The 287208-nt window shown below is 45.3% G+C and overlaps 12 protein-coding genes across 20 annotated transcripts; 7 read left to right on the plus strand and 5 right to left on the minus strand.

Moving 5' to 3' along the window:
• Positions 1–19847: 19847 nt before the first annotated feature.
• Positions 19848–29380, minus strand: LOC111076649 (muscle segmentation homeobox). The gene is made up of 2 exons (XM_022370522.2): positions 27649–29380; positions 19848–20309 (listed from the first exon to the last, which is right to left on the minus strand). The coding sequence occupies exons 1-2, from the start codon at positions 28985–28987 to the stop codon at positions 19972–19974; spliced, it is 1677 nt and encodes a 558-aa protein (XP_022226214.2). The 5' UTR covers positions 28988–29380; the 3' UTR covers positions 19848–19971.
• A 43467-nt stretch (positions 29381–72847) lies between these two features.
• On the minus strand, positions 72848–73763 carry LOC111076648 (NADH-quinone oxidoreductase subunit B 2). 2 transcript variants are annotated; one of them, XM_022370521.2, is made up of 2 exons: positions 73579–73763; positions 72848–73517 (listed from the first exon to the last, which is right to left on the minus strand). In XM_022370521.2, exon 2 carries the CDS (start codon positions 73514–73516, stop codon positions 72884–72886), a length of 633 nt encoding a protein of 210 aa, XP_022226213.1. In that variant the 5' UTR covers position 73517; positions 73579–73763; the 3' UTR covers positions 72848–72883. The 2 variants fall into 2 exon arrangements, with proteins under 2 accessions (XP_022226213.1, XP_022226212.1); XM_022370520.2 differs by having other exon boundaries at positions 72848–73520.
• Positions 73764–86211: 12448 nt separating this feature from the next.
• LOC111076629 (protein TRC8 homolog) lies at positions 86212–90869 on the plus strand. Of its 3 annotated transcripts, XM_022370493.2 has the most exons (8): positions 86212–86412; positions 86500–87531; positions 87704–88274; positions 88333–88873; positions 88930–89104; positions 89332–89528; positions 89602–89793; positions 89865–90869. In XM_022370493.2, the coding sequence occupies exons 2-8, from the start codon at positions 87102–87104 to the stop codon at positions 90186–90188; spliced, it is 2430 nt and encodes an 809-aa protein (XP_022226185.2). In that variant the 5' UTR covers positions 86212–86412; positions 86500–87101; the 3' UTR covers positions 90189–90869. The 3 variants fall into 3 exon arrangements, with proteins under 3 accessions (XP_022226185.2, XP_022226184.2, XP_022226186.2); XM_022370492.2 differs by having other exon boundaries at positions 86212–87531; XM_022370494.2 differs by having other exon boundaries at positions 86213–87531; positions 89347–89528.
• Positions 90870–90888: 19 nt separating this feature from the next.
• LOC111076630 (F-box/LRR-repeat protein fbxl-1) lies at positions 90889–94015 on the minus strand. Of its 2 annotated transcripts, none has more exons than XM_022370497.2 (6): positions 93810–94015; positions 92601–92925; positions 91924–92542; positions 91691–91858; positions 91426–91629; positions 90889–91362 (listed from the first exon to the last, which is right to left on the minus strand). In XM_022370497.2, the coding sequence occupies exons 1-6, from the start codon at positions 93888–93890 to the stop codon at positions 91227–91229; spliced, it is 1533 nt and encodes a 510-aa protein (XP_022226189.2). In that variant the 5' UTR covers positions 93891–94015; the 3' UTR covers positions 90889–91226. The 2 variants fall into 2 exon arrangements, with proteins under 2 accessions (XP_022226189.2, XP_022226188.2); XM_022370496.2 differs by lacking the exon at positions 93810–94015 and adding an exon at positions 93205–93390.
• Positions 94016–95925: 1910 nt separating this feature from the next.
• LOC111076656 lies at positions 95926–97528 on the plus strand. The gene is made up of 4 exons (XM_022370531.2): positions 95926–96139; positions 96229–96567; positions 96789–96856; positions 96932–97528. The coding sequence occupies exons 2-4, from the start codon at positions 96242–96244 to the stop codon at positions 97291–97293; spliced, it is 756 nt and encodes a 251-aa protein (XP_022226223.1). The 5' UTR covers positions 95926–96139; positions 96229–96241; the 3' UTR covers positions 97294–97528.
• Positions 97529–98982: 1454 nt separating this feature from the next.
• On the plus strand, positions 98983–99565 carry LOC111076658 (signal peptidase complex subunit 1). The gene is made up of 3 exons (XM_022370533.2): positions 98983–99104; positions 99165–99311; positions 99374–99565. Exons 1-3 carry the CDS (start codon positions 99081–99083, stop codon positions 99494–99496), a joined length of 294 nt encoding a protein of 97 aa, XP_022226225.1. The 5' UTR covers positions 98983–99080; the 3' UTR covers positions 99497–99565.
• Positions 99500–100617, minus strand: LOC111076655 (tRNA-uridine aminocarboxypropyltransferase 1). The gene has a single exon (XM_022370530.2). It carries the CDS (start codon positions 100530–100532, stop codon positions 99561–99563), a length of 972 nt encoding a protein of 323 aa, XP_022226222.2. The 5' UTR covers positions 100533–100617; the 3' UTR covers positions 99500–99560.
• Positions 100618–100643: 26 nt separating this feature from the next.
• LOC111076654 (uncharacterized protein C2orf42 homolog) lies at positions 100644–104744 on the plus strand. 3 transcript variants are annotated; one of them, XM_041591687.1, is made up of 5 exons: positions 100647–101614; positions 101671–102306; positions 102374–102535; positions 102602–102857; positions 102929–102947. In XM_041591687.1, the coding sequence occupies exons 1-4, from the start codon at positions 100730–100732 to the stop codon at positions 102854–102856; spliced, it is 1938 nt and encodes a 645-aa protein (XP_041447621.1). In that variant the 5' UTR covers positions 100647–100729; the 3' UTR covers position 102857; positions 102929–102947. The 3 variants fall into 3 exon arrangements, with proteins under 3 accessions (XP_022226221.2, XP_041447621.1, XP_022226220.2); XM_022370528.2 differs by lacking the exon at positions 102929–102947 and adding an exon at positions 103825–104744 and having other exon boundaries at positions 100648–101614; XM_022370529.2 differs by lacking the exon at positions 102929–102947 and having other exon boundaries at positions 100644–101614; positions 102374–102537; positions 102602–102706.
• Positions 103408–218061, minus strand: LOC111066625 (tyrosine-protein phosphatase 99A). Of its 2 annotated transcripts, XM_041591686.1 has the most exons (19): positions 217658–218061; positions 211151–211570; positions 179071–179240; positions 176683–176809; positions 176130–176253; positions 171943–172124; positions 169560–169747; positions 165649–165763; positions 120132–120335; positions 118255–118535; positions 116520–116636; positions 114964–115103; positions 108780–109069; positions 108370–108710; positions 108139–108305; positions 107507–108062; positions 107179–107447; positions 106831–107105; positions 103408–106040 (listed from the first exon to the last, which is right to left on the minus strand). In XM_041591686.1, the coding sequence occupies exons 2-19, from the start codon at positions 211251–211253 to the stop codon at positions 106003–106005; spliced, it is 3687 nt and encodes a 1228-aa protein (XP_041447620.1). In that variant the 5' UTR covers positions 211254–211570; positions 217658–218061; the 3' UTR covers positions 103408–106002. The 2 variants fall into 2 exon arrangements, with proteins under 2 accessions (XP_041447620.1, XP_041447619.1); XM_041591685.1 differs by lacking the exon at positions 103408–106040 and having other exon boundaries at positions 106231–107105; positions 217658–218060.
• Positions 218062–248618: 30557 nt separating this feature from the next.
• On the plus strand, positions 248619–249111 carry LOC111066685 (protein Diedel). Its single transcript, XM_022355488.2, has one exon. It carries the CDS (start codon positions 248660–248662, stop codon positions 249008–249010), a length of 351 nt encoding a protein of 116 aa, XP_022211180.2. The 5' UTR covers positions 248619–248659; the 3' UTR covers positions 249011–249111.
• Positions 249112–280378: 31267 nt separating this feature from the next.
• On the plus strand, positions 280379–284064 carry LOC111066602 (calnexin). Of its 2 annotated transcripts, none has more exons than XM_022355338.2 (10): positions 280379–280456; positions 280525–280825; positions 281154–281486; positions 281642–281713; positions 281791–281924; positions 282136–282724; positions 282793–282933; positions 283040–283165; positions 283488–283769; positions 283844–284064. In XM_022355338.2, the coding sequence occupies exons 2-10, from the start codon at positions 280688–280690 to the stop codon at positions 283889–283891; spliced, it is 1863 nt and encodes a 620-aa protein (XP_022211030.2). In that variant the 5' UTR covers positions 280379–280456; positions 280525–280687; the 3' UTR covers positions 283892–284064. The 2 variants fall into 2 exon arrangements, with proteins under 2 accessions (XP_022211030.2, XP_022211028.2); XM_022355336.2 differs by lacking the exon at positions 283040–283165 and adding an exon at positions 283283–283414.
• Positions 284065–285985: 1921 nt separating this feature from the next.
• On the plus strand, positions 285986–286849 carry LOC111066646. The gene is made up of 3 exons (XM_022355395.2): positions 285986–286141; positions 286200–286517; positions 286586–286849. Exons 1-3 carry the CDS (start codon positions 286031–286033, stop codon positions 286745–286747), a joined length of 591 nt encoding a protein of 196 aa, XP_022211087.2. The 5' UTR covers positions 285986–286030; the 3' UTR covers positions 286748–286849.
• The last annotated feature ends 359 nt before the right edge of the window (positions 286850–287208 follow it).

Consider the following 287208-nt stretch of genomic DNA (forward strand, 5'->3'; position numbering starts at 1 on the left):
ATATTCAGAGTTTCATATTTTTATTCCAAATTGTAGATATTATAGGGACAGGGAGACTTGGCTATATATCGACTATTATTTGTTACACACTTTTGAATGAATACAATATACCCTTCGTATATCACTATACGGCGTAATAAAAACGTATAAAAGCAAAGGAGACGGAGACGGCAGCCCACAATGAGGCTGAGGCTGAGAATCTAATAAATTGTGGCACTGTCACTTGGCTTAGTGAAGGATAACTGGCCACACGCCCTCTGCCAGCAAACAGGAGCAGCACCAACAAACAGTTACAACATTGTGCAGCAAGGGCTCATCAAAAATTCATAACGCGCCACGTAATAAAAATTATTCAAATTTTTCGCAGCCACCAGCCAACGATGGGACTGGGCTGGGCTGGACTGGGCTGGGTTGGGTTGATTGTGTGTGTGTTTTGGCAGAGTCAACGAAATTGCGGTGATGTTTCATAAGGATGGGTGGCAAAAGGCAAGCGACAAACGCAGAAAAAGGACAAATCACACCCTCGATTATGATGCGCAAATATATATATATATATACCCGTATCCTGGCGGGGGGAAGGCAGGCGGATTCGGGTCCGGGCACGGATGCGGACTTGGGTCGTGTGGCCAAACGGAAATTGAATGATTTTGCGCAACAGTCGCGGAAGTTGCTACTTTATAGTCATTTAGTGGTTGGACGACAGCCAGGCAGGACAATGCATCAGGGGCTTATCACATGCCAGGCTTCAGCCCCTGTCACAAGGGGATTATGGCCAAAAAACCGCACTCGTGAAAGGGGCCGAGACCGAGAGCGAGATCCAGAGAATATTGCTAAAATTTTAGAGAAATCGAAACCTCGGCTAGGATGTCCGATAACAAAATAAAAGTGCCGCAGGACACAGGACTGACAGGCGACGCTGTTTCCGCCGGAAGTGTAATTTGATACTTTTACAGCTTCGCACGAGTATCGCATCGAGCATCGAGCCGCGTAAAGGGGTGCGCGGCGGTCCACATCCTCCAGAGGCACGCTAATTTCTGCAATTGACTTTTAAACCTCGGGCGCGGAGGCTGGCCCACGGCTTGGCTTGACTGTGCTATGCCACGGCGCCTGTCCGACCGACACAACGCACATAACGAGCTCCTTTTTTGTGCACAAAAATTGTGCATTTCAATTCAATTTCCTCTTGCATGCGAAATTGCACAGAGCTGGGAGGGTAGAGTAGAGGCAGTGGGAGTGGGAGATGAGGGCCTAGACCAGAATTGGCCAAGAGCCAGCAGCCAGAAGCCAGGCACGAGAAGAGCTGAATGAATGTCATGGCATACCTGTATGTGGTACAGTAGTCATAGCTTAGCATGGAATAGCAGAAGTATCTGTTAGAGTAAATTAAATAAATAAAAGCGACTTGGAACTCAAGAGTTTGAACTTCTAATGCCTCCAATTAAATACTTTAACCACCTTTAAGTTTCGTTGACTTTCTCTGCTAGCTGGTGTCCACTGTGTGTGTGTGCCATATATTCCCAATTCTGGTTGGCCAGTTTCCATGGCCTGTTTTTGGCCATTCAATGAATCGCTTTGGCTCCGGCTGTGGCTGTGGCTCTTGCTCCAGCTCTGGCTGCGACTCTCCTGTCTCCGTGGTGATGTCTGTGAGTGAGTGAACTGTCACAATTGACGTGGGGCGTATAAATTTTACATTTAACGAAAAACGTAATCGAATTGAGCGCGCTGTATATGGCCAGGCAGAGGAGCCACCACTCATCCAGGCAGTGAGGCAGCCAAACCATGCATCCAGTTAGGCCCATCCAGTTAGTCAAACTGGCTAAGCTCTCTCTCTCTCTCTCTCTCTCTCTCTCTACCCTCTCTACCCCCTCTTCACCCTCACTCACTCTCTCTCTCTCTCTCTCTATCTGTATCTGTCTCTGTCTGTGTTATGAAGACATCAGGCGAGGCGCACTGGCAATTTGTGGGACGCCACTGAGGAGCATTGGGGGCAGGGCGCACTATGCCAATTTGATGGCAGCATGCACAGAATGCATTTATCAAGCCCGATTGTTGGGCATCGCTGTATTGCCTGGATTCAGTTGGATTCAATGCCATGCGATGCCACTCCATGCCACTTGATGCCACTCGATTGGGCCATGTGCATTCCCAGGCTCACATTATTAACTGCGCGGATGCGTGTAATGGGCCACCTTGGAAAATAATCATCATAATGCCAGGGAGCTGTAGCTGTAGCGGTAGCGGTAGCGCTACCGTACATAATCAAGTTGAATTCAAATTCGTGGAGCTACCGTCGCCTGGGGACACATTTGGCCAACGTTTTTCAATCAGCATAAAAATTTATCAAATCAAATTCAAATACCTAAAAATACCTGAATAAAAACGTGCGAATCAAATGCAAAAATACTCGTTGTTACGGCTGATGCCTGATGCCCGATGCTGCTGTTGATGTGTATAAAAATCGCATGACAATCAAATGCTGCTGCTACGATCCGGATGGAAATGAATGCCGGAGGACGTGATGTTTGTGTTTGTTCGGGTGCAAAATTTGCATGTGAAAAGATTCCGTTTCCATCAAAATGTCGTTGGGCTGTGCTAACAAAGTTAAATGGAATTCAAATCGATTAAAATGAAATCAAATCCAATCCAATCCAATCACCAGGCCAATCCAATGGCAGCTTTGTTTGCCTTCGGGGCAAATGGGCAAATCATTGCCGGCGGTGGAGGCTGAAGGACATCCATCGCCATCGCCTTCGCGTTTGATTCCTGATTCTGCCAGCTGCTCACAAATCGTTTAACTCAAATTGACTTGTCAATATTTAATTAGGCGTTGGCCGGGTAACAAGATGCGGGTACTGCTGGCTTTGATGTCTCCTCGCTTCCTGCGGATTAGTTGGCGGTTTCCTTTACTCCGTGTTTGCCTGTGTTCGCCCTCACTCTCTCAGCGGTTGCATACATACAGTTTCCAAGTATATGTGTGTGTGTGTGTGCTCTATACCATCGCAGGAAGCCACTTGAGGACCTGATTTATCAGCCACTCGGGCGTATGCGCAATCCAATCACATTCCAAGCAGCAGCAGCAACAACAGCAGCAGCAGCAGCATCAACTTCATCAATCAATCAATCGATCTGGCAAACATTTAACACAATATCTTCTCTTCTCACAATAAATGTCAAATGCTTCTTAATACAATTAAAGACCTTTGCCATATCGCTGGTACGAGACTGAGTACTACATAGCATCAAGGCATTAAGAGGCTTAATTTTTTGTTGGCTGTGACTTTGATTTTGATTTTTGGGCAAACGCCTTGTGCCGTCCTTTGTCAAAAGGCACGTGAAAAAACGTGTCCCATTGACATTTAGCTTGATGAATGATCGGAGAAGCTCTAACAGAGAGCCAGGACCCTGGACCCTGACTGACTGCTGACACGTGACTGGTATGGGTTCGGTTCGGGCAAGGGGGGTTCTGGGGGCTGGGGGTTGCAATCATTTGATATTTGGCCAGAAAAAGTGTGTGAGTTATGCACAACAAAACTGCAAAAGGATAATGGGCATAAAGGAAATTGCTGAGATTGTTCTCAAAATTGGATAAGAATAAAGCATCAAAGGATTGGGTTTGCGTACACTCGTACACACAAAGAAAAAGAGTTGCACACAATTTTAGGTGACTGAAACCCAAGATATAACACTCGATATTTGATTAATAGAATGCTGCTATTAGGGAATAAATGGCAGGTAGGTCAGCAAGTGACAGGAGTTCTAAATTCAGGTTCATATTTTGTTGATAAAAATGACCTTGATAAATGTGCCATAGATCTCCGCTCGTTTTCAGGTCTCTGTCAATGTGCACACCTTTATTTAGTCACATTTCGTTAACAACATTATCGATGCCACAATTTGCAGTGTTATTGACAAAAGTGTCATGCGCTTCGCAGCCCCATGGCAAGACAAACACTTGGCACAGCATCAGCATCACCATGAGCATCAGCACGAGCACGAGCCGACACTCACATCCGATCTCATTAGCAGCAGAAGGCATGGCATAGCCGTCCCTTAGCGGACAATCTGCATATAAAATTCGATATTCACATTGATTTTGTATTCGTTTTTTTGCACTGCAATAGCAAACGGAAATTTCGCACAACGCAAGTGAAACTTTTTGTTGTTGTTTCCTGTTGTTGTCAATAACTAATTCGTTTGTCATTTTCCGTTTGCATAACATATCAGCAAAACAGAACTAACAGGAGTAGGAAAAGGAGAAGGAGTATGGGTACGTGTGTGGGTGTGGGTGCCACAGCAACATGAGCAACAAAATGCTGGAATAAGGACAAAGTTTTTGCCCATGCTGTCTTGTGGGGGTCCTTGTTGGTTGCTGGTTGTTGGTTCGTTTATCGACGACAACATTATTGCAAAACTGTTCGAAACATATTGAAAGCTCAATGGAAACCACCCCCCTCCTGCGCCAGAGCGTTCCACCCTTAAACTGGCAGCTCCTGGTGGTTTTCCCTGTGGCTATTGCTGCTGTTGCTTTTGCTTTTGGCTGTTGCCTGTTATGTAGGCGTTTTGCCACACACTTCAAGTGTCAATTCTGTCGTGCGGCTCATAAAATGGCTGACTTTCACACATAGTGGTGGAGCACAAAGGGCATTGGGGGATTCAGACTGGTAAGTGTATCCCCCTTGGGACTACGCTCCTGGGACTGCTGCTGGCTATGAGAAATTTTCGCTACCGCTGTGATTTACATTAATTTGCCATTTTTCATGCTGTGCCTGGGCACTTGAAATTTATGTCTATGTGTGTGTGGGTGAAGCATAAAAAGAACGTCAAGGCTTTGCTATGTAAATTATGTCGTGGCGATGAAGAAGAAGGATCAGGCTTTATGCAATGGCCCAAAACTATGTCCTGGCTGGCTGTGGGCCATATTATATTATACGAGTTGCCATAAAACAGAGTGGGAGACTTTCAGAGTGCGTGGATATTTTGTTTTTTGTGCGTTGGGTGCGAGTATCCTGCGACTGCCAACAGGTTCCCTCGAGTGGCGGCTGCTGCTGTGGATTTGCATTTGCATTTGCAATAACATTTGCCTGCCTGACAAGCGCCTGAAGAAAAAAAAATGTTAATTTAGTGCACGATGCGTTGACATCGACAATGACAACGACAACAACATCGACGTCTTATGCAGATATATCAGTCACTCTCGAATCTTTGGATCTCTGCAGCCTGTGAGCTGTGTGTGACTGTGACTGTTGCTGTGGCAGTACCTCTGCCTGCCTGCCTGCCAGGCTGCTTGTCATAAAGCGATCAAGGAGAAGGCTTGACATTTCAATTTGCAAGCAGAGAGAAGATGAGGCTGTAGCAGAAGACATCCACCATCCACCGGCCACATCAACGACATCGAACGAGACACGGCGACAGGACAGCATTCGCGACGACATGCAAATATGCAAATCGATGCGCTGACAATTTTCAGCCAAATAAAATATTCAATTCAAGCTGAGAATTCCAGCTCTTCCTTCCCGACTCCCGACGCCCGACTCCATAGCTTATCCCGCTCGCCAGCTCTCTCACGAAGTTTGTTAATTTATTTTTGCCGCGTGCCGCTAAGAAATTCGCTTGGGGCACACAATGCTGCCGGCTACAAGCAATTACGAAAAAGTTACTGTAATCCCGGGCTCTGAGAGTCCTGCGCCTGCTCCCTGTCATAGTTACAAGCGCTAAGCCGCTTACCATTGTTGACTTTCACATCGGGCTCACTCGGGACTCAGGACTCAGGACTCAGGGGTTGCTCGTCGATGTTGCCATGTTTGCATAGATCCTTGCCCTTAACTGCTGGACTCTGCCTCAGCCACTGCTGCTGCTGCTGCTGCTCCTGCTGCTTTGTCCTTTTCTGTTTGTGTTGTTTTGTGTCTCGCTTTTTGCCTGATGTGTGATTAGCCTATTAGACAAACAGAACAGTTCGGAGTTCAGCACACAAAAAACTCATCTGAATTGGCAATCTCATGATGAGAAAGGTAAATATTGAATGTGATGAGCCTGTCAGCTCGCAAAGGAGCAGCAGCAATAAATATAAACGCCCGCAAGGCGTTAGTTATTATGGATAATCACATAAAAGAAAGCGTGGGATAGAGACCAGTCATGGAAATCAGTTGTAAAGGATTATTATTAATAATATTCCAAGGGATATAAATCTAATGTGCATTCTAAGGATACCTTCAGAGCAGTCCAAAAGTTCTATTGAATCTGAAATTAATTTAATTCATCTTGAAGATATTTTCTCTTTTAAATTCTCCCACATAGAACCATTAATTTACCCACTTAACCGATTTATATGTGGAACATTGCCAGCTTTAATGCGAGTCCCACTTGCAGGCCTATAAATCAGAGAGAAAGAGGCAACCACTGCGCACATATGTATGTGTGTGTGTATTTATGTGCAAGTATTTAAAAAGCTAAGCGAGGCCTGGTCTTGGCCACATACTCGTATTCATGGCTCGCTTTTTTTTTATTTTTGGCTACGGCTAAGCGCAGTTCGATCTGCGATCTGCAGAGCCCGTCTTGCATTGTTTTCCAAGTCGCTTATTGACGAAAATTTCAGAAATTTTAATTTAAAATATTTCTTTGAATGCTAAATTGTTGACTCTTTGCACCCGCAGTCGTAGAGGCAGCCGCTGGGCCGCCTCTGCCGAAGAGCTGGCCGCTGGAAACCAGCTAAGCAAACCCCACGACAAAGACACACAAAAGAACAAAAGCGCGCGACAAACAAAAACCCAGAGCAAACACACGGCTAACAGAATGCTCAAAAAGAGCGGGTTGGGACGGTGGTTAGAGGCTGGGGGCTGGGGTCTGGGGTCTGGGGGCATGGCTATCCCATGGATTGGCTGGCTAAGAGATCGACTCTGATCCGAAACTGAAACTGAAACGGGGACTGTGACTGGACTGAGACATTCGGAGAGTCTGCAGGATCGTGTCGCTCGTTTGTTTCTGCTGAAAATCTTAAAATTCTCGCAATTTCATGTTCGTTAAATTTTGATGTTGCAAATAAATTGAATTGTTAAACGTGCAACTTCGGATGTTGCCCCGTTGTTGCTGTTGTTGCTGCTGTCGCTGAGGTTGTTGCTGCGGATTGTTGCAGGCGCATATTTAAACAAATGATGGCCAGATTTGGCGGCTTTCTGGCCCTGCAACAGCAGCGGCGGTGGTGCACTGAGCAGATGAACATCTCTCTGTTCTATGAGGGATCAGGCGGGGGTTGCCACAGAAGTTTGTCCTGCATACAAACGAAAAAAAAAGTGTGCCAGTTTAGCTGTATTATCTTTCATTTTATTTGGCATAAATCCCTTCCTGGCATATACCCTGCCTATAGTTAAGCATTTTTTGTGTGGCAACCCTCGCGCTGTTTCGGCCATGGCTGTCCCAGCTATCAGCATCTGAGCCTGCTCATCCCCAGCCCAGTTGTCCCCAAAGGTTGGGCCTCCGTTTCGGGGCCACATCCCTTCCCGTCCCGTCCCCGCTGCACGCCCCTTGCCCGTTCTGCCTTTTGTTATTGTGAGTTAAAATATTTATTTGTCGTAGCGCCTGGTCGGAGTGAGAAATTCTGATGGGTTTCTTATTTGCTTGGCTCGGCTTTTTTGCATATGTCCCGGCCAGCAGTCAGCAGAGCGGCAGAGCGGCAGAGAGCCTCTCCAGCTACGGCAGCCACAACGATGACTACATTAACCGCATGCATAATAAACCCGACCAAAACTGAAAACTGAATCCACTACCCGCCCCCCAAACCACTTCTCACTCTCTCTCTCTGTCTCTCTCGCTATCTCTCTTTCGGTGTCTGTCTATATCTTTGTCGCTCTATTGGCTTCGATTTTATATGGAAATGCGGCATCAACAATGGCTTCATATTTTCTCCTCTCTTTCTGCCTGTTTCTCTGGGGGCGCATTCAAATCCTTGCTGCACCTTTGACATGCTCACTTTGGATGTGGCTGTGGCTGTGGATGTGGATGTGGATGTGTCTGTGGATATGGCTGGATGATGATTTATGCAGCCATGGAACGTCGCTTAGCCATTGCAGCAGCAGCAGCAGCTCCAACTTCAGCTCCAACTCCAACTGCAGCTCCAGCGGCAGCAGCAGCAGCAGTAACATGTGAAAAATTAAGTGATATTTCTGAATTTGTTGGCAGCTCTAGAGCCGAAACTGGAGAACCAGAGACACCACCACACTCGTAATTGATGCCGCTGCTCTCAATCAATGCCCAAATAGAATTTTTTGGACATTTTGGCAGAGTTTCGATTCCCACAATTCAAACCGAAATGGATTTCCCTCACCCTCTCCCGCTCTCTATCTCTGTCTCTGTCTGTACATATAATAGAAAAATTATTAAATGCTTGTGTGTTGCCATTGTCATTTGGCTTGTTTGCCCATTAATTCATCATTATTAAGATGTCAGCATTGTGGTTGACATTTGTGACCATCCAGCCAGCCATCCAACCATCCAGCCATCCAACCATCCTCTGTATTTGCTCAAGCACACAGAGCCATGCGGGCCACTTGACATCTGTTGGCTGTCGAGACAGCCACTGAGATTTCGATTTGGTTTTAGATTTGGTTTCGGTTTCGGATTTGTATTTATATTTATACTCGTATATTCCTATTCCCAGCTAACTCGTTTCCATAGCTGCTTGGCGGTTCTGCTGTAGTTGTTGCCGCCGCCGCCGTTGTCTGCACCTGCACCTGCATTTGATTGATGCTAATTTTCCACGACGTTATTGCAAGTCAATCTAGAGTTCGAGAAATGACTGATGTCCCCCACAGTGGCTGCTGCTGCTGCTGCTGTGATGGTGGCCTCTACTCGTATAATTAATCGATGTGGGTGCCCTCTTTAGTCAGAAAAAACGAGAGATGGGAACTAAAAGATATACTCATTAGACATGGAGACAGATGCACTGGCAACCCGTACAAGTCCTTTTTGTTTCAATTTAGATGCCCCATTATCATTTATCTTGGGCGCGCACTGCCAAAGAAAACGAATAATAAACTGAAGAGGGAGTTGGTTCTCAGTAATGGGAACAAGTAACGAATTTTGACATCATAGTACTAAACATAATGCAGAAGATTCTATTTAAAATTTAACAAAGTTTACCCAATAACCTCTCTCATTTATCCTATGCCTAAATTCCCTACGAAATGCAATTATATCTGCTTCATTAGCACTCCAAGATCTTTTTGTTTTTTCCTTTATTGGCTTTCGTTTTAATTGAAATTAATTTATCCCAAATATTATGCACAGCCATTCCGTTCCCGATCAGCCTGCACTCCAAGGCCCACTCCTATCCAGCCCATATCTACCCTGGACTACGGCTAATTAATGCGAACTGTGCAAAAATTTACGTTTCAATGCTTAATTGGCTGACTATCAAAGCCGTCGCATCAAATCACATGGCTATTTGTTAGACCAACACCAACAGCCAGCCAGACAGACCCGACCAGAGCAGAGCCACAGCCAGAGCCAGAGCAGAGCTACAACAATGTACAACAATGTAATCAAAAAGCCAAAACACGCAATCCCAGGCACACGCACAGATCCCAGCCAACCGACTCAGCTCACCCACCCACAGCCGGAGAGCGAAGGGACCCAGACTGGACCCACTCCCGGCTATGCCCCCCAATCTACAATGTATGCTTATATAGTATATAATAAGTGGCTCCATCCCGTTCTCCCACTCCCACTCGTGCTGGTGCTGGTGCTGGCCATTGCACAAAATCACAAAATGTCTTCCACACTTTTCGCGCTTAATTAAACAATTAAATTTAATTACGGTTAATATGGCTCTAATTGCTGTATTTCCTACGCTCGCCCCGGGACCCACTGGGGACCGACCCCCACGCACCCACCAAAGGAGCGCACGCACATGGAGGGAAGCTGCTCCGCTCCACAGCTTCCCACTCATGGCCTATGTGGCAACTATCTATATACAGGACAGGACAGTACAGGGCTACATGCATATATAGATAGCGAACATTTATGTACTAGCATCTGGAAGCTGGGTCTCCACGGGTCTCGGGCCACATCGGGGGTATCCTTTTGTGCCTGGATATATAAAGGCATCAAATTAAAAGTGCCAACGCCAGGTCATTTTGTGGTAGCCAGAAAGAGATGCCCATAAAGAAAGAGATAGAGAGAGTGGGTGAGTGGGAGAGGGAGAGGCAGGGCTGCAATAGCAGTCAAAATGTCCTTACACGGGGACTATCAGTCTGACGTTTCTCCTCTCCTGAACCCGAGCACAATTAAGCGGAAAGAAAAATTATTATAACTTTATGTTTTGTCATTCCCAGCACGTATCCCAAAGAGAGAGCGAGAGAGGGAGAGAGCGAGTAAATACAGGGCTAAAGTTGGGGAAGAGCACACAAGTACATGGCCTAAAATCAATAAGAAACTACCCCCAAAAACGTTCAGGGGGGAGCCCACATTCACCACACACGGCCCTCACTGCCGAGGCTGGGACTGTGTTGAGCATGCGCACGGGTCGATTGAAGAGGGATGGTCATAGAGTGTGGTGCTCTTTCCGCATGTGGGTCCCCCCTCCCCGTCCGTTCTGTGTGTCCTTTTGCCTGCCAATTTCTTACACTTGACTGCGTTTATTTGCACGGGAAAATTGCAAAAATGGCGGCGCTGTCCGTAGTCGCAGTCGCTGCCGATGTCGCTGCCTCTGCTACTGCCTCTGCCGCTGCTGGTGTCGACGGCAACGCAACCATACTAATATGTCCAATTGTGGAAAATAATTATAATGAAACAAATTTCCACTCACTTGCCAAGTGAAAAGCAAAACGTCATATCCTTTTTGGGTTTTGGGCTGGGCGAGTGGGGGGGTGTGTGGGAGTGGGGTTTATGGGTTGGGGAAATCCTTCAGCTGACCCTTCTCTTTCGCACTTGCAGAGGCAAAGGCAAGGGACTCTGGTGTATGGCTTCTCTTTCTCTCTCTCTCTCTCTCTCTCTCTGTGTGTGTGCCCCTCTCTCTTTCTGGCACTTTGTCGGGTGAAAATGTAATAAATGGCTGCGTTTACCGTTACATTTTCGAAAAAGGGTTGTCTGACGCTGGTATGGGTGTTGTGTACATATCTGTCTATGTGTGTGGTTGAGTCGGGGAAAATTAAGTTCATATAAAATAAAAGAGCAACAACCACAGCAGCAGCCGCAGCCGCAGCAACAACAACATAATAATAGCCGCTCGGTGCTGCCGTGGGAGTTAAATCGTTTCTACTTGAATTAAGGTGAATTGTCTGCCCCTACATATACATACTCGTACTTACATGTGTATGTATGTGTGTTGTGTATGTGTATGCGTGGGCATAAATCTCGGCGTTTGTGCATTTTATTGTCTCCACTTGCCATGGATTTCTGAGTTATAATTGGAAGTGTAAAGCAATAAATGTAACTCTTCAGCTGCAACCAAAAGAAAAAACACCAAAAAATGCAAAATAATATTCAAAAGAATTATCTGTCGCTTGAGAAGAACCAATGAGGGAAATGGAAGTGAGAGATTGCACTTATAACTGACATTTCCGTCTGTTGGTTGAATGAACGAGGAGTTTTGAGACTCAAAGGGATGCAATGAAATTGCAATTGGGGGATTTTTAAGCTGAATAAATTAAAGGAATAAGTTAAAGGAAAATATTCAATATAAACCTCTTACATACAGAGTTTACAGATATCATATCCTTACAGTTACATTTTTATTCCTTAAACACATTTATTATTTATTTATTTTTCGATTTGAATTCAGAATATCTGCAGATTTAAAAATTACATAATTAGATATACTTTGCGTATATAGTATATATATAGTATATAGTAGAATATATCTGCGTAAATCGATCCATTCTGCCTGTCCATTCCACTATTACACAAGTAATTCCAATCTCACGGAAACAATCAAACCTAATCAAATGAGCAGTTGCTGGTGCGCTCCTTCCATGCTCTCGAATGCGTGTACATACATCCTCCCACTGAGACACATTCTAGGGGCACAAGCGAGATTGATGAATGAATGAGAAATGGCTCCATCAATGGCGCCCCTCGTTGGGCGGCAATCTGGCTGGAATATCTAGATGTTTGCTAATTTGCTTAATAATTGCATTTTGCCCAGCCTCAGCCTCAGCCCCAGTATCTCAGCAGCATTAGAGGAGCAGCAGCACAGGGGGAAGTGCAAGTGGGGGCAGCAGATGATGATGATGATGATGATGCAGGACAGTGGGATGCATTTTTCTATTTGCCACACAACAATCAACGTCATTCACTGGGCCCCCAGGGCGCCTAATGGCACCACCAGCAACAAAAACGCAGCAGCACAGCAGCACTAGTCGCACCAAAGCCCCACCACCCCACCAGCAAAGCAGTAATAGCCACAGCAGCAAACTACAATGAGTATAAAGACAAGAGGCAAACAGCTTCATATGGCAAGCCATCAATTCTAAGTAGATGACACCGCGCAGATAAATTTGTCCCACTAAATTGGCCAAAACATGAAATAATTGCGAATGTAATTAGTTATTGCCCACAAGAGCGAGAGATCCACACAAATGCACAACAGAGACCCACACAGATGCAGATACAGATACAGACACGGATGCACACACTCAAGCAGGCCGACAAGGGGGGCAGAGAGGGATGCACAGAGAGATACAGACACTCGTACAAAGATGCAGATGCGAATGGGAGCTGCATCTCTGGGACTGGTATGGGACGGAATGGGGCCGAGGATGGGCTGGGGCATGGAGGGTGGGACTCAGGCGAGTGACTGGACCGACTGGGGGCCCTGGCTGCTGCTGCTGCTGCTGGTGGAGTCAAGTGGAATGCCATGCTGCAGATGCCACTTAATTTCGCACAAAAGTAAATTGTCTTGTAGCTACAACTACAACAAATACAACAACAACAACAGCAACAAAAACAACTGCAGAGGCAACAACCAGGAACAACAACAACCATGGCACAAGAGAAACGAGCTAACATTACATGCTCTGGCTCTGGCTTTGGCTCTGGCTCTGGACGTGGCCCTGTCTCTGAATGTGGCTCTGTCTCTGACCAGCCATGCGCCGCCCACAATTCCCGCCGCCCCCTTTCTAAGCCAGAGCTGCTAGCTCTCTCTCGCTCTCTCTCTCTCTCTCTCGCTCTCTCTCTCTCTTGCTCTGAACAAACAGCTCCAGCAACCTAGAAATCAATGCGAACAGCTAGGCACGGATCTTGGCCTTAACGTTGGAGTTGGTGTTGGTGTTGGCTAGTCGCCTGGCTGCCAGGATGGTTGCTGCTGTTTTGGGGCCGTTTTGGGCGCGCATGCCGACGATTAAAATCTTCAGACAAATTTTGCATTTTGTTGGCGTCTCTGTCGCACACAATCCGGGCGCATGAATTAAAAGCCAAAGAGAAATCCAGTTCACAACCCAAAGAACGATATGGCAATGCTCTTTGCCTAGCATGGAAATTAAATGGAGGCTCATTTAAGCGCAGAAAAGGAAGAAAGTTTACAGTTAGAAAGGCTTCAATGGCTTTAAAGAACCATTGAGATGAGGCATACCATACTTATGAGAATATACCCAAAGCCGGGGTTTCATCTACTGCAATCCTTACATAAGGATTCTCCACCTCAACTTTGAGAGTCGTTTATTACTTGTTTGAATTAAGATTTGTTTCTACGAATTTTGTTCCTACTACTATCTGTTCCTACATTACAGAACATAATGCAGAACATTCCAACTTTCAGCTCTTCTCTAAAGACTATAAAGACATTTCAGGTATAGCCCCAGCTAGTAAGGGAATATCCAAATTAAATTGTATCTGCTGGCGACGACCTACACTTTCGCTAATGTATCTACCAGATACTCTCCCCGTACGTGCGTTCATTCGGTTTTTGGGGCGCAAATTAATTGTGGGCCCAAACGGAGCGTGCCGACCAAGAAAAACGAAGACAACGACGAAAACGACGACGACGACGAAGGCGACGCGCTTGATATGCGCGATTCCTTGAAATTGTTCGCCAGAAAATGTAAACTGCATTTAATTCAATTGAAAATAGTGCGAAAGTGCAGGAAAAGTGCAGTGAAACTGCAGCGAAGACGACAGCCCCCAACAGCCACTGGGCGCAAAAATTTAATTGAGTATTCAAAAACGTAAACTCAACTTCACAAGGTGAGATACAGATACAGAGGGAGGGAGAGAGAGCGTCATACTGATACAGATACAGAGAGAGAGATAGAAGACTGGGCGAGCAAGAGTAAGAGCAAATAAGCAAATAAGACTGTGCCAGAGGAAGACAGAAGACTGCGAAAGAGGGAGACCGAGAGACATTGTAGCGCTGGGACCGTTTTTCGCAGAATTCTAAACTTGGAAATTAGGTTTCAGCCTCGGGGCATGGTAGACACGACAATGTTCTGGCTTCTGCTTCTGGCTTCTGCTTCTGCCTCTGTCTCTGGCTTGTGGCTCCTTCTCCTGCTCCTGCCACTGCCACTGACTCTATCGGACGCGTATCTCACGCTATTTTGTTTAATTGCATTCTACACAGTTCAATTTCCAGGAATTTATGCAGTTAACCAAAAAATTAATACCGGAAAAGTGTGAGAGCTGAACCGAGCTGAACACCGTCCCGGCCGTAACAATGACAGAATTATGACAGAAATTTCCCCTGTTTTTCCATTATTCACCCACAATGAAAGCCAAATTGTAATTACCAATTAAGACCGCTTAGCTGAACCCACAGAAGAAAAAAAAACCAGTCCGATAAAATGAAACTAGCCAAACACCTGACCCTAAACCCCCCAAAAGTGAAACTCGGTTCGAATGCATTAAAATAAACGAAGTGCGGACAAAGTGCGATGGATGGAGAAGGAGAAGGCGCACAGAGAGCCAATTTAATTGACGGCCAGGTAATTCCAGGGAAACCCAAAACATTTGCATAAAATGAGACAGGAAAAATTACGTTTTGAGAAAGCATTTGTCAGGGATTGGGAAATTATTCGGTACTCCAAAATGGAGAGATGCAATATTTAATTGGGAATTTACTTTGAATTAACTTAGAGTTCGCTTCATATTCGCCCAATCGCTCCACATGCTTACCTGTTCCTTGCTATCAGGTGGTTGGAAATTCCGAGAATTACAGAGAGCAGCTGCTACCCCATACTTATAACGAGGTGAAAACATTATTTTTATTACCTAATTACCTCAATTTATTCGCGGTAATTGCGGAGTGCTCTCCATACGAGTTAATGGCCGGGCTATCCATCCATACACCATCCACGCCATGCCGTCTGCCCAACTTTAGAGCGATTCAGCGAAGGAGTGGAGTATTTCTGAATATAAAGATATATTTTTTTTTTTTGGGGGCAGACGATCTCTGGCCGAGCATAGACAGAAAGCGGGTTAAGCAAACGGATTTCCAATTCGCTTGACTTTATGAATGAATCCTCACTATATGTACGCGTATACCCGTCCATACATAAACACAGATCTGATGTGAATGAAACACAGATATTTTCATATGAGCAATTTACGTTTGTTGAACTTGCTGTCAGTGGATAGATGATGTTGATGTTGTTGATGTTGGTGTTGGTCTGGAAAAACTACTGTCTGGGCTGGGAGTTGGGGGGAACTTTGTGTAGCACTACGGAATACGGAATACGAGTACGAGTATATCTTGCATAATCATCCCATAATGAGCTCATTTGCATGTGTGTTCAGTGTGAGTGTGAGAGTGAGTGAGTTAATTAAAAAATGTTATGCTTGGCTTTGCACTCCGCCACTCCGCCACTCCGCCACATGGGATTGTGGCGAGTGTCTGTCTATGATGGAAGTTCTTCTCCTTATCAAGAATGTACGAGTACGATGTGTACACGATGTTCTCCCTATCTAACAGTTGTCTGAATCCGAACGACTTAATCAATTTAGCAGAAAACAACCAAAATCAGCTTGTAGGCACATCATAACTGCTCTGCGCTGCTCTGCTCGGCTCGGCACGGCTTGGATCGGCGTCTGCGACGATTCGACATCCCTCGATTCCCATTCACATTCACCGCAAGTCGTCGTCGTAGTCGTCGTCATCGGCGGCTGGCCCATTGATAACTTTGAACACAAATATTATCATTGTAAATGCGCCGCCTCACAGTTGGGCGTTAATATCAAGCTGTGACCTGGGAGGTGGGGCAGCCGGGGCTCCCAGTCGATATGGATACTGGCACTGAGATTGCGTCCAATGGGGGCTACACATTTGATTGGGCGCTGAGCGAGAGACTGAGCGACAGGGAGTGCGGGACTGGGAGCGGGACTGCGACTGAGACTGGAACAGAGACGACGCCAAACAAATGCCCGCAATCAGCGCAGGCGGCGCTCGGTCCATTAGGCCAGATATGAAGCTTAATTGCTGGACCCGGCCAGGGCGCAGCAGGCGACCAATGTGACCAGGCCTCTGATGATTATGCTGCCGATGGGATGATGGTGCTGCAGGGGGATTTGAGGTTCAGTTTAGGTTGCAGGCTATTTTGCTGCTTGCCAAATGATTTGATTACGTTTTGATTAACGCGTTGCACTTTCCGATGCGATGCGGAGCGACGCGCTCTGGCTTGGTGTGGTGTGGTGTGGTGCGTTTTGCATGCAGCACCACCTGCGGCTACCTGAAGGCGTAGCCGGGCCTAATTAATAAACAGACGCTGGGACGGACCCCAGACCTCTGTCGATCCGGACCATTCCCGATCCCCACTAGGAGCCATGGACTGGGCGGTCAGTCGTTGGCGTTGGCGTCAGCGTCAGCGTAGGCAGGGCATTGTAATTATATACGCTTAATTAATTGCGGCGACAATCGATCTGACATTCGAGATAAAAACTCGCGGCCTGCTGTAGACAATTTTGCATTCATTGGCGAACGCATTTATCAGCATTGTGTTTGATGAATAATAAATGCATAATTAATTTAATTATTTTATTTCTACCCAATAAAACATCCAGCGATTGCATTTTAATTGTTAACAAATTGTATGCAAATCGTATAAATTGTTAGCAGGTGATTCTGTGCCCCCCTGTGGTTGATTCTTGAGAAACGAGGTTTAACGATGCTTAGATATATGGAGAGGCGAGTTTAATGAGTATTTAATATGACAGGCTCACATTTAACTTACAATGATGCTGAAATTTACTTCCTGGTGTTTGACAATGTAATATAATAAATATATGTATGGGTCCATAGTCTAATCAGAATGAGTTCCAGAACACACAAAAATGATTCAGATGCGATTTGTAAACATCTGCTTGTGTGCCCCGACATTGACCTAGCTTTTGCAGCTGATTAAGCTCTGACATTCAGACAGAGCCGATGGTTCAATCAGCTTTGATTTAGTAATGGAAATATTATTAAAAAAAACTGCAATATTTCTATAAATATCACGTAAAGAATTAGCTAAATTCATTGAAACATTTGTGGCTGAAACATTTCTTGTAATTATTAGCTTAGATTAGTTTTAAATTCGTCTGTTGACTGCGTTGCTTCGCTCTTCAATTTAAATAGTAACAAATGATTTTTGTTTTCCCATCTTTTCCTACTTATGTTATATATTTTTATTTAATCATCCACAATCAACCAGGGGAAAAACTTAAAAAAAAAGAAGAAGCAAAACTAAAACAATTTGAACAAATATTTGTTCACACCAAACGATGCTGAATTCGTGGAATTTTTTGTTGCTTATCAGCTACAGAACTGGCAAATAATATTTTAATTTATTTATTGAGCACACACGCACTTGCACACACACAGAAACACACACAGAGATACACTTGGTATATAAATCAAAATAACAAAATTATTTGACGTGTTGCTAGCGTCGCGACGTTCCGATTGCTGCTGCGACTGCTGCCGACGTCGTGTTATTTCCATTTGTAATTAAATTAATTGGGTTTTAATTCAATGCGATAAGAGGCAGAGCAAACGACAACGACAACAACAGCAGCAGCAGCAGCAGCACTCGGCTACCACTGACGCTCGGCCAATTTTCAATAACAAATGAGGGAATAAATGGAATTCAGATTCGTTATTGAACCCGGCCTGACACTCGACAAATCGCGTAGGAATAAAAATTATACCGCAAACCATTTGATAATCATTCAATTTTTAATCTTAATTCGACGATGGCACGCCTAACCTCCGCTCGGCGATGGAAGAGAGCTACGACAGTGAGACATCAATAAGTATACGCCATGTGGGCCACAGATGCTCCCCGTCCCCGTGCCACAGCAACCGCTTGCCTGATTAATTAAATATTAATTGCATGCTGATAAGAATGCTCTGTCGCTTCTGTTGGCCACAGTCTGAACTCAATCCAACACGATCTCTCTCTCTCTCTCTCTCTGATCGTTCCAGAAACATTTGATGAAAATAATACGCAAGAAAAGCGTGAAGTGCCACTGGCAGACGACTGGATGCCAACTTAATACAGTTGAAGGACAATGGCAGGACCTACAAATGTAGTTAATTGGCTGGTCAAATGATATCCTACTCCAATTGCACACAGCACTAAATGTTGATGTAAAACAACGCCACTGTTTTTCCCTTCTTAACTTGTAGCGGAGAGACTCTCAGGTTCAGCTCAACACCTCATATTATAGTTTAGCATGGTTTTGCAATTAAGCAATCGCTGTTACACAATCATTCAGCTATGTGGCAAACTTCACACTTTAATCAAAGCAATTTAGTTGTCTAGCAGCAAAATGAATGAATGAAATACCTTCAATGCTTTCCATAATTCCGCATTAAGAAAGATTTCGCTTGCATTATGGGGAAAGTTAGACAAGGAAACAAAGGAACATCACTATCAGTGCAGTCATTTACTTTCCACTGCTTTTCCAGCCCATAGCAATAGATTTTCCACGCCAGCATTTTCAACTAAATTAAAACCAAGTTTTGTGTTAAATTTTCTGTATAATTATATATTTTTTCAATGATTTTTTGTATGATTCTTCTTCTTCTGCACTTCTTGTGTGTTTTTTGTATTTCCTTTTTTTGACATTTTTTTTTATTTTTTTTGTTTTTTTAGGTTTTTTGCTTTTTAGTTTTTATGATTCATGTTTAAACAACTACAGAGGATTAACGCTATATGGTATTAATATAATATTATGCATTTATGAACTATGTGTATAGGTCTGTGGTATTAGGTATATTTAATGTATATTTAACGGCATAGTTTAGAGCTTTAGATTAGTGTAGTGTAGTGTAGTTTAGTGTAGATGCTTACAGGTATTTTTTAAATACATACATACGATCCATCCGATTCTTTTGCTAGACTGACTTACGCTGCAAATTACAAATTACATACAATATAATCAAATATCATTTTTTTAGTTGATGCCGTTTCTTCTTGTCTCTTCTTCTCTTGTTTAATGCTTATTGACTTGAGTTTTGCAAATAAATTAATTGTGTGTGTCTGTTAATTAATTTTGTGGCTTTTTTCTTTAACGAATTAACGAAATTTCAATGATTGCATTTACGTGCTAAGATTTATGTACAATTAGGAAACATATCTCTGCTTGCTTTCGCCTTGATATATACAAATGTTCGATTGGATATGGAACCAGCTCGCTATAACTACTATCTCTTTAGATCTCTCCTCTCGCTCTCGCTCTCTAGCTCTCTCTCTCGGGCTCTCTCTCTCGAACTCCCACTTATAGTATTTACAGGGTGCATTTGAAACAACATTTGGAAGTATCGTAACATAAAATGCGCTAACATCACAGCAAAATTTTGGGGGTTTTCCGCACGTCTCTGGCTCAGGATGAGCCTGTGCCGGCTGCAGCTTCAGTTCCAGTTCCTGTGCCTGTGCCTATGCCTGTACCTGGTCCTGTTCCAGCGGGACGTGGCTCAGCTATTTGGTTATCGGAGTGCCTGCTCGGGGTAGGACTATGGCTCGGGGCGCGTTGGTGGCGACCAGGGACGCACACCAACTGGGCCGCCACTTATCCCAAGTGCATCAGACTGGGATGGAAGTAGCCGGCCATGGCCCACTGGGCGCCGGGCGCTCCCCTGCCCAGGGCAGCCATCTTGATCTTCTCGATCTCAGCCTCCTGCAGACGCTTTGCCTTGGCCCGACGGTTCTGGAACCAGATCTTCACCTGGGTCTCGGTGAGCCGCAGCGAGGAGGAGAACTCCGCCCGCTCGGCAATGCTCAGGTACTGCTTCTCCCGGAACTTCTTCTCCAGCGAGAGCAGCTGCTGTGTGGTGAATGGAGTGCGAGGCTTCCGGTTGGGTTTGTGCTTGCGGAGATTGCACTTGATCCTAGGCGGTTCATTGGCATCTGGAGGGAGAAGAGAGAAGAGAGGAGAAGGTGTTGATTAGTTGATTGCTTAGATTTGTCCAATTAGAGGCGCACAATTTGCATGCAACGTAAATGCCGAGTGCTGCATGCTGAATTCTGAATGAAATGCTGTCAACGATTGGCTTTTGTTGTTGCTTCTGGCTGCTGGCTGCTGTCTCTGTCCTTGGCCTTGTCACGGCTAAAAGCGGCCAAGACAGCAGCGACGGCAACAACAATATACGGTAATTACTCCTTTAAGTGGCCAATAAATTTGCTGTCTAAACTATTTGTCAGACAAAGCAGCAGCCGCAGCAGCCGCAGCAGCCGCAGCCAGAGCGACGGGAAATGCATTCCCCGAGTGGTCCCCATACAGCATGCCCCACTTGATTCTCTCGCTCTCGCTCTCGCTCTGTCTCTCTCTCACTCTCTGTGCTGTTTCTCTGTCTCTGTTCGATTCTTGCAACAGCAAAACAATTTTAATTTGGGCATTTTGTTTTGGCAAACAAAGGCACAGAGCAAGAGCAAGAGCAAGAGACAGAGGCAACAGCAAACAGCAACAGAAAGAAACGTGCAATCCTTATAAAGACTGCAGCAGCAGTAGCAGCAGAGGCAGCAGCAGCAGCTGTTCCCTGCCTCATGCCCCATGCTCCCATGCCCCATACCCCAGCTCTGGCATTTGCCTGGAGTGTTGTTAATGAAAGTAATGAGCCTGCCATGAGGCTGCGCCAAACCACAAAGATGCAAATGGCATTTTAAAGATGCAGTCAGTCCGGGTCAGATCCCCTCTCCGTTTGAGGCACGCGTAATTTATTGAGCATTTTGTTTCGAGGCACAGCCTCGAGGAAGACATCTCCGCAGTAGCAATGCCACTGGCAGTGGCTGTGGCAGTGGCAGGAATCAAAATAAAGACAAATGCAAATGATATGCAACGCTTTAATTTTGCGCATAATTACACAAATTGAAATTGTCGAGTGACAAACGTGGCCAAGATGCCAACAGATGGCGGCCAGAGATGTGCACAGGGGAGCTGGGGGAGAGCATGCCTTTGTAATTGCTTTTTATGCCCTGCATCTGGGGAAATGGGGCATGCAACAATAACACAATAACAAAGGGCGGAGTCGTCATCAATATAGCAGCAGTACGAATATTCGTCCATATTCTGGGCATTCCCAAGACCCCAAAACATGATGTGTTCACACGCATTTGCTGGCACGTTATGTTATCGACAGACAAATAAATGTCCAGCCCGTCATAAGACCATAAAAATGCAGCTTACAGTGGGAGAGCCCAACTCAGACCGAATCAAAACTAAAAACTAATAATCATGTGGCTTCATTATGGAACTGGAACTGAAACTGCAATGGTGGGACGGGGCACGGGGCACGGGGGACGACTGCAGGCGATCGGCTCATTAAGTAATTAGTGTGACATGTCAGAGTTATGTTAATGTCCGATCAGCTGCGATGGGCCAGGCCAGGCCTTATCTGTCAGTGATATGCATATAATTTCACTTATTTGTGTGTTTCAGTTTTTCAGCTTTTCTGCTTTTCAGTCTCTGTATGCAGGTCGTAAAAGCATTCCGTATGGCCTAACAAGGTGAAACGAAATGTGAACACTCCGATAAAGCCACCAACTGATTCCGATTCCCATAATGAAGAGGCCACAAGCACACACACACACCACACACACACACCACACACACACACACACACCACACACTCATATTCATGCGGCAGCATTCAGAAATTTGTTACAGACTCGCAGACGCGCTCCGGTTTGGCCTCTATAAATATACAATAAATATATATTTTGTATATCTTCTCCTCTTCCTGAAGCCAGCTTTTTGCTTTTGGCTGCATTCTGTGTGAAGTCTGGGGCTTGTTTTGAGTTTTGAGTTTTGTTTGGTATTTTGTTGTCGCTCTTGTTGTATTGACCATAAATTAGCTGCTAAATTAGCATATAAACGATACGGACAACTTTTACAGCTCTTTTTTGTTCGTTGTCTCTGCATTCGATTTTGATTTTATGATTTTACATTACAATAATATTTATACAATATTTTGTGGCTGACTCTCGTGGTGATTATTGGGCATCATCCGTGGATTATTGGGCATCATCATTGTTGGCAGTCGTTGCATCACATGATAATATGCCATTTATTCTTTCAGCATTTCAGAGCATAAAACCTCCTTCAATCTTCGCCTGCTTTTGCTCCATTACGTACGATATGTATAATTGGTTTAGCATCTTCTCCGTTTTGTTTCACTCTCTGCAACATGTTTGTATACAATTTATTCATCTGCATTTAATTTGGCTAATTTTGAGCATGAGTTTTCACTTAAGTTCTCATTTCGGTTTCGTTTTTCATTAAATTTTAACAACTTTTTTGTCTCTAGACTCCTTTTGCATTTATTTTCAAAATTAATTGCTCATTTGTCGCTAAATTGCTGGAATGGGGTTTCCATTGCAGTTGCAACTTGCTGGCTGCTGGCTGCTGGCTGCTGCCTGCCAGAAACTGTAGCAAGTGAGCTGCATGGCCCCCAGACCCCCAAACACCCGTTTCACAGTCCAATCCGCAGTCCATTCCCCCACACGACTCCCCTCCTAAAGGCCTATTACAAAACCTGCAACAATCCAAGACAAAAAGAGATACAGATAGTGGGCAGAGAGAGGGATAGAGCGAGACAGCGGATAAGTCCACGCACGTCCAAACCCGAGTGCGAGACTCGTTTTCGCCTTTTTGCTCTTTTATAGGCATTGTATCTGCTGCTGCTGCTGCTGCTGCTCTGGCTGCTGCTGTTGCTGCTGGGGCAATACGTCGCCAGCATCGCCATTGCCAGTGCAAATACATGCCACAAACGCCAATTGTGACATTTAGCCTATGTTTGTAATGGATTTTCAATTAATTTGAGTTCTCCGGTGTATTGTAGACGAGACAACGTATAAGACTCGATACCAACAGCAACAAACAGCAACAAACAGCAACAGCAAATGAGACAGGCAACAAGCAATTGTGAAATTTACGCGTATCGTTTGGCGTTGGCAATACCAAAGTAATACCAATACCGAGACGGTGAGGGAGACAGAGACAGAGACGTAGACGTAGACCAAAACCGTATGCCCAAACCAATCTTGTCCCCATAGAGTGACTGGGCCGTGTCTCTATATAGCCGTCGGGTGACAACGCTCGATTGATTTGCGGTGCAAATTGCTGGCAATTAATTCTTCATTAAAGCGTTTTCGCATAGCAACTTCAGTTGGACAACGTTTTTGCAGTGAAAATCGCTTTTGCAATACAAAGAAAACAGCAAAAATAAAGGCAGATCTTTGGTTGGGCCGGATCGCCGCAGATCGATTGAGGCGCTGGTTCGATCGTTTGGCTAATGCAATTACACGCTTACGGTCAAACGGCAACAGCTACTCGAATGCTCTAAGGAGGCCTTCGTGTCCGTCCCGCGCTGGCTCTGCTCTGCCTCTGGCTGATTTCATAATGAAGGATTTTAATTAGCACCAAATGTGTAAAAGGTGCAAAAGAGAGCGGCGCAGCGCACACTTGTTTGTGTTTTACCAGATAAATGAATGATTATCTCCAGCCAGGGATCGTCTGATTAGGCTGCCCCCTCTAGGGACGGGGGAATCGATCCTTTTACACATGCATATATAGGGCCAAACACTTGCCGGACAAGTCAATTAATTAGTGAAGTGCGCGTCCAATAACCAGTTGGCTTAGATAACTCTAAGTAGTCCACTTCGGTTCTGTTCTGTTCTGTGCACTGCCCACAGGCAGGAGCTGCCTGCATATGCCTCACAAATGTTGTCATATTGCATGTGCATGTGCCGCCACTGTGGTTTTCGCAATGAAGTTCACATTGCAATCGGCTCTGGCTGCCTCCGGGCAAGATAAGCGCAAGCCCCGGAGATAGTAGTAGCACTCCAACCACGTGGGTTGGGCTGTGGCACACACGCATGCGCCTGCCACTGTCCACATATGTATATACATACATATTTAGTATAGTATGACAGGTTCCAAATGCTGTTTAATTACTCAGCTGCTGAGCAACAACCACAGCTACGAGTACTCACGAATACGAGTGCGAGGAGCAGCAGCTCAAATTAGTGGCACTGCCAATTGTCTACAAATATTTAGCAAATGTTTGCCGTTGTCTCGCATGTATTGCTCAGCCTTGCGGGGGCCTAAATATATGCATATAGTACTCGTATGCAGTGGGCTCTTCCCTACCTGCCCCCATACCACCGCATCACCTCCTTGGGCTGCTGGCTGCTGCTGCCTTTGTCTGGCTTCCTCCAAGTCCCTCCCTGACTTGGTAATTTAATGCAAATAAATTTTATTTGCCAAAACATACATCAAAATGTCTGCGCCAGCCACAGCTACCCGTTCCCCTTCCCCATCCCATCCTATGTGTGTGTGTGTGTTTGTGTGTGTTGCATGCAACGTTGTGTGGATGTGTATTTAGTACAGCTTATGCACGTTAGATGGCGTGCAGAATGCAAATATTATTTTAGCTTTTGACTGCCGTTCGCCGTCTTCGCTGGAGCCTTGCAAATGGTGTTAAAACGCATGCAACAGCCCCTCCCTTGCCCTCCCCTGCCCATCCACAATCCTCGCCAGATACTGCTCTTCTCAACCTCCAGAATACCCCTCTGCCAGTAGATACCCATACTCCGTACTCCACGTCCAGCCGGTGCCGTCTGTCAACGTTTAAATTGCTGCCAACCCGTTGAAAATTGCGTGTTTTGGGTGGGCGTAGCTGACATGCCACACCTACCGTTTTGGCCAGGTTTACTCCTTCTCGCTCTCACTCACTCACTCGGCTTCTGCTTCTGCTGCTACTGTGTATGTGTGTGTGTTGGCTTATATGTACTCCACGTATTTATGCAATGACTCCCAAGTTGTTGCTCGTTTGTTCAGCTTGAAAATTAATTTCAATAATGGCTGCCAAGAAATGCAGCTGCAATGAATGGTGGCTCGCGGTGCTAAAGGTACGTGACTTGACTGCGCTTGCAATTAGTTAAATTATGAAGGCACACGGGGAATTCGTTCACTTTTCAGCCACGAGAAAATTGAGTTTTCCCTTTGGCTGCGGATGATGGGCGGCCACACACACACCACCGAATGGCTATGCGTGTGTTCCAAAATCCTAATCGCAGACAGTTTACGTTAATAGGCCATGAAAAATATTACTAACCAAAAGAGAAGGGCCGACAAACGGTAGCGGATACCAGATACCAGATACGACTTTAAACGGAGTCCCTGATACATATATGTACATACATCTTCAAACGTTCAGGCAAGGCACTAAGTACCTAACACTTGACATAATGCGGCGGCAGATAGCCCTCGGCACAGGTCGCACAAGCCACAGGCAGTTGCAGTGGCAGTGGCACACACAAAACTGGCAAGGGGATCCGTATACGAATCGGGGATCGGGGATCGGGATCATCAGTCAGTCAGTCAGTCAGCGGCAACCTGCTGCGCTAATGAGACCTGCTGAGGCAGGGGCAGAGACGAGACTGTGCCAGTGGCAGTGTCAGGGGGGGGGGGGAAACAACCAGAAAAAAAAAACAGCTGCCAAATGAAACAAAGTGAAATGAAGTTGTATAGCAGTTGACAGCCAAATGACAAAATAAGCGGCAAATGTTTGGAATAGTTTTGTTCTTCTCGGTGAGCGAAGAGAACTCCAGTGGAAGACGATGATGATGACGGCTAGTGAATGATGAAGAGCCCACATTAAGACTGATTCATTTCGATTCAAAACTAATTTATGTGTTCAGCAATGCGTTGACATGATTTCCTATCGATTTATATATTTCAGAATTGAATTTCCAATCCACTTCGCAGCCAGTCATTAGCATAACCCTCGTATTACCCATAACTTCGGAGCATGCAAAACACTAGACGACGCCCTTTAATGACTCTTGCCCTGGCCCGGCCGCATTGACAGCTTTATAAACAAACAATGTGAGAGGGTCCAAGCAACAGCCACAACAAAAACAGGTACAATGGCAGCCGCTGCAAAAACGCTGCAAAATTTACACTTTTTTTTGCCACTGGTTTTTCCTTTGCTGCCTTTGCTGCCTTGCTGTGGTGTTTGGTTGGGCAACTTTAAAAGGCGGAAACGCAAAGTTCGCGGATGCCAGAATGGGAGAGTCGAGTCGAGTCGAGTCGAGTGGAGTTAGGTAAAGTTCACATGTCCGTCAGCCGCATCAAAGTGCGACTTCTTTGGGTGTGTGCACACTTTTTTGTGTGGGCCAGAGAGTGTGGCCACTGGCCAGGAAGTGCATGGCGCAAAGTGTGAACTGTGCATGCAGATACAGATCGCTTAGACTCGCTTCAATTAGTCTGGTCAGTCAGTCCGTCAGTCAGTCCGTCAGTCAGCCGGACTTTTTATGCGATTATTATTAGATTTTCTTTGGTTTGGGGGGCTGCTGGCTGCCACAGACCGGAAAACACCGAAAAAAAAAGGCGACAGCCAATGAATAATCAGACATAGCCAATTGAGTTAAATCAAAACCGACGCGACGCGACGCGACGCTGATGTGGATGATGATGATGAAGCGAGTAATGGGCCAAGCAATCAGGCATATTTCATTGTTTTATTTAAAGCATCACAATAATAATTGGCACGCACTTTGACTACAGCCGAGGGACGAGACCCAGCCAGACCAGCAGTCATGATCGTGCACATGGAGAGGGCGCTGGAGGCGATGCAGATGGGCGGCCATGATGGAGCACCCGCATTGGAGAGAGAGAGAGTGAGTGAGAGTCATTGTCGCCGGCGTGCCTCATCGATGCCAATTAAGGCGAGGGGCAGCAGTTAATTGAATTAAAATGCGACACAAAATGGTGCAGATAAAGCAGCCACAGCCAAAGACAAAGAGAAATAGAGTGAGAGAGAGAGAGAGAGGTGTGGGGTGAATACCTCCATAAGCTGAATCGGTTATGAATATTTTCCTAGCTCTGAATGGTATACGGAATATTGTTCAAGGAAACATTTCGAATTTCAGACTTAATTAAGCGAATTTATAGCCGCTGAAGTTTATCATTTGCCATTTGCCAAGCGGTTGAGTGTCAACGGGCTAAGAAAGTTGACAGGTGCCAGGTCTAAGAACGATCAACAAAATGGTATTGCAAAAGGAACAAGTTGAATCCCGCATGTAAATCCATTGTGGAAAAAAGTGACCAATAAAAACAGAACCGTAAACAGAATCGGTTAAGCAAATGTTTCCGGCCAATGTTTATCATTTCCGATTCAGACACAGCATGAAAGACAACACGTAAGACAACAGGAGAGTAACATTGATATAGGGCGACACTTACCTCCACCGAATCCTTGGCCCGGAAACAGGCCCGGCGGCCCAAAGGGCGGCATTTGGCGGGCGCCCGGCCAGGGCACACCAGCGCCCATGCCGCCCCAGGCTACTGCAGCGGCGGCCAGAGCACTGAACGGCGTCGGTCGGATGGGCACGTGACCGGAGGCGGCCAGAGCCGCCGGCGAGAGGATGGCCGATTGCATATGGGAGCCGTGATTGCCGCCGTGCGGCGACTCTAGCGACTTTCTGCTGTCGAGGCCGTCGGGTGTGGAGCGCGGCGAGTCATCGGCATTCATGTCCTCGATATCCACAATGGAGTCCTCCTCCTCGTCGTGATCCACATCGTGCTCGTGCAGCATGTCCTCGTCGTATTCCAATTCTGAGTCCGTGTGGCTGCCCAGCGGCGAGTGCCGCTCGTTCTTGGCGGGTGTGGAGCTGCCCAGGTGCGCTGTCCCCGCTCCTGCTGCCGAGGCGGCGGATGCCACCGGCGTGGAGTTGGGCGTGGAGCTGGTGGAGGCGGGTGGGGATGTGGCTCGGGCATCGGCTTGGGCCTGTGCCTGACGCAGTTGCGCCATCGCCGCTGCTGCCGCCGCCTGCTGGTGCTGGTGCTGTGCATGGGCGGCTGCTGCCGCATGGGCTGCGTGCAGCAAGTGGGCGTGGTGGGCTACGGCGGCGGGATGGAAGGCATGCGTTGGTGGCGGACCCGTCGCTGTGGGCTGTCCCGCCGGCGGCATCTGTGGTGGCGGAGTGCCCGCTGCACTGCCCTGGGAGAGGGGCGAAGTGGCGGCGGAGCTGGAGAGATTCGTGGGCGCATCGCTGGCCTGGTTGGTGGGCGTCCGCGGCCGCGTGTCTGCGAGCAGGGAGGCCACACTGAAGTTGCTCAGCCGGGAGGTGGTCTTGTGGAGGTGATGCGGTGGATGCACTGCAGCCAGCTGGAGTGCCGCCTGCTGCTGCTGGTGGTGCTGTTGCTGTTGCTGCTGCTGCTGCTGCTGTTGGTGATGCTGCTGCTGCTGTTGTTGTTGCTGTTGATGCTGGTGCTGTGCCTGGGCCAGGAGATGCTGCTGGTGGGCCAGCAGGAGGGCCGACGGCGATGTGGGACTGGAGAGCGGATGATGTCCGGCCGCATGGGCCGTGGGACTGACGCTGCCCATTGAGGTGAGGGAATTGGCCAGACTGTTGCTCCCACTGCTGCTGCCGCTGCTGCTGCTCCCGGAGCTGTTGCCCAGCGCTGTGATCGGCGGCACCGTCGGGCTGGTCATCGTCTGGCGCAGACCCGTCACTGTCATGCTCGTCGCTGTGCTGGTGGGGGCTGTCGCTGGCGCTGGCTTGCTGGAAAGCCTTAACATAAAGCCTTCAGGGTCTGTGGATTCAATGCGGGGCAGTTCGTTCACTCGGTTCGGGGTTTACTTATGGATTGGTTTTGGTTTTGGTTTTGTTTTTGTTTTATTCTGGCATTGCTTGCAATGCTTGCGGGGCCACAGAGATACTTTTTGTACGAGTATGTGTCGTCGTTGTGGTTAATTTGTTTTGATTATCGTTTAATTAATTCGCTCGTTCATCACACGCGCGTTCCTCAGATACACCTCAGATACATTTATTTACACGCACAGAGAGTCACCGTCACGTCGTCACACACGAACGCGCTACAACGCTACGCTGGATCTGCACAGGCGAAAGAGAAGCGGGAGAGACACGTCCTCTTGAGATCACGTCTGTTCGAAAAGTAACCGACCGTCTCTGCGGCTGCCTCCACTGTGGCTCTGTGGCACAACACAACCACTGTGTGCGCTGTGCGCTCTGCTCTGCTCTGCTCTATGCCTTGGTGGTGGTGGTGGCTTTTCAAACCGGCTGGCTGCCTGCCTGCCCTCGCGCGCTCTCGCTTGCTCTCCCTGGCTGCGCCATAAGCAGCGACACCATTTTTATTGGCCTAACTGTTTCGCTGTTCGCTCGCTCTCCCTCTCTCTCTCGCCCGGCCGCTCTCTCTTGCGTTTGCGTTTTTTTCTCGCGCTGCTGCTGTTGCTGCTATTTCTCCACTTTTCTGCTTGCGCCGCCTTCTTTTCGACTCTATCTCGCTTCCAGTGTGGTGAGTTTTGGATAGAGACGGCTATAGGCGGGCGCACAGTAGCTGTGCCGCTCGCACGCCTAATTATTATTGAATAATTCAATCTTTGGAGCATTTTTCCTATACGAATGGGCACTCGACTCTCGACTCGTATATGTTTTTCTGAGTTGTTGCTGCGCGTATTAGCATTTTATAACAAGCAGCGGCCAAGTCCGTCCATTTCCACTTTGGTTTTTTGCACTGTTTTTACTCTGGATCGGCTTTTCTTTGGTTGTTTTCTTTTCTTTTTAGTTTTTTCTGTTTGGTTTTTGTTTCTTCCTAATGCCTGCCGTCTCGTTCTGTCGCGTCACAGCTGCGGCTGCTGTTGGCATTCATGACTTCATTTGAGTGCTCGGTAAATGCTGCTGCTCGGCAAATGCTGCCTGTCAACGTAATTGGCGGCGTCGTCGCTCCGTCTGGCCCGGGATGCTATTGCTATTGCTGATGCTGATGCTGTACCCCACTCCCATAAAGGGAGCCAAAATTTAATTGGTACTCCGTGGCGTATGAGCAATGTCCTTAGCGAAAATAACAATATAATAAATAATAAGCCCATCATTATCATGGCCGAGCATCGTCAAAGTCGACGGCACGGCACGGCAGCGGTAGCGGCATTATCGCAAAGCTGCAATCTCGGTCAGGAAATTATGTTTTTTTTTTTTGGTCTCGGTTTCGTCTTTTCCCTTTTATGTCGCTCCTTCGGTGCGCACAACGCACCTCAAAAGATAAGCCATAAAAATCGTATCTGGGACCATAAATCGAGCCATCCTGGGCTCTGGCAAATCAATCACATATACATATACAAATGCCCAGATGCACAGATACAAATAAATGTGAAATATGCAAGAATATAGTAGAATTTTGAAACACCCCGGCCCCGACCCCAAATAAGCTTTATAATGGGATTCGCCATAAATTGCATAAAATGGAAGATTTCCTCAAGGTTCTCCCACTCTCTCTTTGACAATTCTCTTTGCCTCTGTGTCTCTCTTTCGCTCGTTACTGTTTTCCTGCCCCACTCTGCTCATAATTTTACTCAACAAATTAAACTCATTTTAAGGATTATGATGTGAAATTGTTGGCTTGAAAAGTTTTGCCAGCCATTGTTCTGCTCCTCTTTTGTTGGAGCTTTTGGTGGGGATGAGCGGGAGCAGGAAGTGGGTGGAGGAGAGGTGGCTGTGTGGGCTGTGTGGGTGTGTTGGCGGAGTCTTTCTGGGGTGAAAGTTGGTGAAAGGATTGTAATGGCAATAGAGAGTGGCAGTGGCAGTGGGAGTCAAATAAAGAGCTCAATTAGAACAGTTGAGGGAGGAGAACGAATGCTGGGAGCTCATTAGGCAGCTTAGGAATGGAAATTAAAAATTGTATATTATTTGATATAATCTTTTATTAATTTAAAGGCGGAAGAAATAAGGGAACATTTTGGGAGTTTGAAATTAATTAACACATTTTCAATTAATTTAGCCATGCGAAAATAAATATAAATATGCCAATTAAAAAAAATATTTAGCTATCTCTGGCAGCGCGAATTGTTTAAAAAAAAGAGATCTCACAGAAACGGAGATTAGTTCAAAGCTCCACTCAATAATCCCATTTATAATCTTCACACATTTACCATCCACTCAATTAACAAATGATATATGTATGTATTTATCTTTACCAACATTTCCAGCGCCCCCTTTTCACACCCCACACGGCTCATCCTCATCCCCCGCATCTGTGCACTAATGAAAACATTTCAGATCTCGGACAGTTGAGCACTTCATTATATTACGAATAGACCCAACAATTCCGCTTTCTTTTCAATTAAACATTTTCAAATGCCAACCAAATGCGATGATAAAGAGGAGGTGGGATGGATAGCTGGATGGATGGATGGATGGCTGGCTGAAGGCCCTCTCCCTCTGCTCATTAATATTATTGTCTTCATCTCATTTTCACAATTCCGTTGGCCCGTTGGCACAAACAATTATAGCCAATTACAAATATTAATTTCTCAGACGAAGCACGTCGAGAGTGTTTCTTTCATTTTGCTCTGCCTCTGCCTCCGCCTCCAACCATCATCATTATTCATTGCGCTTTGAAATACGCAAATGAGAGCCGAAAAAAAATACGTATATAAAAACGAGGCGCAAATTAATTTTTCAATAAGCATCATAAGCGAGTGTCTGCCTACCCCTCTTATACGCCATCCAACAGACCAAAGATGAAACGACACCGGCAGCGGTGCTGCCAGTTGGCCAACAACAACAAGTCCACGCTTTGGACCAACTTGGCCAATTGATAAATGGCCGCCGCTTTGGCTCTGGCTCTGGCTGTGTCTCTGACTGCGGGCCTCTGTCGATGCCAGTGCCAGTGCCAGTGCCGCGTCCAAAAGCGGCTTGTATGTAAATGTTTTGATAGTTTTTCATAATTTTTCGGAATTTATATTTCTCTCGGTCCAAATCGTGTTTGATTTTATTTGCCGCGCCGTCACTTAGAAGCTGTCCGCGGGGCTGGAGTGGGGGGGGTCTCTCTCTCTCTCTCTCTCTGTCACTCTGTGTGGGTGTTGCATATTTATGTGGGTCGAGTGGAACTTTTTTTTTCCATCAATTAAATGAGAATTTTGTTGCCGTTTGCTGTGTGGTGTTTTATTGTGCAATTAATTCGGAATTGAATTGCATAATTGTTTGTATCCGAGAGTGAACAATTACCCAGCCAACAAATTGGCCATAAAACAGTTAGATCTGAATATATATCATAGGATAGATAGTTATAGATCTATCGGGGGAATGCTTCTACATTAGTTTACTGCAATTAATTATTAATTTAATTAATATACCACCCACTTTCCTTGATGCTACACATTTTACTTTTTTCTCAAAGTGTATTCCAAAGTGTAAATCAGATCAACAGAGGACTACAGTGTACACCATGCCGGGAAAGCAGCCAAGCGGGGCATAATCAAAATTTCATTATCCCTGCGATGCGTTAAATCGCTTAAACAGGCCAAAAAGCGGAGAGAATCCACCCACAACCAACCAACCAACCAACCAACCAACCAGCCAGCCAGCCAACAAACGTTTGACATGTTGACAGTGCCGAAAATGTGGGGGGAACGAGCGAAGGACGAGGCTGGTGCGAAATTTACTCAATAAATGTTATTGAGCCAAGGCACGCAGGATGAACCAAGCGAACGAGATGGAGCGACAGACAAAGAGAGACAGAGAGAGAGAGAGAGAGAGAGAGTGGTGATGGAGTGGGAAAGGGAAGCTTCTGTGGGGTTGTTTGGTGAGTAAATAAACCATCCCCCTGCAGCACACACACACACACACACAGCAGTCTCTTTCAGTGCGGTTGTCAGTCAGTCATTTAGTCACAGCGGCTGTTGTGGCAATTGCGGCTGCCTCACACACACACACACACGAGCTCACACACATGCATACAGCTGTATGGATAGCCCTGCTAAACGGTTGGGTGTTGATGGCCCGGACCCGGACCCAGCCCCGACTCCTGCTATGCTTCTGGCACGGTACGGCCCTGATGATGGCGCGCTCGTTTATTGAATTACATCCGCATGGCTGAGCATTTAACGAGCTCTGGCTCTTGGGTGTCGTTTTGCTGATGGCGTAAATGTTTGCCAAACAACAAGCAAATAAATAAAGTTCTGATTTGGCACTGATTGCCTTGTCGTCATCGTCATCGCCCACGTTCTCGTCCTCGAGGTGGTTTAGTGGGTGGTTGGTTGCCACAGACCTTCAGTCCTCTCAGTCAATCAGAGTCCACATTGACTGACACTCGCTCTGGCCCCTGCCCCTGCTGCTGCACATCTTCTACCCCATTTTGGCCACTTTGCTCGCATAATAATTGCCAACCGATAGCCCGACGTGTGTCGCTTATGATTATCATTCTTTTTCCTTTTTTTTTTTCTCATTTGCTTGGTCTCTGCCATTTTTATTTATTATTAATTCATTTTGTATTTGTTCTAGTCGGTGTGTACAGCATTGTTCCTACCCTAGAAAAGTTCTTATCTTCATTGCCGGCATTAAAAGCGATAAGCGTAGGACAGGCAAAACTCCAGAGACACGCCAAGCAACCCACCCACCCTGAGCCCTATAAAAATGTAAATCAAATAAATTTACCTAATATCAAATTTCCCCTGATCTGCCAGCAGCAGGCTAACAAGGCTATGCCACCCACTGCCCTGCCCACCCGCACAGCTTTTTACCCTGATTCCAAAAAGTTTACACCCTCTTGACGCCACTCCTCCCCGGGCAGCATCATCATCATCATTCACGCTCATCCTTTATCCGCTCGTTTAACAATCGTTTAATAATTTAGCCTGGTAAATAACACTAACACTCCAATCCAGGACCAGACCCAGGCCCAGGCACAGCCGCAGGACGAGACCCAGCCCCAGTCCCAGTCCCAGCAGCTTCCTTGGAAAAAGGCGTACAGTGTGCGTTGGTTGGTTGTCTGCTTGTCTACAGTGGAACAATATGCAGAACATGAGTGGCCTTAATGGATTGTTATTTCAATGGAAAATCCGTGTATGTGGATTTCATGGGATTTTATAAACTCTCATGATTCCTATCAAGACTTCTTTGAAAACAATCAAATGCACTAATCAATGGAATTAATCTCGTTTGCATACAAATAGTCTATCGGAATACTTTTTTCTTTGGAACTATCACTCTACCAGTTTCGCATTAAAAATTAGATTTCATCCTAATAAATACAATGAAATAAAATAATAAATAAAATAAAATTTCGCCCACAAATCTTTCCTGCTTAGAAATTTGAGCACTAAAATGATTCAATTCAAGCATCGCGCTTTTTTTTTCTATCCCAACGAGACCTACCAATTATATGATTTATTTTATATGAAATATTTCTTATTGAACTTCCCATTAAATTCGTATTTTGCAAAATCTTAATTAGTCGCAAGTATCTGTGGGATGGCAGGCCAATTCCTTGAATTATTGACTTCTAAGTGGCATCTCTTGCTTGTCCCACTGTGCCTCACTGGGCCCCTCTCTGTTTGCTTTATCCTTTGCAGCATATTAGCTACTATCATGCGCCAAACCGCAACCCCCACACACAAAGACCTCCCCATTCTACGCCTGCTCTTGCTCCTGCTCTTGCTGATCCTGGATCTGCTGCTCCCCTGCAAAGCAAACCGAAAAGCCCACGGAGCTGGTGGCTGCTGGTCGTTGGGGCGGATACTTGGCTCGAGTCATTTAGCCATTTAACTTTGGCTTAATTCAATTTGCAATTTTTCAAAAGCCTTCGGCTTTGGCTTCGGTTTTGGTTTTTGGCTGTGCCTCCGATGGGTCCACCCGGGATGCTGTGAACGAGATACTGCTGGGCGGGTAGGGGTAAGGGGTAGGAATTGTGGGGGAAGCATACGCTTTTCAAGCGTTTTTATGGGTTTCTGCCTTTTGGGGGTTGACTTTTGTAATTTCAGCCGGCTGCTTCCTGGCGCAGGATGTGCGGTTCTGTCGCCTTTTATGTGCCCCCCACCCCTCGCCAGCCTGGTCGGGGCATATACATATTTACTTTCTGGCTGTTTTCTCTCTGTGTGGGGTGTGCAAAGTCAGCCCTGTTCTTGGCCCCCGCTCTGACGCTGTCGCGGCCCTTGGCTTTATTTGTCGACGCTTGGCTAATGAATTTTGATTGTTTTCGCGTGGGGGGAGGGCGGACTCTCTGCTCTCCATAAATGGATGGGGCTACGGCTACGGCCCTACCCCCGTGTCGATGCTGTCGGCCGCCCTTTGTTTCGCTTAATTACAACTTAATTGCGCTTTATACGAACAAATTTTCAGCTTCCCATAAAGGAAACAGATTCAAAAGATTCTTTGACTTTGTCGCCGGCAGCTAAAATCAAATTAGCTAAATGTATTTATCTTGTCAATTTGCAGACGCGATTGCAACTGCAGCTCCACAGATCCACACAGATTCTTCTATGTACATATATCCGCAGCCATAGCCATAGCCATTGCCAATCAAATACGATCCCAGGGATGCCTGGGATGTGTCCACATGTCGGCCAGTGCCGACCAGTGCCGAGCAGTGCAGTGCTGTGCAGTTCATTAGGCCGCCTCAAGTTGAAGTTGAAGTTGATGCTGAAGTTGAAGTTGAAAAGTTGCTAAAATGTTTACAAGTCACTTTGCGTCGATATTCCCCAGCGTGTCCCTGTGCTCGCTTTCAGAAGCTCCAAAACGGAGACAGACAAACGCTCTTACTGTTCTGTTCTGTTCTTTTCTGTTCTGTTCTCTGGATAACTTGAGCTCCAGTCCATGACCACTACGACCACTCGTTCCCTGTCCCTGTCCCAGGCCCTGTTCCCGGGTCCCGGCCATATCAATTGTTTGTTTGCCTTAGATCTGGGCTCCTTGGCTTGGCACATTTGTTTGTCAACTGCGTAGCCAGCCGCTGTTCATGGTCGCTGGCTTTCGTTGGCTTTCTGCTTTGCACTGATTGCACTTTGCACAAGGATCCTGCTGGACTGTCCAGGCACTCCACACGGTGTGCAGTGGCTATAGCTGTAGCTGTAGCTGAGGATAAGGCTTCGCTTCTCGCGCGACGCACATAAAGTGTCATTCCGTAGCTGCTAATTGACATCGCACACAGCCGCCAGTCCAGTCCAGTCCAGGCCGCCTTCCCGCATTCGTAAGCCAACTGAAGCCGTTTCTGTAGCCGGACTTGCTCTTCAAGTAGAAGTTGGATCTGAAGATGGAGCTGGCTGTGGCTGTGGCTGGGACTGGGCCTGGGGCTGGACAATTGTTCTCGTCGTTGGCTGCTTCATTGATGCGATTTGAATGCGCGCGCGGCGCGTTTTGATACCCTCTCTAGAAAGGGTACTGCAACTGGATAAAGGTATTTGTTATAGCAGGGTTAGAAAGATCAATCTCTATGATTTGGTTACCAAAATATTCCAGAACACAGTCGCATTTACAGCACACAGATTGTCTGTCTTGATTTCACTAGCATTTCGTTGCCTTGCACATCTTCTGCTTGAGCTGTTAGGGTATACACAATTCAGCCTGTCGCAGAGCCCAGGTTAGACCATTTAGATAGAGCTTATTTATAGAGCCCGGTAGCTGTGGCACACACACTCAAAGTGTCGCAGTTAATTGGCAAATGTGAGTCAAAGTTTATAGAAAAGATCTGCCACAACAATTGGCGCGCGTTGCCGCTTTGAAGTCATAATAGATGTAGCCAGGTTTGAGTGTATTCAATGGCTTCTGAATGGGCCAAGAGCCAAGAGCCAAGAGTCGGGCTAGTGCCCCGAGTGGTCAACGGAGAGGAACAGAGAGAAGTGCCGACTTCAGTGACAGAGGGGCACATAGGAGACACCTGACAATGCCGGACCTCTCACTATGGTCATCAGATCTTTCAGTTGCTTTATTTGCATGGCAAATATTGACGCTTAGTAGTTGGAACGTCCCAAGACCCAGTCGATGATGACGACGGCGGAGCAAACAAATCATAAATACTACACTGAATGCTGCGAGTGCTGAGAGGCAGCTCCATCTTGGTCGTGTTTGGTAAAGTAATTGAGTAAGTGGCGGCGGCTACGGATGCGACGGCGGCTTTGGCTTCAACATGGGACTTGGGTGACTTGTCATACCCATTAGCATTTGTTTGTGAAGGTGCGGGCCGGGTTCGGGGATCGGGGATGGGTATTGGGTATTGCGGCCGCCGCAGAAGCCGCAAGTCATACGGCGTAACACAAATGCCACATTAATTGTTTCAAGTTGACGACGACGACGTCGCTCGTCGTTCGCCGCGGTCGTTGGTCGTCAGCGGTTGCTCTACAAATATTTGACATAATTTTCAAGTGGCAAGATTATGACGCATTCACGCCAGATCGCCAGATCGGTAGAGTTGGCAGAGTTGGCCGAGAGAAGGGAGTATACAAGGGAGTAAGATGTATGGTTTCGCTCAGGGAAAGGGAGATATATTTGCAGTCAACTTAGCTGGCTGCGATCCACTTGTGTGTTCCAGTTCAGTTTCCAGGTTCCAGTTTCCAGGTCCCAGCTGCAGTTATTAATTGGTATTTAAAGTAAAGAATAATGTTAACTCAAACAAAAGAGGACACCACAAGCACTTGAGTGTCCGCTCCTTGGGAGAGGACGACTGCGTCTCGCCTCATCCATCACATCACCCACAGTGTCTCGAGTGCCGCGATTGCAGGTAGGGAGTCTCAGTCTCAGTCCCAGTCCCAGTGCCAGTGCCAGACCCACTCTCAAGACAGCTGGGTACGCTCGACTCTCAAGTGCTCAAGTGCGCGGCCCAGAAGGAGGGCGTAGTTGGCACGGCAGGACACTTTTTGCACACTATTGGCACTTTTATTATTTTCACACTCGAAGAAATAATTGCATGCTGTGCGCTTAGCCCAAAACTAAACTCAGCCCAGACGCTGAGGCACCACACCCTGAGACGAAGCCAGAGATACAGCTACAGCTACAGCTACAGCCTTGTCCAGAGTCGACACCGATACCGGGCCAGACCTCGTGGCAACTTTATGACACTCGCAACGCCGTGGCAGCTGTGGCCAGATCGCACCGGACCGTACCGGGCCAAGCCTAATGGTGGACACCAGGCTCGAGCCGTTAAACTGACTGCCAAAACATTCAATAAATATGTTGGCTCATATAAATTATGGCGGCTAATGAACCCGACTCTCCCTGACTGTGGTGTGGTATGGTGTGGAGCAATCCTAGAAACTCGAACAACCGAATATCAGTATGTAGAGAAAACTCAAACAATATCGACACAATAAAGCGCAGTTGCATCTGCCACTAAATGCTGCTCGCTGTTCGCTGCTGTTGCACGCTTATCAACCGCCACGCATCTCTAAGATTTCATTGGAAATTTACTATATCAATAGCCAAGGGTGGAGACGACACAACAATGTCGACACTTGGGTAACCCAGCAGTCCACTCTTAATAGGGAAGGAACGCAACGTATGATCCGCATTCTCCATCCATTTTCAGTCCGGACTCGGCCTCTGTCTCTGTCTCCGCCTTTGCTTCTGCCTCTGGCTGATTGAAATTTGTGAGCTACTTGACTTTGGCTTTATGGTCCGCTAATTAATAAAGCCTCTGTCAGATGGTCTGAGCCCATATGTATGCATGGGTGGGGGGGAATCCTTGGCTTATGTGAACAGAAGTAGTGAAACTTGAGTCGCTGCTTAACGGACACTAAAACAGATGGTGGCCAAGCAGCTATCAAAGGATTTTCAACAGATGCTTTATCATTTTTAAAGCCAACCAATAATCTATAAATACAACTTGATAGTTCATAAATTAAATATATTTAAAAGAATTTTCTTATGACTTCCAATGGATTACCATTTCCACAGATATGCTATGTCTGACCTGTAATAAAATCCTGTGCAAATTTCCCATACATTTTTAAATGAAAATCAAAACTCAATCAACCTGCAGATGAGTTGATAATTCATCAAATTAACAATTGATTTTGTGTGGATTTTCAAAAAGGTAAAAAGAAAACAAAACACCACACTACAAAAACTCAACTGGGAATTAGAACCACTTCAAAATCGGATTGGCTTTGGCTTTCAGCAACAAACAGAAATCGACCGAAAAATATCTTTTAATTACCACGATCCCAATACTCTAAGCCGAATAGCCGAACAACAATGCCCCAATAACAATTCCCTACTTGGGCAGAACTCAGACAGCTGTTTAAGGACACAGCGCATTGCAAGGGATCAATCAAAATGTGCAACTTGTACGTGTAAGTGTACGTGTGTATGGTCCATAAGCGCATAATGCTGTTTGCACTTTGACTTTCAAATTGGCTGATCCCCATGCCCATCCCCATACCCATACCCCTGGCCTGTCCTGGCCTGGCCAACAAAGAGCCTAATCCTGGTAATCCTCTTGTAGGCGAATGCTGCCTTTTTGACACTCATCAAACGCCTGAAAGAACTCAAGTGTGTGTTCCCTTCGCTTGTCTTTGCGTGTGTGTTTTTGCATACAAGAACGGGTATCTATGGGATTGTTTTGTTTTTTCTCTTCTTTTGGGAAATTTCTGTCGAAATGCATAGAGAAGAGAGATCAAACAATTGGCCTGTCAGCAGAGATTGGATGTCAAGGGAGCTGCTGTGCTTAGAGGGAATCGCACTTCATAGTTGATCCATTCGAGGCGCATTGTCATCGAAGAGTTCATTATTAAATCATTTTTCGGTTGCCTTTTGCTTGCCAGACATTTGACACGTGAGCTGGCCCACACACAAGCACACAAAGAAAGAGGGACTGTGGAGAGAGAGGAGGATATATGCATATAGAGAGATGTCTGAACATTTGCCAGCTGAACATGACTCGAATAAATATGTTGATATTCATATGCAGATTTCCAGAGGCGACAACGACAGCTGACAGCGTTTCTGCCAATTACGGAGATGAAAATGCTTAACATTCGCCCCGTACATTTACTCTCTGCTGCAATCAATTAATGATCAAATGTTCCCATTCCAAATGCAAACATAATTGGCTTGTTGTTTTGGGCTGTCTCGTCATAAAGCCAAAAATAATGAGGGTGAAGAAAACCTCCCGCACAAATATGCGCGGGCCAACAGCAGCATCCCAGGGATTTGGCAGGAACACACACAACATAAACAGATAAACAAATGCCAGACGATGATACCCCCGATAAACATCTCCATAATGAGACGACAATTCAGGGAGATCGTCTGCACATATGCTTTAATTGCAGATTGTTGCCAAGGACTCGGCACTGGTCAGTCCTGACAACTTATGCGGGCCGAGCACATTTGCTGTGAACACCCGTTCGTACAGCGTTTAAGTGCCAACAAGCAATTGACACAATAGCCAGCCAAAAGTCTGTTGAATTGTGAAATATTATGTATTGGACAGGGGGGAGAGGAATGCCGCGCTGCCCGCCAGTTGTTGGACAAACGCAAACGCCTACAGAATTGGCTGGGCAGCAGGCTGGGCCTGTATCAACTTTTGGGAGTGACCAAAACAATTTTCAAATTAAAAACCACTAAAGATGCAGTTGACACGCTTCATATATCAAAGAGCAGCAGCAGCAGCAGCAGCAGCAGGAGCCGGGTCGGGCCAAGTCAAGCACCTTTTTGATTTCCGGGAAAAGCCAGACCCGGTCCGGTACGGGCCTGGTCCGGGCCTGGTCCGGAGGCGTTAAGACCAAACACTTGGCACGCTGGCAATTAGATGCGCTTCACTTGAACCTATTTAAAATACAATCGAAACAGCGCTCCGCAAGCCAGACCCCGACCCCCGACCGCCGACTCTGGCAACGACTTCCACTCACAAAAGAGGTGTAAAATTTTGTCTTTTTTGTTTGCTTTTGTTTCGTTTTGTATTTCGCAACGGCCAACAATGCCCGGCCACTGATAGAAACAATGGCCACGGCGGCCAGAGAGAGAGAGCCAAGGATGCCAGACAATGCACCGAATCCGAATCTTGCCGCTGCCAAAAGGTGCAACAAAAACAATGAGCCAGCATTGTCTCGGCTGAGGCAATAACAGATCCAGAGCCAGAGCCATACCCAGCCCAATCGCAAGCCAAACCCAACTTAAAAATACAAAAATAAAAATACAAAAACAAAAACTAAAACACATCTCGCTCTGCCTTATCAAAACATATTTGTTTGTAATATTTTAAGTGTGGTGTGCAGGCGCAAGTTCAATAAACCCCAGAGACCAAAAAAAAACTCTCAACTAATTCAATGAACTAGGGGAAAATTATCAACAATTTTCCATTAGACCCGCGGGACCGACTGTCCCTATCGGACAAAATTAAAACATAGCGCTTGTAATTGGCCATAAAAAGGATAACATCGCTGACAGCCATTTGCCTTATCGCCAAACTAGAAAGGAGTTGAAGACTGAGACTGCGACGGCGACTCCAACTCCATCTCCCTTCAAGTAATTGAGGCTGTCGTCGTCGCCGTCGGTTGTCCCCCCATCTAATCAGCAGGCATAACGCTTGACTAGCCCCCAAAATGCTTATCGATACACACACCACACGCACCCCGGAGTAGTGTAATTATGTGGCAGAGATAACCCTTAAGTCGAAGTCGAAGTCAAAGTCGCTGCCTGACTACATCCATCCCCCAGGCAGACAAATTCAAACTCCGAAATAGCCAGAGTTTGGGCTGACAAGATTTATAGACTTGCTCTTGACAATTAGCGCTGATAACTTTCGGTTTTAGTTCGATTTCATTTTCTTTTTGTTTTTTAGATTATTATTTTTTTTTTTTGGGTATTTTAAAATTGAAATTGGCTGTCTAATTTGGTGAGTTACTGCGACGGGTTCAGAAAAGCAAAGTAATTATTAAATATTAGGAAAATCATTCAGGCATTGGAAAATATGAGTAACATCAACATCCACATGCATACATATGTATATTCGAACCAGAAATGATTGCATTTCCAGTGGCAGCTGCATGATTTAGCAAGGCGTGGCCAGACAGTTGCCCAAACATTAAACGGTAGTTAGTCCGATTAGACAGAGAGAGGAGAGAGGTTCTCGAGTGAGGTAAATATTGTGCCACTCCCGACCCAGTCCAGTCCAGTGCAGTCAGTTCAGTTCAGTTCGGTCTCCATGAAGCGTGCCGAGAACTGGCGCCAGAGGTGGACACTTGTCGCACATTCTGCCACGGTCGCTTTCATTGTGGATCACATTACAGGGGCGAGAGATGAGACGAGACGTGACAGAGACCTGTGGGAGTTTATTTAACCCTGATGCCAGGACACGGCTCATTAATATCTCTCATATTTTTCACGCCACTGCAAAGGGTTTCTTTTGTCTCTAATGAGCAATGTGTCCCCATATTTGGTCCAACTACATGATCCTTTCCATCGAAAAAGAAAGGGGAAAATGCACTCACACACACAAGCAGATTGAATGTGTGAATGCATTCACAGTAGCTCTATACTCATTCATTCATGGCAACGATCTGCAAAACGAGTATTTCAATCGCATGTCATGCCATTTTGTTCTCTCACGAATGAGCAGCAATTTAATCAAACTACTGACACACAAGCCATGAAATGAAATGGAATGCCTATGAAAAGCAATTTTCATCAAATTTATTATCACTTTGTGCGTTTGTGTGAGCCATCAAATGGCTGGGAAGGTCCGGTCCGAGCCGGTCCGGTCCGGTGCGGTCCGTTGAGTTCGGTGCGGCATGCAAATGTCATTTTGGCAATTGCATTAATGGCGGCGATTGTTTCGCCAGAGGCAGAGAGAGAGATGGTGCGATGTGATGCCATGGGTTGCGGAGGGGAGACGACGACGACCCATTCGACTGGGCACATTCATGCTGGTCAATTGCCAAAATGACATTATTAAGAGCCAGTGAGGCGGGCAGACTCCGATTGAGGGTATTATTATTGTTATCCTTTCAACACAAAATGGCAGCCTGACATGGCCATAGTTTCGGCATTCAAATTTTCGCTGTTGCTGTCTGCTGGCTGCTGTCGTTGCCGTCATTGTTTGCAGCTAACTGTGCGTGCCGAACGGCAGATCCCAGATCCCACATCCCAGAGCATCCCAGCGGGCAGCTGACGGCGACCGATTAAAATCTCACTCCGTATCCAGAGGCCAGAAGCCAGAACCCCCGAAGCCAGAAGCCAGCAGCCCGGCAACCAAAGTATGCCGACTATTTTTCGGCCATGGGGTGTGAAGTTCTCGATTTGAATAATATCAGCGCTTAATTAAGAGGGAATATTTCGCACTGGAAGTAGTTTAAACTTTGCTGAGAACTCTGCTCTGAGCTCGGCTCGAAAGGAAATGCTTGGAGCAGTTTTGCAGCTGCTTCCGCTGGACTGGAAGAGTGCACCAGAGCCAATTGTAAATGATTATAAATGTTTATTAATTGTTTGAAAATAATTGATAATTATAGAGCCCGCTGATGATGTGGATGGGGAGGGGGCAGTGCTGCGATGGCGGCGTCTCAGATGGAACCTGATCCAATTACGGCGCGGAAATTCCCACACGAGGGCGGAAATACGAGACCGAAGTAAGTCGGTGCTGTGGATCGGTTCAGTACAGACTGATTGCCGCTGCCAAGGATCGTTAGTGGCAGACAAGTTGGGCGCAACCGCAACAACACAATTCCCGTGAAAATGCGGCGAACACACGCGGCGTTTTCTGTGGCAGTGTCTATTGCAGGGATACCAGCGATCCTAGGGGATAGTACTCTAGCAGTGTAGTGTGGAGGAGGTAGGGGGTACGACTGGAGGCGTCAGCGCCGGCGGCGTTACAGATGCCGCAAGTAGCTGTCATTTCCAACACATGTTTTGACCGCGTCAATAAATCATCGCATGTCAGGCGTGTCAGCGCGGCAGCGCGGCAGCGGCATCCGAAACAACAGGAACAACAACTAAATGCCTTGGAATCGGCTATAGTATCGTTAATGACAGGCATTATCAGGCATTTCCATAAATGTATAAATTTAGCTAATATTCAGCAAAATCCAATTAAATAATAAAACACTCTCAAATGCCACAGACTAATTAAAAATATGTAGATTAATCGGAATTTATAAAAATCACAATTTATGTATTGTATTTCCCCAGAATTAGTACACAATTTTTTGTTGCTTTTCAAATAATTAAATTTCGAAAATCTCTGTTTTTGACATGAGTTTTAATCTCTGTTGCTAGTGAAAATATGAGCTAAGCTTTACTGCTTCGAGGAACTTAATCAAATGAATTAAACTGTCACTTAATTTATAAAATATTAAAATAAATTCCGAGAAATATAAAAAATGGAATGGAAGTATTTTCAAATCATGAAAGAATGGAATGGAAAACTTACATAGAATGGAAATTTTAAATAATATTAAAATCGTGTTAACTCTGTGAAATATTCGAATTGGTTGACTCTTATCCTTGGGTTTGATCTTAAACGTTCGATAATTCCAAACTGAAGATAAGACCCATATCTAAGCCCAAACTTCACTTCCAATAATTGCTACTCGATCATCGCATTGTTTTCCCACACAACACACACACTTCAAATGGCAATTATTTACAAGTTTTCAATTGCTTGGTTGTCATTTCATTTATTTTCCATAATTCTCACTTGGTTCTGTGCCTCGACCAGCATCAGCCATCAGCCATCAGCCGTATCTCAGCCAGACAATCTCCAAGAAGCGGCAGAGATGGGCGACAGTGCCAAAAAAAAGATGCAAAGTCAAGCTATCCACTTACCCTGGGCTCAAGTCCACAAATAAATTTCAATGTTAATTTAAATGGAATTCATTAGGAAATCTGCCAGGACGGGCGGAGTCCAAGAGTCCATTATAAATCAAGTTAAAATTTTCGTAAATTCATCGCCACTTTCGTTAACCCCTAATGACTTCTATGTAGGAATTGTTTTGGGCAATCAAGTCGGGCCACGGACAGGGCAGACAGACCAAGGTCCCTGGAGCCGGACCAACCAACCCCCGAGTGTTAAATTAGCCGGTCAGATGGGGAGGGTTTTCGAGCCAAGGTCCAGAGGACCAGCGGACCAAAAGGTGCAAAATGCACAAATGAGTATAAATATTTTCACAATTAACGAGAAATTAAATGCGACAAAGATGCATCACTGGGCAGGGGGGGTAAAAAGCGGCAGCCGCAGAGATCTATCCATATCCAACTGCCGCTTGATCCTACATAGATGCCCGATGTCGATCCTTATTCGGAGTCACCGAGATAGGCAAACAAATAACAAATAACAACCCTTAGAGCAGCAGCACTCGAGCCAAACAATGGGCAGAACACGAATTTAATAGACTTCCAGTCAGACTCCGATTCCGACTCCAGCCCCGACGACTCAGATGATGATGATGATGTCCTTCTGCCATTTAATGCGTACAAAATGTCTAATAAATTAACTTCACTCTCACTCTCTCACTCACTCTCTCTCTCTCGCTGTATCTGTGGATCTGTGCTCGAGTATCTGTGTGTGTTGTGTGTGTTGTGCTTTGTGTAAGTGGCCTGAAAGAAAAATCGTTTTCAAATGAATTTCAATGCAACGAAGCGTAAAACATTTTACGCCGCGCATCGCATCGCATCGGATCGTTTAGGGGAATGGAATGGAATGGGGTTTGGTATGGGTTTTGCCTCGGATTCGAATGGATGTCGGAGTCGGGGTAACAAGCAGCTCGACAAAAGGACATGCGGCGGCTGCAACAGCCACTCGAGAGGGAGACAGATATGGATATCCTATTAAACAGTTTATTAATGAATCCTTTCAATTGTTAGCGCGTGATTTCCACTTTCACATGCCACCGTACCACCGTACCCTCGTACCCCGAGCCATTCAAGGACAATTAGAAGAAGGACTCTACCAAAAAATAGGGAAATAAAAGGTTTGTGGAGTGGGTATAACCAATTGCAGTTTATGAAATGGAATTTAATGACCCAGAAAGCATGCATTGGGCTCCTTGTTAATATGATTGAACAAACAGTTGGCTTCATATGACACCAAGGACGAGCAAAGACAACCAACGCACAGATGAAAGCTGCTCTGCCGCTACCGTATGGCTCATCTTTTGCTGGTGTCAAATATTTTCCTAGATTTTGTGACGCCTGTTTTGTATTTTTTTTTTTTAAGAGGAAACCAAATGATTTTGTTGTGATTTATGAACGCGGCGGGAGATCCTTGAAGTGACGCGGAGTGTTGCAGAAGGAGAGTGCCCCCTGATACATATCCGGCAAGAGAGGGATCGAGAGGATCGAAACAAGTTAACACATAAAAGTATGCTATAGGTGGGTTAAATCGATCGAATTGAGACTATTCAATGACTTCTACGAAAATTGATGTTAACTCAAACTATTCAAATTTGTTTCCCATTAAAACTGGGGATCTATTGTTGGATCTGGTACATCTGCCTCTCATGCAGATATTCCCAAGCGGACGATCCCTCAGCGATTGTCTTTCAGCTACCATTACAAATTTATATTATGACCCAAGCAAAATCAATTGTCAACCGTATTCCTTGGCACAAGTAAACGAGTGAGAAAGAGTCGTTATGAATTGGTTTTGAAGTGCCAATGAATGGCATAAAAAATTGTGGCTGAGCTCTCATTATGAGCGAGCCATTGAACAAATTTCTCTCTCTCTCTCTTTATATCTTTACCCACATCTACAGCAGCTCTTTCTCTGGCTCTCAGCCACCGACAACGACTAATACGATTATAAATATACGATTATTAACACACGATTGCCTTCTGACATAATTAAGACACAAGAGGATGATGCTTCCAGCGAGCGTACGGACTGAACAAATAAATGAATGGATGGATATGGTGGAATGGTTAGACGAATGGCTGGGCACCAGGGCTCTGTACGTATGTACGTATGGCACTGGGAAAACAATGGCGACGGCTAAATGTCACACGGCACACACAGCGTGCCTGATAGACATTGGCTGATGCTCCGATAGCCTGACATGTGCTGGCAGCCGCCGAGTGCCGCTCTATCTCTCCCCCTGTAATGGCCTGCTAATAGACCTACTCGTACAATATTTTAAATTAAAAGTAAACCGCAAACAGGCCAAAGATAAATGGCCAACAATGGGTGAAGCCATCTTCCCTCGGAGTTACATCGGCAGGGTGATTAATGAGCAGCGCAGACATATCAAGCAAATAGCTTTCATAAGACACACTGAGTGCTGTGGGAATTGCTCAGCTTCTTTTTCTCAGAGTGATTGGAACTACCATTAATGGGTATCAGCTATAATATTATATGCTAAACACCTCGAATAAAGGTAGTCCTAAAACTCTTGCTAACCAGAGGATAGCAGATGTTGTGACAGTGCTACGTTTCCTTGCCAATGGCAACAGTCCTGTTCCGTTCAGCTCTTTTTTGCATGCCTGCCCCTGTCAGTATAATTAAGTTCAGTCAAAGCCATTCAATGCACTCCATAATTAGCTCAGATTCGTGCTCAGCCTTCGGCCACACCTTCAAGGCGACCCGGGAGTTACGATACTCGTTTAGCGCAATTAGCCACAATCGAGTTGATATGTCAAATTAATAAAATATTAAATTGAAGGTGGCCCCTGCTGCTGTAGCTGTTGCCGGAGCTGAAGCTGGCGATCCGTGTCCGAGGTTAAGGCGCATAAATTGTGCAATTTGAGGCGTTGATTTGTTGTCGGTGAACGGGTTTCTCGGTTGCCACTCCGCATGGGCATGGGGCATGGGCATGGGGCACTGTTATGGGGAGATGTGCAGCCTGTCAAAAAGCCGTAATTTCTGTTTAACTTTGCGCGGCCTGCCTCCGATAAATTATCACAATTTGCGTTGCATTCGAAGCTGAGGCTAAAGCTGAATATGAGGCTGTTGTCGATGAAGAATCTGAAGCTGAGGCAGCCGCAGCAGCACTAGTCAGAGTGGCTAAATTAACAGAAGCCGAATGCAACTAATTTGCGACAAAACGCCCTCAGGTAGTGGCAGTGAGCCAATAAATCACGTCAACCCAAAGTGGGAGCCACGGAGACCGAGCCGAGAGCAGCCGCTTGGCATCATTTGGCATTCGAATTTGTTGTCGTCGTCTGCATGCGCGGCAAATAAATTGCCCTTGCATGGGCCACAGCCTGGACCTGGCCCAAGCACCATACCAGAGCAGAACAGAGCAGAGCCAGAGCGAGAGCAAGGCGCGAATTCGGTCGGCAATTGTGCAGGATCACCATGAAATGGGATTAAATCGGACAAAAATGTTCGTTAGCGTCAATGAAAAGGCCAAAATGCATGGCCAAGAAGGCATGAATGGACCTCAGACTTGTGGCAAGCTGCAGCTCCTTTCGAATGTACCACCACCACCATCACCACCCCACCCAATCGCCCAGGCATCGGGCCAACAACAAATTAACACCTTGGCTTTTGTGTTGCCACTTTGGGTACAAACAATAAATAAATATCACTCGACGCTCCACTCCACTCCAGTCCAGTCCATGGCCTGTCAGGAGTCCACTCCCGATCCCAGTTCCAGTTCCAGTTGCTGCCTCCAGTCTCGTTCCCATTCCCAATGTAAGGCCAGTTCCTGTTGCTGCTGCTGCTGCTGCTGTTACCTGGCATTGAGATTGGCAAATTTATCGTCTTTTAATTAAAGTGCAAGCGACCTGGTTCTCTGTCAGTCCGAAAGAGACAGGGCGAGAGAGAGATAGAGAGAGAGAGCAAGCACTAATTGCCACTCCCTCCTGGCCGCAATGATCGCCACGTGATCTGCATAGGCAACATTGAAAAACATCGCAGCCCACCGCATTTCCGCTTCATCTCGATTAGATCTTGGCCACAATCCAAAGCCTGCCGGAATAATTGAGTGGTTTATCTGGCATCTTGGCCAAAGATTTGTACACATCCCAGAGCCGATAACTAACTGGGCCGGGAGCGCTACAGCGATCGCTGGATATGTGGACCTGCGGTATCATCAAAATTGAGTAATTTAACTACTCAATTCGCGATAAATATCCTACTGTGGGCATACCCCCACCCAGGCACCCAGGCACCCAGGCAACCAAGGCACCAAGGCACATGCACTGCGCCTGGGCACTGAGCACTGGTCAGCGGGGGTGTCGATGCCTGTCCAGCGGCTGTCCATGGGTCTGCTTTGGGTGCCTTCGTTTGTAGTTGCATTTGAGGTGTTTTTGAAATTGCCGATCATTATGTAGGAACGTGCTCAATGCCAGCGAGGGCTGCTGGAAAACTTGTTCTCTGGTCGAAGTATTTTCCGTTTCTACAGAAAGAATTATGCCACTTAAAATCTTCAAAATATTAGAATTCCCGCAGTAAAGAGGAAAGCTATTTTTGATAATTTTCACCTCGGTTTCTCCATGATAAATAATCAAAATGTTGGCTCCAAATCTGCATCAAGTGCTCATTCGACCCGCTGCTGCGTAGATAGGCCCCTCATGATCAAAATGATCGGTGCTATGTTTTGTGATCTTTCAGCCGATCGTTCAACTTAATCACAGCGCTCATTGTTCGGACTCCACGCTCCGTACGCAGTCAGAGGCTGCAACGTTAACAACTCCAGAGATGTAACTACAAGATGTAGCATACTTTGTTTCTGATCGAGCTGGTGGCTGGTGGCTGGTGGCTGCGGCTGATGCTGGGCCCAATGATGGTGCCGGGCAACTGCAATTTAGTTTATTGTTATAAGTGAGTGAGGTTAAGTACGAGAGCAATCTACGAGTTGCCGCCGAGTCTACCTATCCTCCTGCTCCTCCTCCTCGTCATCAGCATCATCATCATTTGTAAAGGAGAAACGAGAGAGAGGTAGAAAAAAAACAGCCAAACTGATTGCATTCCAATCGGCCATCCCCAAGTGCATGGCCAAGTTGGCCAAGTCAGAGTGGGTAAGCGAGTGTGCCGGACCAAAGGTGTTATAAAATTTGTTTAACTTAATTTCAGTGAGCGCCATTGTGGCTGGGGCTGTGGCGGGGGGGAGGTGTGGCGCGGCATGGGGTGCATGGCGCGGTGCTCCTTTAATCAAGACATCCGAGCAGGACGATCAATCAAGTCATCAATTTGAATGTGTTGTAGCACAAAATATAGTAATTTTCAATATATTTTGAGCAATAATTCAATTTGCAATTATCTCAAGTGTTTTGACTGGAAACATCCAAGACGATCCACCGACGAGCGAACGATGGATGGATGGGATAGCTGGTTCGATGGATCGATAGCGTCATCAAGCAGAACAAATGATCGGTGCCAGGCCAGCCCCGGGGCTGCTCACGAAGTGGCCAAGAGTAATCCCTCATGCCTCGGCTCCTGCCCAGCTGCTTCGAGGCTGGTGTAAATGAACCCAATTGATTAAAGCGTAAATTAACCTGAGGTTAACAATGTTTGGCCGCAATTGTTATTAATCATTGCACGTATGAATGCCTAATCAGTCCATGAATTACGAACGCCCTTGGGGGCGGCAATTGTCAAAGCCATCGCCCCGCCACGCCACGCCACGCATTTGCTTTCCCATGATGGCTTGGATCATTGGGATCGCATCTATTCAATCAGCGATGATTGGCTCAAAAGAAGAAAGTGACGCGATCAGAATCTGGCAAAGGAAAAAAAGGGTAGATGGGGAGGGGAGAATTTCCCTAACAATTGGAAAATGATAAGCAAAGCAATAAATAATTGTTAACGATCGCCCAGAACGATCATCGGGTAAGGCTTTTCACAATCAGAAGAGCTCATTGAAAGTCATTTGAATGGAATCGGGAATCGGTATTGGGTAATGGGTAATGGGAATGGGAGCCATGAGATGGCAGGGCTATCCCGATACTCCTCCACCATTGACGAGTATTAATTTTTCATCATTACAATTTCTTCAATAAATCAATCAACAATGCAGTCAAAGTACGACGCTGCCAGACACCGCGTCTGGTGTCTGGGCCAAGTCATAGTCGCGGACCCTAGATGTGCTACAGACATGGCTAATATGCCAGACAGTTTGGAGCCACCGACAGCAGCAGCCCGATCGTCAGCAGCCCGATCGTTGATTTGTTTGTAGTTGGACTTATCACAATTCATGCTTAGTTGGCACATTTTCGTTCATCTTCTGGGGGCCTCTCAGCCGACCTGGGGTTGGGCCTCTCTGCCCTAACCGTGGCAGAGAAGAGGCTTATGTCAATAGAACTTCTTCAGCAGCTCACTTTGAAGTGGAAGATTGACAGGCTTAATGATCTTAGGCATTAGAAAATGTCCGAGGCGGGTCCATTAGTAATGCTAAAAGTTCAATTTTTAATGGAATTGGTCATGGCTAAGCCAAGTGCATGTGCATTTAACTGACTGACTCTATGAGGAACTGCTAACGAACCCAATTGCCTGGATACCCATAGCCATAGCCATAGCCAACAACAACAATTTACAGACTTTAATCTCTGGCCAACAATATTTCAAGCTTTTTGTCGCTATGAAAATTAATTCAGTTGTCTAATTTTTGTAACATTTACTAAATAAATTGCTAGGCTGCATGAATGAAGGCAGAAGGCCCCCTCCACTGCCACGGGGCCTGCCTTCCAATCAGAATACTACTCGGTACGTCCAACGCAAAATGCAAAAAGGAGTCGCCCCACCCAAATCCCCTTTTTGGTAGCACAATAGGCGGAGGCGGGGGCTGCGACAGAGGGTCGGGTCGCGAAGCATATAAAATATTTTGATGCCCGAGCTGCATTCATGTTAAGTTAAGCCTGGTTTATGAGTGTTGAAAGTGCCATGCAGAGACTCTGCCATGAGCTGGTAAGGGGTATGGGTCTGGGCTTTCGGTGTTCGGTTTTTGGGTTTGGGTTGGGTTGGGTTAGCTCCGTGATTGCAACTATTGTTGAAGCGCATGCAGCCAAATGTGGCATGAAGTTTAAGGCTGCCATCAAATTTGGTAAAGACAATTTTAAATGCATTGCCCAGCCTGGCCTGGCCTGGCCCGGCTTATGAGCGGTGATCTCCGGTCTCCGGTCGGCGGGCAGCAGGAAATTCTTCGTAAAAGCCCACTCGATGCATTGTAATGCGCCTTTGTGTTAAACAAATCATAAATCAATAAAAAGAAAAACTAAGCATCGGCATTCCTCCAGCATACACATACTCCGTACATTGGAGTCGCTCTGGCTGGTCGGTTTGCCAGAGCCAGAGCCAGAGACCTGAACCCTATGCCTGCGCCTGTCCCTGTGCCTGTGCCTGTGCCTGTCCACGATAATTGCGCATACACCTTGGCGGAGACAGACTCGGAGACAGCAAAGACAAAAACATCTTAGCTTAGTGGTAACTGAAGTCAACTAACTGCTACCACTAACAAAGACAACAACCGTCCACGTTCCAGGTCCGCATCCACAGCCACATCCACATCCAGAACGCAGCATGTGCTATGGAAAGTCGTGCCGCCAGCTCACGACTACAGCCAGAAGGCTGGAAGGAGGGCAATGCCGAGCCCCAGCCCCAGCTCCAGCTCCAGCTTCGAGGCAAGTGCCAGAGGCTGTAAAACACTCAGCACTAGCCCACAGGCTGGAGTGGGTGGCTGTGCGCTGGGCCAGAAGTCGGCTCTATGTGGATAGGTGGTAGAAGGAGGACGATCGGCACACTATGGAAAATTGTCGCGCTGCTTAATCGACAGCAGCTCCGGCCACAGTCTGCTTGCCTGCTGAAAAATTATTATCATAGTCTTTGGTCTACGATTTTTGTGGCCCAGGGAAAGGTTTTTGTGTCAACACACAGCAATGCCTCGAGGTGTTGGGGAGTTCACGCTTTTGGCCAATACCAGCAGCAGCAGCAACAACAACAACAACAACCACTTACCAGACCCTCAACAAGCATATTAAGCCACAAAATGAAGTTATCGCCTCGGCCGGTAAACAAAAGCGCTGCTCTATAAAAAAAAAAAAAAACTGATTCATGACTTTAGGCCGGGGCCAAAAAGCTGGCTAGCAGCAATTTTTTAGCTACTCTTCGTTGGCTTTTTGTGGGTTTTTTTGTTGTTGTTGTTTTTTGTTGATCTGGGAGAGATCGTCGTGCAGCCGAGGCACGGCATAGTTGTTGTAAATTTGTTGCAGCGCTTGTTGCCGTGCTTTCGGCTCTGCTGTGCTCTGCTGTGCTGTGCCTCGCCGAAGTGGTGATTTACGGCATGCGTTGAGCACCTAACCCGAGCGAGCCTGAGAGCTGCAGCTGAAGCTGGTACTAGAAGCTGGAACTTGGGTAGTGGCTGGCTGGTCCTGGTCCTGGGCTACCATTGGAAATTTGCATGCCCAGCGAGCGATCCTGCAGATAATAAAATCGCTGCTAGACGGCAGCCAGCAGCCAGCAGCGAAGCGAACTACTGTCGATCGTCGTCGTTGTCGCTGTTGCTGTTGCTTACGATCTTATCGCTGCCAGAGTCAACGCTTTGGGCCAAGTGCCATTTGAACGCAGAGACCAATGAACAACAACAACAACAACCGCCAAAAACGACCAACAAGAATACAAGAAGGTCATCTTCAGAGCCGAAGCATTAGACACCCTGTGCAAGGGTTCCAATGGCAGTAATATGGCAGTGTGCATTTGTTTTGAGCAACTTAACATCACATATGTATGATTGTGATCCAATTGCCAGATAGCTTCTAGATTTTATAGGGAAACAGTTATGGACATTGACTCCGCCTATTGATTGGCTAGTAAACGCAGTCTCAAAATGATGATACCCTCTGCTAGGGGATAAACCAACAACGAAGACAAGAAGAACGCCACGTTTAGTGTGTGCATTTTATGATTATGTTGTTTTGATTTTCACGATCATTTCGAGAGAGGGAGGCAAAGCTCCAGAGGCAGAGCCAGAGCTGTAGCCAGAGCTCCAGAGCTGTAGTCAGTGAGAGCCCAAGTATTTAGTGATTGCAACTAACACACTGGTGGTTAAGCGGCTCTTGGCATGTCCATGGTTTGGCCTTTGATCGTGTTACTGATCGTGGCATAATTATTGCACAAGCCGTGTTCTAGGCAACATAATTAACAAATGAATTAGTTACATATGCAATAAACAAGGCAAGGCATAAAACCACTCTCAGTATCGTATCGATTTAGGGGGGGCTGCTTGGATTGGAATCGAAATCAAACGCGGTCTGGGAACTATCGCACTCAAGATCTTGGTAGCCTGTTGGTACGAGCAGCAGAGGTACAACAAATCAATCAGCAAAAGTAACCACGTTAATTTAGATCAGTTTTCGATTCGTGGCATACATTTGAGTTTTTCCTGCAACGGTTTTAATTACAGTAAAGATCGCGTACAGCACTTCATGACTTGTTGGACAATTAATTAACAAATCAAGTTGTTTGAAATGAGTGTCGATCGTGTTACTGATCTCGCCACAATTAGAATAAAATCGTTGAACAATTTCATTACGTTTCCCGTACAAAAGAATCGTGTTGGATCATAATCGGCGGTAAATCAAATATTTTAATCAGTAATTAAAATGTCAGAAATGCAGAGAAAGAGTTGCTTGTGTTTGTGTATCTGTGTGTGTGTGTGTGGCTGTTAAATTGATTTATGCACTGCGCTGGAAATATTCAAAAGAAAATCAGTTAATAGTCTGAGCATTTAATAAGGATTTATTGTTTCTCGCTAGATGTTAATGCCGCCCGCTAGGCAGGCCCGGCCAGCTCACACCAGTCGCCCAGTCGCCCAGTCCCCAAGTCACTGGCATCCCAAAATTTACAGCTGCCAAACATCTTAATGGGCTATTAAGTGGACGCACAACTACGAGTATATCTTCATAGGCAGAGCACACCAGGCAGACCAGGCAGGGCAGGCAGCGCAGGCAGATGATGTTTTAATCAACATCCAAGATTCGATTCTGGTGGCTCTCGACGCTTAGTTGGCATTTTACGAGCGTGACCAACCCAATGGGCAATGTCAGTGGCTGGGACCTACATAAGCTGCGGTTCCCCCCCACAATTTCCAGCTGCCGCGGCTACAGCCGGCGGCATTCCACAGATCCCACTCATCATAACATTTATTTGTTATTTGTAAATCGAAAGCGCGTTTAAATGCCTTTGCCCAGGCCAATAAATCAATGCTTTGTGACATGAAATTCGAGTTATTTAATGGGCTCAGAACGTGCAGGAGATGCCCATGATTTTATGACACCCGCTTCTTTAATTTGTTAATTTGTTTTATTTATTTTGTACCACTCTCCTCTCTGGGCAACACATGGCGCATTTTATGCCCCATGTTTGGGGCAAAAGTGACAGGCGGAGGAGCTTTTTGTGCGTTTCGTCATGAACACTTCCTGGAAACTATACAACTAACTCACTTTCTATGGCCGATTATAAGTGAATATATTTCATATCTCATATTCGAACATACTTATTTCTGATTGTTGTATGCGAAGCTGCCAATTGATGTCGCTGATATTGTCAGTTGGCTGTCCCTTAACGGACTTTGCCTCGTGCAATACCTTTTTTTTTTCAATTTATATGGAAAAGGGTTGCTCTGACTATGGCATCTTTTTGGTAGCCCAAATATATTGTACACCTCACCTCACCTAAGAAAGCACTAAAGAGCCCTTCTGCACAAGTGTTCAATACGTTATCCTTAGCTGAATCCTGGTATCCTAAAATTATTGCCATTTAACAATATATTTTTGTGCAGCGAATCTGAGAACGAAGTATCTGTAAGTCGAAAGCATTCATCAATAATTCTTCGTTTAGTTGTTATTTTATGTAGCCGCTGTTAATATTTTATTGTTGAGTGAATGAACGAAAGGAAGTTGCAGCAATGCCTTCAATTTTTTTGTTTGTTTGCAGTTCCTGCTGGCAGACTGAAGCGTGGCTAGCGGTTGTCACGTTTTGTTTGCTGGCAATTTATGCGCTGCCTGACGATCCTGGCCAGCCAGCATCCCCCCCGACCGACGCCCAAGCACCAAAAGCCTGAAAGAACGACAGGAAAACAGAAAGGGAATCAGGACAGCAGAGCAGCAGAGCAGAGCAGAACAGGAGTGGAATGGAATGGAAAAAAAACCATCAGCATCGACAGAGCAATCCTGTCGAGGCATTCATCAAAAAATGGAAACTAATTTCCTGTCAGTTGTTGTTGCTGTTGTCGCTCACAATGCCTTACACCTTCTTCATGATGATTTTTTGCAGCTTTTTTTTTGCTGTTTGTTTGTTTGACTGTACCCGAACACGGGTGCATGTGTGTGTGTGCGATGCCATTTCTGTTTTATTGTTGCTCCATTTTTTACTTGGCTTTTTATTAATTTTTTGCTGTCTGACGTTGGTCGCGATACAATGAAGTGAAAATGGCGCTGACTGCACATAAATTGCCGTCGATTGCTGTGCGTTCTTTTGCTTCTTCGCAACATCCTCCTCCTGCTCCTCATCCTTGTCCTTGTGGTTGTTGGTAAGCACTTCCAAAGGGCATAACGATTATTCTCAGTTGTTTGCAACACTGCAACAGAAGAAAGTAACACGGACTCTTCAATGTAAGCGAGTGTATGGCATATATATTTCTAATATGAAAATAAATAATGAAAACTGCCTGTACAGTTTTAAACCATTCTAACCTTACCATCCTATAAATCTATATGTTCTTCCTGTAAAATATAATAATATCGATATGGATATACAAAGGGTATATACATCTTCGTGTGTATTCTTTTCCGTTGATTGGTGTTTGCTGTTGTTGTTATCCTTATTGTGCATATGGTGAAGTTATCTTTTAGCCTTTTGTGTGGCAACTGCCATTTGGTTGGCGAATTTTAATTGAAAAATTTTGCATATTGATGGAATTCTTTTTTCCGCTTTCGGCTGAGATTTATGAACCCCGCTGCAGCCGAAGAAAAACAACAACAACAACAAAACAGACACAGCGGGACCAATAAGCGGCACTGGCGGCTGGGGCGAAATTATATGCTTTTAGGGATAACTTTAATGCGATCTGGTAATTTTATTGAGCGAAATAACAGGGAGGCGGCAGCAACCGGGTTCCTGGGGCATCCCGAACCGTAGCTGCCAATTTGCTGCCCCATCAAGACGGGGTCCCCAACCGGAGTCTCTTAATTTGTGACAATAAACTAAGCCATCGGGCTGGCCAGGCCAGGCCTGTGCAAGCAAGTCAAGTGGCCGGGAAAATACTTGGCCGAAGGAGGAAAAAATTATGAAATGCAATTTGGAAAATATTTGCAATTGGTTGCGCGTCCATTAAATTGCCGACTCCAACTTGGAGTCCGAGACAGAGACTGAGTCTGAGTTTGAGTCCAAAAAAAAAGCGAAACGAAACGGAATGAAATGAAAGGCAGCAATAATAAGTAATCATAATAATTGCGGCAAGAGGCGCTATAAAAACCGAAGAGACTGAGAATGCTGTGGATAAAGGGAGGGAGGGAGGTAGGCAGGGAGGGATACGGCAAACGAGTTAATTAAGACATTTTGCCCAGCGACCGTTACAGGCGGCGTATACGCAATTAAAGAGTCTTAAGCAGTCCGTCCACCAGAGGCATTCAAAATATGAAGAAAGCTGCCTCGGAAGCGGCGACATTCACCGATCCACCAATACAGCGAACCAGCGGAAGTTTGCTTAATTACGCAATACCTTTAATAAGTAATAATGGAAGCGGATGATGGAAGTCCATCATAAGGGATGGCACATAAGAGATGATGGATATTGAAGGGCTTTCTCTGCGAAACGAAAGAAGAATGCCAAAAGTATGAAGTATGAACAGGAAGTATAACATTTATGAGAGATCTCTGTAGCTCTATGGCTAATATTTCTTCCACTGGCAGTTCATTGAACTACTGCCATGGGTAACACTAGTCAAGAATTCTGTGGGCCCCTCCCTGCGCGCCAGCTGATGATGGAACCACGTCAAGTACTCTTCTGGCTAATGACTTACATTGAACTTTAGCCCCCCCTTTTGGAGACAGGCATTAGCCAGGCTTAGTTAGCCATGGCTTCGGAATAAAACACCTTTGCAACAGCAACAAAATGGCAGGTAGCACTTGAAGCTTAATTGCCTATTAGCAGGAGCTTCAGCAGCCACAGACACGACCTCTCCGGGGCAAAAACAATGCCACAAAAGAGTGAACAGCAAAAAAAAAAAGAGGCAGGCAACAAAAAAAAAAAAACAGCATGGCTGATCCGAGAGCCTCGGACCCAAGTGGGAGTTGCAAGCCATTGGCAATTAAGTGCAAGCCAATCAAGCGATTTGTACATGCCCAACACTTACACATGCCAAAGTGCCCCAGCCCGAGAGCGCTGTGGAGCTGCAGATGAAGACCAGGCCCAGACCCAGACACGGCCAAGAGCCACAGCCATAGCCAGAGCTTAGGCCAAGACGAGGAGACGAAAACTCATTTGGGCCTGGCTGCCCGCCCGATGATCTGGCCGGCAGCCCCACGGTCGGCGGTTGGCCAACAGCCAATGCGCATTGACTCTCTTTTGACGCCTTAATCAAAACGCGCTATAAACTTTAATTAAGACATAAAGCAGTTTTAACTATGCACTAAAATCCCAGCCCCAAAGAGCCAAGCCAAAAGTGAAAGAAGGGCAATGCTTCGAGTGCCCAGTTTCCATAGCTGGGCAGCCGAACCGCCCAAAGATGGGACTCGGATTCTGTTCCGCACGAGGCGGTCACGACGATGCTCAAGATTAAGTGCTCTACGTGAAGGGCATTAAATGCTCAACGGAACTTTAAGCATTACATTAGAGATACTATAGATAGCAGTGAGAAGCGAGAAGCGCTACGCTATGTATGAGTATGAGTTGTGCCTGTTTTGGGGGTGTGACCCAGCAAATTGCGTAAATCATTTTCATAAAGATGCAACTAATTTCACACGCCTAAGCCAAGTACACCGCAGAGATGCAGCTGTACATTGGGGGGAAGCTATCAGAGATGAATGTATCCGGGTTTTAAATGTAATTCTTTTTTTTTTAAGGAAATTGTACAACCCACTTAGGGTTGTAACTTGTGCACCACTCACAGAAAATATAGATGGGTCCTAAGCAGTCCTACTAAGAACATTTTGGGAGCTGTCTAAAGAAATTCTTAATATATATTTTCAATGAAATTGAATTTACTTAATATATTTAATATATTATTTATATTATATTATTAATATATTTACTCTCTTAATCTTGTATTTTTATGTAGTTCCTAATAAATATTATAATTGTGTATGTTATGTGTATCTTCATTTAAATCAATATTTTTGTTGAAATACATATTTTATTTTCCCTATTTACCTTTCTATGATAAATGAATCTGATTAAATGCATCTCGAAACTAAATTATTTCTTCTGCGAATTATTTCGCTGAATATTCGAATGCCAAAATTAGATTTAACCCTTATAAGTTTGTGTACTCTGCTTTAATTTTATTAACTATTGGTAAAGTACTCTGGAAAATTGCTTCCGCTTTAGCAGTTTTTAAAAATGAGCAAAATTTTATTTTTTACTTCCCCGATAGCTTTGCGCTTTCCGCTTTGGATAACAGCATTCCTCTTCAAAACTCTTGTAAAATAGCGAAAATACTTTGTGGAAATTCCGGAGCCCCACGGCCGACGCAAGAAGTGCCATCGGTTGAGTGTCGTACCGTGCCGCTGCCCTGCTCCTGCCACAGGCACAGCATTGAGTATGCGACCAATCTCGGGCACTCACTCTGCTGTGGCTCACCGAGTGAGTGGCCGAAACAGCTTCATCAGTGCTTTTTGCAGTCGTTACAAGCGCTCTCAAATCGCTAACCAATTAACTTGGAAAGTTCACGAAACTGCAACCGCGCAGCGAGCACTAAAAATCGACACATAAAATAAAGTTATAAGAATGCTGGGAGAGTACGGCAAACGAGCCAACAGATGAAGGATGCCTGTGGATGTGGATGTGGATGTGCCGATGGAGATGGGCTGGGAGTATGAGGATGTGTGGTGCTGCGACAGACAACCGGTCGAGTGGTGCAATGGTGGAGCGTCGGACAGGGAAGACAGTCGGTCAGCGTTTTGCTCTCTTCTCTGGTTGTGGTTGTTGTTGAGGTTGAGTGGATTGTCAGTCAGCAGCGATTTAACGTGGCGCACATTATTCATTCCGTACGTTTTTATTACTTCATGTTCGTGTTATTTGTAATTTTAACAAGATAATTTTGTTCAAGCATTTAATGACAAGACGCAGACGACCAAGTGGAACCGACAGACTCCAGAAACAGCAGCAGTCAATTTACTTGCACTTGCTGATGATCACTGCTGCGACCAGGTGCTGTCTATATGTATGTGTGTATGGCTGTATCTGTGTATCTGTGTATCTGAAGGATACACATGTACACGAGTGGACATTTAATTGCCATACAGCGGAAATGTATGCAACTGGCAAACAATTCATGTGATTTTTATGCTGCCAAACCAATTATGGCAGCCTTTTCTTCGTGCCACTCGTGGGATCGTCAGAGTTCAGAAGAACAGGGTACGGCATATGCTGCTCTAGCTCAACTTAATTGGCAAAAATATTAAATCAGCATTTTGCACAGCCAATTTGTAAGAAAAAACGCCAACGGCCAAGAGCCGAGAGCCAAGAGCCCAACTGGTAACTGGCAACTGGCAACGGCCAGAAGCAGTCAAAGAGGCAACAGGCCAACTGCATAATGAAGCCATCAACCGGGGCCTCGAACTCGAACTGGCACTGGCACTGGCACTCCATGCCACGCCTGACAGCCGCCTCTTAAACATCCTTTTGGTGCTTCCACGAACGCTTCAGATCCATCCTCGATCGCTGCTGGCTCTGGCCTGGGCCTGGGCTTGGGCCCGGGACCAGAGCAATTGTTTGAATCATCCAATAAATATGCGCCCGGACAAGGGTTCGCCCGCTTCACCTCGCGACTCTCCCATAGCCAGATCGTTTATCAAAATCTGCAGCCATTGTGGCCAAGGGACACCATTTTCGCCCGTTTGCCCGTTTGCCCGTTCGCCTGTTCCCGGCATTCAAATTCCTAGAACAATGAAATAATTCCATAAATTCGATCGCTATTTAGCGTGGCGTTGGCCACCATTTTTGCCCAGTCACCATCTTTGGCAGCACCAAAAAAAAAAAATACATACATATATACATATGTATATGTATGTGACCACAAGAAAGCTCCTCCTACCTCCTACTGATTGCCCACTGGTAGGCGTTGCCCAGTTGCCGATCGTTTGGGAAACAAGTTTTCGTGGTTAAAAGCAGCAGACAACTGACGGCCAAACTTGTTGGCCAAAACAGGTTCTGGTCTGTGTGTGTGTGTTCTTTTCTTTTCTTGTGGGGAGGGCAGGGAAAGCGGGGGAAACTCAACTCAACACGAGGGCTGTAAACTTGGCCAGTGTATGGCGCTCGCCGCTCGCAAAATGTTGGCTAAAATGTCTGGCACGGCTGGATTTATGGTCAGTAACACTTGGCCTGAACGTCGAATGGGTTTTCGAATGCCGACTGGGCCGTTGGGTTGGTCATGTTACTGCCCTGCCCTGCCTGCCCTGCCAGCATTGCCGTCGGCACTCACATGTTCGCACCATGACCATTCGATCTCATTTACGTCAATTTAGTGTCATTCGATTCGGGTGTTTATCTAGTTGCATATATAATGGCCACAACATATCGGTGGTGGCGAGGGGGAGACTGCTGTAGACTGCTGTAGACTGCTGTTCTCTGAATGTCTCTCGAGTGTGTGTATATTTGTGATTTGATTTTGTAATTGTGTCTGTGGGATCATTGATTTGGGGAGCTACACTGACATTGAGGTGTTGAGCTGTAGCATCTGAGAGCTGTAACCATTGTGACTGAAGATGTCTAAGAATCATATTTAAGGCAATGTGCTTCGAGCTTTACAAGATATTTTATTCGGGAATTTTAATATCCATAATCTATAGACAATAAACAATACAATAAGTGCGATACGATCTACAGATCATTTATTGTATAATATTTACATGTATAAATAGCATACCAAATACATGGAATGTCAAGGACAACTGATGGAGATATCCAACCGATTGATAGACCAATTATCCACATTTTAGATTTTTTATTAACTGATTATAGTATATGTTTTTTTTATTATAGACAATATAAATATAATCTGTGATCTCTGCTTGAAGCTGACAAAAAGTTTCCATTGCACATCCAAACATAAAGATCTAAGTCCAATACCTTAAGCTAAATGCGTGAATGTATCTCATTTAAGGGATAAGAAAGATTATGTAAGAATAAAACAAACATTTCTACCTACATATATCATAAACAGAATGAGGAAATATTTGAGTATATTTAAAATTAATTACATTTTCTTCTATTTTAATAGTGAGTGTGCAATTTCCATCATTTAAAATAAGTTATAATTCACACCAGAACTTCAACATTTTTCCACATAACTTGCCCAACGAACACTTTCAATGGCTTCCGTTGCACCAGCAGCAGCAGTACAGCCATTATCATAATTTGTTTACACGCAAGCATATTAATGGCGAATGCCCTGCCGCTTCAGCTCATAAATTAATAATAATTTCATAGAATCAACTCTTTTATAGATAAACGAAAAAAATTAGCTATAATTACAAGCGGCAGCGATTAAGTGCATCATAACACGAAGGCGCCGCAGAACGTACAAGCTCCTTCCAGGGGCATGGCTATTGCCTTGTGGCTCCCTCTTTGGTAACGAACCCGAACTGATCCAAAACCAAACAGAGAAGAGAAGTGAAGAGTAGAGTAGAGTAGAGTAGAGTGGAGAAGCCAGAAGGCCAATTCCTTGAGGCAATGTCGAGGGCAATTAAAACGAGCAACGGCGCGCAAAACGCACGAAATGGAATTAAAAAGGCATCTTGTTATTAATTAGGGAGAACAGTAGCTGACAGATATAAAATGTTTGCTAATTTGAGATATATACATACATACAGACATATATGTATACACTTATGTGTACATACATATATAACTGAAAAAGGAATACCCCTTTTTGCGGCTTCCTCGCATTCGGTCAAACGAATTTCGCGATAAAGCGAATTTCAATGTCTTTAGCTTATAATTGGGCAAAGTCAGAAACGCGCAGCGACAAAGGCGGACAGACGGGCAGACGCAAGACGACGAAAAGATACAAGATACATTGGCGGAGGATGGCTCTCCTCCTGCTGCTGCTGCTGCTGCCACTGGCACTCTGATCCGCGCTCTATCGTTAATATTTCGAAATTCCATTTGTTCTCGGTTTCGTTGGGCCGATTGCTATCAGTGTCGCCCCAAAAAGACTTTTACCCTCTCGCTCTGCGGCGCTGAGGGACTTGGATTTTATAGTCGAAATTAATTAACATAACTTCCGTTTTGCCAAAATGCTTATTATGCCTCTGCTAATTGGGTATCTGGGGTTTTTTGAGCATTGTTCTACAGCCCCCCCCAAACCCTTCCAAAAAGCATAATTTATCACCCAAAACTCATCTCAGACTTTCGCTTTTTTTGTGGGCGAATGCGAACTAGTTGCCCAAAATGGCTTTGCCGCTTTTTCTCGTGTTAATCACACGCTCAGGTTTATATGTATGTATATGTATTTACCAGTATTTCTATTGAAAATTGAATATCTGAATTTGAAATTGAAATTCACAGCACTTATCGGAGCGCGGCGATCGGAGAAACAACACAACGACGCGTGCAAATTGATTTTCGCATTTTGCATGCAAATTTCAATCAAAATTAATTAGTTAACATTTTTATTGTTGTACAAATGAGCGAAAATTAATTTGCATGACTATTAAAAGGAATGACTTTCGTGCAATAAATAATGCCAACCACATCGACCGAGCGAGCAGCAACAGCAACAACAAACTATACAGCGAGGTACGGCAAGTGAGCAGCAAAACCGTTAACAAAAAAATCAACTTTTTTAAGTTAGACAAAAATCTACCTAGAGTATAAATAACATAAAAAAACAAAGCTCAATAAAACCAACAGCAAGAAAAACAAATATATATGTATATATTACATAAGCCGAATATGAAATGCTCTATTTTATGCATTTTCGGGATAAGTGCATTGCCCTATCAACTGATGATAAATCCAAGAATTTAACAAATATTTGCAATAAGTACCTTTAGAATTACAAATTTATTTATTTGAATATAAACATAAAAGCTGAAAAAATTCCCAAAGATCTCTATTTATTATTCTCTATATTCTCTATCGATATATATAGACAAAACTTGTTAAAAATTGTGAATACTCAAGCATATGTATAGTGTATAACGCAGCCCGCTTAACACCTGATGCGACTGAGAGGTGCGCGCTGCGACGGTGGGGCAAAATTTATGAGTGCGCTACCACAAAACTACAAAACTATCGGGTTACAAGGCAACAACAAGACAACCTACAACATGTTCGGCGGATCTGGGCATGAGGCCCGGCCCGGCACGGCCCGAACAGTCGCCCATATGTTGATTATGTTGAACGTGGCAAGTGTGGATGCCGCTGGCTCTGTCGCTGTCTGTGCCTCCAGCAAAGTGGCAATGGCATTTTGTTGGGGAATTTACCAATGTTCCTCGTGTGTGTGTGTGTGTGTGTGTGTGTGTTGGGCGTACTGACCCAATTGGTTGAGCTCTTTATGTGGCACAGATATATTTGGACAAAACACTTTACGAGCTTGATCGAGCTTATCAGCCAGATCAAAATATCTACGTGATAACAAATGCCAAGTCGAATGGAAATCGATCGATAGGGGGGGCGGGGAATCAAACAATGGCCAAGACCTTGCATAAAATTATAAACCATCTTTATTGGCCACAAAACAAAAAAAAACAAGCTCACGAAATCTTTAAATCTTTGCATCTGTCAAGCGACAAATGACCAGAGAAGAGTGACAATGCCCAATGCGAACCCATAAAACCAATTAGTGAAACAAACCAAAAAAAATACCCAAAAACTGAAAGTTCTCTCAGGTGCCCGTCCCGGGGAGAGATCTCAGACAAAAAAGTGTCTGCTACCGTGCACGCATAGGCATATGTGGAGGGGCGGGCGGGAGCTTTAAATTGGAGTATCGGCGGATGATTAACAATCCCTCGCCTCTTTCAAGCCACATGCTCGTATATCAAAATCTGAACGATAATTTTATGCCACCAAATCAGGCAGAACATGCAACATGGAGCCAGGCTCAGACTCAGACTCAGCAGCAGTAGCAGCCCAAATACGAGCAGTTGTTAATTAAAACAAGATTTCCATTCCTACTTGTTTTCCCGATTTCTCGTTGGGGCTTGTTGACTCTGGCTGAGTTGAGTTTTCCAGGAATCAATTAACGAACGAACGTTGCTGGCTGCACATTAACCAATTAACTGCTAATCTAATTTTATAGATAGATACTTGTAGGAGAAAAAAAAAATAAAGGAAAAACCAAGAGGCAGGCAGCGACACAGAGTCAAAGGCATCAACGTAAATCTCAGTAGGTCTGCGCCCCGGATGGGTCGTTGAGTTTTCAATATTATCAATGAAATGCAATCCCAAGAGAACCCACAGAAAAAACACAAAAAAAAACTAAATAAATAAAGAAAAACCCCCAAGAGAAACGAGCAAGATGGGAGACGAAGAATGAGGAGGAGGAAGAAAAAAAACCCTTTAACTAATTAGCATTTTTCACTAAATTCCCAAAGTCCAATTAAAAAACACGAAAACACGACGTTAAGAACAGAGCGATAATTTACCTACATCAATGAGTTTCATTATGCCACAGCCACAGCCACAAACTACGAATCTGTATCCCCCCCACCGTATCTGTATCTCAGCGTTCGTATGTGTGTGTGTGGAGATCTTTATCTGCATCTTAAAATGTGACTATGGAGAGCCAGCGAGACGAGCTCTGATTTCACAGCATGCGGCAGGCGGCGCATCGCGGACCCACACGATAGTTTTCATTGAATGTCATTCATAATTAAAAACAAAACTTATACCAATATGTCAAGCATAATTTTTATTTGAATGGCCCCCAAAGGCCCCAATGGCGTTGGGGAGAAGGAGACACCAAAAGGGAGTTGGCCCATAAATTTCTGGGATAATCGACGCAATGTTGAGAAATATTCTCACCTCCGATCGTAAGAATGTAGCTTCCTGAGGCTCCGGCCACGACGGAGAAGACGACGGAGACGAGGCAAATTAACATTTCTGTTGCCTTTTGGTCTCTCTTATCCGTTTGTTTGGATTAATTTTAAATTCAGTTTGCCTCGTCGACTGTTGCTGCTGCTGCTGTTGCTGCTGCTACCTCTGCCTGCTGCATTCTAGTATTAATTACTTTGGCTTCCGAAATCGAATTTACATATTAAAGTCGTTTTAAGGCAACCACGATTCGTATCGTGCGCGAAGAAATCAAGCCGGGACACAGGGTGCAGCTGCAGCAGTCCCCAGAGCCCAGTCCTTGTGTCTTTTGGTGCAGCAGGTTAAATGGAAATCAACCAGCGCCAGCCCCAAGCCTCAAGCCCCAAGCACCAGCACCAGCTCCATTGGACATCTGAAATCAATGGGATCCAGGGCGAGCTCATCGACGACCATTTCACAAATCGATACAACCGGAGGAAGGAGGCATGGACAGGGGGGCAGGCGAGGTCGCCAAGTGTCGACTGTGGGCTGCCTTTTGTTTTGTCTTCTTTTATTTTAATTTTTATTTTAATTGGAACAACATAATTCCTAGAAGTTCGCACGAACCAACCGCAGTCCACAGAGCCCTCCACTGCAAGAGCCACAGTAAAGATCTGCTAATGGAGTTCGTTTGTTTGGTTTGGTTTTGGTCTGGTTCGGGCTTGGGTTTGGGTTTGAGTTTGGGTCTGGGTGTCATGCGCTGTGCCGACGGAGACCCAATCACCATGAGGCCATCGTAAATTACTCGATCGTGTGTCTGGTTAGGCCAGGTAGGCCCTGTCCTCGCCCAGGCCCGGCTCGGGCTTGGTGCTTGGGCTTGGGGCTGGCTGAAAGAAAAGAGGATTGAAAACAATTAAAAAATTGGCAAACACGAATCGATTGTGATTACAGTAAATTGTTGTCAAATTAGCTGCAAAATGAGGAGGAGAGACAGGGACAGAGACAGAGACAGACAGAGCACACTGAGTGTGATAGAGAGGGAGATCTGAACTGTGTACTGTGGGTGAGTGGGGTGCCCACCGAGTGGGTGTGGATAGGATGAGCGATATGCGATGTGCGATGTGCGAGTGCCTCAGCTGATAAAACTCTGGGTGCGGAGTGGCTTAGAGAAAGTTGAACTCTTGGTAACAGAGTGGTTCAGCGAGTAGATCACATCTTGGACAGTTCTCCTTGCTCCATAGATCAGCCAAAAAGCGACTGATCAGCGCAGAGGTGGAAAGGGCAATGAATTCTCAAGAGAATGCCAAAATTGAGGAAATGATTTTTTTTACTATTGATTGGAATCGAGCAGGTTGAAAGATCAATGGCATAAAAGCCAAGAGAATGGAGCTTTCAATTTGGATCACAGTTATCTTGAAGATCATTAAAGAAAGAGAACTCAGCCAAAGAAACACACAGAAAGATGATCCTCAAATAAGACTGATTCGTGAACAACAATAATTAGCAGCTAAGTCCATTATAAATTTGTTTGCCCATCAGAAACTATCTTAAATCTAACAACAATCTCTGGGGGCATTCCCAGAAAATTAGACCCAAAACTCGATTAAACCTGACCTGACAACATAATTACAACAAAATATCAATAATCCCCAAGGGATCCATGGGAGGACCCATGGGGGGTTATCTCAAGAAATCAACATATCAAAACAAACAATTATACATATCTACGGAATGTACGTGAATGTATCTATCATAAGCCAAGCATACACAGAGACAGAGAGACAGAGAGAGAGCTGCAGAGATACAGATTGATCGATCATGAGACCAGACAAGATTGGGAGAGTCAAAGTCAGGCAAGTTGGCAGTTGAAATAATTATGAAATGTCAAACTTGTGTTCGCGCTCGATTACGCCACTTGACATGGCCAATTAATCTCGGCTTAATTGGTTTGTGCCACAACAAACAGTCACTGAGACTGAGATACACTGAGATACAGATACAGAGGGAGACTGGGACACGACACGATCACAACGCATCGCATCGCATCCCATCGATATTGATGTGCATTCGGCCTCTGATTTTGTCTCCTTTTTTTTTGTGGCGCGGCTGCCTGATGGCTGTTGGCTGTTGGCTGGTGGTTCCTCGAAATTTGTCATATTTACCGTCGGACAAGTGATCGATATGCGTTGAAGGTTGGCCCCAAAAGGGTGTACCGGGCGGGGATCACATTTTTTTGTTGTGGCCCAGAACCGGACTGGAATCGCGATCCGAGGAAGGGTGGGGGGCCCCAGCCGGCCCGCCGTCGCTTGTAGACATTTTATCAGATTCTTTAATTGCGTAAAACATTTTTGGATTCTTCACGTACGAAATTCCAAAACACCGTAGCTTGTTAAAATTCTTCTATCACTGAGCAGCGTTCGCTGCATCTGTATCTGTATCTGTAGCTGTGCGGGGGTCTCTACAGCTACACATGTATCTGTAGCTGTATCTGTATCTGTGTGTGAAGAAAAGACGGACAAAAAGGCGACAGAAAATCGAAATCAACGATCGAAAGAGACAGCCAGCGGCAGCCAGAAAGAGATGGCTGGCATTGCGATGTGGAACGTACGAAACGCCAATTAAGAAATTGACAAATTAAAGCTGAATGCTTTCCATAATCAAAACAGACAAAGCAAATAAGCCCGGCCAGAAGTAGCAAGCAGCCACAACGCCTCTGACTCTGGCCAACAACTTGTTCGAGGTTGTTTCCAAAAAATGTATGAATTTTTTATTATTTTTATTGCCGCGCACGAGCAGGCCGCGACCCCCCCCACCCCGACAAGTGTCTATCTGTCTGTCTGTGGACAGAGTTTTGTTGTTTAATTTGTTATATATTAAATGTTTTTGCATATTTTATATACGAGCAAATTCCGAAGAAAATACAAGAAAAAAAAAAAGGAAGAAAAAAAAACTTTCTATTTTTGTGACTGGCAGCAGCTGTCGTCGGTCGTTCGGTAGCAGCCAATCGGTAGCGGCAAATTAACGCAACGGCTTGTTACAGACGCGTTTTACAATCTCGGCTCATTTTTTTTTTTGCTGGTTGCAGGTTGAACGTTGCACGTAGCAGGTTGCAGGTACAGCAGCAGCAGCAGCAGCGGCAGCAGCAATCAATCGATCAACCGATCAAGCGATCAAACGAGCGAAAGCTGCATCGCTTTCGGCCATGTCAAAGTCCTTAGCCACAGCAGGAAGGCAGTCCGTCCGGGCCGGGCCGGGCCGGGCCGGGAGCCAGGAAGACACAGTCAACCCAGGCGGCAGGACGAAGACCAATCGATGGCCAACGATGGCTGCTGCCTGCATTCCGAAATGACAAAACAGTTAAAAAATAATTAATTGCGTTGCCTTAAATGGCCTAAAGCGGTTTGGCTTTTTGTCCCTCCCGTTGCTGCAGCTTTTTGCTGCTGCTGCTGCTGCTGTTGCTGCTGTCTCTCGTTTGCAAGCTGCAACAACCACAAGAGGAGCAACAAGTGCGTTGCTGGTTTGCTCGCTCATTGCCCATTTTGGCCATTGTTTTTATTGCCCGCCTGGAGAGGCTATCGGCCAGCAGCCAGCGGCCAGCGGCCAGAAGCCACTTTAGGGCTTATTAATGATGGATTCTCCTCAATTCCCTTGCGACTTTTGTTTTATTGCGCAATGCGGCAAAAGGCACTTTTTTTCCCCTCCCCACACCAAAATGAAAATGATTATGAGGTTGGTTTGGGATTGGGCTTGTGCTTGTGCTTGTGCTTGGGTTTGGGGCTTACAAACAAAGAGCCCGAATGTATGTCAACGGGTACTGTCCCCTCCGTCTGTCAGTCCTGCATGACAAATGAACAATGCGGCGGGGAGAGGCTCGCTGGTGAGAGCTCGGTACTAAACGTTTTGGCAGCTTGGCGACTAATTTGGGCCAACACAATGATGATTCTGTGGATGATCATAATGTGGTAAATACACGGTCGAAAGGATGGCCAATAAAACGAATAAAATATAATTTCTGCAGGGAGGATATTTAAGCATAAATATAGGTGTAAATAGGTAACTGATGCTTAAAGTTATTAAATTATCTTTGCGGATTATGGAAGTTAATTTAACGCACAGAAGTGGAACAATGTCACCAATCAATCAATCAATCAATCAATCAAATGAAGGTAACAACTTTTTCCAATGCATTTATTTGCACTGCTATAATTTCATTTGAAATTCGATGCTTATATAAGCTAATGCTATATATAAATCAAGATTCATATCTGTGAAAACATCGACAAACCGCGTGCAACAAATAACAAATTTTCACTTTTATTTAACAAATGATCTCAGCCAGCGATCGAACCCCCCCGAAAGCACACACTCACCACAGGAGAAACACACAATATCAATATCAAATAGCTACATCTCGATCGTTATGGCTTTGTAAAGTATCTATAACGGCTTAACACGCTGACCAAGACCAAAATTGGCAGCCAAAGTCGAGTCAGGGCCGTGATGCGTATATTTATGTAAACAGAGGGAGAGAGAGAGAAAAATAGCTAGACAACGCCCTAGAGATTACCGATCAGTGATCGACAAACCAGAGTCCAATGCATTAGCAATAAATTTCAATCAAATCCGATCCGAAACAACAAACAAAAACATTTCCATTCCCCCCTCACTTCATTCGTTGCATAATTAGAAAACATCTAAATTTTGTTTTCTTATAGAAATAGTTTTAGGTTTTTTTTTAATTTTTTTTTTTTGTTGGGGAGAACACTAAATTAGATTTACGATTGCCGATCAAAGCAGGGAACTGCATGGAGCGCAATTAAAATCAGCTTAATAATTCTCCAAGAAAGGAGAGCGATATAGGGCGCAGCCAGTCGGATCGGATCAGATGGGGGAGGGGGGAATTTCCAAAGTGTGATAATAATTTTATGAAAGAACCAAACGAGGCAACAAATCAATTCAACATAATGCCAATAAAAAAGATTTGAAGAAGGCATTTACATTCATGAACATAAATCTTGGCCAGGGGCACAATGCTAAAAAGATTTCGAACAGAGAGAGAGGGAGAACCTGAACCGAAAGAAGACATCCAACAATTTCATTATGAAGCCATGAATGAGAATGCCTCTACAAGAGAGCGCAGCGGAGCTGAATGAAAGAATGAATGAACCGACACTAGATTCTGTTCTGTTTTTCGGGCTTATGGCTGGTGGATGGTGGTGCCCTTTATTGTTGGGACCATTTTGGCGGCGAGTCAGTTGGAGGACCTCACAATTGGTTGAGCGCATTACGGGCGATTAGGTGTTAAACACACAATTCGTTGGGCATTTCTGAAATTGTCTGACATAATTTATGGGCCGTGGAACATTGAGGCTAGAACCCCTACCCCTACCCCTTACCACTGTTCCTAAACGAGGGGGTTACAATCGAGAGGGTGGACAGAGAGAGAGAGATGCAGGTAGGACCCACCTAGGTGGTCATCCCCATACCCATTCCCACTCTCACTACCATTTGCACTCAAGTGCAAATCCTGAGCATGCGCCGCTGGACACTCGACTGAAATTGCAACGGCAACGGCAACAGCGAGGCTTTCCTTTCCCTGGCGCCTTGGCGCCGCAATTAAGCAGAAATCATTAAAAATTTAAAAGCTCAAACCAAAAGAAGCAAATACGCACTCAAAAATTAAGGTTAATGTAAGCCCGGGCCTGCTAATTAAGATATGGATGTCTGGGCCTGTACGCTTCACTGAATCCACTACGTCTCCCTGCTGCAGTCCGAGTCCGATTTCTCCACCTTTCGACAAGTCATTGAGCTGTTAAATTTATTTAATGCCTCACAATGGAGTCGAACATGTTGCCACTGGCTTTATTATTAATTTTTATTGCTGTGCGATTGAGACAAGTTAATTCTGATTCTTAAGAAACGAGTGCCTGTGCCGCTGACTGTGTGTCTGTGTCTCCGACACGGATTCCCATGATCCGAGGATCCTCGAGCAACCTGCTGCGCTTTTGTGTGCAACCCCTCGAACATCAAGTGTCAGAGTCCTTGGCCCGGCTCGGCTCGTCCTTTTCTTTTGCTCAATGAATGTGGCCCTTCATTCATGCCTTGGAGAGTTTCCATTCATCGCGCACACAGCCACTGCCTGCCTTGTGGGTGTGTCCCCGATGGATTACACTAATGCGCTTGTTGTCCTGTGTCCAGCCCAGCAATTTAATGCACTCACCGCACTCGAGAGATGGACCGAGGGAGAGAGGATTTAATGATGTTCCCATCAAGTTCAAGTGCTCGGGTGTCGGCAAATTCGCCAAAAAGGATTTTCGGTATTGTTGCGTTACGAGAACAACGAAATCCTTTCATATGCTTCAAGAACCCTTCATATTTCATCATGTCACACAGTCAGAGACACTTGAGAGTGGCCAAGAAGTGTTTATTGTCTCCAGATCTCATGTCCATTCCCCTGAGCACGCACGAGCCGTCCTCTATGCGCCCTATGACTAAGCAGATCTCGAGATTCTGGAACTGATGCGCTTAACTCTTTGACTTTTTTTTCGGCCAAGAAGATCAGCCTCAGCTGAGATCAAGCGAACGTGGAATATGGAATATGGCCTTTATTTCAGCACTAACATTACATTACAGTCGATTGGTTCACTTTCGGTACCACATCTGCAGGGTGCGCATGCGGCGAACCTTCTTCTGCAACTGCAGCAGTCCGTACAGTAGAGCCTCGGCCGTGGGCGGGCAGCCCGGCACGTAGATATCCACGGGGATGATGCGATCGCAGCCGCGAACCACAGAGTAGGAGTAGTGATAGTAGCCGCCGCCGTTGGCACAGCTCCCCATCGAGATGACCCAACGTGGCTCGGGCATTTGGTCGTACACCTTGCGCAGTGCCGGCGCCATCTTGTTGGTCAGCGTTCCGGCCACAATCATTACGTCCGTCTGGCGGGGTGAGGCGCGAAACACCATGCCAAAGCGGTCCATGTCGTAGCGCGGCGCTGCAATGTGCATCATTTCGACGGCACAGCAGGCCAGGCCAAAGGTCATCGGCCACATGGACCCCTTGCGGCCCCAGTTCAGCAGATCGTCCATTCTGGCCAGCGTCCACTCCGACCAGGAGTTCTGGTTCCGTCCAAACGGTGAGTAGCCCCGCTTGGCCGGCTTCTTACGAACGTCATCGTACACCGGCATGGTCTTCTGCTCGCGAGTCCAGAGAGCGCTGACTGCCGGTCCACGGGGCAGCATCCTTGCATTCTTATACATTTTGAGGCAGCCAAACATTCTGCTGGATATTGCAAGTCCTCAATTCTTATTTAGTCGGAAATTGTACAAAATTTACTCACTTTTTTGCTTGCGTTATTTGTTTTGTTTGCGTTTGACTGAATTTTCACTGTGTACAGCTGCAGATGTGCTCAGATTTGTGTTTGATTGACACGCAACAGACACGAGTCGACTGAGTCAATTTTCAAAGGTCACTAGATTGTGCAGAGAGTTTTCCAATGCTCGAATTTAATTATTCACAGCTTACTTTTCCCACTTTCCTTTTCGTACAGTCATTCTGCATTAGAGATGGGCGCAGGCAGGGTCAGGGTCTCCTTTGCTAGGGCTGGCCCGTCCTAAGCATCGGAATCATCGTAACAAAATTATGCACAAAAATTAATGCATAGAAATATATGCAAAATATTTATAAAATTAAACAAAATACATTTATGATGAAATTCTTAGAGAATTTTCAGATATTTCTTTTTTTGTAGTCCTTCAAAACCATCGATGGACTCTATCGATATTTTAAGCTTACGCACGCGCCCATCTCTATGCAGAATCATCAACAACAATAAGAACTTTTTCGACATCATATCATTCCACTCAGCTTCTCTCCCTCATTGTCCTCTTATACCCGTTAAAGTTCAACCATTTGGCGTTAAAATCAATCCAAAAACTTCAACACTCTGGCACTGGGTTTGGGTTTGGGCTTGGGGCCTGGGCGGACAGCGAACAGCGAACAGCGAACAGGAATCGTTAGACTCATAAATACGCATGAAGCCTCCCCTCCATTCATGCAGCATCCCAGCGAGATCTTTAAAAAGGAAATTATTAGCTGATTGCAGCAGCAGCCCCCGCTGCCTAGCAACATGAAGCAGATGCATTCGCGCAGAGCTTACGCAATCGATTCCATGGGCTCATTACGAAAGCGAAGACGGAGTCATGGCGCTGGCGCAGCTGGCGTCAATACCCAGTGGCAGTGGCAGAAAAATGGCAACTGCAACAGCAGTATCTGTTGTGTATGTTTGTTTTTTTTTTTGTGGTTTTTTAATTAACGCTTTTGCACAATGCTTGTCTAATTACGCCTATGGTGCCAGAGGCACGACAACAAAACGGCACAGACTACTAAATCATCAATATTGTCAGGCAGCCACAAACAGCCAACCAGCCAGCCAGCCAGCCAGCCAGCGCAGCAAGCAGCTGGCAAAGAATCCTTCAGGATGAGAGCAATAGAAAAAATGTTGGCAGACAACGACAACAGGCATCAGGCAGCACGCAGCAGACGGGACGGGACAGGACGGTACGGGGAACATTCACCGACGACGATCATCGCATGGCAATTAGGCATTGGCTGCATTTGATGCATCATTAATTGAATTAAATTTGCATTTAAATGTGGTCCTACTATGTATGAATGGGTTAGAGAGGTTCCCATACCCAGCCACCATCCAGCACCAAAGCACCAGGGCATCTATCGCGCTGGCCGGTTCCCAGTCAAACCGTCTGCCCTGACAATAGGCCCGCTGATGAAGTCATATAAGCCAAGTTTGTATCGACTACGCATTGCATTGGGAACGCAGTGAAAATGCCAATTTAAAATGGCTAAAATAAATTGGTATCCTTTGGTTCGATTTGGTTCGTTCGCTTGACCGAACTGGCTGCCCAACGCAAAATAGACTATCATCAATTTAAAATCAATATGTCACATAAATTGGAAGGGAAATCAACGCCAAAAGCCAACAATATTGGCAAGGAAAATGTGAAAAAAAAGAGAAGACAGACAGACAGAGAGAGAGAGAAAGAGACAATCAAATAAAGTAAAAACAAGTAGGAAAGGCAAGCATCGATGTGCGAAACGTGAGATACACTTTGGCAGCAGTCTGGTTTAATCGAAGCCCAGATTTGTTAATCCATAAAATGTGTTTATTTATATAATAATTAAATGGGAGATCGAGGCAGCTAAGAATATATATTAGATGGGATATTATTAAGGCTTTTTTTGCATTGCCAACACCTAATCGAAATCATTAAGCCCTCTGTGAGAGTACATCGAAAAATGGACAAAACCTCTCACTGCTGGCCAGTCCAGTGCGATTACTTTGCTATAATTCGTCGTCATCGTTGGTGATGCTGGTGCTGCTGCTGCTGGTGATGCTGCTACTGTGGCTGTGGCTGACATCGTCGCTTGGGTTTTATTGGCCACTTTTGGCCACATCAGCGACAACGATGAGACAAGCGAGCGCGCTTCCTGTCCCCCTAGCCGAACGTAGGATGTGCTCCTCTTGGACAACTTGCCATTATTATGCGCATGTTGCATTGCATTGCATTGTTGCTCTTGGGCCGGAGCTATGGCTTTGGCTTTGGCTATAGACAGACTCTGGACTGGCTCTGTGACTGTGAGTCTGACTCTGACTCTGTCTGTGGCTCTGGCTCTGGTTGTTGTTGTTGTTGTTGCCGGATTTGTCAGCGATCCTCAAAGTGATAAAAATTGCTCGTAAATCCTTAACGAGTGGAACTAACACGCGCTGGCTCGCTCACTAACCAAAGTTGCAGCACTTCACCCTGGATATTCCATACCCCCATCAGCAGCTCAGCAGCTACCCCCCTCCCTCCCTCCCTGACTTCCCCTGCAGCACATTTGTCTTTTTAGTGAACTCCTAAAACAACATGCCAAATGGAACAATGGCCGATCCAGCGACCGAAATGGACGCGCTCATCTCTTGATCTGCATTGTTAGCTTGGAACAGGAGCAGGAGCTGTGCCAGTGGCAGTGGCAGCAACAGGAGCTGCTCTCCGATTTCATTGTGGCTCTGGACTGTTTGCATTCAGCAGAACTCACACCAATGCGATGGGCCAGTTTATGCACACCAAACACCAAATTGACTCCATTAAATTCCAATTGTGCCAATGTTCTTCCACGGGGGTTGCTGCTGCTGCTGCTGCTGGTGGTGGGTGTAGGGATGGTACTGCTGCATAGTGTAGGCCAAGTTTAAGGCTTGTTGCAACTTTGTATTGGGGCATTGCTGTCAAAAGTGTGCTAGGAAAACGTAGCTCAAGGTTTAGAGCTTGAACAAAACTCTTTATGGATACGAATGGGTCAGAGATTACTCTTAACCGCACTTCTTTCCCCTTCATAGCTCTCTTAGCTCTGAAAACGTGGGCGCCCGACCTTCCGCTTCAACTTTGAGCATAAATAAATGTAAAAAATATATTTTCCCTCTGATTATCCCCGGTATTGCTACAGGTTCTGATAAAGAACAATTAAGCCTTAATGTCCTAACCATAAACACTAATTTAACAGCTCCACACGATGCACAGAAACTAAAGTTAGTGGCATGCATAAGCCGAATCAGATCGCAGCCATATGGTTAACCAATTAAAGATGCAAAAGACAAAAGACCCAACGAAACCAAATCGAAGGAAAACCAACTGACAATAAAATCAACAAATTTTCGTATTTAACGATCGGCAAATTAACATACATTTACACATGCCCCCAGAGCAGCCCGGCGGGTCGTGGCCGGGGGGGACAGAGTCGGAGACTGCGGCTGGGGCTGGGGCTGGGACTGGGACTGGGCGCTACCAAAACAAACGGGTTTCGAGGCAGGCCACCGTCAGTCAAAGCAATCGACCACCCAGATCAAACAGAGACAGAGAGAGCGAGCGAGAGGGAGAGAGAGAGAGACAGTGACTCGTACAGGCCCCTCTCCGCCCATTGACTACGCTTTATAAGCAGGTGTTGACAGTTCGTTATAATAATAACTACTTTAAAATAAAGCCCCGCCGAACCAGAGAGCAGGGCCGATAATTAATTACGAACGATTAATGACAATGTTATCTAAGCGCATGACAAACGCCGCGGGAGCAGGCAGCCGGGCGGACAGGCCTTCCTCCACTTGTCGGGTGTTTCGCTTGGGTTCAGATGAGTTCAAGCAGTGCGAGGGCGTGGCGAGCGCCTGCTGCTGTTTTCGACTAACTGTTCTGCTTAATTTGCGAATGATTCGATAAACGTCTCCGTCTTCGTTTTCATACTCTAGCCAAAGGGTAATGGGACTTTGATCAGAGCTATGCTATAGGCATTTCCAATCCAGAACTTTGAATACTTCGACCTCCGTGTTGTTTCTCTCTTCCTGTGCTCGAGGGTGCGTCGCGCGACTGCTTTGAACTGCTTGCTTGTTGTGGTCGCATGTAAAACACACACAAAATCCTTTTAATACATAATGTCACAGGAACATCACTTACCTTACCCCCCATTCCCCTGTCTACGAATACACATATTTATGTTTCATTTTTTACCGCACTTTCACTTTGCCTTGCCGCTCTCTCCACCACCACTTTGCTTCGGCGGATAATTAATGTGCGCTGCGACCCGTACCCGTACCCGCACCCAGGTCCGGACTCCGCAGTTTCCCTAAGTAGGGTGCGTCCCCTCCTAATACATAATTACGTTGTTTCATTAACAGCAGCATTAGCAGCGATAATATTTCACTCGCATCGAAGGAGCCTCCAAGTTGAAGTGGCGGTGTCCGTCCTGTCCTGCCGCTGCTCGCCTTCGTGATTTATCGACATTAGGCGAAGCGTTTAAATGCCTTTCGGTGGGTGGCAACTAGAGATGCACTAAATGCACTTTTAAATTTAAATTTAAATTATTCGTGGAAATAAATGGGGAAAACACAACACACACAAAGGTACAACTAAACTGTATAAATATTAATAATAATTAATTAATAACAATAAATATGAATATTTATTATATATTTATATATAATATTATTTATTTTTATTTATGTATATTTATTTATTTATTTATTTATATTTATTCCACCATCTAACAGAAGAACTCACGCTCTCATCTCTAGCTCTGCATCCCCACGTTATGGATTATTAATGCAATGGGTTGTGAACGGGCAGACGTGGCGGCATTGATCATGCTCCCCCCTCAAGTGTTCTATGTGTGTGTGTGTGTGTATTTCTTTTTCAGATTTTTGGGGGCGCAAAACTGACTAATGCAATCTCAAGTATGTGCGACACGCTGGCTAGGGTAGCAGCTTCAACATGTGGCCATGGTGTTGATGACGATGAGGAGGAGGAGGAGGAGGAGGAGGAGTAGGAGAAAGAGGATGCCATGCCGCACTGTGGAGTGGAATAAAAAGATGCACCCTCGCCCCATGCCTGCCCCGCATCAGGCATCTACTTGTAGATGGGGGCCGCTCTGTCGAATTTATGTGCAGCGGCATGTTGCCATTGGCTTGCCGCTTGGTGGCAACTTCTCGCACGCATTTAAATACCTAATAAAAGTTACACTTGAAAATTAATGAGCAGCATTTCAGAGACAGCATTTATGGAACACGACAAAGTGACAACACTTGAATTAAGTTGTTCCCAGTCCCAGTGCCAGTCCCATCTCCATCTCCATCCCCATCTCAGTATCCAGCTACAGTGCCCAGTACCAGCTCTCTCTCTCTCTCTCTCTCTGTCCCTGATCGTCTTTCAGATGTCACTCCATGGCATTGCCATTCCACGCCTGTCTCCGTCTCTGTCTCTGGGCCAGACTGCGCCTTGCCGAGATTTCGTTTTAGTTGGTGTAATAAATTTTGTGGTTTAATGGGGCGGGCGTTTGCCGACGTCAGTGGCTGCTGCTGCTGCTGCAGCAGGAGCCGTTCGATGCAGCGGCATGACTCTGAAGTTTTTTCACTTTGATATTCGAGCGTCTATTAATGAAAACGTCGCGCTGCAGTGGGGCGGCCTTTTTTGGCCTATTTTATAGGGCACACTTCCTTTTTTAATGCACTCTCCAGCGAAACGAACGAACGAATGAAGGAACGTCTTAAGCCAAAGTAAAGCACATAAACGATGCCATTAAAGTGACAAAAATTGACACTAATCATGCTTGGGTGCCAGGCAAAGGGGTGGCCGACCATTTGTTTTTGGGGGCCCAGGGCAGGGGCAAGACCCAACATTTTGTAGCGCTGTCATGTTCGAGACGTTCCATAATTTATGTATCAACACTAAGAGATCGTTAGTAGCTGCACCAGACAGGGTCAGTGCTGCCACAGCAGACTCAAAATGCCAAAATATCCAGCCCCAAATGAACGAGAGAGAGTTTGCTCTGCAAAGCGGGCTATTAATTGAACTATTATTTAATTAATTTATGAATATTTATTTTATTTATTAAATCTAAAATGAGTAAATAAAAAAATAGAAACATGCAAATTTTCGAAAATTACTGAACAAAATATTTAAATTTGGAAATTATTCGCAATGAAATTAGTAAAGCTTAGCCCAAGAATGTGTATATGTCCGCAGAGGTATTCCCTCGTAGAGCTATCAATACCGACGCCGACACCGACACCGACACCACCCATACCCAGTCGACACCATCGCTAAACGCACCAAAGTAAATTGTTCGATTAATTGGATTTTAACAGCGACAAGTAGCCGCCAGGACAGGGCAAGAAAAATACAAAATACAAAAAAAAAACGGGGCGCGTCGCCGGGCGCCCTATACCCTCGTGCTCTGTATTAGATAAAAAAAACTACGCTCCGCGGGAATCGGCGTCGGGGGGGGGCACGAACCGGCTCCGCGTTCGGGCGGGTGGCCCCGCCGCAAGGCCCCCGCGCTGTGGGGCGGGGGGCGGGCACCGCGTGGGTACCGGCGGACCAGGTCCCACCGCCGCGCCCAGCGCGCGCGCCGCGCCCCCGCGCGCGCGCGCGGCCCGCCGCCATCTGGGGACCCCCCGTTACACCCCACTTTACCAAAACCCCCCAACTCTTTTTTGAGTACGGGTATAAAAAGCAAAAAGCAAAAAGAGTGCCACAGAGGGAGGGACCCGGGCCGGGTCGGGAGACAAAAAGCAGAAACATTCCCAAGCCAACAAACCTGAACTCTTGTTGGCCAAGGCAAAGCAAAGAAAAACGAAATAGAGATGAATTTACAGCTACAAATCGCTTGATCAGTCAACATTTTAGCTACGTCTAATTGTCAGTCAGTCAACCAGACGGACATGGCATGGACAACCCGACAAACCGACAACGAGGTAGAGAGAGAGAGAGAGAGACCAACAACATCGACGACGACAACGACAACGGCAAAAAAAGAGGCCCAAAGTTGAATTTTTATTGTTGTCACAGCAATTTCAATTGGTTCGATGAGCATTCCAGCATTGCACGCGGCCAACTAGCGGCTAGCGGAGAGAAAGAAAGACGGCAACAAAATCAGCCAAGAGAGAGAGAACAAACAGACAAAAAAAAAACTGGCTTAGACGAGCAGAGAGGCAGAGACAGAGTCAGAGAGGCAGAGTCAGAGAGGCAGAGCCAGAGGCAGAGTCTTTGCTGCCTGGCCGGCCTGACAAGATGTTGGAGACACAGCTCCATCATCGATATTATGTCGCTGGCAGACGATTAATGATTGCCAAGGTGAAGATCTCATCGGGCCAGCAGTTTCTTATAGTGTACATCTGTGTATCTGAGTTGGTCTTTGTCTTCTATCTTGCACACTGCTTAATGTCAGTCATGGAGTCGGTTCGTCAGTCTGTCAGTGTCGCCAAGGAGAAGCCAAGCCAAGCCAAGCCAAGTCGGGCCTATATAGCAAACGTCTCTCTCCCCAACACTTGGTATTTATGCCAATTAGTATGAAATTTCTTACGTGCCCGCAGACAGCAGACAGCAGCCAGGCCACAGATCCACAGTCAAAGCCAAGACCAGCTCCAGTTGCAGTCCTCATCCTCATCACAAACCATCGCATTGCCGTCTTCTACTGCTTGCTGCTGCTTTCTGCTGCTTGCTGGCACTGCCACTGGCACTGCCACTGCTGCTGCTGCTTCCGCTTAAACTGGTCCAGTTTCATTTCACGATTTCACCCTAATACAAACAAAACAAAAAAATATCCATCGTCTCTTATTGTCTCGCTGCGGTCTTAGCGCCATTTTTGTCGCGCTTTTCAGACTTTTGGGCTAATCTGAGTGCTTAAATCGCCGGAGGCTAAAATATTTTGTATTTAATTTGCTGGCTGCCTGCTTTTTGGCAAATATGCGATACCCTGAATCACAGTGTGTACAAACTCATGCATAAGAAAATCCCACTTAATCCCTCAACTCCAATTAAGTGTAACCAGTTACTTGCGCTTCCACCGAGGCTGCCCATGCTGCCCATGCTGCCCAGATTGGACAAATTTCCAAATACAATTTTCCGCCCAACAAAGTGTGACTCGGATCGCACTCCACCTGCCTCGTTAGGCGCTTGGCGCTGGCTATAATTGAGCAATTATTCATTCAAATGGATTGCCAATTTCGCCCAACCAGCCAGCCTACCACCAAAGAGTTGAGTCAAGCCGAGCCGAGGCGATACCGCCCCAATGTGCCTGCCCCCAAGAGGCAATTTAGCGGCAACGCATTCGCATTCGCCATCGAACTGCAATTGCGATTGCAATTATAAAACAATCACTTGTCCGGCTAGGCGGCTCCCGGTCGCCACCTTTAACAGCTTCCCATTATTTTCGTATTCCTGCCTTGTGTTGTTTCTTTTTTGTTTTTCGTCTGCCGCACGGCAGAGGTTCCAGTGGCTCCAGTTGCTGTTTTTTTTCTGTTGTTGTTGGTTTGGGCGGTGGCGACGGCAACGGCAACGGCAACGGCGGCCACGCAAATTGTGCTTACTTAATAAGTCGTACAACCTGCTAATGTGAGCAATTTACCAAAGGAACGCGCGCTCCAGCCGGCTACCGGGTTGGGCAAACAGGCAAACAGGCTTGTGGTACTGGGGTACTCCACTCTGGGGCTCCACTCCACTCTGCTGTGGCACTTCTTTCAGTTTTGTGGTCCTCGCGCATGCGCAACTGCGATTGCAATCAGCAGGAAGGCAGTGCCAAACTCAGACTCCGACTCCAACTCAGAACACAGCACACAGCACACAGAACCGCATCCACATCCAAAGCCATAGCCAGGAGAAGAGACTCTGTGCCCCGGTCCGATCCAGACCAATGCAGAGTGTGTGAGTGCGCACAATAAAAAGGTGCGAGCTTAAAGAATTTATGGGCCAGCCTTGGCCAAGTCGATAAGCCCAGCCAGAGCAGTTTCAAAAGTAAAACAAAGTCGCTGGGACAGCGCACCTAATTATTATAAATAAACCAATCGAACAATAAAGATCTGCTGGCCAACTTTCCACGAAATGTGCACAGTGGCCATAAGAACTTAATCGCAAATGAGATTCCAGGCCAGACCAGAGCAGGCCAGGCCAGCCGAGGCCAGGACCAGTCCGCAAGTCGGACCAAAGGCCGAGACTGGCAACGCCATCGATAACACAATCGATGATGAGGCGGCCCAGAGCCATAGCCAAGCCGGGGCTAACAAGCGGTTAGCTCGGTTCGGGTTTGATGAGGCAGCCAGTCGGCTGGATTAATCGCTGACATGGACCCATGGACGAGACGATCGCGCAGAGACCCAAAAAGTTCAGCCTTCGAGCAGCAGATAACGCTCTGACGTAGTTAAACATATTGTAATTGCTGCGCTGTGCTGTGCTGTGCTGCTGTGCTGCCGTTTGCCGAAAACGGGTTTCCATCTCCATCGGAAGATTCTGCGCGACGGCAGCGGCGGTAGCCCGCAGTCCTCTGGTCATTGTTTTGGACTGGCTTCTGTATCGGGCCTTAGCATCAGATTACCACTCTATGTGCAGACAAAGGCGCAGCAGCCAATAAATGGAAGGCGTCGTTGTCGTCCTCAACCTCGTCCTCATTCCTCCATCCCTCCATACCTCGGATACCCATACCCATCTCCATCTCCATCCTCAGCCATGTCCACCTCTTTGTCTGTTGACTGTGGCTGTTGTCGTTACGGCCTTTGATTTTTGTGGATCAGCTTTTGCACAGTAGCCGTTCGATAATTTGCTATGGCATTCCAAGTGTATGTCTCCTTATCCCGCATGTCAATCAAGCTCCTAATTATTCTCCGAATGCAAAAGATAATTGGCCCTCGTTTTTGGGGTGCTGGCGGCCATTGGCTAAATCAATTTCATTTCACTATAAAATACGAGACGCTCTGTCAGTTCTGCACAGAGAGGCAATTATGACAAACCGGAATCTGAATTGCGAATATTGCGAGCAAGTATCATCCAATTAAATCCAAAAAGGAATAAGCCATGAAACGGCATCGATCAGTGTAAGGGATACACTAAATATAATCTTTAAACGATTTATGTTCCTAGGGCTTAGCATAAAGGACTTGAGTTAAAGATTCAACATTGGGTTAATTATTTTTGTGTGTAATGCAAAAACGGAAACAATTTATTGCTTGGGTTTTGAGAACATACATCTTCCAATATTTAACCCATTGAATATTCATAGGTGTTCCGTAATAGTCCCAATATTGTGCCTGCTTATCTCTTATATTCAACCACTTGGGGCCCAACAATCACAATCAGATGATAACCTTATCATTCGTAACGATTTCAGAACTTCAATGTAAGCAGTCTTGGCTGATTGGACAGAGTTTCAAGCAAGCCATAAACATTTCGTTCTCCACCAGCAATTGTTATACAGCAGAACCCTGCCAAACTTTTACTCGAATATTAATCAAATAGTGAATGGAGCATTTTGCAGGTTTTCGTGAGTATTACCAGACAGAGTTCTGGATTCACCTTCACCCAAAAAATCAACACTTCCCCAACGTCATTTCCTTTCACCAGCAATTGCTACCCGGTAAAAGTTTACTTAAAGGGTATATTCTTTTACTCAAGTGGGCCTCTCTCCTTGAACTCTTAGACGAATTTTATAGACTAGAAGCCACAGTTTTGTGTGTGTTTTGTAGATACAGTTATGGCTCTCCCTGGAATTACATTCAAAGGTATCTTATGGTCGAAACTCTAGACTTGCCGGAGTATCACTAACAGGCAGCAGCAGCAGCGTTAACGGCAGCTAATTCATTTGGCGTCCCAGCAGGTTTCCAGCTGCCGCCGCGACAGCCACGTCTTGGCTCTATCTATGAGTGGTAATCATGCTGGGAACGCATTGCACTGGTTCACATGTTCATATGTAGGTCCAGAGGTTCAGGTCCTGGCCATGCGCCCCGTGTGCTGTCTGGGCATAGCTTTAAGTGTAATGAAATCACACATAGACAGCTCGTCCAGGGGGGGGGCAGATGCAATGCGAGTGCAACTGAGACCGGACAGGGGTGTACAGGGGGGTAGTGCGGGACGACATCGAGACCATCGACCATCGACACTTTGTACGTTGTTGTGTAAAACGATTGGCGCGTTAATCAACGTACAAATTTCCGACTTATATGGCCGGCGAATTAAATCGTTCCCCCGAGATCACCAGCAGCCAGCAGCAGCAGCAGCAGCAGCAGTCGGGCAGACAGAGCAAGCAGTGCAGCCAGCGCTAGCCTGGTCAGCTGTCTTGGCCGGACACTGACAGCTGCCGATTAGAACTGGAGCGATAAATTATACAATTGCCATGCGTGAGACCTGAAGATCGCCTGCATCCAGCAGAGCAAACCAAAGAGAGAGGGTTTCGTTTCCATTGCAGTTCCATTCCATATCGGGGTCCCAGTCCCCCGGCTCATCGCCAATGACAATTACACTGATTATATTAAATATATGAGCCCCATATTTGGGGGCTACTGCCACTGCCGCTGCCGCTGCCGCTGCCGCTGCTGTGTGCCATGGGAGTGTTAACAGTTCGCCTGGCCGGGGCCATAGAGCCATCTCCTCGTAATTTGTGCAATTTGCTGCCCCGTCAAGTCGTCGACGTTTGCCCCCAAAAAAAAAAAAAAAAGCCTCGTGAAAACTATGCAAATTAGCACAGGCCAAGGAGCAGCCAAAAGGCTTATCAGCAAGTCACTTTTCACATAGGAAAGATGACTATTAAATGCTCTAACCTGATCAAGATTTTGGGCTATGTAATGCAACCCCAAAGCTGACCAGAAGGGCTACTCAGAACAGCCTTACATTTTGAGTTTTTCCCGAGTAAAATGGACTTTTCAATCTCAAGGAAAATCCCCAAATACCCTTTCAGTTGTTCCAAGGTAAAACCAAATCAACAAACATGCATTGCCCGCGACTTGGGGGCTGTGGTTGTGCTTGTTTGTTATGACCTGTGCAGTTTGTTTAAAATTCTTGTGGCGCGGCATGAAAAATCAATTATGTTAGTTGAACTTTTTGAGCTAAACGCTAAACAATTGCGCATAATTACGAGCGTTGGGCGCACACACGTACGTTGGGGCACTTGGGGAACGGAGCCCCGGATCCGGACTGCATTGCCGTTGCCGTTGCCGTTGCCGTTGCCTCAATTTGTGCATTTGCATACGGTGGCGGGGGGGGTGGGGTGCAGGAGCAAGCTATGCGAGTGGGTTTAGGGTTTTGTGGCACCAAACAAGAAAGAACAACAATTAAAGTTCAAAATGGCAAAAGTTAATGACCGAACAATTGAGGAAATTCACGTAAACTACTATGGGGAAGGAAATCGAGACGGAGAATTGGGCACGAGACGATTAAATGCCAGAGCTCGAGGGTTTTGCTTTGAAAGAATGCGGAAAATGTGTATCCAAGAATCGTTTCGTAGAACCCCATGACTGAGGGCATTTTATATAGTATTATTAGGAACGGAAAAGACTTTTCAAGCAGAAACATGGAAATGAGAGTTTTAGTCAGGAATTGGAATTCTAAGAGCAGGCGCCGTCACAAAAATCCAATACTCAATTCAAATGTTTATATCTAGTTTAATATTTTATTTACATTTTTGGTACAGCTCCAAAAAGCATACACCCGACTTGGCCTTCATTTTTTCTTCAAACCCAAGTCAAAATTCAAAATTTCATATTTCCGCGCGCAACAACACAAATCAGCTGTGTCCGCCGTCACTGCGCAACACTGGTCGAGAGAGACGATAGATAGCGCGAACCTATCGCCAGCGAATAACAGAAGAAGTAGAGTAGAAAGAAAAAACAAAAATTGAGTGTTTTATTTTTCACACGCAAACGCAATTCCACTCAAAATCCGATTCCAAATTCTAGATCCTAGTGTTGTAAAACTCGCGCATGAACAGAAGAACAGGAGGAGAAGTAGAGGAGAAAAACAAAACCAAAGTGAAAAAGTGTAAAGTTCGGGCAAAATCGAAAGAAAAGCCAAAACCAAGCGCAAAACACGCATTTTGGTGTCCGCGAGCGAGGGACGGAACAGCAGCGAACGAATAAATCAAACCCAACGAGCAGCAACATTTGTGCGACGACAAAATCCGAAGGAAAAACCTTTAACGTTACCACCTGCCCTGCCTCTACTCTTCCTCCCCCCGCCACAGCCAACACTTCACAGCAGTGCATACACACCTGTGCACTTATTCTTTTTGCGAAACGAAATCCAAAACGAAGGCCAGCCAGCCACCAGTTGGAGCAGAAGCAGCAGCAGCAGCAGAATCGACAGAAACCAGCAAAGAAAAACAGCAATCAGCTCCAAATGCGTGAGCCATCGCTTGGGGGAAGGTAGATATTGAAGAGCTAGCTAATTGCCGATCAGCGAGCGCGTCGTCTAAAAGAGACAGGCGGACGGAGCCGATTAGTGCAGAGTCACGTCGCATCAGCCACAAACGTCGCCGAAGAGACGAGAGCCAGCCAGAGCCATGTCCATGCGCACTAAAGTTTTGGGCCTGGTGGATGTGATGATGCGGGTGCCGCCCGTGCTGGTCATCGATGAGATACTAAAGATTGGCATGGGCCTGCCCACACGATTCTATCCGGACACCAGCCAGCCGCAGTCGCCGGTCGAGGAGGATGTTGGCTTTCTGGCTGATGCAGATACCCCGGGTGCCGCTGCCGAGGCATTCGCCACCCTCAAGGCGTTCTTCGGATTTGGCGATGCTGCTGCCCAAAGTTCCATGATTCCCCCCGCCAGCCCAATCGAACAGTCCATCGATAATGCCTCCAAATCGGCGATGACGAATGGGATGCTCAGCACCGGCTTTAACTCGCTCATGACCGAGCTGTCACACGATGAGACGCTGGCGGATGTCCTCAGCATAACGACGGTCAAATTCCTGATTTGCCTATTCGGTAAGTGGCACCTGGAGCAGGTGGTAATGGGCACTCTCTCTCTCTCTCTCCAGTACTAAGGGTCGTTTGCCCAGAACCCCCCCTTATCGGACGTACTTTGCACCCATCCGCACCACGGTCTCATATGCATACAAAAAATACCAATGTTCATTTCTTGATTTGATTGCTTCAGGCTTCCTATCCGCCGCTTGTATTTTCATGCTGTGGACGCGGCACCTGGTGATGGTGTACATGTTTCTCACTTCCCTCGGACTGACGTTCCTCTCCTACTGGTCAAATGTGAGCGCCCTGGCGCTAATGGAGCAGAGTCCCTGCATACTGGAGGACCTGATGTCGCTGAATACGACACGATTACTGGACTCGGGCGGGGTGATCATGTCGCTGGCGCCGCACGTCATGGCGCAGTGGTTCATGGGCATGCTCTTTGCGTACATACACCTGGGACCGAGATACGAACTGCTGCAAAAGTCGATGCCCATCATATTTACTAGTCCCATTCTGATTGCCATGCTGCCGCTGCCACCGCATGTGGTGGAACATCTGCCCGTGATAGCCGGCACCACGCCCATCATCCTTACGCTAGTCACGATGATGTACAGCGCCATGGAGGCCAGCCGAACGGTATACAATGGCTACCAATATGCCATGAACTTCGTGTCCAACTTTGGCCTGTCCGCTTTGATAGAGAACGAGTGGCAGCGACTCAATGTGCCCAATGTCCTGCGTGTGTTCTGGACAATTCGGTGAGATCTGAACATTCGTTTAACGTTTATTCTATCTAATGGGAATCTCCGCTTACAGAATCATTCAGGGAGGCTATGCCCTGGCCATCGCCGATTCCAGTGAGCCCTTGCAATTGTTTCCGGCAATCGAAAAGCTACTGGTCGATGGCTGCGAAACGCTGACCGCCGTACTGGGCATGACGGGTGTGATATCCATGATATGCCACTACATTGGCCGAGGCTTTCAGTGGTTTTTGATGACCTACGACAACGATGAGGAGAAATCGCTGGGCACCGTCTCGGCAGTGCTCTTTTACATCCTGGCCCTGCAGACTGGACTCACCTCACTGTCGCCGGAGAAGCGATTTGTGCGCTTGTGTCGCAATCTATGTCTTCTGATGACCGCCCTGCTGCACTTCTTGCACAACATCGTCTCGCCCATACTGATGTCGCTGAGTGCGGCTCGAAATCCCTCACGCAAACGCCACGTGCGCGCCCTCACAGTATGCGCATTCCTCGTTGTGACGCCCGTCTCATTGCTGTACTACTTGTGGCTGCAGCGCTCCATCTCCACATGGCTGTTGGCCGTCACCGCCTTCTCGGTGGAGGTGATTGTCAAGGTGTGTAGTCCAAAACGATTCCCGAGCCCCGGCTTGATTGATTCCCCCCCTTGCAGGTGCTCGTCTCGCTGGCCACGTACACGCTGTTCTTGCTGGACGCCCGCCGTCAGTTCTTCTGGGAGAAGCTCGATGACTATCTGTACTATGTGCGTGCCTTTGGCAATTCCGTGGAATTCTGCTTCGGCATACTGCTGTTCATCAACGGCGCCTGGATACTGATCTTCGAGTCGGGTAAGTGGCAGCTTGCAGCTGCGTTTCATATCCAATTACATCGGCACAAATGAGCAAATGAATCCATCGATACGATATCCAATCAATATTTAAATGGCTTTCAAGTCTTCAACAGTATATGTCCTGTCCTTGTCCTTGGTCTAGCTGCTTCTTTTTTATTTGTTATGTGTGTGCATGTAATCTTTTTATTTGGTTGATTTTGTGTATCGATAACTATAACTTGATAGCCCAAAATGCTACAGGCGGCGCCATCAGAGCCATCATGATGTGCATCCATGCCTATTTCAATATCTGGTGCGAGGCCCGAGCTGGCTGGTCGGTGTTCATGAAGCGACGCTCGGCCGTGCACAAGATCTCGTCCCTACCGGAGGCTACACCGGCCCAGCTCCAAGCGTTCGACGATGTTTGCGCCATTTGCTATCAGGTGATTGCTTCTTTTATTCCAATTAATCCTTCGGTGATTACTCACGGACTGCTTTTTCCCTTGCGCCCTTTAGGAAATGTACTCGGCCAAGATAACGCGCTGCCGCCACTTCTTCCATGGCGTCTGTCTGCGTAAATGGCTGTATGTGCAGGATCGCTGCCCCCTGTGCCATGAGATAATGATGTACACGGAGAAGGCCGAGGAGAATGTGCCAGAGGCGAGGCCAGCGGACGCTGACCCAGAGGAGATCGTGTATCCCCGAGACGTTAGTATTTCTTTTGCTGATCAACGATATAGTCTACGCTGCTAAAATTTTTTTTTGATTTGCCTACACAGGATGGAAACAACGCTGGATCCACGCACCGCTCACCGGAGAGGATCGTCGCTGCCGAACCGTCGGAAGCTTCCACAACCGCCTCCACCTCCAATGCCGCAACGGAATCGGCGGCAACCATTTCCGAGGCAGCAGCCGCTGCTGCTGAGGCACGAACCGCTGCGGTCTCTGCCAGCAGCAGTAGCAACAGCAACAGCAATGCCAGCTATATCACAGCTTCCAACCAGCCCCCAACACCGTCGGCCACGTCCGCTGCGGCGGCTGTGGCCACAGCGGCGGCCAGCAATACGACGCACATCTTCCGGGTGACCCAGGACCAGCAGTGAGCGATGAGCGATAAGGGGATAAGGGATTGATCGGATCGGGATTGCTCGCGTACCTTCTATTTATCTATCTACCACTTGAATTGTTCTGTGTGTTAGTGTACTTATGTAAAAAAAAAAAATAACGCGAATCTGTCTAGTGACGAAGAGCTTCTTCATACCTTTAAAGCAATCTATTCCTATAACATACACACAAACACACACACACACACACACCTTTGATCCTCATAGGCACACACAAACACGACATACATATATATATATAAAACATACAGCCATGCTTAATTAAATTATATACCATGCATATAATAGAGCGCTGATCGGGACGAGATCGCAAAATTAGAACCAGAGATCTATGTACGTTAAGTTTATGGTAAAAAGTTGATCCAAAAATGTTGAAACACACAAAAAAACGTTAGACCTAAGTTCTGCAGTGGATAAATCAGTGTAAAAAAAAAAATCAAAAAAAAAAACAAACAAACAAAATCAGTAAAGAAAAATAACATTTATGTATGTGGGGAAGTCTGAAAATGATTTAATCAAGTTACCAAGTAAAAGTTAGTTAAAAACACGAAAGACGAGACGAGAGCGAGAGAAGCGCGAAGAAGAGGAAATCAGCACAGATAGAAAAGTTTTTTGATGGAAACGCAAAAACTTACGTTGTATAATTTTGTAATGTAAAAAGAAATGTTGAGTAAGCAAATCCTTTGTTCTTGTTTTTATTTAAATTACCTATGTACGTTTATTTAGATTTAATTTAATCAAACGAAAGAAGCGGAAAATACAGAAAACAAACAACAAAACACAATATAATGTAAGCGATAAACAAACCACACAGAAACGATTGTAAAGACTTTTTGACTAGAGATATGTGGTGGGGGCGGAGGCAGCCATAAGAGGGATGGATTGCACCGTGGAACGGGCACAAAAGAATTAACATTGAGGAAGCAATTAATTCAAAGTTCGTGTAACGAGCGAGAGACAGAGAGAGAGAACTCTTATGAAACGCACTGTATGTATCCCAATTCTATCCACTTGGTTTTAGTTAAAGATCAAATCGTTGTAGTTGCGCAGTAGATGATATGGAGAGACCCGGCAGCAGGTCGTGGTACGCACCACAGTGATGCGATCGGCGCGCTCAAAGTTTGCCTTGACCGTCTCATAGTAGCGACCATCGCTGTGAACGAGAAGCACTCGATGAGAGTCATTCAGCAGGTCAAAGGCTAGACGTTGCACTCACCTGAGTACCATGCAGCGCAGCTTGAGGCACTTGACGCGCAGAATGTCGATGGCCTTTTGGCTCTTGTCGGAGAAACGGAGATTGTCGGGATCCCAGCGCAGCTCGAGACGCTCCAGGTTGCCGCAGTTGGAGGCAATCGTGTCCATAAGCTGATCCACATGGATGTTCACGCCCAGCTTCTCCGCCGTGCCCATGACAACTATTCTGTAAGGTAAACCAAAACCTTTTATTTCTCACTGGGGGATGGATTAAGAGATTTGCTTACTTGCAGTTGCCCAGCAGCGGCAGGATGCTCATCCACAGCTGATCCGTGATGTGTGGCATGCCCGAGAGGCAGCAGGCACTCAGCTGATGCCCGTGGCGCTGCAGAAACTTCAGCAATCCCTCATCGGAGATGTTGTCCGAGGAGTCCAGATCCAGAGAAATGAGAGGTCTAACATGAGAGAAAACATGAACACATGAGCAACGTCAAGAGCAACTACTTCGATTCCACTCTACCTGGTGTTTCCCGACTCCATCCACAGCTTGAGCACGCTATCGTTGAAGCCATTGATCTGTCCAGCGGAGAGGAACTTCAGGCTGGGTATGCGCGTCAGCATGTCCACCAGGCACTCAGTCGACAGATCGGTGGCCGTGATATCCAGCTCCTGGAGCGCGCACTTGTCCCACTCCGCCTGCATCACAAACTCAGACTTGAGGCTGGTGCCGTTCATGAGCAGACAGGTCAGACGCTTGGAGCGCTGGATGAGGGTCTTGAGGGTGGATCCGGTGACCTTGTTGCAAAAGTTAACGGCCAGGCACTCCAGCTGGATGCAATTGGAGCTGAAGGCATCGATGTGCGAGTCATCTATGAAGTTGATGCCGTACAGATTGATTACACGCAAATTGGGCGTCGCCGACTTGAGCTTGTGCACATTGATGACCTCGTAGATCTCCTCCTCATCCTCCTCGCACTTCTCGTAGCTGCCAATGAGGTGGAGCACCTCCAGGCCATTGATGAAGTTGTAGATCTTTCGCATGAAACCCTCCATGAAGATCACCTCCGACAGGCAGATGCACATGTAACGCAGCTTGGTGGGGAAGGTTTGCATCTCGCTGAAATCGTGCAGCTGCATGGCTAAAAGGAACACCATTAGATGGGCAGGCCAATATCCCCTGCGAATTGTTATACCTACCCGTGGAGAAGTCCAGCAGCATGTGCGTCAGATTGGGGCACTTTCCGGACAGCTCGTGGAGCACCGTGTGTGTGATCAGCTCGATGGGCAGTTCGATGTACCGCAGCGTCGGCCCGAATCTCACCGATATCAGCTGTAGCAGCATCTCCAGGGAGCCCACATGCAGACCGGACACTTCCGGCCTGAGGGACACATTCTTCCAGAGGCGCGTATCATATGCAATCTGACGCCAGCGACGACAGATCCGAGCCAGGCGACAGATCTCGCGATGCGACAGATACGAAAAGATGTGCAGCAGCACCTTGTCGGGCAGCTTCTCGATGGTCTGTCATAGGTTTAGTATAGAAAATATTTTAGTTATTTCAATAATCTCACTCTCTCATATAGCTATCAATATTTCTCGACCTAATTACACTAGACAACAAACTTTTCACTCATTGCTGATCTTTTGGCATTTGTTCTGCGACATGCTGCTCTGTCGCTTGAGAGCAATTTCAAGTTTAGATGCTCGAAAAAAAGTGTCCATTTTGTTGCACAGTGTTACAATAGATAGAGAAAGAGCGGATGAAACGAGGAAAAAATATTCCCCGAAAACTCGTTGTACCGTATCGGCAAAGGGACTGCGAACTGTGCCATCGGACAGATAGACTTGGGACGCCTCGACGGCCAGCTGACCCCAGATATCCGTGGATATATCCATTGCTCAGGTATGTCTCGTATATAGATCTGTGTGGCACTTGCTTATATAAAATATATATGCGTAGACGAACACTGGCGTGGTCTGGCGTGGTCTGGCGTGTTGTGGTCTGTCTATGGCGAGTCCGTCGGACCGAGCTACTTTCGCGCTACTGCGAGAAGGAATCAGAATCGAAATCTCCAAAAGACCCGCCAGGCAATCTGCTCAAGAGAACCGCCGCCACCACCAGCGGATTCCTATTTATAGTTTATAGATGAGTGTGCTAGTAACGATCACAACAGAGCCAGAGTGAGAGAGAGCAGCAATTGGCTCAGCCGAAACAGCTGTTGCTCTAGCGAGGATGCCCCCCCAGGCAACACGCACTCATCCAACCAGATCTGGCTGCAGACGAGTACATAGGAATGCGTATGTTTTTTTGGGGGGTCTGCCAACTTTTCACTATGTACTACGAATAGATACTACAATCGATCGGTTTGTTTTGTTTTGCTTACTGCCACCGCCACCCCACTCACCAGTCGCGTCTTTACCACCGCATCGTCGCGTCCAATAGCTTGGGCTGTTGTTTGCGCTGCCAAAACATTCCAATTATCCATCTGGTAAACTTCACGTCACTTCACTTATATCTGGGATGGATCAGCCGGGCAAATTGTCTGCGTGTTTGGGTGTATGTATTTCTGATTCCGGTTCTATGTCTGGCTCTATAACGATGCACTATATACAGGCGCCGGTTTGTGTCGGTTGTGTCGTGTTATATGCGTCTATAAGTGGCCCAAGCATTCATTCAGTAAGCAAAAACATTAATATGTATTTTGAGGAAACGCTCACAGTGGGTTCTGTACTGGAATGTTGTGCACAAAAGATTTGAATTTACAATTTTAACGAAGCAGTGGCACAGAAAGGAAGCAGTGTGGTAGAAGATTTACGCATACTGCTTGCAGACGTTTTACAGCTATTTGGCATGCTTGATAACTGCTTGTTTTTTAGGAATTGCTGAATGGCTAGTTTAATGTTGTTCCATAGAACCCTCTGTGATTGTCCTTTAATCTAGATCGGTTTGTCTCATGCATAAAACATTCTGTAACCGTATAACAGCCATGATTAATGTCCGCCTAGTGGGTCAAACTAATTCTACTGCTTAGAAAGACAAGACACATAGTTACCCATTATGTTAAATGATTACAACAAAACTGTTAGACACTCTATAAATAAACGAATATTAAGCAGAAGAGCAGCAAGCATTCATTAGTTAATTATTACTTTTTGTTACGCTGCAATTTTCAGTCAGCTCATCAAATTTGAGAATTTTCCGAGCACTGCACTCCGAACAACAATGGCAAAGGCCCAATTATGCAAATTTCTTGTTCTTTTTGCAATAATTTTCTTTTTTTTTTTCTTTGTTGTTTATTTGAAAACACACATCAAATTTGTTGCACCCTTTGGGCAGGGGTCTATTTATAGGAAATTTGGCTGGCTCTGCACGAGAATCGGCGCGCGGCTGCAAAATGCAATTTCGTAACGTCTGCTACAATGTACTGGGGGAATTACTTGGCAATTTTCAATTTTGTTTTCACTTTTGTTGTTGAATTGTCTTTGACAGCAAATTACATTACTGGCAAATTGGTTGCTGCAGCAAAATCCGTACGATATTATCCCAATTTTAGGTATTTACATTGAGACTTTTTCCGCGTAGTGGACAGCTCCACAACTCTCTGGCAACTGAGCAGATTCAGGCGTCCGCGGAAAATGGTTTTTGCCAAAAATCAACTTGGTCGAATCGGCTGCCTCGTTGGGGGAATGGAGGAGATGGAGGACCGACCGCCCTGATCACAAAACATGGCGAGTTCAGGCGTCATTTGCTACAGCCGGCCGATTTTGAAATGTGTTTGTTGGCGCCTGGCGCACGGCCAGGTAATGTAAGGACAGATTTCATTCATTGGAATCCGCCGTATAAGTAATGTATGGGGCATGGCAGGAAACAAATTAATTTAATTTGTAACGCTTGGGTGCTGTCTGTTTGAATTTAGCGCGCGCCGAAACTACGTAAGTAAAGTGGTGAAAGAGGTAACGAATGGTACGTTATGGTAGCCCATACGCATAGAAGAAACTTGGTTGACCAGCAACATTGACGTCACATTTAGTCAACATTTACTTTTTGTCCTTTTAGGCTTTGTCCGTTTTTGTTTGAACCTTTTTATGTAAGCAATGCAATAAAAGGACTTCTGAAAACTAGCCAATCTTGTAGAAAATTTATGTATCTATCGGATAAAATTATTTGTTTAGGGATGAGAGGGCCAACTAGCTAGTAATATTATACTGAATATCAAAATTATGGAATACGATGTCAATCAATAAAATAAAACGTTAGCCCTTTGTTGACCAATGGGGTATTTTATATTCCCACGAAATTGATGTAACTTCAACATATTTTACGCATTACAGGTGAAAGATGTCGGCGGTGATTTTTGTTTTTTAAGTAAAGAGGAGGATGGAGCTATAAGGAGCCTTTACAAACAGTATTGTTTTCCGCGCTTTAACAAAGTGTGCTCCACTTTTTAAATAGAGGGGGGTTAAGTGGGTTAAATCTCGTTTGATCGCCCTGGTTTTTCTGCCCTGGCTCCTATTTTTTTTCCCCTGTATGTGTCAGCGATCTGTTTTCTTGTTTTTCTTTTGCCAAAGTTCTGTGAGAAGTTGCAGACAAAAAACAATTTGAAAATCATTTTAAAGACTTTTATATCCAGCTGTAAAAGCCGCAAAAAAAAAATAGGCAGAAGAGGAATTGGAGAGGAGATCAATTCGTTTGTTTATATTGGGGTACAGTGCGCGTTGCAACAAGTGTGATTGTGTGAGTGTTCGTGTGACGCCCAATAAACAAATTTGAATGACAGTTAAAGTGTTCTTGAATCAATTTAAATTGTCTTAATCTACGATCAGACGCAGTCCCAAGATGTCGTACTCAGCGGAGCGTGCGCTCTCCTACCTTTATCCCTTTGCGATCGTGTCCTCTGTGATCTGCTGCATCACATCGGCGGTGGCATGGTCCCATTGGCGTTACGTCCTGAATGCCTGTCCGGACACGAACTGCGGCTGTGTGCTGCATGCCCGGAGCACCTACAACAGCTTTGAGGGCGGGAACATCGCCTACTGCCACTATGCCACCTACGGACTGCTGCTGCCCCTGATCTTCGCCGTGGTGTTGGCCATTTACCATGGCTATCGGATGTGCATCGGGAAGGGTCAGCGCAAAGTGGGCACCAGCACCATTCGGCAGCGGTGAGTGTTCTAATTCGAGTGTGTCTGCGGGTCAAGTGGGTTAATCGTCGCCAATAGCTCGCCCCACACTCCACTAATTAGGTCTTATGCTAATGGAAGCCCCGCAGATGCTGCTTCCAGGCGAATGACTAACACTCAGAATTTGATACTTTTTAAGCATTTAAATTATTTCTTTTTTAATTTCGTTCCGCTCTGTGTCTTTTCAACCCCTCCCCACACAGATCCGGCGACATGATTGTGGTGACCACTGAATCCGAACTTACGCCCGATGGTCTCTCCCCCTACTACTGTGAGTGGTTCGCCAATGGGAAATGGGGAATCCGGACAAGAATGCATCCGCTATATTTGTTCCTTTTGATTTCAGGGCTTCCTGCCACCGTCATTTCGGTGATCATGGCCATCTATCAGCTGATCTACGCCTCCGTATTTACGGACGGATTCGAGGTGACCTGCAAGCAGTACCGCGAGTCCCTGCTGAAGGAGATCCAGGGTGTGGGCAACATTGTGCCCGTGCTCAAGTCCCGTCTGTCGTGCGCAGCCATATTCGATTTCATGGACTTTCTGGTGGAAAGCATCTCCTATGAGCGGCGTCGCTATGGACGCATCAACACGGCTGCTTGCCTGTATTTCACCTTGGTCTTTGCCTGGCTGGCCCTTTTCGCCTGGCTGTCCATTTGTGTCATCAACATTGTCCACCTGCGGCGCACACGGGCTGCCAGGGTCTGAGGAGCGGCGCAGGACCGCACAGCGATAAACATGACGCAAAAAAACAAAACAAGAACGAAGCCATTCCCAACGCACATTCGCACATTATATTTAAACGTAGTTCTTACCCAAACGCCACTTATTTATTAGTTCGAAACATACGTCCACGGCTCAAGCCGCCATAAACACATTGTACAAATATACAATATGAAAAACAAATATTAAAATCATTAAAATACATATATTTTAAATCTAACCTGAATCGACTTTTTACGATTTGCTTCTTGATACAGGTTTTACCGTGCCCGTGTTGATCAAGAAAGAGTGAAATATATTTTGGTTACAGCCCGATTGATGTCGTAGGCAATCCAGTTTAATTCAACCATATAATCGCCTTCCGGAAATATCAGTACTTTACTAAACTGGTTATTCACAGACTCGGCAGGTACCTTTTCCATGATAATAGCACCCTGGAAGCCAACAAAAAAATTTGTTTAAAATATTTTCATATTATTTTCATATTAACTTACCTCGTAGGGACATGAATGGTTCAGATTTGTAAATCGAGCAACCGAGTCAAAAAAGAAACGAACAATTGGGTTCGATCGCCGATTCTTCATAAATCTGCAGCCATCCGTAGTGACATTGTACAAGAACGGCTTATAGCCATTGAATCGTTTGTTGAGTGCCACATTTATCTAGGATTATACATTCATGTACATAATACTTGTTTTTTTTCACTTTTTCACTTACATTAACCCTTTTAACTGGTGGTTTGTACAAATTAATTTTAAAAGAAAAATATTTATACGTCCGATTCACCGACTTCAGATAGCAATACTCAAAGTCCGAAAACTCTTTGTCAAAGGAAGTACATACAATGTTGGTAAACTCTACCTTCGAAGCGACCTGCCATATTTTAATGATGTTTTAGAATATATCGCAGTGTTTAAGGATGGTTTTACACACCTCAATGGTCACATATGAAACCACAATGAGAAGAAAAAGAGGACCTTCTATGTGGGACATGTTTTAACGTCGATGTTCTAGCAGCAACTATGTGTTGGCCCAGCCAATTCCAGTTAGATATTCGCTTATTTATAATCGTATTTAATCAATTCATCTTCATGTTACTTTGCACATGGACTGTATTGTCGCCTGTTTCTGCTTCATCTACTCTTAGTGTTTTGATTTAAACATGTAAATGATGCCAACGGATTGAGCAATTAATTTGGTTTCGACTGTTTGTGCGGATCAAGAGTTCGGTAGTAAAATTTTCCCTGACAACGCACAATGGTCCCAAAGAGGATTATTTTGGCATACAGTCAAAATATGTTTGAAATGATTTTTTTAAAAAACGATATATTCGAAAAGTATATACCGTTAATATTATTATTTATTTTATTGTTATTATTTTTGACCCTTCTGGCATATTTTGGTATATTTCGGTATATATCTGAGGTTACACTGGGATCAGTGCTGCCAACCTGTCATCAGAAAAAAGCCGTTTCTAGCTTAGACAAGAGACAAAATAAAAGCTGAAAAAGCTTATCCATAAATTAATAACGTGATATTTAATAGTGTATAAGACGAAGTGGCAAATTTCGTTAAAACAAAATGACGAATCTGCCACTTCTTTTATACCCTTTATGTAAATTTGGCCACATTAAAAATAACTGCAAAATTTTGACGGGAAAAAAGCGGAAGCGGCAGCACTGTCTGTGTGTATCAAATCCACTGCTGACGTGCCGCATTCGAATTTGTTTACGTGAAAAATATAAAATTTAAGTTAGAAAATCTCAAGGAACATGCTGGAGATACCAACGCATATGGTAGGTGTACCGGGGCAGAGGGTTTTTACACTTTTACTAAACTATCTTCGCACTGTGCAGGACTTTGTGGGCCAGGGAAAGGCTGAGCGCTGGTCCCGTCTCATCATCACATTCTTCGGCGTTGTGGGCCTGATCTACGGAGCGATTGTCCAGCAGTTCTCACAGACGGTCTATATTCTGGGCGTGGGCTTTCTGCTGTCCTCCCTGGTGAGCCCTTGGCTGATAATATCTCATCAGCTGCGCTCTAATCAAAAATCAAACCTTTTCAGATCACCATTCCTCCATGGCCCTTCTATCGCAACAATCCGCTGAAATGGCAGAAGCCGGTCATCACGGACCCCAAGCCGCAGAGCGGCGACTCCAGCGACGAGGGCAAGAAGAAGAAGAAATAAGGATTCCAAACTAACATAGCTTTAACGTGTATTTCCCTTCTATAATAAAATCTCTGTTCTCGTACTAAATCGGACGTCGATAGGATATCAGGTCGTTGTGGTCATAGTACTTGTGAATGAGATCGTACATATTGGCAAAGAAGTACAAGAGATTGTCGTACTGTCCGTTGTAGGGCGACTCTCGCTGAACATCCTCCGGCGGGGCGTCTCTGGTTAGCGGCGCCGCCAGTTGATGAAAGCCCTCGGTTATCTCCAGGTTGTCTAGTCCCCGGTAGGCGGCATTGAGACCCCAGGCATTGACGTGGACCTCTAGCACAAACTGATGGATAGCCTCGATGGTGGCCAGGTACCAACGCGGGCTGCCACGCTGATGGCGCCAGAACTGCGACAAGCGATTCTGTAGGACGACTGTGCGGAGACCTCGGATACGCTCGTCCGCGTAGATGCCGCGGCTCTGGTTCCAGGTGCTGTCAATAAAGACGGCTCGGCGCACGGGTAGGTTGCCATAGGCATAGCTGCGCTTGGACGTGGCCTCTGGTTGCGTCTCCCCGACCTCAATCTCATCCATGCGACGGCGGAGCATTGTGCCCATGTGATGTCCTTTGGGCAGGCCATAGTTATCGTCGATCTTCAGCTGAACATTTCGTTCGAACAGCTGCGGCACTGTGAGGCTCTTGGCGCTGGGAAAGATGAGCACCACGTCCTCCTCCAGGCGGTAGTCGGGAATATCGGGATATGTGTGAATCCGCACGTGCTCCGGCGCCAGGACGGCAGCATGTACGGCCGTGCTTTTCCCATCGATCTCCTTCTTGTGCTTGATGATGTCAATCTGCAATGGGAGCCCCAAGCGTGGCAGCATCTTCTCCAGCTCCCCCACCGGTACATGGCAGCTGTAGCAGAAGAACTTCCGCGAGCGATTACAGAGCCGGCAAATGTGTCGTCCCTCGATGGTGTCCAGCACAGTGTGGTCCGCGATACGCATGTGGACAAATGGATATTTCCGGGGCCGGGTCTTCGCCTCGACGGGATGTGCCATGGTCCAAGGATTTCCCGTTTCCCGCAAATTAAACAGAATAACAAATTATTTTAAAAATTTTCAGACTGTTGCTATCGATAGATCGATAGCAATCAGCTGTTTTTGGGCTAGGGCTGCAGTTCACGCGAAAAACATATGCAAGCGAGCACCCTTAATGTTTTTTTAATTATTAAATAAATCCGTAAAGTGGCAATAATATGAATGTGAGCAATCGCACCTTGCGTGGTGTCCGCCAGTGCACCAGCTGTGGAGCCATCAATGGCAATCGCGCCAAGCTCTGCAGCAACGCCGCCTGTCCACAGAACAAGAATGTGCTCGATGCGGTTTCTCTGGTGACGCTGCACGCCGGCTCAACGGTCTGTTCGTTGCGCGCCAAGCTGCGAGAGACGCCTAGAAATTTCGTGGTCATCCAGGATGTGACACTATCGCTGCAGCCGAATGCGGCTGTGGTATCCAGCAAGGCCATCTGCCATGTGGACGCCTGCAGGAACGACGCCGGCGACATCGATTGCCAGCATGTGAAGGCGTGCCGAGAGCTCGGCTCGGCTATGCCCATGGCTCAGGTGTACAAGGTGTCGCGGGAGGTGCTATGGAATCTGAATATCGGGCAGGAGCAGAAGCAACAGCTCTGGCAGCAGTACAAGTGGGCCGAGGACCAGGAACAGCTGCCGGCCGTGCAGCGTCTCAATGCCACAACCTTTGCGGTAAAGTGCGAGCGCTCGGATTCGTTTCCGACTGCCAGGCTGCATGTGACGGCCCTGGCCAATGGCGTGTCGCCCAAGAAGGGCACCTATGCCTGTGCCTGCCGCAAGCTGAAGATAATTGTGGAGCCAGACAACTCGCTGGTCATGCAGGACGAGATCTGCGATCACCTGCTGCTGGTTCTGGCTGGCATACTCAGCTCGCCGCAGGGCAAACGCGTCTATGGCAACTTTACCAACAGCCTAAAGAACTTTTGGATGCCATCCAGGCTGGAGACGCCGCTGGGCGAGGGCACGCAGGAGGATTTACGACTCAGCCTGAGCATGGTCGATGAGTTTGATCCACAGGTGGATATACTTGTTTTTGGCGATCATCTTGATGTGAGTACAGACGCAGAATAATTAATGTTCAGCTAATGAAATTTTCCTCTGTTCAGCTGCCCCTGCCAGACCTGTCCGATGGTGCCTTCAACCTGGACAGCATGCAGGCGGCCACAAGCAACCCCAGCAGCAGCAACAGCAGCAGCGCCCTGATCCACTATGCCAACGATTCGCAGCTCCTGTCCAACTGCGATGTGTTCGCCGAGCCAGAGGAGCAGCACATCGAGCTGACGGACTGCAATATCGAGCTGATGGATCAGTATCAGCCCACGGATCAGATTGATCTCGACATCGAGCTGCCCATGATCAGCGAGCCCTACAACATACTCACCGCCCCGCCCATTTATTCGGAGGCAATGCCAACCGCTGTCACCGAACAATTGCCGCCGATTGAGCTGCTGCCCGCGTTAGCGGTGGTCAAGAAGACCCCCATCAAGGCAACGGAAATCGTGGGCGAGGTTAAAACTCGCAAGCAGCCTCCTCTGCCTGCCAAACGTGATTTGATCGTCAATGGGCCGTCATCGCCGGCCAACGACAGTTTGTGTGTGGACGCGAATGTGCAGCCTGCGCTGGCCTACTCCGCTTGGCTGGACCATGTGATAGAGCTACTCAATGATTGCCTGGAGCCAGTATGCACACCCGAGCCAGGGCTCTCGACACGCTCCATCCACCAGAGCTTTCATGTGCACAAGGTAAGCTGGATATCTGGCATCAATCTTATGTTGATGCTGCTGTCTTTTGGCCATTTTCTATTTCTAGGAGACCTTTTCGCACTTTTGCAAAAGCTTCAGTGCTGGCATAAAGCGGCGTCCCCTCCACGAAGTCTCGCTGATTGAGTCCGGAAAATACAAGGGCTTGACCAAATACATATGGCATTTCACAGCTGGTCACACGGTTACGCGCATCTTTAGCACCTCCAATGTGTGTGTAGCGCACCAACATATTTTTTATATTCAGTGCTCTGATTTAGATATTTCCCTTGCATAGATACAACTGCAGCTGACGCGCTCCTTTGAGCGTCATGCGGATGGTCATTTTGTGCCCTATGTGCGGCTACCTTTCAAGCAACATGTCCAGGCACAGCCCAAAAAACGTCCCATTTATACCAGAATGAGTCTGTGGATGGCTAGAATTGTGTGGGAAAGCGGCATTGTGTTGTCCTGGACCCCGGATGTGTTGCCGCGCAGCCACCACGGCCTCATGACTGTGGAACTAACGGTGGAAACACGTTCACCCAGCTAATGTTAGTTGCAATCTGATGTTTCTTTATTTTTACGCTTTATCGTTATCATTATCTGTATCTTTTATCATTAGCTTTATAATCTTCCGCTTGCATCCATTTCAACTTTTCATTGGCTTACGATTAGCTTAAGTGTACATACATATATATATATATATATATATATCATTAGTTTTGTATATCGCAAGACATACACATACATATGTATAAACACGATTTCCGTTTATCCATCTGGTTGGCGCCACTACAAGCACAAGGGAAAGGTCCCGTCCCTTCTTCTATGGCTCTTACTGTATGTGTGTGTGTGTGTCTGTGTGTATGTGTGGGGGGGATCATGGGGCATTACCTTAAAATCTATGGTATGCCTTTGGATAAGGGGTAGTATTCATCATCTATGTATATGCTTAGCTCTAAAATCGTGGGCATGCTTACTTAAGTTCTCGCTACATTCAGCTCTTTCTTACGAATCTTATGGATTTTTGTTTTGTTTTGTTGTATTTTTTTTGTGTTTTTGTATTGGATTTTTTTTTACGCTTAACTTTGACATTCATCACATTTATAAATTGCATAACACCGTCAATTAGATATTCTGTTGTGGTTTTTTTTTTGTTTTCATTTAGTTACCATTTTTAATTTGTTTTTAGTTTGGTTTTTGTGAAGGTAGTTTAGTCGTGGAAAGGTTTCCATTTGCTCGAAAAGTGTGTGCAGTTTTGTTAAGTTTCTTTTTTGCGGGGAATTTTTCTTTTTTTCTTTTAGCTCCTTTACAATGCTGTAGACGAAGCTTTTCCTTTGGCTGTCTGTATACATAACGCATACATCAATATGTACACATACCACACATATCCATCTATAGTTTCATTGTACGTACTACTAATCATTTGTTTAACAGTTAAAATGCGTAGTTTCCTCATGTTTTGGTATCGAAATACATACATACACATATTATGATTCTTTTTTTGTTATATTACAGATGAAGCATTTGTTACCATTGCCGTTGTCAGTATGAGAATTTACAAGCCTTTCTAACGTATATATTTCGTGTGTACCTTAATCTAAGTCGGTTTAGTGCCTAAGAAACAGAATCTCACAAAAATTGGTCATTATTTGGTGAATATGTAGAGCGATCTATATACGGTGTCAGGGTGACAAATGATTGGGTTTAGCACTGATCTCGCTTCGATAAGATCCAGTTTGAAAAGTAGAAAAGTTGTAGGTGTCCCTCCCTTTCCAACCTCTTTGGCCACATTCCAAAAATCCTTACTCCTCAAGTAGTCTAACTACATACGATAGGGGCGGGGCGTGGCGGGTCGGACACATGGGTAATTCTAGAGGGAAAACTGAAATACGATTGACATTCATTCATTTACATAATCAGTATACATGCTTATTCAAGTTAAAGTGTACAAAAAACCAGTCTTTAAAACATTTTTATCCTTTCTCTTCCTTTCTTTTTTTTGTTTTTTTTTTTTGTGATCAATATTTTACACTAAAATGTAAAAATATATCCTAATTTTCTTTGCTCTCTACTTGCTGTGTAGGTTGGTGTGTGTGTGTTTAGTGATGGAGCAACTAAAGAACTCTGCTATTCATTAGATCAGATAATTTTCGGACTGCTCAGCTGCACATCACACACACACACACACACACCACAGCATAGCTATGGCAATTCAGAGTGCAAAAAGTAAAGATAAGATTTCATTTATCCGTATCGTATCCGAGGCTATCATTTAAGAACTGTACACATTAATATTACGCTGTGAGCCAACACTGGGTTTGGGCCTGTTCAATATGGTTACTCCCTGTGCATTAAATGAAGATTGAAACAATATTTGCTTATGCATTTTTCATTCAATTGTGGCATTTGTTTTGTTCACATAAATCGTATATATTTTAATAATACTTTGCTTGCGTTTATTTTTTAGTTTTACACTTAGTTTAACTCGATTTGCATTTGTTTTTACAATATTTATAGCTTAGGGAGGCTTACAATTAGTTGATTTCTTCCAGCAGTTCTTTGCCTAAGTTTTATTTACAATCTTAACGTGATGCTCTTGTGCTTGGTGCCTTTCGTAGAGAGTGTGAATTGATTTGCATCTTCTTCATTTTGTTGGGGATTTACAGTGATGTGTGGGTGTGTTTGTGGTTGTCGGGTGATGTGCTCCGTGCAAAGGTGCGCTTGGTTAATCTGTATACTGCATGCCAATAATTCGTTTTCTTGCCTACTAAATTCGCAATTATTTTTTAGCTAAGGTTTTGCTTGAGTTGTTTTTTCTTTTTTGTTCTTTTTTTTTTGCTTTTATGGATATGAAAAAACAGGTTAGAAAAAATTTGTAAAGTGAGAAAACAGCAAAAATTTGTTTCGTTAACAGACACTAGGACGGACACTGAATCAATATGAAATGCAAAAAGTGCTTCATCAACTCGTACATTAACAAATAATTATTACTTTAATAGGAGCTTTAATGGGGGGCGCTTAAAAGATCATGGCACAAGTGTGTGCAGCACTAACCTGCATTAACGAATTACTATTAATTAATAATATATATACTCGTATGTACCTGTATCTATGCATATATAGTGTATAAACTCGTAAATGATGAGACAATTATTGGTTTTCCTATAGTTCTACGCCGTTCACTTTGTGCATTTTTCTACGTTTTCATTTTTTCGCATTGCAATTACTTTTTTGTTTTTGATCTCTTTGTTTTGAATCTATTTTCCTTTACCTTTGTTGTTGACTTTTTGTGGATTTTTTTTGTTTAGTTTTCCTTGTGACTAAATTTATATATAAAATATTTATCATAAAATCTGCCTGTAAGTCTAGTGTACACAAAATATATATAGAGGGGGGGAGAAATAATTTAAATAGTTTGTAGACGAGCGAAACAACTAAAATACGAATAAATTAAGATAATAAAACATGAGCTTAATATGCGACTGAATAATTTATGGACAATGCGCTAAACGCTTTGCTTGCGACGACTTAAATGTTAATAAATACATCCCTATGTATACATACAATACATACATACATACGTAATTGTATAGTTTGTTAATTTTAAATATTTATATTTAAACATTTATAAAATGATTTAATCTCCTAATCATCTGCCATCAGCTGTTTTTTTTTGTAAATTTTATCTTTAGTTTAGCCTACAATATCTAAGTTTTGAGCATCTGTCGCTGCTGCGCTTGTGACATTGTTGTTCATCGTTGTGGCGTTTGTTGTTGAGTCAGTTTGTTGAGTTGTTGGATTCAGCAGCAGTTCACCAATCGAATTGGAGTTGTGATGATGATGATGATGCATGTTGTATTGTTGTTGCAGTTGCGTTTGTTGTTGCATCAGTGCCAGCATTTGTTGTTGTTGATGTTGTTCAAAGTTCAGATCGAGTTCATCGAGCATCGGCGTCAGTTCATTGTTCACCATATGAGCAGCATTATTAGTAACAGTATGGAAATTGGCATTAGTATGGGTTAGATTTGTTGGGGATGCTGTTGTGGGTATGATTGGTATTGGTGTTGTTGTTGTTGTAGGTGTTGGTGTTGCAGTGCCTGTTGTTGCAGTGCCACTCGGACTGGGCATATCTCGCTGTGATGGTGGTGACGGTGGTGACTGTAGGAGTTGGACTGTTGGTGGTGATGGTGATGGAGAAATTGGTGGTGGTGGTGGTGATGGTGATGGCGGTGTGGATGTTATGGATGTTGGAACAACTGTGGGCGGTAACAATGATGAGATTGGGCAAGAGGCTGGGATTAGTATTGGTGGGTGAATTGGATGCTGTCTCATTTAGTTCACTATGACTACGGGTGGTCTGTGTTTGTGTTTGTGGTTGTGCTTGTGCGAATGCTAGTGGCTGCTGTTGCAGCTGTAGCTGCAACTGCTGTTGTTGCTGTTGTTGTTGCTGTTGATGTTGTTGGTATTGCTGTTGCTGCAGCAGCTGCTGCTGCTGGAGTATTATGTGCTGTGGAACATTACCATTGCTGCATATTTTGCTATAGAGATCCGGCGTGGCCGTTGTCACATCCTCGAATTCAGTGCGTAGCGCCGTGCGCTTCAGCAGATTCAAATTGCCAGGCAAAAATGAAAGTATATTGTAGATGACGCGTATATCCTCGCTGGATGTCCACACACCGGGCCGCTTATTGTGATACAGCTTGGCATACTGATACACATTCGCTGTGCTGCAGTATTCCATCTCAATGGCCAGCGATGAGATGGCACAAAAAGTGCACGCTTGCGCCCCACCGTACCTAAAAAAATGTATAAACAAAATAATAATAATACAGAAACTGATATCAGTAAAGGCGGAGGCACGGTATTTACCTGTCTACTATTACAATTGGTCCATTGCGATAGTCATTGCAGCGCTCGTGGACATCCACAATGAAGTCGTAGATGCTGTTCGGATTGGACATCTCCGGCCAGCTGGGACAGTGCAGCATTTTGACCGTCAGCTCGTAGTCATCCTGTATCGACTGAATGACAAAGTCCCGGGTCACATAGTCGCTCTTGTTGGTCTTGTTCAGATATTTCACGCGATAGTGATCGCTCTCGATGGGCGTGGCCTCATCCGGCCAGAACTGGGCAAAGTTCTATGCGGAACAAAAGGTTTTAATCCACTCAGAAATAATTATTTATTCGTTTGACTTACTATATCATCGAGGGAGGAGAGCAGAACGACTGTCTGGGCATTGTGATCCCAGACCATTTGCCAGAAATCTTTTATCGTGTGGGCCATGGGATGTTGGGTGACAATGAAGTCGCGCAACCGCCGGAAGCCATGCAGCCACGAAGCATTGATATAGTCGCTGCCATCCTCGCCCGGCTTGGGGGTCAGATGCACCCGACTGCCCTCGATGGGGAAGATGGCGCCGCGATTCTTGATCGAGTTGACCTGCTTCATGGCCGACGCAATGTGTATGTCCTTGGGCTGGAACTGGATAATGTTCTTGTACTGCTGCTCCAAATACGGCGTGCAGTTCCTTAGCTCCTCCACTTGGTCGCTCGCCAAATTGGTCTCGCCCGAAGCTATGGCCTCGACGAGTGCGTCGTGCAGGAATATATACTGCTCCTCGGTCTGGACAAGGAAATTACGCTGGGCGCGTATGTGACGCAGAAAGCCAAACACATTCACAATCGATTTCTGTTGGATCTGCTTGAGCATGGCGTCCAGTACGATGTAGGTGCCAGTGCGACCAACGCCAGCGCTAAAATAGCACAAGAAAGAAAATGGTTTAGCTAGGAATTTATATAGATGGAGTGTGTGTGGAGTGTGGGACTCACCTGCAGTGCACGACAATGGGACCAGCCTCGGCGGGATTGGCAGCCGAGGATTTCTTTACGAAATTCAGCACGGGCAATGGATGATCCGGTGTGCCATGGTCTGGCCAATTCGTATAGTGATATTGGTACACAAGCTTCTCCGTATAGCACTGCTTCTTTTTCTTTAACTGTGGGAGAAATTACATCAATTAATGCCGTGAAAGGAGTGAGGAGTGTGTGGAGAACACTCACCTTCAGATGCTTGATCTGTAGCGTGCGAACCGTGTACGTGGACATGACCTCCTCTTCGATGAGCTTCACCTGAATGACGCCATAGGTCTCGACGCCATCCTTGGGCCAGTACATGTCGCACTTGCGTCGGCCGCGCTCCACCAGATTCGTGATCATCACAATGATGGCCACCCGCTGCTCCCAGATCATGCGCCAGAAGCAGTCGAAGGTGTCGGGCAGCGGGCCCTGGGTGCCGATGAAGGCATGCGCCTTCTGGTAGCCATCTATGAAGTTGGCATTGATGTAGTCCAGGTTCTTCTTCTGTCCCGGCGTGGGATGCAGATGGACGCGACTGTGATCGTCTATAAATGGATCGATGAAAATATGTACTCGGATATTGATTAGAGGCTGTGCTTATCCGATTCACTTACAGGCTGTGATGTTCAGATAGCGATTCTTGCGCTTGTTCTCCGGGTGCTGGGAGTGTTCGCAGGGCAGGTCGTCACTGATGCACTCGTTCTGAATAGCCTCGTACTCCCTGCTGAAGCCAATGTCGCCATCCGCATGCAGCGAGGCCACATGCTTGGAGAACTCATTCACGGGCACTGCGGCACGAATCTCGTCGCCAATCTTGACTGGCACCTCCCAGTCCACCTGCGGGGCATTCGGATGGTGTGGCGGATCGTCCAGATAGTAGTAGGCGGCATGGAAGCACTTTCTGCTGAAAGTAGTTAATACAAAAATTCAAGTGTTAATCAGGTTTGTCAGGGTCTCTTTCTTTTCAGTTGTAATCTTAGTGGAAGGAACAGCAGCAGCAGCAACTGGGTCACAATTCACACTGACCAGGCACCAAAGGACTCTCCCTGCAGCAGTTCCTTTTTCTATTGAAATGATGGAGCTACTTTTGTAAATTCATTTTCTTTGCAAAACTTGTGAATATTATGAAAAAACAGCTGCAATCAGTTACGCCCGGCGTCATCAGCAAAGGTGTCAGGTGGGCGTGGCGTGGTGTGGCATGGCATGCTCTTAACAAAATCAAAATGCATAAATAAGTAGGCAACAGGGAGAAGGAGCAGGAGCAGTAGAGCAGTAGAGTAGGCGAGTGGGTGGTTGGTCAGCGCACTAATGGCATTCAGCTGCAGTCAGGCATAAAGGAGTAATTCCATGATAGAAATATTCATTCCATGGTCCTATGTTGGCGCTCCTTGAATGGCATCATCATCCTCATCCTTTGGTAAAATTGTGTAAGTTTTGTGCAAATATTTGCGCAAAGCTGCTTTAAATGAGTGACACAATGACAAAAGGTGTCGCCCAGGTGAGCATTATTATGGCTCCTTGTTCAATTTCAATACGAGACTAAGTATTTGGTGCCCCAAAAAACCCCATCCACCTCCCCCTATCGTCAAGCCCAACCCCCAGGACATACAAATTGAGGTTAAGTTTTGTAATTGGCTTAAGCGATTACAAGGAGCGCAAAACTTTTGCCTCCAAGTTTTCGCAGTACACTTCAGAAAGAGAGCGCGCAAAGAACTTGCCAAGTTTACAGCAAAATTTTCAGCTTGCAGTTGCATGCAGCAGCTTTTGTTGTTGTTGTTGCTGCTGCTGGATGTTGGATATTCTGCAGCTGGATGCTAGACTTGGGTGAAAGTGCCGGCCATAATGGGAATTGAGTGGCCCAGGCCATAGAAACTTTTCATTGGGTTTTGCCCCATTGCTGTGTTTGTTCTTTCCTGCGGTTCGTTGCTTTTCATGAAATACGAATACAAATTCTGAGATTTGGCTGCATTGATATCATATTCATTTAATTTTAAAATTGACATTTGATTGGATCAGATCGATTACAGAAAATTAATAAATTGATAAATTTAAGTTAAATTTAAAACATTTAGGCGAGTACCCTTAATGCATTGGTTGCCAAGCTGTCTCGATCAGAAGGCGATGACTCTGCTTATCTATTTGTACATATTTGCGGTTCTAATGCCAAGTGCTGATATCACATTTTTTTTTTTGTTTCTATACAATTTGTGTGTCTCCCTCAATATTTTGCCCCTTAGAACGAGGCTGACACAGAGCTGTCTCCCCAGAATTCCCCTCAGCTGCCAACATTATGCCATTGTTTACACAAACGAAGTTTTGGAGCATAAACAAAAGTTGTGATTTTTACTGGAAATGGGAATCGACAACATTTGATAATTTTTCCCAATTATTCTTATCAAAAGCTCAGGCCACAGAGCCAGCGAATATAAATTCAGCTTTTTGTTTATTTAGTTGCGAACAAAAAAAAAAGTGCACAAAAAATAAGAAATTCGATGGAATCTATTTACATATGTTTTTCTTGATTCGAAGTTGAAGCTCTGTCTCCCCCCCTCAAATTTTGTCACTCTGTCTCCCAACTTCTGTTGTTGTTTATCAACCAACGACTTTTGTTATTCTTGCGTTCTCTATTACGCACCGAAATTTATTTATTTTTGCTACTTCCGTTTTGGTTTCTAACCATTTAAATTATGCATCTGACTTTGACTTCTCTCGAGATGTTGTACCCCACCACTTCTGTGGGTAATCTCTCTATCTCCAGCTTCAGGTTAATTTTTTTTTATGGTTTTTTGCACACACGTGAGAATTACGCTAAATGACCCACTTGATGATCTGTCGTGTGGCGTGTGCAGCGCGGCGGGGTGTGGTGCAGCGCGAGGGACTTACGTAAACCAATTTCCACGTTGCGATTTACGCCGCAACAGCCTTGGCGACGATGTTGTTGGAGTCAGCAGCATGGGGCTGCTAGCGTTGCCGCACCCGCTGCCGCTTCGACTGAGCTTTTCCGCGCCACCTGACATGGTGCGCCGGGCTGGGTTGGGGTGAGCTGAGCTGAGCTGAGGTGCAGTGCAGTGTGTGTGGGTCTCTTCTCTAGAATTGCATGGCAGTGCTTACATATTTACACACACACAAATTACGTCATATGTGTACAATGCAGGCCTGTGTGTCGCCGGGGCACTTGCAAAATTACGAGTCTCGTACGCGGATAACTACGCAAAAAAAAAACACACAAAACGCACACTCCGCTGCCTAATGAGGCTTTCGTTATGACGCCACAAAACACACACAGATACAGATACGGGGGAAAAACGCAATCTGTCTGTATCGCTTTTTTTTTATTGTATTTTCGTATTGATAAGGTACTTTAGGCGGAGAAGGGTTTTTCTTTTTGGCCAAGTTCGCAGCGCGAGCGAAACCAGTTCGTATACAGTTCAGAGGCGCGTGTTTTTGACAAATGAAAATCATGTCAATGAGAGATCGGCGCAGTGCCAAAGCTTTTGTTTCAGCTGCTGCCGCCTGATCTTTGGCCCTAGCCCAGAGCGAGCGAGAGACAAGCAGCGCAAGAGCGAACGACGCATGTGGAGAGCGCGCACATTGAATGAGTTTGAGCTTTCAGAGAGCTGCTCTCTGGCTGGCTGGCTGTTTTGAGAGTGAGCGAATCAGCTGTTTTGATAACAACAAATGCACGTAGTACATAGTACGTACTCGGACTTCATTTCAATTCACTTGATGTCAATCTTTCTATCTTATCTCCTCCACCCCTACCCCATGTCGCATGTGACTTTGGATTAACCTTCGCACTCGCATGGATAATAATCATTAATTATAATAAACACGTTTAATGAACAACAATCTCTCTGGGGCTCTACGAATCGGTTTGTTGTTTACAGGAAAAGCTTGCCTAATTAATATTGTACAACTTTTGCTGTTGTTACCCTTACCCCCCAGACAGCACTCATCAATTAACGAATTGAGCAACGTATTGAAAAAGTACTTGTTGCCATATAAGGAATCGACATTTGTGGATTTTTAATTGATGGAAAGCCACAGAAAAAAATGCATTGCCAGCAATCATAGTGTTTCCCAACACTAGTTGATACCGTTATGTCAGCTACTCTTGATTAAGTCAATTCCAGATGGGGAGGACACTTTCGCCCACTCAATTTTTTCTCCTCGCCAACCCATACCCCCACGCTCCTCCCTCTGTTCACTGTCAAGACCCACCCACCCACTTCGAATATTTCCATCGTTGTCATGAAATGAAACTTTTTGGCAACTTTTTGGCTGCCAGTACGACGATGCCGAAAACAATTTCTTGTCAGCCTCGGCTATTCTATTTTTGGCATAGGGAAAAGTTCTAGAGGAAAAACCAGACACACCACACACTGGGGGCAGCAGCCCACTATGGGATCGACACAAAAACAATGTTCCCAAACTGCATCAAATATGAAAAACTAACACACACACACGAGGAGTCCCCCCCATGCGACGGGCCGCAGAAACAGAGGGAAAACTTTTCCCTTTCCGCTGTTGTTGTTTCTGCTATTTCGGTGTCGGAATGCAAATGGGAGGGAAAAGGGGCAAGCATGAAAGATTTAGTATCCTAAAGTTATAATACTCTCTGTATAAACCCACTTTGCCACCTTTTATATTTTTGGAAAAAATACTTAATTTTTCTTATGATTTATACTTGTAATTATCTGCTGTTTACAAACAGTCTAGACGGAAATTAGAGACTGTATAATGTACAGTGTAATACCTTTGTAAGCCAAGTTTGTTGTCTATCAAGCGTGCTGTACGTAGTACATTCCGGAGAAACTTAATTCTAAGATAACCTGGAGCAGAGCCCATGTAAGCAAGCGTAAGGGTATCCGAGCAAGATGCTTAGCAGCAAATTGTTGCAATAACAAATTCCTAAAGAATTTGCACTTAATGGAAAAGTTGCCAGGGATTCCGTGTGGTTATAACCTAGAAGGAGGCCTTCAACCAACTTAGTTAACCTCCCACACTGTGCAGCAGTTATTGAAATAAATCCCCTACTGCCAAGTGGATTTCCGTCCTCTCCGCAGAAAAACCTACCACCAATCCCCCTACATTCATGCCACCAGTGGCTGCCACTAAACGTTGATTAGTGCACTGAATATGTAAATTATTTCTTTGCAAGCCGCGCGCATCCAACTTTGCAAGAATTTTTCTCGCCCTCGCATAAAATACAAAAAAAAAAATTCAAACCCTTTTCCATGGTTTTGCTTCATTTTTTTTATACCGCGTGACTTTTGCTCTGGGTTTTCCATCCACTTTCCACTTAGTTCCACTTTGCTCTGCATTTTTTATTTGTTTGCATTGAAAAGGAAATTGTAGAAATTCGCTTTTGTTTGCTTAATAAAATATAATTTTTTCCGCTCTAAAACTTGGGCAACTTGAAGAATGGGATGCCACCACTCTTGGGATGGCCCCATGCTCCTGCTGCTGCCCCTGCTCCACTCCACCTTCTCCCCACCCACAGAGAGTACGTTTATTTGTAAAAAATAAATAAAATGGCATTAATTTGTCGAGCAACTCGAGAAGGGGTAAATTGTGGGGCGGACTGGTTCGGATCGGGTCGCTTGAAGGATGCAAGAGTGTGTGGGTAGGTGGGTGGGTTGGATGGCTTGGGTAACTTTCATTTCGCATATTCGCGCAGCATAAAAAATCGCTTCGACAGAAAATATGTAAAAATTCCTGCCATTGATGTTGGTAAAAACGCTTTTCATTTTCTTTACACATTTTCGTCGTCTTAAAGTGTGGCCGGGGCCGCGGTGGTGTGGAGGCGTTGCCTGTGGCTACAGCCGGATCCGGATGCGGATACGGCATGGACCTGGACCTGGACCCGGGCTGAGTGTGGATCTGGGGCGTGTCCTGGGTCCTGTGCCTGGGACTCGGCAATGGGTTAACCACTTTTACATTTAATAAAGATTTTAAGTAACTTAAAATTGTTTTGCTTGTCTTTGTCTTTGGCTTCGCATCTTCTTGGTTTCTCCTTGTTATTGCGATTTGAATTTTAATTAACATTTCCAGTGAATGTGCGCAGGGTGCGGGTACACTCGTAGACAAACAAAAACCCCTCGCAAGCCTGCGGTATCTGGTTGCTTTTGGTCTGTCCCCTTTTGAGGAAGGATATGCCAGTTATTTCCTTAATTATGGTACGGATTGAGTGGACACTGGAAAGGGATTACATTCCCTTATATTTTTGTTTGTTTTGTTTTTCTGTTCATTTGTATTTATTTTGAATATTTTTTTGTGTGTTAATTATCATTTGCCATAAGTTGGAGAGCAGGCACCACAGCTAATTGGCTAAATAATTTCACTAACGCTGTTATTAACGCTCCGCTGATCATTTTCGAGTATTTTAAGTAGAAGGAAATTAAATTAAATGGAAATGTGAGCAAAAGTAATTAAGATTAAGCGGTGTGCACATTTAAATGTTCCCTGAATATCTCACTCATGGAAATTGACATTTCGCTGCCATTAAATTTGGATATAGAGCTGTGCTATAGCCAGTCGCCAGGAGTTGAGCGGATTTTGTTTGCCTTTTGGGTTATTTTTAAAACTCAATCAGATTGGGGGAGGAGCAGCAGGGCCCCCTCAACACTTTGACAACCAACACACATTTCCCCGACTTTATTTATGGAGCTGCACGCGACTGACTGAAGAAGAGCAGCTGCTGTTGCAACTGCCTGCTGTGCTGCACTTGTTTCCCCATATAGGTGACTTATATATGTATGGGGCAGATCGAAGAGAAGAGCATAGAGCGCCACTTACCTCCACAAGAAGAAGGCCATGATGATGAGTATGATGCCGAAGCAGCTGAAGATAATGCCCACCAGGACGGCCAGGTTGTAATCATTATGCGATTGTCGGAGCAGTGGCTGGAGTTTCTCGCAGTTCGGCTGCAGTTGGATCTGAACAAAGAAGAATTTATATATATATATAAATACACATAAGATAATGTACAATTGAACAGGTGGATGTGCCTGGGTGCGTGCATGTGTGCTTTTCCCTCGCTGTTGTCAGTGCATACACTCCCTCATTTTGATTGTCCTTGCCCACCCACGTTGTTTGTTTTATTTGCCCTTTTTTTCTTTCCGTCCTGTCGTTTTTCAGTGATTTTTTTTTTCGTCGAAGAAAACGGATTTAAATGAGGCAAGAGGCATTTGCAGGGCAACGTGGTGTGCTCTGGTACGGAAAGCGGAAGCGGACCATGTAAATGCGGCCAAAAGGTGCAGGGCCACTTGAAATTCAGACAAAAAAAAATACACCAACAGCAACCAAAACAACAATGAACAATGAATTATGAATGAGTGGTGGGAGCGGTAGGTTGGGGCGAGCGGAGCCACAAAAAATATTGCTGCATACTTATGAGGGCGTGTCGCTGCGGTTTACTGTTCCTTTGCCATAAAATACACTGCGAAAAATAGGATACATTTCAGCTTAATAGCAAATGCTTAGTTTTGCATTATCCAAACATTAAATGGATGATGAAAAATAAATATTAGACGACTACAAGCGCAGGGTCATAGTTTTAATGATTCATCAATGCATGTCCGAATTTTTCTAGGTGTATTCCACCCATCCACGGGTCGAGGTCAACTAAATTGCTATATTTTTGCCACAACTTCAGATTATATTTTATGCATTCAACAAAGTTTTTGGGGGGTGCCTCTCCTCCTCGCTCCGCTAACCTTTGTTTGTTCCGGGTGAAATGTCATTAAGGATGTTGTTATGACAGGCTGAAAGAGTTGGCTTTGTTGTTGTTTTTGTTGTTGTTCCTAAACGGAACGCAGCTAGCCACAAATGAGTGGGCGTGGCCATTGTTGTACGCCATTAAATGAGCATAAGCCACTCATTACGCATACGCCACGGGCGCCTAACCAAAATCCACCTAGCCCACACAGCGAACGAACATGTCTCAATAATGCATAGGCGGAATAATAGGCAGGAGCCTCCTGGCCTCCTGGCAGAACTTTGTCAGTTATTTATGCATATATATTGCCATATTTTCCCTTGGACAGGAAGAGCAAATTCAAGTAAATCCAAGGAAAAACCGAAGGACAAAACTAGAAGAAGAAGAAACAGCCAGCTACTTTTTTGGACATGTAATCTGATATGGAAACTGACAACGCCGACGCGTTGCCAACTTTATGGCATGCCACGCCTGTGCCACTATCTGCAAGTTGCATTTTTGGCCAATTTCAAAAGGAAATCCCAAGTTTTTCACAGGCCATGTGGCAGGTGTAGCTAGGTTGCACATACATACATACATATGTACATGTACGTTTTGTGGGTGTGGTGTTTTGATATCTTTATGCGCTACTTACAATCCTTGACTCTGAGAATTTGCCCAAGACTATTTTCTTTGGATTTATGACACTGAATGTTGCCGCTGCCACTTTGACCTCGTAGTACGAATTGGTTGTTAGATTCTGCAGAATCATCTGTGGAAAGAAATAGGAGCAAAAAAGAAATGGAGTTAGAATTGCAGTTATTTTTACGAATATTTTATTATAATAAATATTAAGTGAAAACATTTCAAAAGTATTTCTGAACTGGAAAAGCTGTCTTTCTTTACAAAAATCGTTTGAATTGGAACAAAATTTCAGACATTAAATGTAAATTTCAATGGAAAATAATTTTATTTTCGATTTCGAAGTTTTCCTAGTTTCCTAGTTTTTTTTTTGTTGTTGTCAGAATGCTAAAATGCTGCCAAATCCAGATGCGATGGCTTTTATTTTATTTTCTATATGAGTCTATGCAATTTTGCATCTTTAATTGCTTTTTACGTTGGATAAGCATTTCCAAGAAATATAACATTTTATGCTCAAGTAGTTGAGTCATTTAGAACTTGATAGCATTCAGCAAGCATTAAATGGAAGTAATACCATTCAAATATATTCCCCAAATATTATTAATACATATGTACATATGAAATGTTTACAAGTTTCGTGCATATGCATATGTATGGGTGAGTAACACACAAATAGAATGAATGAAAATAAAATAAAAATGATTTTCATTCGTGTTGTTTAGTTGTTCAACAAAAAGCTTGTTTGCCGCTACAAAATATTTCAATTACAAAAATATTTGAAGCTGACCAAAAAAAAATGCATACGAGATACAGATACCAGATAAAGGGGGTAAAAAGAGAGGAAGAGAGGGAGAGCGGGAGAAGCGGGTAACTTTGCAGTTTTAGATATGGCAAAGGGGTCGGCTGTGTATGATAAAATTTTATTGTTGCGAAATTTGTTTGCTCTGCCACATTCGCCACGACAAACTTTTACATTTTTTTACTTTTTCCACGGTGCTAAATAAAATGGAAAGACATGGCACAAAGGCGTTTTTCGTTTTTGTTTCGTTTCGTTTCTTTTGTTTTGTGCAGGAAAAACAACATAAATTTAATTTATTTTCGCAGGTGGATAAGCCCTGTGCATGTGTGCAGAGGTAGATCGCAACTGTGTCCATGTTTTGGGGCCATGGTTTGGTTTTGGTGGCCGCACAAAAGTACGCTACACCTTTTTGGCCCTGCCCAAAAGCCCCCAAAGGAATCGTGTGTGTGTGCATTTTTTCGGCATAGAAATTGTTGCGAAATATTTGCAGTTACCACGCCTGACTTTTCCACGTTCCCCTCCCACCCCATGCACACATACTGCATACATACATATGCAGTGTTGGCTTTTCTGTATATCTGCTGTTTGTTGCATAAAAATGCAATTATTATTGCCAGCATTTTATTTTCGACTCTTTTATCGAGTGTCGGAGTGCGGAGTGGGTGTGGCGGCGGACTATGCACTATCTGTGTGTATTAGGCAGTTTATCATAGAAGTTCTCGTTTTTTGGTGAGGATCCCCCAACCAAATGGCCGCGATAAGCCAGCCAGCACGATTGACATATCACAAGGACTGCTAGAATAAGGCCAACAAATGTGTTGGCAACATCAAACTACCCTAACTTGCCAAAACAGCAATGAAAATGTTGCTAACAATGACACAAAATGCTGGCAACGCTGCAGTTGATTTATGAGTATCAGACTGCCATCATTCATTCATCGTTACTTACCGCCGTTTCCAGTTCCTTGGCCGAGGCATTGATCCGTATATCCCGATGCGAATCCTGTCCCGCCAGACGCGTTTTTATGACATAGAAATCGATCGTGTTGTAGAACTCGTAGGGCCTGCGCCAGCGTATCGTTATGGATTCCTGGGAATGGCATGTCAGATTGACAATCGCCGGCGCACTGGGACCACCGACATCGGTGCGCTGGGCAATCTGATCGGAGGGTTCGCCCTCGTTCTTGGTGGTAAAGGCCTTCACAATCACACGGTAATCGGTATAGGGTCCTGTCAAATATACGTGTAAATTTTTGCATTAAGATAATTTGGCAAAAATTATGAAGAATACCTAAAGAAAACCGCTGAAATTATAGAAAGAAAAAAAATATACACTCGGCCATCCCCTTAATTGGTTTGAAACTTCGATTGCTGATTTATTTATTCGTTTGCTGGTTTGTGCGGACAGAGTAGCCTTTTATTTGCCTCATTTACATTTGGGTTCGTTCTGAAGCGGCAGGTTGAGGATTTTATTACTCGTAAATGCCACGACAACAGAATGTCAAATGCATTCATGCCGAGTATAGCAGCATATACCAGCTGATACGTCTGTATTTATATATCCTCCAGAGAGACAGAGAGACGTGTGTGCACCTTTTCAGGGCTCATTATGAGACACGTCACCGCATGTCAGGGTGCAGAGAACACAACGGTGACACGACGGCTCCATTGGCAGCTTGGTTGCTGTTCGGCTTTATAATTAAATTTTATCCAAAAAAAGAAGAGAAAAAAGAAAAAATAAATGCTCGGGACAGAAGGGCGGCAACAATGGACCGATTTTTGCATGCAGCGACGGAATAAAAGAACGAATAAAAAGCGGCCTGGGCCTGGGGCTGGGGCTGGATCTGGCGCTGAGGTGTCAGCTTAAATTGGATTTAATTAACAGCAAGAACTGCTGACATCTACTTGGATTAAATTTGGAAATAATTAAATGTTGCCAGGCAGCCAAAAACCTGCAACCGGCAACCCGGCAGCCTGCATGCCACAAACATTACTATGGCACCCGCTCGCAAAAAAAAAAAAAAAAAAAACTCTTTGAAATGTTTGGTTTATGTGAGTGCGAGGGAAACTTTGTGGCAAGTGTTGCAGCAGGTGCGGCAGCTACATACAAGACCTGCAGCACCTGACTCTCGCGTATAATTAAATTAAACAAATGGCGGCTGGGGAGGCGGGTGTCTCAGTGGCAGCTCCAGCTCCAGCTCCATCTCCATTTTGATGCGGGGCATAACTTTGTTGCAAGTTAATTGCATTGCTTGCAGCGGCCCGATCCCACGCTCCCCTAAGTAGCTGCTAATATGGCGCTGCCTCTGCGCTTCTTCAACAATGCCACCAAAAATTGTTGTGTGTGGCTGTATCTTAGGGATGCTGATGATGCTCCTTTCCAGCCGTAGGACTGGAACTGGCGCTGCTGGGGCACGGTGCGGGTGGGTGTACAATTATAAGCGTCAAAAGTTGTTAACAAACAAAAAGTGGCAAGCGAGTGGCAGCAAGCACTTGAAACTATTTAATTACAAAGCGGCTGGCAAACAATTTGACTTGGGCTTCAATTAGAGGTAATAATAGCTTCGGCCTCCACGCGGGGAGGCCTCCCGGGGAGGTGCCCCATTGGTATTTCAAAGTAGGGGGAAGGTTCAAGGGGTTTTTTGTGTGATGGAGGTGTAGGCTGTTGTTCCGGCCCGTGGGCGTTCCAACTTTCAAGTGCCGCGCGTTCCGCCATTGACTGCTGCTTGACAGTTTGATGGCTATGGCGATGGGCGATGGGGCGATGTGCCGTGACTGTACCTTTCCGTTTAGCTATAGCATAATTAAAGTGAGGTGAAAACTTACGCAAATTCTGCAGCTCAAAGTGTATGAGAGTTTCCACCGAATTGCGCGAATTCTTTACAATCTCCACGCCCGTCTGGTTGTCGTGTATGTGGAAGACATGGTAGCCGGCTATGGCACCGTTCTGGTTCTTTGGCGGATGCCATGACATCGTGATGCTGTTCGCGGACACATCCAGCACGGTGAGATTCTGGGGTTTGCTTGGCACTGCAAAGAAACGAGGATGGGGGGTTGGATGAGTATCAAAAAGTCAAAAGTTAAATTTGCTCATGTTCTTAGGGCATGTTCGGGTTGCATACTTTTCGGCTCAGTGCCACAAAAGTTAAGCAAACAATCCAAGAAGAAGGGGTAGGGCAGGCCAGAGAGTATCGACTGGAGGCTACCCTTTGATTAAATTTAATTTATTTGAGTATTTGCTGACGTCTGCTGGCTGTGCTGTGGTAGGCCTGCTCGTTTAATCCTACTTTTTGTACAGGGTAACAGACATGTATATATGTACATATGTATATATATATAATAACCCTTTGCTTTGAGTGCTTAAGAAGATGATTGCCAAATTTTGAGTTATCAAAGGCCACACAGCTGTTAAATGTTCAAAAGTCTGCACTTCACTTGCAGCCCCTTCTGCCATCGCTGCCGCCACAAAGTAATCACGTATTTGTGTATGAGAAATGTTTGCATACTTAGCGGCGTAGGACCAAGCACACACAAACACATGGGTAGGAAATGGCACGCCGGATGACGCCAAATAACAATGCATAAATAATTTATTAAATAACAAAAAAGAAAAGCAGAGAAAATCAAATAGAAGCGGAATGAAGCGGAAGACGGAGGAGGGGGAGGAGGAGGAGCAGAAGTAATCGCAACGAACGAATGAAAGAAAGTAAAATAAATTGAAATGAATATTTTTCAGAAGCAGATAAAACAATTTATATTCAAATGGCAGGCAGGGACATGTGTGAAGGAGGAGGGTAGAGTGCTGCAGGGAAACAAAAAATTATATATTCAATTACGGGAGCGAGAGAGGGTGAGAGAGAGACAAGGCGGCAGGGGGAGAGGGCAGCAAAAGAATTGGCGCAAGTAAAGCGCAACGTAATCGAAGCGCATAAAGAAACGGAAATGCGATTGCTGGCAATTTATTATGGCCTGCACTTTCCACTAGGGCAACCCTCACACACACACACACACACACACACACCCATGTACGATACACCCATGCAGATGGTGGCTTATAATCCAAGGAAACCAAACGGATGCAAAAGCTCTCTAGCAATAATTTCATTTGAAAGCCAAAGGACAACACTCGACCATGTGTGACAGCCAAAGGGGTTGCTCTCTATGTATGCGTGTATCTGTGTGTGTGGTGTGTGTGTGCCTTTTGTCTGTGTGTGTGTGTGTGTGTGTATTTGCAAGTGGCAAAAAGCACTAAATGGTAATTTATTTTACTAATACAACAAAAGCCCTGCCAGAAGGGCAGAGAAGAGCAGCAGCCGAAGCAGCAGCAGCAGCCAGAGCAAAAACGTTTTGCAATCAAAAGAACAAATGAGTGACCCGAGGGCGGGGCACCCCAACCAGCCAGCCACTTGACCCAACACAGTGGGGCCATAAGACTTTTGCCATGCAAATGCGATAAAGCTTAACAAAACAGAATGTGGTGTTCCTATTCCCATTTTCCATTTCCCATTTTCCATTGCCCCTTTTACTCTCCCTCTCACTCTCTTTCCTACCACATATGGAAGCAAATACATGAGCATGGCTATGGCTATGGCTATGGCTGTGCAGAATAAACAGTCGCTGTCAATGTATAGAAATTTATACAATTCAATAAATGGCATTTCTCCTTTCTTTGGCTGTACTTCTTCTGCTTCCACTCCACTCCGTTCCATTTCCCTTTATCATCTTCTTCTTTTGCAATTGCAAACGGAAACGGAAATGGAGAAATGGACAGAACGCGAACAGAAGTAGGAGTAGTAGTAGGAGTCAGAGGCAGGCAGGCAGGCAGTCAGGCATCTGCTGCATCTGCAAAAAGGGAAAGGAAAGGAAAAAGCCAATTTATAGACTCGGAACTCAAACGCGAAGGACGACGAGTGCGAGGGCTGTATTAAAATCAATTAAGCAACAAAGTGCTGCATACACAGAGGCTCCAACGATAAATGTCCTTGCCATAGAGAGACAGAGAGAGAGAGAGAGCAAAGGGTGGCCGTGTTCACAGAAAAGTTAATAGGTTTGCCAGTTGCCAAAGACAGCTGGCAGGTGAGGCACCTTCGTACGTATGTACCAAAGGCGAGAACCGAAGCACTAAGTGCTTGTGATTGGTTTGTGTTTTTGGCAAATATTACATGAATAATTGAGAGAGAGAGACTCTGAGCTTAGTGGCGTATTCAATGAGCCAATGAACCATGTATCTCAGTGTGTATATTGGGGATCTTTTCCGCCCAGTTATCACAACATAAGGAAAAACCATTGGCAAATTAAAAGAAAACAATAGATGGGTTTGCCAAGGCAGGCGCGCCGGAAGTAGCCAAGTGTGAAAAAGCCAAAAGAAAATCCGCCATAGAACAGGCTCCACACATACTAGTACTGGAGCACCCTCAAAGCGCGCGTGATTATTTTCACAAAGGCAACGGCAGGAAGTAAAAAATGAATGCAACAAAAACAACAAAACCAGAGAAAGAAAATCAGAGGGAAAACTAGGGAGCGCGCGCCTGGAAAAACCAATACGGACGACGTGCTTAAGTTGTTAAAAACTCCAAACAAAGAGGCAGCTTGAGAGCAGTCGTGACAAGGGGCGTGGTGTTGGAACAGGGACAACATGGTGTATGTGTTAGTGTAAGTGTGTGTGTGTAAAGCAAATAGCATTAAGTTGTCTGAGCCTCGAAAAAATAAAAGAATAAACGTATAACAACAACGACAACGGCTTGAGGGAGACAAAAAAAAAAAAACTTGGCTTGAAAATGAAGAAATAAAAAAGAAGAGCAGAGACTTTTGTGAGGCACCGAAGCCTAAGACACCCTTGCAAAAATCTCGAATTCTATTAAAATATATCCAGGAATCAAAGGAAATTATAGAAGATATATTTTTAAGTCGGGGGGATAATTGTGGATAGTAGCCACAGAAGTGTGAATGCCTAAAGGGATTTGGCTCACAAAAAAGTCGTTATACCCTTCACGAGAGTAAAACTACAAGTTGCACGGCTGGGCTGAAGCACTTGGTCCCATTGTCGTTGGGCATATGCCTTATTTAGTTGTTGCTCTTGGAGCTTTATTGTTGTTGCCTAACTTTACGAGCTGCTTTACGGATTTGGCCAGACGTAAAAACTAAACAAAAGCCGATGTGCACAGAGTAAACACACAACACACACACAGAGGGAGGGGTGCAGAAAAAGACACACAGAGGAGAGACACACACACACACATGAGGGGAAAAGTGAGAGAGCGAGACAAACAAACAATTAGAAGGAGTTGGGAACAAAAATACACACCCACACATAAAGGACGCCTCGGATGCCTGCCTTTGAAAGGCGTCAAAGGCGTCCAATTCTCCTGCCGCCTTCCCACAAAGGCACAAAAATTATGCGAAATAAAGTCCAAAAAAAAACAAGAAAAAAAAAGAGAGGAATAAAACAACATTCAACACAACAGAAGCAGCAGCTCCACCCCCCGCCAACAGCTTTGATGGCCAAGAGCAAGCACGGAATGGGCCAACGGCTCCACAGAGCGTGCCAGCACTTAGCGGAAGTAACGCGGCAGCCATTTTGAATGCACATGTGTATGAATGAGTGTGTTAGCGTATGTGTGTGTGTGTGTGCGCACCTTTTTGAACTTTGATTGCAGACAGCTTGAAGGTGACTTTTAAAGAGTGGGTGGGGGTGCTCTGCCACAGAGTGATTATGAAAATGTTTGCCTTCTGGCTAAAACTTTCAACCAAATTATGGCGCAAAACTTTAGACACGTTGTAGGACATGTGTAGCACCTTTAATGCTGCAAGAAAACTGAGCAATATGTTGGGATCGATTAGTAATCGATTAAAGTAAGCCAAAGCCAACGCTTGTTATGCGCTGATTCCAGTAAGAAATGCAACAAGCGCGTGAAAATTGTATGATATTATTTATACGAATAGTAGTACGATATTAAAGCTTGAAATAATGGGGCGAAGTTCTTATCTTCGGAGTTACGAGATATGTAATAAAGGTACTGGCTAATTGTCATAATAATAAGGTAGGTTAAATGCCAATTGGTATTTTATTTAGCTATTTTATTAATTTAACGCCTTTGATTAATGAATAATTATTCATTAAATGAGCTTTTTTATGGCGCATATGGCGTAGATTATGATATATTTACGAGTATTAATAGCAGACTGTTATAATTATTAAGTTATTAATTAACAAGCAATTTAATCAAATTAAATAACGACTGAACAAATTATTCAGTTCTCAAATCAATGAAACGCATCATCATTATATAATATATTTAATTATATTCATAAAAAAAATCATTTATGCTTCAGATAAGGCCATGAGAAATGGCATTCCCATATGAATCAAAACCTATGTGACAAAGATTAATTTACAACTTTAAAGTACACACAGAAGTCACAACTACAAAGAGATTTGGAAATCTATAGAAGAGACAGTTAATAAAAAGGATATTGAGCACACACCCCAAGGAAACAATTGGAAAATGCCCGAATTTAAAGCTGTTTTAATCCGTATTTAAGCTATGCAATTATTTCACCTATTTCCCGGCCTAAAATCACTGGAGTTTTGCATACTTTTAATCCTTATTAAGTATAATTATTTCGCCTATCGAAAGCTTAGTTTTCCATAGGCCATTGAACTTCACAACATTTGCCCTAATGGCTCACACATTTTGATGAACATTTTGTCATTTGTGTAATGGAAAAATGTAAGCTTAGACATTTGCCCAATGGCCGCCAGTCATGTTTGATCTCACAAAGCCCTGTCAAATGCACAAATAAACGATAGGCAAATACACACTAGCAGATAAAGATACAGATACGTTTACGTTTACATACAGATAGACACAGAAGGACAAAAGACAAATGGACTCTTCAAAGTGCTTTTGTCACTCAGGCTGTCAGTGTTTAAATTTAGTCGACCCTTTTTGAATTTGATTTTTATTCAGTAATTTGCCTAAATTTTGAGAACCTCTGACATGTGTCGGATTTTTTTGGGGGGTTCAAACATACCATAAAGCTTCAAAAGCAAATACGTTTTGGGACTACCTTTAAGTTGGCTTTTGTGTATAGAACTTTTACTAATTAAGAGACCCACCGTCTGGCTGGGCCAGACTGCGGATGGTTGCATTTTCCTGCCTTCGTGGCCAAGAGCATGGCGATAACCATGGCCAACACCATAGCCGCCGACGGCTTTGTGCCACGGTTATCGGCAGGAAGTTGCACATGGAAGCACCATCATCATCGTCGTCGTGCCACCACCAGACCAGTCCAGACCAGAACAACGGAGGCCATGCCAGCCATCCGGCCTCGGGTTCGCTTGTTTTTCGATGCTTGAGACACGGAAACTGTTTTAGGATCGGGTGCTGCTCCCAGTGGCGGCAGGTCCCAGAGTCCTGGCTCTCGGTCCGAACAACCACACAAAAACAGGCATCAATGTCACGTTCAAAGTGTCGAGTTGTTGCACTAACAAGGTGTTTATGATTTAAAGCGCCAACTCACACCAGCCCACCATCGCCCAAAGGACATCAGGAAGTGGGAGTGGGGAGCGGGGAGCTGGGGAGACTAGGCAGACAAAAGGCATCCATGACATGTGACTTGAAGTGCAAAAAATGCCAACACACATAAAGAGAGTGGAGAGGGGGGACCTGTGCAGGCTCTCGAATGGCATTTTTCGTAGGCGTTTCGCCACAGGGGTTGGTCTTCGTCTCTCGTATTCCAGTCCCAGTCCCAATCCCACATCCCCTCCCCACATTCCACTGCCACTGCCACAAGAAAAATTGACATGTTGAAGTGCAGTTAGGCGGAAGTTGTCGCCGAGGCAACATTTTTCTATCAGTGGAAACCCCAAACCCCAAAGAATGGGGGGCGTGACTAAATGCGGGTCGGCACGTGGATGTGCGATAACAAAAAGGAGCGGAGCATGAAGAATGTTCCTGCCCCCACTACCCATCCACAAATGCAGCATAAAAAAAGGGCTTATCTGTGCTCTTGATTTTGATTTCGGTTTTTTGTTTGTTTGTCGTGTTGTATGTTGCCATGACGTAGGCCATCTATCAAAATGTTTTCTCGTTTTTTTTTTTTTGCGCCAGGTTGTTTTTTTTTTGGTCGGGGAGTTCATAAATTAGCCGCAGCACAGTGCAGCAGATAAGTAGGCAACACAATGGAGTGTGCATATCAGGGTAGGGGGGGAGGTCCGTGGAAAAGCGCAGCTCAATGTGAGTTTCATTCCCTGTGGGCTGTGGAGTGTCAAGTGTCTGCGAAGGTTCTTTGCTGGCTTATCATTGTCAGCCGGGAGACGCGCCTTGAGCACGCGCCTTGCCCCCAACAGAATTACAAGTTTCGGTGTGTGAGGCAGAAAGTCCTTGCATGCGTGAGTGTGTTTGTGTGGGTGTGTGTGCAAGCCATGTTGCAAATTAAAATCAAGACAGCAGCAGCAGCAAAGCCCCACCACCAATGATTGATGGCTGTTTTTCATCGCACAGCACAACCAACAACTGTAAAAAGTTCAATGATTTATGCTTTTGCCAGAATTTGTTGCTGGCTAAATGATTGTTTTCCCTCCTGGGTCCTGGCTCTCCTGGCTCCTGGCTGCTGGCTTCCGGAGATCTCTACTTTGCTCTCACTACTTTGCACTTTTAATGTATTTCTTGACAAGTCATGTTCATAACTCAGTGTCCTGTAAAATTCGAGTTCCAGCATATCACAGGAGGAAGCATAAGAGAGGGAATGGGATGGATGGAGATGGAAAGCCTTGAAAGTTTCCACTGGATAAAGTTCAAAATCAAAGTTTTCGTGGCTCGGTTTTTAGTAGTAGTTATATTTTTGGGGCAAGACTTTTTGTTTTTTCGGTTTATTTCGTGCGCAGAGACGCAAATCATTTGTCAAAATACTCGCACAGAGCTGCCGCTGCTGCTGCTGCTGCTGCTTCTGGATGGTTGTTTGCCGTTGACAAGCCAAAAGTTGTGCCAATTTGTATTAGAAACTTCGTTTGGGGCCAGCCAGGCCTGTGCCTGCGACCGTGCCGGACATGGACCGACCACCTTACTTCTGACCCCCAAGAATCACGGACTGGCTGGTGGCCACTTTGTGCTCTCAGCTCTTCGCCAAAGTTCAGGTTTCGAGTGGAATATTTATCTTCAAAGTGTTTGCATTCGAGTCGCGTGGCGGTGGTGTACAGTGCGTAAAGTATCTATAAGACTGCTTTGAGCTACATCAATCGATGGATTCTAAACAGAGCTGACAGAGTATTTTTGGGGCGTTTAAAGTTTTAAGTGAAATGAAATAAAGTTAGAAGTCGATTAATCATCACTGCTATCGAACTGGTTAAGTTTATTTGATAAATTATTAAGTGCGCTGCCACTATTAGTTAGCTACTATTAAATGCGATCGATTTTCGATTGAATTAAGCAAGAGAACGTAGCAGCTTAGCTTATTAATTATTAAAAGTCGAAAATAAATTTGGCACTGCATTTAATACTTAATTGAAAGAAGTGATTTTCTTTATTTTAATCGATTTCGATTAAATTTAAATTTAAGCGAATAATATTAAATAAATAAATAAAACCTGCAACTAAATGTACCGCAACTTGCGTATCTGTTGCGCTTATCTCTCCTTCAATGATCAATCTTAAAGATTCTTTTGGAGATGTCACGCACTGTAGATAAAAATTTGCAGTTTCATCACGATGTGGCATCTCCAATTCATTCGACCATTTATTCTGTGTCTCTTGGCCATTAATTCCGATTCTTGTGTGGCAGTTTCCAGCTGTCAAAGTTGTTTGTCAACTGCTGTTTGTCATAATGCTCGAAAGTTTTGAAAGAAGCGCTGCATATCTGACAGATACTTCTCGCACTTGGCTGAGTGTAAATTGGGGGTACTTTTGCCTCCACTGCCACTGCCACAGACTCTGAGTCTGATTTCCAAGTGCTGACTGCTCCACATGAAATTAGCGCCATGAAAGTGAGGGGTCGTGATCCGAGGTGGTGGTGTTGGTGGCAGGGGGTGGGGACTTGATGAACTGCACTATTCATCTCATCGCCGGGCCATGAAGCCCGAGAAAGTGTTACCCCGAATTGTGACAGCGCAGCTGCGTCTTGGAAATGAATTTACAAAAAATTAACTCAACACTCAACTGAATGGGGCAGCAGGGGACTGGTTGTGGCACTTGCTGTTACACGAAAGTTTAGGGCAAAAACAATTAATTAAACTAATGACTCGCTGGATTTTTGCAGCAGCGGGGGCTGCCACGAAATGATTGCGTAAAAAATAAGTTTATTTTACCGGGTTTATTAATTAAAGTGTTTTGCTGTTCGACGGCTGCCACAAGGATGAGTTGGCCAAAACTTTCCATTACATTTCAGAATTATTAGATAAATATTTCAATGAAATGAAATTGCACCTCCCTTTAGGATTTGTGTACTTAAAAATGGAATTTCAATCAAATCAAAGCTTTAATTTCTTCTGCGAATTATTTGATTGGTTTTTCTTGGAAATTAAACTAAAAGTTAAATCTTTGCTTTGAGAATTATTGGATTCCAATGAAACAGGCAACATTTTGTTTAGAGCTGCCTCAATTTGCGGCTTTAAAATTCAAATTTTCCATTAAATTTTCCGTATCGATGATTTATGTATGTTAATTCATGCATACAATTTAAATTCTTGTTAAAAATTATGTAAATATTTCTAAGCGTTCATTTTGTGTGAAAAAAACAAATAATGTTTTTTCTGTAATTCCAATGTTATTATCTGCTAAAAACAAATGCACAAAAAATCAGATTTACATACATATATACTCATATGTATGTATATACGAGTATAGGCATGACTTTCATATAGATTGCCCTATCTATAGAATTTTCTGAGACTGAAATACTAATTACTGGCACGAGAAGCAGTTTTACTGAAATGACGCCGCTGTCAGAGTCTGACGGCAATTTGTATACATTTTTATTTATTTATTTAATTTTCGTTTCGAGCTGATCTGTGGCTCTGAGACATGCCATTTGAGTGTTCAATGAAGCAGAGACCTTGAGCTACACAGAGCACACTACCCCGTACCCGGCCTCACCCTCTTTGGCCTGATTACGCCCACCTCTTTCTGGGCCATAATTTCACTTATTAATGCGAGGGGTGGGCCGGGCCAGCAGCAAGCAAAAACTTGGCCAACCAACAAAATGCAACTTAATACTGCTTTTGCGTGTGGCCAGCAAATCAGCCAACAAGGGTCAAGAAATTTTCCGTGCAATTTCCCAGCTGTCTGTCAGTCCATACAGGGGGCCACGCAAGGGGTAGGGCGTCCGTGCATTGAGCGTCATGCAAATTGATCAAAGGCCAAATTTCTTTGCTCTCTAATCTGGTGGGAGCGAGGCACAAGTCAGGGGGCTGGGCTGAGATGTTGTCAGCGGCTTGAATTTAATGACATGACCATAAAAATAGTTGCTGCAGCTTAACAATAAAATACCAAATAATTGTGGGCCATAAAAGTTAAGTTGTTAATTGTTTCAGCCACTATTCAGGCCTGGTGGTAACGGGTACGCCACATCGCGTGTCCTGTTTGTCGACACACATTTGCCACACAGAAGTATATGGAGATAGGGTGGAGGTGGTGTGGTGGCACGGAGTGGCAACAGGAAGAAAGATGGGTTCGCTTCCAAATGAATGGCTGTTGTTCTTGCTGTTCGGCACCCGCTGGCCAAGTTTTAACGAGCAGACGGCCGCTTGTCAATGCCCGGCCATAATTCATGGAGCGGGAAACAAAAAAAAACAAAAAACAAAAAAACAAACAAGAAGAACAACTACAACTGCTTTTGGGCCCGGCCAAAACAATGTTAAATAATTCATTTGGCGAACGTTGAAAGTTTTGCGTGAGAATTTCGCCATATTACACGAAGGAGGGTGACGGCTCCGACCTGCGATGCGCTGCCCGTTATGGGGGGCTGCGTGCTAAGCCGGAAATGAAACCCCTCTTAATTGCCCTGAAGTATGCAGGCAATCGTAGGCTTCGTCCTGCTACATACTTTGCTTTATATGTAGTTGTTCGCCAGATAATAACTGAGCAACTGTCTGTGTTAGGGCCAAGTTAAGGGTTCGTCCCGCCGTCTCCCGTGGTGTCAATGAACCACGTTGGCAGAATAATTGGCAAGTCCTGTCAATGCCTATCGAACTTTGTATTTGTTGTTGGATTTGTAATGGACTGCCAGGGGTAGTGCCCCAGGGCGTACTTTGTCAAAGTTCGTCAATAATTTAGAAGAGAGCACAGTAAAGGGCTGGCATAGAGCTAGAGTTTAAAATGGAAAATTTAATGAATCAGCTTTATGGGATTAACTGGTTCAAGATTGCAGCTCAGTCGAAATTATAGAACAAAAAAATATAAAAAATAATAATAACTATTTACCATAACTTTCATCGACTGCAGCATAGGGGGGTGTGGCATCGTTAAAGCCAAGCCCGGAACCATTGCCCATTTCCCCAGCGACGGGAGCGGGCCCGGGCACAGCATTGGCAAAGGACAAAGTGGTGGCCGGCACCTCTGGCGGCTGATCCTGCTGCTCAATGGAGGTTGGAGCTGTGGGTTGCTGCTGCTGTTGCTGCTCTTCGGAATGGAACTGGGATGTGGTGCTGTGGGCGGTGCTGCTGCTGATGCTGCTGCTGCCGGTGGTTGCCAGGTTGAATTCAGTCTCAAGTGTTTCCCAACCGGAGCCGGTTTCGGCCTCAGCATTGACTAGATCGGCCAGATCATGACTCGGGCTGCTGGAGGAGCTGCTGCTGATGATGTTGTTGGCCATGGGCGTTGGCGCACTGAAGGGCGCCGGCGAGGAGGTGGTGGGCAGCGCCGTGGCACAATGCTCCGCAATGCTGGCAAAGAGCATTAGCTTCAGTAGGGCTCGCAGCAGGGCGTGCTGTGGGCGTGGCATGGCGATTCGTTGTTGGAAGTTGCAGTTGAAGATGATTTTCTGTGTTGGGATTTGCCCTCTTTGATTCTCACTCGGTTTTGATTCAGTTTGTACGTGTTTTGTTGTTGGAGTGCTTTTTGTGCGTTCTCGTCCCACTGTGCAGTAGGACTGGAAAGTCTTTTGGTTGTCTCTCGTTTTGCTTACAACATTTTGTGCGTTGTTTTCGGTCTGTATTTTGTGCTTTTTTTTTACTTAATGTTATGATCGAGAATCACTCAACGTACTATACTTAAATGATTTCCATTTTGGCACTAAAAAAAAATACCTGTTTAAATTACAAGTCCGGAAGAGACGGCGAAGAAAAGCTAAGCGAAGCTTATCTCTGTTCTTATTTTGCTTTTGTCGATGATTCGCTGGCTGTTGTTGTTGTTGTTGTTGCGCCTCGCCCCTTAATGTAATAATAATTGCGGTTTTGGTGTAAAACATTTTTCAAATCTGCCAAACCTTAAAAAAATACCTTCGAACTGAACCGGAATCTTAGTCCCTATCTTTACGAACAGGGTATAACGAATTATCTTATACGTTTGCAATGCAGGCAGAAATTTTAAAGACAAAAAATTCTCCCTCTCGAATCCAATAAATCACAAACTTTAGTAGATTCATGGTTACCTCATAACTCAATAATATTTTATTCATAGCACCATGGGACGCTTCATATTTAAGGGTATTAAACGCTTCGACTCGGCAGGCTAATTTTCTTTTCTCTTCTGTTTTATTTATTTTATTTTTATTTATGTATGATAATTTATTGCATTTTTTCAATACTCTTCTTCTGTTTCGCTCCATTGTTTCTCGTGCCCTGTTCTCGTTTATTTCGCTTTTTGTGTGTTCTTTTGCCGCTTTTGTTTATCGCATTTTCTTCACACTTTTCTGCGCTTTATTGTTTATGTATGGGCCCTCCCTCTCTTCCACTCTCTCAAACGGAACCATGAAGAGAGTTCAACGGGGTTCATCCGCAGGCAGCAAGGGGAGAGCGAGCAAGGCACAGCGATAGAGAGAGTGAGAGAGGGGCGCGCTTGCAGAAGATGCAGCCGCATTAAAAATACACTCGCGAGCATATAAGTATGTACCCCTATCCACAGACATGTCGTCATACAGACAACCGTACACATATATATATATACATATATAAATAAGTAAATCTTTGCCATATACAATATGAAGAGAGCTCGCCAACAAATTGGCAATGCCCACAAACGACGACATGTGTGCGCCAGCTGCAGCCTGGAATGGGATGGGATGGGGCTAGAGCTACGCTACAGTTGGGACTGGGGCTCCGGCTGGCTGGGAGGGGCAGCGAGCAAAAAAAAATCACGTATAATAAATGATTGGGCGTTAAGATTAGGCCAGAGGCGATCAACTGAATGCGCTATAGAGCAAAACTTTAGAGTGCTAAATATAAATGGGGACGGGACTCTGATCAAATTAAGCGATTCTGCTCCAAAAGCGACAACCAACAGACTTGTACGATTCACTTCAGATTTAAGTGACAGTGCGAGGGGAAGAACAGCAATAGCATTTGCTGTTTCAGATTTAAGTTTACGAAATTGATCATTTACTAATACGATGCGCAATAGATCCGAATCTATGCAATTTCCAAATACCCAGACCCGGACCTACACACCATCACCGGATCAGTGAAACATTCCAACGGCAATTCTTTCTGATTACGCTTTGTTCTCGCCTTGTTATCCATCTCGCTCTGCCGCACGCACGCACACACACCTCAAACAATTGCAGTGCACAATGGAAATGGAGAAGAATGGCAGAGTGAGAGGCAGAGGCAGAGGAGCGGCAGGAAAGGAACTGGACAAAGTGCAAATTACAGGGAGCTCGTGCTGATTCATTCAGAATTAGCCTCGGCACGCTATGCTCTCTCTCTCTCTCCATCTCTCTTCCACTCACTCGGAGAGTGTTAAGTGCTGCGCTGTGCTGCTCTTGTTTGGCCAGGCAAAACCGCAACCGCAGTCGCAGTCACAGCCGGCGTTGCATCAGCGGCAGCGGCAGCGGGGGCTAATTAGCAGCTCATCAAATTTCCCGCATGCAAAAAGTGAGCCAAAGAGCGGAGAGACTTGTCTTGGGTGTTGTTGGGTTGAATATAAAAAAAAACGGTGTTAGACGAAGAGGAGTACAAAACTATCTTCGGGTGGTGCCAATACCTCTGATACCCTTGCAGATCCATCGATCCCCACATGTAGCTTCGAAGCATTAGACATGTTAAGGTTCCAGTAATAATGCTAAGGCTTTCCTATTCTGCGTTGCCAACATTTGGCCATCATCAATATACCCTCTGCCAGGGTATACAAATATTATTGAATTCGAAAAGAAAGACAGAAAAAGGGAGTCACGGAGATAGTGAAGGAAGAGAGGAATAGAGGCACAGCTCTATGAAACGAAATGGGAAAACGGGTTCCCGTTCCCTGTGTGGGGGGGCCTGTGGAAATTGGCCAATCAAGCGACAATTGTTGGCCATTTGTGGTCGTAAGTACTTAATAACGGTAAACGGGTCAGCGGCTCTGTCGAGTGGACAGCTCTGATTAGCATACGCCGCCGCCGCCGACCACTGACCTCCCTTCCCACCCAACACCCAACCCCCTGCGGCTATTAAAATGAACTGACAGATAATTGAAAATCACAAAAATAGAAAAGAATCCCTGCCAACAGACTGGGGGCAAGGAAGAGCTCTAAACAGAAATCAATTGGAAGAAGGCAAATTGCCTGACAACTGCAGACCAAAAAGCAATGGGAGACGAAGGCCTCCTCAGATATTGTTTTGTGCTGTATGCTTGATTGTGTACACATGCCGAGGTACACTCACAGAAAATGAGTGTGTGCTTACGTGCATTCTGAAGAAAGGTATTTTAAGTATGAATATCCATTAAATATAACCATTATCGTCTAGAGTCTAGACTCTGACTCGTGACAACATGGGGCCCAAACCTGCGTTAAGCTTCATTATTCAGTGCCCTAAAAGATACTACATGAATATGGGCATAATAGACGATTTGTCTGTCAGACTGATAAAAAGTGAAAATGTCTAAAGTTTGAGTGGAGTGGAGCGAGCTGTCAATACGTGAATATATGTATTGTTGGGTTACCGGAAGAACTGCGTGGGTCTTTTATCCGACAACGGAAGTTGGGCTTAGAACGGTTGTTGGTTGGCTCAAAAGGTAGAGAGAGATATTTGTATGTATTTTATGGACTTATTTGTGAGAAAGATCCACAGCTGTGAACCCTTTTATATTGAGAAGGAAAGGGAATGTGTGTTATTATTATTATAAAAATTTTCACACAGCTCTCAGATATGTATGTACATTAAACTTCTCTTAGGCATTTGTTCTGTTATTATTTACAGTACAACTTCGTTGGATGGGAAACCCTCTTTCTCCAACCCAGGGAGAGGCACGAGAAAGAGTACATTAAGTGAAACTATATGCATTCATTACATGATTTTCGACTAAACAAATATGTACTACATACATATATACTATTTAGTTCGCAGCTAGAGCTTTCACTGCAAATGTTCTGATACTTCTGCCATATGAACATCTAATTTCCCTGCTCCAGGGAATTTTATAGCTTCCTGGAAGCCCTCTCGTGCAGCATAGCACACGCCACCTGCCATCGCCGCAGTATAAACAAACTCCGAGCATATACGCCCCCCCTCCATCCCATAATGAGCGTGAGATTCTCTGATAACCCACATCCGAGGAGGCGTTCGCCACTTGGGCTCCCGGTTTGTTTATCCGACCGGGCCCCCAATCGGCTCTTATGAATGGCCCACATTGTGCGGCGTGAAATAAAATCACTTGTTTGTTTATTCGGCCAACACTTGGAGTGCCGTTAATTTGTAAGCCAAATAGAAGAGGGACCTAATGCAGCAGCAGCAGCTGGCGAACAGAGCAGAACAGGGCCCGAATATAATGACAGTCATGGCTAAGGTCAGTGCACTGGCGCTCTGGGATTATAGTATGCTAGATGCGCATGCACCGCAAAAACCGGGAGGACCAGGACCTAGGATCCCTGCGAAAAATCAATAGAGCCGGGCCCCAGTGCACGTGCTACGGATGCTACAGTCTGCCGTAACCGTGGGCCGGATAGGAGGGGGGCTGACAGCTCAATTCGCTGCAGAAAAGCCGAGTCGAGACCCAGCCCCAAAATTGCGGCCGGGAATTGTGTCACTTAACTGTCGGCGAATTGCGCAGCCCATGATTTTGTTTTTGGTTTCTCTCTACTATTTGGTTCCCCGTCATCCGGTGGTTCATCTGTGGGGCATATGGATCCCCATTTCTGCTCAAAATATGCTAAATTATTGACATAATTTACGTTGTAAATAAATTTTCAAGCCCCGATTTCGTGTTCGTTCTTGTTCGCCTTGCTTGATGTCGCTCCCCGTCCCTCCCTCTCTCAATCACTTACGCTCATACAAAGCGGTAAAATGTCAACAAAACACAGCGAGAGAGAGAGAGAGACTTGACGACTCTCTTGCGTGCTCTCTCTCTGGTATTCTCTGTCTCTCTCTCTCAGCGACTCGTTTTGAGCGAATTTATCTTTGGGCTGTTTTTTCTTTTTATTGATTTCTTGAAAGGTACACAAAATGCGGAATAGCAACAACAACAACAACAATGCGCGGAACAAAGACAACAGCAAAGAGTGGTATAAAGAAGAAGACCGCGAAGAGGAGCACTATTCCACGATTTTTTGTTTGTTGCTAGAAATACAATCACAATGCATATTCATGGGAGATTATATCGGATGCCTCAGTTATTAGAAGGCAGATCTCTATAACATTTGACACGGGGTCTTTTATATTAATGATTTATCAGGCACACGCATATGCATGTTCCATCTTTCCATACAAAAGTCTTTCCAAATGTATTAGCACTGCAAGCACACTATATTATATGTATCTTTCTGTGAATACGGTTTATAGATTTCAGTTTTGGTTTGCTTATATGCTGGAAAAACCATACATATCGTTCTGTGCTTATGGATGGTTTCGCAGCACGGAAAAAAAGGCGGCTGCTGCGCAAAGAATTCGAGCCACACGCACACACAGGACACACACAGTTTAGTGGTTTTCCAGCATGTTTTTCACAGTTTTCGAACACAACACTTTGCCAGTCAGCATTTGTGATTACTTGATGTTTATTTCATTGAGTATTTAATGGTTATTTTGTTAAATATTTGCCTCTTTTTGCATGGCCACAATCAGAAAAACTACAGCGACGAGACAACGACGACGGCGGCGGACGACAGACAGAGACAGCGACAGCGGCTGTCAGATAGATTCGCCGCGGCTGCCAAATTCGCCTCATTCTCACAAGCGGCTGCCACCAAGGTAGATTTATACAAGGTGAGGTTGTTTAGTTGAGCGGTGGTTTAGTCCCATAGAATTTTGCAACTCATTTTCTATCCTTGTGTATTGCGGCGTCAGAAACGAAATATTTGGCTAACATCAAAGCCCTCTGGGCGATGTACGCACCTTTTATTAACATACTTTTGCTGCCAGTTAGAGAGCGTGAGAGAGAGAATGGGAAAGAGAGTGAAATGCTCTCGCTAAAATGCTACCAAGTGCGAGAGCGAGTAAGGAAAATTTCAAATTGTGTGGGAATTTTTGTGGCGCGCAATTTAAATGCCGTGTTATTTCCCCACTTATCATGCAACTCGATTTTGGCAAAGCGAAAAGCGTTAATTGAAATATCAGCTTATCGGTAATGAATTGCTATCAGCCATGGGGCATGATAGGTACTTGGTATTTCTCATTATCTGTGCTATCAATTGGATATATGGCACTTATCGTTTGTAATTAGTGTGTAGCCCATGGATTCTAGTCGTGGAACGGGCACGCAGATAGCATTCTGTGGCTCCGACTAACGTCATTTGGGGCATTATATATGTATACTATGTATAACCAGTTGGTAACCATATTATGCTTAAACAGCGCAGCCTTTGCGCTTGAATTGTATGGGTTTCCACCCACAGGAGATACATCATTAGGCATTAGAATGAAATTACCTGCCTATGCAGGCGAACCACTTGAAAACTCATTATAACAGTATGGCTAACCAGCACACGCACACACATAGCACACACACTCATACATACTCCGAGTTGCTCTAACTGGCAGTTACATCAGCCACAAAAGTAGGCGTTGCACAGCACGGCCCAAAGGCGTTAAAGCACTTAGATTTATGGACCCTACACACACACAAGCACGACACACCCACTCTCACATACACATACAGAAATACATACATAGCTATGTACATATATACATACATATGTATGTGTATATACATATAAGACCTTTGGAATGGGCCCGTTTACTTTTACTCGTTTTATGCATTTAATAAAAACTTTCACTTCAGTGCTCGCACTTCATTTTTGCAAATACCCTTTAGGAGAGGCTACTGTGATTTTGCTGAGAAAAATGAGCGATAAGCATTAGCAGCGTAGTCGACATTGACAATTAAATATGTTTAAGTAAATTCCTGTTGAATATTGGATCCTCATAGCAGTTATAAGAATAAAGGATCTGCAAAGGGTATGTCAAACTTCGGCACTGAGAGGCTACTTTTTTTTTTGGTTTTCTTGCATCGGAAAAAGTTTTGCCGCCTGCATTGAAGTTGGATACTTAAAAAGTAATTTCTGCCAGCTTTGGACTACGCCCCTAAAAAAGGGATGTGGCCCCTAAAAAATGTTAATGAAATGATTTGAATTATGCTTATGCTGGCATATCGTATTCTGTTCATTTTTGTTTTTTTATTTGGTAATTCAGGTTATAATATTTGTGGCTTATTAAAAAGTTAAAAGCCGAGCGAGGTGTTGCCTGGCATGACCGATACTCGTGCAACCGCAACATAGAGTGGTGGCAGGGGGCAGGGGGCAGGGGGCAGGAGGAGGCTGCTAAAGTATGAAAAAATCATAAAACCCATCAAAATAATGTTAATTCATTAAGTGGCAGTAACTTGGCCGGGCGCCCAAGTGTGGGCTATAAAAATTCAACGCACAGAAGGAGCCACCAGGAGGAACCAGCAACATCCCAAGGAGCAGGAGCATGGAGCCAGGACCTGAACAGAGGCCTGCCCTGCGGCAAGCAACGTGCGGAAAATGAATGATTTTTATTTATATTTTATGGTTTTTTTTTGTTGCTACGTCTTTTCCTTTTTTTTTGGGGGGGGGGGGGGGGGGGGGCTGGTAATTAGAGTCGGTTTATGCCGCACTCTCTTTTAGCCAGGTGTATATCAGTCCGCAACAGAACCGCCCGCAGCAGCATCGGCGCCAACATGCGGCTTACAATAAACTGGAAAATTATGTGAATGAGTTTTCTTAACTTTTCTTTTGCCTTCCCTCTCCTCTCTCTCTCTCTCTCTCGCGCGCTCTGTCCCTCTCTTAAGATTTATATGTGGCACATGGCGGGGCAAATCCAAATCCCTTACAGAACACAGGACAGGACCAACAGACCAAATGAAATGAAACAAACAAGCCAAGTTAAATGAACAACTTTCGTGCATTATTTATCTGTGGCAAAGTGTGAGCAGCACTGAGAACCTGCGAACGGATGTCCTTGGAATAAGAGAAGTCGACGAAGCAATGACCTGACATCTACTCGTATATGATGATGGTAGCAACAAGGAAGGAAGCTTTTATTTATTATTCTTTCTTGAATGTGAAATACAGAAATAAAATCTTTAAATTCCCTTTTTATAAATTTAAAATGTAAAATACATTTCAGCTATAAATTCTTTTTGCAGGAAAGATTTTTTAGATAATACTCGTATGTGAAACATTTTAGCATGAGATGCCGCTGTATAGGTCCCTTCTTTGTTCAGTTTATATTTATATTTCAGAATTAATTAGAGATAGACTCATTTTGTAAATCTTCATCTGTTATTCTCATCAAAAACCGTAAAGTTGTGGGCATGGAAATTAAGGAAATTAAATACACATACTCATTCAGTCGTTACAGTCTCCCCACACCATACGTGTAGTATATCCCAGTCTGCTAGCTTCTCCTTCCAGCCTTTCCTTCTGTTGTCTTAACCTTCTTTAAAAGCCATATACTCTTTCCCAGAATAAAAATATATATAAAGGGAAAGAGCATGATATGGTGCTTAAACAAATCATAACCACAACTGCGGTGTGGCAGACAGAGACTGGGTTCCATTTGCAGGGGATGGGAATGGTGGGAGAGCAGACACTGCCATCGGCACTTGGCCTGCTTTTAATCGCCCAAACCGTTGACTGATTCCCAGACTGTCTGGTAGTGTCAGTTCTAGACTGTGTGTGTGTGTGTGTGTTTTAGCCACTTGGTGCATACTTTATGACTTATCTCTTTTCTATTAAGATATTTTAGCAGAGCAACAAGAATGTGTACCGAAAAACCACAAGACCATCGAGCTTAGCTCAGATGAGCGCTATAAAATCTAATAAACATAAGTCTGCCCCACCAGCTCCACCCATACATGCATGCATATACGAGTATGTGGTGCCTGGGTGTATGTGTGCCTGTGTGTGTGGTTTCTGGATATTTTACGAGTGTTTTGGGTGCTCCCTGTATTGTAGCTTCTCTCGTTGGGCTTTATTGATACACAGCGCTCTAAATTGTTGTATGGGCGGGCGTCGCAGCTACAGGCTCCTGTAGGCACCCTCGGGTTTCGATTTTTAATATGCATTAAAATTAATAAGAACACGTGTCCCTGTCCTCCTGTCCTCCTGCCTTGGCCTTGGCCTGTTGCCTCGCACCCACGTCAGGCCTCTTCATCTTCATCTTGGTTGTCGATGTCGTTGCCGTGGCCCGTCGTCGTTGTCGTTGCCGTTGTGGGGCTTCTTTCTTCGTTGTGTTCATAATTCCGTTTTATCGCGCACAAATTTTTATAGCTGCGCCGCAGGCGTCGATTTTAAATAATGTTCTGTACCCTCCGCATCTTCAGCTCCAGCTTCAGCTCCATTCTGTTACGTTCCCATCCTGAGCTTACGTTGATTTTGACGCCATTTTGGTTGGTTGTTAATTTTATGCTTATGAGATAAGAAATTGTGACAAAAATGCTGCAAAATTTATGTGCCAAGCTCTCACAGTGAAGGTAAGCATTGTCCTTTAGCATATGAATAAGAAATTCTACGAAAAATGTGATGAATGCTGAATGGAGAGGCGTCTGTCTGGTTGCCGCTTCGGCTGCGCTGCGCTGCTTGTTCATCATTGTCATCTGATAATCTTTCAGTAAGTGGCACAGGAATAAACAAGTTGCCTCTGAGGGGTTCTGGCTATTTGTATTTATATTTAGCCATGAATATCTTATCTTATATCTTATCTTATTATGGGAAGAGAATACCTAGAGATCGTGAACCCCGTTCTTCCGTAAGCTATATGCACACTCAGATTTTAAATATCAAAGCGTAGCCCCCCAGCTAATAAGTGCACTACTATTCCCAGCCCGTTCCATTGCATCCCAAATGATGTGCCAATCATCCAATATTGATGCCTGAGTCCAAGCTGCTGTTGATATTCCGGCTCTGGCTATTACATATCAAAGTCAAGTGGCGGGTAGGGGGGGACATGGCACACACGCATAACCTCAAAGGCAGGCAAATGGATTCCATTTTCCCTGGAGCTAAGTGGGTCAATTATGCTGCATTTGGCTGGCTACATGGAACAGTCGTGAAGTGAAGGCAGGTAGCGCCAGGGCAAAGGTACGAGCCTCGGGCCATGCTATGTCTTCGATTGGTTAACTACCATTTGGACATAGCATTTGGCATTTGGCCTGGCCTGGCCTGGCCTGGACACTGTCATTTTATTGGAAATTCGATGTTGGCTTGGTCAGCATTTGATTTTGGCTTTGACTTAACATTGGGTTAAGATTTACTTGACATACATACACGATACATACATACATACATATGTATATGTGTATGAAAAATGAAAAAACCCATCACCCCCCGTTGAACCCATCGCAGTTCTCTTCTACAGCTGGCCATGCACAAATATTGCTCATACGCAGCGGTATCTTTTGGGTGTAGTTTTTATTGTGTGGTCCTCCTACCTCACAGGTGGCCAAAATGCAATTACCCCGCCCAGCATCCATGCCCCTCCTCACTTTTAACTAACGAACAATAAAACGAAATTGAATTTTGCGCTTTTAACGCTGAACGCACAAAGGCAATAGCTGGCGAGCGGAGTGGAGCTCGGGTAGTCAGGTGGGGGAGGTGGGCAGGCACCGTGGTGTGGCAGCTGCAGTTTATAGTATTGCGTGTCGGGGGCCGGAACCCATCAGCCACCGGCGAAAGCATGATCCTCCCGCAGCATTAAGCCAATTATATGCTGCACTTTTGACATTAAATTCGATTCACTTTATTTTGCTGGCTGCCGAACGAACGAACCCCAAACCCTTTTTTCCCCCGCAGCCACTTGGACACTGTACTGGCTCTCCGGGCTCGTATCTAGCTGGTTTTTGGATGCACCCTCCAAAGGGTTATTGTTGTTTGCATGGAATTTAATTTCATGCTCACACACACTCTACTCCGCCGCCATTTGCTGACATTTTCTTGCTTGCGGCTTGTTGTTTGCTGTTCGGTTTGTTCGGTTGTTCAGTCACAAAGCGGCAGGAAATTATGCGTGCAGCGCAAGCGAAATAAGTGAATTTTATTGAATTTCTTTGTGCGGTGTCAAAGCTTGGGCGAAAATCCAGTTGCAATGAAATGATTTATTTTTATTTTTGTATGGCATTTTTCTGAATGAGAGAAAGTTAGCGGTAGATGGAGCAGGAGAATGGTTATTGAGGAAGGCTTTCAATGCAAGAATACTCGTAGATTCAAAGAAATATTATTGAATGGCAGTCGATTTCAGTCAGACATTCCTTTAGAGAAGGCTCCTGATAGGGCTCTATTTGGTCAGGTATTTTTATATATTTTTATTTATAGTTTTACCAAGATAGCCAGCAGGATTCATACATTCATTTCGATGAGATATATTAATTGCATTCGGCATACAAACATGGCTTGAAAAGCCGCCAAAATTTATGATTTCCATTCTGCCAACTGACGCCTCGGCACCCGGGGCACATGACGTACTCTTGGCCTTTGTGGTGGGATTGTTGCTGCTGCAAATGTTTGCCGTTCTTGCCAGTGTTTGCCGTTGACTTAATGGCAGACAACATTGTGAGCATAATGCTGGCATAATAATATTTCTGTCGCTGCAATGATCTGCATGCCAACGTCCTCGCAGGGGAATAACATGTTCCCCCAGGACCCTTGTGGGTGTTAGAGGAGGGAGGGGTTTAAGCCTCAAAGGCACAGAGACCAGAGATTGAAGGGATTGTGGATATGGCAAGCTGCTGAGTTGGTTGCCATTTGTCTGGGCCATTACTCACAGCCAAACAATCTCAACGAAATGTACTCCCTGCCACCAGTCCCGTACCGCATGCCACACATGCCACTCCCCTAGATGCTGCTGCCATTTGGGTGCAACTTCAATAAATTCCATAGAAAAATGCAATTTTATTGAAAAATATTTGCTTTTATTGCTCTGCTGCTCTGCTGCTGGAAATGCACGAAATGAGCAAAGAAAGATAGATGGTTGGTAGACGAGGAGGATACCCTGAGTTAGGGTTTGCCACATACTCGTACATGCATTTAATTAAAAATGTTATTTTGTTTGGATTTTTCAGGGTAAGAGTAGGTAGGGTTCTGGCTGCCTCTACGTCTCTCTGTCGTTATCCAGCCGCGCTGCACATATTTACCCTTCAGCCAACATTCCATGAATATAAAAACATATTTAACTTTAATCGCACAAAAAAGGGGAAGCCGAATCTTTATTGAGGTGTTGGCTTATAAAATGAAAGTACAAAAAAAAGATACCTCATTAAAGCAAAGCGATGGCCATGGAGTTAAAGCAAAGGGTAAAAATGAGAAAGAGGAGCAAGAAAAAAGTGGAAAAACAAAAGGAGAGAGAGTAAATCGGAGTAAAGAGAACCACCAACTGGGAGCCTTAAAATGTAACTTAATTAGAAGACTTGGTTAAAGTTTTCGAATAAAAAATATGAAACAAATGAGTCTGTTCGCTTATAGGAAATTTCCAAAGCGCATTAACTTCACTTGACGAATTTTCTTTTGTGGCACCGGGCTACTAGAAACTATGTACAGCCCTGGGAGAAAACGGTTAAGCTTAGACCCAAATTAAAGGATAAATTCTAAAAAGTGCTCACCACCCTTCCCCCTCAAAGGGGGACAGCAGCAGCAGTCAAAGTGGTTTCTATTTGATGCCCAGGCAAAGTGTTGAGATCCTCCTCCATTTCTCTAACCATCCGCTTCCTTCCCCTCCAACATGTCCTTTCTCTTTATGCCCCTCACCACCCACTGCTTTGTGTGTATATGTATGTGTGTGTGTGTGTGTTGTGGATGATATGCTTGCGATTCCAGCACGAAACCGAGACGTATGATGATGTTGATGATGATGATGATGATGATGCCGACGACATACGCATCCACACACACATGGGCAGCCACAGACACAGAGATACACACACACAATCGCCCAACAACACCCACAGGGTTTTGGAGGGTTTGGATGCAGTGGCAAAGGCACAGGCTGAGGCAGAAGAGGGCGTCATAAACAACAGACAAGTTGCACATGCACTGGAGCATAACTACTCGGTTGCACAGACTGTGCTCTGCTCTGCTCTGTTCTACTCTACTCCTGGCCTGCCATGCCATGCCATGCCGTGCCGTGCCATTCCCGGGCCTGGCAACTCTGCTCCCGAACGAAGCGAAAAAGTCAACCCTGCAGCAGGGGCGTGTGCAGCGCCAGAGAGGAGGTGGCACCAGTTTGTGCATATTTTAACTCCCACAGGAAAAATTTCACAAGACAGCTACGGAAGTATGACGAACGATGATGCCGAGACTGAGGCAGAGGCTGAGGCAGGATACGGATTGGGTGGCAGGGAGATGGCCAACAACTGTGACCAAACAATGTTGAAGCTTTGATGAACCTTAAAAGACAACAACAGCAACAACAATGCTGGAATATGACAAAATATTGGGAGAAAACAAGAGAGAGATGGAGAGCTGTCCGGAAGCGAATGGGGCAGAGAGAGAGAGAGAAGAGAGAGTTGCATGGCAAAGTGTCTTGTGCTGTGACGGCAGACGGCAGACGGGGCGTATGAGTGTTAAAAAATGTTCACTCCGGATGAATTGAAGCTGCATTGGGACTTTGCGTGTGATTCTCTCACACACACTCGTGTCGACTGTCGCTCTCCCTCGCTCTGTCTGTGTTTCTTTAGATTTGTCTTTGTGTATGCGTGCGGACTCGTCACTTTAAGCAAATGGTGATGAATGCGTTGTCGGTGCCCCTGGGAACAGAACATTGGCATATTTTATGCATGCTTTTACCACAAAAGACAGCACACGAAGACTGCATTCCTGCCCCAAAAGACCTAAGGAGAATGGATGCAGTGCTGACACAAAGAAAGAGTGAAAAGGGCAGTGCAGCTCTGTACGATTTCTGCCCCAAAGGAAGTGTATGAAAGAAAGATTCTCAATAGTTTTGAGGTTTTGTAACAAGCTTTGTGCAGCTGAAACTATTTTTCAATTAATTTCACAGAGATTTTGTGTGCAAGATTTGACGAACTAAATGGATGATGGCCCAAAACCAAATTCACTTAAAATCCTTTGGGATGGCTCGAGGTAACGACATAAACTAAAGTCCTCGACCACAATGCACTTAATATTTATTGGAGTATTGCATTAAACATCAGCCCTTTGAATGGGGAAAAACAGAAACCCACAGAAAGCAGCTTCTAATTGGAATTTATGCCGCCCAAGTGTATTCGAGGGTGGGGTCGTACGAAAAGAATCAAATCTGTCACATAAATAATGTCATGTGCATATTTATGGCATTTCACTCGACTAAGCCCGTGTCCGTGTCCGGGACGGGATGGGCAATTCAATATGCAAATGCCACGGCCCAAAAAGTGTGCAACAAATGCATTTGTTTTATGCCCAATGCTTTTGTTAAATTGTTAAACAGTTTGTGACATTTTGGATTTATCTGTGGTTTGCCTCCTTTTGGTTTTTAATATCTCGTAGTCGGAGGGTCTATTCTATTCTTGATTTAACATTAATTTCCATCAAATTTGTTTAATGTTTATGAGAAACTATGAGAACGAGCGGCTGTGAAAGAAGTCAGTAAGCAGCTATGGATATCCAATACTTAATAGCGACAGCAGGACGAAAATAATACAGAAATTTCGTAACCTATTATTGTCAGAGATTTTCTAATATAATTTCCATATAACCCTCTAAAAAATAAGCTATTAGCAATAGGTATCCCATAGTCGTTATAATCGACTCTATTATTCTTACTTGTTACTTTTTTTTGGCCATATTCCCAGCTGTGCAAAAAACTTTGTTATCGCTTTAATTGATTAATTAAATCTTTTGGGCAAGATTGAGCAGGACAAACACGCTCGCAGCACACAGATTTAATACATACATTTATTCCATATATATTTATATACTTTATGGAATATATATACAAACATATGACATATGTATATACGTATATATGTATATATAAAGAGCGACTGAGAGTTGCACATTTGCAGGCAAAAGTTAAGTAAAAGTTGTCGCAGCAGAAAACTTTTCATGGCAAACATTTTTTAGCTCTTTTTTTTTTTTAGCTGTGTGGGGATTTTCTCTTTTTGTTTTTACTTTACATATTTCTGGATGTACGAGCTGAATTCTCATGCTGCTCACTTGTCATGCTGTCAATTGGCAAAACGACTGACAAGAAGCCAGCTTCAGGAGCACTCTGCCAACGCTTGCAACACCACACCCTCAGAGAGATACTCCCACTTCCATATGCGAGTAAGAACAGTCGTCGACGTCGTCGTTGTCGTTGTCGTCGTCAGACTGATATGTCATTACTTATATGGGCACTTGAAAAGTTTCGAGTGAAATGAAGGAGCAGCAGCAGGAGCAGCAGCAGAGGAGCAGCAGCAGATAACGTGAAAATTCAGATAGTACGAGTAACTGCGATTCCGTTTCCGTTTTTGTGTATCTGTATCTGGATCTGGCTATGTTCCGAAGGAAGAGACATCTCACCCACTGGCGTTGCACGTTTAATATAATCAGATTAATAACTGTAAACACTTGTAAAGGTATGCAAGCGTAGAACTTCTGGCCCACCCCCAATCCCACCAACTTAAGGGGGATATATGGGGGGCTATATTGACTGACTGCATTCGGAATAGATTGAATTTCGTATGTTGAAGTTGAGTTATTGCGAACGGAAATCGATGCCGTTTACTCATTACAACGACACTTGCACCCGAGAACCAGCCAGGATCCTCCTGCTACTCCACCTGACCAGGATCCTGATTAGTCCTCTGGGGTATGGCATGGCTGGAGGTGACTCTGAGCTGAGCTTGATTGATTTATGGATACTACATATGCAAAGGGCAGTGCAATTGAATCCTGTTTGCAGTCAGTTAACTAAGGTGAAAAATGAGCTGGGAAATGTGCAGGGAAGTTCGTTAGTTCAGTGTTTGGATTGGGCTTGGGTTTGTGTTTGACTAGGAATTAGTTTCGTTTTCTTGTACGTACAATGATTGATATCTTTACTCTGTAATTTATTTTTCAATCCCTTATTAATTTGAGATGTCTCTGGCTACATGTTCATGTTTAACTCTACTTTTGGGTTAAGCTAAACTGAAAGTAAAATTTAAATTCGGTTGGTTGTTTTTTATAAGGAACTTTTAAGGTTTTCCTATGATTAATGTCTGTGGTTTGAAATATTTATTTAATTTTACGTATATCTGGATTTTCGGATTTGCATTGTCACTTTCATATGCAACCGGATAATTATTTATTTGGTTTAGCTTGCAATAATAATTGTTAGGCATTTTCTGTAATTTATTTCCCAATTAATATTTAATTTTGGATATTTTCAAAGATTAATTTATTATTATTTATTTTATTTATTTATTCGTTTTTAGCTATTCCTAGCTACACTTTAAAAACTTCATTCTCTATCTCTTTAAAACTATTTGGGTCAATCCACAATTAGACTATTTTCCTATAATATTATCGCCCAACAATCCCATGTTATTATTTGGCATGAGAGGCAAGGCCGCCGGCTAGCCGTGCAACCAAAGCGTTAAATAAACAATAATGCACCGTCACTTAATTTATTGTTATTGTGTGGCACCAAAATGGCATTAAATAAATATGGATTTAGCTGAAAAATATATGTACATATACACATATATCTTTTTTTAAGCCTCGAACACGCATACAATGTTGTGCCAAAGGCAGAAAGTGGGCGGGCATATGTATATCTGTGTGGCTTATGATTTATTTATGCAAGAGGGGAGAGTCTGTGTGCGTGTGGGTGTGTGAAAAAGAGGGTGTGTGGGATACAGAGTGCTGATGGGACCTTTGCCTCAGTGACAAATCGCTGGTGGGTTGAGTCAATTGATAATTTTAATTAAGCGCTAATATTTTAATTTATTATTATGAAGCTGTCATCTCATTTGGCTTCTGTCTAACTATACATAAATACATACATACATACATATATATATGTATGTATGTGTATATCTGTGTGTTGTGTTGTTTGTTTGTGTGTGCGTGTGAAAGCTCCCACGTGTCTGGTTTTTATGTGACAGGTGCAGTGCGGCGCGTATGAGTGACATGATATGAACATGTCAGACAAGTTGAGTCTATCAAGTGCTCATCCTCTCTGTGTCTCTGTCGCGTGATAACCCCCGCCCGGTGTACCCTTTATCCACAGTCATTTGCAACACCCCCCCTTCTGGCTGCCAAGGAAGCTATTTAATTTCATGAATTATTGATGCATATTGTGCATTCCCACTCATGCCGAGCCAATTAGGCCTGCAGGTGCTTTTTATATTGCATTTGTGTGGCCGAGTACCCGATGATTTATAATTACATTCGCCTGGCTGATCAACTGCCGGACAGAGTCCAGGACTGGACCCGCGACTGCATCTCCCATCCGGATTGTGGTTGATTTATGCGGTCGCTCAGCCCGGGATTAGTTTTATTTACACGCCATTGGCTGTCCGTGGCATCTCTACAGCCGTTCCCACCCGCTCCCCGCTCCCATCGTTTGCACGATATCTGTATCTGTATTTCTGTGCATCACTATGTGCTGCCCCCATGTGTTTGCTCTTTATGGTGCAGTTCATTTTAATTAAACCACTGACAAGTCATACGCAAATTATTGGCTGATATATTGACATACCCGGACATAAATTGCATCTATCTGCCCATCGACTTACCTGCAAAGAGAGGGAAAAGAGAGTGCAAATTGTAATTAATTAACATCGTGGAGCGTGCTGCTATTGCCATAATATTTAATCAAATCAACGTGTGCATTCAAACGACTTTACATCTGATTTGAATCGAAATAAGTTTTCGGCTAACTTTGGCCCCGCGCTGATATTTGCAGCTGAAAACCAATTAAATGAATACACTGCGTGAAATTTAATTTTACATCCAATCAGACTTGACTTCTTTTCGAGTTCTCCTCTATCCTCTCTCTCTCTCTCTCTGGCAGATATTTAATATTTGCTTGGACACTTTTCCTCTGCTCCTCAGAAGTAGTAGCAGCAGCAGCAGGAGTACTCTCGGCAAATACGGAAAAAGGAGCTAAGAACGGGACACGGAACACGGAACACGGCTTAGCGGCAAAATCAATGACACAATAAATATTTGTGCAGCCCTTAACCGTTGAGTGTTTAACAAGGAGAAAGCTACAAATGTACATATGTATATACCGAGATATATATATTTATACAAGTCCAGCACACATACAAGGACATAGCAAGAGACAAGGACAAACAGAAAACTTTCGCTCTAAGATTGTGGGCCACGACACTTTAGTTTAGTTGCCTTTAAAGTGCTCAGCGCACAGCTCTGCTAAGGCGAAACCCCTCAAAAACTGTCCAACGAAATGGTGGAAAATATATTGTATAATATATTGTGCAGACAGACAGTAAGCCATCTTGAAAATGGTTTGCACGCTTATTTGAAGTTTATTTCATTTTCGTATGAGTCTGCTTATATACTATATATGATATTTGGAGCTGGAAAAGTTTTTTGTTGCTGTTGCTACCCTGGCCAGGAGATTGATGACTTTAGCAGAAAGTTGCCCATATTTTCAGAGCTAAATAAACAGAAGGATCGATTCCCTTTGATACAAGGTTGCATACTTAGTAATCATTCGATTACTGGTTAGTTTATAACCCAAGTTTCCCTCTTTTGTTTTTGTTTAAACTTTTTAATATTCAAATGTCAAATAAAAACCTTGAACTTTAAATGAAATATGGAATAAGTCCCTTAAATTGGTACTTAAATAGGTAACCAAAAATCAATATTTAAATCCCAGGGTATTTGGCCTTTTCCATTTCCAACTGAAACAGGAATTTTCTCTCACATTACCTACTCGCTGCTCTTGCTAAATTTAAGTGGGCCATGGAAAGTGTCCATATGTGTATGTGTGCGACTGTGGCGCGCATGTTTATTGCACTTTAGGGAATTTCCCAGCCCCTTAGCTCGACCCAGCGCAACCCAATCCCTGGTCCAGACCCAGACCCAGATCCAGGCAGCCCGGCTCGGCTTGGTGCCGCTTAATGTGGCAGAAAAATGTGTAAATTTACGCCGAAGCGAGCTCAGAAGTTAGGGTCTCCTAACTTATTATTTTCTCTTCTTTTTTTTTGGTTTTGTTCGGGTTCAGGTCTGTGTCGGAGTCTGTGTCTCTGTCTATGTCCCCAAGTAAATTGAAAAATGTCACTGGCTGTGTGTGGAGGAGGCAAAAGTGTGGCAAATGAAATAAAAATGGCAAATGGCCAGAGAGATATAAGCAATGAGCTCTTGGATTACACAAGAATAACTTGTGTGTGTGTGTGTTTTTTTTTCTAAATTATTTTTCTCGCAACTTTATCAGCAGGAAAATCAAAATGCATTCGATGCTGCTGTGCTCGGGGAATAACCCAGCAGCGAGTAAAACAAGGAACAGCAAGTGCAGAAAAAACATGGAGTCAGAAAGAGACAGAGAAACACTTTAATGGCAGCATAAAATGCATTGCATTGTTGCAGGAGTCGCAATCAAACAACACGGGAGGAATCATAACAAATCATGGCCCGAAATGCCATGTAATAATTCAGTCGTCTCCTCTCATTGTATTCTGATTTTTATTGCTCATCACAGCGCAGTTTTTGGGGTACAGTTCGTTTCGGTTCTGTTTGGTTTGGCTTTGTATCTTTATCTTTTTCGCTTATGTGTGTGTGTGTGTGTGTGCAGTGCAATGTTTGTTGGCTTTTCCGGAGAACTCCATTGCATGGTTGTTCCATCTACTTCTTTGCCTTCACCCGCCGGAAATCACAAATATCATATGCGAAAAATCAGAGAGCGTTGTTTCATGTGATTTATGCACTAGTGCAGAGGGTGCACCATGCAGCTGCATGTGAAAAGCGTTTCAACAATGTGGCAAATGAAATGCACACGAAATTCAAACAGACATACTGCCATTGCTGGTGGGGGTTGGCATGTACACTGGTAGAGGGGGATAGGGACGGCTGGGGACTGCTGGTGGTAGTGGGACAGACACAGCTGGTTGGTAAAAACTGACGAACAACTTTTGGGGGCGGCAGTCGCTGGCTGCAATACAAGCGGCGGCTGGGGGCACATTACAAGTATTTTCATAAATAAACACGCAATTGTGGCACTGGGAAATGTTGTGGCGGGCAGTCATTTGTATACTTTTTGGGGAAACCCTTGTGAAAGGTAATATAATTCTGAACATGCTTAGGAACAGCATCAATAGAGGCTATTGCATAGCTTTAATAACTAATATTCATACTAATAATTTGACCTACCCTCATGGGCACTTTTTAAAGTGATATTCTGCAGTTTTAAACTTGAGTCTAAATACCTATTATATTTACTATTTCTTAAACTTTTATTTACTTTTCTTCTGTATTTTCTTTAAACTTTAATCTGAGCTTCAATTCTGGATATAAACGTTTACTTTAGACAGTCAGCAAATATGTTTTAATTACGATTTTTGTTACACTTCTGTCAATCAGTGGCAGGCCAGCAGCAAAAAGTTTTTCAATTTTGCAGCAACAAATAGCTAACAATTGCTGTTCATACACCCACTGCTCTCACTCTCTCCATCATTGTCGTTGTCGATTCAATCAATATGGAGCACAATTGGTCCATTCACACGCCCATTTCGCCTGGCAGCATCTTTCCGCACAAAAAAAAAAAAAAACCAGAAGTGAAGTGAAGGAAATATCGAGGGCCCAGAGCAGGCAGAGCAGGCAGAGCCGCCATTCAGTTCAGTTTGGCCAACTTTGGCTAACAAAAAATTAATTTAAAAACTTATTTCAATATCAAATTGTGCCCGGCCAGAGTGAGTGAGAGAGAGTGAGATAGATAGAGTGAGCTGGCCGAGATGGATGCGGGGTGCAGCGTGTAGCATTTTAATAAGATTAAAATGAAAATGTTGTAACAGTTTGGCAATGTCCACATCAGACACAGAAAAAAGAAGAAGGCCAAGTTGTGCTTTATTCTTTTCCCACTCTATCTGTATTCTACTCTGCTCTCTCTCTCTCTCTCTAACTGTCAGTTTCACTCTTTCCCTTTCCATGTTGCCGTTTATCCATCAAACTCGCTTTGATTTTCGATTAAAAAATCGTTTTAGGGTCATGAAACTTTGAAAAGCCAAAACCAAAATCAATTCAATTTCATTTACAGAACTTTGCTGCTGATGAATTTTATATAATTTTTTTATCTGTGCCATAAAACAAATCTATTTGTTTTTTGAGCATAAAAATAGTTTTTATTGCAATTAAACGAGTAGATTCAATTTATTTGCACTTTTATAAGTTCTGTGAATACATTTTCCACGCGTTTTTTGTTGTTGCTGGTTGCTGGCAAACAGAAAGCGTTTTGTGGCTGAGCATTGCGTTTAATTGCGTTTGCATTGTTTGAATTCTGTTCATTAATATGGTCAAAGAAGTTGCCTTTGGTAAATTATTAATTAATTGCATTTTAAATGCAACAAATATGTTACATTTCTCAAGTGGAACCCTAACTGGAGTGCAACGCGTGCAAGCAGCAGCAAAAACTACCATCAATATCAGTCAGAAATTGTGCAATAATTTAAGCCCCTAATTGAAAATAATTGAGGATCGAAAATGCCACAAACAGAGGGCCAATGTGGAATGTTATGTACATCGATGCGAGGGATTGGCATTTCAATGAAAATTGTTTCTAATGAAAATACCCCAACAGATCCGGGCAGAGTACTCAGAAATATACAATAGATACTGGTCATACATGCATACATACATATATCCCAAGGCAATGGTACTAATTCCCAAGCAAAGAAAAAATGTCGAGCAGCAGCAGCAACAGCAGCAGCAAAATGGGAAAGTGCAACATTTGTTACATTGCCAATAGAGCAGATCCCTGGAAGAGGCGTCGCCCGGAGGGGGCAGAGAAGAGGGATGTTGCAACATGCCACATGGCTGCAAAGTATTACGACACAAAAATGGCAAAAGTAATACTGCCTGGCATTGCTTTTGGGGGCGTGGCGCATAAAAAGCAAACCAGCAGAAGAGGAGCAAAACGGAACAAAAACAACCAAAAACAAAGGGGAAAAAAATAGAAATAGCTGAAAATCATTCAAGGAGCAGGGCCACACACATAAAAGCGTCTGAGCGTCTGGGTGGAACCTCTCAGCTGCTAATGTTAGCTGATCCCTCTCTCCCTTTCCATCTCCATCTCTTTCACTCACTCTTTCTCGTTTTGTGTGTTCCTTGCCCTTCCCTTGGTGGCTGTTGCACTTTCCCCAGGGCTCTGGAGTGCGCACACTTTTGGCATAATACAACAAAATTGATTTGCAGCATGCATCATTATCAACATCGTCGTTGTTGTCATCATCATCATCATCATCCGCATCCACATTCACATTGAACGTCTCCTGGCACTTACTTGGAGCAACAGCAGTGCCAGTGGCTGTGGCAGCCCTGCCTGGAGTGGCAGCAAGTCGAGCTTCGCTTCTTCTGCTGCTGCTGCTGCTGCACTTGAAGGTCTTGCATGCTCGCACCCCCTCGTCTGAGCCAACACACTCTTGTGGCCCATTGACTGCAATGGCGCTCATTCATTCAACGTTTTGCAACTCATAAGAAGCAGCAATTGAAGCATCATTAGCTGCAAGTTTTCGAATCCCTGCCAGCGCTTTCTATCCCTTTTTCCACCCACCCCACACTGTACCCACACCACACTGCGTATGAGTAATGTATGCATGCCATTTACATTGATTTGTGGCGGAGCGTCGACTCCAGCAGCGCAGACAGCCCTGCCCTGTACGTATATACTATATATGTATTTGCTTGGTAAATTTTCGTCTAATGCTTCAGTCAAGTGCCTCTGAGTGGGGCATCGATGGGTTTTCAGCTTAACCAAAGCCATCAATTATGACGAAATTTTGTGCTGAAATTTGTTCAAAAATTTTTACTTGAAGCCAACCAGACGATGAACATACAATATATATATATGTATATATAGCTTTTTTTTCGCTGAAACTTTAAAACTTTCTTTTAGAAAAAAGTTTATGTTTGTGTCGATAAGATCTGGATTTTCGTAGTCCTTAGTTTTTTTTTTTTCTTATGCTCTTGTTATTCATGGCCTGTTCTGGGCCATCAAGGGGGGCCTCACAGGCTGTGAGGCAGTGTGTTAGATACTGTGGCAAAGGAGCGGGAACAAAATAAATTCAATACGCACAGCGTGGAGAGCAAAAAATTCGAGCAGACTCTGCAAAATAAGTAGATGCAAACACATACGTATTCTCCGTATATGGGAAGGGTCGTGTACTAGATCCTGGCATATCCGTACACACGAGTATGGGTTAGATTTGCTTGTTGTTTTTGGTTTTTGTTTTTTGTTTTTGGTTTTTTTTTTTTGTATTGTTGGAAACGCTTCACCATGACGTTATCACGTACGCTAATGCGACAAAAGCGCAACGACGAGCAAAATGTTTTGAAAATTTACTTAGCTCGGCTGCTTGCCCCGGCCCCACCCCACCAGAGTTTTCCATTCCCCCTTTTCCATCCCAAGTACTCTGTCCTCTCACTCTGCTTTCCCCCCTCTCTTCTGTGGCATCGACAGGCAACGTCTTATGGCGTTTGTTGTTGTTGCTTGTGCCCCTTTTATGCTCAAGGCTTCTGTGGCGGTCTCTTGGTTCTATTTCTGACACTGCCTCTGCTTTATTTGCATTCCTTGTGCCACATCCGTTGTCGTTTCCTGGCGCTTCTTTAAGCGCAAAATACTTTTCCGCTGCTCGAGTGTGTGTGTGTGCGTGTGCGTTATGTCTGTGTGTGTGTGTGTGTTGCAAAACTGAAAATAATATTTGGCGCGCGTGCTTTTTGGCCATATGGCACATACGGCGTATACATAACGCTCAGGTTAAGCGCTCGCACACACACACACACACACTCTCTCACTTATGCACACAGAACAGAGCACACAGACACAGACACAGATACACATTCAGTTAGAAGCCCGGAAAAAAGCCCGTACAACCGCAAATGTACAATGCAGGCAGAAAAGCAATGGGTCTGGTTCTGGGCCTGGTTCTGGTCCTGTTCTGGGATTTGGTTCGATGTGGCTCAGGTGTGGTATGCGGTTGTTCGGGGGCGGTAGAGCAACGGAGTGATGTGTTTATACATTTTGTGAAATTTCCGTGAAATGACAGAAATTGAATAAAATTTATGCGTTCTACGCGACTCGCTGATGCTGCTGCTGCTGCTGCGGCTGCGGCTGTGGCTGTGGCTTCTGATGATGCCGCTGCTGCTGCGACTGCGGCTGAAGTAGGTGGCACCGCATAGAAAGCCCGAACGGGCAAAAAAGAAAACTTTGCGCATATACAATATTGGCAGGCGGAAAACCCCCTGCCCCCCACGCGTGCCACGCTTCCCGCTTGCCGGTATTTTCGGTCATGAAATATGTGCGAAGGTCGTTTGATGTTTCGCTGTTGGATTTTTTGTTTTTTTTTTGTTTTGTTTTGTTTTTCTGCTGTTTCACTGCTGAGTTGACAGCGGTTTCAGTTTTGTAGGTTAAATGCACAACAAGCTGCGGACAGCAAAACATACGAGCATCGAAATATACGCGGAGACATCGCGAATTTAAGGATTGAACCTTGTTGTGATGGCGGCATCCAAATTGAAGGGAAACTTTCTGTCTGCAGTCTGCTGTCTGTCAGGGGTTAGTTTTTGATTTTAAAGTGCGAGCATTGACTGCATATTTTGACTGCGGCAGAGAGCTTAAACCCAACACTTACCTCTGCTCAACGCAGCAAAGCGGTGGACATGGCAAGCATGTAATGGCTGTTGGCTTTAACGCTGACCTCATGCCACGGCTCCGTCCTCTTTCAGATGGCAGGGACTAAGCGGAACCGCATGCCATAAATGCTTAAATCAAATTAACGCAAGCAGGGACAACGAAAACGGCAATAACACGGACAACACGAAAACAATGACAACCCGTTGGCAAGAGCTTAAGTTATGCAAAACGTTGGGCGTGGCTTGGACCTGTCCCGGCCACCTACAATGGCTGCGAATCAGGCCAGGAGCTGGAGACTGGCAAAGAGAGATAGCCGAAGACAATGGTTGGCTTCTTGCACTGTCCCAGGGTGTCATTGTGTGGGCTGGGAGCCGGCGGACTAAGGCAGAAAGGTCTGATTAATTGGCGCTATTTATAATTAAATTGCGTCTCAAGCTGTAATCACTGTCCCGAGTTCTGATCGGCGTTGCCTGGGCGCTCGAGGGGTAATCTCTCTCTCTCTGGCAGCCTTTCTCTTTGAGAGGGTGTCAAAGACGTAATCACACGGCTCGCTCCCACCACTCCTTTTGACACATCAAAAGCTGCAATATAATTTCCCCAGCAATGGACATTTCGATTAAATTAATGCGGCATTCCCAAACGGAGCTCAGCTCTGCCAGATTAAAGCCAAGAGCCAACAGGCACAAGTGCTGGCCATGTGCTGAATGGAGACGGAGACGGAGATGGAGCCTCACATGTTGTGTGTGTGTGTGCCGAGGATATTGCTAAACAGGACTTCCAGGCTACAAAATGCAGCAAGCTAAACAAATGCAAGAAACTGCCGACTCCGACTAGACTTTCCACAGCTGAACAGTGGAACGGACACCCAAGCAGATGTCTGATTTACTTTGCCTGCCGGGATGTGGTTAACATGTTGAATATATTTCAATTGAGTTACATTTTAGATGCACATTGCACAGGGTTTCGTATTCTCTCGCTCAAATATTGCCGTGCATCTTATCTTAGGCGCATTACTCGTAATTGTTTTTTAATCGGTCGTTGTTGCATCATAAATGAAGCTGATTCTAGCCCTTCCAGTGCACAATACTTGCAGCTGAAAATCTCTGAAAAATTAAAGCTTTAAGGCCTAAGTAAACTCTTAAGTAGTGGCATTTCCTTGCAGGTTTTTGCCCCACTGTACGATGGACATGTCCGATTGGGTTGTTCGCCGGCGGGGCATGCGATCCGGGACGGGACTCTTGTAGTTGTATTACCAGCAGTACCAGCAGCAACAGCAACACCAACAACAACTGCAGCAGCGCATTTCAAATGCAAATGTGTTTGTGGTGTAAATGCAATTTTACAAAATTGTATATAAGCCATGGCAAAGGCACACAGAGACAGGAACGGGGGCGGCAGACGGAGACATAGAAAGTGGCAGCAACAGAGGGGAATGCTAGGGGTATAAGAGTAGAGCGGGAGGTAGGGGGGTCGCACTGGTCTCTCTGTGCACAATGTGCATAAAATTTCTAGGATTTACATTTTAAAAACGCACCAAAAGCAGCAGCACAGCAGCAGCAGCAGCATCAAGGGACTGCTGCCAGCAGACGAGGAGTGGGTGTGCGGGCTGGGCTGTGTATGTGTATGTGTGTGTGTCATGGTGTTAGTTTGCAAATGCGGTTTTAACGCTTTACGACGGCAACGGCAACGGCAGCGGCGACTGCGCGAAGACATTGGCCAAGCCGAGTGCAATTTGGCTAAGTGCGTGGGGAACTGTCGGTGTGGCGGCCCTGTCGCTGTAAGCTGCAAATGAAACTGAATGCGCACCACTCTGTGTGTGTAGTAGTGAGTGTATATATGTGTGTGTATGGCTGTGTGTGTTTGTGTCTAGCAATCAGTGCCAAGTACAGACGGAGGCTTAGGCCTGGACCAAAATGTGTTGCCCACTTCACATGCCGCATGCCGCATGCCACATGCCACTTGGCATATGGCTGCATAAATCTACGTCTGTCTCGGGCTCTTTTATTACGAGCTTTTGGGCATTTAAATAAATTTCAAAGCTTTGGCCAGAGCTGATTTACGAAGGCGGCCCAAGGAAAAGGGTAAAAGAGGCTGAGAAATTTGTGGCAGCTCCGAGAAGTGGCAGTGGATGGCTAGTGGTGGTGTTAGTGTTAGTGGGAGAGAGGCGGAGGACAGCCCATTTAGCGTTAAATGTGCATAGTTTTGTCTGCGGCAGGAAACTAACCACGTGAAAGTCGCTTTGGTAACTAATACACAGCAGACAGGAGGCAGGAGGGCAGAGAGAGACGAAGCCACACAGCAGCAGATGTGCAACATGACAGGCAGAAGCACCCAGAGCTAGAGCCAGAGCTAGGACCAGACACATATGGGAGAGAGAGGGACACGCCTCAGCCAGCAGTGTCAGCTGTGGGGTGCCCGAACCCTAACCCTAACGCTAACCGAGTTACGGCCAAAACTGGGGACACAACTGCCGAAACTTTCGACCTGCAGGAGTCGAAACAGGAGCTGCAGCCTGGCCCTGCAAAGGGTGGGCAGGGGGCAGGACAGACAAGAAATGTAAAGAATGCCACTGACAATGTACAAAGTGCAAAACTAATTTTACAGAGTGAACAGCACCAACAGCAGCAACAACAGCCAGAGACAGAGCCAGAGACAGGGGCAGACAGGCAGACACAGCCAGACGAGGAGTTGCAACATGTTGTATGTGTCCTGTGCATGGGAAATCCATCATACGCCATGTGTGGTGCAGACGCTCTCTTGTCTTCTGTTTCCTGTCTCCCTGTCTCCTGGCAAGTCATTTCCGCTTTCAGTGATTAACCAATCGAACATCGAACCTGTGCATCAGTCGGGTTAATCATAAGTGAACCCCTCAATTACGCAAAAACTTCTCTCCTCAGATCTGACAAACAAAGGGCTTAAAAATTCAGATTGCATTTCTGTCGCTGTCGCTGTCTCTGTCTCTGTGTCTGTCTCTGTTTTTGGGTCTGTGTCTCTGTTTCTGGCTTCTATGTCATTTGAGTTTTCCCTGTGAGCTTACAGCTTACAGCTCTGGGAAAATGTCATGACAATCCCCAGACCAAGGGGGTTGATTGCTTTGTTTGCCATTTGATTGGAGATTTGTTTTGCAGGGACTTAAGGCTGGCGCTCCTGGTCGTCCACTTAATTGCTTAGATTTGTTTAATTTAAGCCGATTACAGGCAACCACAATTTGTTAAAAGCTTTTAGTGCTTGCGCTTTCAGCTGCGCACAGGTGTCGTCGCAGCTCAGTTCAGTTAAGGTCTATTATCCATTAATCGATGTGGGTGGGAACGCATCTTTATGGGTGGCACAAACTATGCGCAACCTTAACCTTATCGAGCACTCGCTCAGACAGCCGTCAATGCGGCAATGCCGAAATCGAATCGGGAAATTGGTGAGGGGCAACAAAAAAAAAAAAAAAAGTTTCGAAAAATGTAATCAAGCACGTAACTTGCACAAATTTTCTGCACTTTTGCCGAAGCCAAAAGCGGGAAAAAGCGGCAAAAGCCCCTAGGCTAAAACACCCACAAACACCCACACACACATGCCACACCCACACACACACATGCCACACGAACGGTGACAGACACGCACGCCTGAGTGCTGCCACCCACACACACACACTCAGTGGTGCTCGTGGCATCCACAGGCATCGAGCTGAGGTGCCATCAAAAAGATTGCTGGATGCCTGTTTGTTCTTCTTCGCCTACCCCCCCTCCCCCACACCCCCCACTCCACCCGTTTGCTATTCTTGTTGCTGTTGCAATCCTTTTGAACCATGAACTTCTTTTTTCCAAATCCAAAAAATACAAAAAAATAAAAAATAAAAGGAAAACGAGATGTGGAGCAGGACGAGTTTTAAGCCCCGCACCCCTCCGTCGGATCAAAATACAAAAAGTCAAAAGAAAAGAGAAAAAAGAAAAGTTAAAGACTTTAAAATCCGCCTTGGGCCAAAGTGATTGAGCGTGTGTCGCAACGAGAGCAGAGAATTTGTCAAAAAAAAGCAAAACCGTTCTATGGGATGATTCTACTGAATAGAGTTGGACGGACAGGTATGCCCCCTCTCTCTCTCTCTCTGTCTCTGACTCTCAATGGCGAAGGTGAATGGTCTGTGTGCGGTCCCCCTTAATACGTAGTAGTCTCGGGCCATGGCACGGCATAGTCTCATGTCCCGCAAAGGGTGCTCAAAATCAAATGAAATTGATCCAGCCCCTTCAGACAAAAAATGACGAAATGAAAAGAAATCAAAGGCACAGCTCCGAAGCTACAGCTGGTCCTTTGCCAACAAACAGAAAAAAGAAGAGAAGAAGAAGCAAAGAAGAAAAGCGCAGACATGATATGAAATTATTTGTCAACGCCGAATGCTATTTTCAACAACTTTTCGAACATTTCATTTCGTTTCCATTTTGTTCAGGCGACTTTCCCGGCTTCGAGTGCCACGAAAGGCAGTAAAGCCAGACAGTGGGCAGGGCAGGGCAGTGGGTAGACAGCGTCTTCTTCCTTTTCATTTTGCATTACTCGTACTGTTTGGCAGCCAAGAAAGGAACTGAGACTGCGACTCAGGCACAGACCCCCCCCGTGGCAAGGCGCAGACATGCAATGACAACCATCGAGGTGGAGCGTCGAGCGCTGAAACTTCTGATTGCTTGCAAATGTTTTATTAGCCTGATTTTCAGAAAGGGAAATTCACTCTCCCAGCATGTGGATGGCAGGAGATTTGGAGCACACACACAGACACATATTGGGACTCTCTGTAAAGGTGAAATGGGATTGCGAAATGAAAGCCAATCCCCTCAGCCCATCCATACGGGGACTTATCCCACATAATTCTCATTTGGCTGAGCCCATTTAGTGGGTCGATGCGATCGCTTTAAAATTTAATAAGCCTCCAAAGCGGAATCAATGAATCTCTCACTCACTCAGCCGTCTGGTTGCAAGTTTCTTTGCCTTATCCTTGTGGCTCATCCTTAACCCGATGTGCGTGGCCTGGGGGCCAAGCGGGCGCGTACTCGTTCCCACTCGTTCGTTGCCGCTCATTAATTTCGTCTATTTAGTAAAAGTTTCTTGCTGGCGCCTCCGTCGCCGGTGCTTGCAACTTTTTTAAGTGGTTTGCGGTTTATCATTTTTGGTTTTCAGGCGAATGAAAATGCAGCTGCCCTTAACGGGCGCGCGCTCTCCTTCTATCTTTCTCACTCTCTTTCGCACCGACTGTCTCTTTCTGTCTCTCTGGTTGGGTTCCCCTCCGTGCCCTGTCTCTTTCGCAGCCTCCAACAAAACTGCGCGCAAACAGGAAATAACGGTAACGCTGCTTCATTTCCGCTTTTATTAAAACATACTTTTCACGTTGTACCTCATCCGTTTCAGGGCTGCCTCTCCTCCGCCGCACCGCTCACTCTGTCCAGCGTTGCCTCTTTTGATACTCTCGACTGTCTTACCGCTGTTGGCCGCAGGCATCTTACATGATACTCTTTCTGGCAAGATAGTTGCAAAGGTCAGAGAGCTTCAGCAGATCAGCCAGATGCGCATGGCAAGAATTCTTCCGATTGAGTCTTGGATCTTTGCAGTGTTGAGCACTCAAAGAACATTTCTTTGCTTCACTGACTAAATGTTAATTAATTGTTGATGCATTTTTCTTTTGAAGTTAATAATATAAGTATATAATCTGTGGGAAATCTCTTCATCAATCAGTGCACCAATTGCTTCTGTTTCCCATCAAAAACCATACCAAATTGACTGATTAAAGTGCATATTAAATTTTATTCTTTCGTTGCCTAAGTGTATGCGTGATTCGTTGTTGTTTTGGGGCAGCGTTCTTTTCTCTTGTTTTATCTACGCTAGTTGTTGTCGCTTTTGCTGATGCTGTTGGTCCTGCCGCAGCTCCAGCAGCTGCTTGTCACTTCCGCTAGCCGCCCGCAGTTTTCCATGAAGGAAACTTGTGCCCAGAGTTTTCTAGTTTTATTTTATTTTTATTTTTTTTTTTTTCGCTCTGCGGCTGGCGCTTTAAAAGCAGTCAGCGGATACGCCGAACCGAACCATCTTTTTGGTGTGTGTGTGCGGGGCATGCAAACTGTGACCACGCCTATCCACCTAACTTGCCCCAGGAGCAAACCCTGTCCCTGTCCCTGTCCCTGCACCTGCACCAGCTGAAACTGCACCGCAGCAAGTTGCAAGTAGCCAAAGGTAATTAATTTTGTAGTTGCAAGTTGAGGTGCACAGTGCACCGTGGAGTACCGCGGAGAACTTACTTGCTCATTCTCTCCATTTGTGTGGAGAGAGAGAGAGAGAGGGAGGCCGCCACAAGCTTTTGACAGTCCGCAGCGTGCAAATGGATTTTCCATTTTCTATTTTCCATTTACTTTAGTTTCCACTCGGAATGAGTGGCAACATTTCCTCAAATACGAATTTTTTACGTGGCTCTGGCTCTGCCCGCCCGCACGCTCGCTCCCCCGCTCCTTGGGCGCCCAGTGCGTGTGTCTATTAATTTTCTTGGATGCAGCCATGTGGCCACGCCTCGTTGGGCGTTGACAAACGCGCCACACAGCGCACGGGCTCTGATAAATTGCTGTGCGGCAGAGTCGGAACAGGGACCGGCAACTAGAATGGGCATTGGGGGCGCCGGGCGCCAGGCGCTTTCTGCTTCAGCAGCCTTTAACAACGTGTCTAATGGAGCGTTTGTTTTGGCTGCGTTGATTTTGCATTTTCGTTGCGTGGGTGGCACAAAGAGAAAGGGAAAGAGAGAGAGAGAGAGATACGTATGTACATAGTAGCATGCTTGAGGCAGTGTACACGGATGTCTGAATCTGCTGCAGGTTGTTTGAATTATAAATTTGATTTTAAACAGCAAGCGTGCCCCCAAGTAAGACACAAATTGCATTGCAGCCGGTCGGATTCAGCCATCCATCGTGTCCGATGTGCTCTGTGTGTCTGAGCCATCTCTTTTCATTTGACTTGCCTTGCAGTCAGAACTGAACTGTGACCTCCGGCACAGATAAGACCAAGCAGCCCGAGGTGCAAGGGCCAGCCATGTCACTGGGAAACAAGACGCGTTAAAGTCAAAAGTTGTGACTGCCACAGTAGCAGCAGCAGCAGCAGAAGCAGAAGCAGCAGCAGAAGCAACACAACAACAAAGGCTATCAAGTGTTACTTTTCCAAGGATCCGAACAGATCCGGACAGGCAAGCAGAAGTGAATGAAAACGAAACGAAGTTATCAAGAAACAAGGCACAAGGCTATTACGTTTGTCCGTCTCTCCGTCCGTCTCTAGTCTCTGGCAAGTGTTTCGGTGTTGGGTTGGGGCCGGGGCCGGGGCCGTAGCTCTGGTAAACGACAAAAATCGACCAGCAAAAAAAAAAGGAAATCAACTCAGCCACAAAGTCTCAGGGCAGACCGGTGCCAATCTAGGGCCGAAGGACCCGTCCAGCCGGAAAAAGGGGGACCCCGAAACTGAAATCGTAGTGCGTGCCGAGAAAGTACTTCACGACGACGACGAAGAAGGCGATTCTCGTTGGGTCTCTAAGCCGGGGCCAATGTCAGAAGTTAAAACGCAATAACAAAAGGCCCGGGACTGCAGTGCAAAAAGGAAAGTGGGAAATTTCTAATCAAAGGCGGCCTGTCGAGGCGGCTCAAGTCGGGTCAGCGAGTGCAGGGAGGGCAGGGCAGGGCAGGGCAGCGCAGAGCTTACGACTGGGACTCGAAAGTCGAAAAGAAAACATGTGAAGCCTTAGAATTGTTTTGCAATTGCCTGGTGCACGTGTCCCGCTACCACCCCCCATGCAGTGGCATTATCACTCCAAGAACTTCAGTTGTGTCAGAGGACATTATCTCCTTCGGTCTCAATGGCTCTCTGGCTCTCTGTCTGCGTCTTTTACGCTCTCTCTTTGTGACCCGCTGTGGCTAAGCTGCACTGCAAGGCTTCATAATTTCCACCGCATGTGGCCGTGTTGCGGCAGTTCGCTTGCCCTGACGCGCAGCGGGTGGCACGTCTTTGGTTACGCTCTCGACTTGAAAATTGAATTTGCCACAGGAATGCGGGGGCCCCGGTTATTACTGTGTGTATTCTTTTTGTGGTGGCGGTGTTGGTGGTGGAATTTGGCAAATATTCGATGGTAATTAATCAACTGACACGAGCACATCTCCCGCCCACACACACATTGGCAGAAATCTATTAGGATGCCAGCAGCTGGGGCCTGTGGCTGGTTTGGGGTGCTGCTGCTGCTGCTTTGGGTGCTGGCCTTGGTTAAAGTTGCTGCCTAAGCCGCTGCAAATCCCCTGAAAGCTTTACCTGTCCACACCTGCCAGGTAACTTGCAAAACAAAAATACGGCAGCCGGGAAAAAATTCGGAAATTACAGAATTATGCCAGCTGTCGCAAAAATAACCAGAATAAGATCTCTCACTCTCTCTGTCTCTCTTTCTTTCTTTATCCCATGCCACAGCAGTCCAAAGAAGCTTAGCCAGAAAAGCAGAAGAAAGCAGAGACTGATGGAGAGAGAGAGAGAGAGAGAGAGAGAGCAGAATATATATATGACAAATCTATATGAAAGTGTCTTTTCTATATGGGAGTTTTATTCGCCCTTATCGAATTTGATTTTGTTTGGCTTCCCTCACAGCGCAGAGCTCAGCACTCAGATCCTTTCAACTCGATTCAATCTCTGGCAAAGGATTTGCCGCTGAATTTTATGCTAATTATGCCGCTAAGCTTGCAAACTTTCAAAAGAGTTTCGGGGGTCTTAGCGCGCTTATAAAACTTCAAGCAAGGCAAGGCGTCAGTCGGCAGTCAGAATGTTTGCCCAAGACATCTTTGCGCCGTGCTTATGCAAACAGATTTGCGCTGACTGCAGGAAATTAAATTCCAAGCAAAATATTCGCACACGTTGAAAGCCTTTGGGTTTTTTTTTTTATTTTTTATTTTTATGCGCACATTTTATTTATGGCCAAATGCTTATAATTTACGTGCCACAGATGCCGCAGAGACGGGAAACCGTAGAGCCGGTGAGCCGGCCGGCGTCTATGGCATCAACACTTCCGCGGGAGCCGGCGACGACGCGCCGTCTGTGATTTCAACTGAGACGCTGCAAGCGGAAATCCACGTAACGGAGCAGGAATCGTAGGAATCGAAAGACGAAACAACAATGGCCGTGGAGAAAGCCGTGAAGAAAGCCCTAAAAAGAAAGGACATGCCCATGCCCATGCCCGTGCCCATGCTCGGGTTGATTTTGTTGCTGACGGAGCAGCATATGGCAAAAGTTTAAGTAAGCAATATTTATTTTCTATTTTCTATTTTATTTTCTGGTTTCCATTTATTTGCGTTCTTCCATTTCAATACAGCGCAGCACATAGACCGCAGTCTGGAGCGGATTTCAACCAGAGCTCTCTGCAGGAATTGGTGGGCGTGGGGCGAGGAGGAGGGGTCGCTGGGTAGAAGTGGAAAATATGAAAAATTGCAACATATTTTCCTCGACTGTGTCTGGGGGCGAAAGTTTTATTTGTTTGCTTCATTGCATGGTCGAGGCATTTTGTGGTTGAGCGAGTCTCAAAGTTGCTTTTGCTTTTGCCAGGAACATTTTTAGAAGTTAAGAGAAAGAGTGTGGCAGGAAGGGGGAGAGTGGGAGAGGGGCAAAGACTAAAACTGCACACAAAGGCAAATTTGCTTTTGACGATGCATCTGCATCCGTTGGCAGGGAGAGTATCGGGAGGGGTGGCATATGTACATTTATACCCGTAGAACTTTCGTATCGCAGCGTGACTTGGTCACTTGTCTGGCATGTCAATAAGCCATCCTGTATGCCATTTGTGCGGTTCTCAGATATCTACTATATTTACGAAAATGTGCAAAATACTCAGTGAAATAGTTTGGTTAAGAGACTTATTGACTTGTGGCCAATGCCTTGGCTGCATGTTGCACCATGGCATGAGCTGCACATTCACATTGCATTCATCATTGATATGGAATGGGGGGAGGGGGGAAATGTGACACTCACCTCCTTCGTCGGTCATCACCAGGATGGTTGTCTCCGGTCCCAGGCCTTCCGGGTTGAATACCTGCACGGTCACCTTGTACTGCGTGTATGTCTGCAGATTCTGTATTTCATGGCTCTGCAATCGGAATGGAAGGAAGGAAACATTTTGTGAGAAATATTAAAATTGCTTCTTTAATATGCAAACGTACATACATACATACATACATACGTATGTATGTACATACACCCACAAAAGCATAGCAAAGACTTTTCATTTGTTGGTCGTATAACAAAATAAAGTGGAGCACTTTCCAGCAAGTGCTGCTCTGAAGGAGGAGCGCCACTGCCATCCAGTAGGAGAGCTCCTCCCTCCCCCGGGGCATTGAGCATGCTTGGAGCGGAAATTGCGCGCTGCATACTTTTGTGCGTTGCCGTTGGCGTCGCTGGCAAATATGAAAATTGCAGCACTTAAAATTGATTTGCAGTGCAATGCATTGCACTGGCGGTGGTGTTGGGTGTTGGGTGGGGCCAAAAGGAAATTGAGTTGCTTGGGCAGGCAGGCAGGCAGGCAGGCAGCAGTCCTTGGCTTAATTGCCATGCCATACAACCCATCTCCAGCCATGCACATGTGAGAGTCGTTAAGGATTCTGGCCTCACTTTCTGGCCTTTGTCCCTGAATTCCGCGAGTGGTGTGCGGCTGATTAAAGTGTAAGCAAAGGTCAGAAGCAGTGCCAAACCATAAAACAAGCCGCAGACTTAGAGTGGTTCAGTACCGCCATCACCCACACAAGCACAAATACTCAACACAAATGGTCAAATGTGCACAATAGCCATGGCCATGGCTACTGCCTACAGCAGGCACAAATTATGTAGCATACATTAGGGCGACTGTATATGTGGCGCTTCTCGCTCGCTTCTCGGACTGGACTCTCTCTGGGTGTGTGTGTGTGTGTGTGTGTGTCTGCGGTTAGGCCACAAACCAACGGGTTTTGACTGTGCGAAGCCTAGGCTGTGCTTAGAGCCGGATTGACTGCCATGCCAACAGCTTAAGTGGCTGCTGGGTGCCGCCCTGAGCTCTCTCGGCTTTTCAGACGGCGCCAGTTACTATCGCAGTTATTTTTACCAAAAGCGTTATATCTTATGGTCTCTATATACACTCTCGTACGTAGTGTGTGTGTGTGCGTGTGCCTGTGGTTGTGGGTGCTGCTCGGTTTTAGTTGCTCTGCAGCGCCATATAATTTCATTTTATTTAGTCGCCAGTAAATGAGGCCGAAAAATTTACAACTGCTTTTATTTTTATGGACAGCAAAGAAGTTGGAACTGCCCGAGGCCCGAGGCCGGGACACTTAATTGATATAATGTAATTGATAAAGTTGTTCGTGCCGAGAGGGAGAGCGCAGGAGAGGCAGAGTAAAGTGTGAAGCAGCAGACAAAAAGAAACCCACTTCACTTTGCTTCCCCACCGCTGTGTCTATTTCCCTTTGCGTTAATTAGTGCTCGCGGTGGATGGCTCAACTTGCATGCTGCCCCATAGATAGACACACACACACACACACAGGACTTGGGATGGAAAGCTGAAGCAGATACAGCAGCAGATGCAAATTCATCTGTCAAACAAATTCCAATGCCTGGTCGCACCAACAACAACAACAGCAACAGCAACGAAAACTCATCACTTTGCAAACATTTTTCGCACTGAACAATTCTATTTTGCGAGCATGGTTACCTTTTTTTTTTTTGTTTTCGACATCCCTCACGCTCAACAGTATCACTGGCGGGGCAATGCTTTTTTTCCAGGCTTCTTTTTTTGGTTTTTTCCCCGTAAACCAAGCTTCCTTTTGGGCCAGCAGCCCTTGAGGTATCGCCTGGCTCAAAGTTCTCATTCTCTCTCCCTCTTTCTCTCTCCCTCTCTCTCTCTCTCTCTCTCTCTCTGCATGTCTGACTCGACGGCTTTTATCAGTGTAAAAGTTGCGAAAATTTATGCTTTACGGCGCAGAAATTTTAATTAGAAAATTGGCAAATTTAGCCCTGCAGGACACCCGCGAAGCAGCCTCGGAGAGTCGCCTCACACGTGACAGCTCAATGTAGATGCCACTGGCCACTGCACTGGCGGGTGAGTGCTGGCTGCAGGTTGGTTGGAGGCCACTGAACGCTGATGCTGATGCGATATGGGAATAACAGAAAGCCATGTCCTGGACTCCACCAAAAGACTTGGCGGGGGGAAAAAAAAAAACAAGAAATAACTAAAGTCGCACGTTTCTGCCTGCAAGGATAATATTTCAACATGCCACTGACATGCAAAAGAGACAAAAAATAGAGGAGCCCCGGGCACGAGCAGAGTGTGGCATAGTGGCAGCAGCGAGGAGCAGAGTGAGAGAGGCAGCTTCTAGATAAGAGCAAAATATGCACTCGAGCACAAAAGCGTGCCATGCTTGTGGCAATCAGGCGTCATCCTCCTCCTCCTCCTTCGCCCCTCCACCAAATCCTCCTCCACTTGCCATTTTTTGGGCACTCTGTCGCGCCGAGTGTCGTACGTGAGCATTATCGCTAATAATTTTTGCATATTTTAAGCTCTGCACGGCTCGGCTTGTCCTCCAAAATTCGCTTCATTCGCATCCGGCCCCCAAGCTCCATGCTTCATGCTGCTGCTGCTTCTGCACATTCGCAAATGCATTCGCCGTGCGGGGCTTACTATTTGGCTCCATTATCTGCCCGAATGTCCAGCGGTTTGACTTTCAAGCGTTGTGGCTGGCTTTAAGGCGTCGGATAGGAGTTGAATTGGCCAAAATGTAGACAGGATATTGATTGAATATGGAAAGAAGGTACAGCCGTATATATGAGGATAAAGCTGAGACTGGAAAAGTGACAATCATGAGTGGGGCTATGAATATATTTATATATATTTAATGGCCTACAAATTCCCTGACAAATGTGACTGAAAGTGTCCACTGACAGACGGAAAACCCATTAAGGAGGGGCGAGTGTCAGAAATATATTCAATAATCGCCAATCTGATTGATTATTTATTCGATTTGCTTTCGGTAGAATTTCTTATCTATGAAACGAGAACGAGAACGAGTACAAGTATTCCCAAGTTATTTGTTGCCAGATCCGTTTCAATATCGCTGGACAATCTGTGCTCCACACACTCCCCCTGTATTCCATTAGCCCACTTGCGTGTTGAACTATCCCACACACACACACACACACACACCGAAGCACAGCTACCCACCCACCCATCTAGTAGACAAAACTGGCCCCAGCTGAGAGCGAACTAATCGTTAACAAATTGCCAGTGATAGCGTGGCCCCCAACGAGATATGGTAAATGCCCCCTGGTAACACCTTGACAGGCCGCCAAACGAAAAACACTTGTAACCGTGCCCCATGTGTGCGCTGGGGCTGTGCGTTCGTTTCGGCGAGTGTGGGAAATGCTTTCCCAGTTGCCAGGTGTAAATTACTTTTTAATACGCCGCTGATGTGACTTTAAGCCAGCGAATGACAAGACGGAAAAACATTTCTAGACAAACTTTAATCCTGTACACAGGCCAATGGCAAATGGTGGGACACATTTGTATGTACGAGTGTTGTACGGATGGGATAGAAAATAATATGCACGTCGCAGGGCAGACAGACACGAACAAAAACCGAAACGAAACGTAACGAAATTGAATGACGCTGCAGGTATCCATCTGACACACGAAGGGCCCCAAAATGTTTCCCGCTGTATTTCCAATATGGCAAAGTGTCAGAAATCATGAAATTCAATTATCTTTGGCCTGTACAACTAAATAGGAGAGTTTTCAGAAGTGCTACATGCTAGGGCGGCAAACTCTCTCGACTCTCGACACCGATACAAATATTACACTAGCGATAAATAAAATCGAAATCTAATCTAAATAAAATTCGATCTTTAAATGCCCCATTACGTACCTCCACAGTGTTATCTCGTATATAGATTTCCTTGGTGTCATTTGGATCGCGGTCGCGTGGCCGATATGTGATGCGATAGCCAAGAAATTCACCGAGTATGGTATCCGGTGGCGGTGGCTTCCAGGAGATGTACACCGACGTCGAGGACGTGTTGTGGGCCGTCGTCGGTATGGGCTTGCCCGTGGGCGCTGCAAGAGATACGCAATAGAGTGAGAGTGAGAGATGGGTTACAGACTACGACAAAAAAAAAACTTTGACTTTGACTGGCAAAAGTTTAGCCGAAACTCAAAAATTTCCAAATTAAAAACGTCGCGTAAAAGTTTTGCATACTCTGCCTCAAATGTCCCCACCCTGCTTCCGCCACCAACATGCCGCGGTGGTGCACAACTCTGACCTGTCATGTAAGCCGGAACGTTGTCTGTGGCATTGTCAAGTTGTCACTGTCACGCAACATAAGTTGCGAGTGCTGTCCCGTCCTGGCCCGGGATCTGGATCTCTATGCGGGCCTATGCGGGTCGGACGTGGCCCCCCAACTCCTGGCTAAGAGCCTTGCCTATGCGAATTACTCGCAAGTTAAATGATGCGTGTGCCGCGCCACGCTCAGGTGAGTGGTGCCACAGTGGGGCAGAGCCCGGCAGCCAAGGATGCTGCCAAGCTGATCTGGAAGTTTGCCAGCAGTGTAGAGTGGGAGTGGGAGTGTGAGGTGGGAGTGTGAGGGTGCTCTGAATACTTCAACGAATGTATAAATAAATTAAAAGATATTTTGTATCTTTGGGCTGACATTGATGCCAAGGCAATGGCTCTGTCCCTCTGCAAATTGAAAAGTTTTCCGGTTTTAATCTCGCTGGGATTATGGATCTACTCAAGCCCTTAGCTGGCGTGACGGTGTTCCCCTTTTCGGCCGAAGTGCTTCTGTCATTTGGTTAATTTATGCATGCCGCAAGCTTAATTTATACAAATTGGCAACTCGACAACGACCGCAGAAGCACCGGCCCAGGCCGAAGACCTTAATGAGCTCGGGATCTGGGACATACACTATTGACTAATTTGTAACCGCATGTGTTGCACTGGCAGTGGCAGTGGCAGTGGCATCCTTGCTGCTTGGCTCGCATTCCATGGTGCGTGAGTGCGTGGCATAAATGGTATTTCACACCCAAAATGTGGAGATGTCCCTGGCCCTGTTTCTGGCCCTGGCCCTGGCCAGCCGCTGGCAAAGTCATTTCCAATGTTCATAAGACAAATGTGTTGCTAATAGCTTGTCGCTGTTGCCGAAGGGAAGTGAGGGCTACTCCTGCTGCCGCTGCTTTTGCTTTGATTAATGTGTCTCGCGCTCTTAAAGCCTATGGAAAGTTGTGTGACTTTTTGGAGTCCATTTATATATGTGGGCCACGGCACAGGCACAGGCACAAGTATAGGCCACGATTAATCATTGTCTGTGGCAGTCACACAGAGCAGCAGCCACCAACAGCAGCCACCAACAGCAGCAGGTGAAATGTCAACCAAATGGCATGAACATTGGCGGAAATGGAACCGTAGCTAACAAGCGAATGCACCGCATAAGATGCCATTGAACATTGCCCAACTATTTCGTTAAACTTTCTGTCTCCCCGCATGTTAATGAAATGAAAGCTGCCCCCTAACATTTAAGTGTGCCCGCATATACACGTTGTGCTCCATAGTTTCCCGTGGGCGGACGCAGTTAATGTCATTGCCAATGGAAGCAAAGTGGGGCGCAACAGCAGGAGAAGACGCAGCATAAAATGACGACATACCTGCCCTAGCCGGGGCTGGGCCTACCGTCAGCGTAAAAATAATTAAACGTATACAGCATGAGGAGGAGGAGGAGCAGGAGGAGCAGGAGCAGGAGCAGGTGGAGTCTCTGGCTTTATGAGGCCGTAATTGCTGGCAGCTGGCTCACGGCCCAGGGAGACAGAGACGAAGCCCGTGGTGGGCACTGCAGGAGTAGGCCGTAGAACCTGTGACAACTTTTCATTGACGGCACTTAAAAGTCAGGCCAAGTCGTTGCCGTCAACCAAATTGAAATGAAAAATTAATGTGATTGTAAAAATTGTTATGTCATGTGTCTCGTAACTTTTGTCCCTCCCCCCAATCCCTCTCACACTCTGTCTCTCTCTATGCGAGTGTGTAATGTGTGTAATGTGGGCAGGCCTGTGCGAATAGTTTATGATCTGCGAGCAATAAAATGTGTAGTTTGAAGTAGAGCAAGCAATAAGCCAGGCTAGTTTTATTAGACATCCCTGTATCAGTTATCAGAGCGCACTCTTGACATCCCATTAAATGTGAATTTTGTAACGTTTAGTTTTATGGCTTTTAAATCTTTAAATAATATTTATTTGAATGTTTTAAGTGTGCAAAAACGTACCTTCCCGCAGCGTCACAATGTAGTAGGACTCCTTGGACGGGGGACTCATGCCCAGCTTATTGACGGCCAGCAGGCGAAAGCTATAGACGGTGAAGGGCGTGAGGCCGGTCACCTGATATGATGTGGCATTTGTTTTTGTATAAATGCGCGCCAGCTGATCCCAGATGCCATCTTCGCCCTCTCTGTAAAAATATTTGCAAAAAGGAGAACAAAACCAAATCAAATTTAATTTGTGATGCAAGTATTGGCATGGAAAATTCATTGAGCAATTAATCGAGTAAAATACGCGGGTGGATGGCAAACATTTTGATTGAACCAAATTATTTGAACGTATCGTATTATTATTGTGCATTTATATTGCAATTACTAGCTCAATTGCCGCACACAAATATCCATACAGATACCCCCATCTATCCCGCCACAGATATTTCTATTTTACGGCTGCAATCTGCCAGCGGAGAGCGAGATCCCAATATATGTATGTACATAAACCATGCGCATAAAATGCATTATGAAAATTTATATAAAACGGATGCGGATTTGCATGACACTTGAGGGTGGTGGCTATGGGCCCTTGGTTGCCGGTTGCCTGCTGCCTGCTGCCTGGTGCCTGCTGGGTAGTGCCAGCTGGGTGGTTGACCTCTTTTGGGAGCCAGCCGACTGGGACAGGCCATGAAATGTGTGTGTGCTCCCGCCCATAGGCACTAAAATATTTATGCGCCTTTTTACCACATAGATACACACCAATACCTCTACATATGGTAAAAAGAAAAAAACAATATTTGCTTTTCTTTCTTTTGTTGCTGTGGCGGTGTGGGCGGTGCATATAAATTACACGCAGAAGCCCCCGCACAATGAACATTTTTCATGGCACATTTCAAAGTGTAGTAAATTTTGGTTTAAACTCACATCATTTTGGCATCTACTCTCGTACTCGTACTCTCGTACATTTACTTCTCGGCATATTTAAGTTTTTCGTGTGCCCCGCATAAATTTCGCTTTGTCCCAAAAGTTTGATTTTAATGGGGATTACCGATACGAAGGGTGGCCTGGCCAACGCCGCCGCCGCCCCATCGGTAGACCCACTGACCCAGCTCACGCGGTTTTTATGGCGTGATTAAAAATTGTTTTAAATACGAGCCGATGAAAAATTGTGCAACATTTTTATGAATGACGCAACAAAATGGTGTTGGGAGGGTGGTGGGGGGGCTGAAAAAAATTGATTAAAATTAATAAATGCGTGCGAGCAGCTTCCGCGTTGAGTGGGGCACATCTGTTTGCCCTGGCAATGGGCATTTAGTGGATATATTCGTATATATAGTTGTGCTGCCGTCCATCCCACCGCTGACCCATGGATGGCTGGGCAGGGCACAGGACAGGACAGGCAATATGTATTCAGTTTGGTAAAAAATTGTTTGGCGACTTTATGAAGCATGCAACGGAGCCAGGAGCCAGCAGCCAGCAGCCAGCCCTGCTCTGTACCAGCCCCTCCCTCGCACCAGTTCGAATGTATGAAAAACATATGAAAAATGTAGTGAATCGCATACAAAAAGCGGCAGGAATCTTGTCCAGGAGCCGTGGCATCAGCAGCAGCAGCAGCAAAGTAACCACAATGGCAAATAAATTTGCGGCCTTTCCACGGACATGTATTGGATGCTGTTCGTGTTGTTGTTTTTGTCGTTGTCGTTGTTCTGGTTTTTCCATTCGTAAGCTGCTTTAAAATTGTTGCTTACTTGTTTGTTTGTCTTTTTTTTCCTCAACCAAATGAATGTGTATTATTTATGCATTTGTGTGTTTGGGTTTGGGTTTGAGTTTACTTTGCTGGGCATGGTATCTCTCTTTGTGATGTGGCTATGGGTTCAAAGTTCACGCACGAGTTGTTGAAACAGGGAAATTTATTTGTGCCGCCAGGCCCAGGCCCTTGCAGATAATGTGCAAATACTGGCAGGAACAGGACAGGACGCAGATAAGAGAGCCAGCCACTTAGTGGCACCCTCAGCATACGCAGAGATATAGCAAACAATTTAAGCACAAAATGTTAGCCACCATTTATGGCATATTAATTTATGTAACTGTGCAGCAAAAGCAAACGAAAATAGTAGGAATTAATTATGCCATGGCAGTTCAAAGAATGACATATGGAAATCAATGAGTGTGGCAGCCGAATGATGGGCAATGCGGTTCACAAAATATATACGAGCTCGAGTACGAATGCGAGTATGTCATCAGCAGTGGACAGCTTTTAATATTATGCGCAACTTTTTTGTTTCAACTAAATGCACAAATGGAATGCAAAATGCAAAACGAAAAAAAGAAAAACAGTATCAACATCAGTGGATAAACATGTCAGTGGTGCCGAGTGGCAGAGAGTTTGAGCACAGTTTATCGGTTGACCGAATGCCATTTGGCATAAATATGTGGCACACTCGTACACATCGTATCAATGCATACAAGCGGTGGCTGTGCAACAGTTGAGGGTCTGTGCAATTTAGGGATCGACTTAACGCTTCGAAGGGCCACCTCCAACCCTCCATTTTCAATTGCATTGGCAAGCCCAAATCCAGCAAAAGCATGTCACCGTCACCAACGGCGATGTTGTTGCTGTTGTTGTTGTTGTTGGTTTGACGTCTTTCAATTTTGCAAAGAGCTCAAGTGAATATGGGTACCTACCCTACCCCTACCCCTACCCCCACCGCTATCCATCCATTCCACTTACGGGTATGCCTCACTTGCATGCATATGTGCAAATAAACCGAATCAAGCGAAAATGTGAATAAGAGGCGTTGCATCAACAGCAGTAGCAGGGAGCAGCAGGGGGCAAGCAGCTCGACTCTCTTCCATATCGATGGGAATTTACATAAAATGCAGTCTGAAGCAAGTGAAGCAACGGCTTCAGAGCAACGGCGCCTCGGTAGGAGGGGCCAGCTTCATTTTGTGTACGCGATGCCCAAAAAAAAAGTGTACGCTACATATACGCTACGTATGTATGTATATGCTATGCACACTGACAAACACAGACAGGACATGGACAGGACACACACTTGGCAGGCGCTCGCGCGTGTTCACATTTCCGCTGGTGTTTGCCTGTGTGCTGCAGTTATTTCTTATTTTGCATAAATGCACCGCAGGCTCTGCTTTCCAGTTGGCTGTCATCGATTGTGCCATAGCCATAGCCATAGTGAGAGCCAGTGTCTTGTCGAGGACACGCCTCAGCCTGATCCTCAGCTCCCTCCCTCCCAGCCAGCCAGCCAGCCAGCCTTCTCCATCCGCCGCATGCTGATGCTGCTGCTGCTGCTGCAGTTGATGGAAATTTATTGAAAAAGTTTCGCTTTTCGGTATTCTTTTTGCCACGTTTTCCTTTTGGCCTTTGTATTGCGTTGGCGCTGGCTTTGGCTTTGGCTCTGGCGCTCTGGCGCTGCGTTCGCTTTTTATTTCATGCCCCGCATTGAGTTCAAGTTATTCGGAAAATAGCCCGTGCCGAGTACAGTGCTTAACCCCCCCTCCGTCCCACCGTGCCTCACCATGGCACTGGCAGTGTGTATGTTTTCTTTTCTATTTAAATGGAGCACAAGTGAAGTGCGTATCCATGGCACTCGTCCGTATCCTCATCATCCTTTTACATATTAATTAATGCACCGCTGGCACTGGCACTGGCACCTCCCCGAGGCTTACACGAATCCTCACCCAGTCCGTGTATGTGCTGGCGAGGATGGGAGGAAAGGCGCTGCCCTCAGGGCAGGGATAATCAAACGCTGGTCCAAGTCGTAGGCAGGACCAGCTGTCGCCCTGTCGCCCTGTCGCCCTCTGCGGGTTTAGAGCCATGATGAGATTGGTAATTATCATGATTATGATTATAATGATGATCATGATGATGATGATGTTGAAGATTGTGTGCAGCCAGCGATGCCTGGGCTCTTTCATTAGCGGGAATGGGGTCAGCCACAGTGGCATGCATCCCTTCGGCCTAGCAAAAGCCTTGCAAAAGGCGCTTTGCATGTGTCAATCATGTCCATGTCCATCATGGTTGTTGCAACAACCGTCACCATCATCAGCACCATTCTCCCCACCGCAGACACCACTTCATCAGCTTAAAACAACCCCATGGCAGCTCTCCATTTCCCCATTTCCCATGCCCATGTCTTTTTCATACCCCCCCCACCAGTTTTTGCCCCAACATCAACACTTACCGCGTTTCAATAATAAAATGCGTGACGGGTGCATTCCGCGGGTGCTGCGAGTGCGCCCAGGATAAGTTCACGGAGCGGGATGTGAAACTTATCAACAATGGTCGCTCCGGTGGATCAGGCACATCTGCATTTAAGAAAATAAGAAAAGAAACACAAAGAGAGAGACAGAGAGAGAGAATGAGAGTCAGTGGATAATTCGTGTGCAGCGAAGGCAGTGGAAAAACTGCCAGATATCTGGGAAATGCAAATGGAAATCATGCCAAGGCGAATACGCAGCAACAATGAAAACACAAGTGAGAAATCGAAAAAAACGAAGGACGAAAAATAAACAGAAACGAGAACGTATCTGAAAATTAAATCAGCAAAGGCGAAGGGTTGGGGGTTGGGGGGACTGGGAAAATCAGCAAAGTAAACCGGAAAAATCATTACAGTAGTTATGCGTTTCATTAAGAAAACAAATAAAAGACCAATGGCCAAGGGGCAATGCCGTAAAACGGCAGATAATTTAAATGAAATTGATATAATACTCGCAAGTATTCGATGAGGAACTCACCCTGAACCAGCAGATCGACAATCGCCTCCGGTATATGACGATCGTTGACCAGACATATGTACTCGGATGTATCGCTGGCCAGCGATGGGGAGAACTGCAGCCCGAAATTATCCGATAGAAGTTGTATCTGCAACAAAAAAATAAATGAATTTAATTAGAATTTTGTGCCCCAAAACTAAAACCGAGACGTTGATAGGCCCTGACAAAACATACAGGGCAGCCGACAAGAGTTTCCACTTAGGCAAAAACAAACTTTTAAATAGTATGTACAAATATATGTATGTATGTCTACCCGGCTCAGCCATCACACAGGCAGGCCAGTCCCACACAATACTCCAGCAGACAGCCTCAAATGGCCGGATGAGCAACTGTAGGGGAGAAATAGTTTTCATCATTTCCAGCACTCGACTTGGCTTGGCTTGAACTTTTCCCTGGACATGCCAGCATTTGTGTACACTGTACATAATCTACTTTCTGGGTTATTTGACCCAAAAATGTTCTTGCCCCCGGAAAATTGACAGACTCCTGGCCTCCTCCCATTCAGAACGAAGGGAGCAAGAGATTTGTTTGCTTTTTCTATTCTGATTTGCAGCAAATTTCATAATTGCATAAAATTGAAAATACTTTTTATCTATGCATATGCATAGGTAGATATACATATGTATTTGGCAAATATGTATCCATGAAGTACCTGGTTGTAGTGGGATGCCACAAAGTGGCTGCTCGTTGAGTGATTTTCGTCAAATTTAAAAGGGTTTCTTATCAGAGATTACTGCTCTGCCGTAATTGTGTGTATTTCTGGTGAATTTATGGCCGAGTCTGAAGTTTGGAAAATGATTTTCGTTCCAAGTGTAAGCCATTCATCTTAGTTCCAACCGCAGCTGTAGCTCAGTATCTGGGCTTATCACCGCCTGCCTGAGCCTGTTATTCACTTCCAAATCTTTTGCTGCATGCTTGGCCCCAAATTACAAGTTACTCAACCACAAGGCCAGGGCCAATCCGCATCAGCTGCAGCTGCAGCATCCGCATCGGCATCGGCATCAGAGTCAGTGGAATGGAACGATGTTTAGTTACAGGCTCGTGCGAGTATATGAGGAGGGCAAGCCAAGGGTATGGCAGCCTAATTGCATTCTGCTGCAAACTGGACCTACAAATATTTTGGCCAGCAATTTTCATATGGAATTTAATTTTTTTTTTCTAATTTTCCATTCGATTTTCTAGTAAACTCAAATTGCATGCATTTTCTCGTTTGCATGAGTGAGGAGCGATTTGGGTGCTCGGCCGACAAGGAATTAATGGCAAATCTCTCGTCCTTTGGGCAAGTGGATCTCCTTGAGCACACAAACATGAATCATTTCTAGTCTCGGCCATAAAACAAAAGTTAATAGCTCCGTTGGCGTGGGCAGGGGCGCAGTGGGCGGAGGAGCAGAATGAGGGGTTATGTGTCAGCTGTAATAAAATGAAGCAGCTACTATGCCAAGGTGAAAAACTTTTAATACACATAATAGCCGGGCCGGCACAAGGCGGTGTGGCTCTGAAGCAGTCGTGCACTTGGCGTGGAGCAAACTTCAGGCAGAGCAACGCAGAGCTAAGAAATGCGAGCCCGGAGAGGAAGCCGAGGAAGCTGGACCCAGAACCAGACCAGGACACGGATTGGGACCAACTTTGGCTGCAGCTCAAGTGTCCCAGTCTGCCATTTAACACATAGTTGGGCTCTAGCTGCAACCCAGGAACCCAGGTTCGCTTGCTCGCGCCTCGCTGCTCAAAGTCCCTGCACGAGTTCTCCATCATCTTGTTTCGGGGCTGGTGCTGGAGCTGGAGCTGGGGGCAACTTCATCATTCCGTTGCCTGCCTCAATGGCCCCACGAGTGCGTTTAAAGCCAGCGCAGGCGGAGAGAGTAATCATTCGTGGGGGCTGCCTTTTGCTTGAGTTCCTGTTCCTGTTCCTCCGCCAGATGGCAGCAGCCACTTGAACATTTTTTTGCGCCATGTCGCTTTTATTTTAGTGCAACTATCAAACATTTAAAATATATTAGCCGCGCCGTCTGGCGAGGCGCTGTCTTGCCCTGTGACCTCGCTCCTCCTGCTCCCTTTTGGCTGCCACCCCACTGATGGCCACTTAGTTCTCTCGACTTGGGCTGCACTTTCCTGCAGTCATCGCCTTTGTTGGATGGCGGCTGGCAAAGTTCAAAGCGCCGCCCTGCAAGCGGCCATCAATTATTTTAACAGCTTCGTTTTTGCGCCCCCCCCACGAACAAGCTGCGCTGGCAGTCGGGATACATATATCCCAGCCACTCTGGAGGCACTGTCTGGGGAGCATCGTTAGGTGTTGAAATGAATTCTAATATGACATGAACGCGGCCCACTTTGGGGGATATATCCACTTACCCTGGGACTGTGCAGTAGGGGTATCCTGTTGGCGAACTGCGCGATTGTCGTCGATGCCGTCTTCCACACAAGCGTGTCCACCAGCGAGTGCTCGTTGACGCCCGGACAGGGTATGGTCACGTTCTTGCCCGCCTCGGCGTTCACCTTAACGTAGTCCAGATTTGTGACGTCTGCAGAGAGAGAGAAGGTAACAGTGGAGGTATTAGTACTCTATGTAAGAGGATGATAGGCGAAAGTGGGCTGGCCAAAGTGTAGGGCATTCCATTGAAAAAGTTCAGGCACAAGCCACAGAGAGAAGCCTCGTCCCCAACCCCAACCCCATTTCAAAAGGGCAGCAGCTCAAGGCCCTGTCCAAAGAAGAGCTCAAGTTATTTTGTATGGAATATTTCGTGCACACAAAAGCGTAAAGCGGCCCCAAAATGTTTTCTTAAAATATCTGCAAGGCATTTTAATTACATAACATGTTTACGGTGCAGCATAGCTCCAGTCAGAGCCCCTACAAGCACTGCCCTGCACTGATAGTCTCAGTGCTGGGTACCTGAATGAAAGCAATTTTATGCACTAAACTATTTGCACTGGCAACCGACAGTCGATGCCAGTTGGTCACCTCCACAGGTGACCCAGTCCTGAAACGTGTCCCAATGCCTGTGAGTGGGTCTGAGTCAACATCAGCAGCAGGAGGAGAGGAGCAGCAGCAGGTGGAGGAGCAGCAGCAGAAGGAGCAGGAGCTTACTTACCAGATCCTATGGAGCAATATTTGTTTTTGAAATTGCCAAAAATTCATTCCAATTTCGAGACGGAAACTGAACACAGAGTTCCCGTCCCGCTCCCTCTGACTCCGACTCCGACTCTCCGGTCTGTGTGGCCAGGGCTCCAATTAAAATTATAGAAACAACAAATCGATGGCAGAACTAGGGCCAGGACCAGGGTCTCAACGTAAGCGGCTTTGGCAGCTGCAGCTGCAGTTGCAGTTGCAGTTTCGGCTCTTCGCATAAATTGCCAAGCGTTCGAGTGTTGGTAATAAGCATTAGGCATGACATGACTCCAATGGCCACGACTACTGCTACTGCTACTGTGTACTGTGTACTACAGCGACTGGAACTGGGCCTGGGACTGGGACTGGGTACTGTGACTGTGGCCCGCCACTTGCAATCAATTGAGAAATCATGCTGAAAGCCCGGCCATAGAGGAAACAACAGCAACTGGCTGTCGTGGCAATGCCAATGCCAATGCCAAAGAGAGAGACTCTCACCAGACCCTCACGAAACCCGCCCATTAGCCAGGCCAATAGCCATGGCAGTGGCAGTGGCAGTGCCAGTGACATTGTGGTACGCTGCCAATGGCAGTTGAAACTCAACTGGTTGCATTGCCCCATCGACTGGTACTCGTGTCTCGTGTCTCGTATCTGTGTGCCTTTGCTGGAGTTTTTTGGGTTCTGATTTGGGGCTCTGGTGATTATTTCGAAATGGCCTGCAGCTTATGTGCAGCTCTCGAAACTCTTTCGAGAAACTTTTAAGGCACGTTGATGGCTGTATTGATAAATTATCGATTCAGTGCTTTGTCTCTGCCACTACACCCACCCATCCGCACTTAGTGGCGCCCCGAAACTTTGTCGCATATTTTGCATAATACGAGCTCAATGCTGCGGTCTGACTGCCCCTGGGGATACACATAGAAGTGCAGGCAGGGTATGGTTCAGGCCCTGGTCCCGCTCCTGGTCAATTTTTGTGTAATTTATGATTTTCGTCGCTGAATACAGGGCGCGCTCCAGACGCCTTAGGTGTGGGTGGGCAGTTGAGGCATTTTTGCATATTATGCGATGCGCATACAGATGAGCATAGACCCGAACCCTAGCTGACGGAGCGCTGGGTACGAGCAGTTTAATTTCCTGATGCAAAATGGCAGTGCCGCCCGCGCCTAGAAGCGCCACTCTGGCTGCAGCAAACAATTGCAGCAATTTACGTACGCAAAAAGGGAAACCACACACGAGTAGAAGTAGAAGTTGGCAATTAAGAAGCAAATCGAGCGACAGACAGTCGCTGCAAAATAAATTATAATTATTGCTTGCAATTCGGACGAGGGCCCAGGGGATTGGTAGGTCTAGCCACAGGACAAATTAGCCAAACGACAAAAACCAAAATAAGTAGTGGAAAAGCGGACTCGGAGACAAACGACAGCCCAACCCCTCGTCAAGGCAGTCAGTCAGCAGAGAGACAGACAGACAGGCAGGCAGGGACAGTGCTGCGATGGGTGGTGCGCTTCGCTGACTTTGGCTAATAATCAAATTGAATGCAACCCCCGATTGAGGCCGACCAGCCGACCCACCGACTCACCCGGCAACAATTAATTTTATTTATGTTGATTCTAATCAACGAAGGGGCCGCGCCGTGCCATGGCGTCCAAGGGAGTTGGCTGCCATGGCAAATTGTCTGCTCGGCTCCCTTTGAAATCCTGCCAGAGCAGAAGCTCGTCTGAGCGTATAAAAGATGAAAAATATTGAATTCATGCTCCAGTGCCTCAGCTCCCTGCTCCCTGCGCTCACCCACTGAGAGTCAAAAGCATTACAAATATTACAGCACTTCGATGCGTCTGTTTGTTTATTTGTTCTACTATTTCGTAAGCTGCTGCTGCTCCCCTGCTCCCCTTCGATCCGTTGCCATGTCACTCGCTAAACTCTCAAGTGTACCCCCCGAAAATGGACCAGCACAAAGCAGACCAATCCCTGACATAATATTGGGTGCTTTGTTGCCGTTGAGGAATGATCATTTGCATTCAGCTGGATTCGATGCTTAGACCGCTTAAGACCCATCGCAGAAACAGCCATTGATGTCAATGGGCATTCGGATTCCACACCTCCACCCCCCTTTGAGTCGTGTTGTCCTGCTGTTAACCCTTTGGCTGTATTTGCCTTTCAATTGCTGCGCTTCCCATTCTGCACTCTCCTCTCCCAGCGTTGCTTCAGCATTCCTGTTGCATTGAATGGACTCTGGCTTTGTGCGTGCCACCAACAAGTTGCAACGTTTTATGGCTCTTGGAGCGAGTGAGCGTGCAGTTTGCAGTGCATCTATTTGGAAACCATTTCGATGCAATTTTCCGTGTGGCAATGCCATTCCACAGTGCATCTCAAAGCGTGGGGAAAATCGCTGAAAATTGTTAAGCCACTTGAGAGTGGGTGGAGAGGGACAGGAGGACAGACAGGCTGCATGCACTCTGCTTTGGCTTATATTAACCGATCTGCAGGCCACAGTCATGGCCACGGCCATGGCCCTCCTGCGGTGCATCTGTTTCAGCTCGAATTAAAATTCTGCATTGGATGAGTAATTATCCAATTAAAACGCAAGCTTCTGGTTGAGCGGTGGACACTGGGTGGCTTTAGCGGGCATGGTTATCCCTTGATGGTCGTCCTTAACTTGAGGCACGTGGCAAGCGCGTCAGTCAAGTGCTTGAAAAGGATGCGGCACGCATGTGTGTGTGTCTGTGTGAATGACTGCCTGTCTATCTGGCTGGCTGTCTGTATTCCCTCCCATCCCGTCTGTCAGGCTGCTGTTTGTATAGACATTCAGTCAGGTTTGAAGGGAAAGTAGATGCGTGAGCAGACATCGATGGCCAGCACAGCACAAGGGAGCATCGTGCTCATGACAACCCATACGCATACTCGTACGCTCTCCTCTCCTCTCCTTCAGAGAGACAGACAATATCCCTTTTTTTATGCCTGAACGCAGCAAATAATGAAATTATGACAAGCCGCAGGAGTTGGGAGCTTGGAGTTGGGAGCCGCTTCGAGGCACGAGATAAAAGCTGACAAGTGGCGAATATGAAATATGATTGAGCTTTTCATATGCCACATGCCCCGAGCACCGAGCACCGAGCCACCAGCCCGTGCCCAGCCACGCCCCCCGAGACACTTTACTTTAACTAGGCGATGCATACCCACTTGACAATGGCAATGGCAATGGCCCTGCCACTGGCACTTGAAGTGTTTCGCTTTGGGTAAACATACAACCAACCAGACGGAGGACAGCGGACGGCGGACAGAGGCCTTTACCGCGCCACGAGCGGCCCCAAAGGATCAGAAACAATAATGCTGACATCAAATTGAAGCCAAGCTGATGGCAACTGTCAGGCAAATGTGTTTCAATTTCGTTCAACTTCAACTTTAGCACAGGGGATGGATGGATGCACCCAGGCAGCAGTCGAGTCGTTATGCGGCATGTGGCTAAAGGGTAGCACACGGGCCAGCCAGGGTTGCCGTGGCAACCGACAGTCGGCGGCGGCGGCCAGTGGTAATCCCTTCCGTTTCATTACACAAATGCGGCTTAAAGAGAGAATATATAATAATACCTACAACAATGTGAAAGCCCTATAAAATATGAGCCATATTAAAATGCAAATAAACCAGGGGATACACAGGATACACATCCACAGCATCCACAGGCACACATGCAGGCACACACATGGTGTATTTATGTATGTGGATAGAGTCTGCCACGGACAGGTGCTCGCCATAGTATTCCTCCGTGCCTCCCATTTATCCTTGTTATATTGATATAATTAACCGAACCGATATCTGGCCTGATATCTGAAAACTGATCGTGCACAATGCACTCTCTTGGCAGCCTCATTATGGGCAGCGTCTGCAGACTTGCGGCACTCAGTGTGCAGGCCCTTGGTACACATCCTTCGCGTCCCATCACTGGGGCTAGCAAATTGGCGCTGCAGTGGCACGCTGAGTGAGCCCAAGAGCTGTGGCAGGGGCAGGGACAGGAACAGAGGCAGAGGCAGGTACAGAGGCAGGTATCATATCATCCTCTTGCCCTGGCTAAAATTAAAATGGAAAATTCTGCGCATTTTGCCATGTAAATTGGAATTGCCGACAGGGAAGCCGAGGGCCCAGGGCCAGTTGCCAGCAGCCAGTTGCCAGTTGCCTGAAGGCAGCAGGGATGTGCCCGGAGCAGCAGCGGGAGCGGCAGCGTCAGGTGAAAAGTGAAAGGCTCAAATGCCGTTGCCACTTTTCCGGACGAAATTTGAGCATTTGAGCGCTCTTTTTTTTTTTTTTGCTAGTTTAGAAACGCTTCGAGTGTGCTCAATGTGTCGGTGTCTCTGTGTTAATGTGTGTGTGTGTGTGTGTTGGTCCTTGGCATCCTCTCTGTGTGCCTGTGTCCTGGTAGGTACTCTTCTGTGGGGAGGTGTGTGAGTGTGTCGCTTTCGCCCTTGTCGTGGCTTGCAGCTTAGCGTAATTAAAGCTAAATAGCCTGCATAATGAGAAAGTAATTAGCGATGTTGTTGCCACTGCCACTGAGAGTCTGTCTGTGCTGTGGCGCCACTCCACTCCACTCCAAGCTCTGTCCCTGCAACCATGCTCCCTTCATTTGCTTTGATCTATGGGTTGCTAGCACAGGAAAAAAAATAAAATAAAAACCATGTGCATAATTTATTTTATGATTTGCTCTAATAATCTTTGTGCTGATTTATTTCTTGACTGCAACCGATAGTTTGTTCCATTCAATTAGTTTATCGAACTAAAATAATGTTGGGCGTTTTGCTTTTGCTTTTTTTTCATCGCTAGCAATTAAAATCCGGTGATTTATGGTCGAGTGGCTGCCCATGGTAATTAATTTAAATCGTTGTGATTACTTTATATATTTTTTTTGACTGCAGCTTCCGGCTGTAAGTTTTTTTTTTATTGTTTTCTCAGCTCGGAATTTTCATAAACTTTTTGCAGGAAATTTAAGTCTGAAGGCAGAGCGATATTTCCTATCTTTTTGCCATTATCTTTGCTTCTTTATTTGCTGTGAAAATATATTGGTTTTTAATTTGAAACCGCACACAGCACAGCGCCAGCGGGAGGAGCGAAAAATCGAAAAGAAATTACAATGCTCTGTGTTTGCATGTCCGTCACCTGGTACGCCCATTTTAACACCCCCCCTGCCCATCCCCTGTGCCAGCACGGAGCGGTGTTAACTAAATAAAAGCCGCCGACATCAGCCGCCCCTCCCTCTGGAATAATAATACAGCGAAAATGAAAGGAAAAACACACACACACACACACACTCGTGTGAGGGACATGGAACTCAAATACCAGAGTAAGTTCTTTTCTCATTAAGCGTTGTGTTTACACATAGACACCCGCCCACACACACACACACACACATAGCTATACATATTTGCGCAATTTTCACACCAGCAGTGACAACGACAACGAAAGCAGCAGCAGCAGCAGCAGCTACTGTGGGGGAAAGCGAACGAGCCTAATGAGTCCAAATCCGTTGCCCGCAACATTCTGTTGCCTCCCCCCGCGCCTACAGCAGGCACCCGGGCCCCGTGTGATACCCGGACTAAGCCCCCAGTCCCAGCCCCAGCACCAGCCCCACCCTCCTAAAACGTTGTTGACAATCATGGGGGGGGAGGAGGATGAGGCCAGAGTGTAATTTGTTGAAAAGCTGCGTGGTAAAAAAGAAACATGTTCGGACTTGACTGGACGGGCGGCGATTCAGCAAACAACAACAGCACCAGAACACTCTTCTACACAGCAATAGAAACGCCAATGGCAATGGCAATACACCACTAATAGAGGAAGCAACAACACACCTCGAAAAGTAACACCAACATTGAGGATACTCTATAGCCAAGAACCACTTCAATGCAGGTTCGATGCGGTTACAAAACAAAAGATATTTCCTAGCTTTGTTCAGAAAAAAATTCTCAATGAAATAGAAAGAAACCAAACAAGAATTACCCTGTGGAAGAAAGGGTATACCAACGTCAGAGAGAGAGAGAGTGTGGGTGGGGTGGGGAGTAGCAAGTTTTAATTAATCATGACGAGCTAAACAAAAGCCGAGTTTGGTAGTTGAAAGGCAAATGCTGCTCGGCCAGTAAACAACAGCGACGAAAAATGTCAGCGACAAACGTCTAGATAAATATGTCATCCCCTATAGAAAATCCAACCCATGTGCCCATCCCCCCCACCCCATCAGAGTAAGCGAAAGAGAGAGTGAGTGGCTGGCTGACAAATATTTGCTTGTGCGATAATCAAATTTACATTGTGCTCAAGTACGAGTAGAAAACGAAGAAGCAGCCAGGGACTGAACTGGCGTGGAGTGTAGTGGGCCACTTAGAGGTGACACTCGCCTTGGATGGGACTTGGATGGGGTAGAGCTGGAGGTGGAGTGACGCCTGCCACCCTAATTGCGAGTCAAATGACACCAGCGGCCATTGACAATTGTGGGGGCAGTGTGTGCGGGCTGCAGCTGCGACAGGTACAAGCGCATTAAGCCAGCGGCTCTGGGCACTGGCACTTGCTCTGGCTCTGGCGTGCGCGCCCGTGTCTGACGTACAAGGAAAATTACTTAACTCTGGCCATCATTAAAGAACTTGGCCGCGGGCGGCACAGCTCTTCCGTCTGGGAAGCACTCCACATGCAACAGCCACCAGCCTGATGTTGCCATCTCCTGTTGCACGCGCGAGAGTCTGCCGCAGGACATTAAAATTGCCACGCTTATGTTGCTGTTTGTCTGTGTTTCAGCGGTTGGCGATGGTGGGGTAGTGGGGTGGTGGTGTGGGACTTTAAAGTGTATGCTAATGGGCACCCGCATGCACATCCATGGGGGCAATGCGGGCGTGGCAGTGAAGCATGCCACAATCTTTTGATTATTAACAGAGCCCAAGGATAGCGTCTACTCATTAGGCAAACATATCGAAACTAAGACAGTTATCTACGCCCACACACACACACACGGACACACAGACAGACACTGACATAGATATAACCACTTGGCACGCCCACTGCCCCCGAAGGAAATTACACGACATTGGGGAATTTATCTTATGCCCAAATATTTGTGGGCAGGCGAATGCCCGCGAACTTGGCTTGTCTAATAAATTAAACAATCTAACAGGCAGCCAGGCAATGCCAGGCTATGCCAGGTCCAGGGCCCACAATATCTTGTCGATTGGCCCAACCAACCCGGAGCGCCTCCTCCCACTCGCATTACTCTTACACCCAGACAATTCCGCTTAAATTAAACACAAACGACAAGTTGAACTGCAAACAAATGCGACAATTTATCTTACTTTCATTTAATTGTCAGCGCCAAAATGCTGTGCAAAGCAAAAGCAAAAGCAAAGACAACGTCCAAAAGTGGAGCCAGTCATGATTACATAATACAAACTGTACACAGACATACATACACATGCACATTTACACACTTCTGTATAAAGATATTTTGGGTTTTGTGAAAATAAGATAATCAACGTGAAATTAGCGCTGACAAATTGCCAAAATGCCAAAAAAGCGAAAATGTTCAGGCTCAGGCTTGGGCTTCGGCTCTCTGTAGTTTTTCGTGTGGCAGTGAGGGGGTGGAATCTCTTTGGCATTTGACAAAAACAAAAATTCCAAAAATTTAGATAGCACACACACACACAGACACAAAAATACAGACACAAAGAGAGAAAGCGGAAAAATAATGGAAAACGTATTTATTTTGCCACCAAACGAAAATAATGAAAAACAATGCAAACATGCAAGTGGAACGAGCAACGTCTGCTCACCAGCAACAAATATTTTCATAGATATTTTTGCGCTATTTAAATGCCGCATATTTCCTCACCCCTTCGCCACCACACCCCCCTCTCTTTTTAACAGTCTATCTCGTTCTATTGTATCGCCAGCCATCCATCTCTATCTGTCTCGCGTTGGCTGTGTGCTGTTGCTGCTCCCCAAAAAGTACGCTACGCTTTTGTGGGCTGTGCGGCATGCAATATGATAAATAGAGTGTGCAGCAGCAGCAACAGCAGCAGCAGCTGGTGGTGGTGGTGGTGGTGGTGCGGCATGTTCATCACAAAGTGGGTCAGTTGTTTACTGACACAGTGACTCTTAAGTGCACCCGCACAAGCACACACTCATGCATACAGACATACAGCTATACAGTCGTACATAGAGTTGGTGCTGCAGCTGCAGCTGATGTTGCGTTGTGTTTGATACACTCGAGCGTCGACAGACGCACTCAACGCCAGAACAGCCACAGCATCTACAGCCGTGGCTGCTGACACAGTTGACGTCTACAGCTGTAATGCCACGAGGCATGCTGCAAGGGGGCAGGGCCAGGCAGCTAACCACTCAGTCAACCTCGGGCAGCACCCCAACCCAACCCAACCCAACCACAACCCACTCTGTTGCACCACTCTTGGCGTTTTGTAATTTTTATATTTTTTTTGTGTCATTGCTGTTGTTGCTGTTGCTGCTGCTGTTGCCTTTGCTGTTGCAGTGTTTAGCAGAAACCATTTTGCTCTGTGCCACTGACGGAAATGCAAAAGTGTCTCATTGTTTGGCCCTCGGCTGGCTTCTGGCAGCGTCATTTTGGCCAAGTACTTGGAAACATTTAAATGCTGAATTGTGAATCGTAATGGGTCTGAGCATCATAGTGAAAGTCAGTTGGGGCCACAACTTTCACTCACTCCCCCCTCTCTCTCTCTCTCTCTGCCCTGCCCTGCCACGAATTTGCTGGTTGCACTCATTGGAATTGAATTTTCGCTTGATTGAGTGGAGCAGCAAATGAAATACAAGCATCGAAGCAATCACCCCACTTTTGGCCACATCTCCAGCTGGATTTTCTCGCATTTTCCACCTATAGGATCAGCATGTGCCTCCAGCCCACTGCCAGCCACCTGCCGGCTGCCATTGTAACCGTTTTTGCAGGTCAAGTGTGTGGGCGCATGCCACAACAATGGGTCACACAGCATCCTGGCATCTTATTGTGGGTCTGGTGGCAGCATTCTGCCACCGCACACACCTGGGGCCAGCTGGGGGAGTGCTCTAAGTGAAACAACCAACACAAATACTGGCACACGCTTTGCCACACAAATAAACAGATAAACAGCGAGACAGGAGCAGAAGCTGGAGCAGGAGCACAACAGCAAGAGATAGGCGAGGGGTCGAGCCAGCCAGATTCGTCGTTTTAGCAGAGCAAACAAATGTCAAGCATTGCGTATACGCAACGTGAGCCGTTGTCTAGCTTTTCAGCCACAAGGCAAAGTTGCTGCCAAAGTGGTTGTTGGCCCACTTGATTGCCAGGCGACATACGAGTACGAGTACGAGTAAATGTGGCAGCCAGCCTCCCAGCCTCCCCTCCCCCCTCCTCCCACCCACTATATGTGTGCTCCCCTTCTCGCTAAGCCCTTGGATAAATTTTCTAATGCATTTTGCGCGTGTTTATTATTTTAATTACAAAGCATGCAAAACTTGAATGCCTCTGATGCAAATTGCTGCTGTCTGGGGCTTCGCTCGGCTCCCCATGCCAGCAACTATTTTTGCTGGCGCGTGCTGTGGCAGCTGTCAGACGGATGAGGCAGCATCAGCGTCAGCAGCATAGAAGGTTCTGTTCTCGCTTACAACATTAACCATGGGGCTATTAAGCGCTTGGTTTGCTCATTAAAATGCGTGATGATTATTTGTTTATAAGCTTAGCTGCAACCAACAGAGGAAGAACTAAAAGAAGTGGCAGCAGCAGCAGCAACTGCTGCCAGTTTATCATTTTATTGTAGAGCATTCGCATTCCCCTCCGCTCTATCTGTCTGTCTGTCTGTCTGTTTGCGTGATGGAACTGAATAAAAATGATACCATAGCATACCCTTCCTGCCCCCCACTAACACAACTAATGACACTTGACTCCGTTCCCTCTCTTCCGTATCGATTTGGGGGGCTGTCTGCCCCACGATGATGTGCACTTTTTGTGGCTCTGCTAATGAAGTGGTTTGCCGTGGAAAGCCCCCTACTAGCCCCTCCTCTCCCTACCTATGCTTAAAACTCAACAGAACCCCATGAAGTGGGTCACAATGACGCTGTCTTTTTGTGGTTCTATTTCCACTTTGTGTCTATAAATAAGGCGACAGTATTGGATTAATCCAGATATCCATTTGTTTTCATTAGTCTAATTTTTGCCATTGATTGTCTCACTGACTGTCACTGTGTGGGTGTGCCAGTGTGCCTGTGTGTGTCTGTGTGTGTGTTTCTAAGCTCTTACTAATGACACCAAATGTTCATATGCTCTCGGCTTGGCTCCTCTCTAACTCCTACTCTTTCTATTGCTATTCGAATGTTTTCAAAGGCATTTCGATGGTTTTGGCAAAATTGGTTTCCGAAATTGCCAGGCCACAGGCAATGGCCACAAGTTCTGTGTCTGTGTCAGGCAAAGCAACGCAGGCTGCTTTATGCACTCCGGACCACAGAGCACTTAACATTTCTCCCAGTCGCAGTCCCACTCCCAGTCGCAGTCGCAGTCGGAGTCGGGCCTTAAATACTATTTCACATGTGCACACTAATTCGAGGCACATTTAAGCTGAATGCAGCAGTGGCTGGCGCATTAACTGACTGCCGTTTGAGCGCCTACGTCTTTGAATCGAATAAGCTGTCGATGGGTGACAATTTAAGGCCGATGGAATTTCATCAAGTGCAGCCAGAGTAGTGCCCATCATTGTCATGCGAATTGAGAGCGGACGCCTGGCAAACCATTTAAGATTCTGGTAGACATTTTGATCAGCCTGTGACCTACATTTAGCATTGAATTCCTGGCCTTCCACTGGCAGGCCACATACATACACGAGAGTGTGGCAGTGCTTAGAGCTTATCAAGTCTCATAATAATTGCAGCTGCGAATTGTCTTTATTTATTGTCCCACAGATGCACATGAACGGCTGCTGCCTCCTGCCTTCTGTGTGTCATCTGTGTGTGTGTACATTGTACATCCCTGTTGCTATTATAATGATGACAATTGTTTGCATTACCTTTACACACATAAACACAGACATAGAGAGAGGAGGCAGAGGTCAAGAGGATATGCTCGTGAGTCCGGTGTGCATGTAAATTTCAATTATTTGCACACACGATCCAGCTGCCGTCTAATAAACTTTGCTCATTACATTTGCTAATAAATTGTCAGAGCCAATGGCCAATGGCCAGTGGACAAGACACCCTGCCTGCATACCCAATCAGTCTTTCGGCTCTTTAAGATGTCCCTCAGGAGACGAGACCAGTGGGCCAGGCCAGGCCAGGCCAGACCAGGTCAACAGTTTATTGCTCTCAATCAATCGATGACAGCCAACGTCTGGGCGTAAATCAATTAGCAGCCAATGAAACAAGCCAACGAACAAAAAGACCATTTCACACATCAGCACCAGAGGCAGTGAAGGCTGGAGGAGAATCAGCAGCAGTAGCAGCAGCAGCAACAGCAGCAGACATTGGGGGCGACAATATGCCAAAATACTCAGAAGCCGATACCATGCCAATGTGAATACCCTCGCACGGGCACCGGCACCCGCACGGGCATGGCGTCATAAATAAAAAACCAATTAATTTATCATCGTCTCGGAGCGTCAGAGCAGTGACGAGGAAAAGCGTGAATGGGGTGGGGGGCCAAGTCTATTTATGCGCTCTTCAGCAGAAGTCAAAGGAAAAAAATCATGTCGAAAGATTCTTCAACTGGAAAGTCGAGCAGCGGATACACTTTCTCAGAATTGTTAAGGCGTTTAATGGTCTCGCCTGCCACCTCCTCGCACATGTTATTACCAATGTTGATTGGAAAGTTCATATTCGTTGAAGAAGTCTTCGAGGAAAGCTATTCTGGTCGGGGGCATCGGGCATTCAACTGTCTGGGAGACCAGACTAGACCACACCACACCAGAGTAGAGCAGCGCAGTCTATCCAGGCGTTAAACAAAGTAATGCTAATGGCAGAAGCACACGCAGCAGTGACAACACACGAACCATTACCAACAGCAACGGCGAAACAGCCAAAAGAAGTCCTGGCTGGTAGTGGAAAGGCATGTTACTCATACGCACCGTTAACGCAAACGCATTATAAATGATCAGCGGCAACTTGTTTGGCTTTTCGTGTGAGTGTGTGTGTGTGTGTGTGTGCGTGTGCTGCCACGTTTGGGGGGCTTTGTTTTTTCGGCACTGTTTGCCTTTTGCATATTTTTCACCTTAACTCAATACACTTTTGTTTGTTTGTTGGTTGGTTAGCTATTTTCCTGTCGGATGGGGTGAGGATGGCGGGTTGACAGGTGGGACATAAGCCACCAAATGACTTTGCGGCAGCAGGATGTGGAGCGGCGGAGCGGTGGCAGCCAGGCAGCCAGGCAGCCAGTCAGCCTGGAAACACGCACATCCGCTGTGAGTACACACGTACATATGTACGTATGGCTTACCTATGTATCTGTAACTGTATCTGCATACCACACCCCCAAGCAAGTGTCCCTGGAACTCTTCCTCCCACCCAGCGGCTTCCTGTTTGGTTTCGTTGTTCGTGGCAACCGCTTAAATTTAAATTTAGTTGCTGGCATTTACTGCAAGGCTGCCTAATGCCATTTTGATAGTAATTCTCCTCATAAGCACTTTTATACATATTTTCTTACTATCTTTCCGCCACCCCCCACCCACACAACACACGCCATCAGCTATCCGCAAAATTTATTAAAGACCAACAGAGTTCCGGCGCCTCTCTCTTGGTGGGACGAAGAATCAGAATCAGGGCCATCCAGGGAGCTACGTGCTGTTTGTTTAGGTGTTGCTGGGCATTCGTTTTGCTTTCTCTTTGGTTTGCCATTCCCTCCTAAATTTCGTTTGCCCACACACACACACAAATCCGTAGCCCGGACGGCATTTCCTTACTTTGGTTTGACCGGGTTTTCCTTTGAGCTGGGGTGGTGAGAGTGTTTGTGTTTGCTTTCGCTGTTTTGCCTGTTTTCCATTTTGCTGCCTGCCAACACACATTAAAAGTTGTTGGGCAATCGTTTGTGATTCATTGTTTGTGGCACAACAGGCGACGCTGGCTGGCTATCATAGCGATACCACCACAGCAACCTGTAATCACATGCTAAATATTATATTGTTTGTATTTTTACGGCTAATTACTCATATTTGTTGGGCGGGGCTGTGGGGTGGGGGCAACGTGTCGCATGCGTGTTATGGCCACTTGACAACGAGCATAATAAAAACTACTTTTTGCATTTGCCACAACATTAAGTCAGCAAACAGATTTGGGTCTATTGTGGCATCCTGTCGCTTGACTCGGCTGTTTGTTGTATAATAATTGGGTTATTAAAACAATGAGCAGCAATAATGTGCATAATAATTTTAAATGCACTCCTACACACGCCCTCAGAGGATAGAAGAGAGAGAAAGAGAGAGAGGGAGCGAGGGAGAGTGAAAGCCTAACAACACAGAGGAAGAATCTAGGCAAAAAATCCACCCACACAGAGACCCTTTCTTTTAGGGTTAATTAGCACAATTTTCTCTTGCTTTTATGACCCCAAAAAATACAAGTGTCTGGCGTGTGGCCATGGCCAGGTCCCCAGCATCCTAGCATCCCAGCATCCCAGTTTCCAGCATTCAGCTCCTCAGCGCCTCAGCCTTGAGGTCTCTCGGTCTGGATGCTGCTTCTACTCCCAGCCGACTTCATTTTGTGGTCGCTTGTAGCAGCCAATTTTCTTTTAACTGTTGTTTGGGTTTTCCCATTCTGCTGCTGTTTGCTGCCACACTCTGCTGCGGCTGGTGCTGCGGCTGCTGCTGCTTCTGCTGCTGGTGCTGCCATTTCACCCGTTCTCGGCCTGACCTCAATTTGTTCTGTTCACAGCATGCCCACGGGCGCAGTCTGGACATTTAATTGTTTGCTTTCGAGTGTTTCACAGCCAGAGCCATGGAAAATAATAGAAATTACGGAAAAGCGGTCATAAACGGGCACCCCTACCCCCCACCACCACCCAAACGAGCTGCAGTTGGCTCCCACTGACCGTTGAGCGATTCTAATCCGTGCTCGAGTTCAATATTGGTCTGCAAACTTTGCCGCCGTGTCGAATACCATAAAAACTTCAAGCATATAACTTTGGCCAACACCGCTTGGACCATCAATGGACGAGTACCAACAAAATAAAATCAAGCTGCAAATGGAAATGGAAAAGTGTCTGGAACTGAACATTTTAAGCTACTTTGGCATACAAAAACATTTGATGCGGCTCACTGAATGAGGAGGGCAGAGGAGGATGTCTGCTCCCTTTGTTGGTTTCATTGATTCATTTATGAAAATTGTTTTTATTAATGCCATTAAAATTGTATTATTTGCGTCCAGGGGAACAAATTTGCATGCAATGCGGCTTCGGCGAGTACATTTTCCTTCCTTTCACGCATTTCAACATTTTCTTTTACGCTTTTTGTCTGTGTTTATTTTTTTTTTTGTGTTTGAGCAGTACAAAAAAAAAACCCAACGAATGACAGCGTTGATGTCGCAGTTTCTGACAGCTTCCATTACCTGTCCACTCGAGCATCCAGAGTTGTGTCCGCTCCCCTCCGCACCAACCCAGCTCCAATAAGCACGTCGTCGTCGTCGTCGTCTGCTGTGTAGTCTCCCCACTGAATGGGTGGGAATTGTGTATTCAAAACTGCAATTCAGGAAATTACAATTTTGAGGCTGCGGCACAGCAGGTGCTGGCAAGCAGCTTAAAGTCATCACTGCTTCAAGTAATTGCTGCCTTTTGCATTGTATTCGTTGAAGGATTACATTGGACTTACATTAGATTAGAGCTCGCTCTCAATGGAGCCTCCATTTTCATTAGTCTATCAATGCGATCCAAAGATAAATCCAAAGTAGAGCGCAGTGCTTTGCAGCGCTCTGACTGCGAGAGGCCATTCAGAACCCATCATTAAGTGCGGCTGCCCTATCTCATTTAAGCAGTAGTTAATTTACTGGCAGCCCACGCGGCGTATGCGTAATGGTTTTTGCTCCTTAGTGGTACGTGTGCGTGTGTCGGCAATTAATTTGTGAATTTAGCAAATGAGCATACAAATTTTATGTAAATTGGTAAATGTTTTTGCATTGCCCAATGGCCTGACAGGTGACAAAGTCGAACTAATCGAGGAGTACGAGTAGCACCCAAAAGCTGTACCAAACTGGGCCAGGCCAGTGTCGTAATTGCTGCATTTGCATAATTTATTGTGCACCCAATGCAATTCCATTTCAATTTGAGGTGTTGCTGCCTCCACAAACGGACAACTGACAACCTGGCAGCCCTAACAGCAGAGCCATCGCATCGCATCGCATTGCAGTGCATTGCATCTATCGTCCTGGCCCGAAAATAGTTTCGAAAATATTATCATTGCCGGGCGAGTGGTGCTTAATTAGGCAAAACTAACGATCATTATGCATAAACAGTAATTAAATAGAATCGACTGGCTGTGGTGGGTGGGGCTCCTTCAGGTGCGCCAGAAAGCTCGAACCAGCATCATTTTGGGTCAGCAGCTGCATCCGAGTGGGGTGGGGTGGGGTTAGTGGGGCAGCGACGCTTAATGGGCTAGCATTTGGCCGACACGCCCACTCGACACGGCTAACAATCCAGCCCGTGGGCGTTGCCATGACGCACAGCGTAATTTATCAAAATGGAAAATGGCAAAAAAGGAGACACCCAGAACACACAAAAAAAAAAAACGAACAGCAACGAAAAATAGAGAAAATCAAATGGAAAATAAACCAAAATAAAATCCAAAACGAAGCAAAGCGAAGCGAAAAGTGAAAAAGTTTGCAGTACAAAAATATTCTGCGTCTGTCGTCGCGCTCGTCCTTCATTTCAATTCGCGTCTCCGTTTAGTTTGGGATACTCTTGCAATGGAGAGAGGATCCCATTAAGCCATAAATACAGACAGAATACAGACTCTTCCAACAGTTGCACATTTATTTTCTTTGCTTTAGGAAGCATCCTCCAAAGAGGATCACTAGACATAGTGACAATCAATGAGATCTCCAATGTTCTTATAGGAATAAGACTTTATAGGAACCAAAAGGGTATCTTAAGCTTCGACCTCCCAGCGCGTGTTTCTGCTTTCTTCCCCGTTTTGGTTGTTGTTGTGATTTTGGCTTGTTTATTCACCAGAAGAGTGGAAGCCAAGTCAACTGATTGGCTGGCTGGCTGAGTCCCGCACCGACCCCGCTGTCAGCTTGAATGACATTGGGGCAAATAAATGCCGCATCTCCCTTCGCAGCAGCAGCAGCAGCTAACAACATTAAGCAGGACAATGCCAAGCCGAGTGGCATTGTACCCTGCATTGCGATTCATTTAGAGCCACCCCGGCTGGAGCTGTCTTTCTTTCTGGCTGTCTGAGCGGCAGTGCAGGGGTGCTGAGGGAGTGTTAAAATATTTTGTTGCATTCAGTTTGATTGTTTGCAACATTTGCAACATCAACCGCTGCTACAGCAGCAGCTGCAGCTGCAGCAGCTCGATAATGAAATGACCACAAAAAAGCTCGAGTTTTATTTGCGCTGCCTTTTAGCTGGTGCCCGACTCCATGTCAATACGAGGGAGATGCTCTTAAGTGCCCGAATCGAGATGGACAAGTTGCTGCGGTCTGCTGCTGGGCATGGGGGACTGTGCGCAGCTGTGCAACTTTCGTTTTGGTAATGAATTCCGGCAACTTCTGGCCAAGACAAATGCCGACAGTTCACTCAACCAGATGGCGGCGGAGGGCTTGTCATTAATTTTTTGTTGCTGGGGCTGGGTCTGGGGTAATTTAAGATGGAGCCACGGCTCTGGCTGGGAGCTGCAGCTCCCGACTTTGAGCATCAGTTTTGCTGGGGATATTCGCCATTATGGGCATGGTATGCTTTTGCCTGCTCAGCTCCACTTTTTCCTGCAACTAATTACATTTTTCATCAATCAAATTGCAGCGTCAAAATGCAAATTTAATTTCCCCCTTCCCCTGGCTCTGCGTCGGCTTATGTTTAATATTAATTAATATAAAATGCTCGGGCTAAGCCAAAAATGGTTGCAGCCATTTTCATTACTGGCTGTAACAATGAAAATTGCCGGCTTGTAATTGCAAAAATTGCAGAGCTCGGGCTCCAGAGCTCCGATCCCCGACGCGTCCCCTCTTTGTAATTTTCCCCGCTATTTCTCGTAGACATTTTCACATTCCCTCCCGCCAGGCGCCAGGCGCCACCGCTGCTGCTGTCGTGGCTTATTTTCACCCACTTTTCGCCACGTTTCGGCCACGTTTTGTTTGCAAATGCCACTCGAAATTTTCCATTTAAATGGCAAATACGGCATGGCCCGAAAGCGTCCACCAAGAGTCAGCAAAGCACTGCAACGGAATTCCAAAATAAAAGCCGCACACAGATGCCAGTACGCTGCAGACGCGGAGACGAGAGGGGAATCTTCCGGTTGCAACAGCAGGAGGCGCTGCAGGAGGAGCTGCAGGAGGAACAGGAGCAGTTGGCGGTGGCTTTGATAGCGCCATTGGCGGCACAATGACTTCATAAACAGATTTTCATTTCCCTCTCTCTAACGCTCTCGCTCTCTCTCTATCTGTATATCTATCTATCTGTCTGTCTGTCTGTCTCACTCGTAGTTCCCATTTTTGTGGAGGGCCATAAAAATACAATTTCCTGTGCTTTATGTGGAACAACACACAGACAGACAGACACAGCCTCAGACTCACGACTGCCATAGACATTGCTATATAGCGTCGTTTCCTCACCAACCGACTTTTCTTGTCAGTCTGTGGCCCTGCTGCCTGCTGCTGCCTGCTGCTGCCTGCTGCTCCTTCCCGTGATGGCTCCAACTGCATCTTTTTCTGTTTTCAACTGTGGATTGGTTCGGCTTCCTGGTTTGCCTTGAATTTTATGCTAATAGTTTTTTTGTTTTGCGCTATTCGGTTGGCCTATTGCCACATAAACAAATTTTTGCCTGGCCTGATAATTTCTATGGACGGTGTCTGCACATGCCAAGCGATTCATTCGTAATTGCACTCAAATCAAGATGTTGTGCGTGCTGAAACTCAAGAGATGCCATCGCATTGCAATGCTGATCCATTGACCGCTTCTGGCAGGCAGGCCGCATTCCGACAAAACACAGAGACACGGAGAGACGGAGAAACAGAGAGATTGAGAGAAAGAAGGAGCTGTGGAAAGTGACATAAAAGGAAGGCAGTCTCCACTTAAACGCATAACAAAAGGCAACCGATGACAGGGGCATATACACAGACACAAATGCAAAGCATGTGGCACAAAACGAGAAACGGGAAAATTGTTGTGCCTGTTGTCACTTTGATAAGGGCACTTAGCCAAATCTTCTGTCGAGCCGGAGACGGCAATGGAGCTGGAGCTGGAGCTGGAGAGAGACTCCTCATTGATGTCATCGTTAGGGGAAAAGTCGAACTCAAAGAAAAGTCTGAATAAAAGGCCTGCGTCGAGCACTTCATTAAAATACCCACACAGACCAGAGCAGACCTGGCATACCACACCATACCAGACCAAACCAAACCAAAACCTACCATCCTTCCAATCCATTCCATTCCATTCCCAGCGCGTGTTCCGTTTTCGCATTAATTTGGTCAATTTATGTGCGTGTGCGATAAAAGGACAAATGGACAGGCCACGCGTTGGTCTTTCTCGTGTAAACCGGTCTACGCCTATGCCACCCCAACCCCACCCCACCCCATCCCACTCCACCACCATCACCCACTCTCTATAAGCACTTAAATGGGCCAGTCGTTCATTGCATAGCAAATAGTTTGAGTTGCGAATGTGTTGCATACATTCGTGTGCTCCTCGCGTCGTGTCTAAATCGCCATTACTCATACGCCGCATGTGACGGCGGTGGCAATTAAAGCCAATAAAATGCACAGGTGCCGCATGCACTCACTCTAATTAGACAGAAATATAGAGATAAAGAGAGAGAGAGAGAGAGAGAGAGAGAGATGTTGCGGCAGGCAGGAACAGGGAAAATGCTCACATTTATTTGCTAGAGAAGCATTTCCTCTGTCACTTTATGGGGTGTCTCCTCGTTGGCCACATTTAAAACGTTTTATAACTCGATCCAACTGCAGGAGCAATCAATTATGAACTGTTAATTGGGGTACCTGCCCAGAGGGGGGGAGTGGGGCGTGCGCCTAGAACTGTACTATGTTCAGATCGTTGGATAGTTGCCCCAATTGGGCAGCAAATTGCACGTGCCACGCCCACCACCATGCCAAACACACACACACACACAAACACACACACACCCCAAGACGTTCGTTTGTTCGTTGCCTCGTTTGTGTGTGGTCAAGTTGTCGTTTGTTTGTTTGCCTACATGGAAAACTTTGGGTTTTGTTAAGTTTATGCAAATGTCCTTTCGGCAATTAGCAATAAATGTTTGCACTGGGCACTCTATGAGCTCCCTCTCCCTGCCTCTATGGGTGCCTGTTTGTGTGTTGGAGGAGAGTGTGCATTGTGGCCATTTGTGGCCCATTTGTGATACAAATCATGCGGTCAACGTTTACTGCGGGCCACCAGCTGTTTTGCCTTTGACTTGGCCACCCACAGAGTCCCCCCCTCCCCCACCAAACCCAGTACGCAGTACCCCCAAAAACTGAGAGAAGCCGAGTACATGGCGCTGAATGTGCAAATTAAATTATATTTTGTCTTGCATTTGCCCAACGCACATTTGCATGACTTGAAACTACTTGAGATTGTCACGAATTCAATGCAGATGCATACCCCACTCCACAGAGCCAAGGATGGTGCGCCTGAAGACGTCAGATAACACCACAAAACCTAATCACTGGCGGCTCTCCTTGCCGCGCTGACACCGGTTGTCGAGCCCTCAAATCCGCGACACACATTTCTCAATTAAACATAATTAATGGATTCTGTGTCTCTCATCTGTGTGAGCCATAAGCCTTTAATGCATTAATTGAATGCCAAAAGCCCAGACGAGCACAGCTTTGTGGCCTGCATTTAGATTGATTTTCATGCTAGAGCAGGGATTCTGGGCCAAAGGCCACCTCTCTATGGAGAGTGAGTAAGAGGACGGGACGGGGCCTCTGGTCTGACGTTGACCCAGTTTGTCAAGTTTTCACTTGTCTGGAATGCGCCAAGTGGCCCGGCCACAACAATACTTGGTTGCTCCTCTCTCTCTCTGTCTCTGTCTGCCTGCCTGCTGGCCTGCCTGCTTGGCTCTGTCCCCTTTCGTGTCTGAGTTCCAATCTGAGTCTTGCACTCTCCATTTTGTAGCTGGGAAAAGTTTTTGCAGCCTTTCGGGGCTGTGCCTGTCGACATTCATTTGCATCAGTTGTGTGTGTGTGTGTGTATGTGTGTGTTTCCCTGTGTTTTTGTGTACATACTTGTGAGTGTGAGTGTGGTGTGTGTTTGTGTTCCGCTCGATAAATTGTTTCGCAAGTTTTGAGCAGCTGCAGGAGCTGCAGGAGCAGCAGCAGCTACAACCAAATGTAAATCAGTCCCTAGGCTGGGTTCTGCTTAAATGGTATCCTGCCAAGGCAGGACTATTAATAATGGCCACATCCTCGCCCTGCCGATTGATTGATGGATGATAAGAAACATGAATCAGCTTTCCCACACCCCAAGCCCAAGCCCCAGCCCCAAGCCCAGCCCCGCCACCAATCCCAATCTGACGGCATAATAATACGCGTTTATCTCTGCTTGGTTACCAAATCTCCAGCCATTTGATTTATGCATTTCCATTTGTGCGTGGGACCTTGAGCCCGCTGCCTCCCCCATACTGCCACACACATGACTCCGTTTGTGGCAGCCACATCAGAAAGTCTGATTAGATTTCTCCGGCAATTACGTGAGCACATTGCTTGCTCCTTTGTGTCGGGTTTTTGCCTACTATTCCTGCTGCTTATTCATATTTCGCTTTAATTAGGCAAAATTTCGTTGGCAACGTGGCTGCCTTTTGCCTTTTGTTGAACATGTGAATGGTATCGGATCGGCTTGATTTAGATCTCTACTCGCTAATAGGCACAATCATTGAGCTTGTTAGGGCATTGTGTTCTGTGTAGTTGAATATTTCATAAATAATATCCGATTGCTACTTGCCAACCGGCAGTCAACCGATGCATGACACATTTGCCATTGAACGTACAGCAGCACATGCATATACATATACGATTATTTGTGTATTTGTGCTTTGAGATAATCTCTGGTGCTAGTTGCCTGGAAACGGACCCAATCCTCAAAACAATCCCCAAACCCAAGCCGAACCAAAAATCTGAACCCGATTCCACTCAACTCAACAACAGGACAACAACAAAGTTCACTTGGCTTTGACTTAGCAGAAATTCAATACTAAAATCGGATATAAATTGTTCACAGAGCCAGCAACAAATTTCTCATCCCATCCACACACATGCACACAGGATCACAGGAACACAGATAGATACTTACACTGGGATTCAATTGTATATGCGACATGTGCAGTTGTTTAAGTATGTGTAAGCCTGTTTATTCAAATGTATTGCATTTATTTCCGCAGTTGTTGCTGCTTCGCAATCGCTTTTAAAATATTCATGAGTATCAAATGTTTGATAGAGCGCCAAGCCCCAGCCCCAGTCCCAGTCCCAACCCAATCCGAGCGATACATCAATGAAGGGATTTCGTGTATAGTAGGCCCTAAGCCGACTAACTGTCGAATTGGTTTTCTGTCTGGCTTTCTGCGTGCCTGAGTGCCACACACGTGCCTCCCCCCCCAGCTGCTTTCTCCCTCCCCCTTTCACACTCACTCCATCCGTTTGAAATGTTGAAAAATCGTTGAATCCATTTTAATATTTATACGATAAATTTGTATATGTCTATGGGCAATTAATCAATGCATTCATGAGGCCCTGCAGCAAGGCCAACACACTCGTATTGGCATCACGCATTCACGCATCACACAACCATCGGAGCCGTAACCCAGTTACGTGTCGGAATTTTGATTGATCATACTCGTATTTGGTATTCGTGGGTTTTGTTACTGTCTGCTGTGCCTGTCCCCGTCGCTGGTTTCGCTCCATCTATGTATGTGAGCCCGTGTCCTGTAATTAGCACACGCACACGTTGACCTTCTGACATGCTGCTGCTACTGCTGCGGCTGCGGCTGCTTGTAATTGCGTAATGAAAATTAATAGATTTATGACCACCATCATTCTCTGCAGGCATTAAAGCCAAGTCAATCCTCTGAGTGCGCTTTAAAAAACGTTGAGAGTGCGAGGGAGAGAGATTGGCGCAAGGCTTTCCATTTTTGACAAGCGACGGCAATAAAAGCCAAACAAAGGCAAACAGACGACGCCATTGGGGGAACCCGTCACAGGACCCTTTTTTATTGCCCCGAAAAGTGTATGACAAATGCGTGGCAGTGGCATGGGCATGGCCATGGAGCAGTGACTATAGCAGTGGCATCACATCGCATCACATCGGTCGTAAAAGCTGCGAGACGCCTCCATTGTTAATCTCCACTCACGGCTATGCTTCTGTTTGGCTTTTGTTTTATTGTCGCACTTATTTTTATTTGCACATCAAGTGATGATGCCACACACACACACCAGACAGAGCGAGAGGCAGCCAGGACTCCGTACAGAGTGAGTCTGGCTCTGGCTCTCAGCTTGATTAAATTATAAAAATTGTATTATGATGGAACAGGACAACAGAACGACTGCAAGTACTGCTGTCCAAAAGCGATTTCGAATCGGCTTTGCAGCAGGCAACAGGAAAAACATTGAGTTGGCAGAGATTCAATGGCTTCCCAGTAGTATCGAGGGTTCTTTGCTACGGAACCAGCTCCCTGCAGGGCAGCAGAGTGAAGTTGGCCTGGCATTTGGGTCAGACTGCAGCTGGTGCATCGCTCTGGCTGCAGCCTCACGCATAGTAGTAACTAGAATTTAATTTAAAACTTTTGCTCACACACAAATAAATGTGCCAGCTTCAGGTCCAGGCCCAGGCCCAGACCCAGGCCCATGCTATGTGTAGTCAGTGTTCTTCGTATCAAATTGTTTTGCAACTGGCATAATAACTCCCATAAAATCCAAATGAAAGACTGAAACACAAATTAAAATATCTTTACTGACCAAGCAGATGTCTAAGGGGAAGCCTCTGTTGCCTGCTACAATTGATTAAAATGCCCTGCAATGGTTCACAAATAGAGTGGTGAAAGTGTTGAAGGGGGTTTGGGCATTTGGGGCCAGAGCATCCATCCTTCTGCAGTTGGCTCTTGCGGCTGTGGCTGTGTTGAAAGAGTGCAGTTCGCCTTTGTAGTGCACTGGGCATTGAGAGAGAGAGTTCGGCTGAGTTCTGGCAAAGGTGTTTCTGAAGTTGAGCAAGAATTCATCTGAGCAACCGCATTCCAATCTGCCTGAGTGCTTCCTTTGAGAGTCAGGCGCACGCACTTCCTCCCCCACCACCTTCCGGGGACTGTGTAATTATTTCATCTAATTAATTTAACGTCGGATTGAAAGTTTTCACACACAAATACATCAAAGCAGTCGCACAGCCACGCCCCTAATTTGTGGCTGCTGCTGTTAAGGACCTTGGCCCAGTGCTGAGCGTTAATAAACCTGATGATCAGCTTAATAAACCAAGATTCGCCCTCGCATCGGGTGCTGAGTCAATTCCAGGCGCCGGTCAAGCCAAGCGGAAGCGGAAATTGTCTCCAGGCAGGAAGTGTTGCCCTCTTTTTTTTCTGCAGTATTTTTTCAAGCAGCTTAGCTGCTGTCGGCCAGAAATTGGATTTATCTGCTTCGTTAGTAAATTGGTTGTGATAGGCGCGACATCACGGACTGGTCAGCCAGCCAGCCAGCCGGCAGCCATCCAGCCAGTCCGTTGGCCATTTAGCAGAGCCAACTTCATCCGACTGCAGAAACCAACTTCTGGGCTGCTTGCCAGACAACTGCAGGCGGGTTGGTGGGTGGACAGTGGGTGACATCCAGCCAGGCCTGTCTGCCGCACAGTGGGTGCCCAGTTTCAAGAAAGCGAATTTGCTGGCATCCATCTGTTATGTATGCAGCTCTTAAATTCCTCTATATTTCCCGTCCATACCATAGTCCTCTCACCCCAAGGTCGGTCTACATTTTAAGCAGCTTGGCTTGGCTCAAACCATATCCCCCCCCCCACCACTCCCGGATAAAGGAGCTGAAGCTGTTGCGAAATGATTTTTATGCGAATTTTATTATATTTTTGGCTGCGGATAGAGAGAAAGCTCGAGCTCTTTCCTCGAGGCTGCTTAAAGCTGCGGCTGCGGCTGCGACTGTCGGGGGAAATTGTTTCATTATTGACTTTCCGCCCCGCCGAAATAAATGCTTAAATAATCCCGAGGCGTTTCAATTTCAACAAAGTTGAAGTTTTCCCAACACCGTATACTCTTTGCTGGAGGTACATTCGAATGGCCTTGAGGCAGGACATTCCCTGTCCAGTGCTCACAGCGCTGAAGGGTAGGCTAAACGCCCGGCAAGCCTCAGCATTCAGCTGGCTTATTTTTTTTTGATTACATTTTCCATTTGGTGTTTATAATTTGCGTAGCAAATTGAGCGACAGAAATGGTGACATTCATGCGCGCTACGCAACTAATTTGCGAGTCCAGCTGGGTCTATGGATGGGTCTGGGTCTGGGCATGGGGATGGGCTCATTTGGCCCACGACCACGACTAGGATGATGATGATGATGAACTGCCCGCAGGCGTCTGATTTATGGGTCTCGGCTCCCAACAGCACAGCACAGCCCGGCCCAGCGTAGATGGATAGATGTAGAGAGCAGAAACCAAAGCAAAAACAGGCCATGTGGAGGGTCTGCGCCTGCCATTCAAATGCATGGATTAATGAGCCACAGCGGCGACCACATTGGGATTTTTGAAGCCTGATGCCGGAGCGAGGGCCAGCATCGGCTGGGCCGGGCCGGGCCTGGCCAGGGCTCTGTGGATTATGTTGACTTTCTGCAGACAATGCTGCAGGAGCCGAAGCAAAAGGACAAGCTCTGACAGAGCAGGATGTGCCTCTCCTACCTGCCTCCCTCCCCACTTTCGGTGGCACTGTCTGTGTGAGCTCTGGCCCCTCGACTGGTGGCAAAAATTAAATTATGACAGCAAATGAACAGCCTCGGGTGGGTAAGCAGCGGCAGCTTCAGTCCGGTCCGGTGCTGCCCAGACCGGACAGGGCCGGCCCGGAACTGGCGAGCCGTTGGCGCACAGGCTAATAATGAAATACATGAATTTTTTAGACAATAATCGCTGCAGCTTAGCCAGGATTATAATAGGCGCATGTTGGCACAGGGAATACCTGAGCAGGTGAGGCGACGGTGAGGTGGAGAAGGAGAAGGATGGGTAAGTCCATTCTCCATTGCGGTTGCTTTTCCTTTTGCGGTTGCACTTAAAGTTTCATTTGTGGCGGCTTAAAGGTTCATTCTAAATTCTCTGAATGAAGTTAAAAGTAAAGTATTTGCTGGATTGAACATTTTCAATTATCCATCCCCTGGGAGTGCATTTTTAATTATCAATATTTGCCCTGGTAATTGTCTAATCAATTATTGTTGTTTATCCACATCGATGCAAAATCAGTTGGAAAAGATTCATAAATAAACATTGAATGCAATTAAATTGTTAAATGACTCACATTTAGCGAATGATTCATATTTGTCGAGCATCGAGAGCGTTGGGAGCATTGTAAAAGATTTACGACGTGCATAAATTGTTTGATTTCCCAATGGATTAATTGACTATTTTCGTCTGGCCGAGCAGCAAGCAGCAGCCATCGCTTTGTGCTCCCAGGACAATTGTAATGAAAATTGAATTTCCGTTTATCCCATTGCCTTAAAAGGAGCCTAAGTCTATGCTGAGTTTTCTCAAGCTGAGCTGACATTTGGATTATGGACTATGTGAGTTTTTATTGTTCATTATATTTCGGTTGGAGATAGACATCGGAAAAACATCTCCTTTACTTTCCACCCAGCTGAAAATATTGTGTTGTTGACTGCTCTAAAGCTCCTAAAATTTAATTAAACTTGTAACAAAATTATTTCGATATGCAAAGCAAGCCACGACTATGGAGCTGGCGATGAGGACGACAGCAGCAGCAGCGGAAGCAGCATCATCCAGAACAAAAGCAGAAGCTAAAGCTAAAGCCAACACAGCATAGTTGGTAGCCAGCGTAGTAGAAAATTTGTGTAAAAAGCGTAAAATATTATTTGCAAATTTTTGCCTGGGAAAACTGTGAAAACTGTGTGAAACACAACTCAAACAAAAAACAAGAAAGTGGCCCGCCTCGTCCTCGTCCTCGCCCTCATCCGCCGCATCACTATGACAACAATTTGGTTTATTTTTTACAAAGGAGATTTTCATTTGGACATTTCTGGAATAGTTTCCGTTGGTTTTTATGGCATTATTATTTGCCAATATTTTTCACATTCACGTACACAATTTTCGGTTTCTGTGATTTTGGCTTTCAGGCTGCTGCCCTGCCTCAACTGTACTCAATTTATTTTTTTTTGTGTTAGTTGCAGTTGATATATAAAAAAAAAAATATATATATATGTATATGCATACGTATATGCATAACGAGAACTGACTTTGGCATTTTGATTTTTAATTGAATATTTTGCCATGCCATCCGACCGTAGGGAAAAGTCAACTACGAAGGCAAACAAGCAGAATTTGAAAACATTCGGCGAATAGTACGTAATAGGAGAGGCATATCCAATATCGGATTTATGATTTCTGATTTCTAGCACTCTTGACGCTTGATTGGGTACAGTTTTGAGCATTTTGGAACTGACACTGGCACTGGCACTGAATACGATTCCAAATAATCAAATTTTATTCCCTGGGCCTCGAACTGCACCTCGAACTTGCTAATTGATATGCATGTATCGTATTTTCCAGAGTTTCCGTTTCAGCTGCAATTGCAGCTGCTGGTCCACCCCATTAGGTATAGGACTCCGGCTGCTACAGCTACTGCTACTGCTGCTGCTACTGTTGTTGTTGCTGTTGTTGGCCTGCCGACATTTTTCCATTAATTGAAAATGCCAATAGCACAGCCAGCAGAACAATGAACCATCAAATTGCCAGCCAGCCATATTGTGTGCCCCCGGCAGTTTGCTCCTCCATCTACATTCCGCTGTTCATCCGCCGCCGCCCGTTCTGGCACTCTGCCGCATGCATTGTATTATTTGTGGGCGCCCTGTCTAAATTTGCCATCCGCATAAATTATGAAAATACCACGTTTGCTGGCCTATTTCAATGACATTGCCATTGCCATTTCAGTTGCAGTTGCATTGTATGCCAGTGTTGGGAAAACTATTTTCTATTTCCCGTGCTGGGTTCAGTATTTTTGTTTGTTTTTTTTCGGGCTACTTTATACTGTTGGTGCATCATCAAATATTCCGCACTATTTACCACTGAACGAATACTCGTGTGGATGGCTCTGGCAAACCAAACAAATGTCAAAGCAGTTCCTATTTGCCCTTTTAGTTGGTAAATGCGGTCGAACTTGCCATTTTTGTTTGATATTGCAGAGAGTAAACTGAAAGATATTTGAAAGAATTTTCAAATTCAAACTATTAAATAGTGGTAGTAATTTAATTCCGGTGCAAATATGAGAAATCCTCAGCAGATATTTTTTCACAGAACAGTTTGAGCTTAAGCTAAAGCTCTCTCTTCGTGCTGCATAAGATTGCTTCAAAGATTGTTAGAGGAGCGCTGCGAAACTAGCTGTTAACCCTGCAATTCAATGTAAATCTTAAGCAATTTTTTGCTTTTGCCTTAAAGGTTTACTCGGGTGAAAGGAAGGCAAAAACTAATTTGGAAAATTGTTTTTAGCTGCTGTTGCTCAGCCGCTCAGAAACGCTCAGCCTTTGCCGTTGCCTTTGCTGTAGCAGCCCGGGGCAAGTGAAAATTTGCAATCTAATAAAGAAATTACTTGAGACAGGATAGCCACCAAGGACGTCGCCTACACTAAATAAAATCTCAGACATTTTTTTCCCTTCGTGCCTGTCGCTGTTGTCGTGGTTGTTGGTGCGATGTCGCCAATGCTTTGGTTTTGGTTCGCCATTGTTGTAATGAGCTGAATATAAAGTGCGTGTGGCGGCACGAACTGGGCTTGAATCGAGGGAGTCCTAAATCGCTGTTTGCTCTTAGACATAACATGAATAATTTAAAAACAAAAGCGAAACGATTTGCGACGTGCGACACCCGAACGACTTCTAATACACTTTGGCAAGTGCGGTTGGGTGTGGTGCGGTGTGGTGCGGTGTGGTGCGGTGTGGTGCGGTGTCCTCTCATAAGCTGTGTCAACTGTGGTTGGGGTGTGGCAGTGGCTGTAATTGCAGATGTGGATGTGTGAAACCGGAAAAGGGACATTTAAGTCAAGCTAATAGCTGGAAACAATGGAGGGGGCGACACGCCATGCTGCCATTCAAGCATTCACTTTACCAATTTTCGCTTAATGCTGGACTATTTCGAGATACTAAGAGACAGCTGACTGTGGGGTGACTCCCTACAGTGGGCATGGGGAGCACACGTGCCACTTGCTGCAGGTTCAATAAATATGCTTTGATGGCAAAAATTGCCTATTCAATGTGGTAGTTTCTCCTGCTATTCTGGCATATATATATATATTCTGGCTGACTTATTCATGGGGGCCGCTACACCGTGCCATTACCATTGCTTTTATTGGATCTCCATTAAGCAGGAGCTCCATTGTGGCAGCCATACTTCTGTGGAGGATAAAGCTCTCGACTTGGAAAACAACTTTCAGCTGGGAGTTCTTTTGTCTTGGCTTTATGCATCTCGCACAATCTGCGTGCCGTGCCGTGCCGCACAGTGTGGCATCATTTAAGCCAACAATTAGCTGCGACTAGCTGCAGTTACACGCCCACTTAAGCGCGGGCTGTGAAAACGTTAGAAGGCGAAAGTAGACCAAGTACCGCTCAGTTTTGTCAATGCTTTGTTGCTGGTCTTGTTGTGTTGCTGGTTTTGTTTGTGTGCGTCGCATTGTGGGAGAACTTTAATTACGAAAACATTTTCAAAAGTTTTTCATAAATTTCTCGCACTTAACCGCAACTACATAACGCAAACAAAAGTTTCAAGTAAAAGTCTCTCTGTGTGCGTGTGTGTGTGTGTGTGTGTGTGCTACTTATACTACTTATTTTTGTGAGGACTGTTGGTGTTGCTTTTGTTGCACTTGCAGCAGCAGCATCAAACTTTCGCTGCGATAGCAACAGCAGCATCGCCCATCAATAAAACGAAAATTGCTGCCAAATGGCGCTCAGTTGTCGCAAGAACTGAAAGGCGTTCGACTCACTGTGAGGGGGCGTGGCTGGGCGGCTGCTGCTGCTGTTGCAGTGAAAACAATCGAAATTATAGCAAACAAGCGCGTAAACTTTTCGCTTTCATGGTCGAGTGTATATTTTTTTTGTTGTTGTTACTGTGTGCCACGGGTGCGTGTTGGTTTGGGTGTGTGTGTGTGTGTGTGTGTGTGTGTGTGTGCGGCTTGTAGTTTTATTTCTGTTGCTGTTGTTGTTGATGCTGCGGCGGCTGTGTGCTGCTGATGCACGGGCTGCAGACACACATTAAAATGGCCGACAAAAAGCACCGCCAACTGCCAACCTAATGCCAATGCAGAGACACAGACATACACACACACACTTGCACCCAAAAAGCTATCGGTAATCGCCATTGTTTGCATGTGTGCTGGTTTGTTCACAGCTTTTTATGTTCACTGCTCTCTCACGCTCTCTCTCTCCCCTCGCGATTTTCATACTCTTGCGGAAGATACTTTAATTTTAATCAGATTTTTGTAATTAAAAAAAAATGAAAGGTTTTTTCTTAGTGTTTCTTGGTAGTCAAGACCACAGTATATTTATTGCAAGGCTCTTCTACTTTTAAGTAAATAAATAAAACACCTAAAATGGTAATTTATAATGCTAAAATAATGGCACTAATCTGCTAGGGTATCTAAAGAGTCGGCACCCAAAGTGAGCTGTGATTTCTGGTTATTGTTTGCCGCCCGCTTTTTTATTGCGGCTCTTGATGACGAGCGAACTGCGAACTCATTTGCGTGCACATTTTCGTGGCATACTTTTTGGGGCCTCGCTGGAAATGGAAATTCCGGAATGGTGCACCATGGCCATGGTGGGAGAATGGGATGGTCATGAAAAAATATGTGTCAACAAAAGTTTCGTTTTGCAAATGTTTCTGTTCTCACTGTTCTAGTGCCCCGATGCTCATGCTGCTCTCTGGCCGAATCTAATGGCTCTGCGGGGACCGTGACCCGACACCGACAAACCGGACTGCAATTAGAGAGTCGACTCGACTCGAGTGGAGTGGAGGCTGTTTCGGAGCAACCCTTTTACGGTATGGTTTGCTCTCTCTCACTTGAAATTTTGTGGAATCGTGTGGAACTAGTTATGCTGCCATAATTAAATGTAAATTATCGCCATGTGTACAAAACTGTTTTCATGTTTACTTATTTATTTGTCAGTTAATTAGTTCGGGCTCAGCTCTGTCTCTGTCTCTCATTCTCAGTGTGTGTGTATTATTCTCAGGGCCTGTATCCCCCCTTACTGCTCCTTCCTGAAATCCAGTTTGGTGTCTGTTGTTCCGGGACTTTTCCTGTTCAGTGTGCAGTAAAAACCACGTACAAGAAATGTAATTATTTTCATTACATCAACAAACACACCCGATATAAATGTACACCCAAGTAACAACAATGCCAAAAGAAGAAAACAAAAAAAAAAACAAAAAAAAGAACACCAAAACGTAAAAAAAAAAAGAGAAAACATGGCAGCCAAAACCACAGCGTCGGCATTTCCAATAGAACGGGACAACAATGGGTAGGAGAAGGGAGATAGAGTGAGAGAGTGAGAGAGAGATATGTATGTGTGCTCTTTTGTTTATTTTTGACATTGACGTCCCTCATTAATGTAAACGACGTCGACGGGGCATAAAAAGGCGACCTTCTGTAATTATAATTAATACGAAAGGAACATGAGCCCCACACATACAATACACATGTATATACGCGTACTCGCACACAACTTCCACTGTCAATCTGCCCCATTTGACCCGAAACCAATACAAGAAACCTCAGAGAGTGGGAGTCGTTCCGAGAACAGCTTACAAATTGCGTCTTTGTGGCATTAAAAATTCCATTAGCTGCAAACTGCCCGCGTTAATTAGTGCCGCAAAACCACGAATAGATAATTTGATTTTCTCTTCAGGGGGGTGCCGCACATGTACCCTTTCTCTGGGAGGGTTAATTTTCCTTTCATTAGAATTATGCTCAACCCAAACTCAAAACTTACCAAAGATCCGTCCTGCCCGGGTGGCCGTCGTCAGTAGCAGCACAAAGCCATAAATGATGAGCCCTCGCTGATGCTTGGATTTGGCCGATATGCGCAGCGTCATTTTGTTAGCTTTATTTTTGTTGGTTTTTGGTTTTTAGAATTTTGGTATTTTTATTTTGTTTTATTTCCTTTACGATCTAAAGCGATTTCTGCGGTGGTTTGCGTTACGTTTGTTTTCTATTTTTTATAGATTTTGGTTTTCTCTGATTTGTTTCTCGCCCCCCGCCGGCAATTAAAATTTGTATTCACTTGTTGGTGTGTGTGTTTTTCGGTGCCAATTAACCTATGTTTGTGTTATAAGCTGTTGCTTTTTGTGTTGAGTTTTTGTAACGGATTTGTTTCGGCGGATTTTGCCTTTAGGTGATCATTTTGAACGAGCTGCAAATATTAATAAAAAAAAAGGGAAAATTATATTACACTTCAATTCTCGGAGGGGAGCTGCAATACTGCAAAAAATATTGTAATTGATTTCGTGACGTTTGCTTTTAGTTTGAATCAAAATAAATTTCTTGTTTATCCCTAATGTGATTAATAATTTTATTGATATTGATATTGCCAGTAATAAATCGAATATCCGTTCTTCTTATATTAAATCCCTTTGGTTAGCATATTTCTGATATAGATGCCCATATATTATTCCATTTTTTTTGTGTAAATCCCTTTTACTATCTCCTAAAGTTTCACTTTTGGGTCCCTTTCATTTCAGCTCTGCGGCTGCGAAATTAACTAAAGATGTCAGTCCCGACCAGCGGGGAAGCATAAACACCACACACACACACACACGCACAGAAGCGCACACAGAGAGACGGAGACAGAGAGAAAGAAATACACATGCACACCCATGTAAGGGTTAAAGTTTATATGCTGAGAATGAATTTGGCATTTTTATAACAACACAGCGGCGGCAGGGCACACACTCGGAAGTCTGACAACATAAAATGGAGTGAAATCTCTGCTCTGCTGGTGGTGCACTGTGCACAGTCAACTAATGTGGCCAACGGGTGCATCTGGGGGGTGCAGGGTGCAGGGTGGGGATGGGGCATAAAAGTGGGGTATAAAAGTGAAATGCAACAGCAGCATGAACCGCAGCAGCAGCAGCAGCAGGCGGCGGAGGGTGTGTGTGTTGGTGTGGGTGGGGTGGCGCTTTGGTGCACATTTAATGCGGCAACAGTTACAACATGTGGCAGTAAATGGCGATTGTTGTTGGCCAAACAACTTGGCTTTTGACTATAAAAACTGCAAGGGAAGTTGGATTTGGAGTTGGAGTTGGAGCTGGAGGAGCAACCAGAGCCGGAGCACGCCTTAAAGTTGCCCCCATCACCAATCCATACACACATGTGTACACCAGGGGATCCGTCTGTGGGGTGGTAGGTGGCTAAAGGTGGCTTCAACTTTGGCAACAACGAAACCCGCCGCACATTGCACATGACGTAAATGTTGTGGTTGCTTTTAAAAACTTTGTTTTAATGTGTTTGCTGCAGGCTGCAAGTTTATTTTTTTTTGCTCTCCCACCCACCTCTGCAAAGCCCCTGCGCCACTGCTGCGTATCCCAGCTCTGTGCCCGCCCCTATTATTCCGCTCCCCCTGTCATTGTGTTGACGTTAAAATTTAAAGTTCAAATTTGTAACTTCCCCTGAAAGTTGCAATGAAAACAAAAATGTTGCAGACAGCAAATCGTTTGGTCCTTAGGCACACATGGCACACATGATAACAGCTAATGTCTCATTTGTACTCTCCTCCGCTCCAGAGATTGTTTTTACAGTTTTAATTTAAGAGCAGAGCAGGCCTTTAGCTCTCTGTATCTGAAGAATAACTCCCTATTTTTCTGTAATGAATTAATTATACCCATACAAATAAATATGGTAGGGGATTTTTTTAGGTAGCCCTTGGATTTACAATTCCAGCTGCAACAATTCCATTTTCAATTGCCTGAATCATTCATAAATCTGAGCAGGTGATTTATTCTCGACGAAATACTCCGCTTAAGCGCCTTTCTTATTAGCTTTAAGCGCGTGTCTCTCTCTTTTCTCTCCCACCTGGCTTTTCGTTTGCTTAAACTCTCTCTGCCAGCTTGGGGGATTTTATATCTCGTTAAATAAAAGCATCTGGTCAGACAGACACCTGCAACAGCCAGTGCATACATTGTCTTTTGTGATATTATTGCATTGTGTATTTTAACAAGCAGTTTTAATGCAACTTTTACTCGCTCTCCCTATCTCTCACTCTCTCTCTGCTTCTGCTCGCCTCTTTCTGACTGACTCTTTTAGCAAACAAAAAATAAATGAATAAAGAAAAACAAGCAAAATATTATGACTGCTGCTGGTAATTGAAGTTATTTTCCATATTACAAACCCTGGGATTTTACGTGTGCAAAAACACGTTGACTTTTTCCCTGTCGACACACTGCAGTGTGGCCATGGCCGGCCATGTGTGCCTGTATGTCTGTATGCCTGTATGCCTTTATGCCTGTGTGGGTGTGTCTGTGTGTATCTGTGTATATGTGTTGGCAGAAGCACAAAAACTGAGTTTGTGTAAATAAGTTTTCCCAGAGAATGTGGCTGTTGTCTGGTCTCGGTACTGCCCAGAAAACAACATTTTCACAGTAAAAAAAAAAAAACAGATAAACACAAAGCAAAAGAAAATAAATACAAAAATCTAGAAAATATTCTAAAAGTTTAATTTCGGTCTTTCGCCAGGAAAATGTTGATCCTGTGGGTATACTACTTTTAAGTGGACGAAAATGCTGCACTAATTCAGCTAAATTTGATAGTTTTTTATGTACAGGTACAACCACCGCAATTAGACTCTACTTTGAGGCTCCTGTAATACTTTTCAGTTGTTCCAATCCAAATGAAGACATTGGCCAGCGAAGCCCGTTAATAGCCGCAGCTAGACGACCTCAAATAGCCAACGCCTTACTCTAAGCACCTTAACGACAATTGCCCCCAGGTTCTGGCTTCTTTTCCCCCCATCGAACACCAGGAAAAAAGCTCCGGTACCAGTCCGTCAGCAAGACCACTCAACAAGTTCTCTAACTCGTTCCTCGGTACTACGGCACGGCACTGCCATGGCACGGCCCTCAATGTCCAGTTGTCCAGTCCACAGGAAAGGGGCGACGAGGGCCGTGCCGTGCCGTGGGCAATTAAAGTGCCTTTGCAGTGCAGCAGCATTTTCTCAATTTTTCACATAATTCCGACTGCGTTTCACCCATCCATTCTTTGGCCTGGCTCGTTATTTTCTGTTTTACGCTGCTCCTCCATGTTCCGGCCACTTCCATTAGTCAGTCGTTCATAGACAGTTGCGAGCCGCTTTTATGCCCGAATGCCCGACACGGGCCATGGGAGCGAACGTTAAGTAGCTAAATGTCAGTAGCCGATTTGCAGTTATGACAACACCCACAGTAGTCGTCGCCCCATTCGGGGCTGAAACTTTAAATTAAACAGTGCCAACAGAAGCTGAGGGAAATATGACTATTGAATGAGCAAAGCGAGGGCAGATTCAATGTTTCCATAGCACACCTTTTATTGAACATACGAATGGATCCATTGATATAGGTATGATGATAGCACAAAAATATTTCCCTCATTGCGTGTCAAACATCTGACAAAAAAATGAGAATAACTCGAGCAAGGGTATACACTGCATTTTGCATGAGGCACAAAGAGAAAAAAGCAGCACGGGAATCATACAAAATATGCGAAGGACAGCAGAAGCAACAGCAAAGCAGAACAGAATCACGGGAACAGCAGGAACAGCAAGCAGGAACAGAAGTTTGTAATTTACAACTTATTTACGTAGAAATAAAAAATGAATTAAGACAACGAACGAGCAACCATGACAGCTGCCCCCACAAGGCCTGCCCACCCGCATCTGTTGGCACGGCACGGCACGGCAAAAGGTACAGGTACAGGAACAGGGTACAGGAACAGGTAAATGCATAAATAAATAAAGCAAAGGTCTAACAGAAAAAGCAGAGAAAGAGTGGAGCGAAATGAGCGAAGTTCGTAAATGTGGAATTATAATTAAATGCTTTGAAATGAAAGAAATGCAGTCAAATAGAAGCCTCGACTTTCAGCTTGGCTAATTAGCAGAGCCAAAGGTGTTGGAATGTCCTTGCCGCTCCGGGACACCCTGAGTGAGAATTATTATTAGCCTAGGACTACTTTATATATTTTTTTTTTGCTGATCTAATCAACTCTTTTTTTGAGCTGGAACTGGAACACACTTTATTAAGTTTTAAAATTCACAGATAAATATATGCATTCTACGGCAATCTGCTGCTACTCTGCTGTCAGCAGCCTGTCACCGGCAGACACACACAGCAGAAACAAACTGAATGCTCTATAAATGGAAGAAAAAACAACCACGTGTCAAGTGAGTGGGCATGGGCATGTCTCTATATTTGTCCCGCTGTCTCCACGCCACTCGGTGGCAACTATGGATGGAGAGATTATAATGACAGACGGTGCACAAAGAAGCGAAATAACAAACACGGGCATAACAACGGGCTCCATCTGCAACAACTTAAGTGCAACTGCAGTCGCAGTTGGTGCAGTGTGCAGTTAGCAGTGTGTGTGGCACCAACACTTGAGAGATGTGGAGAGAGCGCCGAGCGCCAACAATGACTTTGTGGCAACTGCAACGGCAACGGCAACAACGTCAAGTGGCATGGCTAGTGCCATGAAAGCACAATTGAATCCATGAAAATATTACACACTTTTCTTTGGTGCGATTTATGTGGCGTGCCCCATACGCCACACACCCGCCGAATGGTCGCCTAATCATTTTGGGACAAGCAACTAATTTGGTTTGTTTTTAGGGGCAGAGAAAAAAGGCGAGAGAGAGTGTGTGTGTGTGGCAGGATCACAAGAGTCACTGTGCACCGCTTACAATGAATTTATTTTATTATTTGCTGATGTTTGCAATTTGGGCACGTGCCGCAAATTTTCAAATAGTTCTGCAAGCCAACACCGGACGTGGCACACACATCCTGGAGAGGAGTGGAGTGCAGAGCAGAGGAGAGAAGAGCCGGAATGCTGCCAAAGGTTGAGCAAACAAACACTTACAAATACACTCGCACTTGCACACTCACTCACACTTGCACACACACACTCATAGAGGGGGAGTTGGGGTTGGGAGGGACAGGGCTGCCTGCCTTTTTTACCCATTTTTCCACTTCGCTGCGTTTGTTGACAAACATTTTTGAGTAGGGCTAGCATAATGCCACGTAAAATACTCTTTAGGAAAAATAAAATAAAGTTAAGTCGCATTCCCCCTCCCCATCCCCTGTCAAGGCAGCAGCAACACCCACTGGAATCAGCGCAAATTTAGTGGCAAAGTAAATAAATTTATTTTAGTTTTTCCCTCTGCCTGGGCCCTTTGATTGCCCATTGCCATTGCCATTGTTGTTGGCCCCCATTTGGTGCCCCGAAATAGCCCCGACGAAATGTCTTAAGTCGCTGGCTGCCTTTTATTGCCGTTGCCCCCCAAACAAATGGCAGCCAGCCGGCAATACGAGTGCGACCATGTATGTGCCAGAGGAGAGTCCTCTGGCGAAAAGAATCGAGAGTGAAATTAAGAAAAATGGCGCAAAAGGGTCCAGAGAGCTTAGTGTTTGTTAAATGGCACATACAGTCGATCGACAACCCTTTTTGGCTGGCCAACGTAGACAGAGTATTTGTGCGCTTAACAATAATGTTGGCTATTAGCGGCAGGGCCATGACCGAATGCCGGGGTCAGCAATTTGGAAACTTTTTCAAGCAGCCTTCGAGCCGAAATGCCAAACCAATTTCTGGATGCTCCAAAAAGCCGACAAACCAACCGCCAACCGACACTCACTAATTAAACTAATTAACCGAGATGGCAAAAAGGGATAAGTTCTGTGCGTATAGTCGATGTCTTGGGCATATTCTTGGCTAGCTCCTAAGCATCCTGGAGGCACAGGAGTCGGGCTGTTCGCCCGCACAGACACAAATTGAAAGCGAAAAGGCTCCTTTCCAAAGTGGGTCAGACGATGTGGAAAGGAAAAAGTTGCGCCGCTCCCTTTTTGGCATAAGCAGAATCCAAATCGGGATCCCAAAATGCAAAATATGCTTTAGTGTGGGCTGGCGCTGGGCGCTTGCTGCCTGCCTGCCAAACGCATTTTCGTTGGCCGAGCAGCAGCAGCAGCAGCAGAGTGCAGGGCGTACGAGCTCGGAATTTTATTTCACAGCTCCGACCGACCACAGCCAGCACACGATTATTAAGCATTTAGGAGCAGGGATAGGAGGAGGAGCAAGGACTGGAGCAAATTTCATCCTGAACGTGGCTGAGCTGGAAATGAGCTTGAGGCTACCCAATTTGCATGCAGGCGGCGAGTGCCCCGTTAAATGTGGCACGCTCTGACCGAAGCACCGGAGTGGAGTGGAACCTGGCTTATGGATCAATCGGAAATAACGCTCCCATTTCTATCTGGCATAGGCGCACCTTTTGCTGTGTGTTTACTTAAAAAAGCAGGCCCCTCTGTTGGTTCCTCGAGAGCCGTGCAGATAACGATGACAGTACGGATAATGATTCCATGGACGATGTTCGCACACAACACAAACGAAAACTAATCGCGGATTTCACTGAATGCTTCATCATTTTCAAAACTTTATTTGCTTATTGGCGGATTTCTTACACGCGGCGGCAGTACTAAAGATATCATTTGTGGTATCATTCACATTGGACACTTGGCCCGAGGGCCGTTTGCTTGGATGGCTTCGGCACTTGGCTCTGCCAGTTTGGCCGGCTTTGGGCTTTGGGCCACACGGATTCAATGGCTGAACGCTTTAGCGTCCTGGATGCCCACACACGCGACGCGAACGCACGAAGCCCGGCAGCGGCAGCGGCAGCAAGAGCAGCAGACACATCCTTACGGGCGCACAACAAAAACGAAACTGAAGCGCGTTCGTTTTTTGCACAAATAAATTCTCAGCTCGTCGTGGCCAGTGGCAGATAGCGACAGCGCGGCTGTGTGGCAGGCCAGACCGTTAGCTATTCGCTTGCCTCGTGCCTCGCATTCGGGTAGCAGCGTCTGCCTTCGTCTCTCGATTCCGTTGCATAGATTTGAGCGCGGGTGGACGTTACGTTTCGTTTCGTTTCATTCGTTTGTCCTGCCCGAAGGCACACAGAGAAGCAAAAAGCAAGAGAGCAGAGAGCAGAGAGCTTGGCTTCCCCTTGCGCTCTCCTGTACCACTTTAAACTCCGAAACTCACCTCAATTCCGAATGGAGCGAGGCCTTATCAGGGAGCGAGACATGATAAGAGCAGAGCGCACGACCTACGAAACGCGTTCAGGGGAGCAGAGAAGAGCAGTTTTGTGGGTCGTTTGGGAAACGAAATTGGCACCAGAGCTGGTGAATGTTATGCTGCTGAATTATTGGGAGAAGTCTATGTGTCTATGTGGAAAGTGGACTCGTATCTACCTTTAAGGTTCATAATTAATGATTTTTAGAGAATTATTTGTAAACATTTTTCGTGAAAATGTTATTGAAAAGCTTCATAACCAACTCAAAGAAAACCGTTTGGTTGCATCGTTTAACATTAAATCAGCAAGTCAATTCATGTTAAGGACGAGAAACAACAAGGAAAAACCATATTTAAAATTATGTTATTACTATTACTATGCTTGGTATGGTAAGGTAACAGATTTAATGGACTGTTCAAGTCATACAGCTGTTAATGATATAGACACTGCAGTGCACTGGTTTTAGCATTTAACAGACATTCAGTAAAGCCATAACAGACGCTCTTACATGGAGGGTAAAAATGTTTTCGAAGTCCTGTTGGGCTGTTTTCGAAGTCCTGTTGCGTACTAACAGCTGTAAGTCCGATTCGAAGTTCTGTTACAAACAGGACCAACTACCCCTGCACAACCAGCCCCAAGTGTACAGTCGAATGTTATATAAAGTTCATATGTTAGCATGACAGTGTTAAAATTTCGAATCAAGTGGCAGGGGGGAATCATGTTCAAAGTTCGAATTTCGAGCTCCTGCGAATGTAAACACTTACATTGGGGTAATATGTTAAACTTCCTTCAAGTACAGTACAATTTTATGTTTAGGCACAAGGACGCGGTAAAACTTCAAAACAAATTCGAGATAACAGATGTTAAGGCTCTATAAATTCTTTTAATGGGGTGGACTGTTAAGCAGCCTCTGTCAGGACACTGACTCTGGTGTTTTGGTTTACATACATTGAGGGCTGTATAGAACAGTCGTGTTTGGCCTTGGATTTTAAGCGAAAAAACAATAACATATAAGAAACTATATTAAAAGTTTCTAAAAAAAAAAAATGTATAAAAATGTGGGTAGATAAAACATATTATTTTATATAAATATTAAATTAGAAGTACTCCATGCTAGTTTCTTCATTGCTTTGATTGTAATTGAAAATGTTAGCGCAGCACTGTTATTGTAAATATATTCGTAGATATTATATATTAACAGCCAGAAACAATGAAATAACAGAATGTACACCTTGGGTAACAGCTTGGAGAAATGCATCTGAAAGTTAACATTTTTAGAGATGTTACATTAAAATAAACTGTAAACAGGCCAGTCATAATTCTTTAACAGCAAGGAGAAATAGCATTTATCAAAAAATTTAACATGTGTTGCTACAGAGAATATATTACAGCTGTAACGAGCTAACGGTTCTGTTACACTCACGCTGCCAAAAACACAAAACGTTGAGCTCTTCCTTCTGTACCAATCCAATACCACACGACATTGATCGAAACTTCCGAAATTATCAAATTGCGGGTAAAGCACCTGCCCCTAGCCAATGGCCACGCCCCCAAGACAACTGCCCACAATTTAATCGCAATAAACGGCGAAATAAATGCAATGCCAAATGTATTTGAGCACACCCACCAACAGGGCAATCGAAGGGCGCATCCGCATCCCGCCGCAACCGCATACCGGGCGAAAGTCGATCAGAAGTCACCCCCCGGAAGGAAGGACTGCAATCGTGTTCGCAGTCCTGTTAATCGCAGGCTCTTCATGTTGCTGTCGCTGTCAACGCCTCAACGCAGGAAGGACAGAGAACAGAAGCCACCCCTAAACGCAACCAGCGACGATTTATAACCAATTTTAAATTGCAAAAAATTGCAATAGTGATAAGGGAGCAGGGAGCAGCGGCAGGGGCCGGGACAGTCATCAGGCGAAACCGAAACTAATTCGCAACAAGCGCAATAAAAATTATGAACAATAGCGGAAATTAGCCATGGCAGAGGGGAGGATCCGCAGCGGTTATGCCATTGACAGCGTAACGAAATGTTAACCAATGCATGACGAATGCCAGCGGCGTCTGCCTGAGAAGGAGCACAAAGAGCAGCAGGAACAGGACCAGGACCACGAATTGGAGATGACATTGGGGGATAACACTTTCGCTGCGAGCGGAAGCGCCATGACCATGCCCTCAGTAGCACTGGGGGGCGGTGCGGAGTTCAGGGCCCCTGGCAAATACAAACTTTAATTAGCAACTTTTTCGATTCTATTCTATTCTGTTTTATTTCTTGTGTGTCGTTGGGGGCGTTGAGTGGCTGGGCTGCCTTCTGCTGCTGCTTCTGCTGCAGCTTCTGGCGTTGCACCTTTTTGCCTGCGGGGCACATGTTCGTGGTAAGTTGATGCCGCTCCGTGTCTCTCGCTCTGCATGTATGTGTGTGTGTGTGTGAAAAAGTTGCTGTCGAATGAGCTAGGATATAGTACGTTCCTGCTGCTGCTGCTGCTGCTGCTGTTGCTGCTACTCCGCTACTTCCAGGGCGAATGACACTTGACAGTGATTTATGGCCGGGGCCACTGATAACCCGCCAAAGCTTGCTTGGCAAGTGCAAATCCAGGGCCACCGCCAACGCCACCCCATTGTCCTGATTGTAGCAACCCTCCCCCCGAGCACATTGATGCGATGGCACTCTTTGTTACGAATTTGTTGAGTTTCCTTTGGCCTGTGAAATATTTTTCATGCCGCAAATGCTGCAATTTTGAGCCCGGAACGCTCACATGTGCAATCATTTTTTATCGCAAATCTCTCTCTCGGTCGCTTCTTATATCAAAACTAAGCGGCTGTTTCGAATCGCTGTCATGTGGTGAGGTCCTGGCCCTGCCCAGCGGGGTGTTAAATTGCTGCCTGTGCCTCTGCCTCTGCCTCTATTTCAGCGCCATTCAACGCCATTAACCTTCTGTCAATTTCAATAAGTCAGCTGCAGAAAAAAAAAACAAAAACCATTCATGGAAATCTGCTGCAATTGCTGCAGAACCAAAGGCACATTAGGGCAGCCAGAATCAGACAGACAGACAGACAGACAGACGGATGAGTCAAGATAAAACCTCCGTTCAGCATCAAATACAATATTGATAAGCACCGAAACTGAAACACTGACCATTCGGAGAGACAGCTAAATTTCGGCCTGACAGCCTGGACATGTATGTCGAGCCACAAGGGAAATGCTAAGAGATCTCTTTCAAAGTTATTATAAGAATGGAAAATTCACTTGAAATTATGTGTAAGATTCGAGGCAATGCAAGCAGTAACAAAACCTAGATAGAAAATGTAAAAGAAGTGCCCAGTGCCAATCGATCGGTCTGCTAAAAACTGCACAATTTTGTTGTATTTTTATCACAGGCTGGCGTCGTGGACACACACCTTTGCTGACCGCATTCCCCTGGCGGACATACGGACCGACCGTTCGTTTGGTGGCTGCGCTTGTTGCCATTTCCGCTTCCGTTTGCCGCTGTCGTCGTTGTCATGTCTACTTGTCCTACGTGTCCCGTGTCCCGTGTCCTGTGTCCTGTATGTCCTGTGTGTCCTGCGTGTCCTATATCCCCTGTCCCGTGTCCTGTTTTCCTTGCTGTTGCCGTGTTGCACATAAATCGTTTAAAATAAAGTGATAATTGCATTTGTGTTTCAACTGTCAAACTGACGTCAGTCCATGGGACTTCTGTGGCCATACCAAATGCTTTTCTGTATCTGTGTCTGTGTCTGTGTGTGTGTGTGTGTGTATGCTTTAAAGTGTATTTGTGTGTGTGTGGCTTAACAGGAGCAGCCTGGCATTGCCTGGCACTTGCGCGACATTTTATGAATGCCGCCGTATGAATAATTGCGATAGCAGCCAATTTGAATGGTTCCCATCCTCATACCCATTCCATTCACCCATTCACCCTTACTGATGCAACCTTTTCGGGGGTTGTTTTTAGTATGTGTGTGTGTGTTTGTATGTTTTAATTTCAGTGTCACTGTGAAGTGGATTAAAGTATTTCCATCGGCTTACAACCTAAAATGAGTGCAACCCCTCGATCAGGGCCCGCCCAGAGTGTTGCACTCCAGGCACAGGCACAGGCACAGGACAGGCACCCATCTGGCTGTTGCAGAGTCAACAGACGCACTTTATCATGAATATACTTATATACTGTGTGTCTCGTGTATCTGCAGATATTTCTACCTAGGCCAGTACAGAGAGAGAGACAGATCCAGTGGCAGTGGCAGCTCTGATTAATACGCGACACCCCGTTGGCTTGGCGTGTGAAACGGCCAAGTGTTCCTCCGTACCCTCCCCCCCCCTTCACGCTCTCTTTCCCGCTCTCCGACCGAATTGAATTGTTCAGCAAATAGCATTAATATTTATATTGTTTTTTACGAGTATCCCGTGGCAAGGGGTGCACTGCGTCGCGACGTCAATTGCGGCGCTAAGTGCCACAGCAAACAAAGGCCAGATTGAATGCAAATGTTGCAAGAAGCGAACCGCCGCATGTGGCAAATTAGGTTTCCTTTGATGCACAAGCATGCCTCAAAATGGAGAAAAATTGTAATGAAAATTATTCAAAAAAAAAAAGGAAAGAAAAAAAGGAAAAGAAATACATACATATTCACTTAAGTCGTTTACAGGATTAATATTATTTTTACTTGGCCTTGCCACGCCCCTTCGTTTGACCTGCATTCGCTATGGGTACCCCCCACCCCCACCCATCCTTGGGGTTAAAGCGACATGAACTTTGCGTGTTTGCTCGCTGTCGATGACGAAAAAAAGCAACAAAAAAAAAAAAAAGAACGTGTCCATTTGATGAATGACGTTTATTAAGCAAACAATTTGAAGCTATTTGCAGCCTAATTGAGCCCCATGCATCAAACGTGTTGTGGCAGTTAAATGGCTTATTAATATTTAAAAGATATTTAAAACGGGAACCAAAGAAAACACACAAAAACGCTAGCACGGAATGCCAGTGTGAGCGGGAAAAGCAACTCATTTGCCTAATTCGGAGGGCAGTCAATTTTAATGGACATGAGACCTTTGCATGACCAGACGAGGAAGCAGCCGAAGGGGAATCAAAGTGAAGTAAAGCTGCTAGAAACATGGGGAATAACTGCAGTGGGGCAGGCTTTCGAGTGGAAATGAGTTTTGCATGCAACACGCGCGACGTCCATAGGGATTGAGGAGGGCAGAGTGCCTTGGAGACTGCCTTTGCCATTAATTATGAGCGCGCAGTGAATGCGGCGGGTATTTCGTTGCATTTATGGTCGGAAGTGTAGTTGTGGTCAGGCTACAGGCATCTCAGCTATGTGAACTAACTCGATTAGACATATACATCACTATGTGATTAGTGAATAGCTGTGCGAGAGATGGTTACACCACTCTCCAATAGAGTGGGATAATGGCATAAATTTCTCATTGTCAGCTGGTTCCTTGAAGTAACAATGGAATAGCTTCTACAGCTAAGCGATTCGAACGTTGGCAGTTCTCTGATATTCCCATTCTGTGAATGAATTTCATAATGGAATGAGTACTCCCAAACTTCCATTGTCATTGCCCAACACTGACAGATCAGGCAACACCTTGATTTTCGTTTGCCATTCGTAGTTTCATTTGCATAATAGTTCCCTGCCACTTGACTGTTGCCAAACAATTTACAACTTTCTCTAGAGCTCAGCTCTGCCATTCTGCACTCCACACCACCCCACTGCCTCTGCCCCTGCCGCTGCCTCTGCGCCCCCCATCATCATTTGCACATTTTTGGTTTGGCAAACTCTTAAAAAATTAAATAAAATATGCATTACGTTGAAAAAGTTTAACCAAAAGTGCCACACTGCTGCTGATGCTGCTGCTGCTGCAAAAAAAAAAGAACTCATTCCAATGGAGCTCATGCCACAAGCCCCTCCCACACACACACACACATATACACTCATGCTGAGTGGGCGGTGCGGCGGGGGGTGTTAGTAAAACTATCAACTGTAGTTACAATAAATACATATGTATGCAGGACTGTCGGCAGCGACGCTGGCATTATAGAAATCCCGTTAAACCCACTTAATTCAATAAAACACCTTTCACACACTTTGCGCCAAAGCCGACAACAAACTATAACGCTACGATGTATATACCTGTACCGTGTGTGTGCATGTGTGTGTGTGTGCTGTATAAGCGAATGACGGTGCTTGAGAGCGTGCGCCAAAAGCTACTTCATGGCGGCAATTTACGTTTAAAGTTGCTTAAAGTTGCTAACGACAAAAGTTATAATTGCATAACGTGTGTGGGTGTACACCCACACACACACACAAACACACACACAGAGTGGCTCTTAGTATTCACACTGATACGCAGACAGATACGTGCACATACATACATACATATGTACATACATAGATAGTTGCAACTAAAATGCCTCTCTGCTCGCTGCTTCCTTCGCTAAAGTCGTACGTATGCGAGGCAGCATATGGCAGCCGGAAATGAAACGTAAATCAAATAAGTAAGAAGCGCAAATGCGCACACACACACACACACACACAGATCCCATACAGTTAAATACAGGACTAGGACCTGCCCCCTGTGAGGGGGGAGCCCAAGTGTATTGTCATTAGCGACAAGAGAGCGCCATAGTAGCATTGAATCTGAGACTCTCCTTTCGCAAATTGAAAAGTTTTTGAAGTGCATTTTTCATGAAAGTGGCAGCACTCATTCATTGTACAGTTCGAGCGATTCGAAAGGAAAGCAGGAAGCGTTCGTGTAGTAGAAGGAGCTGATGCACGGTGGGATGGTGTGGCGGGAGGGCTCAGTCGAGGAGGAAATTGTTCATATTATAAAATAAAAGCGGAAAGTGTTGCCGAGCAAGAGCAGGGCAATGACGGCGAAGGCAACTACACGCCCAGCGACGCATGTCGCTGTCTTTCCCACCCACTGTCAGTCAGGCCGAGGAAAACGCTTCGAAAAAAATGTCAACGGCAGCACAGTGGGCGTGTCTGTGTGTCGTTGCTTTTCTCCATTTTCATTACGTTGAAATGCGTTTCGTTGAATTAGAAAACATTTCATTTCATTTCGTTTCGTTTTTACTTCCTATTTGCTGTTGTGAGTGCGTGTCTTCGTGCAGAGTAGTCGTCTGCCAGCCCTGAGTGCGTGTCTTCGACCAGAGCTCTCACACCACCCCCCAGACTAGCCCCTGTCCCTGTCCTGTCCTCTTACGGGGGGCGTTCCTCGAAGGTGTTACAAATGTTTTATGTCTTAATAGCTTTTCGCTGTGGCTGTGCGTGGCCTGTCTTCGTCTTTGCTTTGCCTTCCTCCCCGTTGAGCATTCTTTTCCCCCTTTCTTTGTTAACGGTATGCAGGGTTTTTTTTTATTTTAAAAACGGATTAAACATGCGACTCGCGCTTTTTTAATGGGTTAACGAGTTGACTTTTCACGTTTCACCCTCTTTGCCACTTTTTACACTTCTCGTTTGATTGAGGAAATCTCCAATTAACGCTGCAGGAGTTGTGAAATTTGATTTCAAGCAGCTCAACTGTGCGTCGGAAATGGGTTTAATCGACTTTTGGCATAGTGGAGCTGTTGAGGAATTGTGAACCTTAAGTGAACATTTTCAGCTTTGCAGAATGGCAGCGGTAACCTATCAAAGTTTACGAATATTTCGGATGGGTTGACACCTTCGGGAAGCACCTCAGGAGTTCAAGTGGCCAAACGTAATTAGTCACAAGAATACAACATAGACCCAAATGACAGCCGGCCTTTGTATACGGTAATTATAAGCCAGAAGCTAGTTGGAAGTCTTCTCTTCTGTTCTCCTAATGCAATTGCATCCAAAAGTCTATCAAAATTCATGCGCAGACAACACACAGAACAGAGTGTCGTATTCATTAATAGAGAACAGATTTCAGGGCTAGCCTAAACCCAAATAATGCCAAGCAATTTACCAAACTGAATATTCATTTGCACATCTTGAGCTGTCCAACCAACTAAGCCGTCTAGGTAATGTGTGCCAGTCCGGCCATTCCAATGCCTAATCGGCTTTCACCTATTGAATCACATGCAACAGGAATGTCTCCAACATGCAATTTAAATGTAATTCGAATGCGTAACAAATTTGTGTGTGTTTGCCCACAAACAAAAATGAGGCCTTGGGGTACGGGGCTGCACATTTCATTTCCGTGCAACCAAGCGCAAATTCAAATGCAAACGCTAAATCCCAATACCCAAAACCCAAAAACCCAAAAAACCCAAACCAAAATGCAAAACAAAATGAGGCCGAGCAAAACATAATTTCAATTTCCGCTGCAATTATTACTGAACCCCGGCACTCTCCGCTCTCTATCTAATATTATTTCCATTTTGTCAGCTTAAATAATTAAAATTTGATATGAGCGCATTTTTGGCGTTGACAAAAGTTGCGGGCTTGGGGCGTACTTGGGGGTTTTAAGGTCAGCGCCCATTAACATTCTAATTTAGTTGCTGTCAACCCGATCCGAACGAACAGCAACGAACGAACAGACCAGCATTAGTGCAAAATTTTCATAATATATGTATGACTGCAAAATTATAAAGGGCCACAAAATTTCAATTTTGGATTTCGACACGCGGCAGGGGCCGAAAAGTTGCCGCATGAAAAATTCAGTTAGCCAAATCCCTGATATTGTTCCATGTCCTATGTGAATTATGGCCACCATTGCCATTCATCCGCCCCCACTCCTTGTCGGCGGCATTCATTAGGCCTGTCACGTTGAGGGTCAATAAAATAGCTTGAAAATATTTTTGGTTGTGCCTCCTCGACTTTAATGCACATCAGGCCTGTGTCCTGTGGGCCTGCGGAAGGAGTCAATGAAAATGAAATGGCATGATTCCGTCCCTCATATCAGTCATCTAACCGTTAAGATAGGCCAAGGAGCCAACGATGCGTAGTCGTTAGGCATTGACGCAACGCGGAGCCGTGGAAAAGAGACGAGATTGCGATTGTTACTGGGACTGCGATTGCTTCTGCTTCTGCTTCTACGTCTGCTTCTGCTTCTACGTCTGCTTCTGCTTCTCTTCTGCTTCTGCTATGGGTATGTTATGGTATCTTAATGAAGTATCGATTTCTGGATTCGAAGATTTCTCGATTTCATGTGCCCTGCGGTGGAATTCCTTCGAGTCATGTAAATCACTTATTACATTTTCGGTATTCCTCAGTTTCTGCCTCTGTCTGTTCTGTTCTTTTGCTGCCTCTTTTCGCATGGCTGTGTGTCTGTTGATGCACAAAAATACTTGCAAAATTCCCCCAGCAGACGGCAATCCCCCATTGGGCCTCGACTCGGCGAATCTCAGAACTTAATCTCAAATTAGTTTGAAGCTCTGTAACGGCATTTTACTAACTGAATTGTCATAATGGCAAATAACAACGGAAATAATGGGTCCCAGTCCCCGTCTTGGCCATCCAGCGAACCCAATCTAAATGCATGCGAGTGAGCTCCTCATCTCTGTCCCCCACCCCCAGTCCCGTCGTCACAGTAGGGCCAAGGGTGATGTGGGTGGCGTATACGTGATGACTTTGCAAATGGCATTCGGATTGTGTGTATCGTAATCATATCGCAAGGCAACAACATGAAAAGTATTGAATGCCTTATTCGCATTAGCTCGGCAGCTCGATTCGATAAGAGATAATTTGTTTGCTACTAATGCCGCCCCCGGCACAGACACATACACAGACATGGCTTTGGCTCCTTGGCAATTTTCTCGGCTTCACTCTCTCAGCCCCTCGATTGGCGGGATCATTGATTGAAGTGTGTCCATTAATTATGGCCTGGCCAAATAGCATTGACAATTGCCGGGGCGGGATTCCGAACGCACTGGGAGGCTGAGCGGATGAATTGGCTTAAAATAGTTAACTTTCTCGCTGGATACATCAATTAAAGTGCTGTATGTACGTACGTATATGAATATGTATGAACCTTGAGCTGATGGAGCGATTAAAATGTTCTGTGTGTGTGTGTGTGTGCATGTCTCTTTCCACTTTCGTTACTTTTTCTTTCTCGAGTTTTTTTTGCGGGTTTTTGTTTCTGCGGTTCGGTTCGGTTCTACTCTGTCAGGCACTTAAACAAATGAAGCTGTCGCCGTCGCGTTATTTATTAGCCAAGCTGGTAAAAATGTTCAGCCTCAAATGCTTTTTTATTAATTTGCATTGTGGCCAACACTCACACAAACACAGACACACACACACACAAAGTGACTGGAGGAAGAGCAGCAGCAGCGGGCGGAAGCTGAGCAGCCGCCATCTCTCTTTTAGCGACTGCAATCTGAGCCTGCAACGCGTCGCTTATTTGTCTGGCCGTGCTGCCAAAATGGCTGCTCGTCTTCTGCCCATCCCTTTCCCCGCTTTGCGACTCTTTATCGTATGTTAAAGTCAGCGCACAGAAAATTTTTAAGTGGTTTTGCCGAAAGTTTTTTTGGAAGAGTTGGCGCTGGAGTTGGAGTTCGAGTTCGAGAGCCTTCAGTTTAGTTTAAAATGTTCCGGCTTTTTAAGCGCCATGCTGAGTCGGCCGTCTGCGCTGGCAAAAGGGAGGCGTGGCTGGGCCACAACACACACACACACACACACACATGGATAGCACGCTAATTCGCAGCGGGTGACAAAGTAAATTATGATATTCGTTTCCGGACTAACAGACTGCGTGCACTTCCTGCAATGTCTATTTTTGCCTCTTTCTTTCTTTCTGGGGAGCCCGTATCCTGTGCTGTCCAGCAGCTGGGGCGGGAGGATTTTGGGCCAGCCGGTATTTCCATTATGCCCCGGTCGCCTGCGTTGTCCTGACTGCTCTGCCTGTCCTGCCCTGCGTTTGTGCGGCGCGTGATTTGTTGCCCGGCCAGTGTCGCGCCCCCGCGGCCACTGCACGAAGCGTGGAGAGGAGATGAGCACTCGGAACTTTGCGTATCTGTTTTTGAGCTTCTTAATGGAAAGTTTTTGGGGGTGAAATTTACGATATGGAGTCGCCGTCTCCCCTGAACCGGCGTCATGTGAAGATAAGCAACCAGGATGGGGGCCGAGTTGAAAAGGTGGACTCAGCCCCGTGGCAGCCGACTGAATCTCTCCCTTTAAGTGAATTAGTTTACGTTTCTGGGATGCTGCTCCTGTTGGGCCAACGGGGGCCCACACTGTTTGTCACATCGTTTACTGTTTTGATCTTTGTTTGCATTGGACAGAGCGGACATGCTCCATCAAAGCCCTCTGTGTGTCCTCCAGAAGGATCGCCGGGAGAGGGCCGACAACAGGAGTAAATTAACAAGCAGCTTAGCTCCAACTAAAACTAAAACTCTGACTAAAACTCAGACTGAGACTGTGACTGAGACTGAAACACTTTTTGTTTTACACCCCTTGCCTGCCCATCGCTGACTGGAAAATCTGATGGCCAAGAATAGTGGCGCACATTTTCGTGCAAACTTTGTTAACTATTTAAGACATAATTTAGAAAATTATTTTGCTCCATGCTGGCGCTGTTGCTGGTGCTACTGCGAGGGAAAGGTAGCTCGAGGCGACTCATAAGTAAATATTATGCAAATGAGAGCTCGGGGACCCGCCCAGGGACACCACCATCCTGCCATTCTGCCACTCTGCCATCTTGCCACTGGGTTAACAACAAGGGGCAAGTCGGTTGGCTCTGCCTTTCAAGCTGCAGCGAAAGTTACTCTTTTTTTTTTGTATTTTAAGGGTGGAGCAGGCCAGCGGGTTGTGCTTGCCATGGCTGTTAGTTTTTTAATCCTTTGCAGTTATTAATTTAATCGCACAGCTGCATTTCAGTAGCACAGGCGTTGAGTCTGCAAAGGGGGTAGGGGTAGGGGGTTTTTGGGGGAAAAGTTGGTGGCAACTTTTTTGGCTGCCAGCCCTGACAGTCACTCCTGGCTATGTGCCCTGGCTGGCTGGCTGGCTGGCTTGCTGGCTGGCTTGCTGGCTGGCTTGACAAACGCTTGACACATAAATCCGACGTTGGCTTTAATTAGTCAGTAGATTTGTTGTCAAAAGTTGTAACTTTCACTTAAATTATTCATGCAGCAGCAGCAGCAGCAGCAACTCCTTCTATTCCAGCCACATGCAGCCAATTAGCAGCCAAATCAACTGAGCGAAGCAGATGGCTTGATCCATAAATTATCTCTGTTGCATGCGGGTCAGCAGTCAGCAGTGGAAGCGATTAAATCCTTGAGTAATTACAGCAGCCAAACAAGTTGTAAACACTGCCCCAGAATGCCCATCATCGATGGCCGCGAAACAAGCGAGAGAACAAGCGGCAAGTTTTCTTTAAATTTTCATTACTTGAAAGTTTTTGGGCATGCATAACAAATCCCAGGGCGGATTTACCTGATTGTTTTTGCTCGGAGGCAAGCGCCAAACAAAACCAACAAATAAACCGTACAGCGTACACCAGCAAGGGGGCAAAATGGCATTATGTTTTAACTGATTTTCGCATTTGAATGATTTATGCCTCCCGCCAGACTCATTCGCATTCGGAGACTCGTACTCGTACTCGTGCTCATACTTATTTTTGCATTTTCGGTATGGGCCCTGCTCCCCCTGACTGGCGCACCTGTCAGGGCAACCATGCCTCGGGGACTGGGAACGGGACTGGGAACGGGACTGGGACCTCTTGTCTGTGGCTCATTTTTCATAATTTTGCATGTGATTTGAGTTTGTTTTTAATATTCGCTTATTTTTGTGCTTTATTTCCAGGACAGGCTGCCTTCGCACAAGGCAATCGATAATCAAATGTGTGTGAAATTTGCCTCAACGACATGCTGGGACATAAATTTATCAACAGGTTAACAAGTAAGACCAGCTGTCTGTGTCGAATTGTGTGGGAATGTGTGGGTTGGGGGACTGGTAGTATAAATGGGAGTGACACGGCCCCATACTTATTTTGGATGTTCATTCATTTATGGCTTGACTTTTCATAAAACGATGGATGGAATTTTACAAGCTAACAGAATCATTTTACGCATCATTAACGTTTTTGTATTTCATATGCAAATTTGCCTAGTCCTGCGTCGGATGCTGTAGGATCCTATTCCCCCCTGCTCCTACACCTACTTTTACTCCTTTTGAAGGACCCCCCCACAGACATCAGACGTCCGTCCAAACAAAGTCAAACTTTTGGCAATGGGCTCGGGTCCTAGGGTTCGTGTGTGTGTGTGACCGCACCATTAGTGAGGTTCACTGCACACCATCGCCATCACAGCGGGGGCTACGGAAGCTGAATTCGGTACTGGGACAGGTTCTTGGAGCGACAGACCGACCCTCAGATTTGGCCACATTATTTGCACGCAATGAGCCTTGAAATTTAGTTTTCGGTTAGTTTCGGCCCTTCAAAAGGGTCAACGGGGGCTGGAAAGTTTTTTTTTTGTGTTCTGTTTTTTGTTTTTGTGCATATGCCAAGTGCCACTCAACACTGCCAATGACAGAACTGGAATGAATTCCTTGAAGCAGAAGGATACGTGAACATGGAGCAGCCACTCGTACCTTGTCCTTGGCTTTGTCTGCCCCAGTCTCTCATTATGGCAAATAAATTGCAGCGACTTACGTTGCATTGGCCATTTAAAGAGCCATTAATTAATTGTAATTAAAAAGATTTTTTCTTTCTCCGATTGTTGTGGCTGGAGTTGCATTGTGACACGGAGACCGGGGACCGGGGACAGTGGACCGTAGACCGTAGACCGTTGGAGCAACGCTTTTGTTGTGGCCAGGCTCTGATTGAGTCTCAAATTGCCGCAGCGCCTTTTGTGACCGCACTCTCAGCGATAATGAACCGTAATGCATAATTATAGCCGGCTGCTCGAGGCCATTTAAGTGTATGGGTGGATTACAGGCAGCGGCAGTCCCCATACTCAGACTCAGAGCCTTTCGGTTTAAGGCATATTTATTATATATTTGGCAATTAACAATATATAATATTGTTCTACTATATACACTTGCACATTAACTGGAATCGGCATAATCAGTGACCCTCATTAAACATATTTGTACAGTTGCCAGTGCCTGGGCTCCCGCTGCTGATGGGGATTTTGGGACAGGACAGGCCATGCCATGCCATGCCACACAGAGGCTAAAAACAAACCAGCACAAACACACACCCACACACACACACACATAGATGGATATGCCATATGGATCTATATGGTAAACAGATGTTGGAAGTTCGAGTGCCTGGTGCCTGGACGTGGATGTGTGTTTGTATTGTTGTGTGTCTGTGTGTGTTCTCTTGTCTCTTGTCTGTGTGGTGTCGGTGAGGCGATAAGTGACATTTGAGTGAAAGCTTTGGCTCAGCATTGGAGAACGTGTTTGAATACCCTTATGCATATGTGTGTGTGTGTGCCTGTGTGTCTGTGTCAGTGTATGAGTTAGTGTGTGTGCGCGCGCTTTGGCAAGCCAACAAATATTTATCTATGCCATTGGCCATTTAGCCAGAGCCTGCCAATAAAATTGCCATTGCTGTCATTGTCAGCTTAACGGCAAAGTGAGCAACAGACGATTGTCTATGTACACATGTCTCTGTGTGTGTGTTGGTGTGTGTTTGAGTATCTGTGTGAGTAGTGTACTCGTATACGCTTGTGTCTGCGTTGCTTTGACAATTGATTAAATATGTGAAGTGTGCGCAATTATGTCAATTAAATGGAAATTACTTTCTACCTCGGCCACTGCTCCTCGTGCTTTCGTGCTTGACAAATCACACAGATACGGCAACAGCAATAGCAACACAAATATATATATATTATCTATATATAATGACCGCAATTAACTGATGCATAAACTGAATAATGAGGCACTCCTTTGCCTGAGCACTCAAAACCCCTATAAAGAAGCCAAAAATAATTGGCTTCATACACACTCATTCACACTCACATACATACACACTCACCGGATGTTGTCACTGGCAACCACATAAATTCGAATAAAGTTTGGCCGAACATCAAATTAAATTATAGATATCAGCAAGCTTTACAATTGTCGGTTAAATGGATCTAAGCAATTGCAAAAATCCAGCATAATATTTGCACTTCACACGCTGACCAAACCATTAGCTGGGCTGACTCAGAGAATGGGGGGGAAAAGTAAGCGCTCGTTTGCATGGTCTGCAGATACAAATGTACGAGTATGTACGTACATGCCATGCCATGCCCATATCCTGGCTGTTCTCTACACTCCCCACTACTGCTGCCAGTTTGTGCTGGCCCAAAGCGCGTGTGTTAATGGCGAAACGTTTAATGTTTCTGGTCACGTAATAAATCCAAATCTGTGCTCTGCGCTGCTCTGTGCTCTGTGCCCTGTCACTTCCGTTTTATGATTTAATTTGTAATTTACTCCAAAGCGCTCCTTCTCCTCCCTTCCGTTCCATTCGCATCATTCCCATTCCAGTGGCTCCTTCTGTTCTGTGCTGGCTGATGCGCTCATCTATTTTTTGTTTGGCAGTTAGTTGACTTGATGTTGTTATTTTTGACAACGATACCTGGGGGCATGCTCTGTGGTAGACCTCGATATAGAAAAGCCAAATATGTTTTCAGCCATTTCGATGATGGGGACAAGTTAACGTTTTTGTTGGCCAAGCATTGTATGGGGAGCAATTTCCTCTCTGTTTGACAGCAATGATGGATACATTGGGCCATTGTTTGGCTGCCATTTAAATGGCCCTAAGAAATAATCAATCCAATCCCCTGGCCAACTATCTCTCTGACAATCCTCTCCAATCAATAGCCATCCCCGAAAATACTGGGGGCTAAAAAGCATTGGAAAAATGGTTGCCATATCAACCACATTCCCCCCGTATAATTTTGCCCTCATCTGCGCTCATTGAAAATCCCCAAAAATCGAGAGAACTGTCAACCAGGCAACCCTCTCCAGGGGAGGCTCTGGTCTGGTCTGGTCTAGTCCTGACTTTTGCTTTAAATTAACACCTCTGGGAGATGGCTGACTTTTATGGGCTACTATTTTGCATATTGGAGCCAAACAAATTGTATATGGAAAATCATTATACACACACACACACAGAGTCAGGCGGGCGGGCATGCGGCTCCTTCAGTGCCCCCAAGCCTCTGGCAATTCATTTTTGCCTTTCGCCGAGCCTCGGCTCAGCTCTTCAAAGAGAAATTACCTTTTTTCGCGTTACCAGGCCACGCCCCCAAGCCCCGAGTGTTGGAACATAGAAGGCGAAAGGAGGTGGAATTTTAGATGGGAATGGAAATACAGAGAGCACCGAGCACCGAGCACAGGGGGAGCCGAGGAGTGGTCTTTAGTGCTGATGGCAAACTGTCTTTTCACGCTTTGCAAGCCAGAAAGTTTCAACATTTTTAGGCACGTTTGGCCAGCCTCTCTCTCTCCGCTCCCTCTCTCGTTGAAGCTCAGCTGAGCTCTTCTGCCCCCAAGACTTGTCTCTGTCATCGCCTCGTGCTGCCTCGATGCGTTTATCGGTTGGTATGTGGTGGCATGGGGCATGCGGCATGAGTGCGAGGGTGGTGGTAGTGTGGTGCTGTTTGCATACATTTTTCTAACGCCAATTGCTTTCAACACCTCTTGGACCTGCATGTTAAGTTGCTTGGCTTCATCTTGCCTTTCGCCTTTTGTATTTGATGTAGTTGTTTGTGTTGTTGTTGCTGGCGTTGCCGTTGCCGGTCAGGCCGACAAAAGCCGTCGAAAGTGCTGGGCCAACGGACGTTGGCCGCTGTCCGTTTGGTCGATGGTCGATGGCCGATGGCCGATGGCCGCTGCCAAGGCCCATGAACATGAGAACGTCCTGCACTCGTACGGGTATCTTGGCCAGCCAGTCCCTATGCCCTGACATATTGCAAGTGCCTGAATGGGCAGTGAGCTGCGATTATGTGCAACACACACACACACACACAGACACACATTGGGACCCACACATGTATGGGAGACTTTTGTGCCGTGATTGCATGTGCTGCTTCCTATCTAACCACGTCTGGCTGTAGTTGGTTGTGTGTGTGTGTGGCTGGCAGCGCTTCCGTTGCCTTTCACCAAACGGAAGTTGAGCGCACTAAACGATTTGCTTGTTTAGTTTCGTGTGCTGAAATATTTAAACAGTCTGCCCCGAAACCCTTTGAGGTAACTTTATTTCACTTAAGAATTAAGAGATATCAGGCAATAAGTTTAGTTATTCGCTTTCTTCCCGCTTATATTTGAGTAAAAAGATGCAACGATGCAACGAAGAACCAATATCGACTTGGTATCGGTTTCTGTAGGTGAAAATTTAATATTAATATTAAAATTTAAAAATATAGAAAACAATACACTTTAGCCAGAAAAAAATAACAATTTTCATATATAAATTAAATTTCCTACAAATTTAAAATATTGTTCTTTTATTTTAAACTCTTTTATGATTTGTATGAAATTATGTTTCAATGAAAGAGATTTTATATTTAATGTTACACTATGATTGTCATGTTAAAAAAAACCATTCATTAAAAATTTAAAATATTGGTTTTGTTTTATTTTAGTTTGTATAATTATTCAAGTGATTCTATTTAATTTTACAGATTCATTATTATTAATATCATCGCAAGGGATAGATAATTTAGATAATTGCAGAGCAGCAATGTGCATAACTTTTGCAAACAAAAGTCCTGGATTGATAAACAAGTACATTGCAGATAAGTACCAGAGAGATTTAAGGCGAGGCGTGGAGGGGGTCATTTAACTATTTGTAACCATTTAGTTTACTTAATTTGGCGTATAAAGCACTCCGGCGGTCTGGTGGTGGGTTCGGTGTGGGCGTGTCCGCCCTCCGAGATGGATGTTTGTTGATGTTATTAATGTCGCTGCCTGAAAGTATGCAGCACATTTCCCATTGAGTGAAGGATCAGTGCGAGGGCGGAGATGGAAGGATGTAACAGAAGCAGCAGCAGAAGCAGCTGGCCAACGGCTATTTTATTGCATTGTCAATTTAATGGTGTGGAAATGCTTTACGAAGAAAAGCTGCTGCTACAAGTACTCAAGCACTTGCACAGATATGTACACACACACACACACACCCATACAAAAGACAGTTCAATGCTGCTGCCTACTCGGCTCCTTCTGCGTCCCTGCTTCTGCCTTCAGCCTGCTTCTGCTACTGCTGCAAAGTGAAATAAGGCAAACGTTTAATGCCTGCACAATATTTATTGCCATGTTTCATATTCGTAGAATACGTATACGTCGTTTTTTCTTGTAGCCATAGACATGGCTACAAAGTGGCCTCCGACACTGACTCCGACTCTGATTCGGACTCAGCCTGCATTGTTTAGGTTTATACTTTTCCCCGGTTCCTGGCTCCTGGCCCCTATCCTGGCTCTGGCTCTGGCTCTGCTTCTGCTCCTGCCCCTGCTACGTTGTTCGTTGCTGTGTCAAGCGATTTATAAAATGCCAAGCTGCAGCAGCAACATCAGTAACCAGCCATAAAAACAACACAATCTGAGACGCAGAGGCATTGTACATTGTGCCACAGCCGTTGCAAGTACAAGAGATAAACGGAAATTATTAAAGTGCTGCCAGATTTATGAAAATGTATTTGTTTCTGCATTTGTTCTCTACTCAACTCTCCTCCGTATCCGTATCCGTCTCCATCTCCGTCTTTCCGTCTGCTGCTGAGTCTGGCCCTTGCCTCAGATTGTTGCATGCCTCTAATTGTTGCCTGCCGGACTGTGTGTGCACTCCAGTCAAGTTTGGATTTGTTGAAAGCCAGCTGCATATTTGTTGGGATTTTAATAAAATAATCCCCAGCATATGCAAAAAGGGCCTACAAAAGTCCTGATCCTGGCAGCTTTGAAACGTTATGCTCCATTCGAACCGATTGCTTCAGGGAAAACAACCATTTCCAGTTCATTCACCAATACGGAACTTGTATCTATTAGCCATGTGCCATTTCTATTCGAACTTCGAATGAGTCTGCATCGAATGTGATCAAGCATTTGGTTTATCCCTGCTTAATCCCATAAAAGTCCCCCCGAACGGGTCATAAATCATTTTCACAACTGAGAGGAGCACCCTGGTGGGGTGCCATAATTTAATCGAAGGCAATAAATTGGCATTTAAATGTAATAAAGACGCGCCAAAATAATTACAGTGGTGGAAATGCCTCCGCTTTCAATGGGAAATCTCTTCTTCGCCTTTGACTTCTTTTTGTGCAGCGAAAATACAATTTTTTATTCCAGAATTATGCACATATTTTTGCTGGACTTTATTTGGCTGGGATTTCGGTCGCTTTTCTTCGAATGCCACAATAACCGACGAATGGCACTTAAGTGACATTTAACGGTTAATAAGTCTGACAGATTTACAACTGTCAGCGACGTTTAAAAATAATGAACAGCCACTGACAACACAACAGCAACGCAACGCAACGCAACGAGCGGCAATGGACGGCACACAGCAGCAGAGAGGCTAGGCCTGAATGGCCAAGTGGCGAGGCGAGGCGATTTGACCAAATTGACTGCGCAAAGTGAATTATTAATGTCATGTAGAGGGGTCCGATTCGGAAGGGGCCCCCAGACGGTATACTCGTATACTAGTCTGGTGTTTGGCCTGCCTATCGGGATGGCACTAAATGTGCGTCTATTTAGCTCCAAGTGCTGAAAATTTACTGTGCGTATTAAATAAATGCGATTTTCCGGCACGTGAATGCCCGAGACATTGCCAGGACTAGGCTAAACGAAACGAAACCAAAGCAAACAAATACGGAAAACTACAAGAAAACAAAACAAACAAAACATGGGAAAAACAAAATAGAACAAAACGAAATAGAAACAAGGAGCACAAGGACAACGCTCATAAAACATAAATTTAATTTATGTGCAATTTTAGCAAGTCGTATAAATTTTCGCAGCCAAAACAACAACAGCAACAACAACTATAAGATGAAGGAAGAAAAAAACCGAAGCGAACCGAACCGAATACCAAAAGCGGCACGGTCCAGATGGGCAGGGAAAATGTCCTTGAAAATGTCTGGGCTTATTTATAGCCCCCCGAGCAGGAGCCAAGCCATGCCGAAAGGGGTTTCGGGGCCAGGAAATACTTGTATACGTTATGTATATGTTCCTGGTAAACATATTGGTGGCTGCATTTGAACAGTGCACACATACGAGCATGTACATATGTGTGTGTGTGCATCTGTATATGTGCGGGCTCTTCCTGAATGTTAACAAATTCATACTGTAATGGCAGAGTTACTGCCCAAGGGCAGGGCAGGCCCTCGACACAGAAGCCTAGGATGGAGGATGCAAAACAAATATTAATTAAGCTAAAACGAAACTCACGAAACTCACTTCAAGACTTTAGCCGAGGTGCAGGCTGCTCTTAGCTGCTCTAGCAAAATTGAATTCATTTTTAAATGATATATCTGACTGCAATGCTCTGCCTTTTCTTCCATGTTCTGTTTGTTCCACAAACATATTTTGAATCAAATTTATTCTAGATTTAATTTTGCATCTGCAGGGCTGAATGTTGCAACAATAACTGCATTGTGAATGCATGTGATAAAAATAGCTGGCAACAGACAAGAAAATATCCCCAAAAAGTTTGTCTCTTTGTGCCTGTAATTTGCTGTAAAGGAGAAATAACCCGAGTTGGTTGGACTCTGCCTGTGCACCTTGGCAAAGTTGTTTTGCCTAGAATTTGATTGTCAAACTGGTTCAGCAACTGTCCAGATTTGTTGACCAAAGTTTCCCTAGCAGACAGTATGCGTAAACAATTTTCCAGTTGTGAGCAAAAGTTTCATTTCATTTGCCCAAGAAAAAGAAAGCATTTCTTTCTGTGATCAGAGGATCATGCCCCGGCCCGAAACTTGGGTCCAACTGCACACACACACAAGCAAGTTGTTTCCTGGAAAACAGGATGCATTAGCATTGAATGCAGAATTTAATTGCCCTTGCCACAAATCAACAGGGCTGTTGGACTACTGCGGAGGCGGCATCACCTCACATGAAAATGCTCAATTTATGGCATCCGCAGACGACTGCTGCTGCACCTGCTCCTCCTCAACCGAAGTGTTGGTGGAAGGGCCATAAAATCATTATGCGGTCAATGAATTTCATGAAAATGGGGGGAAAAAAAAACTCGGCCAGGCCAAGGAAGTGAAAGCAATTGGGCAAAATGTCACTCTTTAAAGTGAAATAAGAAATTTATGAACTTCCCCCGAACAGGACTTTCTCCTGGGCACGTACAAACCGAGCTGAGCACCGAAGTCGGAGGCTCACCGAATCGAGTCACCATTTTCCAGCTGGCTTTCCATTTCGGCCAGGCCAGGCCTGGCCAGGCCGCATCTAATTCATTTGGGGAAGTTATTTATTGTATTATTTACCACTCGAGCCTTGAAACTTTCTCAATTGTTTTTGTTTGCTCAGCCACAAAAGTTTCCCAAAGAAATACTCAATATTGTATAATCTTTCAGGACTCCGGACTCAGCAGTCGAGATCCTCCGTGTGACACTTTAATATGGCCTCGCCTGCCTTTAACCGATTTGAAATACATTTAAATGGTTTTGCAAAAAAAAAACACAGTCCCTTCCCGGCCCGTGAAAGTGTTAAATAAAAACAAATTGTTGCAAATTGTTAACTTTGCTGTTGTCGCTCGGTTGCAGTGGTTTTTTTTAAAACATGTTTTCATGTTTTTTCCCCACCAGCAATCTCTGGCACAACCAAATTATTAGTATTTAAAAATTGATGGGCGGCAAAAAGTTGTTGAATTCAATGGAAATTCCAGGACCAGAACTTTGAAGTGATTTTTCCATCAATTTAATTGCAGTTGGGACATGTAGGATTAAGGATACAGATTGGATACAGGCTCTGTATTTAAAGATAACTTTTAAGTAAGATTGACAGCAGGTTATTACCAAAATTGTATTCAGCATATTACAGCATTTATTTGTAAAAAAAAAAAATAATGACACGAAAACTGGAAGAGCAACCCGTCAATGTGATATGTGATTTGCCATTTCCATTTGTGCTCCATAGAACCGAATTTTAATTAGCTATGACTCCGTGTAAATAGATTTACAAAAGTGATGTGGCATAACCACAGGAAATCCTGAGTGGAATCCAACCCTTCGTTGGATCCTTCGTTATCTATGGGCAACCACAAGGAGCTGGTTGGGATTCCTGGAGGTGTTCCCCCCCTTTTCATGCCTTTTCACCGCCCTTCCCATCCCATATTTTCCGTGTGTTTACCTTGTCTGGCTGGTTGTGATCTCGGCAAAGAATGCTTTGCACTTAATTAATGTAATATTCGTAAGCTGCTCTGTATCTCGTATCCGTGGCGCATCTGCGTGCGGTGGTTGGCCCGGACAACAAGCGTCTCCGGGTTAATTAACATATGTAAATGAAAAATCAAAGCTTTGCATTGCCACCAGCCACCCACTCCCCTTTGTCGAGAGGGTGGCGCGAGGCACGAGTTGTTTGCACTTAGCATTACTAGAAGAAATTTCGAGCACTTGGGTAATCGCTCTCCGTGGCTGCCACGCACGTTGCGGCAGTTAAAGAGGTTGCAACCAGATCGTATATCGGTTCTTAATGTCCCCGGATAGTTTTGGGGACAGAGCTGCTGCTGCTTCTTGGCGCTGCCTTGTGATTGTTCTGTATTTTATTTTATTTAATTTAATTAAAGCTGCCGCAGACAGCGTTGCGGACAGTCCGGGACCGGTGCGATGACAAACCCACAGACGCTGCCACCGCCTAGTGGCAGCCTCATTTAAATACAAATAATTTATGAATGCTTGCCTGTCTCTCCTCTGTGACTCCATAGCCACCATCCATCCATCCACCCTCCCCACAACTCCACCACCTTTCCAGCCCGTCTCCATCTCCATCTCTCCGCCGACAGCTGTGTTGGGTTTTTCATATTTTTTTATTTTTTTTTAATGCTGGCGCTGCATTAAATGCTTTTTAACTTATTTGCCAGTTGTCCGTCGTCGTTGCCGTACATTTTCTGTTTTCTTTTTTCTCTTATTGCATTTCATTTTATTCTGCGCTGAGCCGTGACAACAGTAAGCAGATTACATATATGCTGAGATTATTAAAAAGTTAAGAACTTAAAGTGCTGCATAATGAGATGCTATTGCATTTGCATTCATACTTAACGCATTTAATTAATTCCCGGCCCCCGACTCCGTTTTCCCAGGCACCCATCGCGCATACGAAGCGCTGAACCTGGGCCTGGACCTGGAGAACGATGATCGACCGGCATTTTAATTGCCATTGCCGCCGAGGAGCATTCCGGCAATTGCCCAACCCTGCGGTCACACTTAATAACGCTTTATTGGAGAGGCCGTGGGCCATAAGGAGTCAGAACTGATTTATTGATGAACCTCACGCCATATTGACCTATTCGGGTCAACTAGGGATTTCAATCAACGACACCGCAACCGCAGATTCAGATTCAGATTCAGTCACTCGTAGCCCCCTGTTTATGCAACAAACATTGCCATCTCGAGCATATCAAGTAATCAAGGACAAAAGTAATCGGAAATCATACATCGGACGAACAAGCAAAGGAGCCAGAGGAGGCAGAGCAGGAAATTTATCAATCTACATACATAGCTACATATGTATGCCATGTGAAGGCATTTTGGGTAAACATATTTGCGGTCAACGGCTGATAGTTTTCTGTGGCCAAAGTTTGCACGAGACAAGACATGTGCTACGAGCACTACGAGTATTCTACAATCAATTTCGATTACCCCGCACAGATCGTAAAACAAAGGCACACACTGACACACACACACACACACTTGCCATGAAGGAAAATGGAAATGGAGGTCAGCGGCAGCAGCAGGAGCAGGGGCAGAAAAGAAACCAAAAACTGAAAGAGAAAACTACTTAGGAAATTTTCAAGTGATGTCCTGCTGGACGCGATAAGTGGGTGGGGTTGCTGCTGCTACTCCACCCTCCAACCTTTCTGTGTATATGCGAGGGTTTTGTGGTCTGCCAGTGTTGGGTGACACAAATCTGCCACACGCGTCATCGTCCCTTCTGTGTCTCTGGGTCTTGCCACTCGAGCTTCGTTTTGTCTGGGACTGCTTCTGCTCGTGCCTGCTCCTCCTACTCCTCCTCCTGATGCTTGTCGTTTGCTGGCTGCCGACCCCCAGTTAAGTAACTAAAACAAACGAAAGCAACAAACAAAATGCCCATAAAAATGGACAACGGACAACGCGCTGATAAGCTGCAAATAATTTGTGTGTGTGTGTGTATGTGTGTGTGTGTAATGTGTGTGTGTGTGTGTATCTATGTGTGCGAGTGGACGATAGCGCCAATTTCAAAGCATCAAAACATTGCCCACCAAGTGGGTCTACCTCTATGTCTGTGTGTGAGTTGGGGCTTTATGTTATGGTATATCTGTGTGGCCGTAGACAGGCCCCTGCTTCTGGAGTGGCCACTGCTGTAGATAAGAACCTTCCTACATACGAATATATACTCGCTGAAATACGCTCCTGTCATTGTCCTGATGAGTCGATGAAGGCGAGTGGCGGCAGGGGAAGGCAGCGGCGCGCCTCTGCCTCATTAATTGTCATATTTTCGGTTCAATTATTTCGCTTTACTCTCTTCTTAATTATGAAATTGCGTTTTTTTTGTCTCTTCCGCATTGGCAGGCATTATCTAATATGTACTCAGGTAAATCAAATTAAAACCCAACGCGAAAATCCAGCGAAATTCTTTAATTTGTTCATGGCTGGTGTCAAGACTCACAAATCCTCTAGTATCTAGCTGCGTCTGCCAGTTATGGTGGCGCCTGAACACTGAAGCGATAAGCTGCCGCAACACTGCTAAATGCCACATGCAACACGGCCATTGCCGCTGCCAGCCACACTCTGCCACGTTCGCAGTTTGGCCACACAATAAAAATTGAGCTAATGCAAACACACACACACAGACATGAATGCGCGTACTCCTTATATACACATATGTACATATATTTGCATACGTTTTTTTGCCTGTACACTTTATTGACCGAAAATTGCAGAAATTCGTAGCAGCAAATGGCCCCGCCCTGTGCCCCCCCCCTACCTCTGCCATCCATCGAGTTGAGGTACCCCTACCCCACAAGGGCTTACAGTTTTTAAGCGCAAGTTATGGCCCATCGTGCATCGATTGGCGGCGGTTTTAAATTTCAATAAAAGTGAATTCCAAATGGGCACAAATAGTGCTGCTCAATGGGTTCGGGTTATGGACAGGGAACGTGATAGGAATGGGTGTTGGGTAGTGGGTAGTGGGTGTTGGGGCACGGTGCCTGTGGCTCAGTGTGTAATGTGTAATACAAAATGGCTGAACAACACTGTGGTACAAATCGTTGGATCAAAAGAGAGTGTGCAAAAAAAATAAATAAATAAAGGCAAAATCCAAACGGGAAAGCAAAACAAAAGAGAATGCCGCAAAAGAGAGCAAAGGACGAGGTAAATGCAGTCAGTCCAGGGGGGGGTTGGGGTGTGGGGTGGTGCTGGCACAACGCATGACATTTATGCCTGACATAATCCGCTTACACAACAGGATAACAAGATGAGCACTCGTACATTTTTAATACGCTCGAGATACAATAATTTATATGCGTGGCACGTAAGCGCCCGGCAGCAAGCAGCAAGCAGCAAGGTGGCACGGCCCCCACGACGATGACGACGACGAGGCAGGCAGAGGTATACAAAAAATGCGTCTCGAGCCCCAGCCTGTGGCTCCATATGTGCGAGCGGGGCTTAGCAGTGGAATAAGATGCACAGGAGGTGGGGGTAGGGGGAGAGTGCTGGCGAATAGACAATGGAGCGCATACGGATACGCATACGTAACTATGCTACAAATTGTTGTTGTTGTTGCGGCCCTAGCCCTGTGGCACATCCGATGACGCGGCAACGTAATGATATGCCAAGCAGCGCCGCGACGAGTTCCACAGATTAGCATAGAAAGCAGGGCAGCAGGCCCTATAAAAGCTTTTTCCATTAATTGAGCAGCCTGCCAACCTGATCTGCTATATATAGGGAAATGTATATGGGAATTAGCAAAAGCAATTTAAATTTTAGCAAAAGAAACGCCTGGAGTTGTAGAGCTGTAGCTCCCCAAATAGATCTGTTGTTTGCTTTAAGAGCTCACCCAGACATATCCTTGACCAGCCCCAAACAAAACAATATCAAGAAACAGTTACAGCTATTTATGCGTTTTTGATTTTGTCTAGCGTTATACCTTGAGGTAGGGTATTGCTGAGATTTCCAGGACGTTAGCCATGCAAAAACGGAAGCCTATATTAACTTACAAATTAAATATATTTTCTATTCCATTTCATTCCACTTAGTCCTTAGCTTTCAGGCTCGCTCCCTTATTGCAATCTATTTAAATTCCATCAAAGAGTATCTCAGCCTTCGGTCTTCAAAGAGATAAATTCTACCTAACTTGTTCTGTTTTATTCTGGCTGTTGTTGTTTTTCCGCTTTGGGTTTTTCGTTTTGTTATTTTTTGTGTCTCGTATTTGGGGCTCGTAGCAAGGCGTTAAATTTAGGAACGCCCACACGTAGCCGTGTCAATACTCAGCTCCGTTCCGCCAATGCGGATATGTGTTTGTGCGTGAGCACTTTATGTCTTAAATAAGTCAACAACAGGAAGAGCTCCAGCAGCAACCTTACAGTGCCCCCTCGGAACAAGGATCAGGCGGGGCAGGCGTGGCAGGGTAGACGAGGCAGCAGTCGGCGGGGCAAACAACTTTGACTCACGTTGCAGAGAGCGAGAGCTGTGGCAACTTGTGTTTACACTTTTGTGGGTTTTGTTTATGATGTCAAATAAAAGTGCACAACAATACCGAATAAATATTTTATTACTTTGATGAGTCCGTTTGTCTAAAAACAAAACAAAACAAAAAAAAAAAAGAAACAATACGAGCCGAGCCGAGCCGACTTCCGATGCGGCAACTTTAAGTTGCCGTTTCCTTCCACACCTCATGGAGTTAAAGATGTCTGGCTGGGGTGCAAGTAGGTTGCATGGGATGGGATAAAGGGAGAGATTCCATCTTTGGAGCGCACATACTCGTAAACAGCTTTTGACAAATGTGCGCCTAATAGAAATAAATGCAAATATAAACTTGTCCAACTTGAAGCGCTCACGGGCCTGTCGTCTGTCAGACATTGTCCATTTGTCAGCGCCAGTCGTCGACCTCCCATAGAATGGGCCTGCAAATGGAAATGGGAATGGGAATGCGGCCGGGGCCGGGGCCGGGGCTGACGTCTGTTCCCGTTTTTATTGTCTCACTCGTATGATAAACATCTTTGCCTATTGCCGCCAGTATTTCAAGCCGACTGACTCTCCTTCTCTCCTTATCATTAAGCATTATCGCGGAACGGGACGCGACGTACTTCTGCCCCGGCTTTTATTGTCTCCTTTAACCGCAGAGGCGGCAGCCAAGAGCAGTCGCGCCCTTTGTCTTTGCTTTGTTGCTTTTATGTTGATTAAATTATAAAATATTTATTTCGTCGTCGTTGTCAATGCTGCTGATACTGTATATAAATTAAGCTTTTATTGTGCCTCCTACGCAGCGTGTACACAATCTTTTGGCGGCAAGTGTTAAAGTCTACATCAGCCGCTCTTTCTGATGCGACTCCCGTACAATTAATCAGTTCAGAGTGATCCTCATATATGTAGTGCTTAGCATCCGTGTCGTTTTCCAGCCTAAAACTAAAGACTCGGACAGCAACCTCACTTTGTAACCTTAGGCTTGCCAGATGCCTTCGGAGACAAGAAAAAATTGTTGTATCTTTTTAATTTTTTAAACATTATATACAGTAATTTTTCCTCACTCCAGCAATCAATTAACTGGTTAATATGTTGTACCAAAAGACGTCAGTGACTTTTAGAACACCCTGGAGAACAACTGTTAATTAATATGTACTGCTACACACAGAGAAAAAGTTCTTAGATTCGAATGATTACACTTAAATTTAAAAATATTAAATATAATAGTTTTCAATAACAAATAACAATAAGCTATATTATGTACAGATATATATTATTTGTATTTCACTATTTTTCTCTGAGTGTACTTACTCTTATCAGCACATCGTAATACAAGTTGGCGCAATGGGCTCTTTTCAGCTATCTCCCCTTATCAACTGTGTCGAAATTAATTGCAATTCTTCTTACATGGAAGAATTTGCGGATCGAAACTCTTTAAAAAGCTTTGATCCCAGCACATCAAGTATTCAGTCTTCAGTCGTTCAGCATTTCCTATCTGTGAAATATGAGATTTTGTATTGTCCTGCCGCTTATCCTGGCCATTTGGCTAGTCTGCCTATCCTCAAAGACCAGGGCCGACTGCTGCAAGCCCACAAAGATACGCTTCGAGCTGGCGAGGAACAATAATTCGCACACCTGCGAGACCTTCGGCGGGAAGTCAGCCAAGAACTACGTCTGCACGGCGAAGATATGCAATGACGGCAACAATGTGTGGGGCACGTGGTGCGGCAAAGGCAAGTGCAATCCAAGCGGATGTCACTGCAAGAAGGGGTGCATCGCCAGCGGTTCGAACCCCATTGACAGTTTCCGTGAGAAGCATGGGTTCTTCAATTTTATCTATGTCGGACATAAATAGCCAATAAAGAGATAATAAATAAATCGAAAAACAGCTTTGTCCCAAAACAGCTTGATTGAGGTACATAGGTACTCGTATAAAGAGCAGACGGCGAACGGGAACGGAAACAGGGGCACTCTTTAAATAGCTTTTCAAAGGCGTTCAGTGTTTCAGTTGCACAATATTTGTACAGCTTCTAGGCAGTTCAGGATGGGATTATGGCTTATCTATCATCTCATGGGCATCCTGGCCATTTGGCTGGTATGTCTGGCGTCGCAGACCACGTCCATCTGCTGCAGGCCCACACATATATCCTTCGATCTGTCACCGGAGGCGGAAGGAGAAAGTTGCGGATCCTTTGGCGGCAGTGAAAACGAGAACGGCACCTGCTCAGCGGCGATCTGTAACGATGGAAACCCTGTTAAAGGCAGTGTGTGCAGCCTGGGCAGTTGTGATTCACGTGGTTGTCGCTGCAAGCGCCGATGCATCAAGATGCACCACGATCCCATTTTTAGTTTCAATGAAAAATATGGTTTCTACAATTTTCTTTATGTGTTGCCACGTACGGATGGTGATCAATAAAAAATAAAGTCTAAAGTGTTCTATACGCGTACTTTAAAATATAAATGAGTTCCAGTTGTAAACTCGAGCTAAAAACAAAAACGCATTTGATTTATTTTCTTGCTATTTATTCGGTTATTTAGCTATTATTTATTTATTTATTTAACTTCACAGCTGTCAGTCCAATGTTATTTGCATAAGAGTTTTACTAATATTTTAATAATAATATTTTATGTATCGCAAGGGAAAAACAGCTTTGTCTGAAAGACACCTTTTGCGGCTCAAATATCATTTATCGGCCGTGAGCCGTAAGCCGCTTGCCTGGGATCCGGCAACGACAGACTTTAAAAAGACGAACGCCAAGACTCCACTATTCAGTGTGACAGTGCCTCTCCATTTCTTTGGTAGCTAAAAATGAGATTCTCGATTGTCTTATTTGCCATCATGTCCTGCATTTGGCTGCTCTGGCTGCCCTCGCTGACCACGGCAGTCTGCTGCAGGCCCACCCGCATACGCTTTGAGCTGAAGCGCAGCATAGAGGAACGCACTTGTGACACGTACGGCGGGGAGCCAGATAAAAGAAAAAATAGCTGCAAGGCAAAGATCTGTAATGATGGCCAAATCGTTATGGGCCAGTGGTGCGGCGAGTGCAATTCAATTGGTTGTCGCTGCAAAAACGGATGCATTCAGCCTCGATCGGAGGCCATTAGAAGTTTCCTGGAGAGAAATGGATTCTCCAAGTTTGTCTATGTGAGAAAGGTGCCCGCCTTCCGTTAGTCCACCAATACAAATTTTAAGTCACAATAAAAATGTTTTCCATTGCCAAATGTTCATACTATGAGTAAACGCCAGTGTTGAAGTGATAAATAATAGTTAAGCTGCCTTTTAGCATTACCCATTGAAGCCAGGTGTTTTATGTGCTTTGTAATTCTTTGCGGTACACAAATGTTTCTATTTAATTATGGCCAACCAAAAAGAAACAGATTTCACTTTATAGCTGAACAACAGCTTTCTTGGGCTTATCCTGTGCTCGAGGCCTTTAAAAAGGTTTGCTGCAGCCACTTGTGTATTTAGTCTTTAGCAAAAGATCAGCAAAGATGTTGATCCTCACTTATATCCTGGCGATTTGGCTTTTGTGTCTGCCGCTGAAGGCCAGCGCCGAGTGCTGCAGGCCCGTATCCATAATCTTCCACCTGGCGAAAACCGAATATCCAATTAATTGTGCAATGTTTGGAGGCACTGAGGACTTTAACTACACATGCAAAGCGAGGATATGCGGTGACGGCATGAATGTGTGGGGCGCCTGGTGCGGCATGGGCAAGTGCAATCCGCGTGGCTGCAGCTGCCTAATGGGCTGCATATCGGGCGATCCAATTATGAACTTCCGCTTGAAGCATGGCCTGGAAAACTTTGTCTATGTGGGACCTCAAACTGAAACTTACGATTAATAAACATGATATTAATACCCTTTATCGGCTTTACTCACAAATGCTACCAGTTTGTGTGTATCTCGAAGAGGAAATCGATTTGCATTGTCATAATCCACACAGCCAGAATGGAATTTATTACTACGAATGAAGCTCGAATTTGTCGCGCTCTGTTTAGACTTTTGTGTGGTAGCTCCAGAGGCACCCAGGGAGACCCAGGGAGACACAGTGGGAGCCATAAGCTCTCACTTTTCTGTGGTAGTACGCGTATGTAGGGTAACCTAAATAAAGCCTTGCACCTGACAGGCGAACCGAACTGAACCTGGGAGTATCGTCTAACGCTCGACAGGGGCAGCATGCTGTGCGGGATCAGGATGGGGGGTGGGTCTGCAGTTGGTGCTGGCTGGCCAGGAGCAGTTTATCAATTCGTAGCACATAGCGAAAATTGATTGCAACGATTTATACTTTCTACTTCCTTTCACTTTATCGTCCTGCAAGTGCGAGTGCATCTACGTACTCGACGGACCCGCTGCTCGGTGCTCGTTGCTCGGTGCTCTGTGTTCGGTGCTCGTCTTTGTCCCTTTTGCTGTATAAATACTTTTACTATAATATCCTTTCATTGCTTGTTTTCTCTGCCAAGTGGCTGGCATTGTTTCTTGTTGCTGTACGTATTCCTTTCCTTTCCTTTCGTTTCGTTTCGATTCGTTTATTTCGCTTTCATTGGCCCAGCTCCTGCTTCATTCCTTTACTGGCAGCAGGCACTCATGCCATGCCATGCCCCATCCCCCATGCCGTCCCTTTTGGGTGGCCTGGCGTTGGCAATCTTTTGTGTAACACAATACAATGTCCTGCGGTTGTAAAGCGATTTATTTTGTTATTGATTCGCTGTAAGTGCGCCACAGTCGCACGGTGTGCCGAACACATCCTGCAGGATATGATGTAAATAAAGTAATGGCTGCTCCGAGGCTCTCGCTCTCTCTCTCCCACTGTGAGTACGGGTACCACGCCCCCCTCACAGCCAGACCGCGTCGTCGTTTCGAGTCGTCTTCGTGCTAAACATGAATAAATATTTCGTTTAGATTATTCAAGTTTTATAACTCATTTTTGTCGATTGGTGGGCGCGGCATTGCCATCGTTGCATAAAAATACGTACATACATACATACGGCTATTTGTATTTGTATGTTTGTATGTATATATAGGGAATCGAAGCAGGTCGAGGCCACTCAAGCAGTGGGGCAGACGACGGGCAGCTCCTTTCGGTTCATGCCACAGACAGCTGTCCATTGGGTTCCTCTCTGTTTCTATCATGCTGCTGCTGGTGATGCTGCTCCTGCTCCTTGCTCGACTACTGCACATTTTAATAAATCGCTTAGAGTTTGGGGGCAGAGGCAGCATCGGGTCCAGAGACATGGGACAAGGCCAGCAGCAGGAGCAGCAGCACAATAAGAAAATTCATGATCATAAATATCCTGCAGGCGTTAAACGTTTGCCTCGTTTTCGTCGTCCTTTGCCGCCTTTAATCCTTGTGTTTTCAACTCGATGCTCTTTGCTCTATGTAAACCTCTTCGTGCCACATCTACTACACATCGCATCCCATTCCTCTCAGCTGACTATGCTGCTGCTCCTGTTTCTGCTTTATGCACCACTTTTGATTTAATGTGCTCATTCCCTACCAGCAGCAAGGAGCAGCAGCAGGACCACCGGCACGCCACCCATGCACAACAACAGCACTTGGCTCGCATCTCATACCCTTTGAGAGGGTAAGGTATATATATATGTATACCTAAATTTAATTCAAATAATCTCAAAATATATTTCAAATTTAATTTACTTTAATTTTACTTTCATTTACCTATTTAATTTTTAATATATTTAATATATAATTTATTTAATTTAGTGTGTTTTATATTTGGATTAATATGGCCCGTATTTATTTATATATAAATTTATTTGATTTATATTTAGTATCACAACTTATCTTAACTACATGAGTGTTTCCTTTTACTGTGCCATTTTTCTTTAGCTTCATGCCAATTTATTTAACAACGGGATAACTACATAGTATATATATATGTATATATATATGATAAAGGGTATGGAATGCTTCGGCACTGGGCAAAGCCCTGCCATAGCTCTTTGTTTGCCTTTGTTTTTGCTCGCCGAGTTTTTGTGATTTGTGTCTATATTTAGGTGGCTCGCTCATCCCTCGACTATCCTCCAACTCGAATGCCTCTCGTCATCGCTGCTCCTGTTTGGGTTTGTTTGTTTGTTTATTTTTTCCATTTCCAAGCCATTAAATAAAGCGCCCCGACACTCCCAACAATCACATGGCAAAAACAAAAACAAGAAAAATCTCCCGCGTAATGATTTGCGACACATTTATTCGTGACATAAATTAAAGCAGATGAAACGACCAGCACATAAAAAAAAAAACGAAACCATTTGACCACACACAGACAATGCTAAAGCTGGCTGTAATTAAAATGAGAGCTGGCCAGATATTTGATAAGTCACTAATAGGAAAACGAACTGCCAAAAGAATTATGACAATCCGAAGACTTCACCACATAAATAAGATATCCATTCTGTGCAAAAAGACGACCATTACTTGGCCCAAAAGTGATAAATATTCATCAGGTTTGCATAAAACTCTTAAAGCCACAATCACAACTACCACATGCACACACCTAATCCATTTTCTGTTGACTGGAGATTTTTAACTGAAAGTTATTTTGTAATTACAGCATTTGATGAATATATTTTATATATTTTCACATATTTTAAAGTTTTAGTTTTAGTTAACTAAATTTATACTTTGACAGCAACAGCTAATAGCAAAAAAATAAAATAACTTTAACGTTAAAGACTGGAAATTAAAGTTACAAAACGATAGACAAGGCAAAGGCAAGGACCGAGCCTTTTCACGGCTCAGCCACGTAGCGTATAAACAACAACCGCCAGAACAACAACAGCTAGAGAGGAGAGCATAACTAAACCAAATTGGCAGATGCAGACAGCTCATCGCTTATTCCATCTTTATGATTACCGAGGCGACCCAAAGCCAACATTTAGATTAAACAGCATGCGACATGTGCGACACACACAGAGAGACATACACATACACATACAGATACAAATACAGCCAGAGACATACACACACACGCGTATTGCGTAGATACATTTGTACTATCTGCATGTCTAAGTTGTCAAATGTATGCAGAAACATAAGCTAATCAAAGCTAGTTTAATGCGTGCACAGCCAAAGTTAATCCTAATTAATTTAATTACGCTTTTGGCATAAATTATTGCACAAAGTACGAGACACACACACACGCACACACACACGCACACCCATTGATATAATCGCAGGGAAGGGAAGGAGAGAGTGTTATATAGGAGGGAACAGAGTTATATATTATCCACAATTAGGCGAAGCTGGCGGCGCCGGTTCTAATTGTTATTAATTGTCGATTCTCCTCCGATGTGCAAATATATAGAGCACACGGCAAATCGACTTGAAGGACTTCATTGGTAGGGCCAGGCAGGCAATTTGCTTTCAATGGCTGCAAAAATATGAAATCATTGAAAGTTTTCTTTACTTACTTTCACGTAAATATATATTTTATTGAAATATTGTACCTGCTGCCCGCACAGTACCACTGGACGATTCTCATTCCCCCCCATTCCCATCTTCCATCTACCACCCACCATCACCATCTACCATCTGATGTTGCAATCGAAAAAGTTCGCTTTTGCGATGCTTTGCACGTGCAGGAAATTGTCGAGATGGCAAATAGTTTTCCCAACAGCAGAAGCAGCAGCAACAACAATACCCAGATATGGCAAATAGAAAACTGAAAATGTTCCAGTGACAGACTGAGGGCGAGGTACAGGGGACAGAGACAGACCACAGCCGAGGAGTAGTCCTTGAGGCCTGGGGAGAGTCCAGTTCGAGCTCCATCTCCAGATAGATCTTCCCCCCTTTTTGGTAGGAATAGAATAAACTCAAAAATTATTATTTTTTTGTTTTTCTGTTTTCGTAACACTCAAAACTCCCCCACTTGTCGCAAAAGTTTTATTGGGTGTCTGCATCTTCTGCCGATATGCGTCTGCTCTTGCGCCCAAAATTACTTCAGGGAGCATCAAAAATAAGATAAGGCCACAAAATGTAAGAAAACGGGCGACAGGCTTCGCTTGCAATCATGGAAAACTTCATCGAAATATAAAGGAGTTTTAATTAAAATATTGTCCCCAGAACCAATAAATCAACGGCACTGCTGCTGCACTTGTCGCACACGGGGGCCCTTTCAACAGGTTTTATCAAGTGCCTGGTCATATATTTGGAACTTTTCGAACTGTAGTACTGCTCCTCCGCAAACTGTGGCCGGACACGCAACCAGCCAGCCAGCCAGCCAGCCAGCCCGCCCGATCCGATGCCAGATGTCAGCAGACGGCAGACGGCAGCAGCAGCAACAACAACGTCGGTGTTAAAGGCCCATTCGAAGCCGTGACAAACACATATTTTATCTCCGCTCCGAGGGACAGGGACAGGCACAGGCATGAAATGTGAGCTTGGCATGCGAACCATTACCTAGTGCACTACGTGAAAGAGCACGGGAGCGGGAACATGATACGTATTAGGGGGGCCATGATGTTGAACTACTGCACTACTTATTGGCGAAGGAACACTGTGGCAGTGGAACAACTGTCAGTTCGGCTAGCAGCGGGCGTAACATTTAAGAGCGCGACTCTCTCAACTGCGCAACTGCAGAGCTTTTAAGGCTAACATTAACAGAGGAATGGTTTGGCATTGGAACAGCACTCTGTAGAGTAATCTCGATTTCCAACTTAATTCCAGAACAAAGATATACTTTATTAAATGAATGAACAAAATAAATATATACAATCAGTTATTTTTCAGCAAAAGAAGCTTACTAGTCCCTCTACCTGCCATCATATGCTGTGGGTTCAAAGTTGCAAAGGATCAGAAACACAGTTGCTGTCGCTGTCGTCACTGACAACGAATCCTCCTAGTCACAGGCTTGCATCCTCTGCCTTGACTCTGTAAGGCAAAAGCGGATTTGTATGCTGACATTGGGTTTGGTTTGGTTTGGTTATGCGGTCGCCTTAAGTGCTGAGACGGTTTACAGTTGAGGACTATGCGAACATCTCCAACTCCCATGTCCATGGCATGCGAGTGGCAAGCAGCAGCAGCAGCATCACCAGCCACAGCAGACAGCAGTGGCTACATGTATCCGTAGTTGTCAACCTGTTGGGTGTGCAAAGCTAGAGATGGACCTCAGACGCAAGGTGGCTTAAGAGGAAGTAGTTACCCGTGACATGCTTGTTGGGCATAGTAAAGTTATTCGTCAGACTAAGAATTAAGAATTGCTTTAGTTCGGAACCTTCTCTCGATGCCATCACACGCACATCTCTAGTGCTGCACATTCTAATGCCAGAGACACTCTCGAATACCGCTCCAACTTCATATATCAGGTCGGGTCTCTGTTCGGTTGGCGCTGTGTCTGTGCCAGTGGCAGAGACAAACGTTCTGCACCTGGTCTCGAATGTCTCTGAGTCTGAGTTGCAGTCAACCGCAAGGTACACACGTCAGATTAAAGTCGCTTGATTCGAATGGAGGCAGGGCAGGTCGCTCTGTGAGAGGGGCGATGGATGCACTTTGGGGCACAGCCAGAGCGAACTAACGAATGCCACAACTGCTGCAACCCCCAGCCAGCAGCATTGCAAAGAAGGCAAACATTCGCGCGCTTCAAGATTATGTAGCCGTCGACAATGAAGGGTAGCTTAGCAGCCAACCCTCTTCCCATGTGGCTCAGCCCTCCCCATCAGCCGCTGGCTGCTTGGCCATTAAGCTGCCTCTCAGCTTATGAATAATGTGCACGATTTGCGGACGCCATAAATAATACGCAAATCGAAAGCGCTCGCCCTCTAATTGAAAATGCTCGACGCTCCGCGGGGGGGTGCAGTGTGCCGAACGGGGGCTCAGGGGCTCAATGGAGGCGAGTGGTGGAACGGGCGGGCGCATGGGGAGTATCAGTGGTCAGCTGCTGTATTCATTCCTGCCAAATAGATTCATTCGTTTTGCCAATTAGACAGCCCCGCCACGTGTCGTATGCGTCGTATATATCCGACAGTGAACTGCGTCCTGCACCATCCAGCAGGGTTTTCGGAAGTTTTACTTTAACTGATGCTGCCAGCTGCAAAAAAAACTCTATCAAAAACTCTATCGAATACAGAAAACATTTTAGCACAACAAGAAAAATTATATAAATAAATTTTAAATACTATTTAGATTTCAGTTGAACAGAATATTCTATAATAACTCTATAATATTGCATTAAAACTAAGTTTTAGGAAAATCCAATATCTTGTAATAATATTCACTGGGTCTGAATTTTATTCAGATTTTCTATATTCCGTAAGGAAAAGCCGCAAACAAAGTAACGCCCAACAAAGAGCCCCTTTGTTCAGCAGTGTAATTTATCTGTTAGAGTTCAAGGGACCCTGACGATTGAGGATATCCGTGAGCTTACAACCGTTAACCGTTAACTCGCTAGAAATGGCAGTGGCAGAGGCAGCGGCATGGGAAGGGTCTGTGTAATCTGTAAGGGTAGGCAAAGCCAAGGAATAGCTTTGACCTCACTCCCTCCGCACAGTCCCAGAGTCTGTGAGCGGGCCAGGAGGAAGCCCGTGTTCCTGTAAGTGGGCCAAAAGTGCGCACTTGAACTACACACGTTAGCGGCGGCGCACTTTTATGGCCACGGACACGGACACGGACACGGAGCAAGACGGCTGGAGGATGCGGCCGGGAAACGTAGCAAAGTAGGCTATGAAATTTTAGTGCTCTACATTGTGCCAACAGCCACTTAAACTTTTTAACACCAATTTAATCAACACAACAACAACAGGTTTTTTTTTTTTTGGGGGGGGGGAGAGAGGACCAAACTAGTTGCTGCCATCTAACTCTGACTCTGACAACACAAAAATCCACATTCAATTCACACAATGGACCCAAAATCGAGCTGAAATTCAATGAAGTGAATGACAGAAATGTGCAGGGGCGAATTATGTGCTTCGGCTGTCAATGGTCTGTGAAGAATGAGGGATTGTCAGTCAATTATGAATCATAGCCGCGTGGGAATTTGAACCCAAATGACCCCCCGCACTGTAACAGAAATGTCTTCCACATTTCTTGGCAAACATTTTGCGGCATTTAAATGGCTCGTAAAGCATTTTTCTTGGCTTCGTTTTTATGAGCAACACACCGAATTATTTACAAGTCCTCATCTGTTTGTTGTAGACCCCCCAACACCGCATCCGCCTCCGCATCCGCACATGCTCTTCCGGGGGGGTACTTCTTAATGATTTAACTAGCACTACGTCCGATCCACTCCACCGCGCTGCGCCCCAAACGCAAACCCAAGCCCTAACCCAAACCTGATGTGGAAATTGCATAAAATCCTCGCTTTACTATTTAATTTCTTTGACGTGACTTTGGCCAAGTGACGTGGGGGACCAGCAGCAGCAGGAGCGCCGCAGTAGTGTAAAACTTTCACTCAACGCTACCTGGGGCAGCGGTGCACACTTCTGTTTTATGGTTACTTCACTTTTTCCCTGGCCTTCCGCCCATCTGCCCCGATGCAACAATGTTGTTTCGATTGCCATCGAATGTTGCCAGGGCAGCAGCAGCAGCACCCAAAAGAGACTTCCACACGGGAAAGAAAAGCAGAAAACAACACAAAAAAAATTGTAGCTTTACGGCAGTCGACAAAAAGTGCAACGCTCTCTCGCAAATTACTCTAGCGACGAGAGCGCGGGCTAATTGGGAACGGAGTCGAAGGAACTGCGAGTTCAGTATGTAAAATGGCAATTGACTTTTGGACCTGGGACTTGCCGCTGTCACCGGCATATGGCTGATATGGCTGACATGGCTGATATGGTGCCGGCAGAGCTACTTAGATAACGTTTAAAAGCCAACGACAGCCAACTTAAGTCATAACACTTTAAATAACGGCAAGAAGCAGCAGAGGCAGCCCCACGCTGCACCACCCACCGCAATCCGTACAGGGTAGTGCCGAAAAAGGAACGACTACGACCATGAGTACGAGTGTAAGAGTACGGGTGAGTACGGTTGACGTTGACAACGCTTCATTGCAGCAATTTGCATTTTAAGTTGCTAATGACAAAAGTTATAATTGCATAACGCTCAGGCATGGAGGACCACCAGCGGCAACCAGGACGAAGACGAGGAAGGGTACTGGTTACTGGGTACTCCAGTGAGACCCGTGTGAGTGAGTGAGTGAGTGAGTGAAGGGTGCAAGTGTAAGTGTAAGTGCACGACACACTGAATGACACATGTGTATTGTGTTCTTGCTGTGTGTGTTGCTGTGTTAAGGTGTTCGGGCGGCGGGGGCAGGCACAGCTTGTTGCAAGGCAGCCGGAAATGAAAAGTAAATCAAATGAGTTGCCATTGCCGAGTGCGCTGCAAGTGCGTACTTCATCAGCGCGCGAAAAGGGGACAGGGCCTTGCCAGGTCCTTGCAGCACCGTAGCCTTGTGCCCTTTTGCCCGTTTCCCGTTTCCGTATCTCCCGAAAAATGTCCACATGCCTGTCCAAACGTTCTTCATGTCCCACCCACCTCTGAGTCTGTTGCCAGGCACCGAATGTCAGTGGAAATTAACGACATTTCCATTGGTGATTGCTACACTTTTTTTTTGGTGAATTGCCACCAAGGATTGGAATAGTCTCTCCCTCTACGTTGGGTGTGGGGTTTTGGGAAGAGTAAAGTCTCTTTAAGCAACCCTTTATCTATATGCATTGAATTTCTACAACATAAATACAAAATTATATGCAAAAGTTGTACCATTTAATCCCATTAACAAGTAATATCCAAATTCAGCTAATCTTGCTTAATCAGAAAATGAGAAAGGATAATAAAGGCGAGACTGGCAAGTGGAAAGGGCAGAGGTAAAACGTGGCAGTGGCAGTGGCAAAGAAAAGAGCATTTTGCATTTTGCAAAATGTCAAACACAATCTGGCCTTGGGCTGGGCTCGTCTCATTAAAGCACGCGACACAGGGCACAGACACAGATACAGACACAAGCGAATGCATTTCCCCGGGGAAAGCGAGTGAAAGCAGCGCGCACACCTGTGCATCAACATGCCCGTGTATGTGGGCTCAAATAAGAAAAGCTCTTTAGCAAAAAGCATCAGAACGAACACAAACATAAACAGAAGGAAAGAGAAAGAGAAAGGTGAGTGGAGGTGAGTGGAGGTGAGTGGAGTAGAGTGGTGTGGTGTGGTGTGGTATGGGGTGGAGGGGAGAGCAGGGGGATAAAGTGTGACAGAGACAGACACTTACAGATGAGCTCACATGTGATTCCGTCTTTTCCGTTCTTTGAGGTCACTTTGACAACTGGCAACCGAACCGCAGCTAACTGTGGCAGCTTTACCACTTACCAGGCAGCCGACGAGAAGCTTAAACAGGAGAGACAAACAGAGTAAGAGAACAGAGACAGAGAGAGAGAGATAGATATAGATATGGAGAGAGAAAAACGAATGCCAAGTGGCTTGGAGTATCATTAGAGAAAAATGTTAAACACACTTAAAACAGGAGGAGTTTAAAAGTCAAAAGCGTATGAGTACGAAATAAAAATAAAATGCAACAGCATTATGCCAGCCAGCCAGCCAGCCAGCCAGCCAGCCAGCCCCCATGAAAGCAGAAAGAGTGTGCACAAAAATTAGAAAACATGGCCCACAAATGTGGACCAGTCGCCAGAGAGGGGAACAGCAGCTTGAAGCCGGGGGACTCTACATTCTACCCACTAAAAGCGAGTGTAAATACTTTATTTTGTGTAGCCGGTATTCATGCGAGTAGCAGTTGGGTGGGTATATTGTCTGCCCATAAAGTATGTATACCCCTTCCTAATCGATATATAGCCTAATCGATATGGTTAAGCCATGAGAGAGAGAGACAGCATCGGTGTACAATGTACATCCATCTGTGATCGCAATCTATGGAATATATTTTAATCTTAAGACTTACAAATATGCTTTAGCTCCCCTAAAAATAAAACTATTAACCGATCAAAAATGTATGTATTTTTATTATTTTTGTTATTATTTAATTATTATTTTGGAAAGTACCGGGTATCTTATAGTCTTGAAGTCTGCTTTAGATTTTCCACTTGCCTCTTCTCTGACATCCTTGTTGTTGCGGTTGTTGTTTTTAATATAAAACGTTGATGCTGACGCTGCTTGTTTTTAGTTTCTACTCGCTCTGGTCTCTCCGGCAACAACAACTACATCGAGCAACACTCACATACATAATACACGGGATCCACCCTCTTTCTCTGTGTACCACAACTAGTCCTCCCACCATCGGACAACCCAACCGGCCCATTGGCCAGGCAGGGTGGCAGGGGAGGGTACGGTTCCTCGACATAAATGGGAAATGCTAAGCAGCAAAAGAAAACCAAAAAAGGACAGCACGCCAAAAATGAAATATAAATAAATGTGCATGCCAAAGCAGAAAATCAAAGGGCACACATTATGCATATTGCATGCACCCACCCCGCTCCAGCTGCCCCACTCTATAAATTATTAATTGACCCCCACAGATTGCTGCTCGCAACAAAAGGGAAGACTCATTTCCCCCTGGCAAGTGGCTGAGTAAACGATGTGGAAAAAATCACTAAAAAGACTTGCGGGTAGATGCAACTCAAGTCGACGCTGTCTGTCAATATAAATCAAGGAAAAACGTAAGAAATTTCCCCTGCCAATCACATGAGAAGGTAACCAAACTTGGCATATGCATTTCCTATTTACGGGGCGTAGGGGTTACATATAAAACCACTTCGCTTGCACTAAAATTCAAATATAAATCAAGGAGAAAGTGAGGAAGGAACTGTAATACCTTTTGATACTATAATACATATGTATATGTATATATGTATATAAATATGTATGTACCCAACAGTTGATTCTTTTAGCTGGAAAACTATAAGACCCTTGTGCATTTCTGGGCATAAGATTGAAGGGGCAGCGAATATCGAGTTATGGCCCAAGTACAACTAATGGGCAAACCAAATCGTTTTATAGCCACGTCCTTTGGCCTCTAGCTGGCTTATTATGGCCCTTTCTACCTCGCCTATCCTCTGCTCTGCTCTCCTCTCCATCCACTGCAGTGCAGTGCATGCATAAGATAATCATATTTCTTCCCCACATGCTGTCTTGCCTTGCCAGTCTCCACAGTCTTCTTGCCAGCAACTAAATAATACAAACTGCGAGTAAGTGTGTACAAGCCGGGCTGGCAAATTATGGCTGGCAGCCCCTCGAGGGGTGTTCCGACTGCATTTGCCAGCTGGCAGCAAGTGTGGCCCGCACACCGCAGCGAAACTAAAAAGGAAAGCGGCTAAAGTAGCTGCCAACAACAAAACCAAACCAAACCAAAGCGAACCGAAACCAAACCAAACCGAACCGAGCAAGAACAACAAAAGTCAAATTAAATTTCGCATAATTTTTTTGGTTTTTTTTTGTTTTGTTCCACTGGGGTAAAAGTTTTCTGTTTTTGCGGCTTGCCTGGAAAGGAACTTTCTTTTCGGTTGGTTTTTCCATTTTCATTTTTGGTTTTTTTGTTTCTTTTTGGTTTTTGCTTGCCTGCCAGCCACATGTCGCATTTACTTTTATTTGTTGTTTTGGCGCAGTTTTCTTGTGCAGTTTTTTGCCATTTGATGAAAAATCGCTGCCACGAACTTGAACCAAATATGCAGTTATGCAAGTGCTCCTTGTGTCCCTTGACTTCTGCTGAGACAGCTGCTCAGATAGGGAGCAGCAGCACTTGTGTAAGAAACTTTCCTCGCAGCACAAATCAAAAGTGGCCCAATGAGGCACACGAATCTAATTAGTTTGCCAGCTTAACGCAGCTGCCGAGAGCAGCTACACAGCGGAAACGGAAGTTTGCCATTCGCCATCGCCATCGCCATAGCCATTCGCCATTGTTGTGTGCTCTTCAAGCAATTAGCCAAACTAAAGGCTCTGCTCTGTCCTGCCCGGTCCTCTCTCTCGCCTAGCCCTGTTCCTACTCCGGTTCCAGTCAATGCATGTTGGCAAGCAAAGAGCGCTCGTTCCATTCAAGCCTGAGCCTAGTGTCAACCTGGCCAGAACCGTCCCCTACTGGCTGTCCCTGTCCTGAAAACCTCATCGGGGAAACAATGGCCTCACGCCGACACACGTACAACAATATAAACAAAGGGCTGTAGCGGCTATTCTGCTTACTCTCCGCTCTCCGCTCTCTGCCTCTGTTCTAACCTGCTCTGTCCTCCACCTGTTCTGTAGTGTGTGCAGCGCTAATCTCCACTAAATTGTTGTTTATTTTTTGGCTTTAAACGCTATGCTTAGTCCTGGCCCTTGTCGCTGTCGTTTTCGCTTGTCGCTGTCGTTGGCTGTCGCTATCCTTCGCTGATTTTGCGTGGCAATTGGCCATTGAGCGAACTGGCTAATTAGCCAAAGCTTTCTGTCCACTCCAAGCAACCGAAAGGCAGGCCTAGGCGCCCCTCCCCCTGTTGGCATATTAAAAATTAATATGTCAAGTCCTGGGGACAAAAGTGTAAATGCATATTTATGAGCTACTCAGGCACCCAGCGCCCATCCACTGGCCAGTCCACAGTGGACTTGTGATTAGCTGCAGTTTAGATAGATTGTATGTTGGTTGTTGGTTGTGCAGGAGAGGGTGGGGGGGAACTTAACCGAAAGACTATTATTACGTGGCGAGGGCGTGCCACGGGAAATGACAGGCTAAATTGCAGGACTTGCAACATGGAACCGCAATAACACACACACACCAACAATTCGTAATTAGTATTCTTTAGTGAATCTTTTATGTGTGGGTGGCATGTGGCATGTAGCATGGGCTATGCTAAGTAATTTTCCAGCTGGAAAGCTGAGCAATTTCCACTTTTACGCACCCACCAAAGCATGGCCTAAAGCCTCGACTGAGATGTTACACACTTTTGTCCCCTGTCTAATTTTTGTGCCAGAGCCAGCCAACTGCAATTCCCCCAAATGAGTCAAAGCTGCAAAAATGTGCAGCGGATGACGCAGTGGCGCAACGGCTTTTGGCTTTGCCAAGCTTATGGCATCCAGGTGCATGACCAGGGCTATGGTCTATGGCTATGACGTTGCTGGTTGCTGCTGGTGCTGGTGACAGAGGAGATATTGCTGCTCGGCCAGGTGCGCCCTGGCAAATTCTATTAACGCTTTTCCTGCCAGACTCAAAGGATTGTGTCTCCTCTGTGGGCATTACTTTGGAAATTCTCCATTGCAACGCATTGCAACGCATCGGCATTGCTGCAAACCACAAAGTTGCGCTCAACGGGGCATGAAACGTAATTAGTTTTTAATTGATTTAAGCACAAGTAATGTTGATTAAACGAAGGCTGCAAGCATGGCAGGCAAGCATGGCAGGCAAACACACCCCGGCCGGCCCCCGCCCAACACTGACAACAATGTGACAGCGACACATGCAATATCCCCCCAGTGCGGGAGCCAAAGCCCTTTGCCGGAGCTCTCATATTTTCTGTCGAGCTGTCATGTGACTGCAACTGAGCAAAGTTGCATGCAGTCCCGTTGACAGCACACAACAAAAGTCCTGACACTGTGTGGCAGCAGCAGCAGTAGCATCCAAAGCATCCGCAGCATCAGAAGCGGTAGCAACAGCAGCAGCAGCAGCAGAAGAAGAAGCAACAAAGTCAGACAGTTGCAGAGGTCCCCGCAGTGCCGTCGAAGTTCATTGGGGCAGAGGCAGACCACAAAAGACAGCGTCTTCTGGGGACACGCACCACAGGCGGCGTACCTCAGTGCGTGTGCCGCGTCGGGGACTGGAACTGGGAGCGGGTGGGGCACGGCAAGATGTTCGTTCGCCTTGCCAACAGCCAACAGCCAACAAACTTGCCAAATGAGTTAGCCCTGGCCACTTAGCCAAGTTGGCACCGAAAGCGTGGAAGCCCTGTGCCTGTCAGATTGGATTGGCGGCCCTGGTGGTGCTCTGGTACCATCTGGCGACGGGGCTACGGTTAGCCTATCTTCGGTTATTTGCACTCGATGTGCGCTAATTTGATTGTGTTCATGTGATAAACAGGACTCGACCCGTTGCCCTTGCTCCTCTCTGGATCTCCGCTCGTACTCGGCCGAGTACAAATGAGCTCCGGCTAGGCCGTGAGAGACTTCCGCCCACGATAGGGCCACACACACACACACACATACACACATCCGGTGGCAAATAATTTTTTGGGGGGTGGAGGTGCCTCTAATACGATTTTGTACGATTTATTTGCCAAGCATGTTGAAAGACAAAGAGCAGCCAGCTACGACGGCTGGGATCCACAGCAAGCCCTGAACTTTGCTTCCACCATGCAGATAAGACCAGGCACAGGGCCAGGCAGAGGAGGAACTATGCAAAGTAATCAAGGAAACGTAAACGGAAAGCGTCTAGCGCACAGAGAACACGATATCTTAATGAAGTATCGATTGCTCCAGCTTGGCTCTTCTGCTCCAGCTCTCACCAGCACCGTAAGCCATTTCCTTGGAATAGCAGCAGCAGTCCCGTGTGTGTGTGTGTGTGTGTGTGGGTGAGAGATATTTTTAAATGACATTTCAGTGGATAGACACAATGGCCTAGGCGGCCACAAAAGATGGCCCAAGATCTCTGGCACAACTTTCCTTCTAATTATGTCCCAGGCAGAGCACAAAGAATGGGAATGGAAATGGGTTACGCCCTGCCCTGCCCTGTCCCTCCATTCCAGTTGCACGCTTCTCGGTAAAATTACTTGAAACTTATCAAATTCCTTGACATTAATTTGTTTCTCTTACCCACTGCTGCTCCTCCTCGTACTGGCTTTTACTTTGGGGGGTACATTACGAGCTTTATTTGCTTGTTTAGCGCTTATCGGATCTCTGGCCCCCGGGCATGATTTTGGCCTCTGTGTGTCTGTCTGTCTGTCTGTCAGTCTATCAGTCACTCTTCATTGAGATCTGGCCTATCAGTTCATGGCAACCAATTCTATAACAGCAGGGGGCGCGTCAAAAGCTTTTGCTTTTGTTGTTTAATTATTTAAAATGCGAAAACTTTTGGTTGCCTTGACGTTACCTTTTTTTTGGCTTTTTGGTTTCTGTTGCAGTCTGAAAAACACGCATGCGAAATCCCAAATGAGTTCATTAAGAAAATGCTGGTGCAAATGGTGGGACAGGTGTGTACGTTGGCTGTATAGGCTGTACGGCGTACAGCGTGGAAGTTTTCTGTGCTTCTGTTTTTCCTGTTTGCTGGCAGGCATTTCCAGTTTAGTCTCGCTTTCCGGAGCTCGCTAAATATTCAATAAGCGGCAATTTTTGCAGCATACAAATGGGCGCATTAGGGCGTAATTTACAATCGACGCGCTGTCAGAGTCAAAATATGCGCACAAAAGTCAGAGAAGAAGGCAGAGAAATTGAGACTGGCAAAGAGGCAGTGGCAGTGGCAATCGCAGATACTGAGACAGGATAAAAGGCAGAGGCAGAGGCAGGGACAGGGACAGAGACAGGGACAGAGAAACAGCCAGCGACTCAGGACAGACAGAGGTGTAGTTTCAGTGCAATATGTAGAATGTTCTCTGTCCCTTGCTCTGGAAGAATATTTATGCATGCACGATTTGGTGTGTGTGTGTGTGTGTGTGTGTATGTGTAACCAAATGAGTCAAAAGGGAAACATTACTCATGCCAAAGAGTACCGAAGCGAACAGCTTAAACGGTGGAAAAAAAACGCTCGCCGAAATCAATGAAGTGCTCTGGCCCATAGAATCCAATGCAATGCCCCTTAAAGCTCATCCGGCAGCCAAATTGAAAACTGCTATCAACACAGTTTTAATTAGTGAAAAATAATAAAGAAGACGCTTGGCACAAAAAAGATGTGGCAAATGGAATTAAATTCATTTGGGGGCTTCCGCCCCCGGTCTGCCACCAGTCCACAGTCCCCACTTGCCAGCCGTAGACTCCTCCGTCTTGGGCCCCAGCGAAATCGTAATAGAAATGCCCGAAAAAAAGATGCCAAGGTAAAATGTCTGGCGGTGCAGGGTGCAGTCGACACACCCGGCCATTGGAGCCGCCACTAGCTCCTACTGATTTCCATCCACATTCCGCCACCGCCCCCTTGCACACAGTCAGTGGGACTGGCAGCGTCTCGTCGCTGCTTTTGGCCTAACTTTGCTGCTTGTTAGGAGGAAACAATGTCAAACTCATTAGTGCTCCCAAAAGGCTTTCTTTTACAGTGTCGCACACTCACTCACACACACACACACACATACTCGTACACACTCGACAGGTTTCCTTCCTCCTTCCTATAAGGAGTGTCCTTGCGCGAATGTGTATGTGTGTGTGTGTGGGAGAGCAGACGCTTTGAACTTTTTCTTAGCGTATACTTAATGGATTAATGAGATTTTTTGTTTGCCCAAGCCAACAGCATGCGAAGGCGCCTAGAAAAACGAAAACTGGGATGAAAAAGCCGAAGAAGGGAAGTCGTAGAAATGATGCTGGGCAAAAGGGCAGAGCCGGTAGAGAGCATCAGATGGAGAAGTAGAAAAGGGGCAGAAAGAATGTGAACAAGATGGAGGGTGGAGGATGGAGGGCAGACGGAGGTGCTGCTAAAGTGTGGCCTGAACCATTTTTTAAGGTAAACACTGTTTATGTGCTAGAAAAAAAAAACAAGAAAAACGGTGGCAAAGAGTGCAGTGCACCGAGGGCGAGAACGAGGTCGCCCAGAGAGAAATTTCAAAGGAATGCTGCCAGCGGCGGAGCAAGCGTCCTCCATCTAAGGACCCTGCATAGTTATCCACCGAAACCTGATACTGATAGATTCATCCAAGGAGCCGCACTCTAATGCGCCCCATAAGCTCTCCAATCAGCCACAGTGCTGGCCGTACAAATCCGTTTATCTCTTGGCAGAACCACAAACAACAAGCCAACAAAACACTCAGCCGTGGCTCTGCCCGAGCAATTGCTTAGAGCCAAGTTGTGTGACACCTTCTGTGCGGCCGGAGCTCAGAGATCAGAGCCCCTCTTTAGTGTCATAATCACCCGCAACATGAAAGGCAAGAAGCGTTGACACTTTTTTTCCACACTTGGCCAGAGCTAGGACCCAGCTTCGAGCACGGCCCCATGCGGATCAGGAATGGAGGCAGTAGCAGGTGGCTTGGACTTGGACCAGGACTCCAAGTCATGGTACAAATGACTTTGAATTATTTGTTTACCTGGTTGGAATCCCCCCTGCCCCCTGCCTTCTGCCTGCCTGCCAGTCACCATTCTGGTGAAGGCTGCCTGCTGCACCCACAGTGGGTCTTAGTCACCCCCGCCTCATTGTTGTGGCCAACACGCACCATTGTGCGTAACAAATCGCAGCCATAAAGAGGCAAAGGCAATGGCCAAGAACACACACACACAGCAAGCAGAGAGCAAAGAGCTGGGAAGGATAAGCTGCAAGGACGTGGAGGAGGCTGAGCTGCCATAATAATTCACAATTTTTCACAGTTAAGTGTCAGCGGTTGCGTCGCTCGCAATTGTGTAGCCCCCCGCCCCACCCGCTTTAAGCGGGCTGGCATTAAATCAACCAAACGACCAGAGAGCAAGAAATAAAGCTTAGCTCGCCGTGTCCTGATTGGTCCTGCTGGCTCGCGGTATATGCGCAATATTCGCCGTGTCCAGGCGGCAGGGGCAGGTGCACTTGCAACAATTGCCTGATTATGTGGCATGTGCAGCATTGCCTCAAACAAAATACGAGTCCGAATACACACCAGTTGACAGTGACAAGCCCATTAGTGCCCTGGTAAAGTGCATTGTTTGACTAAAGCGACAAGAGGATGTAGCCTGCGGGAGGGCTGCAACATGTTGCAGCTGCCACGCAGCGAGTCCTGCAGCTGCAGCTGCATCGGGCATTTATTTGGTTGCCCGATGTAGCCATTGCTCTTGGTGTTTCCTGCGATGCAAAGCCACTTTAACTGTCACCACCAGAAACATCAGCTAAAACATCAGCCAAAACCAACAACAGCTACAGCCAGCGTATGCAAAGAGACTGCAGTTGGCATTGGCCCACTCGGACACGCACACACACATACACTTGACAGCTCATGAGAGCAGAGACGACATATCCCCATTTCTTAGCTGGATGTCAGATTTTTGGCTGTGGGTGTAGCTTTTTGTTGTCCGACTTACACTTGTACCGGATTTATTATTATGTTCTTCTGTCTTCAAGAGTTGATATACGAGTGTGTATGATCTGTAACTATTTGTCACACGCGCTGAAGCATTGGATGGAAATAAGTTGCTGCCTTCGCACTTGTTAGATGAAAAATTGGACAGGCCAGAGAATGGCACGTTGCACGAGGTACGGAGTAAATAAAACCTACACTAGATCGTATACCTAAATCGTAATACATAAGCTATTCTACTGCAGATTGCGGGTCCTGCATATACTCAGGGAAATTACAATAAATAATTAAATTAAATTAAAATTAGTAGGAAATCTGAAATATAATTAATTTAAATATGAAATATATTAAATATTTAAATTTCAGGGCTACTTTTCTCTGACTGGTACGTACTGTACAATTGTGGGGAATTTCATGATGCCACGAAAAATACTTTAAGCATCAAACTAGTTTAGAATCCATTCCCTGAAATAGTATGTTAAATATCACTGCATTTTAAAATAGCCCGCTCTTCGATAGAATGGCAAACACTTTAATTATAACGCTACAAAAATCCCTTTCACTTTTCGCAATAGTCACACAATTTTACAATTTTCGTTGAAAGCTTCACAAACTAAAATAAACTTTCTATTAACTAATTCCAGAAAATCTGTCTGCAGCCCCGAGATGGAGGTACATAGTAAATGCAGGTACACACATACATATATGTATGTTTTCTATACCACTTGTCCAGTGTCCACCCTTATGCCCGCCACTTGCCACACCATAAAGTAGAAAACTTTCCGCGCAGCTTCTTTTGTTTTGCAGTGCAAAAAACAATGGCTGAACTAACCCAACTAGTCCAAGAAATATTATTGTATTTTCTAATAAAAGAAACTGCAATGTGGAATGTACTCGACAAAAATAATTTCCCCTGCCTGCGGTTACATGCGGCGAGGGGGGTGGGTGGGGGGGGACGAACTTTGCCACGGACTCAGGTGGCATGCAAATAAATGTGCCATAAAATTTATTAAAATTGCTTTGTGTTCGATTGTGCAACAGTTGTGCCGCAGTTGTGTCTACTTCGGACTTGTTTTGCTTTTTTTGTGTGTGGAACAAATAAGTTGGCCAGGAGCTTTGTTTGTTTTACCCACCGCCGCAGCCCTGAGCAGCCCAGAGACCCGTGCCACCAATGAAAACTATTCCCTGGCAATGGAAACAGAAGTGGAGAAAATCAGTTGCAGCGGAAGCGGAAACTTGTTTTCTGTGCCGAGTTTTCGCCGAGTTGTCTAAAGCCCAAACAAACAGCGCAAGTTAGTTGCAGTCCAAGGACTTGCCCCTTGGCCAGGTTTCTCTTGTCCCTACCACTGTTCCCTTGCTCACCCCACCCTCCGCTCTCACGACTGACTGCAACTCTCAAGTTTTAAACATTTTCATTAGCGTTAATTAATTTGAAATATTCTTTTTTTTTCCCTGCTCTCCGCTTTTTTTTTTTTGCGTTTGCTGTGTGCAAGCAAATTATTCAACGTGGTCGGGATGTGCTGATGAGGTGGGCTAGGGGGGAAGTGGGTGGGCTAAAACCTCTTACGTTGGTCTAAACTCAAAAGCGCATTTAAGGGCAGCATCAGCAGAAAAGCACCCACCGCAGTGGGAGCACGAGCAGCAGCAGCAGGGGGAGCGGGAGCAGTCCTCTCGTGGAGGGTGCCAGGGAACCATTGCACGGTCGGCTGGCCAACGCTAGCCGCAATTTTTAATTACGCGAAAGCCGATCCGATCCGCAACAGTTTTGGCTTTTGCATCATCCTCAACATGTTGCGGCAGCAGGACGAGCGAGTCGCGGGCGTGGCCAGCGAGTTGCAAAGATTTTGGCCGCAGGACAAACGTTTAATAAGCCCAGCCCCAACCCAGCCCAGTCCAGGCTAGGCGCAAGACTGAGCCCGTTATGAGGTCACCGCCTGCCAAGTGCAGTACTGAAGGACTGAATGACTTAAAGAGTGAACGACTGAGGGACTGCAGAGCTGAAGTACTGGTTGAAGCAATGATTGAAGCACTGAAGAAAGATGGCATGCCCTGGACTTGCTTTTATGAGAAAATTCCAACAACAGGCATAACTTAATTGCTGTGCCCGAGACTGAGACTGAGAATGAGAATGCAATGGATTGCAATGAAAGCTGCCTCAAATAGTTGTCACTTGCCACTTGCCACTCTCTCATTGTTCCTATCTTTAGGTTTACTCGAGGCAAATACAATCTATCCGCAGCCACACTATCAACACTCAACTCTGATTTTATTAACCAACTTTTGCGGCGCTCTCGGAGCGGTCAAAAATAGGGTAGGGGCCCACAGAAAGTTGCAACCGCAACAATTGAGTTCATAACTTGGAATATTTTAAAGTAAAGAGGTACGAGGTTCCAGGTTAGGGATTCGGTTCGGTTCTCTTTGCGCTTTTGACCCAGCGTCTTTATGGCTGTTGGCAGTTCCTTTTTCCGCCATCCAGGTGGAACTTATTAACTACCACAAAAACACAAAGTTACGTTGCCAGTCGTTGATTGCCTGCCTCCTGGCAACTGGTTACCGGCTTCTGGTTCCTGGTTACTGGCTACTGGTTCCTGGTCTGCGCACTCTACGGCTTATCGCTGCAGGTGGTCGAATCGCGGCCATCGACTCGGTTCTCGACGGAACTGAATTACACAATTTCGCATGTAAAGGAATTTGTTATTATTATATTTTTTGTGGCGTGCAATGCTTTAATAATTCATGTGTGACAGGCAGAAGCTGCCGCCTGGGCAGCAGCTTAATTAAAGCCGATTCTCCCTGCCATTTGCAGGAGTCCCCTTTTCGAGTACGAGTATATTTGCACAAAGGACTCTCTAACTAATGCACTGGACCGCAGGCCGCAGCTGAACGGGGTCCGGCACAGAAAACTAAATTATGCTGATAAAACTGGGCGCTGCAAAAGTCACGTTAAATGTGGACGTGTGGGGGGGCTCAGGGGCACAAGATACTATACACGACTTCCTCTTTCCGTCCGGACTGACTACGTGAGCCTGCAAAAGCCATATGTGTGTGTGTGTGTCATTTAGTTGAAGTGCGACCGACTGGGGGGGCCGTGAGGGATAGTCCCTCTTTTGGACAAAATTATTTTTGTTGATTTAACTAAATGGCGACAAGTTCAACGAGTGTCACAGATGAGATTATAAGCGGGCAAGGCGAGGGCCGCAGCAGCAGCAGCAGCACGTAGCCAGGATGCCAGCGCCCAAGGGCAGACATCAAGAGGATGCCACTTGGGCAGACAGTGCTGCGAAATAGTGTGCCAACGCAGGCCAATTCGAGACCCAAGCAAGACCTTCTAAGTTATGTTAGAAATTTCACTAAACGGGGGTTTCCATGCCCAGGAATGACTGCCATCCAGATACTTTCAGTATACAGTGTATCCCAGTTTGGCTAAACATATGCCCTCACTAAGCTTTTGCCTAAACAAACACAGACAGACAGGCATAAACCAAAGGAAGGAGACGGAGACGGAGGCAGGGACTTCACACGAGCCAGAGAGATGGCCAAAGTTTGAATAGCAAAACGCCGCCTTCCATATTGAATTAAACGTTTTAATATGCGGCCAGCTAGCAAATTTATAGTTTGGCTTTGAATTTGCATATGTGTGTGTGTGTGTGTGTGTGTACAAGTGTGCGATAGAGCAACCGGATATGAGTTAGAAATGCAGATGGCGGCCATTTCTTTTCGCAGGCTAAATGTTCGACAGGCAAGGCCAGAAACGAACCGAAGCCAATTTGAACAAATTGTGTGCACAAAAGCGCTCATGCAGATGTGTGAAAAAGAGCGAGAGAAATGGAGAACGATAGTAGAGAGAGAGAGGAGAAGAAGAAAGAGGTAGCAATGGAGTTGGTGTTTATATTTGCCGCCTTCCGCCTTTGCCCGCTGCCTGCTGCCTGCTGTTTGCTGCATCTTCTCATCTCTATTTTCCACTCAGTTCTTGCTCTGCTTGAAACTTTAAGCTGATCCAAAGTTTTCCGCCCCCCGCCCTCTCCATCCCATAGGAAATCCTTCAGCCTGCAATCTTTCAGGTTGAAATCTTTAATCTTCTAACTATGTTAAATGCAAACACACACACACACACCATCTACATATGCATATGTATCTGTTAAGCTGTTCATAGGGGATAACAAAAAAGGAAAAACCCTTTTGCAAGTCATTCCCATTCATTCCATTTTTTTCTTTATCAACGATTGAGCTCTCTTTCATTCCCTCTCCCCCCCTCTCTGGCCAGACTGGCCCTGCTGGCATTTTGTCATTTGTCATGCACAACGGGACGTATGCGTAATGATTCATTAACAAGCCAATTTGCCTAGCCATTCCCACGCCCATCCCACCGCCCCCGCCACCGCTTTCTTTCTAGCTGTCTCTCCACACATCCACCTCTCCAACTGTCTCTCTCTTTCGCTCGCTTGTCGCCAGATTACGCTCCATTTGTCGGGTAGCTGTGACGTCGCCTTGTCATTGCCAACAGTTTGTGTTTATTACGGACTTTTAATTTATTTCATTACAGAAAATTAGCTCGCTTATCGTGAGCTGAAATCTTAACCCTGTGCCGCCAGCATGGACGACAACACTTAGCCAAATTAATGCTAAAAATATGTACACAGCACACAACATGGCATGGCAGGGCATGGGGACAGAGCGTAGACCGGGGCCAAATCAAAATCGAAATCAAAAGACACAGTTCAAAGCGTCTGTAACGGTGCGGCGTTGAGGCTGTCTCTGAGACTGAGACCACGCCCCATCGTTTATCACCGCCCTCAAGCCTCCCCGCGAGAACATCGCGATAAGCAAAGGATAATGCGGCCGTGTAGATTTGTCTTCCCTTTCGTCGTTTTCAATACCCGTTACTCATAGACTGCAGGGGTATGCTCTATATTCGGTGCAAGTGAACGCATCAAAAGGAGGGAAGTCTTTCCGGCGCCATTAATATACACACAGAGAAAAAAAACAGGAAAATATTTACTGTTCAACTAAAAAGTATACTCAAAATATATTTCATAATTAAAATAAATATATTTCATGTTAAGATTAATTATGGGAAATATTAAAAATACAAATTAAAAATTATGTGTTTTTATTTTATTTGCTATTTCCTCATATAACCCATTCCCCCATATACATTCTCTTATATATCTGCAATGGGTAATTCCAAGTCCGGGACGCCTCTCCCTAATATTTTTATGGTGCGTTTACTTTAAAAAACGATAGAAAGAGGAGCTCAAAAAATAAATGTAAACGAAATAAATACCAAAAGGAGGCTGCCATAACAAAAGCAAACAAAATAGAGATGGCTGTTCCATCTCCCCCACTCTCTCTTTCTTCCTTTCTCTCCCGTCTATATATCCTCTCTATTTTCCTCTGTGTCTCTCGATAGCTGGCCCCGGCTTTTCTTGTCAGTCGAGGAAAGTTTTTTTTTTTTTTTTTTTTTTTGGTTCAGGAACCCCGTCTCTTTTGGTTTTTTTAAGCTAAAGGATTATTTGCTTGGTTTATTCCTTTGACTCTGTGTTGTGTTTTGTCTTTGGTTTGTTTTGTCGGCTCCTTCACATTTCGTTTGCCGTTCTGCTCTTGCGGTTCTTTCTGGCCATGTCACGACTCCTCCCCCAAAGGTTTATTTGCGCGCCTAAGCACGACCTTGGATATAAAGTATATCTGTGTGTGTGTGTGTTTGTGTGTTTATTTAGGTCGCCTTTTTCGGGTTGGCATCGGATTCTGGGAGCCCGGCGCCAAAGCCGGTTCTGTTAGTTTAGTTTATTGCTTAGCAGCTGATTTTGGTTTATTAATTTCGCATTAAAGCGAACGTTGCGTTGTCGGGTGGGTTGGGTTGCCCCTTTTCCATGCGAGTATTTACAGTTCACATGGTTCGTATTTAAGTTGATGTAGACAAGGAAATTTGTTATGGCCAACTTGTATCCGCCGTATCTATCGGTGGCGTGCCAGTCCCATCAAAACTTTATCTACAATCTGGAGCGGGCCATCTTTATATTGCACATTAATTTTCGGTTCATCTTCTGCGCTCATCAAATGTCTCAATTCCATAAAAATGCAAATTGCTGGGGAAACGGGAACCGGAGCCACTTCCTGCTGCCCTGTCATTAAACGGCACAAAAGCCAAACTGAAATTGCATGAGAATTATGACCTCTATGAGGCAGTCCCGCAGCCCGTCTCCTCTTTCGGTCTGTCTGTCTCTGTCAGTCAGTCTCTGTTTCTGTCTGTGTGTCTGGTAAGTGGGTCGCCAACTGGAAGCAAAGTGACTGGAAACTTTCGCTGCCCTCAGCGGATTTTTATCCCAGAGATTTATGAGCTGAGACAGGGAATGATGACCCGACCCTCGTTTGCTGATGTCCTGATCTGCTTTTCACGCTCATTTTGCATTTTGCAGCCTGGACACTTTTTATGCTACACCACCTGCGGTCAAGCTGCAAAAAAAAAAAAAACCACAAAAAGGCATCGCATTGGCCATCATCCGCCAAAGAAAGAAAGTCCCATAAAGGGCTAATAAACTTGGCCTGCTTTGCATAAGAACAAATGTGGCCATTGGCTGAGCAGCATTTTTATCAAAAGGTAATTGGACTTGTGTGGCCTCGCATAGGCAGCAGCCAGCCCAGCGTTCTTTTGATTAAAAATGTTCAACCAAAGAGCAGCCGCGCGTTGAGGAAAAGTTAAAAAAACATGTGCGGTTTTAGGTAATAAATTTTTTAAAACCAACAACGCCAGCAAGAACAAAAGAAAGAACAACAAAAATTAACAAACGGCTAGGATTCTGTAAGCGAAGTGTTACATACTCTTAACGGTCAGATACTTAGATGGGTTTCGATATTAAGTACAATACACGGTACATACACACCAAGTATATCGAATCGGCTGTGAATTTTCATCAGCAATAACCCTTTATTGGCCAATTCCTACTGTTCAGAAGAGTATGCAGAATGAGAGAGTACAATTACCAACACGTCGAGAATTTCTGGCAGCGGCGCTCCCCTACACCTGTGTATTACCTGTTTAATGCAACATCCAGCCACCCACTCAGCCACCACCCATATATTGCCAGAACCCACCAAAAAATGGCCGCTGGCTGTTGGTCAATGCGGCCGGACACCAGGTTGGCGTCGCTAAAGCTTTACATTATATTTTTCACTCTCCATACGTATGTGTGTGAGATGTACTTTGTGGATACATGTGTATCTGTGTGAGCTGATTTTTTTCTCATACTCTTTTTTGGTAGATTTTGTTTGCGGCTGCTTTGTTTTCGCTTTGGGTCCCTTTTTTGCGCTTACGCCATTCTCGTTTATTTATTAGCAATTTTATTAGCTTTGAATTTGTTTGTTTTTATCGTGCACCTCACCGCAGTACGGCCGCAGGGGAAGTGGTAGAAGGGCTGGGAAAGGAGGAACAGGACTAAGAGGTGAAAGCGAGAAGAAGGAGAGAACAAAAACAAGGGCAGAGAAAGCAGAACAAACAACTAGCGCTTAAGCCAACTTACACCGCACCAAAACGAAAGAAACTATCACAAAAACAAATTAATTTTCGGAAGTTCAGGAATTTCTGATTTACATTTTTGAAGATTTTTTAACGTATACGTATATATTTATAGCATATTGAAATGCCAAATTCAGCTTATTTTTTTGAGTGCACCTCAAAGGGTTATTTGTTGGATTCTGTTCGTTTTTGTTTTCCTGGCAAATGAAAGTGATTTATATTCCCAATAATGAAAGTGACTGCCACCCTGCCAAAAGCTTTTTTCCCTCCTGCTCCTTTATTTACGTACTCTTTGAAACATTTAAATTTAAATATTTTCGCCTATGCCTTGATTTATTCTTTTGCACCAATCCACCCTGCACCACACAACAACAAAACAACAACAACAATGAAGCCCAGGGGCTAGGGACCCCGTTCCGGAGTAGCTGGTGGGTCGTTTCACGCCCGAGAGATCCTCACAAAAGGAGTGATGCGAACCGCTTTTATTTGTCTTGACTTGTCAACTGAGGTGATTAAAATTTAGGGATTTTTGTTGCCCCAACTCAGAAAAAGAATTGTCAGCCCGCAAACAAAAAAAGTGAAAAGGGACAGGTAAAGGCACAATATAGCATGCAAATTAGTTTGTTTGTTTTGGGTAAAAGTATCCCAAAAGTAAATGAAACATTTAGCCGAAAGAATGCGGCTTTAATTCGCTGAAAAGTTCAATCTTCAACTGATTATGAATGGCAGTTAATGGCCTGAAATCTGAATACATTTCGAATTAGCTGAATGACCACTCAACTCCGCAGGAGAATCCTTGTCGGGTCCCTGAATGAATCCAATAATTTGAACAGATTTTTTCTTATTGCATTTAAACGGAAATTATACACTTGTATACTTGTGCACATCGCCAACCGCTGCTTAATTAAAATGTTTTTTTTTTCACCAACCAAAAGGGGAAAAAATAAATTTAAAATGTTAATTCATTCGAGCCTTCGTTCCCATTACCTGCCCCATTGGCCACTTGTGAACGTAGCACCACTGCTACTCCTCTTGCCCTGCATACAACTCATATACCCTTCAAAGAGCGCAGGCATAACCCTCTCTTGCAGAAGAATGGTAAATAAATCTTGATATAATTATATCTTCTTCATGGGAAGGATCAGCAACTCTCTTCTTGCATAGAGTATACAACGATTTTTTGTATCCCCCCTCCCGTTCTTTTTTCTTTTTTATTTTATTTTAAAACATGCACTAAATGCTCCCCTTGCGGCAGTTTAATACATATAAAAGCAGCTTGAGTAAAACCTGCACACCCCCGTCCACACATAGCCATTACAGGTAAAATCAGGAGCGGCTCTCAAAGGAAAAGGTAGAGAATTGGTTCTCCAGAACTATTCAACAGTAGAAAGCCTCGGATGTATAGTTATTAATCAGTCATCAGATTATCCACCTATGAAATACAAACACATCGCTGTGAGCCTCTTCAGCACGTGACTGGCAAAACTTTTCTTTTCAAATTTGGGGCCCTGTTTCTGATACCTCGGCAAAACCGTTCCTGAATCGAAGCGCGCACTGCCTGCATTAAATTTTCACTATTTTCAGAAGAAAAAAAAACACACACACACATTACCCCCACATATCCACACACACACATAAATAAAATGAAATAAAGACGGGCGCCAGGGCCACGTCAATTGAATGGTAGGTAGGCGCAGAGCCAAAAGTGCTGGCCATAAGTCAGAAAACATGAATAACAAATCAATTCAGTTTTAACGGCGCGGCGGTGCAAATTCTTGGGCATGGCACACAGAACACACAGACAGGGCACATAGAGAACACTCAGAACACCTTTGAAAGGTGAGAAAATGAGGTGTTGAAAGGCCAAAAGAGAGAAAAGAGACTCTGAAGTGGGAACCCCCCACCAGCACGCCCAAAACACACACAGGCAGACACACCCACACACACACACACTTTCGTGGATGTGTGGGGGGGTGTGTGTGGTGTTAATGGCAGGCAGGCGTCTCCTCGGCCATTGCCGGGCGTCGGGCATTTTGAATTTTTAATGGAAAATGGCCCCGCCTGCTTATATAGAACCATTCTGCCCTTCCCAACATCCGCCCCATCTCGACACTAACACTGTTCCACATTCTTTTTTTTTTTTTAGGCATGTTTGCATACATTTACGGCCAGAAAACTATGCATATGCATGTGTGTGAGTGTGAGTGTGTACTTGAGTATGTGGGTATACCACTGACCCCCCTCACCCCCTCCATTGGTGCGCTTATAGCCTCCCCCACCCGCAGTCGGCTCTTTTTTATCCCCTGGCAAAATTGTCCGGTAATAAATTTTCAGCGCTTCCTGCCGACAAAGCGCCGCACTTTACAACACTTTTGGCATAAACAAACAAACATATACATATGCAGCCGAAAGTGTATCTGTGTGTGAGTGAGTGTGGTGTGTCCATGCGTGTGAAAGGGTGTATGCATGTATTTGTGAGTGTGAGTGAGCGGCCATGTAACGGAAGTTAAGTACACACTAAGTTGAACTCGTGCGCTTGTAGCGGCGCTTCCTTCATATGTTTTGATACTCTCTCTCTCTCTCTCTTTCTCTCACATATGGATACATCCTCCGCCTCTGTTGGTGAAACACCTTGCCTCCCCCTACTCCTCACCGTCCTCCCATTCCTTGCTTCCGCTATTCGCTTGCAGGTGAAAATGTTTGAGATTCTGCCGGTGCTGTCCAAAAGCTTAGAACAAAACTTTTTTGGTATGCCATCAACATTGAAGTCCCGTCACCCTGTACACCTGTACCCTTCACCATATCCCACCATTAATGGGCGAGAGTTTCTATATGTACAGTATGTGTATGTATGTGTGTGTGTGTGTGTTCCTAGTGTTAAGTATGTTTTTTGAGCAATTCATGTAGACAAGAGGAGCACCATGGGAGACGTACTCTTTGGCACATACTTTCTTTATAGGTTGAGTATTTTTTTGACACACGGTAATCCTGTAGAGAAAGGGAATGTAGCATTCATGCAGATTTATGTTACATGTAGCCAGAGGGCGGGTTGATATTGCTTCTTGATCATTAAACGGGCCTGTCTGTCCAAAAAGTTTTCTGTCTACAACTTTCCAAAGATACTTCTTCTTCTAAACTTTACGACCTATAGGTACTGCTATAGAACGATTGTTCTACAAGGGTATGTATATCTTCGACTCGCAAAGCTACTTCCTGCAACCTCACATTTCTTTTAGTTAGCTTAATTTTTGCAGTTTCCTTTTCTGGTGCATCGCACAACAGCATCAGCACAAAAATTCAGCACAAGTGTTGGTAAGCTGCCCTCGTTGTTGTTACTTGAGCTAATAGAACACTTGACAACACTGGCCCCAGCACACAGCCCCCCCAGTCACAGCCAGATGATTATGCACAGGTGCAGTACGCGGGTGCAGTACGGGCGGTTGGAGACTGGGTGTATGGGGTTTGGGTGTTTGCGAGCCTGTTTATGTAGTACCCTCATTAACTGTCATTACATAATTTCCATAAAAAAACCCATGTGTGTGTGTGTGTTGAGCACTAGTGTAGTTCTCTCTCCAGCCCTGCGGCACGTCCAAGGCTCCACAAAAGTTCTCTCTTCTCGGGCTACTGCAATGCAACCCACCTCCACGCCCGCTCAGCCCTTTTGGCATGCGTGTGTGTGTGCTTCCGAGTCTCTGTTTGTCTTTAGAAAAAAAAAGAAAATAACTTTTTAAATTGTGTTAAATATTCCATTAAACAGAAAGCTTTTTGTATGCAGTTGCAAACAAATGTTTGTTGTAGGTACAACAGAAACTGTCAGTTGTGGCACCGATGCTATGGTATAGAAGCGGTAAACTTTTGCTAACCGAGCCGAGCCGAACCCAACCCAAACCAACCCGCTCGGTTCCCATCAAGTTTATTGCGGGGCTTAGCAACTTCCATGACAGAGCATTAATTGAGTCGGCAAGCTTTTAAAATAATTGCCAACATGCAAGTACACTTTTTTACTTTATTTTATTTAAATTTGATATGCTGCAATTTATTGGTTTTCTAATGAGAGGAGGCAATTCATTCTATCAATGATATATGGGTAGCAGGGCAGAGATAAACGAGTATTCACTTTTTTACAACAACCACTAAACAGGTAAATTTATTTTAATCTACAAACTCTAGCCCCTTTTACGTTTTTTAATCAAGGCTGAAAGTATTATACAATTTTACTAATCTAACAAATGCTCGTTACTTATACAAAATCTAAAAAAATGCTCAATATTGAACACATTCGAAAATACATACTGTCCAGTATTCTTCCAGAACAGATCCTCTTGCTCTCATTCCCCTCTACCCACCGCATAAAGAAAAGTTATAAGTTTAATGGTTCAATTTCAAGAGTCTAATTGTTGTTTGAGTTTATCAACGCTGTTTATGCTTATCCTTTGATGTCGTGCCTATCGTTTGTATGCACCAAATAGAAAATCCGTGTGCTCGCTTCTATATAAGAAAGTCAACAGATACGAACCACCAGCAGTTGATTAAACATACAAGAACTGATAGAAGAATGTCGTACAAGCCGGAAATCAACTATGATGCAAATCTCAGGATCTGACGTGGGGACGTAAGATCAAACTTTTTCCCATCGCACCTTTCAATTGGGGAGATCATCTTCAGGGAGATGGAAAGCCATCCGAAGCTGATTATTATTATGGAAAGCCACAGAAGACGCGTAGAATTCGCGACTCTCACAAGTGGTTCCACACCGGAGATTTAGGATACATTGATCAAGATGGCTTCCTATTTATCGAAGATCGCAAGAAGGACATGCTCAAGTGTCATATACGAGATCAAATCGACGCGCCAACAAGCAACACTTTATCAAATATCAAAGAGCTTAAATGATTGCCGTTTTATGGAAGTTGTTCATTAAATAAGTTTTATAAATAATTGAGTAAGAAATATGTATCATCGATCTTGTAAAAAATTAATTCATATATTGACTACAATTATATTTTTAGTGCTGAGTAAAAAACATGTCAATCTACAATAAAATCATAATTAATGTTTCAATGGAGCCTGGAACAACAAATTTAACATTAATTAAAGGAAATATGGTAAACCAAAGCCATACGCATAGAAGAAACTTGGTTGATCAGCAACACTGACGTCACATTTAGTCAACATTACGTTTTATGCTTTGGCCGTTTTTGGTTGAACCTTATTATGTAAACAATCCAATGAAAAATAGTTCTGAAAACTACCCAATCTTGTAGAAAATTGATATATCTATCGGATAAAATTATATGTTTAGGGCTGAGATGGCCAACTAGCTAGTAATATTAAACTGAATATCAAATTAATGGAATATGGTATCAATCAATAAAATACAACGTTAACCCATTGTCGACCAGGGGGGTATTTAATATTTCTACAAAATTTATGTAACTTTAAAATACGCATTACAGGTGAAAGATGTCGGTGGTCATTTTTGTTTTGTGAGTAAAGAGGAGGATGGAGCTACAAGGAGCCTTTACATATGGTATTGTTTTCCACGGTATGACTCATGCTGTTCACCCTTTTAACAAGAGGGGGCCAAGTGGGTTAAGATCGATTTATTCATCGGTATTTTCACGGTATATTTTGAAAATAGGAAGGTATATTTCGGTATATTTCTTCGATAAGCGGTCCAAGTAGGCGAGAAAGAAGCAAAGTATAATTTAATTTGGCTTAATTTCAATTAGTTCGTTGTGCTAGATTTCGATTCTCGTTTTTCCGCAGCGCCCGCAGTTAGAGGGAATTGGTGAAAAGCAACGCAAGCAGCAAACCACTAAAAAAGCAGCAGAGTAAAAGTGTTTTTACCATTCGCACAAACACGAGTTCCGTGCCGGGGAGGTGGTTGAAACAGAAAACCAGCAGCAGCAGCCGCTAATCGGGAAGGAAAATGCAGTGGAAATTCGGGGGGAGCAGCGCAACGCTGGCGTTGCTGCTGGCCTGCAGCATGCTACTGTCCGCGACAGCCGATGTGGAGTTCGGTGTCGATGCCGACGAGTTTGAGGATGGCATAGTCGAAGATGTTCAGGTGAGAGCAGGGCGGTGATATCGCAGAAATGTGTGGTCCGGCGGGGGTAGCCGGTGAGAAAAGTACACGTCAGTGGCGGAAGCGTCTAGAATGTTTGTTGAGGGGGGCGGCCGGGCCGGCCACCCGCTGTTTATGGCCCTCCAATTAACATTTATCTGTCATTTTCCCAATGTGCCAGAGGAAAACCTCACGCACAACTTATACGAGCCCACCCTCCCTCGCCCATTATCTGTCGCTGGGAAGTGTGTCAACATTTAAGCGACCGCGTGGTCGTATCTTTTTTTATCGCAACTTCACTTATCTAACACCAACGTGTCTTTTCATGCAGGAGGAGGCTGTCGGCGCCGATGAGGAGCTGGTCTACGAGAGCCCTCTGATCGAGCCAAAGAAGTTCCACTTTGCCGACCATTTCGATACTGTTGATGAGTCGCGCAAGCTGTGGGTGAACTCGCAGGCCAAGAAGGACGACATTGCCGAGGAGATCTCCAAGTACGATGGCATCTGGGCCTGGGAGTCACCGCAACGCATTGTCTGGGCAAAGGATAAGGGACTGGTCCTCAAATCGAAGGCAAAGCATGCAGCCATTTCGGCGCGCCTTCGCAAGCAGTTCGATTTTAAGGCAGAAAAACCGCTGGTGGTGCAATATGAGGTCACGCTGCAGGTGCGTCCATTCTTGACTAAAGAGATATGCAAATTCTGTGTGTGGATTGCATCAGCCTACGGCTGGACAAATCCAATTAATACTTGTTACTACTGTTCCACCCCCAAACCTTAAATCGCATTCTTTGACCCAATTTCTTGGTTTTGCTTTTGCAGGAGGGTCAAGATTGTGGCGGCTCGTACATCAAGCTTCTGTCCGCTGGCAAGGAAACCGAAGATCTGAAGGCAGTAAGTGAACGCCCCCTCGCCCATATGCGAGCAACCCCCCACAATGCGTCATATTTTCTATGCTGTTTGCTCTGTAGTTCAATGACAAGACACCCTACACCATCATGTTTGGCCCGGACAAGTGCGGGAACGATGTGAAACTGCATTTCATATTCCGTCACGTCAATCCAATTAACGGCACCATCACCGAGAAGCATTGCAACAAACCAAAGTAAGTCCAGGTCCTATATTGTGTGTGTGTGTGTGTCTTCTGGGGGTTCGTTTGCTGCTGTTGCTGCTGCCGCTGGGAGATAAGCTGGCGCAGCGGCACTGGGGTCTGTCTGTCTATTTTTACCCCCGCGGCATGCGGAACAGCTGCTGGCATCATTCGGTCGGTCGGTCAATCGGTCATTCACTTTCGCTCTCTCTCTTTACGCTTGCAGGAACCGCCTGGACGATCTCTTCAAGGATAAGCTGCCCCATTTGTATCAGCTGGTCGTGCATCCTGACAACAGCTTCGAGATTCGTGTGGATCACAAAATCGTCAACGAGGGCTCCCTCCTGACAGACTTTAAGCCGGCCGTTAATCCGCCAGCAGAGATCGATGACCCGAATGACCACAAGCCAGTGTCGTGGGATGAGCGCGAGAAGATACCAGATCCGACAGCATCGAAGCCCAGTGATTGGGATGAGGATGCACCGCCCCAGCTGCCCGATCCCGATGCTGTTATGCCCGAGGACTGGCTGGAGGATGAGCCCGACATGATATTCGATCCCACGGCCAGCAAGCCCGAAGATTGGGATGCCGAAATTGATGGCGAATGGGAGGCACCGCTGGTGGACAATCCCGTCTGTGAGAAGGCTGTTGGCTGTGGCAAGTGGAAGGCTCCGCTCATCCCCAATCCCAACTACAAGGGCAAGTGGCGTGCACCGAGCATTGACAATCCCAACTATCAGGGCAAGTGGTCGCCCCGCAAGATTGCCAATCCCGATTTCTTTGAAGATCTGAAGCCCTTCCGCATGACACCGATTGTAAGCTCTGGTTTGGATGTTCTCTTGCTTAATCAATATAATAACACGCTTGTTCCATTCCATCGTAGAGCGCTGTTGGTCTGGAGCTGTGGTCCATGTCTAGCGACATTCTCTTCGACAATCTGATCATCACCGACGATGTGGCGGTGGCCCGTGATTTTGCAGCCATGAGTTTTGATATCAAGCGTCGCTACATTGATCGTGAATCGGTAAGTTAACTGCCACGTCTTCTCCACCCCATACACACGCACACAACACACACACAGAGAAATCGAATGATTTTCTAATCGAATGCCTCCATCCGCAAACGGAAAGAAAACCCTGTGGCATCGCCTAATGCGTCGCATGAACTACAAGCCTGGATGGTGGGCACTGTACTTCGTATACCTGCTGATTCCGGCCAGCTGTTACATATTCTATCTGTACCGTCGCGCCAAAGAGGTTGGCGCTGCGTCCTTACTCAGAACACCACACGCTACTTAAACACACATTCATTGCCTTTGCACATGTGCACGATTATTGCTATTGCTATTGCTATTTGCCATTTCCATTTTGTAGGACTCATTCGTGAATAAGGTAGTCGACCTAGCCAAGGCCAATCCCGTGGTTGCGGGCCTTGTCCTGGTCGTCTTTGTCGTGCTATTCGTATTTGTCACCATTTGGTGTAGATTTGGTGGCGCTAAGAAAGAGGTAAAGTTGCTTATTTGTCTTTGTAATTTATTTCCTTATTATTTATTGCTAATACTAATCTTTTGGTTTAAAGGACGCTGCCAAGCGCGCTGCTGCTCAGGCAAAGAAAACCGATGCGCCACAGCCCGATGATGCACCCGAAGAGGAGGAGGAGAGCGATCCATCGTCTGAGAGAGCTGCTGGCGATTCCAGTAAGGAAAGCACGCCGCTGTCCGCTAGTCCCAAGAAGAATAAAAAGTCTGATTTAGAGGATAATGTTGAGACCAAGCCGGAGGAGACCAAGCCGGAGGAGACCAAGCCGGAGGAGGCCAAGCCGGAGGAGGCCGAGGGTTCTGATGAGCCCGCACAGACTGAGGTGGGTCTCTCCTATATGCTTTAAAATACGTTAAATTGGAAATTAAATGTAATTTTTTGTTCTTTTTGTAATAGGAAACTACCACAAAATCTACACGTAAGCGTGCAGTGCGCAAGGAGTAAAGCGGATCAACATCAAATCAACAGAAATCAAGAACATTTTAAACAAAACTTAACCCATTTCCACAAAGCAAAAAGCAAACAAACAATATTCATTTCAAATATTATTCGATGTTCAACCACATGTGAATCACATTTCTCCCCCAACACCCCACAAATACACATACAAACACACACGCCCCCATACATGTAATTGTTGCAGTCCAGCTTCATGTGCAGTCCCCTTATTTAATACTATAATATATGTGTGGTTCGGTTTAGTGAAACTTTATATGTACGTACTTGCTGCACTATGGTTGCATTTCCAAGGTGTTCGTTCTCTGTCACTCCCACTCCAACTCCTGGAACACTTGCTAATTTCATTTTTGGTTCAAAACTCTGCATCCCATGGACACGCTTTTATTCACATGTTGAGCCCATAAGCCACAAAACTAGACAATTGAGAGGGGAAACAAACAGGACAGGCGAAAGCAGTCAAGCAGACAAAGAATGAAATAAACGAAGGCAAAGAGGAACATCTATGGTAAACATCTAGTTTAATATTATGTAATTTAAAACTAAAACAAAAGAAAATTTAATAGTATGATAGTTATACTCAAGTTTCCATTTTCATTTGTATCGGATGAAAATCTACAGCGAAAAAAATAAATAAAATAAAACTAAATGTCAAAAGACGAGCAACAAATTTTTCCCACAGACAGAACCAAATGTGCACCAGCTGTGCCGCGGGACTAAAGGCAACAGGAAAGAGGCATTGCCGGACTTCATTCAACCACCGAAATGCCAACGGTTTTAAGCATTCCTGCGTCCCACCACCGATGCCCCTGGGTGTTAATTTAAATATATATCAACCCCTTGTAAATACGTTTTGGGGATCTAGTCCAGATACGAATTGGATTTATTATGCTTCATGGTGCGTGTGGCGTCAACCAGACCAAACCAAGCCAGACAGACGCACCACAGCCGCTACATTTGTGTGGTTTTTGGGCATTTTACAAAATGTTTTCCATTATTTAGTTGATTGGTTTAGTTGATATCCCCAGCCGCCTAACAGAATCAAATGAAATCCATTTAACTTCAATTTGGGTGCCAAAAAGATGGAGGAAGTACATCGTATCTGTTGGCGGGCATTCTAAATAGAAATGGAAGGAAACTCTCTTGCCAATCCATTACACTGATGCTCGGGCGCTGACACTGATACAATCTCCATGTGCATTTGGGTCTTGTCTCCTTTTTTGTCGCTCTCTGAATAATTCAATTCAATTTCCTAAGCTCATAAATATGCCACAGTCCAGACAGACTGACTGTCCTTGTTAATGGAATTGTTATGACAGGCCCAAAGCCCATGTCGTTTTGCATACACAGACAAAGGCTATTGAAAATTAGATTTATGCATGTCCGTTCGCCAGCCAGATGCGAGTACGTCTCCAGAAATCCCTTCGATTGACCCCAACTGAGAAGGGAATCAATTCAATAAAAAGATTAAATGATTCGCCAATGTCTGCAATGTCCCCACCACAATGATGCCCACAATGATTAACATTTTGTGCACACACTGCGCTGCTATTAAAGTAATATGGTTAAATTCTGGGTAAGATATTTCCCATAATTCATGCATGGATAGAGACTACAGGGGACTGCTCAGTACTCCCTGTTCTAGCTGTTCAAGGGAACCCTAAAAAGAAAAAGAATATCCAACCCCTTGCTTTGAACTGCGTACGCATTTACCCAATTTTAAATTCAAGTCCTTTTTAAACTTTGACTAACCCTTTCGATGTACGGTAAGACTATTATAATTAGTATTATTAGGTGTTCCACAATAACTCTTTTAGTACTCGGTCTTAATTTTTAATAATTACTTTCCAGATACCTCGCTTTGTAAAGGGAAATGCGAATTTTTCATTCGTAGAGAATAGAAAATAAAAAATTTGTCCCCGTTATAAAATGTTTTCAAGTCTTTTTTTTATTATAGGTAACGATTTAGTAGCAACTAAACCAAAAAATAAAATCTGCTGAAAATCGGGTGACTAGATATTTTATTTAAAACAAATTATGCAGTGATTTGTGTTCTGTTTAATGTATATAAATTTATAAGCTATTAAATAACTCGTTCATGCGGAAATAGATTTGGCATAAGAGAACATGCTAGTGTGTTTTAAATGTTATTTCCAATCAAAAGCTGGAAAAATGCGGTCCCAACTAATGTTGTGTGCTTTAGTCGGATTTTTTCTAATATTAAAAGTAAACGTTAATGTAAGTGTTGGCTTCGATAAATTTTATTTAATCGAATATTAATAAACCACGTTTTCAGGATGCAATCACCTTTCGGTTAACGAACTTCGTTTGTGAGAGCTACAACAAGTCTTATGCAGTGTTCAACACCTGTCGCCTGAAGGCGGTCAATAGAAAAAAAGTTCTCCTCAATATGAATGTAACTTTATTGTACCCAACCAACAACATTGGCATTCATTGCAGGCTGTTCAAAAAGGCAAACGGCTATAGACCTTGGACAGTGGACAGAAAGTTGGATCTCTGTCGCTATATGCGAACCAGATATGATCCATATTTTAAAATAGTCTACGGTCTTTTTCAGGATTTTTCCAACATAAATCATACATGTCCGTATGTGGTAGGTTTTTCAAAAACTATCGATTTTATATTTTAACACACCCTTTACATTGTATTTTTCTTTCCAAGGGACATCAAATTTTAAAGGACCTTTATCTGAGACCTGAACTCCTGGGTCTTCTCCTGCCAACGGGCGATTACCTGCTGTCTTTGCAGTGGATGTTTGACAAAAATGCTGTGGATACAAATGTGAGTTTTTCCTTCGTAGAGGACCTCCTGCTAAGCAAATAAAACATACGAGTATCTATGTATGTCCCAGTTTTTCAACCTTTTCAAATGTATGTTTGTATTTTTATTAAAATAATTATAATTCGATCTACTGAAATGCAAATATTCCCTAAATCAAATGGACAATTATATATATGTATATTTAAGTATCGCCTTCTATGTGAGTACATAAGTATGTATATATGTACATACATACAATTTACCGACTCGTTCATGCGTAAATAGATTTGCGCGAAAACGAGTTCCACTTTTCAAACAAAAGCAGAAGCAATATAATAATCATCCATGCTTTAATCACATTATATTTATAGTTTACAACTTAAAGTTGATTACTAAATACAAACTATAAATTTCCAAGCATTTTCCAACAATTTATCGACTAATAGAACTACCTTTGGATTTAAATTGAAAGTAAGATGTTTATGCCGTCGACCAAATGATTCTTAAATCTACGAATATATATT

Source organism: Drosophila obscura, unplaced genomic scaffold (assembly GCF_018151105.1).
Source record: "Drosophila obscura isolate BZ-5 IFL unplaced genomic scaffold, ASM1815110v1 contig_150, whole genome shotgun sequence".
NCBI lineage: Eukaryota > Metazoa > Arthropoda > Insecta > Diptera > Drosophilidae > Drosophila > Drosophila obscura.

What these genes read in the sequence shown, in the direction of transcription:
- LOC111076649 (XM_022370522.2), bottom strand. Translation starts at nt 28,987, where the DNA reads ATGTTAAGGCTTTCCAGCAAGCCAGCGCCAGCGACAGCCCCCACCAGC. An exon ending in GGGCCAAGGATTCGGTGGAG is followed by an intron (nt 20,310 to 27,648) that starts GTAAGTGTCGCC and finishes TTCTCCCTCCAG; the next exon opens with ATGCCAATGAACCGCCTAGG.
- LOC111076648 (XM_022370521.2), bottom strand. Translation starts at nt 73,516, where the DNA reads ATGTTTGGCTGCCTCAAAATGTATAAGAATGCAAGGATGCTGCCCCGT.
- LOC111076629 (XM_022370492.2), top strand. Translation starts at nt 87,102, where the DNA reads ATGTCCATGCGCACTAAAGTTTTGGGCCTGGTGGATGTGATGATGCGG. An exon ending in GATACTGATCTTCGAGTCGG is followed by an intron (nt 89,105 to 89,331) that starts GTAAGTGGCAGC and finishes ATAACTTGATAG; the next exon opens with CCCAAAATGCTACAGGCGGC. An exon ending in AGATCGTGTATCCCCGAGAC is followed by an intron (nt 89,794 to 89,864) that starts GTTAGTATTTCT and finishes TTGCCTACACAG; the next exon opens with GATGGAAACAACGCTGGATC.
- LOC111076630 (XM_022370496.2), bottom strand. Translation starts at nt 93,300, where the DNA reads ATGGATATATCCACGGATATCTGGGGTCAGCTGGCCGTCGAGGCGTCC. An exon ending in GCTGCTGGACTTCTCCACGG is followed by an intron (nt 92,543 to 92,600) that starts GTAGGTATAACA and finishes TGTTCCTTTTAG; the next exon opens with CCATGCAGCTGCACGATTTC. An exon ending in CTGCGCTGCATGGTACTCAG is followed by an intron (nt 91,363 to 91,425) that starts GTGAGTGCAACG and finishes TCTCGTTCACAG; the next exon opens with CGATGGTCGCTACTATGAGA.
- LOC111076656 (XM_022370531.2), top strand. Translation starts at nt 96,242, where the DNA reads ATGTCGTACTCAGCGGAGCGTGCGCTCTCCTACCTTTATCCCTTTGCG. An exon ending in ACCAGCACCATTCGGCAGCG is followed by an intron (nt 96,568 to 96,788) that starts GTGAGTGTTCTA and finishes CTCCCCACACAG; the next exon opens with ATCCGGCGACATGATTGTGG. An exon ending in TGGTCTCTCCCCCTACTACT is followed by an intron (nt 96,857 to 96,931) that starts GTGAGTGGTTCG and finishes TTTTGATTTCAG; the next exon opens with GGCTTCCTGCCACCGTCATT.
- LOC111076658 (XM_022370533.2), top strand. Translation starts at nt 99,081, where the DNA reads ATGCTGGAGATACCAACGCATATG. An exon ending in TGGAGATACCAACGCATATG is followed by an intron (nt 99,105 to 99,164) that starts GTAGGTGTACCG and finishes CGCACTGTGCAG; the next exon opens with GACTTTGTGGGCCAGGGAAA. An exon ending in GCTTTCTGCTGTCCTCCCTG is followed by an intron (nt 99,312 to 99,373) that starts GTGAGCCCTTGG and finishes AAACCTTTTCAG; the next exon opens with ATCACCATTCCTCCATGGCC.
- LOC111076655 (XM_022370530.2), bottom strand. Translation starts at nt 100,532, where the DNA reads ATGGCACATCCCGTCGAGGCGAAGACCCGGCCCCGGAAATATCCATTT.
- LOC111076654 (XM_041591687.1), top strand. Translation starts at nt 100,730, where the DNA reads ATGAATGTGAGCAATCGCACCTTGCGTGGTGTCCGCCAGTGCACCAGC. An exon ending in TTTTTGGCGATCATCTTGAT is followed by an intron (nt 101,615 to 101,670) that starts GTGAGTACAGAC and finishes TCCTCTGTTCAG; the next exon opens with CTGCCCCTGCCAGACCTGTC. An exon ending in AGAGCTTTCATGTGCACAAG is followed by an intron (nt 102,307 to 102,373) that starts GTAAGCTGGATA and finishes TTCTATTTCTAG; the next exon opens with GAGACCTTTTCGCACTTTTG.
- LOC111066625 (XM_041591685.1), bottom strand. Translation starts at nt 211,253, where the DNA reads ATGACGCTGCGCATATCGGCCAAATCCAAGCATCAGCGAGGGCTCATC. An exon ending in GGTGATGACCGACGAAGGAG is followed by an intron (nt 120,336 to 165,648) that starts GTGAGTGTCACA and finishes GTTTCTTTGCAG; the next exon opens with TGCCAAGCAAACCCCAGAAT. An exon ending in CCCATTGTCGTGCACTGCAG is followed by an intron (nt 108,063 to 108,138) that starts GTGAGTCCCACA and finishes GTGCTATTTTAG; the next exon opens with CGCTGGCGTTGGTCGCACTG.
- LOC111066685 (XM_022355488.2), top strand. Translation starts at nt 248,660, where the DNA reads ATGTTGATCCTCACTTATATCCTGGCGATTTGGCTTTTGTGTCTGCCG.
- LOC111066602 (XM_022355336.2), top strand. Translation starts at nt 280,688, where the DNA reads ATGCAGTGGAAATTCGGGGGGAGCAGCGCAACGCTGGCGTTGCTGCTG. An exon ending in CCTTCCGCATGACACCGATT is followed by an intron (nt 282,725 to 282,792) that starts GTAAGCTCTGGT and finishes ATTCCATCGTAG; the next exon opens with AGCGCTGTTGGTCTGGAGCT. An exon ending in TTGGTGGCGCTAAGAAAGAG is followed by an intron (nt 283,415 to 283,487) that starts GTAAAGTTGCTT and finishes TTTGGTTTAAAG; the next exon opens with GACGCTGCCAAGCGCGCTGC.
- LOC111066646 (XM_022355395.2), top strand. Translation starts at nt 286,031, where the DNA reads ATGCTAGTGTGTTTTAAATGTTATTTCCAATCAAAAGCTGGAAAAATG. An exon ending in TATTAAAAGTAAACGTTAAT is followed by an intron (nt 286,142 to 286,199) that starts GTAAGTGTTGGC and finishes CCACGTTTTCAG; the next exon opens with GATGCAATCACCTTTCGGTT. An exon ending in ATCATACATGTCCGTATGTG is followed by an intron (nt 286,518 to 286,585) that starts GTAGGTTTTTCA and finishes TTTCTTTCCAAG; the next exon opens with GGACATCAAATTTTAAAGGA.